At 42.5% G+C, this 287,696-nt stretch overlaps 5 protein-coding genes across 20 annotated transcripts; 3 read left to right on the forward strand and 2 right to left on the reverse strand.

Annotated features, from left to right (window-relative positions):
* Window positions 1–4,928: 4,928 nt before the first annotated feature.
* Window positions 4,929–130,270, forward strand: MTSS1 (MTSS I-BAR domain containing 1). Of its 13 annotated transcripts, none has more exons than XM_050891414.1 (15): window positions 4,929–5,590; window positions 21,310–21,371; window positions 24,095–24,168; window positions 96,715–96,799; window positions 98,061–98,152; window positions 99,921–99,995; window positions 108,198–108,209; window positions 111,083–111,240; window positions 112,493–112,600; window positions 113,547–113,644; window positions 115,669–115,879; window positions 123,566–123,685; window positions 127,017–127,181; window positions 127,540–127,702; window positions 128,998–130,270. In XM_050891414.1, exons 1-15 carry the CDS (start codon window positions 5,519–5,521, stop codon window positions 129,693–129,695), a joined length of 2,193 nt encoding a protein of 730 aa, XP_050747371.1. In that variant the 5' UTR covers window positions 4,929–5,518; the 3' UTR covers window positions 129,696–130,270. The 13 variants fall into 13 exon arrangements, with proteins under 13 accessions (XP_050747371.1, XP_050747367.1, XP_050747373.1 ...); XM_050891410.1 differs by lacking the exon at window positions 123,566–123,685 and adding an exon at window positions 124,699–124,893; XM_050891416.1 differs by having other exon boundaries at window positions 115,672–115,879.
* Window positions 130,271–136,182: 5,912 nt separating this feature from the next.
* On the reverse strand, window positions 136,183–140,483 carry NDUFB9 (NADH:ubiquinone oxidoreductase subunit B9). 2 transcript variants are annotated; one of them, XM_050915704.1, is made up of 4 exons: window positions 140,325–140,410; window positions 139,730–139,922; window positions 137,646–137,759; window positions 136,183–136,664 (listed from the first exon to the last, which is right to left on the reverse strand). In XM_050915704.1, the coding sequence occupies exons 1-4, from the start codon at window positions 140,408–140,410 to the stop codon at window positions 136,533–136,535; spliced, it is 525 nt and encodes a 174-aa protein (XP_050771661.1). In that variant the 3' UTR covers window positions 136,183–136,532. The 2 variants fall into 2 exon arrangements, with proteins under 2 accessions (XP_050771661.1, XP_050771660.1); XM_050915703.1 differs by lacking the exon at window positions 140,325–140,410 and adding an exon at window positions 140,433–140,483 and having other exon boundaries at window positions 136,186–136,664.
* Window positions 140,474–159,124, forward strand: TATDN1 (TatD DNase domain containing 1). Of its 2 annotated transcripts, XM_050915700.1 has the most exons (12): window positions 140,474–140,547; window positions 141,777–141,842; window positions 142,466–142,515; window positions 144,499–144,562; window positions 145,704–145,847; window positions 145,944–145,986; window positions 152,368–152,453; window positions 152,578–152,618; window positions 154,019–154,095; window positions 154,789–154,859; window positions 155,815–155,941; window positions 159,008–159,124. In XM_050915700.1, exons 1-12 carry the CDS (start codon window positions 140,526–140,528, stop codon window positions 159,108–159,110), a joined length of 894 nt encoding a protein of 297 aa, XP_050771657.1. In that variant the 5' UTR covers window positions 140,474–140,525; the 3' UTR covers window positions 159,111–159,124. The 2 variants fall into 2 exon arrangements, with proteins under 2 accessions (XP_050771657.1, XP_050771658.1); XM_050915701.1 differs by lacking the exons at window positions 140,474–140,547; window positions 142,466–142,515; window positions 144,499–144,562 and having other exon boundaries at window positions 141,803–141,842.
* Window positions 159,125–159,335: 211 nt separating this feature from the next.
* RNF139 (ring finger protein 139) lies at window positions 159,336–167,295 on the reverse strand. The gene is made up of 2 exons (XM_050915699.1): window positions 167,106–167,295; window positions 159,336–161,850 (listed from the first exon to the last, which is right to left on the reverse strand). Exons 1-2 carry the CDS (start codon window positions 167,284–167,286, stop codon window positions 160,040–160,042), a joined length of 1,992 nt encoding a protein of 663 aa, XP_050771656.1. The 5' UTR covers window positions 167,287–167,295; the 3' UTR covers window positions 159,336–160,039.
* Window positions 167,296–203,782: 36,487 nt separating this feature from the next.
* TMEM65 (transmembrane protein 65) lies at window positions 203,783–238,061 on the forward strand. 2 transcript variants are annotated; one of them, XM_050892173.1, is made up of 8 exons: window positions 203,783–204,267; window positions 207,354–207,593; window positions 226,959–227,003; window positions 229,127–229,194; window positions 230,500–230,554; window positions 231,797–231,839; window positions 232,857–232,962; window positions 234,508–238,061. In XM_050892173.1, exons 1-8 carry the CDS (start codon window positions 203,913–203,915, stop codon window positions 234,601–234,603), a joined length of 1,008 nt encoding a protein of 335 aa, XP_050748130.1. In that variant the 5' UTR covers window positions 203,783–203,912; the 3' UTR covers window positions 234,604–238,061. The 2 variants fall into 2 exon arrangements, with proteins under 2 accessions (XP_050748130.1, XP_050748131.1); XM_050892174.1 differs by lacking the exon at window positions 207,354–207,593 and having other exon boundaries at window positions 204,075–204,267.
* Window positions 238,062–287,696: the final 49,635 nt, after the last annotated feature.

A 287,696-nucleotide genomic window follows, 5' to 3' on the forward strand; every position in this document is an offset into this window, starting at 1 on the left:
AGTACCCATGTACTCGGCCATGGGAACCCCACTGGCCATTTATTGAGGTTCATCATGCAAGTTTTAAGAGCGATGACGGGAGCGTGGCTTGGAAGGTGGTGATAGACCTGAGCGCCTTTTCTGAATCTGCCAGCCTGAGATGGCAAATGTGAGCAAGAACATTTCACATTCCCACTACTGAAAAATGTGGCTTATCTGTAAAGCCCTTGATATAACATGCAAACCCTGATTCTCAGCTTTTGTGCCTTGTGCACAGAGATAGCTGGGGGAAGGATTTTTTTTTCCTAGTTGTTGGCGAGGGGGGAAGTGGGAGACTAATTTAGTCCCTTAAAAATAAGCATGTCATCCTCTATGTGCTCTGACTGAATGACATCTCATGCTGGACTTTGCTGAAAATGTATTTTTTTTTTTTTCTTCTGAGAAAAGCTTACAGCCGAAAATGAGACCGCATTGATATTTAGCTGCAGAGTTGTTGCCTGTAGGTAGGCTTTAGATGGAGCTGTTCTATGGAAATCAATCCTGGTAAAGCAATAGCAGCTGTTATTTTGCCAGCAAGCAGAAATGATTGCAGAGGTACCCCCACTACAGCAATGCTACTTGGTAATTTAAAAACAATTTGGGACATAAAAATAACCTGAATAAAGCTGGAGAACCACAACATTGTTATTTCTTATGTTCTGAAACCAGAGACTGTAAACACCTGCTCCCAAAAAAAAGGGAATTCTCCCTCACCAGGTCCCCACCTCCACGTACCGGTGAATAATTAAGCCTCTTTAGATATAATGCAGATTTTTCACTAGTGATAAGGAGGGGTCACTATTCAATACTTGCAGTGCTGTTGGGATGGCTGGCTCACATGGATTCTGTTGTTTGCTCCATTTTTCATCAATTCCTTTTGTCATCTTTCTGGCTGTATTGCCTGCCATCTTACCTCTCCATCCAATTCGGCATTGTAAAGCAAGCTCATCTGCTTTTAAGGACAGAGCAGGATCGTACCTGGTGAGCACCTTGAGGACTGAAGGAAATCATGTCAGGGACTCCGTCTCTTGGAAGCTCTTGGGCTCTTTTTCCTCAGTCTGTAAAGAGGAAAACACCATCATCCTTCAAAATATAAATCATTATTAGAAAGCCTCAAACAGGCACAAAATGCTGGTTCCATTAAAAAAAAGTATACATTTGTTTTTCAAGTTTATTAATATATTTTACAATGGTTCCATTTTAAAAAAGTATACATTTGTTTTTCAAGTTTATTAATATATTTTACGAAGGCTTGAGGATGAAAGATTCTGTGGCAATATAATGGAGCATTGTAATATTAATTTGCATCAATTTCTTAAAGAGATAATTCAATTAAATAGTTCAGCCTTTAGCAACCTATTTTTTTCAAATCATATCTCTTTTTGAACTGTCAACCACTTGAAGGAACAGCCCTTGATTCTTTCTTGATTGTATGCTAGATGAGGCAATTTTTCCTTGGGGAATGACATTAGCTAAATTAGGAACACTGTAATTTAAAGGTGATTAAGTACCCTTTGTGATTGTTGTTCTATGACTTCAATCTGATAACACTTAAGTGCATGTGTAATCTAGTCTTCCACGGGGCTACTCACATTCATAAGTGGGCTTAAATATTTGTAAGATCAGGACCTAAATAAGCACCACAGTTAAATGTTTTACGGCACATTGACAGAGTATATATTTGTTCTGATTGCAATGACATTTAACACTCCTGCTTGGTGCAAAAACACTCAGAATGCTTTTAAAAATCGGGATTTTCATTTTACAGCAGGAGAAAGCAAGACACGGGAATGTGGATGGATGCATTCTGGTCATAAGGCAAGTCTGCTGGCAGACCTGGGAACGCGCTGTGGACTCCTGACCCTCACGGATTTGTGCCCTGCTTCACTCCGCCCGTACCTTGTGCGTTGGTGCTCAGCGTGGGAGGAGCAGCAGGAACAACGCAGGCCCGGCAAAGTGACCAGCTCATTGCTCAACCTGCCCACTTATCTCTGGAGAGATTCTTTCTTAACCATCAGCCTTCTTGCGGTTTCAGTGGAATAGGCTTCTTGTCAGCAGAGCACCCAACGTGTTGAAGGATGTCAGAACATGGGCTACTATTGCGCCGTTGACAAATTTTAAGGTTGACATCTGTTGGGGGTTGCCAAGTAAGATGCACTCAGCCGTCCCACCGTCAAGAAGTGGTGCTGGCATTTGCCCATGCACCAGGGTATTTTACGGAATGTCATCACTTGGTAATGAAACGTTCCCCGGTAACAGTGGCTGACGAACACAGAAATAGCCTTTGCCCATAATAAAGTTTTGCAAATAATGCTTGCAGGAAGTGATTTGCTAGGAATCAATCAAGCAGATCCCAGAAATAATGTGACAGATGGTAACCCGACGTTACCGCACCATCACCAAACTACTTTTTACTCGCACTTTAAACAACCATTTGGACTCAGGTCTTTACAGAAAAATGTTAACTCTTACTCTACGGCTGGTTGAAGCTGAATTGTCATCCCGCAGAAAATCCTATCATTAAAAGTCACTAAAAGGCAGAATAAAATTAAAAGTCTGAAATTTCCTTCAATGCAAATGGAAAAAAAATATTTCAGTTATCAAGACCCTATTTTGATGCCTTTAGGTTATATGCCCTTGCTTTATTTTTAGCTGTGTTATGCTACAAACAAACAAAAATTTTAAAATATAAAATTAACGCAATCATTATTCCAAGTGATATATACAATGAAAATTTAACAAAATAGATCTTGAAATAAAAAATACTGGCAAGAACAAATACTTTTCTGTTTGCATTTTGATTTTTTTGTTCTATGAATATAAAGTTTGTTGAAACCATCATGTCTCCATTTTTCACGACCTAGCACCTTCTGGCAAAAAAATATTCCACCTGAACAGTTTCGATAAGGTCTCTCTAGGTTGTGACTGGGTACACTCGAGTACGGTGGTTTAGCAAGTTACTCATCATAACCAGCGATGTGCACAGCTTCTCCTTTCAACTTTGCAAGGTGAAAAACAATTCTTTCTTACATTGTATGCCTAATTTACTTGTTATAATTTATCGAGGCTTGAAATGCTTACTTCATTTTTCTATTGTATACCTGCATGCTGTTTCATCACTGTTTGAAGACCTGTTGCTTGCTACAGAGCAGACAGCCCTGATTTATTAACTAAAGCATTAACGCAGTCCTTAAACAGCCTTTTCTTTACAGAAGGAGATTTTTCTCCCTTCTGTCCCATGTGCATCGTGCACTCTGCAACCTTTTACATTGGAAATTCTCATTCCCAGAAAGGAGGTTAGCCAAAATACTGCTTGTGCTAAAACAAGGATCATCCCAAAAGCGGAGCGGCTGAAGAAAGCAAAGCAGGCCACCAACTTTCCCTGCCGAACCGCTGGATGTGACTCTGTCCCAGGGGAACGCTGTCACGCTGGTTATGTGATGGCACCTGAAGCTCTGCACGTGACAAGCAGGTGTCATTATCACAAGCCGCTGGGGACATTTGCTGGGCTCGTCTTTGGGAGTGAGGGTCACAGAGAGCCACAAAATGAATCTCTTGGTCAGACCGGGGTGGGGTGTTTCCTCCCTGCAGCGAAGCGGGGACAAGCAGAGGGGAAATTGCCGCAGCAGCCTGTGCTGCCACGGCCCCGCTGGAGGCAGGGCACCTGCCCAGCCTTTTCCTTCAGTGCTGAATTAACACGGAGAACATACTCCGTCACGTGCACGTACCTAGATAGCGGCTGAAATGAAGCAAAATACGATGGCGTGCACGCTGGCTCTTCTCAGGCAGAGTTTGTAAGATAAATTTTAATTACTCAAATTTCTGAACTTCCCTTTCAGTCACGGTTGTGCATGTACCTGCGTGTGCACGTATATATGAAGACAGACCACCCCCCCTCACTTCAAGGTCTAAGGCTTATTCTTCCACGCTTACTTACATTTTCCTGGTTCTACATCTGGTTCTTACTAAATCGCGTAGCAATGCAGCCTGTTTCCCCAGGAGCGTGGCTCTCCTGGCGTTAGCAGCAACAGGATCTTTAGACCTCGGCTCCCCAAAACAGATGAGCACTGCTTAGTTTCAGTGCAATGGAGAGTCTCAGGGACCCTCAGTACATTTAGCGTACGCTGCTAATGTCCCTACGTAAGGCACATGCATCAGTGTTGGCAGGATGTGAGCCATAGCCTGTGTGCACATATAAATACCTAATTTTGACCACAACGTTTTACAAAATTTGGCACAGTGAGTGTGAAAACTGAATTACTTTAAAAACCCCATGTTTTATATAACTTACTGTAACACCCTTAAATATCGTCTTGCATTTGTGGGACAGGATGAATAAACAGCCCCACATAGTCTATGACTAAAGCGGCTGTTGGCTGCCCTACACCAGGGTTGTAACTTCGCGGAGTACTTCCAGCTCAATGTTCTAAATCGGTGGGCTGAGGCAGATGTTTTGCACCAGAGCGCGCCGAATTTGGGCAATTTCGGCGAGTGCCACCAGAAAAACAGTTTCTCCGCCGAGTGCTAAAAATTCAGGGCGGCGCTTGCTCCGAGGGACGGGGGACGGGACCCGGCACCCGGGACCCAAGACCCCGGCGGGATCACGGCCTCGCCGGCTGCGCCCCCGGGAGCCTCCGCGCGCCCCGCGGCAGCGCGCGCGCGCGCGCGCCGGCAGCCGGCCGCGAACCCGCCACCCCGTCGCTCATGGGCCGCGCGGGGCCAATCAGCGGCGGCGCTGGTGACGCGGCGGGGCGGGGCGTTGCGCGCGGGCGGGCGCAGCGCGGCGCGGGGCCGGGCAGGGCGGGCAGCGGGCGGGGGCGGGCGCCGCCGCCGGGGGAGCGGCGGGCGGGCAGGGCTGTTCCTGGAGAGAGCAGGCAGCGGATCGGGCGCGTTAGCTGCAGCCCGGTCCGTCGGGGCTGGCAGGGACCCCCCCCTCGGCTGCGCCCCGAGGACCGGCTTAGCGCGCAGGCTCGTCTCTTTTGATACAGATACCTGTTTTTTTTTTTTTCCCCTTATTTTTGGGGGGTGTGCGTGCGCATCTGCCCAGCGCCGCGCAGCTGGCGGGCTGCGGGCTCCCGCTGCCCTGAGCGCGCCGCCGTGCCGGGAGGCGCGGGGGGCCGGGGCGGCCGGTCGGGTCGGGGCCGTTATGCGCAGAGATGGATTTTGCGGCCGCCCGTGCGTGGGAGGATAGTGCCCGCTCGGCTCTGAGTCCCCGGGTGCTCCTGAGCGGGGCGGGGAGGCGTGTGTAGGAGAGAGGCGCCGATAGCGCTGGATTTTATTTTTTTCCCCATTTGTAAATTTTTAGAGGTGTAGGCAGATAGGGGTTCAGGTGTGTTGGGTTTTTTTCCCCCCCCCCTTGTTGCTTACATCGGCTTGTTCGCTCCCCCCTCCCGTTTTTTTTTTTTGCGTGAGGTGGGACACTGGGGTGTCTGATTTTTCTTTAGCTTAGCAGTGAAATTGCAGCAGTTTCTGCCTCCTCCACTGTGCTCGAGCGAGGAAAATGGAGGCTGTGATAGAGAAGGAATGTAGTGCGCTTGGAGGGCTCTTCCAGACCATCATAAGCGACATGAAGGTAAGAGACTGAAGGGTCCAGGAGGGGCCCAGGTGAGAGGAAACCTCTCCCCACCTGGCCCGGCAAAACTTTGCGCCATGAGATGCAGCTGCATCTGGGGGGGTGGTGGCGGCGTGACCTCCCACCCCACCCCGGCCCTGGGCTGCCGCTGCTGCGGCCCTGATCCTGCCCCAAACGCTGGGTGTGTGTCCCCCACTGGTGGAAGAAGCCTGGCGAAAGGGGCCCCTTGTAAATGCTTCACCTCCGTGGTTTGGGGCTTGCGAGTTGCTTGCAGGACACCACCTCTCCCTCCCTCCTTCCCTCTTTTCTCTGTCACTCCTGCTCAAACATGCAAGCTGTTATCTTGCACCAGGGTCAGCGTTTTCCAAACCCGTCTCTTTTTTTAATTTTTTTTTTTTCCTCCTCCACCTTTTTTTTTTTTTTTTTCCTCTGTTTTGGGCTGTCAGATCGCTAGCAGAATAAATGCAGCGATAAAGGCACGGTGCATCTCAGCTGTGGGGTGGGGCTGGAAGGGGCAATGTAGGGATTTCTGTGGCATGCTGATGGGCGCGATGGAAAAAAAAAATCTCAGCCTGGAGATGCTCAAAAGTTGATGCGTGCCTGGATTAAAATTGCTGCTCAGTCGGTTATGTGGTATTAATTTCATGCTGTGTATGCACATGGAGGTGGTATTTGCTTCTTTCTGTGGATGAATGCAAAGGTCTCAAGTTGCCGGGTCTCTCTTCTCTACCAGCCACCAGAAATCTCAGGCTGCGCCGACCCCTTCTGCCAAAGGGTCCCTTTGAGAGAGGCGCTCCCAATCTATCCTTGGCAGCCAAGGGCACTTCTGCAGGGTTTTCTTTGGACGAGTGGATGCCTCCCGCCCTTTGCTCGTGGAAATAAATAGCGTAAAAGCATTGCTGTGTTCTGCCAGTCATGCCTCCCCCAAACCCCAGGGCTCGAGGTGCCCTGCCTCCGGCACACGGCCGTACTGCAGAATACTGCAGTGTTCCCCTGGACAAGGGCAGCTTGTCTTCTTCCCAGGGCCGGTGGGGAAGGATGCAGTTGTCGGGAGATATTGAGGGACACGTCAGATAATGGGGGGACCGCCGTAATTTAAAGGCAGCAACTGTGTGTGCTGCGATTCTCCCAGCCAGGGGCATGGGATTTCTTTGGGTGTTTTAATCATTGCAGGGCTGATGAGCAGGGAGGGCTGTGGGAGAAAGAGCCACCAAGTAGTGGTGGAGGAGGACGAGGTCTGCTCTAGGAGGGAGCCTGATAGAGGTGAATGGCTTCTAGTGTATTTTTTTGGGGGGTGGAGAAGCTGTTTGCACTAGAAGTTATTTTTTGGCAGGGGTTCATATGCACTTTCCTCTCAACAGATCTTAGGAGACATTTAATTAAAAGCATGGCTTGTCAAGAGCAGGCAGATTGCAGAGAGGAGGGGGAGTGTGTGTGTGTATCTGTCAAGACAATGCTGCAGTCCTGGCGGTGGCGTTCCTCGGGCTCTCAGCCCCCCTGTATTTTTAATAATGACTGCACTTTAAAATAAAACAACCACCCCCCAAAAAAGCAGGAAACTATGACAAATCCTGGAATTATTTTAGTGGGCTGTGCAGGGAACACACAGGAGATGCTCTGTTCCAGAGTGCGGTTTTGGGTTTCAACACAGAGGGACACTGAGTATGTTTATTCTCTGCTTCTTTCTATAAGTGATGCATTTGATTTTTCTTGCTCTTAAGCAAATGGGCCTTTGCTGTGTTGGTTGTTGCTGTTTGTTGCTGTGCTGTAACAATTCCCATTGTTACTTGCATGGGAATGCTGCTCGTCAGAAACATGTTGACATGAACTTATGGAGATGGGCACAGGTGTGAATATTTTTTTCTTAATCCTCCGTAGTAGTGGAACCTGTTTTGTGAACTGGCAATTACTGGGGGGGGAGGTTTGGAGGGAATCACAGGAGATCTTTAGCAGCACGGCAGTTGTTACAGTTTAAAAAATCTGCTCGTTATTCAGCATGAGTAGAACAAATAATTTTACCTGTAGTTCAGTTTGATGCAGCTAATGCCGTACTGCTGATGAGATGCACTAGGATTCTTTGTGAATTGTGCACAAAGGATAGTGACAATTTCTAAGAAGGAGTAGCTATTTTTTGACAGCTAACCAGAACCTTTCAACTAATCATACCTTTAGTAGTAAAGTGAAAATTAGCATTTTAAGTACTGTTTCATGTAGTCAGGTCTGTGTGGGCAGGCTTCTGGCAGAATCTTGGAGACATTGCGTAGGGGTCTGCCCACACATACCCAAGTGCACTATCTGTGCCTATTTCTCATCGCAGGCTGTGATCAAGGCCCCACATGCCCTGCAGTGCTGAGGGATTTGCTGCAGCATCCACCTTTTTTTTTAAATAAATAATTCGCAGGTTCTTTTTATCATATGTATTGCTCTGCCTTAAACTTCATTGTAAAGATAGTAGGGTTAATCAACAGCATATTAAAATTACTCTGAAGTCTTGCTAGTGGATGCAGATGGGTGCTGCAGCTGAGGTGATGAAGATACAGTACACGTGGACTGATTTTTCTTTCTTCACAGTAACACAGAACTAGCTCAGGTGTACCTGCTGTTAATTTTGAGCTCTCCTTGATCTCGACAAGGTTACAGAAACTGGAATTATAATCCTGAGTAATGTGATTGTTTCCATTTGTCTCCATTCTGTGTTAACTTTGAAACTTAATGAGGGCAATATATGCCAGTGTGACTAACACATCACATTTTTTTTGATAGCAAGATTATCTCTTGCTGGCTGAGGTCTCTGGAACTGCCTCTAATATTTTCACCAGAAACTCCAAATTTCTCTCCATCCTCTACCAAAAATAATTTTGTGGTTAATACTCAACAAAACAAGCTCCAAAATAATTCAGCGTAAAGCTAAGTGATTTAGAGAAATGATATTATTGAGTTAAATGTAAGAATGGTTAATAAACGTCCCATTTATACAGCGCTTTAATGTACATCTGGAACTTCAGTTCCCTGACAAGGGAAGTCCATGTCTTCCATGCAAAACAACGGTCACATTTGGTGAGTAGTATGTGGTGTGCATGGTGGCAGGGTTGTTTGTGGAAAGTCCACAATGGGAATTGTACTTGGCCGTTGTGCTCTAGGATTGGGCTTCGATGCTTTGAGGTTTCAGGATCAGATTAAAGAATCATAAAGGTGGGAAAAAGTCTGCCCATCCCATCCTTAAGTTTTGGTCCATTGTCACAGCCCTGGTGTTTCCTACGGTACGTCCCTGAGTACGTGGCACTTATAATTTGTTATACTCTTATGCAAGATCTTTTTCAAAGCAATCAAAGTTTATAAAAGCAAAAATAAAATGTGTGTGTCCCTTCGGAGGAGTAGTTTTGTGTGTTGCATGCAAGCGCCATGCGGTTTCTCTTTGAACGCGGCATACTTTCTGTAGCGCCCTGTGGGAAGGGAGTATTTGATCTGAATGGTTTGTAACTCATTTCTGGCAATTGAGAAATGAGATGCTGTAATGTGCTGTTAATTTCAATATTTCTTGTAGTGCAAAACAAATCAGCGCAGATAATTTTTGGGAGGGCCTGTTGCGGATGAGTTTCAAAAGATCTCGTGTTCTCAGGCAGAGCAGATTCTCTTTAATGCTGCTTTTCCTTCTGAGTCTTGATTTTACATTCCTTTTCATCGCGTTGTTCTCTGCTATCTTGAAGGAAAAAGAAAAACAAGAGAACACCTCTGAAAACGTTGAAATTGGCAGTGTTTGTAGTTCATCACTTGCTTGATGCTGGTTCTTTTGGTTTTTGCACGTTCTTTATTTGTCTCGCCTCTTCTGCCAGCATGTGTTTTGGCAGGGCAGAGGCTTGCTGTATGTGTATGGAACCGACACCCTTGGGGTGGGCATGCGGGGAAGATGAGTAATGCGCAGTTGGATGAACACAGGTTGTCTGTGACTTCGTTTATACCAAGTGGGAGGATTTACTAAATTTTTGTGGGTCTGGTGTGGATTACCAATTGGTCTCACTCGTTTCCCTGCATGTGAGGGACGTGCAGGTATGAGGGGGACTGCAAACGTTGTCCTGTCGGTGAACAAAAACAAGGTTCCCAAAGGAGGAGTGAAATTTTAGAAAATTTAAAAAATTCTTTTATTTTAAGTGTATGTGCCTTATTTATAGTCGTTTAGCTGAAAACTCAATAAAATCAACCTTTTGCTTTTGGCAGTAACCTCTACCTTAACACCATAAAGGAGGTCAACCCTTCCTTTCACTCCATTGCTGCCACTGGGACTCTGGGACGAGCCGGTGGTGCACCTTTGCTTTCAGCCGTGCAAAGCGCTTGGTCAAAGCAGAAGAGAAAGACATGAACATACGGGCATGAGAAACATTTATGTTTTTGCAGCCTCTTATCTCCTGTTAGGAAGTGACCAGTGAGAAGCAGCATTTTAACCTTGGTTTTTGTGGAAGATGGAGCTGGGGGGTGGCCACATCAAGGATTAAGAGCCGTTTGTTAAGTAGGCCTGATTTGCTTGTGAGGGACGGCCTTGTGCTATTCACGCAAATAATATAAACTGAGTGGAAACAAATATTTGATGGAACAAATAGAAATGCTGAGGCAGTTACTACGGCAAGTACAGCTGCAGGTCCTCTGCATTCGTGTTAATCCAAGGGACAGCCCACATGTATCAGAGAATCTGGGCAAATTTGTTTTACCCTGACATGTCATAATACGACAGCTCTTCTGCAGCTGTGCTTTATTTGAAGCTTGGGATCTCTGTGGAGATTAGGAATCTTCAGTTCAAGGATTTTAAGGTCTAGTTTCAATCCAGCTGTTACGGATGATAACTATTGTAAGGAAAAACAAATATTTCATGTGCAACAGACAGGTACAGGCTTGGAGAGGAAAGGGCATCTCTCTCCTCCCTTTCCCACACGTGCTGTGTGGCACTGGCATGTCGCTTGCATGACAGTCTTTAGGGCAACTGATCTATTCCAAACCTAGCAAATCAACGTTTCTTCCCCTTCCCCAAAAAGTGTGAAATGAGTTCATTTCCACTCTATGCAACTCTTCTTCCCAATTTTTTTTTTTTTTTCTTTCCCCCTTAAAGGTTTTACCACCAAGGCATTTTGGGCTCAGCTAGCTGCACTGACTTCTTACCCCTGCTGCTTCCCAACAACCTGCTTGCCCAAATGGTTGGTTTGCGTACACTGAAATTCCTTGCCTTTTCTAAGCAGCTGCAGTATCTTTCTGTAAACATCTCGGAGGGGGAGGGATTGACATGCAGCGAAGGCTGAATGATGGTGCAGGAAGAGAGCCACCGCGTGCCTGCTTAAATACTGGGGTTCAAGCAACAGGGCATAGCTGGGAACATACTTTCTCACAAGTAATTTATTTTTTTAGGGACACATTCTTTCTTGATCCAAATACTCTTGTGTGAGCGTTAACAATTTATGCAACTGCCAAGCATTCGCTACATAAGTGTGTACGAGGCTGGCTTATTCTGTGGCATACCCAGGGCAAGGATTTTTAATGTCTTTTAAGAGTACTCCTTTTGGATCTGGCAGGGTACCAAGAGCTGCGTAATAGGGTTTGCGAGGTTGTAAGTGTGGAAGGAGTTGTGCAGCGCTGCATGAAACACAATTGACTGAACAAATGTTGGAGGACAAGAAGTCTGTGTAATTACAGGCTCGGCGCTGGTTAATGCCTAACAGAGAGTGATATTCGGGAGAGTTTGCTGCTTCCTTCCTCAGTTCTCAGTGTGCACGAGCTCTACCAAGATCTTTGATATAAAATACCTAAAAAGCCCAAATGTTTTTTTCTATGTTTTTTTCAAAGTACAGAAGTTGCAACAGTTGATGGAGTATTCCTGTGAATCTGTAAATAGCATCTTCTGCTTAACAGCCTGTGTGTTTTCAGCTTCTGAGAAACATTTTTAAGGTTCGTGGTCTACCCAGAGACAGTGTGGTCTTGAAGATAACCAGAAGGCATTACATGGCAGAGAGCAGAATAGGAACTGTATCCAAAAAGGTTTTTTGGTCTACTTCAGAGCATGGAAAGATGAGTACAGAGAGGTTTGAGTTAGTACCATGAAGAGGCTACTCTTTAGAGTAGAGTAGCCTCTTTAGGCTACATATAGAAATGCATTTCTGTCTTCAAGTGTATGTTTTCAATTTCAAAATTATGTCTACCTTGATTCTGTACAGTGCTGAGCACTGCCCCGTTCACTGGCATCGGTGCTGACCTTTAAGGGGGTGGATTGACTTCTTTCTGCTGGGCTGTGAGATAGCTTGAATGCTGAGATGTTTCGAAGGATTGGAGACAAAATGTCTGGTAGCTTTGTGGTTAAGACCATAGCAGCTTTCATCTTCAAAGTGCTCTGTGTGTGACTTAGCTCCAAAGAATGGCTCCCATTTTACAGAAAGGCAAGCTATGGCTGCAGGTTCAGTGACTTCTTTCCTCTAGGACAAGAAGGAATTGAGTGCATCTAGAGCACAGAATTAATGAGGGGATGGTTTTTAAGCTCCCAGTGTAATACATGTTTCTATCTACACATACACACCACTTTGTTGTTACTGCTTAATAGGTATTGCTCTTCCCCCCCTGTGATAACGCAGTGTTTGCAGGCAGAAGAGGTGGCATCTACAAGTGACTGATCAACTCTCAAAACAAGTGTCTTGAACTCCTATTCTGTAACTGAAATTATGGGACATCTCAGTTTCTTAGTGGAGAAGTCTGACTGGAGCATCTTAACCATAGGCTGGTAGATCATGAAGAATTTGGCCGTCTGTCTTGTGAGGCTGTGTGTGAGCTCTGTATTTTTCACTCTTCTGGTCAACAACAATAAGCGTTGTGTAGTTAATTTTAATTCTAGGATGCTAGCTGGAGTATAAACGTCATTTAACAAATCACCTTGGATATTTTTAAACAGAACACTTGCAGGAATGAACTTGTGTTGGTGTGTGCAATGCTAGCGATGAGTGTGTAACTACAGACATTTGGTTCATGGTACAAAAAGGTTCAGATTTGTTCACATTCTTGTCTTCCACATAAACTGCTACCATGCTTCTCACCCAAGCATGAGATTTTTTTTTTTGCCACGTAAGTCAGTGTCTCTGAAGCCCTTTGTGTAGTGGCTTAATTTGGGATTTTTTGTTAATAAAGCTTTATTTGTGATGAGATGCCTCCTAACAAAATCGTCCATGAGCAAACCTCATGGATGCTCATTGTCCATGAGCAAACCAAGTGTCTAACTTGGAGCTTGAAAGTGATTATTTCTCTTCTCATGAGTGACATGGAGAAAAAGTAGCCTGTGACAAGCATAGTTGCACTTTACTGTCTGGCAAGAGCCAAAGTTCATAAGGCACTAAAAACTTTGCTACCTGGCTGCTGCATTTTCCCCAATGAGGTACTTCTGTGGTCAACTCAGACGCTTGTCAGTACTTTGGCAATAGATACTGCCACTTCTTGGGTCCTGGAGATTGTTTAGACTGCTTGTGTGATGGAGAGTATGTTGAGTGAATGCTCAGAAATTAGGGTTTCCCTTTGCTTGGGAAGAAGTGATGAGACCCTGGTGGTGTTGGTAGCATTACCAACACAGGGCTGTTGGCTTGAGGCTGTCCTGTGTAGGCATTAACTTGAATGACTGCCTCCTGATATTTTAATTATCTTCGTTTTGATCTGGCTGAAATACTGTGGGTTTAGAAAATAGCTGCCGAGTATGCACGGCGACCACTTAATGATTGAGTGGATGAAAGGCAGTATTGATGAGTCTCTGAGGAGAAATCTGCTATTCAGGCTTGCAAACTTGTTTAGACCTGCAGGGAAGAATGTGGAACTAAATGCTTCCTCTGGAAGACTACTTAATGTCCAGCTTTTTTAACGTAGCATGGGATAAAAGGTCTCCAGAAGCTGTGGCTAATTGTTTTTATCCCTCCCCCCCTTCCCTCTTGTGAATAACTTCCTGTGTTTAGAGAGGGAGAGACTGTATGTTTATGCATGATGTATTTTCTCACAGTATAACTTTTGTTTGCTAATTACCCAATCTTGGATTTAAACCACAAAGTGGCTGCTTTGGAGCTGATTTTCTTCATCTTACAAACTATGAAACTGGGCTGCGGACGGTACAGATTTGACGTGGTCCCTATTGACGTAGCAAAGAGGCCCACGAATTGGCTTGTAAGCCAGGATGCTATGCAGCAACCAAGGGGGATGAGTTTTCACAGGTCCTTGCTGTACTACAAATTGAAGTCACAACCATGGGGCAACTGGTATCCTCCACTGGGGATGTTTAAATTTGGGCTAGCGCAGTGCAGGCTTTGTTATAATACAAATTGAAGACTCTAGAACTCTAACAACAGAATGGTACCAGACTTAGGTTCCCTCCCCCTTTAAATGGTTAGTGAGGTCTAATAGATACCTGTGTTCTTGCTAAGAAGTGCTGCATTTCAGTGCTCAGGGAACTGGGCATTCTTTAGAGTTCTTCAGGTGGTTTGGGAATGTAGAAATAACTGATATCTTTGTGGGTTTTTTTCCCCAGTGGGGTGATTACCCTTTTCGGGATTTTCCTGATTGGATTTTAGTCTTGACTTTCTCAAGATATCATGCCACTATCTGTTTTTCTCAATGTTCTAATGCTTTGTTTAAACTGAAAACCAAACAGTTTTGAAAATACTGAAGGAGTGGTTCTGTGATGCATGGAAGAAATATCTAGTTGACAGGTTTTTTAATAGCATATGAGATGTCTTTGGTAGTGTTTTGTTGCATAATTTGCAATGTTGTGATAATTTATCACCTTGTGAAAGCAAAGCTTGGCATGCCTGTTTGTACTGTGCATGCTGAGGGAAACTCGTTTCTAACCCTGTTGTTCCCTAAACAAGTGGCAGAAATAATGGAAATAGATGTATGGATGCAAGACTTTGATTTTAATTACCCCTGCCTTCTTTCCTGAAGGGTAGTTACAGGTTAAATGACATCTTAATCTGATTTTTGACATGCTTTTACTTTCACTTGCATGCGCTATAATCTCTCAAACCCTGAGTCTGTACCTGTCTCCTCCTCTGTTCAGTAATACACGTGTTCAGCTCTTGCTGTGAAATCCTGTGAAGTTCATGGCTTGTCTTTTGCTGTTGATGACTTTTCATTCCTGGCCCAGCAAGCGTTCTGCATGAGCTGAGAGTCCCTTTTGCTGCAGGAGCTAAGCTCGAACTTCCCCTGTGCATGGCAATACCTTTAGCTTAGAAGGACAGAAGGGACTTTGCAGTCAGGTAGTCCCTTTCCTTGCCTTGTGGGAGTATTATGCTTTCCTAGAAGACCTCTATATGAATGTGTTACTCTTCCTTAAAGAGTTCCAGTGAAAGGAAGTGCCCTGACCTTTCAGAGTTGCCTTTTAACTGATCTTATAGTTGGATGGACTGTCTAACCTGAAACTTCTCTGCTGCAAGTAAAACTGATTGTTTCTTGTCCTGCAGCATTAGAAAACAGCTGATGGACACTATCAGTCGGATGCTCTTGAAATCAGTATCAGGACTTTGTTCATTCAGTTCTGGTTTTGAATTTAAGAAACAGGGGGTGGATACAGAGGGTAGATTTAGATTGGACATAAGAAAGAAATTTTTTTTTTTTTTTTTACGATGAGAGTGGTGAGGCAGTGAAACAGGTTGCCCAGAGAAGTTGTGATGCTCCATCATTGGAAGTGTTCATGTTCGTTTGGATGGGGCTTAGAACAACCTGATCTAGTGAAAGATGCTAGAAAGAGGCAAAGCCAACAAGCAGAATGTTTTGGATGGAGAAGAGCAATTATGAACTTTGTGTAAGATGATGTTCATTCTCTGCTCATCTGTGTGTTGCAGGAGCTTTTGTGGCTTATTAAAGGACTAGGCAATCCTATTCATGAGTCATGGACTTGGCTAAATCTGTGGATTGCACAGAGGAACGTATTAGTGTTTGGTAGCGCTTTGTAACTCTTGCGGTTGTGGCTGGCCAAGTGCCCTTTTCCCTAGTTGACTACTGATTCTTTCAGAAAAGAGGAAAAGCTTCCAGTGCCAGGTGTTAGCTGGGAAGGGAAACTGATTGTCAACCATTGCATCTTCCCATGTGTTGAGACATCTGTGGCTGGAACCCTTTTTTTTTTTTTTTCAGGCTGTCATTGTTTTCCAGTCCCCTTCCCCTCCACTTTTTCCTGTTTTTGCCTGTTGAAGGCCCCCTGGAGAAGTGCTAGTCTCTATGTGCAAACCATACTTGCTTATCCAGGCCATTCCTTGTGTGTAACATCTGTGACTTTGTGTGGTGTCTAGCACAACAAAGTCTCTTTGCTACTTGGTGGTAGTCTAGTGAATGCCACAGAAATGAGGCATTTCATAATAATCCTTGTGATTCTGAGATCTGATAAAACTATGTAAAAAAATCTTTTGTTTTCGGCATAATTTACTTTGGAGGGGTGGGAGGACGTGTGCAGGAGCAAAGTTACAATTTTTGTTCCAAAGAGAGATGTATGGTATTTGGATGTGTTACTAGGGTGTGAAGCTCAATAACAGTGATGTATGTTTGGGACTCAGCTTTTTAGCTGGTCATAGTGGAACAACTATGCTGAGAAGGAGAATTCCTAACTCCTGTAGCCTGTGTAGTGTTTTTTTCCATTTTATTGAAGTCTGCAGATAGTCATTGTTCAGTACTCTTCTGGAAGGCATACAGCTCTTGCTTTGATAACCAGTGAGATAAAACCAAGGCACTGCCTGCCTGGTCCCTTTCTCTCCTACCTCTTTAGCTGGAACAGCCAAAATTAGACTCTGAATTTGCTTTACTGTAGAGCAGCTCTCTGTCTCTTTCCCCCTGCCCTGAAAGTTTAGATGGGTTGTTGCTGTGAACAAGATACCAAACTGTTTCTGCTGTCTTTATACTCGGTGTCCCAGCAAAAGCTGATAATAGGGCTGAAAAGCCTTTCTGATAAATGAAAGCACTTAAAAGAATGCTGTCAAGGGTTTTTAGAAGATGTGATGCGTCTCATCTGTGGGAGTTGGGGTGCATGGAAATAAATTATTAAAGGAAGTAAGTGGAATTTTTTCTTAATGGAAAAAGAAGAATCATAACTTCTTAGCAGAAGGAGTGACAGAACAGTTTTAAACTGTCAGGGCCGCTGATACTCAAGTTGTAATCTTAAGTAAATACAACAATCTGGGTTCCTATTCTTGCCATTAGATGTAATCAATAACAATTTCAGTAAATATGATCCTTTGTTGCAAGTCTACCCTTCCTTTATTGAGAAATCTCGGGGTCTCTTCTCACTCCTACTGCAGGATTGCTGGCCTGAAAGGAAGGGAAAAACAAACTTCAATAACTCTCTTGTAGAATTGTGTTTGTGTAGGGTGGCTGTGCCGGTTCACAAAAAAAAAAAAAAAAAAAAAAAAATTCTTCATCCATCCAGGGTTTAAATGCTCCTTCCAAAGCTGCCTGTTAGTGATCATTGCCTGCTCTTCCCTGGTGTGCTGGGCTGACCTTGGCCAGCTGCCAGGCGCCCACCCAGCTGCTCTCTCCTCCTCCTCAACAGGATGGGGGAGAAAAGAAGATGAAAAAGCTCATGGGTCGAGACAAAGACAAGGAAGTTGCTTGCCAGTTACTGTCGTGAGCAAACCAGACTCGACTGGGGAAGATGAAATTTATTGCCAGTTAAAATAGGTTTGCATGGTGACGAAGCCAGACAAATGAAAACATCTGCCCACGTCCACGGGTCTGGATGTCAGATGGGATTTCACTGAATGAAGATGGTCCCCCTCTCCTTCCCGCCCCAGCGGCAGGCAGGGAGGACCCGTCTCCAGGAGCTGCAGCTACGGAGGACGCCGTCTGGCAGGACACTGGGGGTGTGGGTGTCTGGCACTTACAGGTGCTTTGCCAGCTCAGCCTGGTGCCTTTCAAACACTCCTTGTGGTGCCTGTCCCTGAGGGAAAGTAGTTTCATGTCCCTAATTGCGGACTGGCTACATTGGTGACAGGCACGAGGCACCATTTTGTTTTTCAGCCCTGAGGCAGAAAGGTGGTTTCCTGCCTGTGTTCAGCATAGATTAGCTGGAGCTGGGCCCTCAGATCAGGTGACTAATCACCTATAAACTGACTAATTAAGCAATAGGGTAGCATAATGGCATGTTATGGCTTACCGGTGACATGCCTTGATGGGCAGGCAGGTGAGCAGCTGAGGGCCGGGCCCTGCTGAGCAGCTTGAGGGGACTTGGCGCCATGGAGTGCCGTACAGTAATGGTGAAACACCCATTTCACGGAAGACATGTCAAATTTTTTCATCTGATGGTGAAGAAATAATTGGGCACAAAGTTATTTGGGGGGAAATAGTCCCCGGATTAAACCATTAACGATTTTTAAGAAAACCATTTAAACAAACCTGCACCATAACCGCTTTCTATTTTAACCTGTGAGGAGCTAAAAAGAGGATTTGTGACCCAGATTCCTGTAGCAGCTCTTCTCTGAGTGGGGCTGGAGGTGGAGGAGGCGTGCTGCTTTCACAGATAAGGCCAGGGCCTGAGTAACCCTGACACTGAAAGGGGCGAAAATTTATTTCCTTTATCAGCCGGTTGAAATCGGAAATTGCAGAAGGAGCAGAGGAAGCTCTGGGAGAGACAGCATTTAAAAATACTGTGTTATTACTCTTCGAAAGTGGCTTTACGTCGCAAAAGCACTTCTTAGACAAAGACATCGAATTCCACCTGCTGTTTCTTTGTGTTTAAATTGAGAAAGTAATACATGTCGAATCAAGGATGAAGTTTTATGGCTCTTGTGTGGTTTTCACCACCATTAACGTTTCTCTTGACGGCCACTTTGACAAAAGCAAGAACTATTGTAGCAAATGTGGAGGTGAGACACAGAGTGATAGCGGGGCTGCCATGCTCAAGGTGTCACACAAAGAGATCTTGGAGAAGGAGCGGCTCCCCAGGGTACTGGAGCCTTGCAGTGTTTACAGCACTAGTTTGATTCCTGTGTTATCTCCTTGGTTTGTCCCGACAAGCATCACTAAATGGCTTCCTTGCTTCCTAGGTGCTGGAGATGGGATAAAATCCCAGTTATTAGGTCCTGTGAAGTGGTAGGTGTCGTGCAGTTCTGCTGTAGGTAGGAATCAAGGGGGTTTTCGTTTCAGCAGGGATATGGTGGTGGAAGTGTTTTTTGGAAGAGCTCAAAGGGATGACAGAATTTATGTGCAAGACTTGAGTTGTGTGTTACTGAGAGAGATGAGCTTCTGGATGTGGCTTCAGAAGGGAAAAGTGAAAGCAAGTTATACTGGAACACAGATAAACTCTTAATCTTCAGCTGAGTTTATTAGAGAGAATTCAGAGTTGCAGGAAACATCAAGAAACTGCAAGCTGAGCAGATAATGCAGGAATTCATGTCACTGGTGCAAAACTGCTGAAAGGTTTTCTTTAACAATTGGAAAAAAAACAAAACCAACAAACAAAACCTACCACCCAAGTTATTAATTCAGTGACATTTAAAAAAAAAAAAGCTGCATTTTTCTACTGTTCAAAACCAGATCAGGTGCTGTCGGCCAGTGTAGGAGTGCCCAGGTGAAGAGATTGCATTGATTTCAACCAAACAAATAGAGCAAATTATTTGAGCTGTTACAGCTTATTTAAGTAGGCTTGGCTTGAAGAGAACAACATTTTTAAAGACAAAGAATAAATAGTCATGGAAATGTTTGGTGACTATTCCAATTTTGTTTGCTTTGTGGCCAGCCTGGCCACAAAAAAAAAGAAAGGTGTTTTCTTCCTGAGCTGTTTTGATAGGAGTGTCTTAAGCTTCCCTGTGACACCAGCCTTGCGTTCAGCTGCTTCAATCTCCTGGATGCCATCAGGCACGTTTGGCTGGATAATACACCACCGAGACGGAAACATAATCAGGCTGCTTTGGTATCCTCTGCTTGCCGGCTTGCGTTTTGCTCGAGAATCCAGTAAAGCCCTAGGCCCTGCTGTTAATTGTCAGGGCTTTCAGGGCTCCTGGCATACACATGCATAATGCATATACGGCATGCAGACAAACGTTGAGAGACGGGGTTCAGAGTAGGGGATTTCAGGAAAACTAATAGGTTTAAGGAAATAGCTTTCCCCCCCCCCTTTCAAATAATTGGTGGGTTTCTTTCATTTTTTAAATGTCTGACAGTTTTTGCTTAGCACAAAGCACTTTATATTCTAGGTCTCGCCACCCAGATAACTGGTATTTTCTCTTTCCCCTTCTGCATTTCCCACTGGCTCTGATAATGAGGTTTTATGAACACCTGTTTTACATTGGGGGTTTTTTGGGTTTTTTTCTCCCCCCCCCCCCCCCCCCAGCAAAAAATCCGCAAGCCTTGCTGAAAAATATGTAGAGTACCAGTATGCTTTCCAGTGAATGTCTGGGAGCTGCCTTGCTGGGGTGTACCGAGGAGCTGTCAGCTTTTGGGGAAGGGGCTGTCTTTGCCCCAAGCAGGACGCAGCCTCTTATGGCAGTGTGGGCAATGGATTTTGTTTACTTACAAAAAGCAGACCAGTTTATCGGGGTGGATCAAGTTCGCTACAAGCAACTGCACTTGCTTGCAACCTCTTCCAGTCAGAGCTGGGGTAATGTTAGCCTTGAGGATCTGCCTTATCTGGGTTTTATTGTGTCGTTGCTCTGGTAACAGCAAGTCTTATATCTTTATTAAAGGAAGCAGGGATATTTTATTTTACTCTCTAGACTCCAATCAACGGGAAATTTTGAGGTTTCTTTCTACTATGGTTTTTGCTGTTAACAGAAAATTTGCACTTGCTCTGCAGAGAGCAAGTTAACCTTTTTTTGGTCTAAAAATGATGGGGTTTTACTGTAAAAATCAGCACTTTTTTTTTTTTTGAACTTCGGAAAATAAAGATCAGAACGTGCAAGAACACTTGGTGTCCATATTCTAAATGAAAAACTGGGCTTTTAACACAATTTAAAAAAATGAGGAAAAAGTTTACAGGAAACTTGGAAGTCAAGAAGAATTAAATCTGCTTAAAAACTTTGCATACATGCTATGCCATGCTGCTTTATCAGCTTCAATTCAGAAATCAGCTCCAAGGTCATTCGGGACTGTTTTGGAAGCAGGTCTTGCAGTTACAGGGCAGCTGTTGGGAAAGTTTGTTGTCTTATTGCTGGTATGCCTTTTCTGTGGCCAATTGCTGAGTTACCTTGAGACAGTGTTTGAGGTGGTCTCTTGGTCAACTCCAATCTTTATCGTAATGACTTTAAAAAATATTCTTATTTATTTTTTAAAAAAGAGGATGGGAACCTGGTAATGACACAGAGAATCCATTTATAGAGAAGAACAACTGGGATCCTGCCTTTGGTTTTGGGAGCTTCTCTGTACATGTTGTTGCAATATCCTAGCACCCCACTTCTAATAGGTTTGGTTTTGCTGTATCCATCCGAAGTAAGGCGTTTCTTTTCTCAGCTTCAGTTGAAATCCCTCTTCTTGCCCAGTGTTTCTATTTGGAAAATCTGTAAAGCCTCCTCAGAGGACCTACTGTTTCATCTGGATTCAGAACCAGTTGACGTTCCATCTGCTTGGGAGTGGTGTCTAAGGATGTGAGAGAGAACTTGCTGGGAAAATACATTTTGGTGTTAATGGATTAGGATTTAGTAAAGTCTTAGTTATTGCTTTACTTCTAGTTTCATTTGATCTGGAGTATTCATTACAGAATGCTCAAATTAAGTATTCATTATTGTGTTTTGTTTTTCTTGCAGGGAAGTTACCCAGTGTGGGAAGATTTTATAAATAAAGCTGGGAAACTGCAGTCTCAGCTCCGGTAAGTTTTGTGTTAGAGAGTCAAGGTCTCCTACAATTCCTTGTATGTGCAAACATTAAGATTAAATGCAGCTTCTGCCAGGATAATTTGCTAAGTGTGTCCTAGTAAAATTGTGCATATTTCATAGTCAACAGCTATGCATGTAATTTTTCACATACTACTGCTGCTGTTTTAATGTGTTTAGGAAAATACATAATCTACCACCAGCTGTACATAATAAACATAAAATGAGCTAAATTTCATGGCTTCTGATGCAAAATTGGAAAGATAGTTTATTGTTGTTTAGTGAACACACATTTGGAGTTAGCCCTATGTTGTCCTTCTTATTAGTGTAGAATACAGCAGGTTTATATTAGAAGAGGGCTCAAAATATTAAAGAGTCTTTGGTAGTCTTAACAGCACTTTCTTCTGGCTTAAAAACGAAGGGAATTCCTGTGCTGGATCATTTAACAGTGATTATTAAAACTTACATTATTGGGGTATACTTTATGAATGACATTCTGGATTACTTAATAAGTGCCATACGTATCACACTCAGACCAATTCTGCTATCTCTAGAATTCATTCACTGGTAAAGTCTGTTTCTGCTAATATGAATCCAAGCTCCATTTCTTCACAACTCTTCCCGAACCACAATCTCCGCTGTGCTCTCCAGAGCATCAGTGCTTTTTTCGCAGCAGCAGCGGTGGTAACAGGTATGGTTATTGGCAGTCTATTTTGCGGTTCTGCATTGTGTTGTGAACCATTCCTGAAGAAGCTAGGGTTTAGGCTCATTTGCCCTAAACAGCTGGAATGTGCTGTTCTGCCACACTGTGCCTAAAATATCACACTTGCATGTGGTTTTTCCTTTTCCAGCAAACACGTCACATTGAGTGAGTGTGGAAGAAGCAGTGGAAGTAGAGAAAGAAGAGAAATGGAGAACTTTCCTAGCCCTTTGTACTCTTTAAACACAGGCCTTCTGGGAAGGCACGAGGGATAGTTTTGTTTATTTCCCAGTCCTGTGGTGTTGCATTCCATCAATGTAGTGCTTTTCTAGCTACAGGAACGTGCAAGCAGGCAGCTTGAAAGCCTGTGTTCGAGGATTTGCTGTTCATTTCTAGCAAATGTGAGCCTTTTGCCTCTGGTGCATTTCTGTGTGCTCTGATAAAGGAGAGCAGATGTCATCTGAGCTGGAGCCAGATCTTCCTGGATCTTGTTACTGGAGAAATGGAACTTTGTTATTAGCAATGTAATTAATAATTAACAACATGGTACACGAATAACAGCATGACCCACAAGTTTGGAAGATGAAGAACACAAACACTGTTCAGGAAAAGCCCAGAAAAGGTTGTCTGGTTCCAGTGCTCAATATTGCTAGCTAGCTGTCAGAGGTTTTTTTGCCCTCCCTTTAATCTCCTGGGCATGTGGAGAGTACTTATGCATTTGGTTGGTCCTCTCAAGCCTGTTTTTTGTGTTCAAATCTTTTGTGCTGTTAGTAGGCCATTTACTACGCTGCCAGTTATGTCCTCTGTATCTTGAGCATATTTGGAGTGAGACTTGCATAAAATCTGACCTAATTAAGCGGTTCTGTGGTCTTTCTGGCCAAGGATCAGCTTTCCTGCAGGTCTCCGGGGGTTTTTTGAGGGTAGCAAGGAGCTCTTGAAACAAAGTGAAGTTGATGGTCCTCCTTCAGGATTTTGCTTGGAGAGGCTGACTGTTCCTGTCAGGAGAGGAAATCAGAGTTACTGTTAGAAAAGATGTGCAGAAACAGAACCACGAGGTAACTGTGGAGAGGGCACAGCTGCACTTTACCTGTAGAGCCCTGGCCTACTTTCACTTAAATTGGGTCAACCAGACTATAAACCATCAGAAATCTGGTACCGACCTGAGGTGTTTAGGGCTCTCGGGCCTGCTTATGTAGAGCAAACGTGTTTGGAAAAGTGTAACTCACGTTTGCTGTCCACTTGAGCAGACGTGTGGTCTGTATGTGCTTTCCAAACCTGGAGGGAGATGGGGCTAGCGGGTTTGACACTTTGGATTGTGGAGTCTCTGAGATTGCTGGTGTACCTCTCAGGAAGGCACCTGCTTGGAGGAGCACTGGATCAGAAATGGTTTTTGTTTGTTTTGTTTATTTTGGGGGTTGGTTTGGGTTTGGGGTTGGTTTTTTTTTTTTTGAAGTGAAGATTTTTTTCTTTTTTCCTCTTTCCCATTTGCCCAAGAACTCCAGAAGTTGCTATTTTCTGTTTCAAGGGATGCTCTTACTCCTCAAATGAGAAATTCAGGGAAGTGTTTGGCCAGGATCCTAGAAAAAAGGGAGGTCCTGCATGCTTATTCTTAAAACATACATGTTCCCTGGAAATAGCAGTGGCTGTAATTTGTACACTAATGGGTGCAGTATAATGTGTGTTAGATTTGTTTTTCATGTTTGACTGCTTAATATTAGTTCATCAGAGGAAATCAGCTAGAAGGGGGATGGCTGCGCTCTTTTGAAATAGCACCTGTCCTGTGCAATTCACAGCACGGAATTAGCGTGGCTGCCTCCAAGTCCACAGTGCTAACACAAAGCGAGGAAGGGATTAAGAAATGAAGGAGGGAAAAGGCTAAATTCAGATATAAAAGAGGATATTTTTTGTGGCCTCTGCAAGTTCACAGTGGTATTCTTTATAAGCCTAAATGTTTTTGGCAATAATTAAATAGGCAGCAATGAGACACTGCTAATGTTTTGTTATCTGTATGCATTTCAGGACTACAGTAGTAGCAGCTGCTGCCTTTTTGGATGCCTTTCAGAAAGTGGCTGACATGGCTACTAATACACGTGGTAAGCAGATGTGTCAATATTGAGTTTAACAGAGTGCTGTGTGGTTTGTACCATTTGTCGTAATAAAAAGTCTAACTTGTTACATTGATGAGCAGATCTGTGAGACATCTGTTAGATGGACTTGCACTTTGAAAAAGCAGCACGTGAAAAAGGAAGTAATCTTTACTGAAAAAAAACGCTGGAAACCTGTAATTTAAATGTGTCATCAATCATGTGAACACTTCTTAATTACCATTTGAATTATATGTTGATGAATAATATTTTAGAAGGCAAGATTTACTGAAATCTGTATTCACTGACGCTTCTGTACCTTAAGTAAATGTAAAAGGCTTGATATTCAGCTGGTATAAATAAGCGTAGGGTTGCTGAAGATAGAGCTGATACCAGCTGATGCTGTGGCCTTTGGGGTCTGCAGATAATGATGATAGTAGCCTGTACTTGTATCTTTGAGGAAGGTCTTTGCTTGTCCTTCCTCTTCTTTAAGTCTGACATTACTGATTAAAATTAATTTTCCTGGGCTATGGGCTTCTCTGGGAAACAGTGTAAGCTTGTTGGTGAGTATGGGGGCCAAAATAGTGCAGCTGGCAATCTTTCCAGGCTGCTGAGTTGGAAGGAAACAAAAGGCTGCTTCTCTCTGATGTTGGATGCCCAGCGACCAAGGCATCGCGTGCAGATGTCCCTGCAGCGGTAGGGCATTCCCCATGGTCGCTGCATCCCTGGGCTCTGTTGCTGAAGAGCAAATCCAAAGTGCGTATATCACAGCTGAATGAGTGGCTTTTGGTCACCTCTAACCTTAGAGGTTTTGTAACTTTTTTTTTTTAAAGTCCTAATGTGTCCTTGGCATTTGACTTGGAGAGTAAGAAAGTGATATTGCTAACGTGAAGAGTGTGCATTTCCATTAGCAGTGTGCAAGCTCAGCCAGACTTCCGTTTCCCTCCATTTCTGGCGAACAGGAGTACTAGCAGCTGCTGGAGGAAGTATCAAGCCATAGAATGACAAGAGGGAACAATATTTTTTTCCTTTTTAAAGCTAATATTTACATTCTGGTAAGAAGTTCCTCATTATATGCATACCTTCTGTAAATTATGGGTAATTTACTCACATAAAATAATAAACACTCTAGAAAGTGGAATAAACTAAGGATGAGACCCAAGGCAGAACTTGGATTTCTAACATGTCTTTCCTTCGAGCATGGTCTCTTCTATTTCTCCTCCCTCCCCAAAGAGAAAACAAACTAAACCCTACCAAAATCCTTGAGACTTGTCTTCTGGCTGTGTTGGCAGGGTTATAGAACTTGCATTCAGATACCAGAACGACTGAAACTCTCCTACTCTCAAACAAAAATGGCTTGTGCAGGTTTTTGAAGGGTATTTTGCGCTTTCTGCTGTGTTATTTGGACCATGTCCAACAAACGTCGTGTCTTGTCTCTTATCTCTTCGAACACATCCTTTACAAAAGGAGCTCTGTAAATCCAGGCCTGCCAAATTTGTATAGCTCCTCTGTTCTGTCTTTCTGCCTTCCCTGACTGAAAGGATAGAAGGGAATTTTGTTTTTATTTTTAGAAAGTGATGTTCTGGGCAAAGAATCAAAATTCCGAGCTAGTTGGTGGTTCTGATCTGTCTCCCAACCCAACTGCCACTTGTGCCTGTTTGAGTATTTACATATAAGTAGTCTATTGCTGTGGAGCATCTCTGAGGTTGCACACTGGTCCTTTAACAAATACAAATCCTTCTAGCTTGCTGTGGACAGGGATAAAATCCTGGCCCCACTGAAGATAATGGCAAAACTCCCTCTGACTTACTGGGGCACAATTTCATAACAATGTATTTTGGTGTTAGTATAAACAACCATATTCAGAAAACAAAACCAAACAAACTTAGTGTTTTTCTTCTCTGATGTGGGGATTTTAATGGGCTCCCAGTTTTGCCTTTGAGGAACTATCTAACTTGGAACAATTCTTTGTTAAATTTTGCCTGTTACTTATCCAGTTTATAAAATCATATATTTTATTGTCTAATCAAACACCTGGCTATGCTTCACATTGTTTAGAGAGTTCTCAGTTAACAGAGTAACCAAAGTCAGCAAAGGTCATGTTCAGCTTCTGGGGATATAAAGACTTGTGTAGCACTTTCCATGACAAAGGCAGGGAGGGTTGCTGTATTTTAAATCATAAGCCTGGTTTATCATTGCATGAGCCAAATGCTTCTTCTGGGAACTGCAAATGCTGAAGCAGATGCCTGTTCCGGAGGGACAGTGTTAGTTCCTTGTAGGATGACTGAAGTGTTGTGAAGCTGGGTGCTGCATTTTATTTGTAATTGTTTATAGTTTTACAGAAAGTGGCCTGTTATTTTAAGACCCACTGATCTAGCTGATGAAAGCATTTTATCAGTCAGCAGAAGCACACTCTGGCTACTCTTTAATCTGTTTGCATCAGCATTAGCTTTGAAAGAAGAAAAAGTGTTTATGTGAATGTACATGTCCACACACATGCAAGAGATGATTACCTTTGCAGACACCAAGTGTTCAAGTATGAGAGTTTATTTCCATCAACTCCACTCCTTGCTCCAGCTGATATCTTTCTCTACCTCGTGTGCCATTACTGCTGTTCCCAAACATTGGCTTTTCCCTTTTGGTGCATCTTTCTTTCTATGTCGTTTACTTCCTTCTGTTTCTGCAACGGTAACGATGTTTATCTTCGCGTTCCCTTTTGGAGCTCAAATAGAGGGCATAATTGGAGCTCTGCCTATGGTAAAACCTATGGTTGGATGAGTTGGATATCCTGTACTTTGCTGTATTTTCTTCACGTTGTAGCTTTTGAAGTAGAAAAATCCCTGAATGTGAAGTACCTGGTGTTTTGTGGTGACTCAATATACAAATGAATTTCCCGACCAGCTCATTTCAGCTTTTGCTTCCTTCTTTGTTGTCTCTCTGTTTAGATGCATATCAACCCAAAGTTTAGTTTCTCTTTTTCCCTAAGTTCAGGTCAATTCCCTCAGTTTAATGCTTTTTGATTTCAGCCCCACAAGGAAAAACACAGGGAAGGTAGTTCTGATGCATCTATCGCCAAAAGGTTTTATTTCTGTGGGTCTGATCATCTGAAAAACAGCACTTGGATGGGGGACTCTGTCAAGTTACATTGCTAATTCTCTAATAACGCTAGCTATATAGCAGCATGTGCTGGTTTTTGCTGGTACCAGAGATTTTTAAAAACAGAATTCCTTCAGATGTTTTGACTTTTGAGCTCTGACAAGATACACGCATCTATCTAGCAGTTTGTATTACTCAAGCTACATCTGTTTGGCATACAGCCTGGCAGAACTCAATAGTCTGCCGTGGAATCTGGTATTATTTCTCACTATGATTATTAAAGAGAATACTCACAAAATATTAAATTAAATGGATACTTCAGGATACCTTTAAACCCCAGTGACGTTTCCTTTTGGAGAGGTGTGTGCTTGTGAGTTTTAGTTCGGGTTTTCCTCATACGGCTTAAGTCTTTCAATATCTGAAATTTTGAATGTTTTTGTCTGCGTTAATTCTAACTGAAGCATGAAAGAGATTTAAGTCTGATTTCATTTAATAGCCGTTTACCTGATATTTTGTGCATTAAAAATTTATTCTCTTATGAAAGCAAGAACTGTGTAGCCCAAATATAAACATATATCACATATAAAGATATTGTAAGTTGGGTTTGAACAGTATGTAAAAGAACGTGTGGAAATTGCTTTGCTTTTTGTATGCTAGTATTCTTCTGCCTCTGCTGCATTTGAATGTCCTTTGTAGGTAAGTGCTAGAATTCAGGAACTTGAAAAAGTAGGTGAGAAGAGTGACTATCCTCCTTTTGTTATGAGGGAGATTAATGTGTAGACATGCACACTTCTATATCTACTTAATACACCATCAGCGGCTTCCATGGAAAAAAACCTGCCCCAGTCTTGCCTACCTGCATCTTCACAGGTGTAAATTAAAATTTGATTTACCCTGAAGCTTAAAATTGATCTTCAAAGTGAGATTGTTAATGAGGCAGCTGATACCCAGGCTTGTGGGTTTTTTGTTTTTCATTCATATTGTTTTACTTATACATAGGTGTGTTTGATATTAGCAGATTAGTTAAATCACTTCAAGATACATTTCAGTGTATCACACGGTTTTCTCTGGCCAGTTGGATTCCACGGATTGTAATGCTGTTTGAAGTTGCCTCGTTTCAACTTGGCAAGTGCTACTAAAGGTATGTTTTCCCTGCCTTTGGTAATTTTGACATCTGTCATGCTGGTTGGTGCTATTTACGTTTTCCATCTCTTTCATTTTACAGATGTCTGAGAGGACTTTAAGGCAATGCAGAGCTACTGACAAGAGTTGCAGGCAATTCCAGTTGAGGGTGCCTGGTGGGCAGAGAGGGTCTGAGGTCAGGGAGGGAAGAGCTGTGGATAGGCAACCAGCTACAAAGGGACACTGGGCAGACCTGGAAGCAAAACCCAGCCCAAGCCTGCATGGCACACAGCAGTGACAGGGTACCAAAACCAGCGTAGCCATTTTAATGTTACCCTTTTGAGGAGCAGAATATATCAGCCTGGAAGAAGTGCTGCATTAAAGTGTCTGTATTTTTTTCAGGCCCCATTTAACTTTATCAGCACGCAGAAATGTAAATATGGTTTAACGCTTTTACTTACAAAATTAAATCTGGTTAGTATCTGTGATTGTCTGCCTTGGGTAGCTCTTGTACTGCAGTATTCAGTGACTGCTCTTCATGTTTAATAGTACCTCTTAAAATACATGCTTAAAATAGTACCTCTGCTGCAGATCTGTGTTCCTGGGCAGACTCTGCATCCATGTTGCTCCAGGTATTGTGTGAGTACACCTTCAGATAGTCCTTACTCTGGGTGTTTCGTTGTCGTCTTAGCCAGCATATAAATGGTATGTATTGAAGTAGTTTTCCAAGGTGACAAGCTGCACAAAGTGTTGCAGTGCTGGAATTAGCATCTGTTATCTCCCAAGTAAGTGCGCTTAGGCCTTCTGAACCAGTATCTTGCTCACTGCAAATAAGGCACAATGTGACCTCAGGGATAAATCCTCGGTGCCGCAGCAAAATGTTATGGACAGTACTGAAAGGTGGCTTTTTATTTATTTTTTTTCATGGGAAAAAAAAAGACAAAGGGAGCCTGGGGAGGGGAAAGACACCACAATCTATAGCAGTAGACCTAAAATCTGTATAAAATTTTGGAAATAAATTCCTGTTCTCCTGGCTATGGACTGGGGAGCTGTGATGATGATCTGTGCGTAATTTCAGAGTGAAAACAAAGCTGGGCACAAGAGGAAAGGGGTTCTCATTGTCCAATTTTTTTGTCTTTCTAACTCCTCTTTAACTTCAGATGCTTGTACTCAGATAACAAAACCTTTTTTTGAGCTTCCTGTCAGTTAAGATAAGACTTTGTAATAAGCACTTATTCCTCCCATGGAGTCTTTGAAGTAAAATAATACAGTCCAGGCTTTTTCTTTGTGGATTTTCAAATATAAAATAATCAGGAAGAAAATTATTTAAATGAACCATTCAGTCTTCCATTATACTTTCATGAAGATGATGCAAAACACAGGACCAATTCAAAATCATTGGCAGATAATTTTGAAGCTGGATGCATATTACACATCTGTTGCATTTTGAGAAGTGGGACTTAGAAATGCTGCTTACAAGTGCCAAAACTACAAAACACATATATAACGGGCAATGCTATGTTGTTCTCTGTTTCTATATTCCTGTGTTTCTCTAGACAAGTAGCAAATGTCAGTCCGTGTCTTTCAACAAGTGTGCCACCCTGAGAACTCTGCTGCTGATGTGAGCCTGTTTGGCTGGGGCAGTCAAAATGCGATGAACATCTTATATGCCCAAACACAAGAAAAGTGGTTATTAATGACTAGATTTTATATTTAGGGGGTTAAAAGGGCTGCTCTGCAGGTAAAATATTACCATTGCCTTTTCTTTGGGTGAGTACATGCACTGCAGCATAAAGAAATTTTATTTATTTATTTAGACCTTTTTTTTTCTTTGAGGTCAACACAAAATCTAGTTCAGGGTCATTGGCAACATTTGTGCTGCTTTGGTGCTCCTACCTAAGGAGAAATTTCCAGGGCAATAGATGAAAATAATCCATATAATAACGTACATAGTCAGCTACCCCTTGGTACAATGCACGGTGTGATGCATAAGTAGAGTTTGTATTTGCCCTACAACCCAGTATTTTTTTGAGCTTAAGGTGCTTTGCTAAGAGACTGAAGTCTTGTTAGGAAAGGAGTAAAGCTGCCAGGTGATTGTGTATGCTAACAGAAACAGAAAATTTGAATGCAAGACTAACTTCTGTGAAGGAGAAAAATAAAAGGATGAGGGGGGAAGAAGCAAATAAGCTTCTTTAATACTTCATCCAAGGAGTGGGCAGGTGTGTCAAGATAGGAGTGGCTGACCTTTTTTTCATAACTGAATGTAAATCTACTCACTATCATCTGAATCGGAAATCTTTGGGAGTGTGAACAGTACAGAATTAATTTTTCATGTACTCTATCTTAGTTGTAGTTCTTCTGCTCCCCTTCCTTACGCAGCTGTGTTGCTTTTAGTAGGATAGAATATCAGGTCCTGGTTTTTCTGCAGACTTGGGATGGATGGATTGACTTGTCTCTGCAGGCATCTTCACGCAGAGCACCTACACTTCAGTAACTAAATGCTGGTTTTGTATCTCCAAAGAGTTTTGTCAGTCTCAGCAATAGAATCAAACTTTCGATGTCTTAAACATCCAGTTTGGGAAATAATGAAGATAAATCATAAATGGCTCTGAGAATTTCCTTCAGATAACTTATTAGGTTAGAAGCAAAGATGCAAAAGCATCCTTTTGATAATGGGATGTGGATTTGAAAGTGGAGGCTGAGGTTTTGGTTGGTGGTTGGTTTTCTCAGTGTAGCACATGTTCCCGTGGTGGGAGATCCCCTTTCAGGCTAATTCAGTCAGCCTTTTGATGTGATAAATTGTTAGTTGGCACATAGCAACAATTCTGTAGTAACCACAACAAGAGAGCTGTTGCAGCTTTTTTTTTTTTTAATCTGTCACCAGTTAGATAGCAAAGGTAGCTGAAGATCTGTTCCCATTGCATTTTATTTAGTATCTTATTTGTTTGCCATGAGACAGAAAGGGAGGTAGTGTGTAGTGTGGGAGGAGAATTAAAAAAAAAAACAGTTCAGACTAAGCTAGGTTTCTGTAAAGTAGGGTAGCGCTTCTTGCCTTGTGGACCTTGCCCATAACATACTGTGGAGGCAGCAGAGCAGCTGCATCCCTTGTGCCTTACAGATGTCTTGACATGCAGGTTCAGCGGTTGTCCTCTGGTTGGTCAACTCAGAGGTGGCTTCCAAGAAGAGATAATGTGTTGGTGAAGCATCAGGTTGGTGCTGCTCACCAGACCTCTAGGGAGGCAAGCATGAACCTGACCAGAGTCCAGGCAGTTACCTCAACCTCATTGCACCCCAATCCATAGGTCCCTTGAACCACTTGCGGCACTTCTTTATATCAGCAAGGCAATTTGTGCAAAGGCTGTGGCATAAAAATGCATACTTTGAGTTCAGATGTCTTCTCCAACTCCCTAAGTCTATTTCTACCCTGGCTGGACAGAAATTACATTTGTTTCTTATGACGCAAGAGGTATACAAAAAGTGAAATTACAAGCTCCAGCAGCCTAATGTTGAGTGGAGTGTCCAGAACAATGGAGCTCTGTCTAATCATTAACAAAAGTCATTAACAGAAGCACCAGTGACATTTGCATTGTCTAACAGGTTTTTTTGCTCTCCATAGTGCAGTCTGCCTCCCAGAAGGATGCTCCTCCACACGCTTTCGGAGGTGTCAGGACAGTAGATCGTATATGTTCGCTCCGCGTGTGTCCATGCAAACTAGCGTTCCTACTGCCAGGTGATTTACTCAGTGATATGATTCATCTCATGTTTGCATACCTGCTGCTTCCAGGGAAGCAGTGCATGTTCATGGTAATAATGAGGTCTTGCTTAAAAATAGACCAGCTTCCTTCATTTTCTTGTCCTTCTGTTTGCTCGATGATTTGTTGGGTGTTGCCAGCACAAATGTTTGTCCCTGTTGCTGTGCAAGCTGTTCACCCCTTCCCTCCTCCCCTACATGTTAGTTTTCTTCAGTGAAGCAGTTCCCTGCTCTCTTCTTCCCTGGTTGAGGTGGCAAAACCTGCACTGTTCAGGCTTATGGGCTCATTTAGAGAGGTGGGGAAGAGTCCCCGCTGGTTCTTGAACTTCACTAGAAAATTAGCATCTGCCTAGGACAAGAAGTGCATTGTGCTATGTGTCTTCCACTCCCACACCTGAAGAAGTCCAACCTGTAGAACTACTTCTGAAAAGTTAAAATAATATAATTACCTCGCTGTTTCACTTCAGGGCTCAGAGCCCTCCTGTTGTCTTTGTGCTTTCTACAGTGGTTTTTCCTACAAATTAATCTGTCACCTGCCCCCCATTCGGGTTGCTTTTTTGGACAGGGTGGAGAAGGAAAGGAAGACGGGCTCCAAAGGAGCTCTGGGTTGTGACCTGACAGTACTTCCTATAAAATGTTTGGACTCTGTGTACTTATATTTATATATGCTTAAATCTTTCTACTGCTTTGCAGTTTTTGCTTTTATTGTTGTTTTCACCTGGGCTTCCTGCATGTAAAAATGAGTATGTTTTCTAATCTAATGAAGCCATTGAAAAATGCTGCAACCTTTGCAGCAGTCATCCCAACACAGGCTTTGTGGAAACCACTTCAAAACTAATAGCAGTGGCAATTGTGTGTGTGGGAGGGGAGGAGAGCGCATTCATCTGCAGTGTGGCGGTGTCACGGGGTAGAAGAGGTCTGGGTTTGTACAGTCAATTGTTGTGAAATTCTCCTCTCCTGCAGCATTTATTACTATGTAAAATTGAAATCTGCATGATTTCCTGCTGTGAGCGCCTGTGCTGAGGGACTGGTTTCTATAGTAACTAATATCAAGGAGCTGGCTGGGACTTTGCTTTGGAGCTGTATTTGAGCGTAATTTTGCAGTTCGATGCAATCCTGTACGAGTATTTGATTGATGGCAAACAAGAAGTCAGAGGTTGTGGCTGCCATTGCTACAGAAGTAGCACTGTGCAACTCGGCATGTATGTTGAGGTCTAAAAATAGGCATTTTGCAAAATGGAGTTGGAGGTGAGGTGGAGGGGTGTCTTTTTTCTCTCCCCCCCCCGACTGAGGGAGAGCTGCTGAATGGAGACACTGAAGAATACACCGATGAGTGTTCTGGAGTCACCTCAGCTCACCCTGGAGTGAAACATAAGCCTAGGAACTGGGTCCATTTTCTACCAAGAGTAACAGCCATTGCTGTGCACTATGCTGTTTTGAAGCAGAGCTAATGTTTGTTCTGCTGAGCATGATAAATAGCACTGTTAATGTGGTTTCATCTGTAGGACTAGCTTCTGCCCTCACTTAGGCCCAGGCACACCTACTAAATGTATTTGTTTTGCAGGGTTAAGCAGGGAAGGGATGAAGAGGGTTGAAGCTTGGCTTGTAGATTGTAGGCTTTCAGGGTGTCAGGCAATATGGAAAGCCTGGTTTGCACAGTTTGCAAGTAGTCCAGAGAGGCATAGTGGGGTCAGGTGCACGAAAATGAAACTTAATCTTCCATTTAGGGTCACTTTCAAAGTAGAACTTCCATCATATGATGGAAGTGGGGAACGAATGCAGAACAGTGGTCTCTGTCCAGACTCCTCTAAGTACGGAAATTGGACCTAGGCAGGTGGCAATAGTTTTGGTCTCTCCTTTTTATTCCCCTCAGTAGTTCCCTAGAATTGTGTTGAGGCCAAGCTTGAACTGTAAAGTAAGCTTATGGCATTGATGGAATAGTCTGAAGTGTGAAGATGTCATTGTGTATGACTGAAGGTCAGTTTTCATGGCTGTGCTAGAAAAGGAGGTGTGCATGAGCATGTGCTCCCCCCACTTCTCTGCCAAGCCCTCTCCCCCAAAAAGCAAAACATCTTTGAGGAGAGGGTGAAGTTGTATGTCTTACGCACCTGTGGGCAAGCACACATGTGCATGCACGCAAACCTGATTAAGCAAGGAGTGCCATTTGCTCAGCCAGCTCAAGGGGAGCCTTGACTTGGCCACCCCAAGAGCAGCCTCTTATTCATTTGGTATTTGGGGATGCTGGAGGGGGCTGAGGAAGGAGAGTGTAGAGAGGAAGAAATGGATGGAGGACAAAGAGGAGCTGCATGTGTTGTGCTGGGAATATTTAGGGGACATCAGGTACATATTTGTGAAGAAATGAGGCTTTTTATTTAAAAAAAAAAAAATCTGTTCAGACAGGTCATCTTTTATAGTCACTGTTTACGTATGCAAGTCCATAGTAAAAAGTATTACAGTGATTAAAAAAAAAAATTATTACTGGATTAAGCCAGTTGCATCAAGAGAGTAATGATGCATCTGAATAATCTGAGATAATTTGACACTGAGATATGACCAGATTAACAGTTTGAGAAGCAGGATTGGAAACTATCATTCAAGAATATAATGACTGATGTTGCTGAGAAATCATCTTCATCTGCGTACTTGTGTAGAAGTAAAAAAATCTCCCTTTCTTGCAAGCAGGTACTAAGCAGAGTGCTGAAATGAGGTCTTAGGATAAGAATTTATTATATTTACACAATATAGTGATGCAAGTCTGGAACATTTAGTTGTTATAAATAAATTAAATCCAAAGTACATTTACTAAATATTTAAAGTGCATATTGTGATGGATTATCCCTGTTTTTAATGCTTTTTCATTTTCTGCTAGTTTTGCAAAATCACTGGAGTCCAATAGAGCACGTTTCCTTTTGATGCCGTTGTGAATGTGTGTTCATTTTAAATCTAGGTTATCTTGCAGGGAGAGTAGCAGCTCAGTGTGAGCATTAGTCACTTTGGTTCAAAGGTAAAGAGTTCATGTGTAGCTCTTGTGTAGCTACTGTAGAGGCAGGAGCCTTGGTTATGAATATAGTCAAGGGAATTTTTGCGCTATTAAGCTGAAATTTAGCTTGCTGCTCGGGAAATGAGTGCTGTCACTGAGAATGTACCGTGATGCAAAGCCCTCTCCAGACTGTGTGGTTCAAATGCACCATGCGCATTCAGGATGATTAATTGATTTAGACTAACAGATTTTAATCTTTCATTGTAAGCTTGCGGCTGACCTTAGTAGGAGTTATAAACTCCATGTTTCTCAAACTGCATTTTAACAAGGGTTTTAGCTATTCTCTCTGAAGTGGCTGCCTGTTTTCAGAGACTCTTTGTTCTTCACGATACGCGTTCTTTGTTGGCAACCTTACTAATTTAACATGGCTTCCAAAATTGGGAGTGGGAGAGAAAGCTTGGTGTATGTTCCCAACTAGGATTGAAGTGCTGAACTTCTGGTGTGCATCTATAGAGATAGTGAAGAAGGTGGTTGAGATGTTACTGTAAGGTGACTTTATGCACAGCGTAATTGAGCTTAAAGTTCAGACGTGAGTATTTTAAAACAAATGTACTTGTTAGAATAAAGCTTTCTTGTTAAGGCTTTGTGTTAGAGTTAATGGGTTCTCTCACAGGAAAAAAAGCTAATGCCTTCAGAAGTGCATACAACCACCCTTCTGCCCATCATGAATATTGCCAAAGGATTTTTGAACCAGAGTGACAAGAAGTGTGTCCTGTGCTCTGTGAAGAGGTTGGTTAATGAAGGCTAAAGCGTGGTCAGGTTAAAAAGTACAGCTATTCAGTATCTTTTCCAAAGCTCTCTGTCTCTAACGTACTATTTTGACTGTTGCCTAATCTGTTGAAAATGGTCAGAATTTCAGCCTCTCTAGATCTCAGTTTTTGAGGTCATGATCGTCGTGGATAAAGCAACGTATGTTTTCGCATTAATGCTTAATTTCTGTTTAGTTCAAGTTAGTCCCAGTTTGGTTCTGAGTTATTTTCATGTGTGATTTTTGTCGAAAAAAGAAAAAGCTGGACTCAAAATTTGTGCTCTCTAGGTCTACCCAGAAGCTGAAGGATGTATGAATAGCTTTCTGCTCTCTTTAAGAGAAAAGGTGTCTTAGATGAAACACATTCAGCATGTAAAAAGCTTCTCGTGACCAATGGGAGTAAACATTAAACATTAATGATGCAGCTTTAAGTTGCATGGAAACAAACTGGGTCAAGTCAGTTCATTTTACCTTTGATTCACTGCTTCCAACAGTTAAAAAGAGAGAAGGTTGAAGGGACACAAGGCACATATGAGCCTCGTCCTTTAGCTCTTTCTTGTAATGACATATTTTGCCCCAAACAATAGTTTCAGTATGTAGATGCACAGAATTTATAATTTCCAATTATAACTTGGATTTTTGTTTTTTTTAAGCAAGCAATGTGATAACAGCAATTTACATAATTGCAATGATTTCTAGTTAAAGGGAGATTTAGTTCTAGTTAAAGGGAGAATAAAATAAAGACTTCCAAGAACAGTCCTGTATTGTAGAGGTTTGAACATCCCCTGGGATGGAGGTGTGAAGCGGTAGTTTGACCACAAGACTTGGATGTCAAACATTGCCAGGTGAATCTGTTTTGTATGACCTGTTTATAGCAATGAGAATTTCTTCTGGTCTTAATATCTACAAAGTTTGTGCAAGTTACTTAATTGCTTGTTGTTTTGGAGATCCAGTGTGAGGTGCCATGTAACTTCTGGAAAGTGACTACATTAAAAATGTAGGGTCTGGAATTCCTGCCACCTAATTTCTTCAGTATGTTACTTAGGATCCTAGATATACTGCTTTGCATGCCCAGAACTACCCCAAAACATTACTGGGGCTGAACAGGTGGATACCTGGTCACAGGATCTTGGGGGCAACTACATTTTTACGCTCCCCCCTCTTTTTTTTTTTTTTTTTTTTGAGTAAGAAGTCTGGAGTAACTGTTGTTTTCCAGTGTTTCATGGGTCTGTCTAGATTTCCCTGTCTGGTTCAGTTAGTTCTGCTTTGCAGAGGGCAGTGCTTGTTTTTATTGGAAAGAGGCTTACCTGCGGTTTTTTGTTTTCAACTTCAGTGGGTTTCCGTGCTTTTTCCTTTCTTTCTGCGGCACTACATGTTTCTTGCAGCATTTTCAGCATATTTGCCTTAAGTTGGATGACTCAGAAATACGTAACTTGAAGAATAGCCTGGTTTTGCAAGAGGAACAGTAATAACAAGAGATGAACAAGATGCAGTGTTCTTGATTGTTTGAATGGGGTTAGGCCTAGCTACAGTTTTGTTACTCTTTCTTGATCCCTAAAAACCTCAGGTGCCCTTCTGATAACACATACAGACCTTTCTCGGTGGTTGTATAGGAAGGATTAAGGCAAACTCGTTTCTGCCATGTAAGGAACCTGTCAAACTAGACAATCCTGAAAGCCTTGTATTTAAAGCACCACTTCCCTGGCCATATTAGTTCAGATTTTAATTACACGATATTAAGATTTCTTAAATGCAGTATATTTGGACAAAGACCTTTCCATGCAGCAATGAACGCTTTGCTTGTAATAATTTACCTCCACTTTTTGTTTTCTGTGAACTCGTTTTAGATTTCAATTCTGTAGGTAGAGCTGCAACTCTTTTTAGGATATTTTAAAAAAGGTCTACAGGGAGTTTGCTTTGTGGGAAGAGTTGTCAAAGCCATCTCACTAGTTTAAGCTATGATGAAAACCATTTTAATATTTTTATAAGGCTATTTTTAGACTTGGTTATGCTGGAGAAAGAGTAGGAGTAGAGTTGCTTTGGCAGGAACGTGAGGAACAGCATCCGTAGGTTGGATGGATACGTTCTCAATATAACTTATCAGTTAATTAAATCTGTTTGAGACGGTTTCTGTGGGAGTGCTGAACACCAATGGCCTCTTATGATTTAAATATTGGTGAGCCCCTTAGTATGGACAACTGGACAGGTAGATCTTGGAGAAAAAGTAGTTTCTAAGCTTGAAAAAAGCCTCTTGGATTAGGTTATCCTTATTAATAGCCATCTGGTGCATAATTCAGATTTTCTTTTTTAAAGTATTAGGGCGAAACATGATTAGAGGATAAGTTATTCACTCCAGTTACCTGTCCAAGAGGCAAAGATGGCAAGTTCTGCCCAGTTGATGAGAGAACTGTGCTTTGATAAGTAGGGGTGAGTGAATGAATGGTGGCAGACCGGTGACTGCCATTTTAGGGTTTACATATGGAAAGCATCAGGCCAGGAAGCCCCTCAGGCTCCTTGTCTCCCTACCTTTTTGTTTCTTAGCCAATTGAATGCCTCTCTGTCCTACAGACAGAGAGCAGCCAGTCTGGCTTCACCCCTCTTCCCTGGTCATCTGCTTCACCTTGGTTTTGAAATATGTATGGCTGCAGCCATGTGCTGCTGACCACAAAAGTAAAACTTGGCTTTGGTTTGAGTTTCATCTTGCAGTGGCTGGTCTCAGTCTGTGGGAGAAACTGGACCAGGGTTTCAAAGCATTGAAGTCATTCACAGCTAATTTGTTTTTTAAGGACCATTAGATCATCTAACCTGATTATCTCTGGAGGACTGGTCAGGGCTTAGTCTACTGCAAGCCTTGTGCTGGACGCAGCCATGGCTGCAGCACTCCAGCAGAGAGAGGCGTGGGAACGGGCAGCTTCTGTGGAGTCGCAGATGCGCTGGAAAATGCTCTGGCTGCATCTTTTTTGTATAAAAATACATGTAAAAATTTTTTAATCAAACTAGTACCCACAAGAAGTCTTGCTTGGATTGCCTTCCTTGACTTGAGTCCTGAAGGAAATATAGACATTGGGTTTGGAGGTGTCTATCATCTGTGGATTTTGCATAAAACTTACAGATGGGAGAGATCGTCTTGCCACATCTCGGAGCGGGCGGGAAAACATACCGCCTTCTATAACATGTGAATCTCATAGTGCTCATGGAAACAGCCGTGCCAAGCCATGGCCTGGAATGAAATGTCATGGCCAGGAATAAGTAACGTGTTGTGGAGAGAGCTGATAACTCCCATTTTGCTGTGGTTAGCTGCAGGAGTCTAAATAAAACTGCAGTGAAGAGATCTGCTTTTGTCCTTGCAGGGCTCATGATGCCCTGTTTAGCACAGAGCTCCTGTGGTTCATGCTGGTATAGGTGACTGTCAAGTTCGCTTCAGAATTGTCAGTTTTGTATGCTTTCTCTTTTTCCTCCCTCTGTCAGATTGAGATTTAAAAATAACGCACCCCTTCCCACCCCCACGGCAAATGATCTTGACCAAACTCTTCCTATGGTACAAGCAGAGCTGCATCGGTGGGAGCGGAGCCAAGAGTGAAGGCTTGCATCTTGATTTCCTACAGACTTATTTCATTAATGAAATAGATGGTGGTAGTGAGTCACTTAACACTTGTGTATTTTGCAGCTTTTGTCTGTGCTGGGACAAGAGGAGACAAAAAGCACAGCTGCAGCAGGGGTCGTGGAAGTTGCAGGTGTGAGGTTGGCGGGAGGATGCCAAACTGCCATCTGTGGTGATGCTTTGTGATTTTTTTTTTTTTTTTGCAGTCCACTTGCTTAGAAGTGAGAGCAAGAATATAAAACAACAGTGAGTAACTGAAGATAGCTTTCCTCCAGTTTCTGCCACCTCGCTGTTTAGCCAGAAGTCTGTGAAAGTGTAAGAGTTGAAATTGCATCAGGCTTAAGGGATGAATGTAGGTGGTGCCCTGCCAGTGTGTTCAGTCTTTCAGGTATTTTCCTGTGTTGCTTTAAGCATGTTCGTCTTCTGCTGTCTAGAAGATGTGGAGAAACAGAAGAAAAGTTGCAGGTGTTATTTGCATAAAATCGTACAAAGAGAAGAAAAGCAGCAGCATATTGCTTTGCTTATTTATGTGGTTAGTACCCATTTTTGTGCCTGTGTTCTGACATTTTAAAGCTAAATGAGTAGGGGAAGTAACCTTAAGCATTTAAAAAAGAAAAAAAAAAGTGTTATGGTTGCCATAATTAAGTCAGTGATGTCCTGTATGCATTTTAAATTCCTAGTTCTCGTATGCTGTTAAATTTTTCTGTCTGGTATGCAGCATGTCTGCTTGTTTACAAAATGCCTTGGAGCTGCATGGATTCCCTCGTACTGTGTGCAGAGTGGTTTATAACACTGTTAGGCATGTGTTGTTCTGACTAGAGATGTGTACTTGGAGCCGTGCTTTGGACTGCACAAATAATAGTTTCCAGGAATGGTCATGAGGATCAGCAGAAGGAGCTTTGAAGAGTGCATGGATGCAGCATGATCTTTGGCTGAAGGGAAGCCCTTTGCTGGTGGCTGGGGTAATTCAGGCTACTCCAAAATGCAGAGCCTAGGCAGCTATTTTCCCAAACAGCTTCCTGAAATAACAGTGAGGGGGAATCTGAGCATGCTGTCTTTCCTCTCTTTCCTCCTTATTTGCACTACAAGAAGGAGCTAGGCACTGAGGGAACTAGTTTTCTTTTAAATTTGAAGACATTTGCATAGGGCAAGTTACGTTCACTGCTGTCTACTTTTGAGACGCTTCCTTTTGGAAGTAGAGGCTTCAAGCAGCTGTAAGACCAGAAATACAGCACAATGCATTACCAACTGTATTTGTCATTCTCATCTAGAGATAAAATGTGCTGATTATGTTCAGCAATTTCTTTTTTTAATTGGAGAGAAATGAGATGCTGGTCTCTATTCAGCTTGCAAAAGAAAAAAAGAGAAGATACTGCTTTGTGTATGTGCAAATTGAAATTTCAACTATCTGGACAAAAGCGGTGGGCACTTAAGAATATAAACAAGTTAATATCTTGATATCTGTTCATGGAGTTGATCGTCTAGTCTTTTCATAATGGTGAAATTTACATATTTATGGGGTGGTCTTACAGTTTGGGCAATTTTTTTATTGAATTAAATTTAATTATATCAACTACTGCTAGATGATTTTTCTTTCTGGAGGGAGTGAGAGATTTTCTGTTTAAGAAGACTCGGAAGAATTAACAGATCATTTGGCCACAGATGTCCAGCAGCTTGTAACATGCAATTTTGATTTGCGCTCCAGACCACTTCAATTGGATGTGTCCACTGTATCTGGAGAAAACAGCCTTAGACCTTGCAGATTTGCTAGTGCTTCTACGCAGCTGCCAGACTGGCAGGGAATATTTTTTATTAGATGACATTTGAAATAATATCTTAAGGCTACTTTCCTGTGCTGCACATTTAGTAGTCTCAGATAGTTACTCACTTCAGAGCCTGTCTTTCAGTGGTAAGCATCATGGTTTTGGTGTTAAAGCAGCAACAACTTCAACTGCTAGATCTCTGGTTTTTATCCAATTCCTGTGACCTGCACAGTTAGTCTGTAAAACAGGCTGTGACCTTCATGTGTCTTGTTGTACGTTCACAACGGGTCATAAAACTACAGGTTGTATGACCTGTCATCATCTGCTGTAAAGGGACTGGAAACAAGCTGTTCTAAGGCTTCATTGAAAGGATGTATAGCTCCTGGAAGTTAGCCGATGGAAATGACTGGTGTAGTGCCTTAATAGATCTGCTGGATTAATTACTGTGATAGGCAGGAAAAAACTGTGGACCAAGACGTGTATGTAAAACGTGGAGGATCCCAGTGTACCCATTACCCAGCTGGACCATTGTCTTTCTCCGTGAGCAAGGTTTGCGGAGACAAGTAGAAAGTATGGTCCTCCTGCAGAATTTGCTTCTTTTGGCACGCAGGACCTCTTTGGCAGTAAATGGTGGTCATCCTAGTGGTTAGAGCAGCTTTTCTTACCTGCTGGTTGGTTGAAGATGGAATTGCACAGATCTACAGAGGTTTATGTCTCAGGAGTGAGGTTCAGTGCTTTATTTTAAATGGGATGCTCTGCAGGAACAGTTAGTGCTAGATCAAAGCTGCCATGCTTTGAGCTTTGTCAAGGCACTGATCTTGCCAGTTGCTAAATGTTCCGAAAACAAAATGAAGCTAAACTGCGTCCAGAGCTGGATGAGGAGCATGGAAGCTGAGTGATAATGCAATTGCAGGTCAGTAAACTGGAGGTTAATAGTTAACAGTGTTTTTAATGAACTTTATGATTGCAAGACCTTTGAAACAGTGCCTGCATGCTCAGCACTGTGTGGCTGGTCTTGCCTTGGAACAAGAATATCAGCAGGAGAGATTTTGTTCATAGCACTAGCAGAATAACAGCTTAAGAACCCCTAGCTCTTCTAATTCCCAAGACATTTACACCACAGAAGTAGCTGAAAATGTAGGATTTAGTCCAGGAGCATGATTTCTTTTAATCTGTGAATCTTAATTTCTTTTTTAAAAGCAACAGTGTTTTATTTTGGTTAAGGTAATGCAAAACACAGGTCTTGCAGTTTTCGAGTAGGTCTTACTGGTACGGGCATCTCTAATAGCTCAGACATGTTTCATTCAAACTAAAAAAAGTGCAGAAGCCTGTTTGTAAGCCTCCAGAGCGGTTTATGGCATGGACACTGACTGAGGCTACTTCTTCATTGCAAGAGTAGATTGGATATTTAGCTCTTAATTCCTATGAATAGGGTTTTTCTTAGCTACGCTCATTTGAATGGAAGTGGGAGAGTCGGGGAGGAAAAAGAAATGGGAGGGAGTGTTCACATTCATGGAGGCAAATTTTTTTTTTTTAGAAAAACTAAATGTTATGTGCTGTAAGTCGTACACTGTAATACACACAGCATTAAAGCATAAGGTGGATTTTTGTAGCTGCTGGAATAAACATGGCTGTGACCCTTTGAATAATAAGTTGCAATCCTAAATTTAGTGCTTTGTAATTAAGGAACCTCCCTTGCTAATTTATACCACTGAGTGGAATATGGGCAGTGCATTGAGAATGTATCCCTTAAATTTTGGCATTTCTGTTTGTGACTACGTGATGCTGTGTGATACTCTGTAGAAGGCTTGAGTGAATCAGGATGGCTTCTGGGGCAGCATGCTAGTGTTCAGGGACATCCCAATGCAAATTCTTGAGTTCATCACACATTTTGATCTTTATGCTTGCATGTCTTATGTTTTCCAGTTGGTGGCAAATGTAACTTTCATGTGTGCAAGAGAGGTGGAAATGTGGTAGGTAAAGAAAAAATCATAGGAAGGGGAAATTTATTGGTTGCTTTATAAAGTATTTTCCCATAAACATTATTGGCAGAAAGTATTGCAAACTTACAGCAACATAAAAAGGAATTTTACTACACCCTCTTTGGCACACTTGGAAGTTGTGTTATGGCACAGCAAGTCAATTTTCTGGACCTACTAGTATCTTCACTCTTATAGAAGATGCTTGGGTTTTCTTTAAATTTTTATCTCTGACTCCCAAAGACAGGATGGATTGTTTAAAAGTGACAGTACTTGATTTAAAAATAAAACAAAAACCCTCAACAAAATGGATATCTTGCAGCTAGCACACATGTCGAAAGAAAGGCTTGCTGCTAATTCAGACAGGATTTGTTCCTGCAGTTTAAACGAGCTGAGAATATGGACAAAATCACTGTTTTTCCAGCTATAGATTTTTGTTGTTGTTGGCTTCAGAATCTCTTCAGGCATGATGGTCAGACAAAATATAATGTAAGTATTTATGTAAATAAATATTGTGCCCCAATGACAATGCAGCAAATCCTATCAGTTCCATATTTGTACTGCTGCAACTTTGGGTGCAAAAGTTATTTTTTTCTTTATGCTCATTCTACACATCTTTTTCCAACTCTATGAATTGATAGAGCACATCTGTGCTACTTGAGAACAAACGACTATGAAGTCATAGCCCCCTAAATAGCTTGTAGGATGGAAATGCTGAAGACAGCCTTCTTTTCATCTCCTGTGGGTCCTCTTGTACGGGAGTCTGGAATCTTGGCTTTGATTCTTCATGCAGAGTCTTCACAATATCCACATCTGGGCTATGAATGTAGCTGAGAACAGATCTGCTTTAGATCTTCACGGCTAATAACAACTTTAAAACACAAATGCTTCTAGCAGAAGAATGTTTGTGTGGTCTCTAACACAGACCGAGTTAAGACAAAAAGGAGAATCCTGTAGTATCCAAATAGCCTGGAACTGGTATCGGATGCCAGAGTTGTTCAAGCAATTTTCTCTCAACTGACAAAGAATTTATTTTTTAACTTCTTGCTAAATCATCTCTGTCGCAGTTAAAATTCCTATCTCATCTTTCTTTTCTGGTATCTGCATATTCTCCCAGATAATCTGCATTATATTCACTACAGTCTACATTTTAAAAAGGGCATTTTGCAGAGCTTATTGTTTCCATTGTTTCCTTTTGTAATAACATATTAGATCCTTTTCACTAGCATACATTTTTAATCATATTTTCTTGGTAGCAGGATGTTATCTATTTAAATAGCGCTGCTCAGTGTTTCTTAACTGGTAAAAGATGAATCTGTGTTTAACTGCTAATTACTTTGAGTACACCTGCATCTTGTAAAAATACCAGTAATACCCCAAATATCACTACTTCAGGCACAGGAAAACCTCATAATTTAAATATTTGAGTAAACATATCAAACACATAGTGGGTGGGAGGAAGAGAAAATTGATGGTCCGACATTTTTATTTTTAAATGTCATGAGGGTTGTGCTTAATTGTGAAATAGTGACTAAAAATGAGAGGAGGAAGAGAGATTGGCAACGTTTCCTCATTCTTCTTAAGAGGAAGTAGCATCGCACAGCTGACCTGGGAACGTGTGCCAAGAGATGACATGAGCGTCTCGGATTCAAGTGAATGTTGCTGTGGTCTTTACAGTGTCTGAGGGGGTAGGGTGAGGCAAGGAGGAGGACTTCAGGACTTCCAGTGTTTGAACAGAATAGGAAACAAGGTTCAAATGAACCTTCTGATGAAAGGTGGAAGAATTCAAGGTGGCAGCAAACGCATTGCTGGTGTCAGCATTGACTTGCTTCACGCATGAAATTGCTCCTGGGTGCCCAAAAGAAGAAAAAAAGGTCTAGTTGGGTTGAAATGTTTTACACTATTACTTTTTTTTTAATTGACAGAAGAGAAACATGGGAATAGGCAATGACTTAAACTGTCTGGGATGTTTTACATCACACAGTCTGATCTGCACTGAAAACAGGCGAGTTCAACAGCAAATTCATAACTTCAAATTCATTGACGTTCATGTGGCTTTAAAAGCAAGTCTGGCTCAATTGGTTCGCATGTGTTTTTAAAAAAATTAGTAGGAGTAAACGTTTAAAATTCAAGAATAAACTGTCTTTTCCTGGATTAAGCACCAGCTGTTGCCAGTGGATGTGGTGTGCTGCATGTGAGATGTGGCCTTAATAAGTCACTCTTTGAGAGCACGCCTTGGTGCCACACCCTTGTTTGCTGGTGCCATTTTTAGAGATAAATGACAGTCCATAAAGAAGCATGGACACCAAATCTGACATCCTGTATCTTTAGTCTTGGGGGAAGTGCTGTAATTTAGTCTTTGTGGAAGCAAAATGTAAATCTGTTACTGTATAATTAAGACCACACAAATTGTTTTGACTTCTCATTCCCTATGTCCACCCAACACTAAAAGTTCAAAACTATCAACATCTTAAACAGGGAGACAGAAAGGAGATTGAGAAGTTTCATGTAACCTCGTGGGGGTGGAAGAAGTAAGGGTTAAACAGATGTGTGAATTTAGTGGTAACAGGTTTTTTAAAGAATTAATTGGTCTGTATATTCTGCCATACTCATTTAATTACAGTAGTGTATTAAACTTCATATTTGCAATGAAGTAACCAGTAACACACATGTTTAGGTTACATTTTTTTCCAGACACAAGTCCCTGCAAAAAAAGTGTATTTGCTGTTTGCACACCCATGTAGGTATAATAGGTGTCTACTTTTAGCTTCAGGTACTTGTTGAACAACCAAAAATGGGTTTCTGGAGTCTCTGACACATTTGAAAACCAGAGCTCGAATGGGAGGCTGAGGTTCACATCAGTCGTGAAGGACAGAGTATATTTGTTATCAAACTGTATGATAAAGAAACAGAATTTGAGGTATTACTTTGGAAGCTTCCCAGGTGTGTAAAAGGAATGTTCAATCTGTCTAGTTTGATGTAAACTCAAGTTAATTTTCAAATTCTTGTAGAACTTGGGCTCTTCCCCACCTCCCCTTAATATTCTGTTGGATCTGAAATCCTTGATATTTCAGTAGATTAAAGGGAGCCTTTGGGTTTTCAGGTAGCTGATTTTCAGTTACTGCTATTCATAGACATTTTCTCAGAACTAAAATAACACTGAAGTAGCACAATGGCACTGTTAGTATTAAGCAGGGCAGGTGGGATTAGGGCATACTTCAGCTTTTGCTATCATTTTCACGTTGCTAGCAAAAACGTTCTGGCCTCTTCTGCCAAGAAGCAGATGAGTTTATGTTGCTGCAAATGTGAAACTTAATTTTCCTTTTAAAATACTGCATCATAAAGTTCTGGTTCACTGTCAGGAAAACTTTCTTCCAAAGTCTTTTGAGTCTCTTTCCCACAGAAACAGAATGGGAATTGAGTAGATATTAAATCAAGCAGCATCTGAATACATAATTAGTCACCCAAGCCTCAAATAGAAAGCCACTTGGAAGCTTACATTTTCTTACTCCATTCTCAAGCCAAACAAGTGTCTAATAACAGCATTAATTCTGGAATTTGGAACTGGATTTTCACTACCATAAAAAGGTACACTTGATAACCATTAATACAGTTTGTAACTATTCCAGTAGTAGTTTACAAAGAAAAAAGACATTTTTTTACTGCCCAGTTAGTTAATTTGTGAAAGGAGAAGAACTATTTTCAGAAACTGAAAAGGGGGGTTTCAAATAGGTCTCCTGTTTTATGGATTAATTACTGAATATCCCTTTAGTTCTGAGGGGGCATTTATTTTCTTGTGACTATTTTCAAGAGGAAAGTGAACTCCTGGGAAGGAAGCTATGGAGAAATAGTTTAACAATGGGACACGCAGAATACATTAATCTAAATGTGAGTGCTTAAGTGGCATGAAATGTGTTCTGGAAGATATCCCTCGGATGGAGGTAACCTGCACTTGCTAGCAGAAAGCTGCATCCTGTTGATTTCGACCAACTGTAAGGAAATACTGCTGGCTTCTACTTAAGATAGGATTAAAATAGGCTGTATGGCTTCCATGAAAGCATATTGTCCTTGACTTGCTGTGACTGATAACTTCATGAAGCAGCCAGAGAAAATCCTTGCCTATCTCCAAGAAGCTCAACTTTGGTTCCCCCAAAATGCATGTGTGTGCAATTGCCAAATGGCTGATACCAGCTGTCTGCAGTCTGACTTGTAACCTCCTGGGAGGTTGTTAGCTGGTTAAACGGTTCCCAATGCCTTTAAATATAGCAACACAATGAACAGTGAAACTGTAAAGAGTATAAACTTATAATATTTTAGCAAGAGTAAAGCTTTGGTATCTAACCATCTTGTTTGCTTCCTACAGACTAGCAGGACTTGATTTATACAGTTTAATCTATCTCAGCATCCTTTCTTGCATTACCTAACTTTCTGAGGATAGCGCTCTGCTCCATAAGAGGTGGTGAGCCTGCCTGGTCCATGCACTTAGAGCAATGAATTCCATTACCTTTAATTAACTTTCAAAAAGATATTAAAAAGGAGTTGCACTTGATTAAGGACATGGCTTTGGGAAAAATAAATCCCTGTGGAGTGCCTGATTAGAGATAAACAGATTTGGTGCCATGGCTTTACTGAAAATCCGGTTTTGGCAAAATAATTTGCGCTAGGCACCTGTAACTTAAGTGGGACAGGGAAAAAGGTGTACAAAGCTGGATAGTTCTCACGTGATCGGGTTCCTATGGGTGTGTTTACACCCAAAATAGAGAAAGCACCAGAATAAAAGCACCAGTGTTTTGTTGCAGAACTGTGTGTTCTGTTTGGTGTGCTGACACAGCAAGTAGTGTGAAATAGTAGTGACAAAGGAGTGAATATTTATGTAATTTGGTGATTTCTACAATATTGTCCTTATGCTTCTTCAGCTACTGTGATTGCTGCATGGGAACCCCACCTTATGCTTATAGCATGTTATTTTATTTGTTTATTTATTGCATCCAGCCATTAATTTTGGGACTGACAGTTCTGTGTAGCCACACTTATGAATGATGGAGATTGTCTTGACCAGATTTAGCAAATGGAAATGTTTCTCTGCACCAATGACTACAAAATCTCCCTTACAGTACCTGAAAAATATGAGCTTGCTTACCTTCTTCCTGGGGAATCAATTTTGGCTTCTGTGGTCTCTTCTACATTATGATTATGGCTTGTCATAAGATACGATGTTCCAAATATAACCCAATGAGATAAATGGGATCTCTTCACGGAGGTGACATCATTGGAGTAAATGGAAAAATCATAGCCAAATCCTATCCATTGCACTTGCCATTTTCTCTTTTGTGGCCTCTTTTACAGGAACATCAAAGTACTATTCACCCTCACTTTTTTTTTTTTAACTGAAGCTTTGGCCCATGTGCCACAGTTCACATGAAGGTGGGGTGATACAGGGAAAACTGACTTTCCTCCTGGTAATTCAGGGTGGTTCTTTGCACAGTGTTTTGTCCTTAAGATTTTCATTGCCACTGAACTTAGCATGTAAGGCAACAGCAGGATGGAGTTGCTTTACTTGGGTGTAAACCTATAGCGTGATGTGCATTTCCTCTGCAAGCCCCTAACTGCTTCCCTGGGTCTCTTCTGTGGTCTGTGTTTCTCAGTGGTGGGGATGCTACTGGCTTGGTGAAATCAGTATCTGCAGAGGTTCCAAAATGTGCTGTAAATTCTCTGTATAAACATTTTGGTCTTGTTTTTGTTCTAGCCCTGATTCTGTTGCCAAATACTATTATCATCATTGGCCAAAGGAAACGAGGGGCCCAGGCTTCTACCAGAAACAGCATCTCTTGTTAACGTATGGTGGTTGGTTGTGTCTGTACTTCTTGCTCCTTGCCACTCTGGGAGGTGGCTAGTTGTGTTGCTTGCTTTGTGATGGCTGGGAGCCTGCATTTTTTTTTTTAATGTTTGTATCAGAACTGGTTTGGGGAAAAGTAGAGTTCATTCCTGGTCTCTGCTCCAGACAGCTGGTACTTGGTTATCTGATAAGGGTTTGTATCAGAGGAGGGCATTCATGTGATTGCTCTCGATAGGGAAAAGAGATATGCTGGTAGTTTAAATAATTAATCCCAGTCACTTTTTTTCAGGTGTGGTGTGTGTCTTCATTAAATCTTGCATGACTGCCACGCGATGAGAGGAATGCATTCCTGGCATTAGATGCAGAATGCAAACTATTTGGGACATAAGTGACCATGGCTAGATGTGGGGTGCTGTGGCAGCAGCTCTGTCTGCCCCATCCCAGCCCCATGGGAGGGGCGAAGCTGGGGGAGGGCTGTGTCGGTTACTTCAACAAACAACAGCAAATAAGCCATCCTTGCAACAGGGTCGGAAGGATTTGAGAAGGATTAAAGTTCACGATTTAAAAACCACTTTAGGCTCTATTCTGCCCCTGTAACACTCTGTACACTGCTGTATTTGTGTACTTGGCGGGTCAGTCTGTCTCACCCCAGTCTGAGAGGATTCCCCCAAAATGCTCCTTTCCTCATGCTCATGGCTGACAGGAAGGCCAGGCTGAGGCTGTGTTTTATATTTTGTTGTGAAGCTGCTGTTTGTGGTTGCTCTCAACTCCTCTCGAGGAGTTTGTTTCTAAAAAGAGCCGCTGCCTTTGTGTGCCCCAGTCAGGAGATTGTTTCCACAGAAACTGGAGTGTTGTGGATGGTGGTGGCAGGCGGAGGAAGGTCACAACCAGCCCCACAAAAAGAGGAGGGTGCCAAGGAAAACTCCAGACTTTAGCTTCGGTGGGGAACTGGCAGCTGTGCCTGTACGGCTCGGTTGTGCTCTGTGAGCATGTGCTGGAGCAGCAAGGTGCTCCAGGGTTTGGAGCTGCTTCCAGCTGTGGAGTGATAGCAGGAGAAAGTGTATCATGTTATTTGAAGACGACTGTCACCATGCACTGAAACATGCTTGAATTTGGTGGTCTGAAATAGTACTGACATGCAGTGTTGCATTAGTGCCTTCACATGACAAATGGGATGGAGCGATGGCTTTCAGCATACCCTGAGTACTTCAGTACACTTTCTAATGGGTTTTCACTTCCCTCAGAGGTTTTCCTTGCCTTTGTCTTCAAAACAAAATCTTGAGAAATTTTTCTGATCCTTGAGAACAACACAGCCTTTTTCCTTCTCATCCCCCTCCCCACATCGCAAAGGGTGGAAACAGTGATGCTGCAGGCAGAGGCAAGGGTATTGCCTTGGGGCCAGGCAGCTCCATGTGCAGGAGTTTCAAGTGGTGACAGAGTTTAACCCTTTGGAGGCTGTCGAGCATATGGCTGAACAGCTGTTGCCTATTTATGTCCTACAGCAGCTGCCCTCAGCCCTTGCAGCCGCAGCCTTCGACAGCACCAGCTGCTGGGGAAGCCGGGGAGAAAAGGGGGGGTTTCATCCTCTATGCACCCCACACTCCTGTTTCTCCAAACTGCCTGCCTGCAGGCCACTGGCTGGCTGGGAGGCTTTGTTGCAGGTTATTAAAAGAGCACCGAAGCTTGGTGCGCTTGGGAAATGCACAGGTGTTTCTGTGAGTGGCTGCTTTAAAATAGAGGGGAAAATACAGATGCTTTTTCTATTACAACCAGCTTTTCTGTGAGTGGTGAAAAGGTTTCATTTGCAGGTGAGCATTCACATTAGCGGAAAAGTTGGTTTTCATGCTGTGTTTCGTATCCATTTGTCATCCTCTGCCCATCTTAAGATGTTTTGCTCGCCCTTTAATCCCTGAAACCCTCTCTGGCCCGGGAACTTACCATTTATTTTCTTTTACTTCCTGTTAGCCCCCATCCATCGTTAATGTTGCATTTTATTTTAACCAGATGGGAATTAAGTAGCTGAATCCACCTGTGGATGGTTCCCAGTAGCTCCTGGTATTCCCTAGCTCAGTATCAAGGTTGTATGGCTTGGTTTCTGCATCTGCAGGGAGTACCTTTCCAAGGTAAGGACTGAGCAAGTACTTTCCTTAGCTGAGTCTTCTGACAAACTGGTGAGAGGAAGCCTGGTTTCAGTAAATCACAGGAGGATGACCCACTGTGGCAGAGCTTTGATGTGGTGGTGCACTGGCACAAGGAAGCTATTGAACGCTGAAATTATGCCACTGCTGATTGGGATCAGTGAGACGCCTCTTAATACTCTGATTTGGTCATGGGACAAAACCCAGCAGTAGAGATCTGTATTTCTTCACTGTCATTTTAAAATAACCCAAATGAAAGAGTTTGAGCTTAGTTGATGCACAAATCCCTTTGGGCTGGAAAAGCAGGGGTGTGACACAACGTGAGCAGTGACTTGTGCTCTCAGCAGGGCTGTAGTCCTGTGACTAATGCAAGTTCGTGATATTTTTAGTGTTCTTCCTTGAGTTGTTTGCCTGGTCCTCTCTGCGCTTGGTTAGCGCCATGAAGGTCACACAAAGATATTAGACAGTTGTAAAGAGTGCTGAGAGGGCCAGCTGGTCGGGATGGCACTCAACCAGCAGCGGTCCTGCTTTTGAGATAGAGGGGTCAGGGAAGGACTGAGAAGTACTGGCATGCTGCTTTCAAGATATCAAACCCAGCTTTCTTCACACCTCTAAGCTAGGGAATAGGTATGTGCCAGGAAACAAATCCAGGCATCAGAAAAGCAACAACGTCGACAAATTTGTCTGAAGGGATTAGGAAATAATGTACAGTCTGCAACCCAATAGTTGGGATCTCTTATCTCGCATACTTCCCATTCAGCAGGGAGTAGCAGTACCCTCTCTGTGGATGAGGAGAAGATACGCCATCACTGCATATGTCAACAAAATGAAATGGCAGGAGGCTCTGCTTACTGCATTAGTAGCTGGACTCCCCTGTAATCAGGTTCCCCCGCGCATTTGTTTTTCTGCTTCTCAGCTTTCATCTTGCATTGTGGGTGTTAAAATTGCTGTTGGTGGAGGGTGAAATGAATCCATCGCAAGGACTGCTGCTGTCCTTACACAATGCTACTCTTCAGATGACTCTGGGAACTACATTGTGTGACAACATCTCATGAAAGGACCCTAAAACTTACTGAAGGGACCAGGACTGAAGGGAAAGTATGCCATTTAAGACTGAGTGCCTTTCAGAAAAAGCCTCTGGGAAAAGTGGGGAGAAAAGTTGGGAAAAAATAAATAAAATAAGTCAGCCAAAATGACAGTTTATTTTCTTTATTTTTGCATAACTGGAAGGAAAGGATACTCTTGGGAGCAAATAAGAATACAAATAATAAACTTATTTTTCTCTGTGTATATTAGATATTGAATGAAGTATGCTGGACTACCTTCAAAGTAGATATTTGCAAGAACCATGAGTGAGTTTTCCTAATTTACCTTGCAAAGCAGAGTTGTTCTCATTATGTCCTCCTGCCTTGAATTGCCTCATGCAAGAGACGTTCAGCAGAAGCTGGCCTTGACTCCCAACTATTCCCTCTGCTTCCCCTCCTTGTTTGTTCTTCTCTCTGTTTACCCACGTTCTCTTGAGGGATGAGAGATGCTTTTCATTTTTTGGAAACTTCTGGCCATGCTGTTGAGTCTGTGGTTTCCTGAGGAATGATTGCGCGGGGTTTCTGAACAGCTGCTCAGGGCAGACCCGGGCTGACGGCACACGAGCCTTAAATCTCTTTCCATTACAGTAACGGTGTTTCCCCCGGAGGCAGGACAGCTATCTGTCTAATGGAATGACACATTTTTCAGCGCTGTCAGTCCTTAAATATCAAATAAGTAAATTAATAGAGAGCAGGTGAATGTTTCTTTAGAAGAAAGTTTAATGTCACATAGCTGTTTGATGCATTGCCTTTGGCGCAACTGCCTTGTCATAAAACCCGACATAATTTGTTCAGTTGTCTCTCAGAATTATTTGCTGCTTCTCAGGTTTGTTAATTATAAGTGACATTACACGTAGCCTGATATCAGCTAGAATTACGATGTTCAGATTGACTGCACGGAAAGAAAGCACATTTCACTAGTAGACAGTACAGCCTCCATCAATGTACCCATCTGTTGATTGACGAATAGCTGAAGGAATGACTTACTCGGATTGCTGTAGCTCCAGCTTGCAGTACAAATAGGTCTTTTTGAGTAGCGTGGCACTGCCATAGGAGCCTTTCATCAAAAGACTTGAATGGGCTTTCTACTCTGCAGTCACTGCCTTAATCCAGTGATGCAGGTGTGAAACCACACTGCAGACTGAGAAGATGTAGTGTTGGGTGGAGACTGGTTTAGCTAAGCTGCAGTTGCTTGCTGTGTTGTGGAACGTGAATCCGTAACCTTTGTCTGAAGCACTGGTTCTCCCAACAAAGCTTTTTATTCCAAAAAGGCAACAACGAAAGCCCCACGCCTTTCCCCCAATGTAACAAACAGTTTGGAATAACAGTGTGAATCAGCTGTTAAGACAGTATGTCCCTAAAATGCTGTCAGTCGAATAGGAAAAAGTGGGTTAGAAAATCAGATGTCCAATAAATTGATCCCTAGACAGAAGTAGGGGCTCTTAGCAGTGTGTGCAATAAGGTAACTGCTGACTGCAGTTGAGGGTGAATGCAGATAAACCTCTTGTACCGTAGCTTGCTGCATGATAGATGGCTTATAAGGGCATAGATGCAACAGTGTGAAATGCGGGTTCACAGGAGTTCACACGGTTGTCTTTTTGAGAGTGGTTTTCAAAGCAAGCTTGGCCATGGAACAGGGAATTGTAGCGTTTGCTTCCTCTCCCCTCTACTTGTTAAACCCCAAACCACAAACTCTGAAGAGCTCTGAGAAAATCCAGAGCGGGACATTTTGATCATTTGAGTTGCCCCTGCTGGGAAAAACTCAGTGTGTTGAGCAGGTAGCTTTCCATATTTCACAGAGAGCCTTTGTCCCGCTGCTTTCTCCCCCAAGACTGCGAACTTCATGTACATGCATCAGTGTAAAATGGAGTCCTTTGCGTCCCATTGAGCCCAGTGTTCTTCCACTACTGTGCGTGCCTGTAGCCTACAGCCTGCTTTGTCTGGACTGCCTGACTGTTTATATGGTGATGCTGTATTGCATGTTATTTTCTAGAAAATAAGTATCAGATACTTTTCCCTATCTTTAAGTAGGTCAACCGTTAATCTAATTGATTAACTTTGTAGCTAGTCAATTAAATTGATTTACTTATATAAGGGGGACATATTTACCCACTGTATTGGTGTAACTCTCTGTAATTTTATATAGAGGAATAGCAAAAAGCTTTGTTGGGCAGAACCTCAAGGGGGAAACCCAAAGTGGCCAAAACCTAATACGAAAGGCATTGCAAAAAGCAGTTGAACACTGAGCTATTTTTAAAAAACAAGTTTAAAGACATTTTTGCCTGAAATTTCAGGCTATTAGCTCATAGGTATCTTCATTGGACGGTGATAATTTGAGGGTTTTACAAGGCAGTACTTTGCTGGAAACTAAACCATGAAATGCCTCTCCATTTTGACAAAGGAGTCACTGCAAGATAATATTTGAGAGATTAGTTCCTTTGGGGAGTTAAGCAGCCGCTGCGCTTGCATACTGGAAGCCTGAAGTAGCTGTAACAGCTTGTTCATGTTGTTGAGGAATGCACAGTGTATTATGGACCATCATTCAAAAGCTGCCATGAATTATCCATGGAAAAGTGCCCTCAGATAGGAGCCCCTTGATGGTTGGTTAGTATAATTAATATAAACATCTCGCCGCAGCTTTACATTTTGGTTTAGCAACTCCTCAATTTGAGAAGGGTCTTGGGACTGCCTGGATTTCAATTATCTCCCTGATGCTGGAGGTAGGGTTTTAACTTGATGTTAATTATGTTCCTCAAGGGAAATCCAGATGGCAAGCAATGGTTAGGATTGTGCAGGCAGCAAAGCTCGCCCCAAACATCGGAACACAAAGCAGATCTGCCTTTAAGGAGTTAAAAGTGCTATGCCACTTGCTTGCTATTTTAGAGAGGACTTTTTTTTTTTTTTTAGGTCGTCTTTGTGGGATGTTACAAATGCAGAGTGTTACTGCGCTTGTATTCAAATCATGTATTCCACATTTTTCCAATTTTTTTGTGAATCTTATGAAATATTTGATTAAAAAGAATTCCAGCATTCTTGAATACAGGAGAACCTGAAAACATGAAGTGAATGTGCTGTAAACGCTAGAAAACTAGAAGATGGCTCAATTTCTTAAATTGTAGTACCTTTTTACCACTGACGCTGGCTGTGCTGCAGTCATGGTAGGCAGATAAGCCTTTGCTGTAAAAATGATGGAATTAAGCAAGGTTGAGCCTTTAGCTCAGTGCTCTCTCTTTGGGCCTGTTCAGATGCAGCACTGGGGAGCTACCATGTAATGAAGCCCTTGGAAACATCTTAGGCATTGCTGTCCAGAATCGTGTTGGCTTTGGAGAAAGACTAGGTAGACAATGGAAGGGAATTTGAGTGCAGAGCAGGCAGAGCCCTTTCATCTAATAAGCAGAGGCAGCAGCTTCAGTCAGACCCGTGGTCGCAGATCAAATTGCAGGGGTCATCTTGGACTCTGTAGCATTCCCAATCTAACAGTGCTCATTTGTCCAACATATCCCAGTATGCTATTTAGTGATGCTGTGAATTACTGCTGTTTTCTGTTCATGGGAAAGAAGTGATGCTGGAGTGGTGACCTGGAGGATACAAACACCCTTGGTACTGATGTGTGGGGAGGCCCAGAGGGACAGCTGCACTGAAGCTGCTCTTTCATAGCCGGGAGCTTGTGAGGGTGGAAAAAGGGAGGCAGGCAGTGCCTGGCAGTTTGGAGTTAATTTGAAGAATGCTTGGTTGGTTTTTTTTTCTGTCAACATAGCCTCCTCCCGGTTTTCTTGCACAGTTTCACAATTACAAATATTTCAGCTCTGGCTTCTACAACCACTTCTGCAGTTTCTGGAGGCAGATGTGCTGAATTTTGTTGTTGTTTTTTGCTTTAGCAGGTAGCATGGCACGTGGTCCTTCCTGCTGCGTAGTTCCTCAGTATTCAAAACATGGGGAATATGGGTAAGGCTCAGCTCTCTATGTGAACAGCAAAGCATACACCCTTCTGAGAAACATCCTTATGCTGTAAATGCCTTTGTTCCCACAGCCTGCTAGAATATGGGTGGGTATTGGTATCTTTTAATAGATGGAGCAAATCAGCTTCGTGTGCTGGCTTCATGGCCTTTTTTTAAGAGGGGAAATTGAGTTGGTGTTACCATGACCAGGTTTTCATGCAAAGCTTCCATTTGCAAAGCTCTTTCTCACTGTACTTTATCAGCTGGGGCCAGATCTTACTAAAACCCAAACAGTAGCCAGCTCTGACTATTAGCTTAATGGTTTAATACCAGCTTCTCCATAAAGTAGAAGCAGCAGGTTATTTAAAACATGTAGGTCAGATTGGCCCGGTGTTTTCCAGTGAGATTATGTAAAGACATTATTATTAAAACTCTCAAATACAGTGAGATGCACCTGGTGCAGGACTTTTTTTTGTTGTTGTTGTTCCTCTTTGCTTTCTGAGGTCCTATTGCAAAGTGTACTCTAAACAGATTTTTAGTCTTTACTTCCAAATGTGATATTAACACCACAGTGTTTCTGCTGACTCTTTTGCAATGGTATTCTTAATGTAAATGTTCCACTACAAATCATTTAGCCTCAAGTTTAAAATGAAAATGTTTTCCTGTGAGAAATCCCATACTCCTTCTGCAAGAGGGCTGCAGTATAAAACAAAATGGAAAATGAATGCTAAATAGCCAGCCCATCCCTAGTTTTGGTTATCGAAGCTAGTAGCTGCACAAAGTAAATTATTTAAATGACCTGTGTTTTTAATTCACTGTTTCTTCAAGGGTATTACTTATAATTTAAGGTGCTGGGTTATTTTTTGTTGTTCTAAGGACAGTTTACTATGTAATATACCTCCTGCATTATGGAAAAAGTAGACTTTGTTATAACTACAAGTAGGTGTTTATGTACGTTCAGGGCTATTTGCTGTAAAATTCCAAAAGGATCCTTAAATTTTAGGGCAGCCTGTTTCCTGAGATGATAAAATCCTTAGGTGCCTTCTGTAGGAAGTGAGGAAAAGGGCAATATTTACATACAGAGAGGAGACAGGTGCTCATCTGCAGGAACCTCAGCGCTGCAGAAAAGGTACCATTAACAATCTGTTGTAAACTTTGGTGGTCAAAGGGCAACAATAAAAGTACCACTCACCACTGAAACTCAAGCAAGTCTTTCTACAAATCTATCTCCTTGCTCAGTTGCTGTTAATTGGTTTGGTAATTGGTGTGACAGCTTTTTGTGAGAGCAAGCAAGCCACTGCATTCTGGAAACAGCTTAGTGTGTTCTTGCCATTTTAACTGGCTGGGTTGAATGTTACCAGTTCACAAAGCAAGGGTGGGGAAGATAGATTTTGGTGTGACTCTGTGAGGATGGGGATAGGTAATGGGGTGAATTTTATCAATCCAAACAAATGACAGTTGTTACAGTCTGCACAGGCAGGTTCAAAATACATAGCCCGTTTAAAAAATAATTCTTAAGATTCACAGAAATAAAAGACTTTTTTTGTGAGAGAGCAGTGATGGAAAACTGCAGCACCCTTGGAGGAAGGAAACAGATGGCAGGAAGAGCTTCCAGATACTTGACAGGCTGCAACAGACTTAAATGCAGGCAGTGATAAATGGGCACGAGACTGGGTTCTGCTGTAGCTATTGTGGTTTAGTTTTGATAAAATGCCTGATGTGCTGCATGTTAGCAGTACCAAAGTTTTACATCCTCTCTGCTTTGGTGGTCCTTATGTAGCTGCTGTGGCCTCTGGGGTGCTATGAACGGGAATGAAGATCCAAGGACTTCTATGAAAAATGAAGTTTCTACGTCTGACTAATAGCAGGACTTAATGTTGAGTAACAGCAAGTGAGAAGTGAAAATGAATTTAATTCCTGCATCTAGGTTATTCAAGGCTGTGTGGCAAAAATGGCCATATGAGTCTGATAATTAAAAAAAAAATTTAAAATCAATTTTTGCATGCATATGAATGAATCATTCCTCCACTTTCGAGGTATGGATGCTGGGATTTCCTATCTTGAGAGTTTTATGAGGGACAGAAGTGAGTAGCAGTTGGTATTTTATACCTCACTCAGACTGCTGGGAACACTAGAGAGCAGCCTGCTGCGCAGTCAGCGCCCTTCCTGTAAACACAGTGCCGAATTTCATGTTATTGACTGTAATAAATAATAGACTAATGTAGACTGAGGAAATCCTATAGCTTTTGATAGGAGCTACCTAGCTAGACTTCTGTGAGGCTGTTTGAACCTGAGCAGTTAAACAAAGCACCTCTTCCTTTTAGATATGAGTAGGGCACAGCTGATTTTTCTTCTGGGGATCAGCCTGCTGTTGTGCAAGAAGACAGCTATGCTGCAATGTAAGGCTAAAACCTTCAAGCCTTGGCATGAGGGTACAACTCCACAGGGTTATTTAGGCGTGTGATTTCCCATTGCTTAAAGCCTCTAATACTTAACAAAGGTTTCCTCCTAGGAGCCTGAAAGTGGTTTTATATGGCAGTTTGGCCTTTTTACCCTGGGTGGTGTCTTCCCCTGCACTAAACGGTCTTGTGGCCTGTCAGACCTTCTGTATGTGTTTGCTTTCAACCATGAGGTAGAGTGTAATGTTACTTAAAATCAGCTCGAGAAGGAGCTGCTTTATTTCCAGGCGAGGCAGAGCGTGGGCAGGGAGCTGTGCAAGCTGCGTACGTGCCCAAGGACAGCTAAGTAAGCAGGTACTTACCATGAGCAAGCAGTTGAAGGAATGCAGACTGGGACAAATGTCTTTGGGGTAATCTGTAGAACAGGAAGAGCAATTAAGTCGAAAAGTATCTGCCTGGGCTCAGGAGCCTGTGTGTTCTTACGGTCCTGGTTTTTGCTGCTATCTGGATAGCTTCTGAATAATGGTGCAGTGCTGCCTGAAGTGATTGGTTTCACATCTACTACTTAACTGTGTGCAAGCAAAACTTCTCAGCTTGTAGCATTCGGGCTGAGGCAAAGCCAGGTATGTATAGATGGGACTCTCTGCCTCAAGTTCTGGAAGTTAATCCTAGAAAATATGGCCAGAAAGGGCTTAAAGAAGCCAGCGTCTGTTGCGTGCTGTTAAAATGAAACCGTCTGGATGAGATGCTGTTAGTCCTATGCAGAGTACCCAGACCCTACTCAGCACAGGCAATGGCGTAAAACAGCCCATAGGGCATGTCTTTGAGAACCGGGTCCTGGACCACTTAGGGCTGTAAACACTACAGATAGTTAAGTGTGAATATGATGGCCTCCTCTGAGCAGAGAAAAAAGCCCTAAGAAATTGCCCTCTTTTGCAAAGTTTCAATTAAAGGAGAACGTTAAATGGCTGTGTCCTCACTTGACTTGCTGATGTAATATTAGACTGGACTGTAGGAAGAATCTGATGGAGCAACCTTGATGATACCAATGATCTGCCACAGAGATAAGTGGCTATTTAGCATCTGATTGAAAAGGTCATGCTATAAGATTTGGTTATTTGTAATCTGCCTTATTGCTTGCTGCTTCTTTTGCAGCAGCCAAGTTTAATGTTAGTCTGAAGTGATTGTGTCCTGTAGCAAAATAACTTCACAAAATATGGTGCTATATTCAGCACGCTCTTAAAGCAGCATTTTCGGGTGATGGGTTACTTCAGCCAGAGCTCGCTGTTTAAATGCATAGCTTTTGAGTTTTGGTTTGGAAATGTAATGACAGTGCTTCAAGATTGAGTTGCTTTGTTATGCATGTTTTAATTTGAATGGCTCATGTTAGGTAACTCAAAGGGCTCTGTGCAGAAGAGGGCTCAGTTCTGTCTGTGCAGTGTCTGCGTAGGCAAATGGAGCCGCTTTTTAAGAGTGTGGCAGCAGTTCACATGGAGCTGAGGACTACAGAATGCCTTTTGTTTGGAGGAAATACTAACAAGGATGCCTGGATTGCTTTTTTATTAATTTCTTGATAGTTGGATTGCTCTTTTATTAATGTCTTGATAGTTTAAGTTTTGCTTCAGCATCCATCCAAACAAGGGGAAAAAGTAACCGGCCAGTGTGAAATAGGGTCTATGTGTGAAATAGGGTCTAAGTGTATTGCATATTATCTTTTGCCCAGTCTTTTGCTAGCCTGGAAGAGTGAAAGAAGTAGGGGTGTCATTAAATTTTCCTTCATGGGCAATAAAGATCGCAAATAACATATTTAGTCACACCAGGATTACGGCTAATCCTATAGGTCACATCAAAGCGAGTTTCTATCATTGAAGTTGCATACCCAGGTTTTTGCCTCCAAGGTTTGTCCACTTGTGGAGTCTGTAATCTGCTGGTGTAGTATTTACTAGGAAGAGCTACCCCCAGGAACTGCCAGTCTGCCCTGTGTGAAACAATTAAAACATCACCAGAAAAGATCTGGCGAGTGTCTACCTGGTGAGTCACTGGGCAGAGGGAGCGCAGCGCTCTGCATCATCCTCCCCAGTCTTGCCGGGTGCTTCATAACCTACCTGGGGGTACAGACACTTCATTTTTCAGAAGTGAAACTGCTCCTTTGTGATCCAGGCACAAAACGGTTGTCACTTATGCCAAAATGGAATTCCTGCCTGGTTTTGTTTTGTCTCCTTCGGTGTTTGTATTGGCTTGGCATTTTCATATTTTGTATCCAGTGTCAGTATTTGTTTCTGGGAAGAAAGTTTTGCTTAAACTTTAATTTCTGCAATTTGTTTAAACTTGTTGGCAACTTTAAAATGCTGCAGTCTGCTCCATATGCTAGTATCAGTGCTGCTATTAGTGTGACTGACTTCCAAAGTAAAAAGCAGCAATCAGGCAGGGAATGTTTTTTATGAAATAGTTGGGAGTATTTTCAGTTATAATAATATTTGGGAATATTTTGAGCTATATTATGGCCAGTTTTTAATAAATGTAGGGTTACTTTGGCTTGTATTGAGTCAAGATTGTACAGCACTGAACCCAGTCAAAGCTTTTTTTTTCCCCACCACAGACTTCCAGTGTATAACCATGACAGCAGTATCAATATGATAGCCAACAACCAAAAATTACTGATTGAGCACAGCAAAATCTGCGAGGACAGACAGACATGTGTTGTAGGTGACAGGATGAACGATTAGTTCATTAGAGAAAAGTCATGATGTATGTTGAGAGCTTATCAGATGAGGAATGACATCTAGACGGGTTGGCCAACCTGAGACCGGAGCTGACACTTCAGTAGCACAGTGTAGTCTGTGAAGGTCAAAATAGCATAAGCCTGATGGAGGCACTGAAGAAGTCCAAAACCAGAATGAAAGCAGTGATTTTCAGTGCCTTGGTAAAGCTAGACCAGGGGAAGGAAAGCTAAGTCTGAACAAAGCAACAGGACACATGTATCAAAAAAGGAGACATTAGCATTACCAAACCCCAAACTTACTTACGAGCTTCAATACTACAATGGATGGGAAAAGCACATCGTTGCTGCTTTTCAGAAGGAATCCACAAGCACAGCCTGGATGTAACAATCTGGAGAAAGGGTTAAGCAGAAAGCAGCCCCCCATAGCTGGATCTGTCAGTCGGGTGGCCATGTCTCCAGTGATGAGGAAATGGGGCTAGGGCGTGCTTTGAGTCTGCCTTTTTTTGGCAGTGTTTCACTTAAAGTAATGCCTGAACTTCATCAAAAAATGGAAGCGATCCAAGACGTTTAAGACAGGGAACAAGACTGAAAAGGAGAGCTAATCTGAGTCATCCACGACAAGTTGTTTATTTTATGTTTATATTTGAGAATACTGAAAACACAGATTTTTTTTTTTTTTCCCCAAGGGTTGAGGATGCTGCACTCCTGCTGATCACAGTAAAATTATTTCAGTGGGAGTTTGGTCCCCCAGGAGGAAGCTGGGCAGAGCGCAGAGAGCAAAAAGCCTGAGGATGGAGCCCTGTATAACCCCTGTAAAAAGCTGGAGCGGGAAGGATGAGGAGAAAAGTGGGAAAAGACTAAACCACAAGAAACAAAGGAGCAGACAGTTAAAAGGAGGAACATGGCTGCTTGGGCTGAAGGCAGCTGGCAGGCCAGGGAAGAAGGGAATGGGTTGCTGAATGTTATCCAGAGAAGGTAATTATTTCTGGCTTTGAGTTGTGGCTCTGATTCATATAATATTTAAGGAATATATCTGTATTTTTCATGATGAGCAGCCTGAAAGCAAATGCTGGAAATTTGCCATCTGTGTAGGAACTTCTTTGCTGTAGATGTATGCCATGAAAGTGAGTGGGACTGAAGCAAAGTCCATTAACAAATTCCTTTATTGATGGAGTGAGAGGTGAATGCTCTGGACCAGATGAAATACCTACTTAAAAAAAGTGCTTAACTGTTGAATTCTTTTTCAAAAAAAATTAATAAGAAGCATACGCAGGTTTCTCAATGCAGAAGTCAGCTTTCAAATTATAAAAAGGTGTTGCAGGAAGGCAGTACAGGGTATATTTCAAAAGTTAGGGTTAAGATGCAAGAAAAAGATCGTACTTCATGTTGGATTGGCCAACTATTATAATAAATTGGGATACTCCAGACAGTTGGCCTTGCTGTGAGTACTTCATTGTGTAGTTTCCCATTTATCTGGGCTTATTTCATGGTCACGGGAGCAATTGCTGGTGCTGCTGATGTATCCATCTGTAAGTTGTAGGTAGATATATTAATGGTAGATATATTAACTTTGCATCTATTCAGAGAGCATGTGTATTTTGAGGAGGTTTTTGAAAATAGTCTGTGTCCTTGTTATCTTATCTGATCTTTTACTCAATTCAGACTGAGAATTTCACATAGGAATTCCTGTAATGAGATCTCCCTGGTGTGAATGGAAAGCTTTTGTGCCCAAAACTTTTGGGTAGGCTGTTCAAATCTCAGCGGACTCGGAAGCCTGAGTGGTGATGAATTTATTGCTTCCCTTGGTACACTGGTTAATATAGCCCAGCGTGCTTCCACAAAATAGAAGCGAGAAAGCAAGGATTTGTAAAACAAACTCAAATGTTCGCTTACACTGTTGTTTGGGAAGAATACCCTTCTAAATAGCCATTTGAACAAATCCAGATGAGAAAGGGAGAGTTGGGATGGTTGTATTCAGGCTGCATTATACAGCGATGAAGACGCGTATAGTCACGTACCATGGCATCTTCATTCAAGAGAACAAGGAGCAAAATGGGCTTCCTGCTGAACGAGGCTGCTGGCTCCTTTTGCAGGCAGAGGCAGGCACAGCATCTGAGTTAGGCCATTGTACCAGCGGGTCCGAAAACAGGCTCTGCTGTACAGGGAGCCAGGGTCTACCAGCCTCACAGTGCAGGCAATCTGAAATACCGCTCTGGAGGTCTGCAGTGGTATAGTCGCTGCTCTGATCATGACCCTTAATGTCTAGGGATAATTTTGGCCCAGCTGTTATAAATTAGGAACCACATTAGACTTTATTTCATCTGACATGTAGGCAATGATTTAATTCTACTTTTCAGTATTAATAACTATATGCAGGAGGCAGTTTTTAGCCCTACTTCACTGCTTCAAAATAAAAACCTACATGCTTTCAGTTGCATGGTGTGTACAACCTGGGTAACAGGTTACAGGATTGTGCTGCTTCCTACATGGTGACACTTACACATCTTGAATATTACCACAGAAAATGGTCCCTGGGGACTATTCAGGATGGTTGAATATGCAGTAAGTTTGCAGTTTGAAGATGTCTGGCAGCAATGTCTCATATTTAAGTGTATATGTGTTTGTAATGGGTTTCTGTGGCTGGCTCTTTAGGATATGGTTTTCTTCTGCTAACCTGAAATGCAATCTCTGAAACATAAAAACACCAAAACAAGCTTTATTTTCTGTAGAGTATGATTGTCATTTAGTTGGATTTTGTATATTAAACTGGGTTTTTTTCCATTTTTAAGTTTGGGGTTTGTGTAGATGTCTATCACCTTGTCTAGGGAAAAGTCCATAGCTATATGTATGCATGCCGTTTCTTACAACAGCAGGGATGAAGCTGTGGTGGTACTTGCAGGGCAGATTCTGATTGTGCTGAAAATCCCCCTAAATCATTTATCTTTGACGATGCCATATATGAAATTGGAAGGTATTGCAAGCTACTCAGAAAGGCATAGCATAGAAGATACAAAGCTTTTCACTGGAGGCTGCTGGCTTTTAATCTCTTTGTGCATGGGAGAGAACTCATTTGAAGACTCCACCCAAAGGATGAGTGTCAACAGGAAAGGGGGGACATTCAAGGGGCCGCTGAAGATAGGCTGCCGCCCCCCATCTGAGGTTACCATTCCAGGATGGAAGAAACCTTGGCGGGAGAGCACTTCGCTGTTGCTGCGTGGCATCTGAAGAGAGGGCTTTCCTTTGCAAAGTTGCTTGTCTGGGTCCCATCTCATGTTTTTTAAATTCTGTGTTTAAAATCATCTTCATATTAAGCTACAAGAAAGATTTCTTCATAGCTTCAGGCTGGCTTTTGAATGTTGACTTTCCATTTACACACCTGATTTAAATGTGTTGCATCAGATTTAAGAAACAGTTAGCATGTTATTGGCGGGACAGCTTCTTTGCACATCAAATGGTTGTAGAGCATGGCAGATACTGTAGCTGCCAACTGTGTAATAAGAACGAAGTCTTGCCACACTGGTGGTGCTCTCTGGCACCTGGGGAGGTTTGGATCCAAACTGTGTGGCTTGGATTTGTCTCCAGTAGGGAAGATATGCTTGCTCCCAGTCTTGGCGCTGACTTCCAGCGCTGCTGCAGCAAAGCTGTGGGTCCCACGCAGAACTGGGGGTTGGTTTTTGTACGTACTTGTTAACTTCATTGCACAGCCAGCTACCTGAAAGGAAGAGGTAATTAAAGAAAACAAATAGGGTGAGTAGGGAGCGGGGGAAACCTTTAGTTTCTCTGTGGCACTAGAATTGACATTTTTCAGATTGTTTAGGCCTTGTCAGAAAATGTTTTGTTCAGCCTTTGTTTTCCATTGAATCCCATGTGCTTGGTTAGCTTCTTTTCAAATTAAAAAAAAAAACCCTCCATACATGGATTGAAAGCTTTATCTGTTTATCTCCTCATTAAAAAGACTGTCTATGAAATGTGCTGACAGGGCTTTTACTTTCTTGCTTTCTATTCTCATCACATTTTCCACTGAAAGCCTCCCCTCTGCTATTTCTGTTCCATAGTAAATGGGGCTTTCTGGTGGTAGAGGCTCTGGATGCTGTTCCTGGCTCCTCATGGGCTGTGTCCATCGCCATGGGTGGGAAACCTTGAACGTGCAATTCTGACTGCAAGGAGGCTGGTTTGGGCGTATGGGTTCAGTCCCCTGAAAGGCAGTTTTCACAACCTGAAGGTCCCAGTATCAAACATAGTGGGAAGCACATCACAGGTCGTCTTCCAGTTAGATATTTAAGCAAGAGGCCACATTTTGAGAACTGCGTGCGGACTGAGCTGCCTATGCTGGTGAGAGCGTGCCTCACTGGAAGCTGAGCTTCTCAGGAAACTCAGTCTCAGGACTTGGAGCCGCTTTGATAGAATCATTAACCAATTGCTGGGCAATTTGCTTGGAAAAAAAAAAAGTAGTTACATCAAGCATTATACAATTTGAACCACTTGGAGATTGCTAGTGGCTGAGTCTCCTTGCAGCCATATCATTAATATTATAATGAAATGATGGAGAGTGAGTTTTGGTTACAGAAGAAATTGTGAAGAGTAACTTTTGGTATAAGCTGTGTTTTTACTAATGTAATTGAAATTCTACCAATACAAGCAATAAAAATGGTGACTATTACCCCAGCAGTGATAATGTGAGGTCTGGACTTGAGATGCTGGACCAGCGGTCTCCAGCCTTTGGTGCTCTCCATCATCGACATGGATCATCCATCACTGTTGGCTCTGCTTTAGCTTTAACTTCCATTGCACCTGATTAGTTTGGGAGAGCTTGGTGGTTTGTGAACTGCCATGCTGTGCCATTAAAAAAAGATACAAATTTTTTATACATGTCTCTAATCAAAGTGTGAGTGTCTATTTTTGTTTCCATTTGCAGATAGTGGCTAGATTAAACCAAATGAAATACTATGTGTTTCACTCTCATACAGTGGTGTGCCTTGTTCTCCACTGTGACAAAAGAGCTTAAAAAGCAAAAAAAAAAAAAAAAAGGAAAAAACTTCTCACTGTAATAAACAGAAATGCCAAATCAGCGCAGGAGATGCATCAGAGTGCTCACATGCCAAGTCCCACAGAAGACAGTCGCCTGTGGGGTAAAGCGTGGTCATGGATGGGCAGAGTAAACATTTTGTTCTGGTTTTTGCACTGCTTTCGCTTGCTCATCTCTTGTACAAAAAAAAATCCCATGCAGCAACATGAACTTTGTGACGTTTGATATGCAGAGCAGACAGCTGCAGGCTCAATTAATTCCCCCCTCCGATTTTTTTCATGGTATTTTTTTTTCCAGAAGGCTGTAGTGACTTCCAAACCCTCACGGGTGAGTGGTATTTACGGCTTGTTGACTTTGATCGAAATGAAGCGCAGAGTCCTATTCACAATGAGCGTGGGTTTGCATGTCGAAGTCTTCACTGGATGTCTCTTCGCTGGGTGGACTGAGCTGCTGGGTGCTCCCCCGGGTGTTTCCCCATAGCTTCACTGGTATTCGCCTTGCCCAAAGCAAATTAAATTTTGGGTGCTGGTTGCAGAAGGCTGAGCCTGCCTGGCACATAAGCGAGCCCTAGGAGGTGAGAGCAAGCAGCACCCTATGGAAGTGGAGGGGAAAGCAAAGTGTGGCAGCCTGACGTGCAGGTGCTCATGCACCCTCTTTGGAGCCCTGCGTACTGTAAACACACCTGAGGAAAAGTTGTCTGCTGCCTCTCTTCCCTCCACCCACCCGTGCAACTTCCCTGTGCCTTCTCTGCGGCAAGCAGGAGGAGAAGCTCATTAGTGCTCTCTGCCAGCGCACCCACCTGTAATTTAAACACGTTCATCTACGACAGCCCAACGTGCCTGGTGGTGTCTGACACTTGGATGGTGCCGATACCTGTGTGTGGGAGGGAGGTGTGGATGAGGAGTGGAGCCAAGTGCAGAGCTGGGTGGGGGGCTTGCTGCGGAGCCTTTACTGGGTTGCTCATAAACGTGGGGAAGGGGGCAAAGCGTGGGACAGCGCGTGGGCATCTCTGCTGGGAGAAAGAGTGGGAACCCACCAGTTTCTGTCCAGCTGTCTGCTTTAGAAACTGCCCTTGAACATGCTTCATCCACATCCATGCCTGTGGATCTGTATATTGTTTTTGTAGTCGAGGGTTGTGTTGTCGTTTTTTTTTTTTTTTTAATAATAAAAAGTGATTAAAGAACAGGCTGTGCTAGGCCAATTGACTAATAGCTTCATTTTTTAGCTAAAAGATTACATTTTGTTAAAAGCACTGTCTCCCCTTCCCCAGTAGTAAAGCAGCATGATGCTGGATACATGCCTGCTTTATGGTACCCTTTTTTTTAAGCTTCTGGCATCTCACAGAGGTGACTGTGGGATATTCTAATGAAGCTGGAGTTATTAAAAAAAAAAAAAATCTATTACATTTCAGGGTTGTTTGGGCTTCACGCTTCAATAGTGCTAATTAGATATGTGACCCATTTTCATTCTGCTTTAGCTCCTGGGGATGATGGAGCCTCATTATAAATACAAGGATAGAGAATGCCCATGTTCCTTACTCTAAATAGCTTCTTCAAAACATGCCCAAAGGGCTTTAGGGTGTTTTTTGTGTGGACCCTGATTATGTTTTCTTTTTCTTTAAGTGGGGAAATGGGACAGGGGGAGATTTCTCTCCCCAGAAATAAATAATTCAACATTTTTTTTCTTTAATTTGGAAAACCTAGTGGCAAATCAAGGTCCTCTTGAATTTTAAGTTTGCCTTGTTTTCATTGACGAGGGAATAAACTTGAATGCTTTTTAAGCATAAAAATGCTTTTAATATTACAGTAGCTTCCCATTGACTGATATTTTTATCTAATAGAGTCTGTGCACCCCATCTCTTCATGAAATGCGCTGAGTATCTGGCAGATGCTGACGAAAGATAGCAGCCATGAGAGGTACTTGTTGAGAAACAGCCTGCCAAAATCCACATTGTGATGCAAAACTGAGGCTGGAAGGAGCAGACGGCCTGGTCCAAAAACTGCTCTCAGAAAGCTCTTGAGTTTTGTGGTCTTTTCGGCAGAACTCATTTGTTTCCAGAAGACTTCTAGAAAGCAAACAAACACACCCCCTAATGACAGAAAATGCCAAACTCACTTTGGGGAGAACCCTGGGTGAGACTTGGGGATAAGTGTAAGTGTATTAAAAATAATATAAATGAATATAAGATAGCACGGCGTTGCCAGGCAACTGTCAAAGGAGCTCTGGCTCCTGCATCTCTGGGCTTTGCTGAAACGACCTCTTACATTTCGAGCATCTTGCCTGCCCATGTATGAAATGGTTGTTCTGAACTTTGCTGATAGACCTTGTAGGCAGCAATTTAGCTTGTGAGTGCTGCTGTATTTAGTGTTACAGTACTGATGTCCCTCTGGGTGTCCTGCGCTATCTTAAAAAAAAAAAAAAAGTTCAAGGAATAAGGGTAAAGACTAGCTGGAGTCAGCTCTCAGCAGTGCAGTGGTCACTTATGAGTGAATAAGTAAATTTTTGTGATTTAGCTGTGTCGGTGGGGTTAATCAAAGTAGGCAGAAGGAGGAACTCTCCTGTCACTTTGCTTTTAATGACTACACTAAATGAAAAGGTAAGCTGAGTTCTACCTCTGAATTTACTGGGCTGAGGACTTGTTCATAAACCCATGCCTCAGAGGCTTGCTTTAAAATTAAGTCTACTAAACAAGCAGACTGTGGCAGAGGAGTTTGAGGCAGGTTAGTATAACTTCAGGATGGTTTTCTGGGCGTTTTGCCGGGATGCTCTGACAGGTCCTTTGGTACAGAGGAACGCAGGGCTGTGCTCTTTGCAGCTCCTTCCTTTGCATGATAGTTTGACGTGTGCGCAGCAGATGATGAAGTTAACCTTTTCTGTTTGCAGAGGGGGAGGGAAATAACCTTTTCAAAAGCTGTGTTTATCAGGATAAACATAACTTTTTACATTGCAAACATGGGCAACATGACTAGATTTTGGGCGGCTGCTTTATTGCTTGTATCACATTCCCATTTGGAGTATGTTAGGTGCTGTCGTCCGTCTCCACCATGAGAAAGCTGCTGTCTAAAAATGCCCAGTGTACAACAGGATGAGAAGGACTCCATGTAGGAATGATTTAAGCTGGAATCCTACAGTTATTTAAGCCCATGTTTAGCTTAATTCACTGTAAATATGCAGGGCTACACAGAGCGAGTAAAGGTTAACGCATTTATAAGCCTTTGAAGATCAGAAACAAACTTGATTTAATTTTGAAATTTGCATTCAGTTGTGTGATGCCTCGCTGCTAAGTATTCCTCAGAAGATGTTGGTGGCACATTGCATGGCTGTTTGCTTTGGTCACGGGTTATTTTGCAGTATTTTACCAAAAATCCATTTCCATGTTTTTCCTCATCTTCACCACTTGTTTTTCTTAATCCTGCTATTTTCATTTTTTTCTCCTGCATATCTTATTCTCAGAAATTTGGGCTATTTTGGCTCACTGCAGAGTTTGAAAAGGAAAAAAAACCCAAACCCTATTGAAAATAACTTTTGAAGATTTTTCCCTGCATAGAAACATCGAATAGAAGTTAGCTACTGCCAGGGCAGAGTCTTCAGCCTCAGCTGATGGTGTCCTGAGAGTTAATGTTGCACTGCACAAATGTACTATGCTCTGCAGCTGTTGATAAACTAGGTTTTCCTTGCAAAAAAAAAGTGGGGAAAACTGCCTTTTGAGTGATGATTTGGCTGAATTTTTTGAGTGTGTATACCCAAATGCAGCTTACTCCCCAGGAAAGCATCTGAGTTAGTGGGGCTGCGGCGGAGGGCGTCTTGCCTGCTGGCTCGAAGAGGAATGCGGCTCCGTGTTGGGCCCTACGTGCCGCGCTGTTTTTTTGCATTCCACTGGAGATAGCGCCTGGGACTTTCTCTTGAGAAGAAAACCAGAAAACACCTGTTACTGCCGGCAGCTGGTGCCTCAGCAGCAAACGGACAGATGGACGCGTGGACGAGGGCTCCTGCATTCCTGCTTACAGAACGCATAGGCTTGTAAAGGCCTGCTTGGGAATAAATAAAGTTTGTCTTGAAGAAAAATGAGTGATGTTCTGTGGTGTGACTAAATGGATTAGACACGCTGTGGATGTGTTATCTAGGAATTTTCAAGGAAGCTGACGGCCACATCCTGGAGGGTTTTCTTTCCCCTTTAAATTAGCTCGCCAACTAAATATGTTGAAATGGTGCATGTATAATTGACTGAAGCTTTCTTCTTTGGTGGGGCTGAAGTATAAGGGGATAAAGAAAGAGTTCTTATGAAATTGTAGATATGTGTGCAGGGTTTTGCTCTAAAGATCACAAAGTCCAGATATGTTCTCAGGCATAAAGCCAAGTTACAAAAAAAGAGTTAATTTATATGTTTAGTCTTTCAAAATAGTATTTCAGGCTGGATGAAACAATTTTCAAATCTCCTGGATTAGACCAGACAGAGTAAACATCTCTAAATAGCATGTTCTCCTGTGAGCACTGCATTTGGCAACCAGGCGTGCAGGGAAGGGGTGCAGAGTTTAAAGCATCTTAACAACATTTTGTTGTTCCACTGGTTGAAAAAGAGCTGAGGGGCCATGATAAACACCTGAAGAAGCTATTGGCGTGTATTAACAAATGGTTGTTTTTGAAGACTTGGTGTTGTTACAGAAGAACCATTTAAACAGGTTGATCTGTACAAGACACTTTCTTTTGCTGTCTGGCTGGATGGCTGGATGGCTGGGTGTGTTCTCTGGCGTGGGGATCATGATGTGCCAGTAATTGCACTTAAATGAACATGGCTGGCTCTCAGGCAAATGAAACCTAATTTGTCACAGCTGTCAGAATGATCATGTCATGTTTGTTGCCTTCAGGAGCAGTTTTAGGCTGCAAATCCTGTTAAGGTCCCAGCTTTTTCTTGTTAAATATTGCACAGCATGTTTGCTGACCCTAGTATTTATCTTGGTGGGTTTTTTTTAAAGGCAAACACACCAATTCTGTCTCTTACATAAGCTGGGGTTGAACTTCTGTGAACCTTAGTCATGTGGGCTAGAGCTTGTTAATTTGGTGGACTTCAAGGACTTGAGCATAGCAGTAATTTGAGGGCTTGCATAAAACAGTAGAGGATTTGCTCGTGGATTCGTATGGTCAGGATTTTGGAAATCGTGCTTCAAATTAGCTTTTAAAGAGCAGCCCTCCCAGGGTGGATTGAACATGTAGTTACACTTTACATCAGCAGCAGCAGACAAAAGCAATACAGCAGCTTCCAATTTTGCATTCCTGCCAGCAGGAAATATGGTAGAATAAATGCAATACGCTATTTGTAATACCTCGAAAAAACACAGTAAGGTGTAGGCCTCTTGAAATCCCCCTTAGTCATAATTTCAGTATTTATTTGCTTTTGTTTTTAGATTAACAGATTGGGTCTAAATTGGATAGAGCAAGTCCTGTTCTGTAAAACAAACAAATGCTAATTTTTGGATGTCAAGCCTGAGGGAGCAGAGAGCTTTCTTGCTCTGTTCTTCTTCTAAAAAAAGAAAACAAGGTTTCAAAAAAAATATTTGGATCCCTGAAATACCTGTAATTCTTCTGATTTCGTCCTGATTTCTTCTGCCTCTGTGCTGGTGGCTATAGTAGAGCTTCAGAGAAAGAGGTGAAGGGTCTGTGTCTGTAGTGTGTTACAGTGCAAGGCTGGAAAATGTCAGCAGTGTTTATGGAGCTACCCGGAGCGGGAAGAGCTCTGAGCTTTCAACAGAGAGGTCGTGCAAACACATTGCTCATGATGCAACGCTGGCTGCCACCTTTCTTGGTCACCGCTGAGTCTCGGGGAAATGGCAACACGTCTCCTCGGGCTGCAGCTGCCCCTCTCTGCGCCACCTGCCCCAGCCTCCCGGGGATGATGTCAGGGGCACAGCTATCTGCATCTGCCATCAGCTTACCCCTGCAGTGGCTGCCCTGGTAGGATGTCTCCAGGGCTGTCCTTTCCCTTCTCCACCCTTGCTCCTGCAGAGCAGTGCTCCAGCCCTGGTGCTTCCCGTCTCCCCGGCAATTCCAGGGCTCGGGAGGAAGAGCAAGGCTGGGTCGGGGGGAGCAGTGCCGCTTGCACGGGAGGGTGTAGGAGAGCGACTGCTGACCCTGAAACCTCCTGCTGCTGTTGAAATGGGTCTGCCTTCTTCCACCCTTTCTGCCTGACCTTCCCTCCCATACTGCTTACCCTGGGCAGAAGTGCCATGGCCGCACAGGACTTTGCCTGCATTGCTGGGGGGCCTCGGACCAGCTCTGGTGCTGTCTGTGCCTCGTTGTATGTATAATACACTTGGAAATGTAGGGATGGGGTGTACCGGAAGAAGAAGAAATGGGGGAAGATGGAGCAGAACGAGTAAAAATGATCCCACGGAGCTGCCTTGTTAATGAAGTTTTGGGCATGTCTAGCTGCCAGAACATCAGCAGAAGGTGAACAGCCTCTCCTTCAAAGCTTTATTTGCATATATTTTATCTCCAGTTCCTCTTGCACAATATGGATTGGCATGCAAGTATCCCTTCCATGACAAGAAACTGCAATCCCTGATGCTCAATGCTTTTAAAAAGAAGTTTCAATCTTCTGTAATAGCTACGTGACAGTTTAATAGTTGATAAAAGAAAAACAAAAAGTTACACATCTGCTTTTTGTAGATTGTGGGGACATGACATTGCAGATAAACATTATGAGCTTTAGCTTAATGATTTATTGAAGCTCATTTCTTCATTTTGTTGTAGCTTTCAGTCTCTTACTATGCAGCTGTCTGGTTTCCCCAGAGAACAGAAAACTAGCTCAGAGATATAAATCTCTGTTAATGATTTTAAATAGCTATCTATCTGTATATAATATGAAACTTTTTTTTCTTTTGCCCTGGGCACTCAATCATGGGATTAGGAGAGGATAATCAATAATCCTGAATGCACAGCAGAGCCACTCTCAGTGGTGAGCGCTAGTGCTCTCACGCCACACAGGGCTGTTGCAAAACCCCCTCGCCTTCTTCCAGCCTCTCGCTCTAAGGCCTATCTCCCTGTTCAGCATCTGGAGGTTTCCAGCTGAAATGGTCCCTCCATGACCTACAGCCTGCACTGCATTACAGAGGACATGACTGTTTTCCCTGACTGCTCGTGTGAGCTGGTTGCCTTATGTCTCTTCTACAACAAGAGAAATAAAGGCAAAGCTGTGCCGTAGCTGGTTGGGAGCACTGTGGTGTTCTGTTCAGTTTTGTTTGTCCTTGGCAAACGAAGGTTGAATGAGGTTTGTACGAATAGGAGGACCTGTTTTGAAATAAGAGATACTGTAGGCAAATGTACTAAGGAGCGTGCAGTGAAGAGCGGATCCCTGGGCATTAGCCAGGACGTTCCTCACCTCCTGTAGTTTGTGTCTGAACCAGCCCTGGAGGGACCCTTTTCATCATGGAAAAAATATGTAGACCTCGGAACTAACATTTCCATCTATTTGTTTCCCCAGTGATCCCAGATCAATTCCCACAACTGGGATGCAGGACCAGCAAATACAAGGTGTGTTTGGATGGGAAGGACAATTGCGGCTTCATTATCTTTTCTTTTACACACATTAACAATTTATCAGGAAATTAGTGATTTAGGAGGTGAAGTGTGGCTGCAGGGTCCTTAGCCATACTTCATAGTTTAACTGGGAGCACACTGGTAGTGACTGAATATTACTCCACCTTCAAAGCTCTCCTTGTGCAAATAAATTTGGTTACCATCCTTTTTGCACCAGAGACATGCTCCAGCAGAGAAGCCAGCACCAAAGTTAGCATTAAATGGAAGTGTCTGTTTGTGAGCTGAAGGTATGGATATCCCTTTAGATCAAATGATGCAGTCGTGTTGCTTCCAACAAGAGCAAGACAGGCTTGTGGAGCACAGCAAACAAGGTTGTGCTACTGCCTGTATTTAGTCTTGAAAGCCAGGTTGTACAAAAGGATGTGGGGCGGTGGTATGGGACTTCATAGAAGGTCACTGTCACCAATACTGGATATGCCTAGCACCAAAGGGCTTGTATGTGCTCTGTGGTGTAAGTTACAAAAATCTATTGCTAAATCTTCTATAGCCTCAAGAGGAGAGATGGTGAACCTGCCACACAGAGGAGTCTGGTCGTGATGGCGGATGCATAGTCATTTTGTGTGGAAAATGGGAGGAAAAACCAGACCTACCATCAGTGGCTCTGTGCTCTGAAGGCACTCTTCCTTCCCCTCTCACTTCCTCCTGTTGCTCCTTGTAGTTTCCTTTGGCCATTTACTGCTAGTAGTAACAGTCCTGCCTTTTATGGCATCACCTCTGTGGTGTCCTTTGCTGGCCCTTTTGGTATACCTGCAAACAGGACTCGCTGGAACAGCCCATCTTCCCCTCCAGTGCACCTTGTCCAGCAGTGTTTGCAGGCCGGCTTTAACAGCAACACCAGCATCAATTCCTGTAACTCTTGCCTTGATTTTCGAGGGTTCAGATCACAGATTCCCAGTAAAAAGGTGCTCTTGGAGATAAGATTACCTGCTGTTAGCGTTCCTGTGATCCATGACTCACTCACGTGTCTAATGTGTATCCTGAACTTACTGGACATAGTGGGGCAGTCCTAGCCAGGCGAATTGCTTGTCAACCCTATGTGCTCACCACCTTGGAGACACTGCAGGACTTCTCCATCCTTTTCCACCAAAGTAGCCAATTTTTGGATTAACACAAGTGAATTGGGAAGGGCTAGAAGTAAAACACTGCAGGTGAAACCCTGCATGATATGTTTCTGTGCCAATGTTCTGTGAACTTTTATCATTGACTTAAAGGTGTATGTGGATAGCAAATAGGGCATCTTTATGATTCACAGTGCTGTTACAGCGTGAGACCTAATAAATCTTCTTATGTGTGCCTTGTACTTAGTTCATGTACTTATTCTGGCCACTGGGATTTATTCTTAGCCCTGCTTTTTTTTCAGGAATTGCTGTGCCTGCATTAAATGGGAGCAGTACGCAGACTGTCTCCTGGGTCAGATTTGCAGTAGCTTGTCTCAAGCAGGCACAGATAGGGGTGGGAAATGCCTTGGGAAATGGGAAAGAGGGCAGGGGCACGTTGGAAGTTGGAAAGGGCTGGATTTGGCCTCCTCCTTTTACTCATGTTGTTATTTCTCTTCTTGAACCACTTTTTACTTCCTGAATTAATGCACGTTTGCCATTTTCAGAAAGTCAGTAAATACTCATGGCAAGAAGACCTGTCCACCTCTTAGTTGATCTGTGCGTGACTCTGTATTTAGCTCCTCTGGGAGTCTGCATGTGTTGTTTTACATATTAGGGTCTAAGGAGTATGAGTACTTGAACTGTCTATTTACATAAAGTAAATGAATCTTTTTGCTAGTTTCTGTGCTCTTGAGTGTGCAGTTATTGTGTGTACTGTGGGACTTGTGTTCACAAATTTAATTCCAGGAGTAGGAACATACTAGGAGTAATTGGAGGAGTATGTGTATTGACACTGCGGGAATGCCAGTAATAGGTTCTTATTGACTTAAAAAAAAGAAGATGCTTAGTTCCTGGGAACAGAGAGAAGCACAAACAAACCAGCCCTACAGAAACTCGTTTGACAAATTCTCTAGTCTCTTTGCACATGAGAGGGAATGTATGAGTTTTGGTGCCATGGCTCTGTTTTGGATCAGGAGAACCCAGAAGGAGCTGTACTGCCTGATGGTTCCTGGCCTTCCTCTGACCTGAGTTTTGTTTTTAAGCAAGTCTGCGTATATCTATATCTCATATTTATATCTTTTTGTTTTTGCCTAATGATTTCTCTATTTTGTTTCAATGCTGACGCAGTCCATCCGAAATGGAAATGGTGATGCTGAGATCTGTGCAAATGGTGGCTGGAGTTACCCACGTTGGCTTTTTCTGGAAGTGGCTTTAGAGGGTAGTAGGGTTGAATCCAGCTCGTACAACACGAGCTCTCCCATCTGCTCTGCTCTGGGGTGCAACTGCACAGTAACAAGCCTGATCGAGCTGGCGGCGTGTTATTTAAGTTAAGGCACTTACTGACTCATTTGCAGAAAGGCAGTAGTGGGGAAATACTCTGCCTGCCAACAGACTGTGTACTGTTACAGTCACTGTGGCAAACATGGGAGTGCTGCCTGTCAGGGGTGCCCGCTACCTGGCTTTTTTTTAACACAAAATAAAAAAAAGCCCTGAAATGGGAAGGAAGAAGAGTTGCAAAGCTGATTAAGGCTGCTCAAGCTGGTCTGTGGGAGTAGTTGGGTTTTCGGAGTGCAGATCCACCTTGTTTCATCCTTCCCTGCCTTTCTCCCCATGAGCTGCCCAGAAAGTTCGGACAAGAACCCCGGACCTTGACCTTATGTTGACACAGACTAAATTATTTTTCTCCATTGCTTCTCCATCATCTCCTGTGCTAATTACTGCTCTGCAACTCTACCCTCTGGTCTGATTTCTAAATTCATCGAGGAGGCTGAGCAGCTCTGAGGATCTGCTGTAAACATGACTTATCCGGCAGGCAGTAAAGCTGCTCTCAAGCTCTCTGAGGAGAATTAAGCCTTTGTGAAAGAGACTGTCTGTTGAGCAGCTGGTTTTATCAGTCTGTGTTGCAGATTAAGACATGTTTCAATGTCTCTTCTATCAGATCAGGAAGGGAAAAAAAAAAAAGTTCTTGTTACCACCTCCCTGGCTGCATGTTAATTGACTAAACTAACTGATGGACCAAATGTCAGTCACTTGCGCTCCTTGAAGGAAAGGACCATCTCCCATGTGCTGAGCATACAAGAGCACAACCCGTGTCTTTTCTCAGGCTGGCAGTGTTTTTTACGTCTTACCCACCAGAGGCAGGAGCTGCTTGAGTTACAGCGTACCAAGCCCAGACTGCCATGCCAGGGACATATCTGCTCCCACGCTCCTAGGACGTGGGATGGGGTGTGGAGATTGAATTGCTTTTAAAAAGGAAAGGTTTATGGCCTCTCCTAGCCCAGCTGTTAAACATATGCTTTATTCTGGCTTTTCCTCCCGTAAACCTCCACTTGTGATGCCTGTGGCGTACCTCGTTTTGGCAGAAAGCTCCTGAAGTCACCATTTCAAGTTTTGAAGGCATTAATGCCATCTCAAAATAGGCTGGTGTGTGTTGAGGAGATGAAATCTTGTAGGTAGAAGAGCTTCTCAGCTCTGCACAGGTCACAGGTATTTGGGTGTTTCAGTTGCTTGTGGTGACTCACCAGGTTTTTCTTGTAGGAGTGCTGAGAGGTTGAAGCATTGAAAGTGATTTTAGAAGAGTTGGAAACAGAAAGAGATCGTGGTGCCTACATTGCTGCGCCTTTACTGTTACTGTGCAAACCAAAATACAAGATGATAATGGCAGATGAGAGTCTTGGTTTAAGGCCTTCTTAGAAAGAAATACGAGATTTTGGACTTAAGCGGAAACCAAATACATTGCATCTTTCTTGCTTTCTAGTCATGAGGTTGATACATGACTTTACTCTTTACCGGCTTTTATTTTTTGCCAGCTTATCTTCTTGCTGTGTAAGATGAATTTCTTTTGTCTTGATTCACTTTCTATTAGGAGGCCACAGTTTTAGTTTTTTACCCTTGTAAAACCAAACATCTCCCATTCATATAGGTACAGATGTCTTTGACATAAATCTTCCTGCTGTAACTGGTCCTGGAGCACTTTTGCAATACAGTGTTGCAAAACTCTCATTAGGGCTTCCCTGGGTCACAGTAATATTAGACCCATTAAGCAGTAACTCTGCTTTAACGCTTCTGTGAATAGCAGTGCAACACCTAATGAAAATGCAGTTTTTGCTGGGATGTGTTTATGTTAATGAAGCTATGTGCATACATGCTGAAGCTTACGGTATAAATATTTTCCTTGCAAACCCCTGACTGATGTGTTGATAAGACTCTTGGTGAGTCTAATCCTGGATTAAAAACATGTATCGTACTAAACGTGACCTTATAAATACAACCAGGGTAGGTATGAGGTAAAAATAACCCTTTCCATAGTGCAGAACACCTGGTTTAAGAAGTGGAAGAATATTTAATAAAAGGCTTTGATCGAACTACCTGCTGTAGAAAAAAAATGTCTCATTGCTCTCTGTGAAAGCTTGTCATTTGTTTTTTCTTAATTGTTACGACTGTACAACCCTAACGGATGGACCACGGCAGTGGAGTTTGAACCCAGGATCTCTGGATCAAAACCCATGAGCAGATGTTGTCTGAGGTAAAGCATTTATCTACTAGCTTGCAGCCAGTAACAGATTCCTAAGCTTTATGAAATGGTCAATAAAGGGTGACCAAAGGTAATTTTTAAGCTAAAACTTAGAAAAGTAAATTTTTAAACTTAACCTGTGTGCCCCATGGTGCAGGCTTAGAACAGGAGATATTGTGTGTAGTTTGATTCTCGGTAAGCGTATTTGGCCATGGATTGATGGAAAGAACATTTACCCTTCCCGCTACTTTATCTTTGTGTTTTGGTAACCCTCTGGACTGTGAGCAGAAATCAGGAGCTGGTCCTGCAAGCACGAGTGCAACTCGAGTACATCGTGCCTGTGCCTGGGCTTGGAGAACTCAAGCACTGAGGGAAAGTGAAACAATTTTAGAGCTCCAGAGGTCACCAGGGTCCATGCACGCTCTGGGAGTTTGCTGTTGCTGTTGCTGACTTAGCTATGGGGAGGAGGGAAATATGTTTTTCCTTTTCAGAATTGCTTATCAAGCTGTTGGGGAAAAAGAAATTACTCTGGGGGAGGGGGAAGAGCCTTGGCTGTCAACAACGCAGTTCAAGCTTGCAGATACTTTCCTGTATAACTTCTAAAATCCAGGTGTGGTCGAATGATGATGAAGTTGTGTGTTACGTATTACACGGGAAACTTTATTCAGCTGCTCCAGCAATTGCCTGATACCATAACACCAGCTAAAGAATGGATCAGGCAGAAGGTGAAGGTGGGTAGGTGTTCACACAGTACCACATTGAAGCCATTTCTGGAGATGTGAGACAGCCCCTTAAGAGTATATTCGCAGCAGCTACAACAGAAAATGAAGAATAGTGTGTCCAATTTAGCTGGAGGATAGCGGATAGCCTGAGCAAGCAAAATACGTGTATCCTGAGATCCGCGACTACGAGAGGTCAGGGTCTCAATTGTAGCTCACTGAAAGTTTGCAGCTTGTATCCAGGCACGAGCTCCAGACCTTCTCCCAGAGCTCTTGTTCGCAGTGCCTCCTCCAGAAACATCAGCTGCATTTCTTGGAGCATCTGGGATTTTCTGCGGGACCTCTCCTTCAATCCAGCACTGAGCTGGACTGACCCTGCTTAGCTTGCGAGGCAAAAGAAAATTGTAGCTAGGGGACTATGGATCTACTAAGCAGATCCTGAACAAAATTGAAGGCTGTTAACATGTCTAATTGAATTATTGCACTACAGGGGCATAGTGACTCATAGTGAAGCTAATCACCTGCTGCTTTATCTTGACTGCAAAGAATAGATTGCTAGTTAAACATTTAAAGGTCATAGTCATAGAAATTGTAATAGTGTTGCCTTATTTCCCCCCCCCGAGTGTTATGTCTGAAGTTACTGGGGGAGATCGAGAAGATGCTCTTTGGAGATCTGTATTCTGAAGATGAGGCTCAGCACACTTACCTTTCAGGCTCACACTGTGGCCCTTGATGCATTCATTTATGATAGAGGCCATGCTGAAAAATGTTGCATTGGCTTTGCACAAATTTCCCCAAAACACCACCAGTATGACATTGGTGTTCTGTGGAGAATCAAATTATCCTAAAATTTGATTCACACATATTTGGGGGGTTCATTCTTGTTCATCACAGGGAATTCCAGGAGTAAAACTGGAGCTCAGGTCCCTATTCCCACAGCCAGGCAGGTTCAGTATTTTCGATTTAACAGTGCTTTATTGTTCAGTGGGCCAAGAGCATCTTACAGGAAACAGGGTCTTCCTGGTTCTGCCTAGAGAGACTGTAGACCTCTCTAGTTTTACTGCGTTGGCTGAGAAAAGAACAGACTGTTGCTTTCTGGAGTTAACTTGCCCATGCATGTGAGCAGGGGAACTGTCACTTGGACAGGACTATCATTCCTGTCCCTACGGTTGTCCCTGTGGTTACCGAAGCAATCGTCGGGAAGGTTTTGTAGAGAGAGGACTTGGCTCTTTGCCTGCTGGATCGTCTCGTGCTCTCTGCTGTAAAAGAGCCTTCCAGGTTGATGAAGGTGATAACACTTTTCTTATCAAAATGTTGGACTTGGTTTAAATAGCTCTTCTCGATGATTCATGCTCCTTAGCTTGCATCCAGTTCACTGCCGTGAGTCACCAGGACAGGTGATGTCTGTCTTGCCGGCTCTCCTGGAGGAGCGTTTGGATGATGATGGAGGAAACTTGCAGATAAAATAACAGAAGGCCGTGCTAAAGCATCTAAACCTCTAGCTCACTTAAAAAGTCAGTGATGAGCAGTGAATATCAGCAGTGATATCAGCAGTGCGTTATCACTCCAATTTAAATATAGATTTTGAAGGAAGTTTGTAATATTTTCTGCATATGGATGTTTTATGGCAGGAAGCATATCCTGCTATAAATGAATTAGCCTGTTTGAAAGGCTGGGTTAAAGACTGTGTGTGACTTAAGCCTGGAAGTTTTTCCTTTCGGAAATGTTGGCTGTACTGAATCGAGAGACCACTGGCATGTTTTGAGCTTGACCGTTTCCTTACTTTTGGAATGGGTCGGAGAGAGCACAATGCCGGAACAACGTGTTTCCTATTGGCTGCCAAGTTCTCGTACCTTGGTGGCCAAGAAGCACATGAAGCTGAGCAACACTTTATCTAGAGGAGAGGTCTGGGCTACAGTCAGCTGTTTTGTGATCTGGAGGAGGATGGACCTTGGTCTGACATCCAGTGAGGTGTTGGGAGATGCTCTGTGTTGATTTCTGTCTTTATGCCCGTCTTTCTGGTGGGTGTTCTCATCTCTAGTGGTTCTTCGTATTTTTAGGAGGGATCCTTGGATGCGCTAGTGGCCTTTTCCAGGGCTACAGAACTGCTGTTGGGAGATGTTGATGCCAGTCACATAGAGACAGAAGGGGCCAAAACCTCTAAAGGAATAGGGTGGATAACAACATCCAGCTGCAGATCCAGAGACCCACATTTGTGCCTGGGTTTGTGCTGTGCCTAAGGCTGTCCCTGGTCAGCCTTGCTCCAAATGCACCACATCACTTTGGCCAGAGAGCCTGGAAAGGAAGCTGGCTGAGATCCTGAGCTCATCAAACACTTGTGCGCTGCTGGCTGCAGAAAGTAGGGCGCCTCACCCATGAGGGCTGGTGGCTTGTCTAGATTTCGGATTGACTTTTGACCTCGCTAACAGATGGCAGAATAAATTGACAGGGGATATATTTTTAAATGAGCAAATTGCACAGGACTTTTACTTTTGGTCTCTGCCTGCTTGTCAGAACGTTTTTGCTTGGAGTGCACCTTGGCAGAGAGATGACTAAGGTAAGTGCTCATCCTGCCCCAAGCGGTCATAGGTGTGTCCCCCCCCAGTTTGACTTCTCCAGGTTAGAGATAGGTCGATGTTTCACACTATTGCCTGGCAAAGCCCGATAGCATCAAAGTTGTTTGAAATGTGTCCAGTGCAACTCTGTTAACAAAACCTTAAAGCAAAGGTGCATTTTTAGTAGCCAGCAGCTACATTCGGATGAGGAGCACCCTGTCCATGGGACTCCCTGGAGGCTGCTCCACGCAGGGGTCAGGCTGAAGGAAGGTGGTGCCCTCTTGGAAAATAGCTTCTGCTAAAAAGATCTCTTCACCTTTTTTTGCAAGCTCACTTCTTTTGATACTATTTTTTCTTCCTTTTGCAAAAGGCAGTCAAACTTCAAAGGAAGCCATATTGTACCACCTTCTGTATGCACTTTAGGTTTAAAGCGGAGTCTTCTCACGTTCGGTTCTTGCTAGAAAAAATGTCCCTGGGGATCCTCTCCCTCCCCCTGCCCATCGCAACTGCTGACTTGACTTGCAAGAGGTGCCTCTAGTAAGGAGGGGGAGTCGTTGGATGGGTAATTGCTGATGCTGATTTGTACCTATTTTGTCTTCAATCACCTTAAGTGTTTTAAAATAGTGTTAGGTTTAATTTTGTTTTCATAGCAGATAACTCGCTGTGTCTCTCTTTAGAGCTCAATACATTTTTTAATTATTTCCTGCCTACATTTACCCCTAGCTCACCTACATTTTAGCAAACCTGGTGTAAAGCTTTGTTAGTAGATAAACCGGAGCTCCTTGAATGTGATTCTGTTTTTATTAATGTTTACAGTTCATCAGTCTCCACAGGATTTTTTAATGCTTCCCACCTCTGCTGCCATAGGGTTTTGCCACATCTCCTGGATAGGAAAATAATGCACGACATAGAATATGTCCCACGTGTATTGCTGGTTTATCCTGGGTTGCCAACTGAGGTACCTTGTTCTTGTTTTATTATAGTCTGACCTGCATGCTGTGGCTTTCATGGCCTTTTGATCCTGTTGAGAATGGCAGATTAACGAGACTAACTACTTTCTTTGGACAGATTTTTTTTCTTAACCAGAGAAATACTGCTTACAACAAGACCCAATTATACTGTCCTGACTCCTGTACCAAAACCCAGTTCTTTAGGGGCTATCTTTTTAATGGAATAATTTATTTTACCTACTTTAAACAAACTGTTACAAAAATCTAGGCTACAGCCTATTGCAAGCGGTTGTATCTGAAATGGATTGCAGCTGGACAGATTAAACGTGGCAATTATTTCTGTTGAAGGCATGCCCTTGAGTTCGCTGAGGATGAGTGACAGTGCTGCTGCCTCGGAAGACAAATTCAGAGATAATCGGTGCCCGTGCGAGTGCTGCATTGCAGTTACTGTCAGCTTACGTCATGGACAGATACTCCGGCAGCCGAAGGGCTCCTCGGGAGCCGGAGGAGAGCGTGGCTTTAGTACCACGTAACGACAGATCTCATGGTCTGTGTTTTCTGTGCTTCTTACTGCATATCTTGTGCTTTCTGCACAGGGTAGCCTTTATCAGCGGCTCTCTGTTCTCCTTAATGCAGTGTAAAAAGCTGAGAGTGCTTATCCCTTTACAGGGTTTTGGTTGGAGGGTTTTTTAGCTTCATTTTTTAATACGTATATTTAGAGACTTACACATGTCATATTGTGATTACAGCTTTTACACCATTTGAACCTGTCTGCTTTAATTAGCAGTTGGTGTTGCTGTATTTATAGATAGATGGAAAAAGCACAAGCTAGCCATAGTTTTCAGCGCAGGGTGTATTTTCTTCTGTTGGCAAGTAGTTCGTATCCATTTTTCCATAGATAAACCTGCTTGGCAACCTGCAGATGTTGCAAGCATTGGGTACTGATGCTTGAAATAGAAGTGGACTCTGAAGAGGATGTGGGATGGGGGCAAATAAATCAGAAACTGCTGTTGCACTGGAAGTCTATTAAGACTGATGATATGTCACGCTTACCGGAGCGTAGCTGCAGAAGTTGACCACATTAAAAATGAGCACATTAAAAAAAAAAAAAAAATATATATTTAAATCTTGTTTGTATCACATTATTAAGGTTCATTTTCACTTTGGCATGCTGCGGTAACAAAACTAGTTACCAGTACAAGTATTTGGCTGTTTAGCATGGTTAAGTTGGTTGGTGGGTATTGGTACAAGCAGGAGAAACAGCCTGATTCTTTCTGGAACAAGTTGTGTCTGGTCTATAAATGATGTGAAAAGTGTGTGTGTGTTTTTCTTTTTAACTGCAACTTTAAATTTGCAAAAGTTTTGGCCTGCGTTGACCCTGCAATGCCCAGGAGAATGTCAAGGAACAAGAACGGTATCGTGTTATTAAACTCCCGTGTGTTAGCTGCTCCTCAGGAACTGTCTGCAGATGCACTTTACTCTGGGGAAAACAGTTTGAGGCACCTTTGCCCTCTTTTGAGAAGCTCCCCTTAAATAAAACCATAAATTACTTCTCAGTGCAGACGTTAAATAATAGGCACGCGAGTGTCGTTGAGCAGCTCATGCGGGGGTCGCTTGTTGATGGGTACAGGGTGAGAAGATGCTTTGCTCTGTACGGCGTTTGATTGCTGTGATCTTGACACAGTTGTATTGCAGCCTGGGCTTGGCGCTGCCTGGGGACTTGCGGTAGGGTACACACCATCATCTCAAACAACACAGCTCATGAATCAGTGCCTTGAAGCATTACTACCCATCAGGGGAAGGTGGGCAATTAGTAACTGCCTCTTTCCTGCACACCTTTTCAGGGCAGCTGCATCCTTATTCTGCAAACTGTCTTTTTCACGGTCTTGCAAGATTTCTGCCTTTCAGTCTAGGACAGAGCTGAACACGCTGGTGAGCAGCAGATGGATTTGAGTCAAGCTTACGCTTGGGGATTTGGGACTAGAGCCCAAGTCTTAAAGCTTCCAAAACCTGGGGGCTCTCACTTTGGTTAGCAAAATAAAATCTCATCATCTCTGTTGGCCCCGTGTGTTACAAACTGGTTTTGAGACCACATGGCAAGATGACTTTCTGTTGAGTGATCCAAGGCTTTTCTTCCCCAGCATGTCCAGCACAGTGTTACAAATGTGGTGTCCTCAAACGCTCTGTAACTGTGTGCATGTTTGTGTGTGTGTAATTTCTGAGCGACCTGTCCCTCAAGTTGACCGTCTCCGGGAGAAGAGCTGGGTGAATTGATTGTTCCTGCTTCAAATAGCTGACGAGGATGGAAGGAAGAGAAACATTTTGTGTAACAATATCACTGTGAAATGTGGGAATATGGGTTACATGGTACTAAATCAAGGTGGTCTCTGGGGGTAGTAGTTAATAAATTCTAAATAGGAGGTGACCCTTTCTAAGTGCTTTCTTCTAAACTTGTAATTTATATGCTAGTCCTGTGCATTACAGTGCTTAAAGCCTAGGTCAGAAATCCTCCATCCAACTTTGACACTTCCTTTTGTCTTTAATAGACAAATTAATAGCAATAGGTCACAGCCAAGTGTGTATTGTAGGTGCAGGCTGATGAGGTCTGTTAGAAGAACAAGGGAGCATCAGAGCATGTGAGGAGCTGTGAGGTTTAGATGGATTTCCTGCATTACCAGAGATGTCAAATGACCAGATGAATGTTTCAGTACTAAAATCAGCTTAACCGTAAAGTACTGTGAATTAATTTTTTGAGAAACCCTAAGAAATGCAGCAAAAGTAAATGTACATGGATCTATTTGAACAAGTTAGCGCTTGGGCTGGCCGCTTTTTGTAGGTGAACTTTAATTGGTTTTGTGTCATTCTGCAAATACCACAGATGTCATTTTTTCCCAGATTGGGTTGTGACAATGCTGTTTCGTGTGCGTAAGGTGGATGTTTGAATTCCTTTGACATCAAAGCTTTTACTTGGATAAAACCAATAAACACTTTTCACATGTGTTTACTGTGTTATGTTGGCAAAGCAGTGTCAGGGGAGCACAACCTCCCAAGAGGTACTTGGAAAACTGTGGGTTTGAGCTGCTAGGACAATGGAGTCTGGATTTTAGGTAAGGAGAACAATTTTCACAGTGGCACTAGTCAGCAACTGGAAGGGGAGCCCAGGAATCTCCACCCCTAGAAACACTCAAAGCTGGACTGGACAGACCCCCAGGAACCTCATCAAAGTTGGCCCTGCTTTTAGTGGGGGAGCAGACCACACGGCCTCCTGAGGTTCCTTCCAGTTTTGTCTCCCTGGCTTTTGCATGAGATGCTGAAAGGAAGGACCAGTAACCAAATGCATTACACCAGTATGTGGAGGGGAGCAGTACAGGCACATGGACTTCCCTACAGTGGAAGGAGGGGCATCCCCTAAGAAGGGTATTAACATCGTTTTGCATGCTGTTGCTACGAAAGCCTTAGCAGCGCTCTGTATATGGATTGCAGCCTTATTTAAAACTGCCCAGCCCCAGTTGGTTTGATGATTAAGGACTGTAAGATGAGCAGGACTTGGCTGGAATGGTAATAGTACTCTGAAGGTTTGTCCTGTGTGGAGTGTAAGGGGCGAATCCCCTCCTGCTCCTCTCCTAGGGGCTGTTCAGTGGGAGGAGATACAGCAGGTGTTCTGTACTGCAGTGAGGGAATGGCTAAAATGATAGAGAAGCAGTGCTGTAAAGCAACTTCTGTGGGCACAGGATAGCTTCTGCTCCCCTTTCAAGGCTTAAATTTCAGGATTTGCAAAGCCCTGTTCTTAAGTCATCTTTGTTTTCATTCTGTCTTTTCGTTTCTAGTCTTTTTCATTGATTCAAAACCTGGTTTCCTAAAGTTTCTTGTGGTTCTTACTGAGGGTGATTGAGTGATATTTTAAAACTTAGCCTTCTTGCACAGATCTTACAAACCTGGTGTGCATTGCATGTGTGTGTGTCACAGTGGGCAAGTACAGCAGGATTACATGCATCTGCTGTTCCAGTGGTCGAGATGTGTTCGCTACAGTCCAACAGAGCTTGTTTGGAAGAAGAAACCCAGTTGCTCTGTCCTCGCAGAAAGAGATAAGCACGTCCTTGGTGTTTGCATGCCAATCAGTGCTGCTAAGTGTCTTGCTGTATACCATGTTTGTAATGCTGTACACCTCTGCAGCTTCATTTGATCTTTTCTACAAGATGTGCTTTTTTCTTTTTGTGAATCAAAGAACTCTTGAAGCTTTTCTCCTGCTGCACTCTTCATGGTTTAAGCAGGCACACTTTAAATGCAGCCTGACAGCGTAGATTGTTTGGAAGGATTTGTGGGATAAACAGGAGTTTGCCTGCGGAGCATGTGAATCTGTGCATTCAAAGCAGCCAAAGATCTAGGGAGCACGGTCCTGTGCTTGTAAGCTCTCTCACCTGATCTGCATGCAGCCTTGTTCTTGTGTGAAGCTTGCTTCACTCGCTGCTTACAAGTAAAGGAGAAAATGCCCGTACCTTTTCTAAATTCAAAAGTATGAATTCAGAGTTTGGTGTGTTTTTCGGAGCGTGTGTTTATTGAGGTTGTGACCAAAAGCACGAAGACCTCTGGTTTCTCTGCTTGGAGATGACTGTCCTCATTTCACTTTCTGTAACAGGTGGAGTATTACTTTTTGGTTTTTTAAGGCGAGTTCAGTGTTGTGTATCAAATTCTTTCCTACTGCAGGCTTAAGCAGCCAGCTGGTGTGAAACCCATGCGGTGACATTCTCCTTTGCTTTTGTGAAAATTCATTATATTGTAGTAAGGCTGAGGAAGCTGAAGTTGAAAACAAGTGGGATGTTCCAAAAAGAAAAAACAACCCCTATCAGTGAGGACAAAACTAGTTAACTGTTTGAGAGCTCACCCAATGAACAGCACAACTGTCTTTATATATAGCACCAGGCAAAATGAGCTTTGGGACAATCTGGATAACTGTAAACACTGGTGCCCTGGATTCTTGTTACCCTTTCGTTATCTGCCACTTGATTAAAGAGCTGTGCAGGTTCTCTGTGTGTCTGCTGACGAGTCTCCTGAGTTTTAGAGGAGAAGTCTGCAAAGTCAGTGTGTTTTTAATCTCTAGGCTTCTACCAAGCCAAGTTGAAATGAGTTTGGAGGCACACTAAATAAATCAGGGGGGATGAAGTTGAGCCATGGGTATTTCAATAAGTATTTGAGACGATTTTTAGATGGCCTTCGGAGCGCACAGAGCAGCTGCCTTGAGAAGGTACCAGAAAGAGGATGTATTGCCTTTTGAAGCATCACCACCGGCATCCCCCCCATATATGCCAGCTGCAGTTAGAGATCATTAATGCTGAGCAAAGGCATGAGGTTGTCCCAGCGAGGGGGAACCGCATCCCTGAATACCTGGGGCAGGGGCAGAGCTTCCCCTTGCGCCCAGGGACTAAGATGCTGCACTCAATGCTTAGGTGTGCATTGAGTCTTTTGATGGGTTGATGCTGCTCTCTGTATAACTAACTGAAACATAACGGACTTTGTCTAAAATTTCTTGAACTGATAATTTCTTAAGGTGGTTTGAGTGATTTTTACCTCCCTTTGTCCTCCATGATCTTTCCCTCCATTCACTAAGGAAGCGTGCTGTGTTGAAAGAAGTGATAGCATATAAAAATAGCACTGCCTTATTCTGCAGATCTGTTTGCTGTGGGGTTTCAGTTAGATCTGCTGACTTGGATTTTAAAAAAATAATCTTCTGCTTTTTGCACCTGCTTGTCCTGGTCGTGCTTGATTTTGTGCTTTGGAGGCAGCAGCCATTTGGTTGTAGCTGAAATCCTTGCTGGATTGGGATCAGCAGCAGAGGTGGTTGGGACACCTGAGTTAAGGAGCTTTTGACTTTTGGGGCCAGAGGTGTTGCAAGGCCGATAGCTAAACACAGAGAGATACCTGTAGGCTTTTCACAGCCTCTGTGGAAATTGTCAGTTCAAAATAAGCAGTGCATGTTCTGCCAAGCGTGTGGTGGAATTGCACTTGGTGTTCCAAGCCATTTGCTGTAAGTGTATTATCCCTTCCCCTCATTGAATATTGCTGACATCTAATCAGATTACATCGCAGTTCATAGCTGTGCCCAGATGAAATAAAGAGCTGTACTTCAGAAGAACATAAGGATCTTGAGTTACTGCCTTCTTCACACATCGGGCTGACATTAAGTGTTCATTTAGAGCCAGATTCATGAAGGTACGGAGATCAATGAGTCTGGCTATCTAAATAGGTCTGAACCAGATCTCTGTCTTTTCACCATCTGGAGCACACAGTGGAGCGTGGTCCTCAGTGCAGCGAGTATCCCTGGCTGATGGAGCTGGCCTTTAGATACCCGTCAGCTGACGGCTCGGCTCTGGGATGCTGCACAGGTAAGGGGTTACTCCGAAATAGCATGCAGCCTTGGCCTCATGTTCTTCAGCAGCTTCAGGAATTCCCTTTTCACTACCAAGAGTCCTTTTTATTAGTGCGCTCCTTTTTTTTTGGAGAGCGAGCTTGATGACTCACGTCGCCTGCCTTTCTTAAGCCATTAGTGGGTGTAGCATTTGGAGCAAAGCAGTTGGATCTGCTCAGATTAAGACAGTTAGGTTTACGTAGCTATTCGTAGAATGATTTCGGAAATACGTTCAACTATAAATTTGAGAAGAAATGGGGAAAAGGTATAGACAATATTAGTGGGCACAGCTTCATTGTGAGTACAGATGTTTAGCAGACCCTGTATGTTTTCAGTAATGAAATTATTTGTATTCCAAAGAATAAAATTAAATAACAGCCCTTGGAAAACACGTGTGGTATTTGCTCTTCTAAGCAAATCTGTTTCTAATGATGCTTTATTTTTGTGGCATTAAAACCTTGATGCGGAACTCCGGGTTCATAAAAATGAGCAACAAGCACCTGCGGGGAGGGATGGATATTAATTCTTGAAAGAAATCTCCAGAAGCAAAATGCTGCTGTCTGTGCTGGCAACACCGTTTATGAAAGGGAGAGGAGGAGGGACCACGCCAGCTTGCACTCCTGACACAAACATGCTCGAACTTGAGGATTTTGTTACTGGGAAACACTTCTGCCTGGACTTTTACTGCTCTCTAACAGGATGTCATGGTTCAGTGATGCATTTTGTGTCTCTTCCAAGTTTGTGAATCAATGACAGACTTCTTAGTTTCTCCAAAATTGAATTGATGCATCCTACGATAACTTAACTTAAACCTTCCCAAAGCATTTTCAGCCACCTGTGTGTGCGACATCCTCTTTAAAAGCAGAGGGCCACAGGTGAGCTTTTCAGCATGCCGTCAAGGCTGACTAAACCCAAACTGTCCAAAGATCGTAGCAGGGCTGGTTCATGACCGTATTTACTATGTCAGGTGAACTGTGTTGTGACCTCCCTGTGCAGGGGCGAAATTCTGACCCTGCTTGTTTAATGGCAGCGCTCGTGTTGACTCCTGTAGGGCGAGGATTTTGCCCAGTACTCTGCTAGGAGAACAGCTAGGGTAAACAAAAATGCTGCTGAGCAAAGAAATAAGCTAGATCAAAAGAAGTCATAAGAGCTTTCTTGCATGTTCTTTAACATACTGACTGGAACATGGTCATAGTCTGTTTTAAGGACTTCCTAAAGCTGGATGTTGCCAGGGCAGGCTGTGGGCTAGGGATGGCTCAGGTTTCCTGTTCTTTTTGCTTCTTTACTGCTTTAACTAGCTGCCACTGCCACCCTTCTTAACTCTTCTTCCTCCTTTAAAATCAACGTAAATGCAATTTGAGATCCTGCTAGTCCCATCCATGAACAAATGCTAGTTTCTTCTGCAAAAGAGAAAATTAACCACCTACTGCATTTTCTTCTCAGGATCGTCTGGACTGCATGGGGCTTTAGCAAATGTGGCAACTTCATATCAGGCCTCTATAAATATGTTTTCCAAGTAATTTGCCCCAAAGGGCGCTTGACTGAACATTGCAAGCAAGCTGTTCCTTTGCGATGACAACTGCAGAGATGCGGTACATGACAATGGCCTGCCAGAGTTGTTTTATTAAATTTGGTTAATCTAAAATCCTTAGGTGAGTTTGACCTTGAATCTGCATTTGTTGATCCAGTCTTCTCTGAGAGGTGTCTAAATTAAATTTTTTTTTTTTTAAATACTTCAGGAAATGGGTTTTTTTGCTGGTTTTGAGCAGCAACTTACAGAGACTTTGCCAAGCGCTGCTCAGAAAGGTTCATAGTAGCTGTAGGAATAAGGGTGTCCTGTTTTCTTTTCCTGGCTGGTAGATGCTGAACATCATCCCTCTGTTGTCTGCAGTTCTTGATATGTTTTTCCAACTTACAAGCCTTACCTGGAGGCCGTTGACACCCTGAAACATAAAGTGCTACGATAGCTCCACTTTCAGGTTTCTGTCCCAGTGGTAAAGCTTACCACCCCTGTGCTGGTCACTTTTAGGCAAAAGCCCTCCTTTTTTATCTGTCTGCTGTAACACCCTGGCACTGGTCCCATCATCCCTGAGTTTCACGGAGGCATCCACATAAACAGTTCTGCAAGATCAAGGTCCATGCCCCATGTAATCAGTGATGGAAACTGCTTGCTCTTCTAACAGCGTGAGTTTGGATAAGGGTTGAGTAATGACCATTAACTTAAAATGTCCTACTGTTAGTCATCCTGTCATAGCCTCTGTGTTCAGAGTTGTGTTTAATAATCTAGCCTGTGTTCCACTCCTGCTTTAATCTTTGCTCGAAAATGGAAGCCTCTTCTGATAACTTTGAAATTACAGAAATTACAAAAGTATTACACCCATTTTTCATCATTCTCTCCCTTTTGGGAAAGAGGGAAGTAGCTGGCACATTTGGACTCTGCCCTTGAAGATAAAGATGAGCTCGTTAATAAGTTGGAGCCTTAAAGGCACTTCCTGAAAGGCAGTCATCTTCTGAGCCTTCTGGGGTTGCTCAATAGTGAAGCGAGAGGAGGAAGATAAGAGGTTGATTGTAGTGGGTTGTTTGTAGTATACAGAGGCCATGCAGTTGTACAGCTGCACATTTCATCAAATAATCATTTCCTTGATATATAATCATTATTAAATACAAACATAATGACTCCAGTAAAACAATTGAGTATCTTTCCTACAATCTCTCCCTGTTGTCTCTCTGCAATGTTGAATGACAAGCAAGCATCGAAAGAAAATAATTTATGCTTTTATAGTGGACTCACTATAGTGTCGTGGTCCACAGGCTTTCGTTTAATTATCTTACATGAAAAAGGTTTCTGGTCTTTTACAGGCTTAGGCAGGAATAGAGAGAAGCAGGGAAGGTGAGAGTGAAACCACGTTTTGCCTTGCAGAGTTAGTTGCCTTTTACTTATGAGAAATAAGGCTGATGTTACCACCCACTTTCTAATCAAATTTGACAGGAGCATTTTGTTAAGCCACTTTCTCTGAGTGGGAATTCTGATGAATACAGCTCTCGTCTCTGGTTTCAAAGTATTACTTTACACTGTTCCCAAGCAGTTTGCCTTAATGGATGAATTATTGTAGTACGTCAGAGAAGCAGATAATTCACAGTCTCATTTTATAAACTGAGAGCCCAAGGCACAGTAGTTTAACTTGCATAGCTGCAGAGCAGTGAATGGAGCCCAGGTCACCCACCCAACGTACTCTTGGTTTGATGAAAAGTTTGCTAATGTGGCCTCAGTATTTCTCTTCAGGAAATTATAGCTACTGGAGAATGTCATGACTTTTTGCCAGGGACCTGCTTGTAAGTGAAGTGGAGACGGGCAGTGCTTTCGGCGTACTCCTGACGCACTTCTGTTTCAGATACTCTTTTTGCCACTAAGTTTGTGTGTTGATAGCACTGAAAAAGGAGTTATCTCCACTTGGTCTTCTGCCCGCCTTACTCATGGCTCTCTCCTTGAGTAAGTGGGCAGTTGGTCACTTATGGAGCTGGTCTTTTTGAAAAGATAAACCATAAATTAATTTAGAGGCTGAAGCCGGTTTTGTATGACAGTGGCATAGCCCAGTGCAATAAACTTCTTACCAGATTTTGAATACTCAGCTGCATAGCCAATACCAGGACTTGCAGACACGTTAATGTTGCTTGTAAAGTCCATCTCTGTTTGCAGAGTGTGCACGTTGGCCACCCACTCCTTCTGTGAGTAAAATACGACTGTAACATTGAACGATAATTTATATAAAGCATATGGTACTCTTGCTCATTAAGGCTGTCTGGCTGAGATTGGGTAAAAGAAGCAAATCCAAACTACCGTCCCTTGTTATGTTTGGACATTTTCAAACCACTACAGTGGTACAAAATGGTTCCCTTCTGCCAGTTTGTGTAGCCAGCTGATCCCAGCCCTTTGGAAACAGGAGCATCAGTGCAGTTCTGCTGGTGGGAACCAGCCTTCGCAGAAGCCTGCTGACAGTTGAGATAAACCCTTGCACCACACATGTTCCTGGAAGGACTGCTGAATGCATCAGTAATGGCCATGGTGCTCCAACTCAATAAATCAAGGGGTGGTGAGAGTCCTGTATTTAATTTTTTTTTGCCTTCTCAGGAGGTATTTTGATTCTTCACAGATAATATAGTTGGGAACAAGGAGGTAAAGCTCTGTTTAACTCTGGTGCTGTTGGAGTACTTAACACATTGAGGAGGAGCAGTGGGATTCAGGCGTGGGAGGAAATGGGCTGGTACTGTCCTTTCTTCAGTCTGGTGGCTGATTTTTAACAAGGGATTGCTGTGCGCCCCCAAAACGCAAATTGTTTAGGCATGTCTGAGGAGGTGATCCTTTCCGAAATGCTGCTGCTGCTGTTTCAGCATCCGGAAACTCTGCAGGAGGTGTATCCGTACCTCCATGGGCTGTCTCACCTGAGTAGGTATGTAGGGACGCTTGGACGCGGTTCCTGCCTCTGCTAATCGAGCGAGTGCCAAAATTAAAAAGCCCCTTGTTTCATGCAAAGATTCTCTCTCCTACACTTAATTAGACACCAGTAACATTAGCTTTTAAATGAGAATTGGAAATGCATAGTGACTTTATTGTAGCAGCGTGCGTTGAACAGAGGCCGGTTCCCCTTTGCTGGGGCAGAAGCTGCTGGCACACAACAGCTTTTCAGTGGGCGCCTGCCACCTGCCCCCCTCCGTGCTTGATGCACCACGTGTCCATTAGCTGCCGGGCGCGTGGTGAGATGGCAGCGGGCTGTGAATGAGAAGGCTTTGAGGAATAAAAACAAAGCTCGCTCCTGTCTGCGTCCAACAGCATTGTAAGCCTTGCGGCAAGAGGCTGTAGGGAACTCTTTAAATGGTCCTACAGCAAGAGGAGCAGAGAGGGCAGCTGGAAAGACTGTATAGGAGCGATCGTGTTCCCCAGCATTTTGGTTTTAGGCAGGTTGAGTTTCTAATTTAAGTGCTGTTTGGGAGGGATTTACACTCTTTAGGGAGGGCTGAGCAGCACCTTTCTCAACGAATGGTTGGCAAGAGCTGTTGCTTCAGGAGTTCAAATCACCTCACTGACCCTCGCCAGCACTGTCTGGCTCCCTGCACGCCTTGGCACAGGACATCAAAATGGAGCCTTGCCAGCCCCGACCCACTCCCCGCAGCCCTCCCTGGGTCCACTCTGACCGAGCTGAGGTGCTGGCTCAGCCCTCCCAAACTTTCTAGCAGTACCCCTCATTCCCCTTCCCGAGCAGGCTCCTAAACCCATCTTCTGCAACACCTTGTTTCCAGAAGGGGCATTAAAAACTTCTCAAAACCATTTTTTCCCTTTTCCTTCGCTTTGTTAGAGTAGCCTTTATTCACAGAATAAAATTAACACCTCATACTTCCATGCTCTTGTAAACACTTAGGGATAACATGGAGTTTCAAAAGGTGGGGCGAACCAGTGACCCCCTCATCCCCAACCAGTTGGGTTTGTTTTTTTGTCCGTAGAATAATGTTTTTATTCCAGGCTTTATTTATTTTGTTGTGTTTTTTTTAAATAAGCACAACTACCAATGTATAGACCTAACTTTGTATAGCTGTTTTGCTGACCTTGCCCACTGTACTATGTGTTGAGGGGATGTATTTATACTTTGGTTATTGGGGTTTCAGTTAAAATTTTGTTACCTTGCAATTTAATATTAATAGTAACTGACCCTTGTTTCCGAGTCTCCAAAACACATGGTGCCTTATGTCCTATTTATTGTTCTGAAACGACTCTTCCTTTTTTCATATAATGGGCTTAGGAAAGCAGTTTCACTTAACCATTGACAGTCCTTAATATTCCAGTATTTCAGTGAATTTTCAACCTGAAAAACCTGCCTTTTGCTTAAACTCCATTGGGAATTGCTCTGCCAATGGCCATGGAAGTTTTTGGTTCATTTCTCTATCTCTGCTGTTGGAGTTGTGCTGCATTAGGCTCTGAGTTACTTTTATTTGGCAGTGGCTCCAGGGAAAAATGCCCATGTTTTGGGACAGAGATCCACTTTTTGTTGTGGACATTGTCCTCTTCCTCCAGTTGCTTTCTCTCCATTAGGCCTTTCCCCATCCTCTGTATTGCTTTTCGAGTTACCAGAGTCTATCACAGCTTGTACAAGTGCAGCATCGCCGGAGGAGATGGGTCTTGATCCAGGCTGGAGTCCGTATGCTTTTCCCAGCCACCCGTATGGAGCAAGGCTACAGCTCTTCAGTGTTACCAAGTAATATTATTTCAAAAGCTCCTTATGAAAACATGAGTAATTGGGCAAGTGACAAAGGACTTTCTGTTTATCTTTTTGAACAATGGAAAATACCAAATAGCCACAATTTGTTCCAGTTATTCAGTGTCTTTGTTCCAGAGCCATTTCGTGGGCACAGGATTTGATTCTACAAGAATGCAGGAAGATGGTGACCTGTTTTCATGCTTAAAAAATAAATAAAATGATTGAGATTTTCAGCTTGCACAATACCATTTTTAAAGCCTAAGGAAGATATTTTACTGTATATTAAGGTTATTTTAATAATCAAATATTTTAATAATCAAATGAGACTTTTAAATAGATGCTGATGTCTTCACTGTTCCAGAGAATACTACACTTTGGAAAAGCTTTGTACAAAGGTTGATATTTGTACCCTGAGAATAGTAGATTTGGCTTGCAAATAGGAACTAAGCAATTATCAAAACTAACACTAACCAAAACAAAATTATATTGAAATTTAATAGGCTGATCAAAGTTGGTAATGCTGATTAAAGTGGGAAATGGAGGAATGTGTGCTTTTAAAAGGGGAAACTTCGGAGGAGGAACACTTGCAAAAAATTATTCTTGCTGTCCTGCAGTTGTCAGAAACGAGATGAGTGAGGGTCTAGCGCAAATAGTGCCACCTTCTGGCAACGTAATGAAAAATATATGCGTGATCTGAGCTGGCAGGTACGTGCCAGGGATGCTATGTGTCAGTGATGTATGAGGCAATATGTAGGATTAGTTACATATTCTGGAGGAGCAAAATCCTTTTCAGGCATTGGGTCTAAAGAAGCTAGAGATGAGAAAATTGGATCGAATCCCCTAGGTTTATTTCCAAAATGTGGAAATAAACTGTAGATGCCCACTCGCTTGCCAGCTTTGCTTCTTGTCTTGACATCTCAAGCCCTTTTCTTTTAACTCTTCTGCCACAGAGTTGGGCCTCATGGCACGTAAAGCTGCTGGGAAGAACTGTGTTTTAATCTTGTTTAATTGTTCAGCTCTGGTCTCTGGATGAACAAGAATTAATCTCTTCCCAAGGTGGTAGAGATCCCTGAGGTCTGCCCGGTTAATAGCCTGGTCGATTCTACAGTTATTATGAATCTGTTTCACAGTTGCTCTGGAAGACTTGGCACCTGCCTTCTGGTTGGCATGCCTCTACACCACAGGCAGGAATCTCATCGGGGGTCTCACCTGCCTCGTCTTTTGTTTTTCAGGTGGTACCAGAGAGATTGGGTCTGCTCTCACCAGGATGTGTATGAGGCACAGAAGTATAGAGTCCAAACTCCGGCAGTTCTCAAGGTGAGTGGCTTTGTACCTGGCCCGGAGCTCAAGGTTCGTCTTTTGTTTGCTACTGAGCAATTCCTAAAGCTGTACACGAGCATTGGCTTTTCAGCTGATCTCTGACCATGTCACTGACAACAGCAGTTGTTTTCTCCCCCGCAACACACTAGGTGTTGTGAACAGGCAGGATTTCACTGCATGTTCTGGGGACTGGGTTTGTTACCTCAAATCACTCTAGATGCTGCGAATTCCCACTGTTGGTTCCTGTTGCTTGGTGCTGAGCAGGCAGCTGTTGATGTGACCAACCTGTCTTTGTTTCAGGACTTTCAGCTTTGTCACTAAGTTTTAAAGCAGCAGCAAGTGTTGTGCTGCTTCCTCAGCTTATTGGAGAACCCAAATAGTTTGCGGCCAAGAGAGAAACTTTCAGCAAACAAATATGGAAAAGGCAAATTCTCTCATCCCCTTTTTGCAGTTAAAGTTAGACTGTAGAGGTAATGGGAGAGGATTAACTCATGTGTAAGCTGGGCTATACATAAACAACCTACTTCTGTAGTAAGTAGTAGTTTGCATGTGTGCATTTTTTAACCAGACTTAAAAGTTACACTTGACCTGAGGTGAACCAAAATGATGCTTCCCCATTTGCCTGATTACCTGGTATGTTTTTTCCCTTTTAAAATAAAGATATTTGTGAAATTGGCTGTGAGGAGACAACTTCAGTCTCTAGTTACCCAGAGTCAGCTGTTTAAATGATTCGATCCCAATCTCATTAATTAGTGGAGCATTACTAGTGCTGTATCATGGACTTCACTGGTGAGAGGTGAGGCACATCGGTGGGCAGGATGTTGTTCGCTTGTACAACTGCTCTGTCTTCTTGTGCATATACATGTGTTATTTAAGTTTATAATCTTCATGGCTGCGTGAACCTTTCCGGTCTCCGGAGTATCCATTTAAACTGCACTTTGTGTGACAGATGAGTAGGATCTAACTGTTTACGTTGGCCCTGTTTTGGGTCACTCCTCTGGTTTACACTCTGTTCCTCACTGTCCTGAACTTCTGCACAGTAATTCTGGTTATCTTGTGATGTGGACTTTTTTTTGATCCAGTCCTTTCTTTTGCTTTCTCCAGTGTAAACATTTTTATGTTCTGATATTTACATTGTGACACTGGTAGCTGTCACAGCAAAAAGTAAAAATACTCCAATATTGACCTTGGCTCTCTATATAAGAATAGGGGCATCTGCAGGATTTGATTGCTCTTTGTGTTTTTTCAACAAAATTAGTGCTTTAATTGACTGTCTGATAAACCCACTTCAAGAACAGATGGAAGAGTGGAAGAAAGTGGCCAATCAACTGGATAAAGACCATGCAAAAGGTAGTTACAGAGGAAGAATTGTTTAATAGGAGTAAGATTGTAATATCAGCTTTTCTTCCTCTTTTCATGTTTGTACTGGGGAACTGAATGACACGCTTAAATATGTATAGCAACTTTTCTCTTCTAAAGCACTCCTTTCCCAAAGTGCCTAACAAATTTTTAACCCTTGCGTATACATTTTGAAGGTTTAGTTTGCAGGACCCCAAGGGATGGGTTGTTTTTCTAGACTGGTAAGCAGTGACTAGTTTCCACTCTGTTAGCCCACTCTCACTGTATGATCTCCAATAGCGCTGAGGATTGGGGATGCTGCATCTATCCCTGCAAAGCCCTGGGGTGTAGTTAAAAGCTAGCTGTAAGATCACGTTATGTCTCAGACACAGCGTCCTCCAGAGAATGCGCAGCCCTGTAAAACATTCAGCATCATTATTTTATATCTGATGCGATACAGAAATGTGCACCTGGGGAATGGGAAAGCTGTGTCGTTGGACATGGGATGCTCAGAGCTGCAGTGTTGATGATGGCTCCAGAGGCTTTCCTGGGGGAATGAGCAGGAGGCAGCAAAGTCTTGCACAGCAAGAGCATGTTGGTAGATGCCTTTGGCTTTGCAAAACTTATATTGGGGATGATGGCCCTCTAGCATGGGTGCTGAAAGCAGGTTTCAGTTCACCACTGACCCTTGAAAATTGAAGACTTTTGCTATGTCTGAAAGAAGCAGCATCACCATAATTTATTTTGAGGAGAGTGAGAACTGATGGGAAGGACTGTGCTTGGCCTCCAAAAGTGGATTTGCTTCTTGCTGCACTATTACTGTGGTCAAACAGAAGCACCTGAATCAGCAGCTCTTGAAAAAATTTCCACCTTGTGCTGTGGAGAGTGTTAAGCAGGTAGTGAGCAGGAGGGAGGAATCACCTGGGTTCCTGCAGGTAGGCGTGTCCCTGGCCAAAGTGGCAGTGAGATTTAGGGTTTAGTGGGTAGACTTGGGTGTTGGGGGTGCAGTTGGCCCCAGTACAGTTCCTGTGCCCGCCACCAGCTTGCTTCTGTTTTTCCATCTATAGAAGAGTAACAACATTGACCTCCTTTGTTAAAGTGTATGTGTATATGTATATACATGCATACATGCCTTTTATCTTTTTTTTTTTTTTTTTAAAGTATCAGTTTTCATATCTGGTACCTTTAGTGTGCCTGGACTAGAGGTGGAATATTTTGTTCTGGGATTTTAATTCTCCCGGGATTTGCAGCTCCTCTGAAAATGAGGACAACTGCCGTGTGCTCCACTTCATCAGAAAGAGCTGGCAATGTGACCCTTCCTTGGGCAAAGTTTTAGCACCCTGTCCCTCTGCCTGACTCTCATGCTGGAGAGGGATCACAGGATATTCTCTGCCTTGCCATTTCTGGATACTTGTTTTTGAACACAGATGTTTTGAGAAACCTGTCATCTCTATTTTCCATTCCTGAGAGTGGATGAGTCTCTGAAATGAAAAGCACTCTAATTTTGTACTGTGTTCTCAGTTGTTATTTCTGTAAAGGCTTTGTTTATTTGGGAAAGATTTTGGTATGTGAATGTGCTCACACCCTGAAATGTTATATTAAGCCAAACATATAGGCCAAACATATAGGCACTACAAAACGCGAGTTCTAAGTCACTTTGATTAATAGTAGCTCTCCTCTTAAAATTTGTAGCCTAATGTCTTTAAACATAGCCTTTTCTGTGAAAAACATTCATTTTGACATCGAGTATGTTGATAATAGAGACTGCGTGTTTTTTTAGAATACAAAAAAGCCCGCCAAGAGATAAAAAAGAAATCGTCTGACACACTGAAGCTACAGAAGAAAGCAAAGAAAGGTAACTTGCTTCATACTTGTACTGTTAAAAACCTTTTGTGCTGTGCTCATTGACAAAGATTGAACAGCGATAGGACTTGCTATTGTACTAATTTGGTCCCCTGTAATGTATTCCTGGTACGTACTTGAACACCAGGGTACAATTACTATGTGTCATTTAAATCATATTCTGAAGCTGCTATCTAATGTTCTTATACAAAAGCCTTAAAACTGTTTGTACAAAGTCAATCATGTTTTAAAATAGAGCGCTTGCTGCCAACTTACTCCTGTTAGGAACATTGACACTGTAACATGATTTGTGCAGATACCTGTAAAATTTTCTAGAATCTTTTGGAATAATATAAAAAAAGCCATTATGTAAATGTTCTGTAACTATTAACATTTCTCACTGTTCTCTCTTTCTTCTACCTTTCTTCTTTTTTTTTTTTTAACAGCTTGTAATCTCCTAAACCTTACATTATTCCTCAGAGTGTGAGAAGGTGGCATGGGTTGTTGTCAGGGGGAGGGCACTTGGCAACCGTAGAAAACTAAAGATGAGTAAGAAAAGAAAGGGAGTTCTCCACAAAGGCAATCTGTCTTTTTTAGCAGCTGAATCTCTTGCTCTTGTTGCTTTCCCACCACCATCTTGTCACAGGAGTTTCATCATCATGTTAATGGCAACATGCATCACTGATAGCTGCAGCATTACCATCACTAAGGGTTTTACTTGGCCAAGTGCAAAGCCCACCAAGCTTTGAAAAAATGATATGGAGCTTGTACAGAAGCAGACTTTCTGGTTCCCTTTCCCGGCACTGGGCTCTTCCCAGCCCCGTGTTCTTTGAGCAGCTCTCAGCCTGCAGGTTGCAACTTGTGCTTCCCCTCCTGCCTAAAAGCTGTGAGCCCAGGGACAAGCAAAATAAATGCTGGGGCGGGGAGTTTCTCGAACTTTTTAAAATGTGTGCTACCCAGAATAGGTGAGCTGTCTCTAACTGTCCTTCCTAATAGGTGAGTCAATAATTATGCTGGTAGAAAGCCACATGACTGGAAAACTGCGCTTGAATTTTAGCTGACTTCAGACGAGGGATGAGGGAGGGAGAGATGGAAGCCAGCGAGAGGGAGCTTAGCTCAGTAGGCTCTGTGTGTCTGTCTGTCCATGGAAAAGTTAGTGTTTTAAATCAGAATGGTCGTCTTTAGGAGGACACGACTTTTTGTGATAAGATTTTATTTTGGGGTGATGTGTAAACATGTTTCTCATTTCGTGTGATGAATTGTCTAACTTCAGACCAACGGCTTTAGAGAGTCTGTGATATTCCTTCTGTTTCTTTTCCTTTCTTCCCCCCTTTTCTGATCTCATCGCTTCTTGTCCCTGTGTGATACAAACAACCCCTCAGTGCATGGTAGGTGAAAGCTGAGAAAAGCATGTCCATGATCTGGGAAGAAGGAACCATTTTTTGAACCTGTTTCTATGAATTGACAGCTATCTGGCTCCATCTTCCTTTTATCCTGCTTCTGCGTGTTGAATAAATCAATCTGCAATCTTGGAGGAGGAGACAGCATTTTCTGTAAGGTGGGAAGAGGAGAGAGAAGCACTTAAAGCCTTCTGGGAAAAAAGCCCACTGTTCTCATACTGCAGATGCCACCGTAGGTGTCTATGAGCAGTGGTTAAAGCAAGTGGACTTTCTCCTTGGATTTTCTGGGTTCCAGTCTCGCTCCCCAAATGTGTGCCATGTCTAGCGACGAGGGTCAGCACACTAGTGTCTTGTCCTCCTTCAGGATTAAACATCTTTGAGCGGGTAGTGGAACAGGCCTCATTTTGCGATCATATTTATAGCAGGCATGCTATGATTGAAGGCTTTTTTTTTTTAATGTCATTCCCTTGATTAATTTTGCTGTTATGACATGCTTTTGGAGTTGTCAGTGAACCTGCTGTATTTCTGTGCTGTATCCCTCAGAACTGCTATCACACACATGGTGTTTGGGTCCAGAGCACAAATCCAATGGGACTGAGATGGGGTTAAAGCTGGTCACAGAGGGGCGCATATCGGGAAGGTGGAAGCGATGAAGGCTCACAGGTAGCCGGTACAGGGGAACCGAGGAGCTGCAATATTTTTGAGGAGCTGAGAGTTGTTCTTATGGCCCCTGGGGAGGAGAGATGCAGTGAGGTGCTGGGGCTCATATGGATGTGAGAATGAATGCCCGAAGCTGCTGGCCCTGTGGATTCCCAGCACGAGTGGGTGGGAGGTGGGAGGAAGTTCACCCTGTCTTCTTGCAAGTTATCTACAGCGCTTAAATATAGAAGAAAAAAAGTAGCAGATGCTTTTTCCCCTCTATGCCTTTTTGATCCCTACCCTGAAGGAATAAAGCATTGGTCTGAGTGCAATGTCAAATGTTATGAAAACTTTTTTGTATGTACCCACCTTGACAGATCTGTTTAATGTGCTACGTGGTGAAGTGTGTTGCTCGTGCTGTCACTGAGGGATAAAAAAAATCAAGAAGGGCTTTATTTATAAAATGATAAAGCTGCAGAAGTGATTCTGCTTTAGGTCACAAATGAGGTTTGAACTACGGGCAGGGAAACTCTTGCGTGAAACTGTCCTGGCAGGCATATGGCTGAGTGTGTGAATGTCTTACTGTGTCTTCAACTGTCCTGTTTCCCTGTTGCTCAGACTTACTTTTTTTGTTCCGTTCTTCCTCAAGCAGGACCTGTCCCTTTGATTTTTTCTGTAAAGTTACTGACTCACCTATGGGAACTCTAAAACAACCAATTCGTTCCCTTCCTAGTGCTTGTAAGAATATTTTTGAATTAACCTTATGATCATCTGTGGGCAAGTGAGATGTTTGCTGAATTCTGGATTTGCTTAAATACTGTGCATGCTACTGAAAACGTCCTTCAAGCTTTTTCTACTGTGACTGGATGGGAAAGTGGTTTTCTTCTGCTTTGGGCAGCTTCAGGTCTAGGAACTCAAATATAACTGTCTACTTTCCTCATTCACGTCATGGCAGTGGTGTCGTCTCTCACTGCTGCATCAGGCTGCAGAGGCTCCTTCTCATAGCCGACGGCTGCTGCATGCATAGCAGCTCCTTGCTCCTTGCCTGCATCCCAACGACGTTTGGGAGAAAGGGCCATGGCCTGCGTGGCTTGTCCTGGCAGGAGTGCTACAGGTTGGGCACCCCACCTTAGCGCTAAGGGGCTGAAGACGTTGGGGTTTGCCTGTTCTCTGGCTTGTGCATGGTCTGTTTGTTCTGGTTCCATGTGGCCAAGTTGAAAGTTCAGGCCGGCCATTTAAGATCGTTTATTAGAAATTATGTTTGCAGAGTAGGTGTGTTAATTGCAATAAAGGTGTTTCCAAAGCTTGAAGTGACGGGGAAAACACCAAGCTTTCCAAACAAAACAAAAAGGTGTTAGGGGTCCTTTTTAGAAGTTTGCTAGAGTGTATCTGGTAAAATGACAAGTCTGTGTATAAATGAAGGTCTTGCATTTCAAAAGACCTTACAGGGATAATTTTCATTCTTTTTGTTGTCTTTGACTATAAAAAAAAATGAAAATCCATATGAAGTCTAAATATATGTAGTCTAAATAGGATCCTGGTGCACCTCCCAGATCCATGCAGTCCTTGGGGGTGTCATGGTGATCTTCAAGGTGCATCCTTTTCCTTACGCCCTTGTTCCCAAGGGGAACAGGCCCATAGGGCATGTTGCCCACCCCAGCGTTGAAACGGCTCTTGTCTGAACAGATGAAGCTCCGTAGTGCGTGGAACGGCATACATCTTCTAAATTGCTCTTTGTTTTCAGACAAGCATTGGACATCAGAAGTCAGCCCAGCTAACCTGAGTCAGCAGAATAATTATGTGTATATTTAAAATAAATTCCATGTTTAGCTTTCTGCTGAGTCAAGGCCTCATAAGTGGATTCATAGCTGCTAGAAGCTATTGATGCTATATTGAATTCAGAGGAGAGAGAGCAGCTGTGGCTGCTCTGGATGTAACCATTTTGGAAGGTTAACAAAATGCATGATTCTTAGTTTAAAAAACAAAGCATCAAGTGACTAACTTAAAATGTAACAATGTATGTGTAAAATCTGGAGTGCATGTTGGCTTTATTTTCTGTATTTCAGCTTGGCTATTAATGATTAACTAGACAGGTTTCCCTTCTGCCTATAACTTGGCTAGTAGGTTTCATTTTCAGGTTCTTCATGTGACACTGTGTGTGAGCTTTGAGGAAAATGTTTAAATCCAAGTGGATTCGTGAAAAGGAGTTTTATGTAATGCTCCCAATAATGTAACTCGTGTTAATGTGAAAGCTGAGTTTTATCTCTAAGTCATTTGTAGAAGTTCTGCAGAGTGCCCTTAACATTCAGTACAACATTTCATCTTGTGTCCCATCAGCGTTGAGTGTCCAAATTCACAACCTCTACTTTTGCGTATGCAGCAGTTTTGGAAAGTATTCTTACTTTTAATGAAGTTGAGAGAGTAGAACATGATTATTAATTAATACTGCCAAAAGTGCTTTTTCTTGCCCTCCTCCCAGTTAGCAAAGAGGACCTGTTTGTGTTTTATAGCCTTTGCAGCTGTTTTCATGTTACACTCATCTTTGAAACTGTAATATTGTTACACTGCTCTCACGGATGATTGCACAAACCCCGTGACTCTTAACGGAAAAACATAAAGCTCTTCAAAGTGATTATAACTGAAGAACATCTCCGTTCCTAAAGCAAATGCTGACCTTCTCATTCAAGTACTTTGCACTCTTTCTATACTTGGCACTTTCCCCATCTGGAGTGGCAGGCTGGGGAGGGAGGACCCCTGGCCAGACCCTTTCTCCGCCAGGAGATAGTCTTATTCCTGTAAATTGATCAAGTGTGGCATGATGACTGAAGTGAGCCAGGACTCACTGTGGAGTCAGTATGATACAGCTCAGAAGGAGGGAAGCTAATGAGCAAATTGTCCTTATCTGTTGCAGGGAAAAAATCCTGCGTGGATGAGGCCGTGGTGCCTGCGGGGTTTTTTGGTGTTGTTTTCTCCCCCCCCCCCCCCCCCCGCAAGCTTATAATGCAAGCTCCACTTTATAAAAATTCAGTTAAAACATGTTGCAAAATCAGTGACCGGAGATATTTCTTTGATTTATTGTCATTCCTTGAGTTTTGAATGCCTCTTGATAGTTCCCCTCTTTTTGACAGCAAGCCAGGTTTATTGCAAAACTTTATATATAAAAAGTTTTTTAATTAAAATACTCATATCATGGTTAATCTTTTTGATGTTCTTCCACATTGCATCAGCAATTAGTTTTTCATTTAATTAACAATCTATTAATGTAATTGCAGTAGAGAACATCAAAAAGCGCTGTGGTTAGTAACACAGCACCCGCCTAGAGTTTTGCAAGTTCAAGTTTCCTCTTTCCTGTGAGAGGATGAGCTCTGTGCCACTTCATCGGCTTGACCAGAGTTTGACAGATATCTGTGTTGTGCACTTTCTCTGAAGCATGGGTTAACATGTTCTCACCTAGGAATCTGCAAGCTAAACAAAGTTCCTAAACTGGTTTAAGTCTCTTAAAATCAAACTGTATGGTAAATAATTGCGAGTTTAATTTGCAACAGCTCATCAGGAAGCAAAGCTAATGCATTTGTCTTTATCAGCAACGGAAGAAGTCAAAATAGTCTAGTCCAAACTGCTCGCTCTCTTGTCTTGGCGCTGATGATAATGTCTAAACTCTAGGAATGCTGGAATACCAGTTTGACTTTTTTTATTTTCCTTTCTGTGTCAATTTTGTGTCCTGCAATTTCTCACCATGCGCACCTGCCTGACAGCTGAGGCTCTGGGTAAGTCTGTGCCATGCTGTAACCCTGGTGGCTGGTTTATTGTAGCCCTTGCTGTGGCCTCTTTATGGTGTCTGGTCTCCACTAACTGCCTAGACTTTAATTTCTAATGAAACTAAAATATCGCCTGATCTTAATGAACAAACCATCTTTTGATTTGTTTTCTTTCGGCATGTAATTGGAACACTGTAAAAGAAGAAAATCAGTATTGTAGATAAACCTCTGGTTTATTTTAGAAAGGGATTAACATGGACTGATAAATATGTCACAGTTGGGAGAGAAGTTAAATGGAATAGACACGTCATCCAGGTGATGTTCAAAAAATTGAATATCTTATCGTTAATATGACTTTTAAAGTCTAGAGCTTAAAGTCCTTAGTGTTGTTCTTTGTAAACCTGTGATCCAAGTCCCCCTTTTTTCTGAAAATCGCATGCACCTTTCTTAACCGATAGATAAGAAATCACTGTATTTAACTTCGTGCTGGGGAAGGGGTGGAAATCAGCATCACAGTTGTCTCCTCTTCTGCTGCCTGATCACATCTCAAATCTGTTTAAATTGGAGTGTTGTTTCAGTTGTATTGCAAATTTAAAGTAGCTGCCTTGAGATCTTCTTGTGAATGAAGCGCAGTGTTTCTGAATTTGAGAGAAATAATCGTAGCTCCACTTGTAGGTGTAATGACACAGGTGTTGCCCTTTGGAGAAACCTGGACTGATTAGATCGGAAGACTCTCAACCGAGGCGCCTCAGCTGGGCTCCTGGAGCTGGGCGCTGTGGTGCCTGCTGCTTGTCCCCTTTTTTGAAGCCACACTTTGTGTTTTTCCTGGTTTGTAATTCAATCTGGAAGTTCCCTTTGGTAACTTGGAACTTTTCTTTGAAGGGATAGCTTAGCATTTTTGAACATTAGCAGCTGATTCAGGTCTCCAGTAGCCACCAGAAAGACTCAGATTTGGTTGCTGAAGGGGTCTGAAGTTAACCGCAGCAATGAAGTTTTCCACCTTTCCGTAAATGGTGGCAGAATTCTTCCATTCTCAGCCTAGGTCCATATTAGTTTATTTGTTGGCTTTACTGTGCAGGACTTAGAGGGGTTATTCATCCCGGCAGCTGAAGCAGGTATGCTATTGTAGAGAAGGTGATTTGGGAATGAATGACTTGGAGCCTGCTTTGGTTTGTACGCGTAGAGGTGTACTCAGCATTGTGTCCTACAGTGTAAATTCTGCCACTCTGTAAAGTGTCCAATATTGAATATTCAAGTTCTGTGCAGACACCTAAAAAAGCGCAAGGGAGCACTCTTTAAGTGAGAATGTGGAAAATAATAATTTCACCAATATTTGCTGCATTACTTTGTCAATAACAGCATTAATTTCAATAGTCAGACTTGCACTGAGAGCATTTAAAAATCATTGTTCTCCTTTGCTGTCGCTGACAGCTTTGCTAGTTTAAGTTGTCTTATCGGCATGAAATTGGGTTGAAAATTAGATTTACCTTTTTCCTTCTCCCCAATACATTTCCTTTACTAAAGTTCTTTTTGAACAATGGTTATTTGAGAAGCTGCATGAGACTTTGAGCCAGGATTCACACAGAACACTGTAAAACTGAGGTTTTAATGCATGTTGGTCCTTTAAAGGTCTTGCACGTGATGGTAATGATGTGAAGTAGCCGCTCTGAAGGTAACATATTAAGACTGTCCTTGGAGTAGCAGTGAATTCACGTTAATATTGATGAGAAGCAGTTCAGCTCTCTGCAGCTCATTAACTGTTACTTGCCTGTGTCAAGCCGCAAGTCCCTGGGCTGTTGGAGCGTGGTGCTGTTGGAGAAGTCAGTCCACAACTTCTGGTCTTGCATTTCTGCTCCTCTCTGCAACACGAAAGCTCCACTTTCAGAAAGGCTGGATTTGAATTTCTCCTCGGTTTTCAGATTGTTGACTTGTTCTTTCGAGTGCAACCGGACATGCTCTGCAGAACCATCCCTACATCACATTCATGTCTGGCTGGTTGCAGACCAGAGACCTGTGACTACATTTGATGCTTTTGACCATTGCTAATGCTGGTTGCTTTTGTGGGTCATTCAAACCTGTCTGCAGCTGGGGTAGGAGTGTCCTTCCAGCTGTGCTTTTAGAGCTGCTCCATGATGAGACTGTTCTGGAACTATTTTCTGTCATTACAATAGTTGTGTTGGTTTGGAAATGTTTCCAAACAGGTAACCTAAAGGCCAGAGAATGTAGGCTGGAGAGAATAATCAATTGCTGATATTCCTTATGAAAGTATGCCTCATGTCCACAGCAAAAATAGTGCAATCAGTTATCAGGGATGCCATAGACAAGTGACCTTCCCCTCGTAATTCGAAGGGGAAAAGAACTGCATTGCTTTCCAGTGGTCGATGTTCCCTTCTGAGAGAAGCAGTGGATTCAAACTAGTGGAGACCCAAGGTGGGTGAGGAGCAGAGGTGATCAGCAGTTGGCCCTCACATCCTCAGTGTCCTCTGGGTGTAGGAGTGCTGTTGAGGGGCTGTGCTCTGCTCTGCTTAGTGAAGGAAACTGGTTAAATTGGGCAGAGAGCTCATCCCTCAAATTCCTGAGCTGTCTGAGTGGCATGGGAGGCAGCTGGCTGTTCAGGGAGTGGGAAGAGTTATGCCTGGTTTCAAAAGATTTGCTAGATTGATGTCTGCATTATGGAGTTTTCAAAGGATGTTAATAAAGCTTTCCTGCTCCTAAAAGATGCGTTGCAAGGAGACATCAGGGGAGAGCTGTGTTCATGCCGTGTAAACATCTGACTTCAGAGCCTCATCTAAATGATTCACCTAAGCTTGCTTCCGGCTCTGAATTACACCCAGGACAGCTTGCGTGTTTTCACTGACTACGTAGGTGCCCAAGAGCCATAGCATAAAAATGGGTCTGTGAAAGTAGCAGTGAGGAGATGATACGTCTCTTAGTGTCCTGACTCACTTAAAGGAATAAAATGGCAACTTTGTAGACGTACAGAGGATGTTGGAGAGCGATGCAGTTTTACACACGCTTTTGCCAAAGGGTTAAAATACACAGCTTGAACAGTATCCTGATAACTTTGTTGAATTGAGTGAGTTACACAGGTATAAATGAGGTTTATTTTTGCTGCATGTTTTGGGTGCTCTTGTTGCTCTGGTCCAAGACGTGCTGCTCTGTGAGGTCCACATAAATTACCAAAATTCACTATAATTGAACCCACTTTATCAATGGAGTCCAGTTGCTTTCTAAGTGTGTGTCTTCTCACTGCGTAGGCGAACGCATTTAACAAGGATTTACTGCATTAAGTGCATGATCATATGGTGGAGCAGCTGAATGTTTACAGCAGTTCTCCAGAGCTGAACCTAGTGAGTGTGTGATATAGTTTGCAACTAATATATTTTGCATTTCATACATCCACGGTAGTGACTCAGTATCTAGGTTTGCACAACAGGAGATTATTTCACCTGTTGTAATTTCCAGGCAGCTCTCAAAATAAGGAGTCTCAGCAATAATGCAAGTCTCAGTTTCATAAGGAATTTGAAAGAACAACTCCAGAGAAGTATAAAATGTTTAATTGCTGCATCTGATAGCAAAGAATAGTATGGGGAAGGGCTTGAAATGTACAGAACAGTCTTCAAGCAGAAGGGCCCAGTTTGTCTCCTAAGGATGACAGACGAGAAGGCACAGGACCTTCAGGGAGTTATTCAAAACTCTTCTATAACTTGTTTCTGGCAGATGCTAATTTTGAGAGAGGAAGCAGGTGACTGCAACTTCAGAGTCTGTTGTTAAAGTTATTTACTTCCAAAACAGTTTTATGACCACATTACACCAGTCAGCCTGATCTACAGGATCAGACACTGGGTGTTCCTGCTGGCAGTTTGGTACTCAGGTGGCCTTGGCAGTGGCCATGCTGGTGTTGCACTGCATGTGATTTTTCAAGGATCCATTGGAGAGCTCTGCTTGTGGGTATCTGTGCAGTTTTATCTGGACTATGTCTAACTCTGTACAGAGATTTGGATATATCCAGTCTGTCATGCCGCTAAGCCAGTGTGATTCTCTTTGCTTCTATCGCTGTTCTCTTTCCTGCAGCTCTAGCTGTGTTATCGGTGCAGGGGAGCTGATGGGTTCACCTCGCTCTGGCGTATTGAAGAAAGGCATACGATAATAAGGCAAAGGTTTTCCTTTGTAACCCTGACCTTGAGTCATTTGCTTTGTGTACTAGCCACATCAAGGGACTTTTTTGTTCCTCTTGCTCGTAGCTTTAAATCCTCCATGCAAAAAGGTTATTGTCCATGAAAACTGATTTTGGGTAGCTGTTTGTACTTCACCCACCATTTTTCAATGTTATCTTCCTGGTATTTAGCAACAGTGGCATGGATATGTACCTGGATACTTAATTTGCATGTGATGGTGTTTCTGGGAGATGTGAGACAAATTTACATAACTGAGGTTCTTTAAAATATTTAGGGTTGTAAGCTGCATGAAAACATCTTGCAACTGCAACATTGTTGGCTCAGTAATACTATGGCTAAGCAGCAGCTCTTTATTGCTAGAGGATTAAATTTTTGGCGTGATGCAGAGTAAGCAGTTGGTGCAGAATAAGGTACTTAACTGTCACAGAAAGTTTTGGTATTATGAGTTGATTATAATTAATACAGTGAAGCTTTTTGATTGCAAAACATTGGAATTTTTTTTTTTATTTCCATAGGCAAATACTGGACATTAATATGTATTTGAGATGTTGATAGGCTTTTTTTGTTTTGGACTTTGGAACGAAGAAAACTGTTTTAGCAATTGGTTGTGTAGAGTAATTGAATCCAGTGGTCCAATGATTAGTAACATGTTCTTAACCATCTCATATAGGAGATTCATTCACTCATTTAGTGACTCCACAAAGTTGTCATTAGGACCTGGCTAAGCACAAAAGTAGGAAGGAAGAGGAATGTACCTGGGGTTAGTGATTAATACTCTCCCAGTTAGTAAAATGTTGATTTTCAGCAAGGATGATGTGAAGGGTTTCTACAGCTAACACCTTGAGAAAGTCCTTATGTGAAATGCGGTCTTTGGCTTGTTGAAACCTTTTGAATTGAGCTGGATATCTATTCTATTCTATGCAAAAGGGGAAAAAAATAAATGCTATGAAATGCTTGATTTAATTGGGAAAAAAACCCTTACTGATTTGAATTAAGGGAAAATGCTGGTTGAGACTTGAATTGCAAAAGCACAAGCCAGCAGCAGTGCTGGCAGAAAATAACGTCTTCCTCTATGGAGATCCACAGTTTTGACAAAATGTACTCTTGATTGTTTCCTGCATACAGGACGGGGTGACATTCAGCCCCAGTTGGATAGTGCTTTACAAGATGTCAATGATAAGTACCTGCTGCTTGAAGAAACCGAGAAGCAAGCTGTCAGAAAAGCTCTGATCGAGGAGCGCGGTCGATTCTGTACTTTCATCTCAATGCTGCGGCCCGTGATAGTAAGAGCTCTGCGTTTTAAGTCGGTACAATTCACAAATTAGACAAGTGGCCAAAAGCCTCTAAAAAGAGTAGCTCGTTATGTCTTAGGAATGAATTTCTAGAGCCAAAATTCAACCTGCATCTCTGCCTAGGAAGTGGCGAGAGTTGTGACCTTTCTTGTAGACATTTGGAGTAATTCAGCGACCAAAGACACTGAATACTTTCAAGATGACTAATGGGGAAACAATGGGCACAAAGACTTAAGTGGGCTTGAGTTCCATATGCATACCGACCTGAGACATTGCTAATGCAGTTTTTTCCACTGCTTTTTTTCTTAACATCACGTTTTAATATAAATCTTCCTTATTCCTACTCCAGTGCTAGGACTGATAAATGTTTTAAGACCTCCCCTGTGTATATAACGACATTATCTGACAGATTGCAGGCTGCTTCCATGCAGTTTTCTGGCAGCTCTTTTCCTCCTACATGACAGCTTTTTCAGTTCATTGAAAAGGTTTGAGTATATTTTCATCATCTCAGGTTGTCTGAAGCCCGGCGATGAATTGTTTGTGGCTTTGTGCAAGAATGATGCATTTCTGAAGGGTCTCCAGCGTACTGGGAAAATGTTCCCAATGCTTGTTTACAAAGATCACCAGTCTCAACAGAAAACCATGGTTAGAGAAGTAGGGAGGTGATGGCTGAGCAGGAGGAGGTGAATACCAGACTCTGAGGACCTGGATGAAATTACCATGGTAGCTAAGGGATTACTATGGTAACTGACACTGCAGAAATCATCTGATGTAGCTTGAGCCAGAATGAATCATAGACGTATTAATGCCCTGTACCTGTATAGTGCCTTTATCTCAAAGTTTCCAAAAACTAGCAAAAAGTACGAGTTTAACCCCTCTTTACATTCAAGGTTAAAATCCTTAGGGCACATTAATGAGTATACATAGAAGAGTTAAATCTTTTCCAAATGCAGCAAAAACAACACTCTTTTTCTGAAGATGTCACAATAAGAAGGCTGAGATTTATTTATCTCACTGATGAGAGAAAAGAATTCTGGGCCTCAGAACTTACAGTAGTTATAAAATTCTAAATTAATATTTTCAACCCTCTTTCATAAGAATTGATTGCTTAATGGGCAAAGAAAAAGCAGCTCCGCTGGGCATGCCCACAGTCATCAGCAAAAAGAAAAAGGTCGTGTATTGTGTTTTGGGTCTGATTTTTAAAACCAAGGTTGTGATTAGCCTTGCTCTTTTGTCTTCTCAGGAAGAAGAAATATCAATGCTAGGAGAAATAACCCATTTACAAACCATATCAGACGACCTGAAAAGTCTCACCATGGATCCACACAAATTGCCATCTTCAAGTGAACAGGTTAGCTCTTGTTACCTGGAAAACATTTTTATTTGTAGCTTGTACCAGTTTTCCTTTTGTGTTATGAGGAATATTGATTACTAGCGTTTAGTGGCTTAATGTTATGTTTTATAGATGTTTTACTGCAGCAAGGTCATTTTTAACATAAGCAATTTAAAAAAAGTTGATTTTGAAGTACCAGCTGAGTGGTCCTGAAGTATTTGGTGAGACCAGTGTGAAGTGGTAGCAGTAACACTTCGAAGTATATGAAGATGCCCAATTTCTGCTGAGAATACATGAGGAATGAGTATCATGTCCTCGCCCTAGATTTGAGCATCCCTGTCTTTATGTGGTCGCAAGATTGCTGGGATTAGATAGCTTGATGGAGTCTAACATTTGAGCATTTTTCCATGCTGTCCTTAAAATGCATAGGAAAATGTGTATCATTAAATGACTCCAAATAGGACCTTTTTCTCCAACCTTGCTGTGTGAACTCAGTTTTCTTGTCATACCTTAATCACCTTATCGTTGACCTAGAAGTGTAAAGGAGGGAAGCTCTGCTGTGGTTGAATATTGGATTTTTGATTAATTTTTTTAAATGTGACTGTTTTTAAACTCTAAGGCTGTAACAGTTTTTTTAAGGGGGAAAAAACCAAAACAAAACAGCTTACAGCATGGATAAAATAGATCTCCAGTTTACTTTTTAAAGATTTTTCCATTCAGATCTGAACTTTCCTTCTGTGATAGCAGCCCTAGTGTTGAAGTATGGTAGTTCCTGGAAAGCCAAGGATGAAGCTGACTCTCCTGTGTAATATACACAGTGTAATTCTGGAAGAGAACTGAGACTGGGTCACTTGGCACTGAAATTTTGTAGTGGTGACGAACGCTGTATGACAAGCAGATGCTTTCTGTTAATAGGGGAAAAAAATTTTCCACGTCCTTGATGCTATTGATTATCTTTCATCAGGTAATTTTAGATTTGAAAGGTTCTGATTACAGCTGGTCTTACCAGACTCCTCCATCCTCTCCCAGTACTACCATGTCCAGAAAATCTAGTGTTTGCAGGTAAGTAGACTGGTAATATTTAATTTTAACCTGTTTGGGGGCAAAGGGAGGCAAGTTCAGACTGTGGTATGGATTTGTATGCATACTTAAATCTTAAATAACAACTTTTAATGAAATCAGTCCCTCATGGTCTTTATCCATTTAAGTGTGTGACTGGGAATATTAAAAAGGATGGGCATGACTGAACAACTTTTGAACTCAAGACAACTTGAAGATGCTTTTGATTCAGTTTTCTTGAATCCATTTCAGATCAAAGAGCAGACTGTACTGATCGAAGCTCTGAGATTGTTCATTCATAATTTCCTTTTCTGTTTTTTATGTGATGACTTTTTAGATTATTCTAAGTAGCTGTTACTAATCAGTAAGTTAAACTGTTTGAAAAGGAAAAACATCCTTGGCAATTGCCCTGTCAGTCTGGTAGATGGAAATGCTTTTTTGATACAAGTTTTTTTGACTGTTTAATGCTGTCTAATGCTGTCCTGAAATATGTTGAAACACTGGATTCTGTCTATGCTTTCTCCGTAAAAACTGTTTTCTCTCATAAAACAGTTTATTAGCATGTTGCCCCCATACCCTGGTGTCTACATTTACTCTTTCCTTTTACTGAAAAGGAAGTTATCCTATTGTGTATTCTGCTCGACACCTTTCTAGCCGCTCTCGAATGATTACCTTTTAGTTTGCTTTATGAATAATGTACTACAGGTTCCCTGTGTATGAGCAAAGTTACCTATAGCATGTCAGAGCAAGTGAACATGACTTCTTCTATGTACCTACTTGTCTCTGCATGCAGATATATATAAAAAAAAACTTCAGTGCTTTTATATATATATGTGAAAACATGCATATTTAGAGCAATGAGCACAGGCTTAAAGATGCAATATCCTGAAGCTGTAAAAGAAAATGGCAAAAACCCAAAAAATCCATCATCTGTTCTTAATCAACCTCATCTTTTTGTGTGGTAAAACCTGTATGGCAACAGACTGTTGTGTATGGGTAAAATAAGGCAGAGCTCCTCCTCCCCTGCTCCAAGCCAACTTGTACGTCTTGTGTGTTACATGGAATTTGTGAGCAGGAGGTGCAGTTCTCACCCATGTATCCTTTAGAGCCATCCCTTCAGCTAGTCAGTGGGCTCCTGCCAACGAAGGTAGGAAGCTGCCTTCAGATTGATGCATCCTGCTAGTCCTGCTCAGCCACCCCAGCAGGAAACTTCAAAGGCTCCCACATTGCGGCTGGCATGTCATTGCTGTCATTCATGGATACTGGAGATTAAAAATCAATCTCTTTGTTTGAAAAATCAATATTTTTTTTTTTCATGGATATTAATCTGGGATATTTAATTCTCTGATCATCTTTCTTGCTAACTAAAGCTACATACCCAGAGGCTTGACTTCACTCAATATGCTGTCACATGCTTATTTTCTGGTAGAAAGCCTTCATGTGAGTGAAACTTATCCCAGGTACTCTGAAGCATGGGGTTTTGGTGCTGCTCTCAAAAGTCTCACGCACTGGGCTGCTGACTGACTGCAACGGCATGCCTAGAGGCAGACTTTCAGATGAACTGTGATGCCTTTGAACCCCCTGCCAGAGATCCCGTTGAAAATTTGGGCCATGGTGCAAGAGCAACAAGGTGTAAGTCAGGAATAGGAGAGAGCTGTCAGCAGGTATTTTTTGTGCAAGTGCTGTGCAAATGCTAGAGAGGGCATGTAGTGATCCCGTCGTCCCTAACCTGACTTTGAACTCTCAGTGGTTACAGAATTTGATCATTTGAGTGAAATTCAAGGTAAAATGCCATTTTCTCTCTGGTCGCAAGGGATACTGCAGCTGCTTACAGTTCTTTACTGATATATATGTGCATATATATATATTTAAATTTAATTTGTCAACATTTTTTCTTTTCCGGTCTATGCTGCCTGTTGCTAGAGACATGTGGAATGTTAATTGTACTGTATATGGGTCTCTCCCCACCCCGCCCTTGTGTCTTTTCCTCTCCCCTTTCCTTTCTTTGTTCCTTTTGTCTCTCACAGCAGTCTGAACAGCGTTAACAGTAGTGATTCCCGGTCCAGTGGCTCGCACTCGCACTCACCTAGTTCACACTATCGCTATCGCAGCTCCAATCTGCCTCAGCAGGCACCCATGAGGCTGTCCAGTGTGTCCTCCCATGATTCTGGATTCATGTCCCAGGATGCTTTCCAGTCCAAATCGCCATCCCCCATGCCACCAGAAGCACCTAACCAGGTACGTGCAAGCATGAGAACAAAAACCTGAGCGTGAGCTGGACTCTGTAACTTGGCTCACCTTTCACAAAAAGGATCTGGTGTGGTTTTGGGGTACCTTGGAGTCAGGTCAAACAGTGAGGGTAAGGTTTGTCTCACTGCACTTCATCCATCTACAAGTTGGGCCTCTAGCTGGAGTGATTTATGCTGCTTTTTTTTGAAGAAAGGGATGAGTTGCCCTTGGGGGATTTGGTTTTCACTCTGGCCGTGGAGGGAGCCTAGATGCCTAACTTTCAGATACATACAGACAAGAAAGAGCAAGAAGTCCCACCTTACAGGAGGGAATAATATTTACTTTACCCACAGAGGTTACCAGTTAATATCCTGCACAGATTGCAAGTTGTTGATATCTGGTGGCTGTTTATGGTTTAATGGACAAATATCAGTGCCAGAACAGCCTTCTGATAGACTTAGTATTGATACTGGTGGCTTCGGCATCAGAGAGACAATTTTTATTCCTCCCCTGCAAAGGGCCTGGAATACTCAAAATGCCATTAGCAGTATCCTATGAAATTGGTTTTGCTGGTTTTTATGACATCCCTTTCTGTGGATAGGCTTGCTCTTTTTGACTCTCAATTGAGCACCTTGCAGAAATAAGGTTTCTGCATGAAAACGAGAGGTATTTTTAATTCTTTATGGTACTCATAAGAAATGAGTGTTTGTGTAGTCATATATGATAATGTCCTGAACCCAGTCAAACTAAGAGGATTTCACTATAAATATAAGCAAAACTTTTCCAGAGCATTTTTTGGTCTGCAGAAGGAGGTTGCTGCTCTATTTGTTCATGGCATCATTCCTATAAATATTAGCTGGCCACCTGCAGGCAGAGGTTTGCATGCCTCCATGGCATGTATCTTCTAGCATCTGAATTCTCTTTTCTGTTTTGGATTTTTTTTTAACAAATCACATGGCAACTGCAATATTTTTTAAACAAGGCTGAACTGCCATCTCACATTATAAATCCCATCGTAAATCTTAGTTACAAACTGAAGTGAACCTAATATCCTGTTGTTGAGTATCACTTATTTTTAATACACCCTGAGGTCACTGGAGAAGATTATCCTTTAGTTTAATAAATGTAGTTGCACTCCTTTTCATGTGTTGGGGAGTAGATGGTTTTGTAGGCATGGTTGGGGAGGAGATGGTTTTAATCCTCACAGTCAGCAAGCAGCCAACAGTTTCAGTGTTAGCGGTCACCAAGTGTCACCTGCACACTTAAGCTACTCCTAGACCACCTTTGACAGCACACAGACCCTTACTTTTTGCAGAACATTTAGTAAGTAGCACCCTTAGTGAAATTTTTAGGGTATCATCCAAAACAACACTGGTTCATTTAGGCTTGGAACATGTTCTCAAGGGAAGCTCAACAGTTTTTTAATATATTTACCTCTTTCATTTTAGTAGAAATGTTTTCCTTTCAAATGAATACATCTTCTGCACTGTCCCCAGTCTGAACACATCAGCATTTTTTTATAGATGACATCCTGAAGAACTTTGCACACACTAATAAAATGAATGTTTTGTTTAGACTGGCTATGGCTAACCTAAGTGAAATGCAAAAAAGTAAATGAGCAGTAATAAAGTAAACTGGAATAGTAACAAGGTAAGGAAGTTGACTTTTAAGATACATACATCAGTTATATATACTAGCATCATCTTTGGTTTTCATAGTATCCACTGCACCTGCATAAAAGGGTGGTAATGTACATGATGATGCTACGTTTGCAGATGAGGAGGTAACTTTGCAATTGCCCTTAGCATGGAAAAAACCCAACACCTCTCTTTGCAAGTTCTCCTGTTAAGCAGGGGAGAGAACTTAGGCCGGTATCAGCTGGCAGAACATCCTGAAAGTTGATGGGAGTCATGCTGATTTACATCAGCTAAGTTCATATGCTTTCACTTCATTTTAGAAACTGTCCCTAAAGTTGCAAACTGATCCAAGCATCGCTTGAGCTATTCATGAGCTGTAGAAGGCTGCAGCAGTGTGGTGTTGACTTGATAAGTGTAGTGTGTTGGTATAACAAATAGGTATGTGCTCTGTATGTCTCTAGTTCTGTATACCTTTACGCAGAGGAAAAGGTAACAGATCATTGCCTGGCCGCTTCATCTTTGCTTAAGTGTCTTGCTTTGTATGTTCAGCACTAAGTAAATTGTGTGTGTTGTGCTGACAGATAATTGTGATCGTGAGCTTACCGAGAAGCTGTTCAATTTACAGCGTTATTTCATGTTGTGCGTCTCTAACCAACTGACAGATCTTCCTTGTGGTATTGTGCTTTTGAGGCTCGGTGGTGGGTGGGGAGGAGCAGCAATATCGGCTGCTGTTTCTAAAACACTGATGTCATTGTTTCTAGTAGTGACACTGAGAAAGCAGAAAAGCAAGCTCTGGAATCAACAAAGAAATTAAAAGCTACATATCTTGCGCAGGTGGACACTTTGCTGATGTTTGCTAGCTACATGCTGTGGCATCTACTGGGGCAACAAAGCCCATTTTCTTTTAATAATGAATTTAAAAAAAAAAGTAGAAGGGGGCTACATAAAATTCCCATATTATGGGAATGGGAATACATGAGCTATGTGAAGCTTTTATGCTCTCACCTACATTTTAGACAAGCAAGTGTCACTGAAAATTAAACTGAATTTATTCAAAATCACAGATGGGGGGAAAGAAAATCTCAAACAAGGAATAAGTAGAGATTTAAACAAGATACAGACTATACCAGAGGACAGATGACTGGCAAAATGAAGACTGCTTTTCAGCCTGTAGTTGCTGAGTTAGTAAGTCTTTACAGTTACCACACTCTGCATAGAAGATAGGAAAAAGACCAATTATAAAACCGGACTCTAGTGTTAGCCTGTAACAGATAGCTGTACATGTGGAAAGGTCAATGTAAAATGCTTTATTCTTAATTAAGCCAGTACATTTGGGTATAGCTGAACAGCTGGAAAAGCATCACAGGTCTCTTTCTGGAGCAGAACAGTTTCTCTAAATGCCAGATTTGAAGTCAGCCCTGGCCAATGTGGGGGCCATGTTGCCCATGGCATGTACTGACACCATGTAAAGTCCTTCTGACAGACCTGCTGCTGGGAGCACAGAGTAGCTCCTGGATGAACATTGAACATGGCTGGTGCTGCTAAACCCATACGTTGCCCTATGTAGTAGACAAACTGAGGTCTGGGAGTATCTGCGATGAAGTAATATGGTAATAGTACAGTTATGTTTGGTTTAGGGGGATAGTAATAGAAGGATCCACTGGACTTGGAGTGAACACGCATGGGGGAAACAATTATACAGTTGGATTTTAGAGGCTGCTTATGACTTTGTGGGGCTGAAAGCAAGGTGAGAGAAAGAAGCAGATGAAGAAGAGAAAAAAACTGTTGATGTGCTGTTAACAGCAGAGGACTAAGTCTTTGTTGTTAGAATATTCTCGAAATGGCTTTCCCTAAACAGTGAAGTACAGGGAAACTGAATGTGAACTTGCTTCTGCATGTACAGGTTAGCAAGCTGGAAAGATTCTGCTTTTGAGGAGACTCCATTGCTTGAAATAGCTTGAAGTTAGAATAGGGGAAATATATTGTTACAACTATTCAGTTTTCCATGTAAATTAAGAAATGTTCCCAAATCAGACCTTAAAAAAAACCAGAACCAAAAATAACTGAAATGCCTCTGTAAATTATCACCAGGTATTTGTTCCTCCTAAATTTCCTTTTTTAAGTTAAGTTTCCCAACAGTTTGTCCCTGACTAGAAAAGAGGGGTCAGTAGAGACATGTTCCTGGAAGTGAGACAAATTGAGGAGGTGACCTTGAGTCACTATCCAGAGCTTTTTGAAAGGTAACTGAGACGTCTTCCACTGACTGTAGAGGGACATCGGACCAAGCTCTTCATTAGGATTTGGTCTCCTGGGAAACTGTTGGCCAGGAAGCTCTGTCTAGTAGTTGAGGAAGGGAAGAAGTTAAGAAAGCAGTACTATATTTGAATGGAAAACGTAGCAAACAAAGGATGCAAGTAATCCAAGATAACTGCGGTCCTTTTATAGGTTAGTAGGACAACAGATGGAAAATATAATCATACAGTCCACTAGCCCAAAATACAGCTTTTTTTTTTTTAATATCCTTGCTGGAATTCATACATACCACACCAAGCAGCGGGACACTGTCCAAGAACAAGCTGTGGCCCAATGTCTGAGAGACCAGATACCAAGCTACATGTGTATAACATACATTTGAGGAACTGGTTGTTACTGTGCAGAGCACAGTTTTAGCTTTCTGCTGATACTGTTAACTTTAAGCTTTTTCTCAGAAGAGATGGTTTGAGAGCAGAACAGAACCACCATTATCGCAGCTGGGGGGGGGGAACCTCCCAGGGTTGAAATAGCTAAAATGAAAGAACTAATTTTAAAAATGATTCAAACTAAACAATCATTTTAAAAAGGAATCGACTAAGATAAGTTGAAAAAATCCAATAGTCAAATTTCTCACTCCATGGGATGTGGAGTAGAAATTGCTGTGCCCGGTGTTTGCTTGTGCGTGTGCTCCCAGGAGTGCGTGTGCCAGTGGATGTGCATCTAGAACAAGCACTCAGAAGTTTGGAGACTTTTTGCCCAAGCAGTTAACTGTGCAGTTTGTTTTCAGCCCCCCGGTACTTTCTGCTAAGAAACGAAGGGTGGTCTGTGCTTCCCATGCCCGGGTCCAACCATTCAAGACTGTTTCTGCAGTGTGATCCAGGCAGCCTTTGACCTGCTGCCACTCACGTTTTCTTTACACTTTTCCTTCAGGAGTTCAGTGTTCTTCTGCCTCCCATTCCATCATTTTCTCACTGTTGTAATTCTTTTTTAGCAAGACCAGAGGCTCCCCTTCCCTCTGCTGTGCAAGTTTCTCAAGACAAGGAGACCCTGTTTCCCTACTACCACCTCTTGCATTTCCTTCAACTACCGAGGTGTTTTCCCTATGGCATCTTGGTTCATCCTTTGTCTAGCTTTGCCTGCTGAAAATGGCCACGCTGAGTTAGTGGGAGAGTCCTTTCTTTCATCTTTTTTTCACCTTGGAGTCACTTTATTGCAAAAATAAGTTCACCACTTCCAGTCTTTTTTCCCCATACGCCAAGTAAATTGAACAGTTCTTTGCGTCTTCAGAATTTGCATTTTTGGCCTTTTTCCACCTATTTGCTACATGCAGCTTTGTTGCTAATAAACCTCGTTTATGACCCATTTCTACCATTACTTGACATAATCTCATGAAGTTTCTGGCTTGTAAACAGGAATAGTCTATCAGATGTAAACTCCAAATTCTCACTTGTCATCATTGGGGCATCTGCAGAAAACAAGGTGGCATGATACCATATTAGGAACTCAGACCCTTCACTGTCTGTCCTGCCATGTGCAGAGTATGCAGACCCAGGAGAGCCTTTCAGGCCATAAGCATGAGGTTTCAGAAAGCATTTTCTGAAATTACATTTTTCTCTCTTTTTTTTTTTCCTGGCCAAAGTGTAACACTAACATGAGTGTTCTCATGGGGCTTTTCAAACAGTTTCTTTTGCTGAGCTACCTGGCATGTCAGGCAGAACTCTGGAGTTTTAGTGTAAAAGCTAATTTTCTGTAATGTATTTTTCTCTAAGGATAGAAGAAATAGACTCATCTCCATTTAGTGTACTGTAGTTATGTCTGATGGCAGAGTCAACTGCATCTCATCTTTGTCAGTATTTTTACAGGTTTTTCTCCTGTAAAAGAAGTTGCGTTAAATCAAGAATGTGACAAGTTCCACAAAACATCAAGCCACTGCATCATTGGGTACCCCACTGCATACTTTACACTTCTCTCCTTAACAGCTACATGTCATTTGTTGTAGTTTCTTCTGATCTTATGTTCACCTCAACTCTTACTGCACTTTGAATACAAGCCTTGTGAGCTGAGCTTACTTGTACCCTAAACGCATTTGACAGGTTACCCACAGATCTGATCTCATGTCAGCATAAGATGGGATATGCATTATTTCTATAAAATAGTCCACCACATTACATGCTTTTTAAAATTTTTTAACAGCCTTTGCAAAGTTTCACTTAAATCCACAGTTTGTTATAAGCTCAAGATGCTGATACTGTATTGGCTTCTCAACAGCCCCAGTAGTCTTCACCAAAATCCTTATGGTGATGGTGTTCCGTCTCGGGAGACCAACATCTCCTTTTACCTACGCAATTAGTTGTACATTCCTTATATGTAGCTTCTGGTCTGCAGTGAGACAACTTCCGGGTGTTAGCAGTAATTACTCTTCTACAGGGCCTCTTATCCAACTATCTTTTTATTCCAAACTTACCCCAAGATCTCATCTAAGGTTAACTGATGAAATTTTATTTCAGATGAGATTTCCCTTCCTCTTCAGAATGTCATTCCTTGAAATCTGAGGCTTTGCTACACAAACTTGATACAAGAGCGCATTCTCTCTGCTGTCATAAAATAAAATGCCGGGGATATCCTTAGATAGACTTGCTTTACAGGTCTTTGACTACCAAAGGATGAATTAGTCTTGCTAGTGTCGAATTTCCTGACAGTGAATAGAGCTCAGTATGGCCCTGACAACTTTGCCAGTATTCTTGACCATTTCCAAGCACTCGGTTGGACCTGCACGCACACCCCTACTGAGGGGGATGCTACTTTCAAGGGGGAGATGTATAAGAGCATTGTAGTTGGTAGAATGGTCCACGTGGTTATTCACCTTGGCCTGCCTGTAGGTGAATTAGATGCTGTTGCAGAGGTCTTACAGCAGCAAATGTACATGAAAGCGTGCACTGAAAATTGTAAGAGAAGTTCCTAGCTAGGAGCAAAATGTTTGAGGTGTTTGATGGGCACTCTATGTCCTGCATTTTCCTCCGCTCTCCATCCAAGCCCCTGATATTTTCTCTCTCTGCTGTTAAGAGAAAGTGGGTGGCAAGCACATGCCACCACTTACGCACTCAGCAGAGCACACATACCTTCATATCGGCTGCTGGGCAGAAAAGTTTCAGTCAGAGTGCTTTTGATGTATGCATACTACCCGCAGAGGCACATGCATACAGATAATGCACTTTGGAAACCTCCAGTTTTGGTAAGTATCACTTCTTTCTCTGTTCCGTAATATTTGAACTCACATGAGCTTTTCACAAGCACTTTTGCAGATCAGAATATCCGAGAACTTGTGAATGTCAGTGATGTTTGCTGCTCCACGTTTTAAATCTAAACTTTGTGTCTTTGAAGTACTGACGATCTGCTTTTCTGTATAAATCAGTTGTCTCAGTATATTGCATGTTTGGACCGTAGGTGCCCTCAGCTCCCTCAGCTTCTTGCTCTGAGACAGCCAACAGAATTGAGACACTGAAATTGCAATGAGGAGTTGAGATCGCTGCCTCGATCCCTCATTCTCAAGCAGCGTGGCAAGTTCTCGCATTAAGCAAATGGCTTATTTTGTTTCTCATAGATTTCCTGAACATTAGCAATGGTTTTGAGCAGTTTCTAATTGATTTTTAAAACCCTAACCCTTTGCTTCTCTCATCCTTCCCTCTCTCCTGTGTGTGTCTCTGTGTATGTGCTTTTTGTCTTTTTTTTTGTGTGTGTTTTATTTTTTCTGTTTTGGTGGCTTGTGTATCCTTTCCCTGCGTTGCGGTGCTGTTTTACGCTGCAGAATTCGTCCAGCTCTGCCTCTTCAGAAGCCTCTGAAACCTGCCAGTCAGTGAGCGAGTGCAGTTCCCCCACCTCAGTCAGCTCAGGCTCCACCATGGGGGCTTGGGCCTCCACAGATAAGGTGAAAAACTTCATCTCAAAGACATACAAACCTACTAGCTCGTTATCCAAACCCAGCAACGTTTGGACAGAAAAACCCCTGTGCATGGGACGCAGCCAGGATTCCTGTCTGTGAAGATGAGAATAGGAACTGTTGCACGCTCCCTTAGAAATGAATCTGTTTGTTTGAATAAACCACAGCGACACTTGCCTTTAAACTAGCTGCTAGGGGGAAGCTACAAATTGGGCATTTTACAGAGGTAATTGTCTAAGAAAAGCTCGTTGTCCACCTTTTCTACTCAAAGAGATTATGGAACGCTGCCCAACCCAGCTGGTTGCCTAACAAAGAGCATCTTGCCCAGGTTGTACTGGTTTGTAGTTTCTCCCCTCTCTGCCATTAGGTAGCATGCATTACACTGAGCAATTGGGGTTTGTTTTTGACCAAAACAAAAAGGAAAACAAAACACACATGGTTGGAATAAATTACGGGGGATACACTCTGAATTGGGGGAGGAAGTGATAGCGGTCTCCATTCTCATCTGGTAAATCCTTGCTGCTGTTTTTTTCTTTTTTTTTCTTCCATATCATCACACAGCCAGAACACGTCATGTTTGAAGGCTGTATGCTTTTCCTCTCTGTCCAGCTACATAGAATAAACGCCGCCAATGCAAATGCCTCCAGTATTGGAAATGTTTTGTTTCTATGTCCGCAGTCTGCAGGCTACCTAAATTGCAAAGGCTTTTTCACAGTCTGCTGCTTTCATGGACAGAAGGCAAAGCTGCTCAGCCTGGAGACAATGACTGCTAGATTGATGTCTGAAATTTGTTATACCAAATAACAATTTTCAAGCAATCTCACTTCTGAACCAAGCATTGTATCAATTTTCTGTTGTTTATTTGCAGCAAAGCTAAGATTTTCCTTTCGTTTTAAGATACAGAAGTTTTCTCCCTAGAACATCAGTCACAGTATATTTTCATATTCATTCTGTTTATATTAATTTCTCTGTTTTTGTTTGTTTATTTGTTTCGTTTCCAGTTGTCTAATGGGTTTTATCACTGTAGTTTATCAAGTGACCCATCCGTAGCTTCAGTTGGTGCAGGTCCTTTCCCTCATTTCCCGCCTGTCTCCCGCGCGTGGACTCGGGCTCCCTCAGCCCTCCTTCCAGACTACGTTCATTATTACACCATTGGGCCAGGCATGTTACCATCATCTAAGATCCCTAGCTGGAAGGTTTGTGTTCCTTTTGTTGTGGCAGTCCTCACCTCCTCTTACCAACAGTGTGCACACGGCAGTTGTTGCTACCTTTCGATCCATGTAATTACTCGTTGATTTGCTCTGTTTAATATCACTCTGAATGGGCACTGCATGGTGATAATCAGAGAGCTACAATCCGGTAGTGGACATTTCTGAATGACCTTGTCTATTCTGGCACTGCCTAAAACATATTAAAGCTGACAACACGTAGGTAGGAAGGAATAGTTTAACTCTGGAACATTGGTGAAAGCACTCTGGGCTCTATTCAGCGAGCTTGTTTAGCACCGTCAGAGCACTCACTTGAGCAGGGAAGTGCAGGCTTGGCATCCAGTTGGCTTAGTGAAACCATACATTGAACAACATGATGTTCTCACTGCGGCGGCTGTGCTTGGTCCCCACCTTGGCTGTAGGCAGGCATGCTCTTGTAGATCTAGCTGGAGTGGTTTAAGAAGGTGCTTGTCACCAGGTGAACCTAAGTGATGACTGAAGCTATCCTAGCTTTACTGCCACAGACTGAAAGTGCTCACCCAGCTTGTTTTGCTCTCTTGGGTGAGACCACTGAAGAAGTCAGAGTGCAGTAACTTCTTTCAGTTGCTCCAGCTGGATCTGCAGGGATCTTCCTTGGCATCAAAATGTCTCTCTCTGCTCTGCCAGAGCCTTGACTCTTATCCCTGCCAGGCGATTCCCTTGGGAGACTGCCCCAGAGCAAGGGGAGAAGGTCTCTTGTGTGTTGCCCTGAATCTTCACAAGGCTGATGTGCAGTTGATAGTAGCTGCACAGGTTTTAGATGCCTATGGATGGCTATACGATACTGCATATGCACCATGGGACCTTCTTAGACATGTAAATTGAGATACCTTGTTACAGATCCCCCTAATCTCTCTCTCCAGCAGCTGGAGACTGTTGAGACATATACGCAGGGTGGCCACAGTGGTCCTGGGGCTTCAGGGTCATTAGTTGTGTCTATGCTAGAAGCACTTTGCCAGTACATGTCACAGCAAAACACTTACAGCAAAGACACAGCTGTTAAGGCAAAGCAGAGTTTCATATGTGTTAATAAAACCAAAATACCTGTCTGCACAAGGGGCTTCTGTCAGTACAGCTGCCTTGCACTTCTTATACCTTGGACTGAGACACATGTCAGTAAAAATCTATAGTGTGGTCTTAGCCCATCATTAATTCTTTATCAGAAGGCCGTGTGGAGGCTGCCCAGCAGCCAGCTGCTGCCAGTGGTGGGGTGTGTGGCCCGTTCTCACGCACAAGTTGTTTCTTCTATTTTTATTTTTAAAGCACCCCTTGTGTTGGTGAGGGAAAACTCTTAGGATTGGGTTGCCCCTGCAGCAGCTCGCATTTGGGGAGCTGCTGCTCAGCAGTGGTTCTGCGTCCAAGCACAGGTCACTGATCAGTCCTGCTCTTTGTGTTGCAACGTGTGGTTTCTGGACACCCTCAGGACTTTGCTTAATAGAGCCCTGAGTGAATACAGCCCTTGTGGCCTGAGGAATTTCTGTTTCAAATTTGGCACCAGTAATTCAGAGTGAAGTTAGTCTTTCTTCAGTACAGATCATTATTATAAACTAGATTTCAGCTAGTAAGTCAACTGAGAGATTGCTCAGAGTAACTTGCTCCTCTAATGTGTGTCAAAAATCTGTTCAAGCCTAATTTTTCAGAACTGAAGACATGCGTAAGAGCACGTAATACTAGAACTTGTGTACATCTAGAACAGTTACATTGCTGATTGGACATTTATGTATATTTTCTGCTGTGTGCCAGTGATTTTTGCATTTGAATTTCTGAAAATATAGGCTTTAACACAATGGAATTTCATTTAGAGAAAACTATAGTATTAAAATGTTAAATACCTTCATATGAGAACGCTTAGGTAGAATAGGAAATTTAGATACCCTTTAATAACAGAGATTGGTTTTATAAGTGAAGATTTTTAATATCCTCAAAATTAATTTATTTCTGGCCTTATTCAGAAAGGCATATCTAGTTTTATACATAATCTGTTGCATTAAAATTGCCCTTTTGCATAGTTTTACGTGTAATTAAAGAACAATTACTGATGAAAGTTGTCACTAACAAGCACATTTCCTTAGGACTGGGCCAAACCAGGCCCATACGATCAACCAATGGTGAACACATTGCAACGTCGCAAAGAAAAGCGTGAACCAGATCTCAACGGAGGAGCTCAGAGCGGGCCACCCGTGCCCCCTGAGGATGCCCAGAGACCTCGGAGCATGACGGTGTCGGCTGCCACAAGGGTGAAGCTCTAATTTCGAATACGCTATTTGATGCAAAGGAAATGGATGTGCTAGCTCCTGCCAATACTTTTTGATGTGCTTTATGTTGGCACGTGTTTATCTGACAAGCGGTACTGGTGTGGTGTTGGTGTGGTCAGTGGAAATCACGTGGGCATGAGAGAATATGCCCTTGGGTATTGGCATTTGTAGAGCAACGGCATCCAAAGAAGCTTCTGTTTCTCTAGTAAATGGTTGGCCACAGTCCTGTTGGGTTGTGATGGTGACAAGCTCTGCTTGGGAGGAGAGACAGCTAATAGTCGGTGAAGATTGACTAACCCATCTAGACAGGGTACTGAGTCTCTTTCCTGTGTGTAACCAGCAGGGTGAGGAGATGGAGGCCTGCGAGGAGCTGGCGCTCGCTCTGACAAGAGGGCTGCAGCTGGACACCCAGAGGAGCAGTCGGGATTCTCTGCAGTGCTCCAGCGGCTACAGCACCCAGACAACAACTCCGTGCTGTTCAGAGGACACAATCCCATCTCAAGGTACCCATCCAAGAGATGTTCTTTTTGAGAGCATTCCCAGCCTGGCCGTCATACACTCACCCCGCGGAGCCAAGGAGCTGTATTTCAGCAGCTGTTGCTCACTGGCTCTGTAGTCAGCTGGGGAGAAAGGGGTGAACATTGCTGTTGCGAAGTTTTTTCCAGCTTGGAATGCAGCCTGGATTTATTAACTAAATAGAAACCTGGATTGCCGCATAGTGGACTGAACAATCGTATTTTCTTGTGCATTACTAGAATGAGTTTTAGCTTAAGGATGCTACCATGTTAAAGAAGATAGATACTGGATTTATATTTCGTGGATTAAGTGGAATGACACTGGTATTGCATCATACACTTCTTGTGGTAGTAGTGTCCTTTCAGAGCTATTGTGTTAGCAAATACGCGCTCATGAGCTTTGCTTTCTTGCTCCGTCAGTACTCTGAATCTGCTCTTGGTTTCCCTTTGTGACCTTTTATTTCCTACTGAAGCAGAAATTTTGTAACTGGAAAAAGAATCCATTGGAGACCTTAACTTGGGCATACCTGGGAAGCTGCAATAAGGTGTTGGGTTTTGTACCCTGTTTCAGAACCATCAGCAAGCTGAGAGGGACTGAGTTTGGTGTTTGCAGTTCAGCAACCACCTTGTTTGCTCAGCTGAGATCGGTCATGCTGTGCAATCACAAGAGGCAGTAGGGCTTGTGGAGGGCCCAGCTTGGCTCAGCAATTACGTGGAAAGGAAGGAACCCAATGCAATTATTAAAGCTGAGGCTGAGTTTTCAGAGCTGACAGCTGGGATTTCCTTTGTTTGCAAAATAAGCAAATTTGCTGCTGAAATCACTGGTACACAGTCCCCTGAGCCCCACGTTGCCAAGTCTAAAGTACGCTTTTTAGTCACTGACTGTTTTAAGTATTTGTATCTACAAGTGGTAGCATATGGCTTGTAGGATGCTGGTTTTGGTATCTTAATGTTGGCAACAAACATTGAGTCTTCGTTACTTAATTAGTTCTTTTCAGAGAAGGTACTGAGTGTGCGCAGTTCTCGGTCTCTTTCACAAGAGATGTGGGAACCTGCAGCTTTAGGGTCGGTCTGCCGTAGTGCCTGCCTTCAGCCACGCAGTCTGAGAATCTTGGTCACGATGTCTCAGGCTTCCTTCCTCCTAGAGGTGAAACTTCTCAATTGCTGTTGATCTCCAGGCTTTTTTGGTTATATATACTTTTTTGGTTATACATACTTTCGACTTACTGACGTGACTCAGCTGTCTTCTCCAGCTTGTTCCTAACTCTGTCTTTTGGCATCAGTTTCAGATTATGATTATTTCTCTGTGAGTGGTGACCAGGAGGCAGAACAACAAGAGTTTGACAAATCTTCCACTATCCCAAGAAACAGCGACATTAGCCAGTCCTATCGCAGAATGTTTCAAACCAAGCGTCCTGCTTCCACCGCAGGTCTGCCAACCACGCTTGGACCGGTCATAGTCACCCCCGGCGTCGCCACCATCAGACGGACCCCTTCCACCAAGCCTTCAGTCAGACGCGGCACCATAGGGGGAGGTCCAATTCCGATCAAGACACCAGTGATTCCTGTCAAAACACCAACTGTCCCCGATATCCCAGGGGGGCTGCCCGGCACCCTCGCCGGGACAGAAGAATGTCCCGAGCAAAGTCCCGAGCCTCTGGCAGCAGGAGATGGTGGGCAAGGTGTCACCAGCATGCCCTCATCCTCATGGAGCGGACAAGCGTCTGTCAACCCTCCGCCGTCAAGCCAGAAACTGAGTGCTGCCGACGAGCAGAGGCAAGCGGTTCCTGAGAGTGAGGGGGAAGAAAGCGACCGGGATGGTGTCAGCACCCTCGCGCCCGCGGGCCAGCCGGAGCTCGATCCCGGAGAGCTGAGTCCTGGGGATGTCCCGCAAGGTGAAGACATGCTGAACGCCATTCGGCGTGGTGTCAAACTGAAGAAGACGACCACGAATGATCGCTCAGCACCTCGTATTTCCTAGGAGTGGAAAAGCTGCCAGAGTACTAGCCACCGAGAAGGAACTGTGAGGAAACTAATTTGTCTCTATCCATTCCAATCTGTAATCAATGAATTTTTTAAGATACTCGGTAACAGACAGTCTGAAAGTACTCTAAAAGAGAAAACAAGGTGAAAGAGCGTAGTAAGACATAATCTTCACTGGTGTTTTAATTTGTAAATACCAATGATTTTGTTTCTGCATTTTTTTGATCTAAGTTACACTTTTAATTTTTTCTGAAGGTGCCAAATCCCATTTACCTTTTTTATAACTATCTTTGTAAAGTTTTAAATCATAGGAGAAAACAAATGTCGAGTAGTTAACTTCAGCAAAGGGATTTAATGAAAATTTGGCTTTTTTGCAAGCTTTTGTAGAGCGCCTTGTAATAGTGAGGTTAAAAAACAAAACAAAACAATGGGACTTATTTTAAAGTTTAAGTCAAGCTGTAAGGAACAGATCCTCATTTAAGTATTAAAAAAAAAGTTTGAAAAGCAGGAGTAAAAATTGACAATAAAAGCAATATATAATGCAAGGAAGAAACCTGCAGTTGGTAGAGTCTTTGGGGGGTAGTGGGGGGAGGGAGATGCCATCAAAATAGCAGATGCTGTTGCACAAAAGTAGCCTAGTAGGATTAATTACTAGTAGCTTCATGGTAAATGCATCAGAATAAGCCATATTGGATTGCAGTGTTTTGTTTCTGTAGGGTGTTTTAAAGATTGGGTTTTTTCCACATTTCTTTTTTTGACTGCACAGCAACAACTCTCAGTCACATGCATGCAGCCTTAACTGTGTAGGCTTGGTTCTTCCACCTTCACTTTTTGTTCCACTCATCTTTTCACTGAATACAAACAAGGACGACAGGCTTAAGGCAGTTACAAATGTGAAAACATTTTTAAAATGCAAGCAGGGAGTTCTTAGATATTATCAAAATGCCTTTTTCTGACTGTGCCCAGCAGGCTGGGCACCTTGGAAAGCCCAACTATTTTGAGAAAACACTTAACAATTTGACAGGTGTAACCAGCTTGTGATCTAATAAACTGCGAATGTTTCTTTCCAATACAGGGGCTTGTTTTTCTTAACTTCTTTTAAATGGCAGTTGATTGGCTTTTCTTAAATACCGAAAAGAAAGGGGTGAAGGGTGGGGGGTGGGGAGAGATACTGGTTTTTTGATAATACCGGGAGTCTGACCACTATATTCTCTTTTTTTGTACTTTAAGTCATGTTTTTTGGAACGCTATTGATAGAATTATTAAGAGTTGGATTTTTTCCTTAAAGTAAACGCTATTGCTGCAATACCCGTCTCCTAAAGCTGATAGAAATGTGCAGACCCTGGGGCACGACACGTGTTCCGATCAGACAGTCCAGAAGGATGCCATCTGCCCACCCACAGCAGACCCACGCGTGGATGGACGCCAGACTTGCGCATCCGGGATTGTTTAAAAATGCACCAAATAATACATATAAGGGGCTAGCTTCCACCACACACTCTGCAGATTTCTGTTGGCTCTAGACTTGCCTACATAACCTCTTATGCTTTAATACATAACTGCATTGGATGTGAAACTTCTAGTAACTGTGTAGTCGCTGTGTTCTATATAACATTTTACACTGCTGTGGTTGCTAACCTTTTTTTTTTGTTATGGCTTAAAAGCAAAAAGAAAAAAAAAAAGGCATGATTCTTAGAAAATACTAAATCTTCCTTTCCTTGAAAAACAAGCTCCTTATTACAGAATATAATAAACAGTAGTGCCTGTGGTGTAGCCCACCAATCTTGATACAGTAGCTGATGCATTGTGCAAATGAGGCTTTGAGATGGTTTTTGCATAAACAAAAACTGCTAGGAGATAATCTCAATAGTTAAAAGTGTTATTTAAACCTTTGAAATAAATGGATGTAACTGTACCCGAGTACAGCTTTTCACTTGTTTAGTTCTTAAACGTTAGTATAATCAGTAAAATTTAATATAAAATGTTGCCAAATTCAATGTAGAAAGAATGTGACAAAACACTTTGGATAGTTCTGTTGTTTGTGTTTTTGCATATTGTAAAAGCAGTGTCACAGCTAAAAAATAAAATGTTTCTAATGGTAAATTATTGTGGTTTAGTTGCTAGTTTGTACTGAGAGTTGACCTCTCCCTGTGCAGTTTTTTGTTCTAAACTGGTATAAATAATTGCTGTAAGTGTGTCTCCCTTCTACATTGTAATGATTGCTTAAGCCTACATTATAAATAAAGAACTGCTGGAAAACTTCTGTATTTCGGTTCTTAAAGACTTTCTGCTTCCAGAGCTTTGGATATCAATGGTGTCCTTCATCAGACTTCTGAAGGTCACGCAGGTTCCATCTACATGTAACAGAAGCAAGAGAGAATTAAAAAATAAGTAAATAAAATCCCATATAGCTATGTTTTACTGATGTGCACTGGAAGGGTAGTAGCAGAACAAAGGTGCAGTGCTAACGATGGAAATTCCCATTAAATCATAACTGATGACATTTCTCTGTCCCTCACTGTTGTTATCTGGCCACGAATCACAGATAACTCGACATGTTTGTGCATCTGCTTCAGTGCTGGACCGCAGTTCCTTTTGCCAGAGGAGGAAAATTGCTGCTGTCAACACTGCCCGTGCTTACAGCCAGAATTTATCAAGCGTAACACCAGTGCCGTCTCCCACACGCCCCCGAGTGACTGAAGACTTTCTTTTGTTCAGCTTTCTCAGGAAGAAAGGTGGAGAGGGAGGACGTTGCTCCCAGTTGCAGCTACCGTGCAGTGGCCTAATTTATTTCCTTGCCACTGCGACAGATTCATTTTTGTCCAGAGGTTTCCATTTGTCATTGTATTGGGTTTGCGTGGTAAGGTTTTGGTAGTGGGGGGGCTACAGGGGTGGCTTCTGTGAGAAGCTGCCAGAAGCTTCCCCTATGTCCGATAGAGGCAATGCCAGCTGGCTCCAAGTCAGACCCACCGCTGGCCAAGGCCGAGCCCATCAGCAACAGTGGTAGCGCCTCTGGGATAACATATTTAAGAAAGGGAAAAGAAGTTACGGGGAGTAGCAATTGCAGCCAGAGAGAGGAGTGAGAAGATGTGAGAGGAACAACTCTGCAGACACCAAGGTCAGGGAAGAAGGAGGGGGAGGAGGTGCTCCAGGCGCCGGAGCAGAGATTCCCCTGCAGCCCGTGGTGAAGACCATGGTGAGGCAGGCTGTCCCCCTGCAGCCTGTGGAGGTCCATGGTGGAGCAGATATCCACCTGCAGCCCGCGGAGGACCCCACACTGGAGCAGGTGGATGCCTGAAGGAGGCTGTGATCCTGTGGGAAGCCCATGCTGGAGCAGGCTCCTGTGGAGAGAGGAGCCCATGCCCTTTGGTCAGTTTGGGTCAGCTGTCCTGGCTCTGTCCCCTCCCAAGATCTTGCCTACCCCCAGCCTACTGGTGAGGGGGGAATGTTGGAGAGACAGCCTTGGTGCTGTGCGAGCCCTGCTCAGCAGTAGCCAAAACACTGATGTGTTACCAACACCTTCCTGGCTACCAATACAGAGCACAGCACTGTGAGGGCTGCTATGGGGAAAATCAACTCCATCTCAGCCAGACCCAATGCAGTCATGAGGACATTAAAGGAAAACTCAGGGTGGTTTGGCTGGAAATAGGTCCTGTCTCCAAAAGGATTCTAGTTTCATTCCCCCCATCTCTCTATGGCTGTATCTGACGTACTGCTTGGCCAGGCACTCGCATTTTGAAGTTTATCCCTGCTGCTGCTACAGTGAATCCGATTCACGTACAGCTGCATGTGCAAAATGTTTCTTTTCTTGTGGGGTGGGTTTTTTTGTTGTTGTTTTTAATGCTGGGATGTGGGGTATCCATCATGTTAGGGAACATCAGTCAGACCTGCTCAGCTGTTTGTAAGTGGCAGGAGGGACTTTTTGCTCTGTTTTCTAGCAAAAAAAAAAAGTGGTTGGTTGGCTGACCGGGAGAGAGTATTTTGGTGTTTGCATAATTTCTGAATACAGTTACCAGACAAGCAAAGCATAGGAATAGGGTTTTGGGGGAAGGTGAGGCGCAGGAAGAGGGGATGGTTTTTGTAAGCTTGTTTTTGTCTGAGTAGAAGTTAAGACCCCCTTGGTGTATACCCGCTGACTGCTCCGACTGGCTCTACCCCATGGCGGTGTGGAGCGCTCTGGCACCAGCCTGCCCGTTGTTACGACCCGGACCGGACAGACCAGAGGGTCGTAGAGGTTCTGGGATCCCCCCGGGCTAAATTAAGGGGAAACGACACCAAACGATCACTTTGAACGCTTTATTCAAACAATCCAAACTTGCGGAAGGCATAACGGTGGGCAGCGTGGGTTGCAGCAAAACGTTCACAAGAAGAGAGAGAGGAGAGGAATAAGGAAAAAAAAGAAAGGGGGGGACAAAGAAAAGAGATAGTCACCGCCCTTGGGTCCCGCGATGTCGGCGACGAGCGCGGCAATCCTCCGGTGATGGGCGCGCGCCGTGGCTCTTTGCAGTTGTGTCTTTTATAGTCTAAATCTCTGTCCACAGTCACACCTCTTGAAGACTTATATGGGTTCATTCTAGACAGTTCTCAACATATATGGTAGTGTTCCACAGGGTTCTTCACCTGCTGAGCATGTGCGGCTTCTTGGGGTGGTGGTCTTAGGGACTTTTTAAGGAGCTACAAGCCCCCTCCTCAGATAAGCTTTGTGTGGCCTCTGGCCATATGTGGTGGGTTACCAGGCTGGTTCTGCCAGAACACTGGGCTGCACACCCTCCGGCACACCCCCTGTGTCCATGCCAGCCAACTTCTTGCTGATGGCCCTCTTTGTTATGCAGACCGTACCTTGGTTGCTACAATGTTTGAGACATTGACAGACATTAACTCTTCCAGTCCCTCACACCCGTGCAGCCAGCACACACCCAGTTACGGCTCCGGCTCTGGGCCGAGGGCTGCTTGTGCCAGGCTCGGGGAGACGGCAAAGCGGGCTCAGGGGCAGGGCAGGGGAGCTGGCTTTGTCCTGTGGTGGTGTATTTCCCTGTGAATTTTGCCCACGTCTGGTTTTGGCCTTTCATATTCAGGCTAGTGCAAGTAGCTGCTAAAGCAAATCGGCATTTTTAATTGAGGGAAGTGCAATGCTGGTAGTGCAGACCCTGTATTAGAAACCTGTGACAAGTTAGGAAAAGGGGTGCAGGTTGGAACCCTTACTACGAACAAGCACCTTCAGCATCGAAAATCAGCAAAGCACCGATACGTGAGTGGAGAGAAGACACAGCTCCTTGCTGAGTAGGTAAACAGCCTAGAGGTGAGGGGCGTGCTGAAGAGCTGTGCTGGCAAAGGGCACGCCTCGATTCCACTGCTGCCTTTGGACCGACGGAGCGCAGGGAACAGATCCTGCTTCCTGGTAAGAATGAAAATTTCGGCAGTAGAATACGTGAAGCTGCTTTTCTGGAGTTTTTTGTTGTTTGTTTTCAAAATTCAGGCCTATTTTAGCCTGTAGGCTTACTGAAGAGGGCCACGTAAAATTTCTAAAACCCAGCCAGATTAAAGCCTTTTCCTACACTCGAGCTAAATATGTTGAGTCCTTTAAACAGCTGAAGTTAGTGCCTTTGCCATCTCGTTATCTTCAAGCCGTAAGTTGGAGTTCATGGAAAAATCAGGCCTTAGGGTTAAATATGGTACAATCAAATAACTTCTGTAGAATGAAAGTCAGATTAGGTAACCCAAATCTCCTCTCTTCTAGCCCTAAAAATGGGAGAAGAGCAGAAGAGCCAGGAAGGTTTTCCTGTGAGCTTTCACTAGGTGGCTATATCCCATCTATTCTCTTACAGGCAGGTTAGTGGAAGCATTAGCAAAATTTCCTTGTGTTGTATCAACGCTTTGGGAATGTGGCCGGAAGCAAACAGCTTTTTGTACCTAATTCCTTGTATCACACTGCCGGCTAGAACTGTCTGTGAGCCATAAACAAGCATACAAGAGCCATATTCCTCAGCAGGCCGCTTGTGTTAACTGATAGCGAGCGCTCTGTAGTTGTCATCTAGGATTCAGTTTATATGGGGATGAACCTTCTGCGGCTCTACAGCAACGTTATCCCTGCCAGCAAGAAAGCACGACATTGTAAGGAAGGTTTATGTCTTGTGAGATTTGATACCAAAGTGAAAAACTCAGCAAAGAAAGAGCCTAACGAGGTGGGGAGGGAGGGCAAGAAGTCTTTATCCCTAGGCAAGGTCAGAAATACCCGCATTCCAGGAGCATTCCAAAGCCTGTGTCTGTTGCTGTCAGTATCTTGAAACTCCAGCTTTAACACCTTGCCGGTATTTAGTGCCAGATTCCAAGTTATGGGGCTGATGATAGGAATTGTTTATTCATTTTCATCCACTCCCTCCCACCTTCTCCACAGTGGGAGACAGGCTCTTGCCACAGTCATTCTCAGTTCAGTTGCTTATCATTTGATCCGGTCCCCCAGCAAATCTGCTTCTCCCACCCCCTTAACTCACACTCCTCTGGCAACACGAGTTTTATGTGGGCAGTTCTGTCAGTCTCATAGTTGAGCTAACTGTGAAAGCCACCATAGAGCACTCCATTAAGGCTTCTTCACAGGCTGGTCAGTCTTCTCTGACATTTTAGGTACATGGTGTAGATGTTAACAGTCACCTATTCTACACTGCACAAACTGGAAGTGAAGTGAGTGCATGCTATAGAAGAACAGTATGTCAGAAAAATGCCTTCTCTTTTACTTTATTTGGCTTTATTTTGTATTACTTAGAGTAGCATGTGGTCACTGCCACATTGACTGCCTACAGAAGACAGACTGCTTCAATTCTCACGTGAAATAATGCTTTTACATGGGAATTTCACGAGGTCTTGTAACATAGTGCCACCACAGTGGTGGCAGATGTCCTTCCTTACGAGCTGGCGGCAAAGCTTCAGTTCTTGGACCATCAGCTGGAGTTTCTTCTTCTAACTGCTTAATCTAGAAGACAAGACATGAAATTGCTTTAGTACATAAATGCACATTTCCATAATATGGTTTTCAGTGCCCAGGCAGTTAAGCAAAACTGGTCCCCATTTCAGAAGGGAAGAAGCAGCAGTAACACCTTCGGTTGACAGACAGGTTTCATGCTTCCCAGTATTCACTTAAACTCAGTAATCATTGCAGGCTCATATTACCTAATTAAGAAGGAATTTTTAGCAGTGAGAAGTGATTTACAAGAGAAATTTTACTTAAAAGGTCATTATTTCCACGTAATTCATGTCTACCATCGCTACACTAAACAGACTGGATTTTCTTGCTGCTTTGAAAGCTGCCAGATAATTACAAGTCCTGAACAACTTCCATTCCAGCCCGCAGGAGACCTCTATTTCTGCGTGCCACCAACAGCCCTTTAAATGTTTTCAATACATGTTTCTTGAAGCAGCATAAGTGCTGGCTGCCACTATGTTAATTCTGATAAGAGTGCCATACTTCATAACATCCGACTATTTCTCTACAACTGAATTAAAGAACTACTCCAAGAACATCAACTGGATCTCAGTTTCGGATGGCCAAAAATTAGTCTCGATTCCCAACTGATGAACACTGTGGTAAGTCACTTTCAAAGGTGCAATCAGAAAGTGTCAGAGCTTCACAGCAGCAGAAGAGGAATTCTCTGGTCATTAATCTCCTCTCATCCCACTGTGGAATTTCTTTTAGCAAAACTGCTACAACAGCCCTGCACTAATTGAAACACAGTTGCAGGTTCAGCTTTAACTTCAAATTCCCTTCGGAACTCTGAGATCTCTGTGTAGGCATTGTAGGTCAAGTCAGTGTTTCACACTGACAAGAGTTGTAATAAAGCAGAGTCTAAATGAGACTGCAGTAGGCATTCAGTAATTTTTCCAAGAACACATCTAAATGTCACACAAAATACTTGAGTGCTAAAGAGGCTTTACTTTGCATTGAACAAGCACTGACCTCTTTATCCCAGCTTTCCCGCTGCAGCTTCTTCCATTGCTCTCGTTTGGCAAAGTAATCAGGATACATTGCCTTCTCAGAAGGATGCCAGTAATCCAAGCACCATTCAGGAATCTGTTACAGAAAAATGTAATTCATATATATTATTTTTATATATGAAATCATATATAGTACACACATACAAAAGAACTAAATGCAATCTCTGAAGCCAGTATTAAAATGGATAAATGACCCAGGAAATAAAATACTACATAAAAACACCATTTAAGAGCTACCTGACTATTGTTAGTCTCAAGCACTATATGGCAGAGATCAGTACTTTTAATCTTGGTTTCACACATTATCCTAAGTCATAGGAAGACATCATAGTGACTTGCTCAAATCATAGCATCCCAAAGCCAAGTCCCAGGTCATCCCAGTTTACTCTAAAGTTCTCAAAATAATTCCATCTGGTGGATGAGAAGATCTCATTTCTTCCCTTCCTTCTCCTAAAGGCAGCAGGTTAGAGAGATCCTTTTCTCCAACTACTAATTTTATTTGACAGAGACAGAACCTTACAGCTCATTTCTGCTTGTCTGCAACTACTGAAAAATTAGTGGCCTCTAAGTTCTTGATAACGGTCTGACCTTTAAGATGCCCAGTCAAGGAAAAAAGCGAAATTTAAAATTCTGCAGCAGCATATCACTAAATGTTAATATTTTAAAGACAGGAACATTGATTAAAAAACAAAACAAAACCCAACCAAAAGCCCCAATTCTGAAAAAAAGAAAATTAAGAAGTTGCTCCAATACCATCATTCATCCAGTGACATTTACACTTCCAGTTTCCTGCTGTGATTCTCATCACTGAGTAAACCCTTGACTGAACAGAAATAGCAGAGCTGCTAATATAAAAAAAAAATCCAAACACACCAAACAACAATTAAAACCATCAAACAGCCCAAGATCTAAAAATTACATTTTGTAGCAGCATCCACAATGGACAGTCACTGATATATCAACAAGCCAAATCCTTGTGACAGTCATTTTGTTAAAGGAGAGTTTTAGCATATGAAACAAGGCAAAGAAAAGAGAACATAAACCAGTTTATATTTCTATATGAAGACCAATCTTGACCATTTATTGCTCAACTGGCCTTTTTTCTGTCCGGATTCTCTCTCACTATTATCTCTACTACTGCTAAGGCCCGTGACCTTGGCATAAGCTTAAGTCCTCCTCTTCCTTTTTCACTCATATGTTCTTTTTTCTTCCTCTGATAAATCTATGTCAGACTCTTCCCTTCACATGGCTTCTTATGCACAAAGATCTGATCAGATCTAGTCTTGTGTCAGCACTTTCTTCAAATTCAGCAGAAAACGGGTGCATGCACTCTCTAGGTTAGTATTAACTTCTTGTAATGCATTAAAAGAGCTGATGCTAAAAAAGCAAAAACCCTACGTTTTTCTATGCAACTCGTTCCTTTACTCCTAAATAGAACAGTCTAGGGGGAAAAAAGCCTCTAGAAGTACCTTAGATTCTAAAAATATGGCTTGTATTTTTAGGCATACCACCTATCACACAGTGACGCACAAATACGTATCTGGCACTACAGCATATGAAGGGAAATGTTAATTTGCACCATTACTCAAAATGCTAGAAGAATGACAGGACTGAGTGAAGAGACGTCCCCCTTGACATCTGACAAGACCAGAGAGAAACCAAGGCTGTGACCAGATGGCACCACAACGGGCAGCACAGCTTCCTCCACATTGTTTACTCTCACAGCTCAGCTCCAACCCCTTCACTGTGCCTGCTCAGCCCACTGCAGAACAGCTTCCATTTGGCAAAAGAGCAGATGATTATCCCAACAAAAAGAAGCTAGCTGTGTTCAGACAGACCAACAAACTCCGTTTTCAAGGATCAGACAAGCAGGACAGCTTCTCCTATGCAAGCAGCACAATGTTCAGCAGCAGTAAACTATTAGAGAAATTATACTGCTGAGTCAAGCTGCAGGCCTATGAAAGTCCACTTAAAGCACTCACTTTACATTCACCAAAAGAAGGGCAAGGTAAGCACAGTAACGCACAACCTTACAGGCCACCTTACCTTGTAGCACTCATATCTCTCATAGGAAGTGCCCCCAGGGGAGTCAGGGAAGATGTATGGCTGAGGATGCTGGCTTGCCCAGAACTCCTCCTCACCCGCCCTCAGCAGCTCTGTAGCTTTCACCATATCCTTCACATCCTTGTTCTTATCAAATCGTTCTCTCAGGAGGCAGGCAAAGTAGCGGTACTTGTCTCTACAGACAGAGATTAAGCACAGTGACGTACACCAGAGGAAAAAACTAATCACATACAGCAACAATGCTTGGCAACATCACCAGTCACCCCTGTGCAAAGACACAGCTTGGCCAGGGGCCTCTGAGAGATTCCTGTTCCCACACTGCCCTTTTCTGTGGCAGGGACAGGCAAGTGACCCCACAGGCTTTTTCCTCACCCCTTCAGCCACGCCTGGGGGAAGGGAAGGAAAGAGGACAAAGCCCCAGTCAAGCCCAACGCCCGTCTCGGTGGGGAAGGCCGGCCGCCACCCACCCTGCCCCTGCCCCCCCCCCCCCCCCCAAGCTAAGTGCGGATCTGAGAGGCCCCACTCCTAGGAAGGACAGGCCTCCCCCTCCCCAGGCCCACTTCCCCTCGCCTCTCACCGATAGATGCACCAGGACTCAAGGTGCCGCAGGGATTTCTTATAGAGCCGCAGCACCTTCTGCTGGTGCGTCAAGTAGGCCGCCATTCCGGGCTGCCCTACGCCTCACCTTCGCGCGCGGGGGCTGGCGGGAAGGTGGAGGACGTCGCCGCGCGCAGGCGTGTCGCTCGCGCTCCAGCCGCCGCTGCCGCCAGCCGCCGCCATGAGTCGCACCAAGTTCATCGGTGAGGGGAGAGCGAAGGCGGGTAGGGGGTCTGTGTCCCCGGCCCCGGTGGGGCCGGTCGCCTCGCCCCAGGTCCCTCCGTACCTCGCCCGATGCCGGGCTGAGGCAGCCGCCGCCTCCTGTGCCCGCCGCGCGGGGGGAGCCCCGCCGTCCCGCTCCGTGAGGGGCCGAGCGCGGCGGGCGGGGGCCGCTCTGGTGACTGGGCCTGCCCCTCACCCAGGGCTTGTCGCCTTCTGTAGTCCCTCTCGGTGTCGCTGGGGCCGAGATGCAGGCTGCCTTTGAGCCTACGGGAAGCGTTTGGGAACGTTTCTGCTATCGCTAGGGGCTTCACGCAGGGCACTGAGGGGCTGCTGCGTGGCTCCTCAAAGTTATCCCTAAACTCTGGCTTTTCTGGCCGCTTCTCATCCCCTTTTTCACGTTGGCGCGTTGTTTCTAATTGTATGGAATTGGCTTGGATGAAAATGTTAATATTCTTAGGAAATTCGGCAGGAAGTATGTAAATAACTTCAGAAGGTCGGTTGAGATCGAAGTTTTATGTGTGGCTGAGCAGCCTAATGTTACCTTGCAAAATTTCCCTTCCCACTAGAAACCCCGCTAGAAATGTGGGCTCTGGCAGCAGCAGAGGTGGCTGTTCCTGAAGCCTGTGCTTCAGCCCTTGTCTGCGAGGCTGTGGCTCAGGGAAAGCCTTGGGAGCCAAGTAAAGAAGGTTGCGCTGGGGCTGGAGCGGCTTCGGTCGCATTGCAGGTTTTCTTGTTCGTGCTGCTGGCCAGGCTGGATGGTCGCAGGCAGTAGGAGGGAAGACGGGCAGCTTTTATGAGGCAGTCTGCTGCTGCTCCCACCCGTGTGAAGGTTGCATGTGAGATGCTGCATTTTTCCTTCCCTGTTACTGCTTGTCAGCAGAGATAAATTTGTATTTTCATGTGAAAAGCAGAATTAATTGCAATAAACGGTATATATGTATTAGCTTTGGTGATTATGAGGGTGTGTCTTACTCATAGAATAAGTCTGGAGTTGCATAGAAGGCCAAAATTTTATTTTTCTGTCACTTCTAGTAAGGAGTAACCTCTCAAGTTATGAATGTAAACTTAGGCTTAAGCTTTATATGGCCTGTCAATGTGGTAGTTGGGGACTGCTAAGATATGCTTTCCATTGTCTTCCCTAGTTGGCTAATGCTCAGAATGAAATGTAGACTGACTATAACATCTAATTTCAATATTTGTTTTTTCATAGATATTGGTATTAACCTGACAGATCCTATGTTCAGAGGAATCTACAGGGGAACACAAAAACATCAAGGTAAATGTTTCTTTGTATCTGCTGAAAGACCGAATCCCTCTTGTTAAAATGGAAGCCTCTTACTTGTCAGAAAGTGAGGTTAGAACTTTTTTTTTCTCCTCAGAAACTGGATGCTTATTATTTACTATGGCTTGAAGAAGAAAGTGTGACAAAATAAGTTAGATGTTCTAAGCAAAATATACTCTCTTCTACTGAATTGCTATTAAGTTGTCATAGAGGTAACCGCTTCTAGAGCGAAACGGAAAATTGCTGATGTATTTATGTTAGGATTGCATGGAAGAAACTGATCTGAGAATTATGAACAATAAACTATCAAAGTATTGCATTGCTGAATCGTAGTTACTAATTATAACTGATGCTTTTTTGTTCTCACGGCCTTTAGATATAGATGTAAAAACAGAGAGGCTGCTAAAGTATGTGAAAAACTTCCATTGACTTCTGGGATTTAAATTGGATCTTCAGTTATTGCATTTTGTTACTGTCTTCTAAAGATTACTCGTGTGGTTTAAAGATTGTTCATGATAGGCATTTTGACTGCATGAAAGTAATTTTTAGTTGAAAAGTAGTTAAATTATGCTGAAACCCTTAAGTTCAATTTATGACATTTTAATGAACTTTCACAGATGACTTTTTGGATGTCGTAGAGAGAGCAGTCAAAATTGGCATTAAAAAGGTAATTTCTTATAATAAAATTTCTTTAATATTTTAAACTGCTTTCTAATACTTCGGGTTTTTTAGTGCTCCACTATTAAAACAAATGTTTCTGGAGCTTGCAATGGAAAATGCAGTAACTTTCTTCAACAGCATAAAGCAAAAGTGTTCTGTGCAGAACATTGTCTTTCATTTGCCCAGATTGTTAGATGCTGATTATTTAAGTTCAGTGGTATCATATGTGATATGTATGTAGAATTTCTTTTGTACAGTTTCAACAAAAAGATATTCTCCTCTGACCTACTGCAATTGACTAGTACGTTATTTTCCATGTTAGCTGTATTATAGGCAGCCACTCCTGTTGTCTTGTATCCTGAGTGACTCACTCAACAGTTACCGCTACAGATCAAAACTCAGTAACTCTTCTGATAGTAATCCTTCAGATATTTCTATATGTAAAGGAAATTGGTAATTGCAGAAGAGCTGGGAGTGCCTGTAAATTCTTACGGTTGAGACATCTGAATGTCTGCTAGTAAATACTGGCTTACATGTATTTAAACTGCATCATTATGAGCAGGTTTGTAACCCTTAGCTTGAAATCGGTGTTTTCAGCAGCGGACCACACTCCTTTAGTTATAATAGTCTAGCCTGCCTGTATCTCTCTAAACTGAATAAATTGTCAAGATAAAAATACGAATTAAAATAGAATACAATGCACACTGTCACAAACCGTTCTACTGCGCTAATAAGGCTGGTGGATTAGAAATAAAGAAATAAACCCTCCTCTAGAAGAGGAACAGACACCCCAGAAGTTTGCCGAAAGGCGCTCAGCTGAAAAGAGTGGGAAATAAAGTGGGAGACAAAAAAAGAAAACTAGTGATGGAGAAGTTACCACACTGCAGCAAATACAGAGTCATAGTCACTTTTACTGCGTTTATATGCGCTGTATAAGTACTATTTAATCTTTATACCTCCCTCTGAAAGTAAGTGGCTATTTTATCATCAAAAATAGATTGGCTGCATAACTTTTTCAAGATGCACAGGGGATTCAGAAATGGAAATCAGGAGTGCTGTGTCCTTAGCTATGTTTTCAGTCTTGCTACTGGCCTGTACGGTGTCAGAAGTATATTGCATCCCAGATTGTTTCTACTTGCCTAGAAGCTTAATCTGTTTATTTGAAAATACTTCTATTTTTCCATACAGCTGCTGATTTTTTGCTGGTGCTGCTGATGGTAATTTTTTGTGAAGTTTTGCCCTGTGCTATATGTACACTGAGCCAATTTCAGCTTAACTTATTTTTCTGGTGATACTGTTGGGATGTGTCCATCTCTAATGGAGCATACTGCAGAAATGTCTGACTTGGTGCTGACTGAGTCTGGTATATGTCATGTGCAGGGACAAGAGTTGTCCAGAAGCAGTGTGGTCATGATTTATTAGGACCTAGAGTGCAAGATCCTGCAAGTGGTGGTTCAAAAAACACTGTAAGCAACAATTCGGGTGTGATAACCTTTGATCTTAAGGTAAAAATAAAAGATCAGAGCCAGAAATTCTTAAATTTGTAATCCTGACTCTGATACAGACTCCTTTGTTGGTTTATCTACTTACTCATGTCTTGTTTTTGGTGTTCGGGAGTTTTTAGTTTCTCCACCTGTAAGACAGGGAGCATGTTTCTGAATATAACTTCTTGAATGCAAATAGTTTCTTGAGTCATTGTCTAATGAAGTTAATATTGCTGCAAATAGAAGTATTTTACTCATTTAATGGTTTAAATACTTAGCATAGAAGATACTTAAAGAAAAAAATCAGGGTTTGATACCTGATATTTACTAGCTCCTGAGGACCATTGAGATTTGTTACTGATTTATGAAATTTTGTCATATATACATTAGTAATTGTCTTCTGATGTTCTCTGTCTAGATTCTTACTTATATCTGAGTGTTTTCTTAAACATTGTTTGATGTTCAGAGAAGAACATACTCGCTGACAGTACTTTTCTTCTTCCAAGTTTTTGATTACAGGTGGGAGTCTACAAGATAGTAAAGATGCATTGCAGCTGGCACAGACAAACGGTATTTTCACTTTAAACTTATGTTGCCAGTCAAAAATATAACCTTCTCCACTCTCAGAATTCAGAGTTCAAAAGGACCTGCCCCTGGAGGTGTTTACAGAATCTCAGATTAAAATGAGAAATTGTATTTCAGAGTGGGATGAATGCATTGTGTATGAGTTTCTGTATGTTGCTCTTTAGATCCCTGGGTGTTGGAATGAATCTGGAATAAAAATTTTGTTACAAGGCTCTCTTCTAGAAATAAGCTGGAATGCTTATGTAGTGTGGAATATATGGGTTTTTTGGTGGGTTGTTTTTTACTTACCAATCTGTCATGACCAGCTTGAACGAGAGGTATCTTCCTCTTTATGGTTCTCCTAGCTTTCCCTTTCTTTCTTTCAAAAGGCAAATATCATTCCACTAATCACTTAAATATGTATTTGAACTAACACAGATGTTAAAGTACTATTTACGAACAGAACCATAGAATAATTTAGGTTGGAATGAACCTGAGGAGGTAATTTGGTCCAACCCAATCTACCTCCCCATTTCCATCAAAGCAGGACTAGCTTTAATATTAGGTTAAGTTGCTCAGAGCCTTATATAGTCTTTCCCTCCCCACATTCTCCATAAAGGCACTTAGCAGAAATGTTAGTTTTGGCACTAAGGTAATCTAGATTAGGTATGTAGGTAAATCAGGCTAGATGTTGCTTGCGAAATTCTGTAACAGCTGATGCAGAGGCACACAATGGAAATCGCATGCTGTCTGCAAATCTTACAGCTGAGGATAACCTGATGCATTTTGAAAAAGATGTATTTCTAGATGATCTCAAGAGGTTTCTTCCAACCTCAACAACTGTATGATTTGCTGAGGGCTGCTCCACTAGAGTAATTTAGCTTTGAGTTGCAGTTCTGGAGTATACTAAATAATGTGTACTCAAAAGAAACACTTGCACACACCCCCACTGGAGATACTGTCTAACATTTTTAAAGCAGAAAATACCAGTGTAATAAAATCATCACCAAGATAAAGGTGTTCAAAGGGAGTTTTCTTTTAAAATTATGAGCAATAAAAGAAGTCCAGATACAGATACTGTCTATACCTTATATAAATTTTCTTTTTTTTTTCTTTTTTCTTAAAACCTAATACTATCTTGGTTTAGACATGTTTTACAGTACAGTTGGCTGTCATCCTACCCGCTGCGGAGAATTTGAGCAGAGTAGCCCTGAACAGTATTTATCTGAATTAAAAGATCTGATTGAAAAAAATAAGACAAAGGTAATAGCAGTTGGAGAATGTGGCTTAGGTAAGTGTTATCTTAGTACTTCGATATTTTTTTTTCTAGACATATATTAAAAAATCCTAAAACACTAAGTGCATTTTTTGTTCTTTCTATTTGTAGATTTTGATAGATTAGAATTTTGCCCAAAGGACATCCAACTCAAGTAAGAAACTTCTGATGACTATAAATTGACTTGTAGCAATTTAAAGGAGCGTTTTCTATCTTGTGTTCTATCACGTAACATTTTCTCAGGTGTAGACCTGCGATTTGCAGGGTTGGCTCTGGGTTTTTTTGGCAGAAATGGGACTTTAAAGAAAGGTGCCTACGTTCAAGTAGTGCTATGTGCTAAATTTTGCTACCTGCCTGGTGTTGACTTAGATGTCTTTTTCTGTAAAATTGATCAGAATTTGTGGGGTTTGGAGTGTAACAGATGTTCATTCTTGCTAATACTCAAGAACTCTAAGAGACTCCTGGGGAGAATAACATAACTGTAGTGTGTGAAAGAAGAATTGGGTTATTGGTTGAAAGGCATGGGGAAGGGAACAGAACTGTCAAAAAGGATAAGTCAGCAGTGGAAAAAATAAGCTTTTAGTAAGGGAGGTGTTAGCTGGGAGCAGATAATTGGGAAGGGAACAGAACTGTCAAAAAGGATAAGTCAGCAGTGGAAAAAATAAGCTTTTAGTAAGGGAGGTGTTAGCTGGGAGCAGATAATTGAGAGCTGATGAAAAAGGTAATCTCGGGAGCTGGAGAGATCTGTGTTTTGAATATATGCAGCATAGATACTGAATGGAAAGAAGCTAGCACAGCCCCTAAAATCAGCTTGCATTCTTGTATTGAGAACTTCTGTCTACAGAGGGAACTGACTGAAAGATAGAAGTGATAAATTCAAATAAGATGAGTGATTAATGAATTGTGCTTGCATATTACTGTTCTGAGTAAATTAGTCACTGGGGGGCAGTGGTTAGTTGTGTTTTTTTCTAATCGCCACATTAGCAGTAAGTAGAGTTAATTTCTTCATAATGCTACAGTCATACAGTAAAATATTCAGCAAAGTGGACAGAACTTTTTTCCTGGTAGAATTCAATGTACAGTTCAGCAAAGCACATCTTGGAGCATAACCTGTTTCTTTTCTGTGGCAAACTAAACACTGGTGGAGCATTACATTTTAAGATCCTTACTGCCTTGATGTTATTGGGAGAAAAAAAAAAGTGTCTGATTTTCCTTATCTGATGGACTGCAGCTGAAGACCGGTAGTGAAAAACTTCTAATCAAGTGCACTGAAATTGGATTGTGAGGAAAGAGGTGACAGGGTGGAACAGAAATACCTTTTAAAATGGTAGGTGAGTCGTTTCTAATTAAGGTTAATAATGACAGAAAGTCTTTATCTGAGCTATTTCAGTGAATTGTATGAAATACATAAATCTAGTTTCTCAGAGCTCTTTGGGAGCCCTTCCTGGAAATTGCAGTTGAAAGGAGGTGATTGATGAAAAAGACAGGAAGCAAAAAATGTGAGGGAGTGAAGAAATATTGAAAGCTTCAAAGACAGATGCTTGCAAACATTGTGTTTGTAAAGTCTGTATTTTCTAAATGGACAGCTTTCCCTGCTCTTCATCCTCCATGTGTTCGTGAGATACGGTCAGGGTTTGGGGTTGTTTTCATTTCTGCTAATTGAATGCTATGGAGTTGGATACAGTCTGACTTGCACGACCTTTAGCAGACTGGATGGTGAGTTCTTCGAATTAATATTCAATGTATGCTTGATAAATGAACTAAAAAAAAGGAAGGCAAAGTGTGAAATGCATGGAGGCAGGTCACTGGTTTTCAGCTGGTCTGTAGTTCAGATGTTGTAGCAGTCACTGGAATAGCTAGCAAGCAGCTGCAGAGTTACCCCGTAGAAGAAAAGTACGGTAGTTTCCCAGTGGGTAGTATCTAAGCATGCCCTCTGTTTTTGTTTAATGTTTAATCATTATTTTCTAGTTAGTTATGCTATGTTTTCTTCTGGATAATTTTCACCTGTAAAAAATGAACAATATTATTTTATCCTTTTTCTTGGATTGAAAAGCTAATAAAGATGAGAAGCTAATAAAGATGAAATTCCTTTGTTGAAGCAGCCCTAAGAACTTTTTTTGTCAGAATTTTTCTCCATTCTCATAACTTTTCCAACAGAAAATGGTGATTTGAATGGTAGTTAGGTGAAGGTATTGCCTTCATATTATGGTGAAGGTCACATTATAAATGGACTGATAAGTACATAGAAGTTTCACTTCTGCTGTGCTACTGGGAGGGGTGTGTGGGGCTTAGCGACACGGAAAGAGGAGTTTTCTTAACCAAATTGGAGGGGATGAGCAAAATCACATGCACTATGATTCATACATGAATCCAGAATTGTTTGTCTGGGGATATTCTACCTCAGCAAGGCCAATTTGCTTCAGCTCCTTTAGTGTCTTGATCCCAAACCTGAAAATACTGCACTATTTGAACTTTATGGTCAAAACTAAACCTTTGAACAACCATGCAGAAATATTTTCAACCTTCCTTATTGAGAAGCAACATAGAACCAGCGTATATTGAATGACAGTCTGCTCACCCAAAGAAAAGGGTTGTTCTTTCAGCACTGGAACTAGTAAGGTTTAGTTTCCTACTGACTTATTTTGTTACCATTCTGATCACCGTATGTCTGGTTTCTTCATGCTTTTCCAGGGTTTCTTTCCTCCCTTTTTTGTTTTTTCTCTCCAAGAACTTCCCCATTCACCTCCCCTTTCTCTTTGACAGGGCAAGTAGCATGCGTTAGGCTTCATTGTTGCTAGGAATGAAAGAAGCTTGAGTTGCCTTTCCATTTGTAGGGGCACTAAACTTTGTACTTTCAAGAACACTGCCATTCTCAAAATTAAATTCAAATTGGCAGTAGGTTACTTAGGGGACTTATTTGCAGCTCAGTCTCTAAAACCTCATTTCCTTATGAAACAGGTCTTCTGTTTGAAAAAAACCCACCAATAATCAAGCAACTGTAGCTATTTAACCGCAAGGGCAATCATGAGTTGCAATTAAATTTATATTTAGTCAAACAAGCTAAACTAAGCACAGTGTCTAGACTACAAAGAAGATTCAAAGTAGGTGTAATTAATTCTCCTGAATTTTCACGTCAGTTTTTAACATTACAGCCGATTTCTGTTCCACCTGGTTTATCTCAAAGATCTGCACTGATAAACAGGGAAGGTAACTTTTATCAGAGAAATCATAGAATGGTTTGGGTTGGAAGGGACCTTAAAGATCATCTAGTTCCAACCCTTCTGCCATGGGCAGGGACACCTTCCACTAGACCAGGTTGCTCAAAGCCCCCTCCAGCCTGGCCTTGAACACTTCCAGGGATGGGGCATCCACAGCCTCTCTGGGCAGCCTGTTCCAGTGCCTTACCACCGTCACAGTGAAGAACTACTTCCTTACATCTAATCTAAATCTACCCTCTTTCAGTTTAAAGCCATTACCCCTTGTCCTATCACTACATGCCCTTGTAAAAAGTCCCTCTCCAGCTTTCTTGTAGGCCCCCTTTAGGTACTGGAAGGCTGCTATAAGGTCTCCCCGGAGCCTTCTCTTCTCCAGGCTGAAGAACCCCAACTCTCTCAGCCTGTCTTCACAGGAGAGGTGCTCCAGCCCTCTGATCATCTTTGTGGCCCTCCTCTGGACTCGCTCCAACAGGTCCATGTCCTTCTTATGTTGGGGGCCCCAGAGCTGGAAGCAGTACTCCAGGTGGGGTCTCACCAAAGCGGAGTAGAGGGGCAGAATCACCGCCCTCAACCTGCTGGCCACGCTTCTTTTGATGCAGCCCAGGATATGGTTGGCTTTCTGGGCTGCGAACGCGCATTGCCGTGTTAAGTTGAGCTTCTCGTCAACCAACACCCCCAAGTCCTTGTCTGCAGGGCTGCTCTCAATCCACTCATTGCCCAGCCTGTATTTGTGCTTGGGATTGCCCCGCCCCTGGTGCAGGACCTTGCACTCGGCCTTGCTGAACTTCGTGAGGTTTGCACAGGCCCACCTCTCAAGCCTGTCAAGGTCTCTCTGGATGGCATCCCTTCCCTCCAGCATGTCGTCCGCACCACACAGCTTAATGTCATCGGCAACCTTGTTGAGGGTGCACTCAATCCCACTGTCCATATCACCAACAAAGACGTTAAACAGTGCCGGTCCCAATACCAACCCCTGAGGAACACCACTCGTCACTGGTCTCCACTTGGACATCGAGCTGTTGACCGTAACTCTTTGAGTGCAACCATCCAGCCAACTCCTTATCCACCAAATGGTCCATCCGTCAAATCCATATCTCTCCAATTTAGAGGCAAGGATGTCGTGCGGGACAGTGTCAAATGCTTTGCACAAGTCCAGGTAGATGACATCAGTTGCTCTTCCCTTATCCACCAATGCTGTAAACCCATCATAGAAGGCCTCCAAATTTGTCAGGCACGATTCGACCTTAGTGAAGCCATGTTGGCTGTCACCAGTCACCTCCTTATTTGCCATGTGCCTTAGCATGGTTTCCAGGAGGATCCACTCCATGATCTTGCCGGGCACAGAGGTGAGACTGACTGGCCTGTAGTTCCCCAGGTCTTCCTTTTTTCCCTTTTTAAAAATGGAGGTTACATTTCCCCTTTTCCAGTCAGTGGGAACTTCCCCAGACTGCCACGACTTCTCAACTGTGATGGATAGTGGCTTAGCCACTTCATCCGCCAGTTCCCTCAGGACCCATGGATGCGGGACCTCATCAGGTCCCATGGGCTTGTGCACCTTCAGGTTCCTTAGGTGGTCTCGAATCTGATCTTCTCCTACAGTGGGCGGTTCTTCATTCTCCCAGTCCCTGCCTTTGCCTTCTGCGACTTGGGCGGTGTGGCTGGAGCACTTGCTGGTGAAGACTGAGGCAAAAAAGTTGTTGAGTACCTCAGCATTCTCCATGTCCTAGGTAACCAGGTCTCCTGTTGCCTTCCGGAGAGGGCCCACATTTTCCCTAGTCTTTCTTTTATCACCAACGTACCTATAGAAGCTTTTCTTGTTGCCCTTGACATCCCTGGCCAGATTTAATTCTATCAAGGCTTTAGCTTTCCTAACCTGATCCCTGGCTGCTCGGAAAATTTCTCTGTATTCTTCCCATGCTACCTGTCCTTGCTTCCACCCTCTGTATCAACCTGTAATATACAGAAGATAGTGAAAATTGCACAAAATGAAATGACCAGTTGCATTGTCTTTTTTTAAAATTGTGTTTATTATTTATATGTTAGGAAAATGTAAATCAAACTAATGGTTTGCTGCCACATTCTCCTGATTGATATGTGGATCATACACGGCAGTGTGTGGACACTTGAGTTTGCCTTTGAAATGTTTCTGATATCTGATGATGGGAATGCCCCAGTGCCCTGGACTGCTTTTAACAGCAACACCTAAAGAAATCCAATATGTGCATGCAGTCCCAGCCTGGTGGGACATGCAGTGTCATTCTCCTGCCTCATCTGGATAATGTCATCTTTCAAATTACGTATGGATACCAAGTCACCTATGCACTGTTGGCCTTCTGCCATGCATCAGTTCCTCTACTGTGTTTCCTGAGCATTGGTAATTTGCGTGCCTGGGTGTAGCGTGGCAGACAGAAATGGTAAATGATAGTGCTCTGGAATCAGAACTAGCTGTAAATGACAAGTGACGGGTTAGTTCAGTGCTAATTAGTTTCCTTTGGAAACTGCACTGGGGAAACTGGCTACCTAGTTACCTTCCCTCTGCCCACATTTTTATGTCTCTTCATAGGATGGCTGCCTCGTCGTTAACGCTCCTTCAAAGGGAATACTAGGAGTAGAAGGTAGGGATGAAATGAGTGAAAAGGAAGGGGTGCAGGCATACAAAGGAGAGGAGGGAAAACAGTGGAAGACTTTGAAAGAGTGAAGACAATAGGCAGAATGGGGCAGAAGTAAGATGCCTAATACTGATATTTGTTCCACCCCAACAGAGGAAAGACTGACCTTCATGGAAGGGCAAACAAAAAGTCTGGATTGTTACTTTACAGGCCAGCCAACTCTGATGCAGTTTTGGCCATTTGGGGCTATAGAAGTCTGCATAGTGCTCCCTCACTTGCCCTTACCTCATTTACAAGTGCTTCTTGAAATAGTGGTCTCTGTGTGATCCATACTCTCCCATTTCTGACATTTCAGAACTTTGTGGAAAGAACAGTCAGTTCCTCTTTCATTAAAAATAAATAAAAATGAACTCCAACACCCACACTACACAAGAGTACATGCTTAGCATATATGTGCATGCATTCTTCCAGTATTGATGCTCTTAGCCACTTCTTATCTTTCTTCCAGCATAGATCACTACTATGTGAATATACCATGGGAAAGAGTTCCTTTTAAATCCTTGCACAAGTAAGAGCTTTTGCATGGCAAATGCATTAATTCTGTCTTTAGTTCTGGAGGACAAAAGCATACAAGCGCTGGAAAAAACTCTTCTACTGTCTTTATTTGCTCTTACACTGAGTTTCTGTTTAAAGGTGATTTTTATTTTACAGGTATTTTGAAAAACAATTTGACCTGTCAGAACAGACGCAACTGCCCATGTTTCTCCACTGTAGAAACTCACACGCTGAATTTGTAGGTGGGTTTTCTTTGAGAATTTCATATTCAGAGCAAATTCTGAATATGAAAAATCTGGAAACCTGAATCTTTCACCTTTGTCTGTTATAAAGCTGTCTTACATTTTTATTTATGTTGTTTCATAGACATAATGAGAAGAAACCGAGATAGATTTGTAGGAGGGGTGGTAAGTATGGACTTCAGTGTGGCATTCATTTTTACATGCATTTGTGTGAATATTTTTGCTTAATATGCAACTTCTTGTTTGTCATGGAATCTGGGTAGGCTTCCTGTTACATGATTTAAGTTACTATTAATTAATAAGTGTTTTCCAGTCCCTTCTAGTATTTTTATTTTCGTTGCTTATTCAACAGGTTTTTTGCAAGGTAAGAAGATAGGCTGAGAAAAAGCTCCGCAGCTGACATGAGCAGTTTTTCTTGGCCTGTCAGAAGGACAGTTTAAGCACCTTATAATTGACATTGGCCTTTTCCCAATTCTTCAGTGTCTGTAACTGCAGTGCATTCAGACCACAGATAATTTAGATGCGTGATCCCAGTGGAAGCCGTAACCTCAAACATTTGCTTCTGACGTTAGACATCATTTTCAAATTAGATCCAGATGTAACTTTTGATTGTTTTATGTCTTTAGATATTCAGATCATGTGTTTTAATTCAAAAGCATAACAGGAAAAACTTTGGATGAAATGATTAAGAAAGTCCAGCAGTACTTTCAGGTTTCCATTATGGCAGGGTTTTCCAAAAGTAGTAAATGCTTGGGTTATTCTATCCTGCTAACATCAGCCCACACCTCCTACAATAATATCTCAGTCCCCAGGTTTCCCCTTTGTTACTGCAAAAACCTTCCCCTAGCTCAGTACTTTGTATGTTGTGCTCTTACGTAATATTGTACAGTCTCTCCTTCCTTCCTTTCTCTTTTCTGCAAAACCAGTAACTAGCGGAGAAATGACGAGCAGGCACCCTCTGCAACTGCCTGTCCCCCTCGCAGCATGGGGAAGCAGTCAGCCTCTTTACTCCGCTTGGGCTGAGAAGCTGCGGTTCCCAGATGCATTACACTGTTTGTACCTTGTGACCTGCCGCTTGCCTCTTTAGTCCCTGGGATGACCAAATAGACTATCTCTCTAGCTCCAGTGGAATAAAATCTGTGGAGAATGTAACACTGCTCTTACTATGTCCCTGACAGTGCCCTGTAGGGAATAGAGGAAAGAATGTAAAAATTCAGCGTGCACACGATTAGTTCCTGTGTATGGTCTCCTAGCTGTCAGCTACAGGAAGTTCCTGGGCCAAAAGCAGTATCAGTGGATAGGCCTTTTCTACACATATTTATCACTAATAAAATGTGGTAACCGCTTCTATTGGAGTATTCAAGTGACTTCAGCCTGAACTTTGCCCAAATTCAGAATCAACTGAGCCATGTCCCATCTTTATGTTTGTATTGATGTGTAATGCATACCACCAAAGGTATTTATGATGCAAATAAAAACTAGTACGTACTTTTAAATGATTGGAGTTTTAAATGAAGTACATATATTTGTATATACGTGTGCATCTATATTTATATATGTTCTAGGTACATTCTTTTGATGGCACAAAGGAAGAAGCAGCAGCTATAATAGATTTGGATCTTTATATTGGAATAAATGGCTGGTAAGTTCTTTACAAGAAATAAAACTATTTTAAAATGTCAGCTGTAGTGAACTCATTGCTTTCTTTTAAACAATGAGGTCAAGTTTTCAAAGCTCACTAGACTCTTAATCATCTGACAGATTTAGAATTGCACTCATTAGTCTGTTAGCCGTAAAAAGTTCTTAACTCACAGCTCAGCGAGTTAATCTAGTCTTAGGTCCGTTCTACTACCCTCAGGTCAATCCTTGTTTGTAAATAAATGAGGTTGTTGAACGTGGAAGCAGTCCTTCTGAGAAGTGTTTAAAAAATAGCGTAATTTTAAGCTGCCATGTCAAATCCAGGAGTAATGCAAATGTAACCTGAGCAGCCTCATCTACTAGTTACGCAGTCTGAATTCTCAGCAGTCATCTGGCCAAAAGCCAGCCAGCACCACTTTGTAAGCTGCATGGGTTGCCGAGGCCAGGCAAGTATGGGCAGTGCAGGCAGGGGTTCTGCATGCTTACTGGGGTGAGGCGGCTTCACTGAGTAACTCTCCAAATTGGCCGTTTTCTGCAAAGTTTGAATTTACAGGCAGCACTTTTAAAAAATAAAGCAAATTTTATTCACTACCAGAATTACTTAGGAAGCTGCCTTTGCTGCAAAACATTTCAACAGGCAAAGTAATTACTTTTGTACACTTTTTATGTTTTTTTACCAAAAATCTTGATTTTCTAGTTCATTGAAAACAGAAGCCAACTTGGAAACACTGAAATCAATTCCTAGTGAACGATTAATGATAGAGACTGGTAAGATTTTATATCTTGGTCAGTTTGTGACTTAAGCACTATTGGGCAATGAGATACACTTGTATAGCAATGATAAGGCAGAATCAAGACCTAAGGAGTTCGGAGTAGAAAAAGGACTGGCTGTTTCTCCACTTTGGAAAGCAGTTTACAGGCTCCGGAAATACTCCTTTTCAGCCTTCTGCTGGAAGGAATAAGCTGCTGTGTCAGTTCCTGGCATTGCAGGGGAAGATGAAAAGGACAAATTGACAAGCCCAGATTTTTAAATGTACCTAGGTACCAGAATCCTGCTTGAATATCTTTTAAAATCTAGCTTGCTGGAGATGTGCCAAACACAGGGCAATGGCTATGAGCTTGCCACTGACAGCAGTAACGGCATTTGGAAACAACTGCTCTTTAAATGGAGTAAGGTGGAAGAACGCTTGAATTCCCCTCTTGGCCTAATGAGCAGTGATTTTAATTGACTGACTAGGGATGCCTTTTTTTTTTTTTTTTTTTTAGCATGTTCATTTCAATTATCAGTAACTGGCAGTTGTAAAAACAGTATTTATTTCAATTTCTGAATCTGAGAAGGGAAAAACACAAAGTGCCTAAATCCTTAAATTTATTTGCACATAAATTGCATATATGAAGTACAGACCTGTTAAAGTATACATGAAGTTTCTGTGGAACACATGCAGTGTACCTAGCTATCTTTATCATGTCAGAGGAAATTAGTGTTATGTACTATTATTGCTGATTTTTTAAAATGTAAAATCCTGAAGGTAACGGTATAAAAATCCAAAGATTGTGAAGATGTTAAATTGCCCAAATCTCTTAAATTCCATTTTGAATTGGAAGTCACTGCTAGAAAGAGATTGCAAGAACTTTTGTCTGTGGAAGTAGTTGATTAAACTATCATCTCATGCTATTCTCAAACAATTGCATACTGTTAATTCTTTTTTTCAAATGAAACTAGATGCACCTTGGTGTGGAGTGAAAAATACTCACGCTGGATCAAAATACATTAAAACTACATTTCCTACAAAAAAGAAATGGGAAATAGGGCACTGCCTGAAGGACAGAAATGAACCCTGCCACATAATGTAAGTGTACTGCTGTATTATTATTTAATATACTTCAAATCTCACAGGGGAAAAAAAGGAAAAAATCAGTTCACTGGAAATGTAGTAAATAGAAATGAATTCTAAATGTATTGAAGCTTGTGCAAGGTATTGCTTTATAGGCTGTGGAAAAACTTAAAAAGTCTTAATTTTCCCACTTCAGCAATTCTGGATGTAAAAAGCTCCCTGAAAGTGAAACCAGTACTGTTTTTATCTTTTCACTTGATACATTGGAGAAGGGGTTAAACGCTGTAAAGTAGCCTGACTTGAATAAATTTCACTCAGTTGTTCCAGTTATTTTTAAAACTGGTACAGCACTGGAGCTGTGCGGGACTCCGCAGAGGGGGCAGTACTGAGACACCAAGTAGTGCCTGTGCCTGTGTTCATATCACAGTGCCCGTGACATGAACTGCCGTAACATGAATTTGGTTAGGGTCATTTCTTCATTCTGCTACTGTGCTTAAAAAAATTGATCTTGTGAATTTTAGATATGAACAACAGCAGTCAACATACAGAATAGCGAAAGAAAACTCCAGGGGCTTATGGACAGAGTTAGAAAGTACAGAAACTGTTTTCTGCCACTTGTCACATGGTGCCTTGCAGAGGTGTGAAAAGCAGGAAAATGTATTATTTTAGTGAAGATGTTTAGTTATCTCCATTAAATAGCACTGATTGATAGATGAAATGCCTGAATTTTCACAACTGTTACTAACGTCTGGTCAGTGAGTTATGCCAATCTTCACAGTCATCTCCTCATTATCAACTCTCTGAAAAGAAAAAGGAATTCGGGAAGGTTTCTTCTTGCGGTGTAGTACATGAATGAATTTTCAGCAATAAAGCTCACAGCTGTACCTAGCCAGGTGCAAAGCCGTTTACTCAATCAGAAGTGGGATTTTTTTTGCTGTGAAGTCTATATGTATTTCTGTGAAAAGCACTGTAAATTACCTGTTTGGAACTAGCTTTTGAAATACTGCTTAGGACAGTACTAAAGAATCTAGGTATTCAGCAAGGTGTCTAAACAAGAGTTTATTTGAGAACTGAAGAGAATTCTGCTGCTTTTTTGGGAGACGTGAAGAAACTCAGAGACAGACCACTGATCGTGCTAAAAGCATAGTTTAAGCTTACATGGTGACATCTCCTAGTGCTCAGATATATTTTATGCAGGTATGTCGATTTGTAATACTCTTTGAAATTGATTGTTTTAAACATGAAGCGCACGGATGAGCACGGAAGGGCTCTTTCAGTATTTTAAGACTTTCTAGGGTCAGTCCATGATTTTGGAGTAGGTGAAGAGATCAAGTGAAAACAGTGCTGATCACGAGTGGAGGACCTCTGCTGTTACTGAATAAGGCTATTTCGGCAAGCCTGTATCTGTTAACAACACCCCCAGGTCTTCCTCTGCTGCCTTAGTTGTAGCTTACAGAAGTGTTTCAGAAACCCCAGAACTGGAAATGCAGAGTCTGTCCTAGAGTGGTACACGAATGCTATACTTCGGCTTTTGCTTTCTTTTATAAAACAAAATCCTGTTTAGTTCAACCTTATTTCAAAATTACTGTCCCTTTAAAACATTAATTATAACCCATACTAATTGTAGATTAGTAACCCGAGAACCTCTTAAACCTTAGGAAAAATGAAGTATGGTAACTGAGAATTGGCATTTTGTGACTTCTCAAGTAGCAAGATCTGGTGTGAGGGGAAAGATAGCCTCAGGCCACAAAGTGTATTTAATGTTCAGGGTATATATACTGTTTAATATAGCTCAGTTGGCAGGAGGAATTTTCCACTTGTCTTTTTTTGGTGGTGCTGGACCCCTTTCAATTTTGATGGTGATATTTCCACTTTAGATATGTATTTTTAGAACTGCACTACTCCCCTTGGAAGCTATTTTTTTGACATTTTAGCCACAGCAGCTTTTTTTTCCCCCTCCTTCAGCAATTTCATATACACAGTGTTACACTAACATGTAGCATCCTCCTGCATCCAAGTGGGGATAGCTATGTAAGCCCTACCAATTCTCTTCAAGGGTGAAATTCTTTGGTATTTGTTACTTACTTCTGTGTAGGCCTGATCTCACCCCATCTCATCTTGAACATTGCCTTAAATCAAGAAGCTGTTTGGCTGCAAAGCACAGGAGTGGTCATAAAATGGGCTAATTCTGCATCTAGGAAAATATTTGCATTCCAGTAATTGTTAAGAGCAATTTTTTCTACTCTGTCTTCCTCAAAAAGAAGTTCAGCTATTGCAGAAGAGGCAAGATCCAAAACCGAAAACAACCAAAGCCTACCACCAAGCTTGAGGTTCTTACTCCTCACCATGAAGTTTTTTTCCTACTACTAGAAAAAATGAAAGTATGACACATCCTAAGAACTGTACAGAGTATTCGGTTTTTTCAGAATGATTTGATACAAAATCAAGAAAATAAGTACAGAGAGAAGATTGTGGCTTGGTTTTCTGTTACTTAGTATTATTATTCATCCCATTTCTTTTGCCTCCGTTTCCTGGCTTGTACCAAGGCTGTGGGCCTTTTAAAATCGCTCATTTAATGTTTACTGCAAATACCTGAATGCATTAATGACAGTTAATCTAGAGAACAGGGAAGTAGGAATAAGTTACTTTGGCAGCTACGCTCTCAGATAAGGCTGTATCTGGAATTTAAGCTTTGCCATAGACTAGTTTATTCATAGTGCAGCTTTAGCCTTGAAAAGCTAATGAATTTTAGTATGAAAAACGAAGATCACTGATAAAGACACCCACAAAATGACACTTTCTTTGAAACAGTAAAGCTGTTTAATTACCTCCAAACAAGAGTCAAAAGACCAAAGATGAATCTGTACCAGTGAGCAACCAGTGTTCAGTGTGAAGGGAATGGCAGTTAGTGACTTAAAAGTGAAGCTATTTGCATATCTATCTGAGCAACTTGCCCTGCTGCTCTCAGCATAGGTTTTTATTCCAGGTTAATCTTAGTGACTTGTCCATACACATGCAGCAGTCTGAAGTATATTTAGTACTGAGTTTCAGAGTCTTCTAATACCAATCTTTCTTTTTTAGTCAAATACTGGAAATAATGGCAGCAGTAAGAGAAGATGACCCGCTTGAGTTGGCCAATACTCTATATAACAACACTATTAAAGTCTTCTTTCCAAATATATAAAGTTGTTTTTCTTACATTTATTCAGCATAACTTTAGTAAATATATTGCAAAAACTTAAGAATTACCATATCTGCAAGATCTTATCAATGGAAGCCAATATGTAGTGCTTTTTTTTTTTTTCAATGGTACAAGATTAAAACTACTTTTGAAAAGGTGGTCTGCATTTGTGCAGTTTCTCAGCCCTATTTCCCTTTCATCAAGATTCAGGATCAAGTTCAAGGACAGCCCAAGCTAGCAACTCTTGTTAATACCTGTATGCATTACAAGATGAATACGAGGCTGCTGAGTTCACATGTAGAGCACTTCAAGCTACTACTGGTAATTCAGAAGTGTTTAACACATCAATGGCATGCTTTGCTACTTCACCAGAAAGCTTAGCGGTTTTGTCTTTTGTTCCACATACGCAAATGCTATAACATTAAGTCTACCAACCTAAATTTTTATTTATTTTATTTTTCAAAACACAACTCACTAGTTTTTAGCAATAAAGCTGCTAATACTGAATTTGTAAGTAAAGCTGCTTTGGTTCAGGCTTTTCATTTCTGATTTGACCTGCTGAACAGTCTCTTGTTTCACCAGTATTTTTCATTTGCATCCAGAACTCATTGATCAGGGATTACTGGTATACAGTCTTTGGCACAGCATTATCACTACATCAATTAAAGAGTGTTTTTCCAACCATCGTAAAAACATGTGAAAACATTTTATTCCATGTACAATAATGTACATAATTTTAAGGTGGTCATGAAAGAGACCAGCAAAAATCAGAGGTATATTTACAGTAGCACACCCCACAGTAAACAACCACCATTCACAGATTCAACATTGAGATACTGCTGTTGTGCTTAAGTACAATAATTACAAAGTGATACTTTTATTCTGTTGAAGTCAATCTTAAGCAAATACCTCACGGCTTAGTAAAGGACATTTTAATCACCAACAGAGTTAGAGTCAACATTAAGAGTCTCATTCAAGTGCTGTGCCACACAGTCATCATCTTCCTCATCACTATCAGAACTGTCATTATCTTCATTTAATTCATTTTCAGCATCAGCAGCTTCTTCTGCAACTTGTACAGGATTTTCATTTGGTGCCACAAACCCGTTGTTGTTAGAGATACTGGCATTTTCCTTGTCCTCAATATACACTTTCTGATGGCACATTGGGCAAGTGTCCTGAATGTACAGCCACTTCCGAAGACAAAGTGCATGAAAGTAATGGTTGCATGGAGTAATGCGAGCAGAGGTGGTGAACTCATGGTAGCAGATTGCACAGACATCATCTATTTCATGTAACCGACTTCCTTTTACCTCTGGAAGCGAGTTTATTTTCTTAACAGCAGTCCGACGATTTATAAAAGTCTTCCAGCCGTTCTTTGCTTGCAAGTAGATGTTGAAGTACGCGTGTAGACACATCATGCAAGCGCGAATCTTGCTTCCCGATTCAAAAACCATGGTGTAAGCTCCATTTCCAAACATGATTACTCCAAATATAAACTCAATAATATTGCCAGTTGAACGAACATAATAGACATAATCATCAAGTTTTTCCCATAGCACATTATAGTAGCCATCAATCATAAACAATATATAAACAGTGATAGAAACTATTACTTTTAGGCAAAGCTCTACACAGAATGCTGTAACTGCAAAAAGCCACGTATTTAGTGCATAGTGGTGCCAGAGGATGTAACTGAGCAGAACTGGAAGGATGAAAAGGCAAGCGGAAACAAACAGTACAGGGAAGTGTCTGCGAAACGATGACACGTGGGAGGCACTGAGAGACATCAGCACGGGGTCTGTCATTCCATGGATAAAATGCAGGACTGCAGTCAACAAAAGGCACATGTTTCGACTCAGGCGAACTAATCGTTCTTCTGGTTTCAGTCCACTTAAACCAGTCTGCAGAGCCAAAATGAAAAACAAGACGGGCGCTACAAAACCAAGCCTTTTGTCATCCTCATCAGTTGATCCGATGAAGGCCAAGATACCGAGTCCCAAATAATGCGCTACTGAGGAAATGACGGCACTCATGCCTAACACAGTTAAAGTAGAGTCACACCCACTTATGATCAAACTGCAAATCAGTTCCCAACAGTTATCCCACGATATCAAGAAGAATTTTTCTTCTGTCTTAGTTTCAGCCATCTTTACAACATATGTTAATACCACAGCTTGTGCTGTAAGTCTTGTTAGCCAGAAGACACGCAGTACAGCTGGAAAACGAATCCTTTTCCATGTATCTTCCATCAATAGCTGTAATCCATAAATGCGATACATGTGCCTCACCAGCAAATAAACATACCGCACCGAATAATAGAACCATTTAATTTTCGTAACTAAAATGGCTGTGGTATTTAGTGTGAGAACTAGGCCTGAAATAAAAACTAGTATCTGCCGGACATTTAATGGTAATTCAACAACCAAGCCAATTACAGGAATAAGTATATCCAGGATGATGAGTTGAGAGTATATAGACTGCACGTTTAGCAATGTAACATATCCAATTCCAAAGGTAAGCTGAAGGATGGAAAGTGCCATCCATAGCGAAGGTCCTTTATGAGGGAAGATCTGAATTCCAAACGCAGCTGTGTAGTAGGCACTGTAGAAGTTTATGTGCAAAGAAGCATAGTAATTCACCAACACTGAAGTCGCAGCCAGCAGAAATGCCGAGGCGATCATATAAAACTTGAAAAGTGCTCGCTGTTGTAAGACCAGAACAACACTGGATACAAAGACACCTAAAAACAGATTGAAATCATTTAGTTCTCAGCAGAAATTCAACAACAGATTTTAACCTATTAGCTTTGGAGCTACATTTATTTAATGTATCAATGCCCAATTAGTCATTCGGAACTTTGTTTTACCAATGGTACCCTTTTCAGAGAACAGACAAGAGGACAACTTAATCTCTGCATTTAATACATCTGTGCACTGCAGCCACAATGCAAAGCCAATGCAAGCATTAAGTCGCAATTACTATTAAGTTCATCTGCAGTTTCAGACTAGAGCAGTGACAAGTCCCAGCCTTTCAGCCTTACTCTTGCAATCTAAGGGCAGACAAGTTCTAAAAGCAGAAAAGAATTACCAGATATAGCATCACCTTTATAGGCAAAGTTAATAAGGAATAAATGAGTAAAATTTACAAAGTCCCCTAATTCACTTGAGCAAAGCACTCAACTCCAGATGTCCAAGCTGGAAACAGTCACCAAAACAGTTTAGCTAAACCCTTCAATGGGAAAATACTGAAAAATTGCTGTAGTTTACTGGGGGGAGGGCACTCTTCCTCCCATTCCCTTCAGTTTGCTTTCATTTCTGATAAGGCATCCTGAAACAAAAGTCTCATGGAGAAGACCTTCTGCAGTATAAAGCTTTTGTACGCAGAATCCAAAACTGCACCAATCGCCTCTTTGCCAATGCCAGTGCGAACCTGCGTCTTGTTAGAAGTCAGATTTAGATCTTGAAATTCCTGTTTGCTAACCTTTCCCTCACACCGACCATGAACACATCTTGACCACGACTGGAAAGTCTGCACCTTCCTATGAGAAATCCTATCATAGCATCTATAGTACCTTGGTATTACATTTATGTCCTTGCAGTAAACGCCTTCTGTAGTGTAGCTTATGAATTTCATCACTATGTACTACATAGGCAAGGGCTTTGCCCCAACAGGTGTTAAATTAAATGGCACTTATCACTAGATTCACTTCCTTGAACATTTTTTTCTTCAGGAAACACACTGCCCTTGTTTTGGGCTTCTCAATCAGCTTCCAGTCTATGCAACTGCCTTCTCATCCAAACCAGTTTGGAGAGATTTCGATCTCTACAACTTATATTTCATTGTAAGTTGCTTTCAATCTCTGTACTAAAACTAATGAAATCACAAGTAATCCTCTTTCAACTGGACAACAGCATCAGTCTTTTCTGACAATTGTGTTTTAGATTGTTCCAAATCCCCCATAATCAAATGTTTTTTAAAAAAAATATTTTAAGCCATGGTATCTTGATCATGGGAATAAAAAACTTTGCTAAGAACTAGCATTTGATTCCACCAGCAGTGTTGCCAGCTGCTTGTATCAAAAAAAAAACCCACAAAAAACCCCCGCCCTGGAGGACTGAATAAGAAGGGAGAGAGTCAACATGAATCAATAGCAAAAGACAGACTACAAAAAAAAAAGTTATTAATGCACCTTAACAGTGTTCCTTGCCAGCAGCATTGGCCGATATAAAAACATTCTCCTTAACTAATCATTAATCGAGTAACCTTGTGAAGGGAACTGAGGAAAAGCCTCAATCAGTTTTCAGAGAGTGCCTTGTATCATAGCTCAGTTCTTCCATGAAAAGCTGAATATTCGTTACATACAGCACTTTTTTTGGAATAAGCTCGACAGTTTCATTGCCTTATCATGCATACCACCATAAACACCTTTGGGAAAGCTAATACTGCTGGACAAGCTTGTACCCTTTGTCTTTTCTCAGAAGTCACAGAAAAGGCTCACATGCCTGTAACAAGCTCATTATTTACATAATGCTGATCATTTGAGCCAAGTGAGATGCATTTTGCACGAAGCAGGCTGCTCTGAAACACGCCTGTTAACAACACCTACTTTTCTTCCTTGCAGTTGCGGTAACAGGCCTGTATTTAGATACTACAGGTCATCCTAAACACTGATGTTTCACATGCAAGACACATCCCTAAAAACAGTACTACAATGAATCAACAGAAAAGCTAGATCTACCGGTTCCTCTAAAGAGGGACTAACAAAAGGTGAAGCATTTCTCTGTCAATACTTGTGTGAAAAAGTCAAGCCCCCTCCAAAGGAATCTCAAAAGAAACTCAAATCTCAGAAGGGGAGGTGAGCACTCCTCTCCCCCATCTCCATTTATGTCATTCAGTCCATCTTGCCACGATGAGATCTCCCTCTGCCCTGCAAAGTGTTTACCAAACAGTAAATCTTTTCCCATTTTCCCTCTGATAGGGAATGCTGCAGTTCCTCCTTCCATAAGCTTTGTCTCATGTTTCTGTATATACTGCTGCTCATCTTTACTGTTCCTGTCTATGCCACCCCATCACCAACTGTCTCCAGTATGGTCTCCAAACACAGCATTTAATCAAACCATGCACATTTACTGTTAAAATAATTTCTTGTGTTACAATGAATCCCTCCCTCTCATTTTTTTCCTTTAACTCCTGCAATTTGTCAGTATCTTTACAGTAGCACACACTACCTAGGATTCGACTTTCAGTCAGTCGCAGGGTTCAACCTTTACGCATAAGTATTTTAATCACATGAAACTGCCAAATTATTTTTTCCTTAGCCCCAGCCATTCTACTTGCTTCCACGCCTTTCTACAGACTACAGTATTTATAGTAACCCTCTCAAAAATCGGTGTCCTCACTGAGGAGGGACTGCTGTCTGAAGTAGCAGTTTCACACTCCTGGGGGTGGTGGTTCTGCTGGAACTGAGACACTTAAAAAGAACGTGCAAAGATATGGAAGGTAAACATTGTGTCGGAGACAAAGCAAGGTTAATGAAAAAGATTAAAGAAAAATTGTGCTCCAGTTGTAGAACTTGGTTCTGTGCTGTGTGTAACTCTATGTACTTGTATAGAAAATAAGTGATGGAAGAATCAGACCGAGGAATCCTGCAGTAAAACCTTTTAAAAACCACACAGATCTCTATTAGCATTCTTGAAGAAATGTACTCGCAGAGTATTTCAGAACTGTTCAACATCACCCCTGAAAGCTATCAAATCTCTCCAGAACTACAGTCTTTGTATCTAGAAGACAAGTTGTGCATTTATCCTATGCTAAATAGTATTGTGCTGCACGAAAACTTCAGATCAGTCTTTCAAAGCCTGCAAATGCTAACTAAAAGGGCAACTTCCCCACTATTTAAATACAGAATGATCAAAAAAAAATATTTCAGTTTGTCCTAACAACAGCAAAAACCCAACCCTATAATCCATAAATTCAGATGAGGAAAAAACAGATGCAAAAGCACTCTGTTGTCTTAACCACATGGAAGGTCTTTAAGATCATCTTTAAGTGGTTACATTTTAATTTTTCTTTAATTTTGGAACGCCAAGAACCACGGACCACTTGTCTCAAAGTACAAGATAACTCTCTTGGCACAAACCGTTCCCAAAGCTGTTTTGCAGGAGGCAGGGGAGGGATTACCCACTTCTTCCCCCAAACCCTTCCAGAGAAGTGATCATATAAATGCAATCCTGAAAAGTGCCTTAATCTGTTAATCCCACACTTAAGAGATCATTGAGTAACACATCCACCATTCTCATTGACGTGGAATTAATTTCAAGGCACTGCCTGTAGCGTCTGTATCATACAATGAAGGACTCCTAAAATTAAGTTGGTGAGGCACTGCAATGTCATTTTTTTAAAAGGAATTATCAGTGGGAAGCGCTCTTAGCAATTCCAGAAGTGTGGAACAAAGGGTCAAGAAAATGGGAGGTAGGGAGGGAGGACCCCTCCTCCCCCTCCCAGAGCTGCGGGTACCAGCTGCAAGGCCAGGCAAAGGAGGCAAGCGAGGAGCTCCTCGGCCTTGCTTCTCACATGAGCAGCGACTTCCCAGGCACCCTTTACCAAAGGGGAAGCAGCCCAAGTAAAATATCTGCTTTGTTTTGTTACCTTCTCCCTTCCCTCTCCTCTTACCTGCTGTCTTGCTATAGGTTATCCTTCACTTTTTCCCCTCCACTCCTCAACTTTTACAGTGCCGTCACTACTACACTGCTCACTGTGTACCTTTCCTTTTAACCTCTCTTCTCAGCTTCCTACCCCAACAGCCATACCACCTATTTCCTTCCTATTTTTTTCTACTATAAACATCAAACAAAACACAAAATCAACATGTCACCGGCCTGCAAAAACCTCTTGCTGTATTCTGGATTCTCCTGTCCTTCCTGCCTCAGGATTCCCAGCTCCAAGATGTGATACATGATGCAGCATCCCCTGTACAGCAGCTAGCAGAATGGGGCTCCAACCTAGCTGAAGCTACGTAAGAAACCAAGATAACAAGTAATACTGAAAATAGTATCACCTAGTTATACCAGTGATTTTCAGCCCTCACCCCAGGGAAGAAAAAAAAGCTTAAAAATAACCAACGGCAAGTTTCAAGAGACTTCTCTTTCATTTGGGAACCAAACTCCCGGCATTTCTGAACTGCTCTTCCTAAAATAAGGATTTAACAGCGTATTTCAGGAAGAAGTCACGCTATCCAAAGTGCTTTATAAAAAAAAAAATAAATCTATAACCACGAAGTCACGCGTTTTCCGCCGAGGAGGGGGCTCACAGCCCCGCGCACATGGCGAGCGGCGCCCGCCCGTCCACCGCCACGCCCGGCGCGGGCCGGGGCTCGGCTCCGCCGGGTCCCTGCGCCTCCCCAGCGTTACATCGCCACGGGGAAGCGGGAGGATGCCGCCCCAGCAAGGAGGCGGAGGGAGCCGGCCCGTCCCCTCCGGCTCGGGGACGCCGCCGGGAGTCGGGGGACAGGGACGGAGGCGGGGTGGGGAAGCGGACACCGGGCGGGGGGCCGGCGCTGCGGCTCGCAGGAGAAGGGGAAGGAGGTGATCCGCCCCGAGCGGCCGAGCAGGGACTCGGGGAGGCGGGGGAGCCCAGGGCGGCAGAAAGGAGACGGCAGGAAGGGGTCCGAGACAGGGGAAGGGGGGGGGGGGGGGGGAGGAGAAAGACAGGCCGCGACCGCAGCCGCCAACAAGGCGCTGGGCTGAGGGGACGGGCGAGAGAAGCGGCGACCGTGCCCTGTCCGCGGCTGTGAACAAGGCCAGCGGGGGCAGACAGCAGCGAGGAGGGGCCCGAGCCCCAGCCCCGGCCCCGGCTCGGCGGGGGTGCCGACGCCCCCACCACCACCACCAGCGCCCGGCCGGTGGCGAAGGCCGGAGAGCTGCGCGGCGGGCGGGCGGGGAAGGGCGGCGGGGCGGGAGTCGGCCCGTCCCGCGGCGGGAGGGGAAGGTCTCTCACCCAGCAGCCGCAGCAGCACGCCCAGGAGCGCGGCGCACAGGGAGCCCCCCGGCAGCGGGGCCGAGTTGAAGATGGCGTCGATGAGGAACAGGCTGGGCACCCGCAGCGCGACCTCCAGCCCGGCCCGCAGCCGCGGGCCCAGCCGCAGCCACGGGAGCTGCGGAGGGCCCGGGGCCGCCATCCCCTGCGAGGGGGCAGGCAGCCCCCCTCTACCGCCTCTTAAAGAGCGGAGGGGGCGGGTGTGCGGGGAGGGAGGGAAGGGGGGGGGCGGGCGGCCGGCGGGCTCGCTACCGCCCCGCGCCCGCCGGCCGGGCCCCCCGCCGCGCCGCCGCCGCCTCCATGTTCCTCTGCGCTCCCTCGGCAGCGCCGGCCCCAGCCGGGCCGCGGGGGCGGGGCGGGGCCGCGGGGCGGGGCCGCGCGGGCGTCGCAGTGCGCGGCCCCGCCCCCGGCTCCCCCGCGGGAGGGGGCGGGCGGCGCGCGCCACCGCCCTCCCTCCCCTCCCCCCTCCCGCCCCACCGGGGAGCGCGGCCCGCGCTGCCTGAGGCGGCGGAGGCCTCGCCGCGGGCGGGGCGCTGGGTGAAGCGCCTCGCCCCCTCCCTCAGGCGCGGCGGCGGGGGCTGGCCGCCAGCCGGTGCGGGTCCGCCTGCAGGCCTGCGGGCGAGCCGGGCTGCGGAGGCGGGGGCCGCGTCAGGGACATCCCGCCCCGCTGGGCGCTGAGGCGAGCGCGGCGGCGGGGCCGGTTTCCGCGAGGGCCGGCGGCGGAGCCCTGCTCCGGAGGAAGGTGCGCGGCGCGTAGGAGCGGGCTGTGGGAGCAGAAATCGGTCTGAGTGGCGTTCCTGAGCCAGCGCGGGGGCTCACCCTGCCGTGCCTTGCTCCCGGGAAGCTTCGCCTTTCCCCCGCGGCATGCCTGCAGTAGCAAAGCAAAAAAAAAAAAAGCGCCACCCGCTATTACATAACCATGGACTCATTCCTCGTGTTCCTAAAAACGCCACTTCATCACAAATGATCCTTTTCAAATCGCAAAAAAAGCGTGCTTGTTGTGCAGCCCAACCGCGGGTCCGGCCCGGCTCAGGGCGGCCCGGAGGAGGAGGCGCGGCCCGGCAGCCGGCGGCGGCTCCCCCAGCGGCCCTGCCCCTGGCGCCCCGCGCCCGTCGCTGATGGCAGCGCGGCCCCACGCCTGCGCTGCCGCCGCCGCGCTGCGTGCGGGTTGGCGGGAACAGGGAGGTCATCGTTTCCTGGCTGGTACGTGAGTCGTTCACCTTGAAGAGCTAGTGAGCTTTTAATGAGGGGAGGGTTATGCAGACTTTCCTGTTCTTTCGTGCGTGATGCAAAAGCCCTGTCTTACTCGGTGCATAACCATAGGTCAGGATCATATGGAAAAAAAGGTATTTTCCTTTGAAATCCTCTTTCCTTCCTCATGCACCTTCACAGAAGCTGAAGATATAGGGATTATTGGAAACTTCAAGCTGACTTGATTTAAAAAAAAAAAAGATTAAAAAATAAATTAAATGCAAACGTGTAATCAGCGTTAGTCCCTCTGAAACAGGGGCATTTCCCACCCCATCGCTTGTGCGAATTAAAAGCAGGTTTCAGGCCGCAACTGAAATCAGCTTGTGTGCCTGTTGGCATCTGCCACGCTGCCATTTCCTGCCAGCGTCTGCCTCCAGCTTTACCTGCCATAGCTCAGCCTTTTCATGTGCCTGACTAGTTCATGGCTTAAGCCCTTGGAAGTCTTTCTGTTATTTTCCAAGATTCCAAGATTTTGGATCAGGCGACAACAGTATTGCATAGGAACTTTCCTAAGCAATGCCCCACACTAACAAAGCCAGAAACATTGCCAGATTGCTAAAGGACTGCGTTACAAAATCCATGGACGTGGGCAAACTGCATGTTTTAATCACATGCTGAAAGGCATAACTCTGACCTAGTAAGTATCCCCACGCCAAATAACAGAGGTTAGGGTTTAAAATGTGAAAAGTGTTTATTTTACTTAGATTTGAAGATGGCTGAATGACAGTGATTCAGACTTGCCTGAATGATTTTACTCCTCAACTAAGTATAAAGCTGCTGAATGTAAATAAAAGTATTTGATTTGAAATGAAAAGCAATGTAAATCAAGCAGATCTGGGTACTTGATAATTCTCAATAATCCACATGAAAATATTTATTTATATGAGGTATAAATTCAAGAAATCAACAACTTAAAACACCATTTATGGAAATGGAATTCCCTGCCCTTCCAAGACCCTTCCGACTTCATTTAATATCCTCATCAGTAAAGAGGATCTTAAATCTGTTTTTGCAATACAGGCTTCAGGATCAGAGGCAATGCTGTAGTACATATTTATATTGCTTTAAGGACGTGGATTAAATGGAATCCATTAAATGGATTTTCAGGTTTAAATATGTGCATTTACAGGCATATTTTACAGATGTTATTTAGGCATGTAAGTACAGTCATGGATATCTGCAAATTATTTTGTGCATAAACAATTCCAGGTTGCAAATATTCCAGAAATCCTAGTGTTAGTAAAGCGTATCAGATCAAATTCATAAATTTTTAATGCATGTTCTTCAGAAAACTTGTTGCAGTGTGTAAGACTCCTACTTTTCATTTAAGTTCAGTTAAAAAAAAAAATCTAAACTTGATTATCAGACCTACAATATGTAGGAAGAGGACACCTACTGGATACTTTTAATTTTGCAATTTGCACTGCATAGTTTCAAATGTGGAATAATAAACCAAATTCAACTTTGTTACACAAGCATAACTCTACTGATTCACTTCAGTTATTTATACAAATTCAGGAAAACTTGTCATATTATTTCTGGGGTTAAATAAAGTCTCAACTTCTTTGTAAATTTGGGGGTTAAATCCTATTCTAAGTAAATTCATATTAATACTCCTATTAAAAAAAGTTTTCTTAGTTGGGGACTTCTGCAATTTCTTGTTCGTAAACTAACATACAAATTAAGCAGAAAGCTCCTTTATTTGTCTGTATAGATTAATTGTTAAGGGCAAATAGCCCTGAACTCCACAGTGAAGGTTGTTCCATGTATCATTGTGGCTGTGTGTACCTGACTTGGTAAACGTGTCAAATGTCAAGCCTACACTCCATGACAAGGCAGTGCAAAAGAACATGCCCTAGCGAGCTGTTTTATAATAAATAAGAACACCCGAAAATGCTTTCTGAATAACTTAATACACCTGCTGTATCAGGCTATGAGTCAGAAAGTCGCAGACCAGTTTATTTCAATAACAAATATAAGTCACTGGAATTCTTTGATGTTCTATACGGCATGTGGCAGAAGGTTGGGGTTTTACTCTCAGTCATGTAAAAATGATTTTTGGAGTTTTTTTGACAGCTCAGAGTGGTCAAAATTCATATAATTTTTTCAAAAGCTATTAACATTTTTCAATTTGAGATTTTTAGAACAAGAACAACTGCATAAATACAAATTATCAAGTGCAGTGTCTGATGGTTTCCTTGAACTACAGCTGTGTAAGTAGCATGCGCTGAAATAACTGGACATAAAGCAATCTTTATTATTTTATGGAGTGGTAGAACTGCATGTTTTCTATACCAGTCTGCCGAGGCCATGTTTAGGGTGTGTGCCCATATAGGAGGGCCACATCTAAAACCACTTTTTGGCAAAACAACTTTTGAGTTTTTAAAACGCCTCCTTTTGCTTAAATGCTCTCATGAGCCCTTCAAGCCAAAGGCTTTATTGGGTTAATGCCAATGCTTACATCAGATACTACAAAATCACATGCTCTTGCAAAAATCACATTTTTATAAGTGAAAAGAATAAAAATGCAGGGAAGGTTTTAGAGTATTGGGTTTTTTCTAACTACAAGATCCTGAAAAGCTTTAAATACACACGATATCTTTGTCTTGAAAGACCACATGTAAATTTAGCCTGATACAGTAACAATAAATTTTGTAAGAATGAAAACAGTTGGCTGCTAAGAAAAACAGTGCAAAATGTGCATGTCAAAAACTCATTTTAGTTTACAATGGATGTAGCAATCCATTAACTATTTCCAAATTTCATTTCTGCTTCCCAGATACCTTTTGTGGTGAATTACCCAATATCGTTTTGCATTCCTTATATAAGAATAAAGCTCTGTACAGTATATCTTTCATTTTGTCATAACAGCTTTTTCATTACAGTCAGTAAGGACGACTACATTTTGGACTGAAACAAAAACCAAGAGTCATGAAAGGAACCTAAAGTGGATTTTCTTCTAGGATGATATTCTAGCATAAAAGAGACAAATCTGCTTTTTTTTAACAGCCAAATAATCAATGTTTTATTAATGTCGGCTTTGGTGGATTCAGCATGTGGGTGACACCCAGCTGTGCCTTGGTGAAGCTGCTCATTACCTCCTGCGGAGGACAGCTTGTGTCATCAGTTCTGCCTGCCTGAACGCAGTGTTCGTGGCTTTGTCAGTGTGTGCGCTACTAATGAGAACGAATTGCCAGCTAATGCAGATAGATGCATTGACTTCCCTACATCTAACTTGTTGTTCTGCAGTTCGGTATAGATAGACTTTCGTATGTGGCACTTCCAGTGTGGTACTTGCAAAATATTTAAAGACTAACATATTAATACTTCAGGTTCAATGGAAACGATTTACACTCACATGACTATTTTTAATATAATTAAAGACACTGGTAGTCTTTACCCAAGAATAGTTTATATCTGTGTCTTCTTCTGAAGAGAAAAAGAACAAATCAAGATAACATTTGAAAAGCTGAGGTAAAACCTGTAAATATTGTTATTGACATAGGGACCTTTTCAGTATATTAAGAATTTCCCTGTAAAAATTAATGTGTTTAAGATTAGTTATTGTATTAAGTTCGGTTTTTATTCCTTCTCTACTGCTAAATGCCATGGGCTTAGATAGCATTTCTTAAAAGAAGCTAAGAAAGCAGAAAGCAATTTACTCATAGTAAACATTTGACAAAACAAATTGTAATAACTTGTGTGAAAGACCGACTTTGATTTCACATCTGGGTGAAGTGACAATGTCTGTAACATATGAGCACTCATTCTGTTTCCCTCAATGGAGGATGGTGTTTTGATGCTTGTTATTTGAAGAGAATGCTCACTTTGAAAGTTCAACATGCCTAGAAGAGTTTTCTGTCTTGACAAAGCAAGGCATGCGCTGGAGAGTCAAAACACAGGGATGAGTCTTGGGTCATCTCTGACAGGAGACAAGACTTACATACAATTGCATCATCTGCATGAGGAACATCTCTTAGTTCTATAATTTTCCCCGTATTCCTTTAATGACAAACTTTCTCAATCTCTTTAAAGTGAAGAGATGATTGTGAAGAAATGTGCTGGGCCTTGCAGTTTATGGCTTTACAGTTTTCTATAAAAATGTGCAGAGAAAGAGCCTTTGGGTTTTGTCTCCTGTGAAAAAAGGGTGATAAGAGAACGAATTATATTAACTGTTGCTCACTGGCATATTTATCTCATGTCCTAACTATGACCAGCATACTTAGCGAGGAGGCAAGAAAAGAAAGAGACATGGAATATGTCTGAGGACTGCAACTCCCTTCCTGGTGTCTCTCTGGCTACAGGAGAGATGTATCGCCTGCCACAGGCCTCTTTTCTCTGCGAGGACGGCAGACGTGGACACCACCGTCTGTTTGCCAGGCAGAGCTCTGCTGCCCAGCTCCTGCCAGAGGCACCGTGCTTAGGGCAGCACTCACTTCTGGTTTTCTTGGCTCCAGTTCTCCTCTGTGCTGGGGCCTTTGGGAAATGCACACTTAAGGTCGCTCCTCCCTGATCCTTCACCTACACTGGTTTTGTTGTTGTTGTTTTGTTTTCCAAGCACTACGTGGAGAAATGTCTGTCTTTCATAACTCGCCACACACACACATTGTGGCTTCTGCTGCAGAGGTTTGCATTCTTTTCCAGAGCTGCAAACTATGTATTCCAGACCTGATTTAAAGACCTAACTAAGCAAGCAAGAAGAAAGAATGATTAAAGATCCTTTTTTTTTTTTTTTTTTGATTACTGCCAAGTATGCCTTTTTCTCCTGCCATGATGTTTGATTTTTCAAGTGCATCTTGCTAGAGACAGGCAATATTATGTGCTTGCCTGTTGGGTATCATCATACCCTTTCTTAATGGTTTCCCCAGCCCCCCCAGTCCTGTTATTCATCCATGGCAGAAAAGGCAGCATGCTTTACTACAAATTAGATACTCAGTAAAAATAACTGTAGAATGTTAAAGTAGTAAAATATATTTACAGTATCTCAGAGCAGATGCTTGAAATTTGTCCTAGGAATTGATATTCCATATTTTTCTGGATTTTAATATTAGTTTCTGTTCTGTAGCTGTTCTTGGCTATTACTTCTTGTGAGCTCAGTATCTTATTTGTTCAAAGAAAAATGTGTCTTTGCTAAAACGGGTGGGAAGCTGGAAAATCCTGACAGCCAGTGCAGCTCATTTTTTCAAATGCCAGACAACAGTTCCAAAATGGTGTGCCTGATTGAGAGAGAGAAATAGAAATGATTGTGGTATTTTGTGTGGAGCACATGGAAGAGCAAATGCTGCCATCATAGCAATTTCTCTGACCTCAGCCATGCTTTGTGTTATACAGCTGTAAATGTAATAAATAAAATGCAGATCCAGTGCTAATTTTTAACCTCATTAATGATAATTATCTCTTTGAAACCACAAATTAAATAGCAGCTGTACATACAGAACCTTGCTCTATATAGCTAGAACCTTGCTCTATATAGCTTTTTTTATAGCTAACGAAAATAATGATACGTTACACTCAACTTCTTTTCCCCTTATGAGGTGATGCATGGCTGCATGCAGTGAGTTGTACAGCTGAAAGGCAAGATCTGGCTATTCTAATTCAATATACGCAAAGCAAAGGCCTTGTAGAACTGTTTGTCTCAGATATTTAGCAACATCTGGAATATAGTTGTAGAACTCCCAAGTTACAAAGTGAAGTAACAAAGAGCAAGGCAGGTTCCTTCAACCTGGGGCTCGACATTCATTTTACCATTTGTACTACTTGTTTTGTGAAAGACAAAAATGGAGAGAATCAGAATTATACTGGAAACTAGACATACCACAGCAGAAAATGTGGTCTTCCTGAAAAATCCTGCCTTGTAGAGGAAATCCCAGCTGTGGAAACATTAATCTCCCTGTCATGAGTGGGCTGAGCCTTGTCTGCCAGAGTTTTCCTCCGCTTCTCAGTAGGACTGTGTTCAACGTTACCAAACAGTCTTGAGGTTCACACTGTAATTGCCAGTCTCGCTGAACTCCACTACCAGTACAAAGCCTTAGCAGAAAAAATGGTAGTGGAAAAGCTCAGTTTTCTGAAGTCACATGCAGAACAACCCTGCCCCTAGTTCCCCTGCCCTTTGCATACGCAGTCCCAAACAGGAGCTATTTGCTAATCTGTGGGCTACTAAATTTAGCTAGTTCCTGATAACTGAAAATGGCTCACAGGCCCGAATTGTACTGCTGGTCACCAGTGAGACCACTTCAAGCTAGTTAACACCAGTTAGCTAATATAAAACTAGTCAAAAACAATTGAAAGTGCCAGCTGCTCTGTATTGTAGCTTTTTTTTTTTTTTTTTGATTAATGAAGCATACTGGAAAGAATAGTTTTCTGTTTTTAGCTAAAACAACACATCTCTCAGGATGATTTCAGTCTTCAGAAGAGCTGATCTGGGAGATATTTGTTCACAGACAACATGTGAGAGACAAAAGTAGAGAGAATGCAAAATTATACTGGAAACTAGACCTGCCATGGCAGAAAATGTCTTCTTGGAAGATCCTCCTTGGTAGAGGATGATTCTAACATTGCTCCCATGAAAAACCTTCAACAACGTGTTTGTAAATCGTTGAATCTGGTCGGCAGAAAGACAGGTCTGAGTATTAACCATGCACGAGGCTGGATTAGAGGGAATAGTGTAATTAGGACTGCTTATAGCTACCGTCTTGATGAGGGGGTGGGAAGAAGAGGATGGCACAGTTTTGTCTCACATGAAGTCGAGTGTATGTGATTTGTAATATAGTGCAAAGGAAGGTTCGGAGCGATGACCAGTCTAGCCTTTCTTCTCCCAGGGAAACCCAGACTTGAGTATAAACGGTGCTACGTTTCATGGGGTTGATGCAGAAATCTGGACTAACGTCCAGCAGGCTTTTGCCTGATGTTGAAGAGCTGAAGCTGGACATCCAGTCAGCCTCACTTCCTCTGTTAATGGAGATAAAGAAGCTCATGCAAAGGCATTTCTGCTCTTTGGTTTTATCACTATCTCGAGATGCCTGGGGTGGGACTCCTCTCAGCCGACTGCTGTCTAAAAGCCTACTCTACATTAACTATCCAGGCTTCCTGAGAAATCGAAGAGAGACAGACACGCACTGTCTTAGACACTTGTCTTCTTTGAAAAGGTGGAATTCTCCAGAGATGTCAGAGAAGACATCTTCTCATGGCCTATCCAGGAAAGCTGGATGGTTCCCAACCCTTCATTTGACTTAAGCTGGGTGAGAGAAGTGTACTACTAAGGGCTGAACAGCACAGTCTCCATCAATGATGTAAGAAGTGGCCTCGTAAATTTTGGGAGGGTGCCGAAACTAACCTGACTGATTTTTTACATGCTCGTATAGCTGGTTGCAGTTCCCACCCTATCCCTCTTAACTGCAAGTGATGTGGAGCACAGAATTTCTGTTTTATGAACCAGTTTTATATTTTCATATTGAGGCACTGAAAATATAAAAATTCTGAGCAATTCAAGTATTTATTTTTAAGATTCAGTATTATTTGTATTGATAGGTATGTATATGTATAATATGCATGTAAGATGTAGATTATATGCATCTATTATAAAGATACACTGTGTACTACATTTGATATTGGAAAGAAAATACAGATCAGTGTCCTGTTTTGAAAACATCGTCATAGCCTTTTCCCACTTTTCTTTCAAGTTCATTAATGCAATGCAGTTTGTGAAGTGTTTTGATTTTGATATGATTCCGTTTTCCTACAGGATGGTGCTAACCTGGAAAAAAAAATCTCATAATTCTGCTCTTGCGGGTTAGTCATAGACTTTAAAGGGAGTATTTATGAGCATGCAGTCTAAAGTTCTGCATAACAGGCTGTGAAATATCAAACAGTAGTTCTTATACCTAAAATAACTCGTGTTCTTCAGAGAGAAATTCAGCTTTGTTTTGAAGATCGTGAGGAGCAAAGAATTGTTTTCAGAATTTAACGCTTGACTTGTAAACAAGGTTTTACTCCTAGTTAGCAAATTCCTTGAAGCTTCCTAAGGTGGTATCAAACTCTAGCATTGGCTTTGATTAGAGCCACATCAAATATTTGCGTTGGAACCTGACACCACATGAACTTCGCTCAGCCTCACATTCCACGGCAATGTTGGTGTTTAATAAATATTCATGAAAACCATAATTCCAGTTTGGAACCAACATTGGTTTCCTATAAAAGCCACTGAAACTTGTGATTTAAATGTAAAAGCAGCATAATAATGACTCTTTTGGCTGAATGTCTCCTTTAGACTTGGAATAAATGAAACTTTCAGGATATTTGCAAGTATGAAGATAAAAGGAAAAACTCATGCAAATCCTTATGAATCAAGAGAGAGGAGTTTTGCACAGCTTGAAAGCTAAATGCTTCTGTGATAGGGGAACTTCCATCCCAAAGCCAAATTTAATTTCAACCTGCTTGCTTGGTTGGTTGCGTTAACAACTGGAAAAGCCCATTCAGTTCAGTACAGACACTTCAAAGTGTGTTTCCAGCCAGCCCCTGGATGCTCGGTGGCCTGGCCAGAAGATGGCAGGCGTGTTTTGTGGGAGGAAGGAAAGTGTGCCAAACAGACAGGTGTTCTGGCTGTAAGAATAAAATAATTCACAGTCAAGACTAGAAACGTTAACATTATTTTCATTATCCTTGTAATGGTTAAACTGTAAGATAAAAGATAACAAAACCGGCAGTAATTTACAGCTGCATGTGTACAGGGGGAGGGAAGAAGCGCTCAGGGAGGCAAGCCCCTCTGACCCCACTGGCATCGCTGATGTGGGACGTGCTCCGAGTGACGCAACACGGTGCCAGTCTTGCACCTGTGCTGCCCGGCATTTAGCTGTCATAGCACAGTTCTGAAAAAGCCACAGAAGAATCCCACACAATTAGGTTACAAATATTAACCCAACACATCCTCCCGATTCTGGGCTTTCTGATCCAGCATCCACTCCCACAAGTGGCGGGAGATGTCTTTTCTTGCCTTGTGAAATTACAGTGAATTATAATGTGCTGTTAATTCTTTGCTTTGCTCTGTTACTATTTCCTTCTTTCCTTCCATAACTTTGGCACGGGGAGGGGCAAGGATTAGCATGCAATGAATTTAGATACTGTTTTACAGTCTGACACTTTCCCCTCTCAGCTATCAAAGACTGGCAATTTCTGAATCCTTTCCAGAACTGCAAGCAGTCCTTTTACTTCCTTAGAAGTAGAATAATTCTGCCTAGTGTTCCAGCCATTGGTAACTGGATAAAGCTCTTAGTTTATCAACTTATTTTTGAGTTGGCTAGAAGTGCAAATTTAGGAAAGCAAAGTCCTTGCTTCCCAGTGGGGCTGAACCGTCAGTTTCTACAAAACTCCTATTCACTGACCTGGCATTCCCCAGTGTGGAAATACTCTGTGTTCATAGAGAAGACTAAGTTGAAGAAATACATGTACCACTTAGAGCAAAATGTCACGATGCTCATAATGTCTCTGAACTTACGGGAGATCATTTCATAGTTTTGGACCAGGACTGCAAGAAGTGTGACTTTCTAGACCAAGGAGCTTTACTGTAATTGTAAGATACTCCACTCTACTAGGGAGCTGAATTGCTGGCAGCGATTTTCATTTGCAGGCTTTGGCTGATCTTTCAGATATCCTGGGCACAGGTCACTGGTTCCCCCAAAGGTCAGGACAGAGGTCTTGAACGCAATTACATTTTGTAATGGAAACTGGCATAGGGAGCAAAGGACAGGGTTGTGAAGAGATGGGGTAATATTACATAGAAATTTGTCAAAGGTTTCGGGGCCAGACATGTTATATCGCGTAATCCGGCTGAGATGTCATAGATGTGTGAATAACTGAGGCCAAGTCATTGTCCTCCAGGACAGAATGAGCCTCCTGTGTCAGTGGAGGCGGTAACAGTAATGCTGAGGTAGCTATGTGAGAAGTTGCTACTAGTGAGGAATCTAAGAGTCTTAAATTAAGAATTTGATTAATTGTGGATGTGCATTTTCAACAGGAGATTCAAAGGCTCAAAATGTTTCCCATTGCCGCAGACTTTTTTGGGGGGTGGTATTGTGGGCTTCAATCTACATTTCAGTTGTGACCGGCGCACACTAAGCCACAGTAATGACTGTACGCGATGGCGCAGAAGTGTGCCGTTTGAGTACTGCTAACGCTTGCATTGGAATCATCGGACAAGGTCACCCACGGGCTACATTCACTTACGGACCAGACAGAGAATGGATCCCCTGTAGAAACTTCAGTTTTCCGTCATTGCTCAGGGTGGGCTGAAACACTAATGCTGTCCAAAAACTCTAGTCTATACAATCACTTCGCTTGCAGTGGAGCTAAAGAGCGGGGAAGGATTTTTGGGAAAGGCGGCTGATACAAACAAAATAGAACATACCACAAAGAGGGTAAAGGGTTTTTTCCATGCATTTTCATTATGGCTGAGACTTGTGTTAACCCGATTTCCATAGGCATATTCTGAGCAGCTAGGATTGTCATGAACAAGGAATGAAACGGATGTTTCAGTACTCAAAAGTGTATGTGGAAAGGGTACAGGAATGATAGATTTCTTCTGCTTATTTGAAAATACTGCAGCCTTACAAGAAGTTTCAAATATTCCTGCAAAGGATGGTGTTATACATGAGGCTGAGGAAGAAGGCATAACCCCCTCATCCCCATTACTTCATGTAAGATAAGATTAATTTCTTTTAGTTAAAAGCACTGCAGCCTTCAAACCAAAACATAGCCATATACCAGTTGATTTTTTGAGGGAAAATGTCCAGTGGTGATCACTTTTTCTGCATTACCTTTGAGGGCAGGAAAAAAAGAGGATGACATAATATGCAGTAAAGGATTATTCAATTAGGTATTACAGAAAGCTTTCCATCTGCAAAGGCAGCTCAGCACAGAGATGAGCTTCCCAGTGAGTTGTGGGAATTCTGCCATTGATGCTTTTTATAACAGCAGGGTAGAGAAATAGCTACAAGGAATATTCTTGATGCTTTTTACCTTAGTATAGCAAGAGTATGGATAATCGTTAGTCGTTTCAAATAACTTAGCATATTAATATTTCTGATAATAGCAGATGGTGAGGAACTGAATCAAAATTACTATGAATACTTATTTTAATAACTTGCATCAGTGTATTGACTGAACATTCATAATTAATATCTACATAGAAAATATTGGAGTGTTTCTAACATTTGTATTATGCCACTATGATGTGTTCTGTTCTGTTCTGTTCTATTCTATTCTGTTCTATTCTATTCTATTCTATTCAGCTACACAGCATTGTTTCATGGTGCATTGAACTGGAAAAGGCATCCTGCTGGAAAAAAATCTGGAAGAAAAAAATGTTTCCCTTCTACTGGCTGGGCAGTTCCTCAGTCCAGCTCAGTGTTTCCACATAAGCCATGTGCCAGTACTGCTTTTGAAGAAATGTTCCTGGAATTGCACCCTTAGTTTTCCCCAGATAAAAAAAGTCTTCAGATACCAACTATGGAAAATACATTTGTCTGGTATGAAGATTCTTACAAAAGGATCTTTATTTGCACTGTCAGCAAAAAATATGCCGTATTCTCCTTTCTGAGAGCCAAATTCTTGGTCCCTACCCAGAGTCTTATTAAATAGGATTCACTCCCTACTGCTCAGTGCTGTGAGAAACCTTTTCAAAGTTGCAGTGGATGATTCCAGGAGCAGCTCTGGCTCCTGAATGCCCCCTCCTACTATTCCAAGGTGTTTTGGCCAGGGTGTCTGTAGAGCTGCTCTATGTGTCATGCTCTCTCTGGTCAACTATCTCTGAAATCCTTCCAAACAGGAGATGACGTGGAGTGTTTGCACTGGCTGTAGCAGGATTTGGATCAGGCCATCTGGGTAAACTTTCTTGATCTGTTTGAACTGATGGACATCTGTGCTGCTGGTGAAATGGGTGGTCCCTGTTTTATCTCCTGGAAACATGGTTCAGCCTCCCTTTATCCCAGCATGGAGCTCACGTGGCTATACAATGAACCAGACTACGGACTGAGCATCCTTTCTCCCCCCCCCAGATTAGTTCCCTGATTTGGATTATCACTTGAACACACAATTGCAACTGCTGGCCTGAGGAGAGGATGGGATCGTTGTACAAGAAGCAGGGATAATGACAGAGCCACATTGAGTATTCCATTTATTTTTGAGTATCCCATTATTATTCTCTCTCTTTGCTGCAGATTTTTGTAGCACTTTGTTTGTTTGCTTTTTTTTCAGAAGCCAGTTTAAAAATAGAAACTGTCATGACTGGAATGTTTTTCTTCTTGTGTTGGAAGATAACATCTGTGAGAATTATAAATGTGCCACTGAAAACTGATTCATAGGTATGTGTGTGTGTGAACTTTGCATATTCCAAAGCCAAATTAATCTCTAGAAAATACAAAATAATTGTAGCCATTGCCCAAAGTCTGTTATACAGGGACCACCTATAGGGTTGGTATTGTTTCATCTTTGTTCAGTGTTCTTAGAGCCATTTTGAACCACCCATTCCTGTTCCCGCCAAGTTATGTTGCCAAATTTAATCAATATTCCATTTCTGTAAAGATTTTTGTCTCAGCAGCCAGCATAATACACTGTTTTTACCTTTTCCTCTTTCAGATTTTGTGTATTGGAATAAGACCCAGATTTTATATAGTGGAATAACATTTGGCCATAAGGCCGAATTATCAGCTGTTGTCATATTGTTGAGCTCAGTGGAATTAAGGAAACCAGCTGAGTCCATGACAAATGGAGAAAGTTTCTACAGAATTGGCATTATTTCCGTTTAATGACACAAAATCAAGCAGGGGTGTCTAAATCTAAATGTTTTTCTTCAACTCTCAAGAGAAAATGATAAGAACAACTGCCATTTAACTTGCTTTCTTCTACTGTAACAGCAAGCATTTCATTAATAACAGTAATTTGTATCAAATTTCTGTTCTAGTAATACTGTGGCATGCACTGCATGCTCTGCAAACAGCGCATATTCAGTTCATTTCAGATGGAAGCTACCTGTGGGTGATTTCACCTCCGTCAGTGGAAATTGACTGAACTGAGGGATAGGATTTGCAGCTCTCTTATTTGAAATGAAGTCCGCGAGGACTTTATGTCTCTGATATAAACATTATAGTGACAGGTGCCAAGCATTACTGAAGTGAGACATAAATACTTGCTTAAGAGAAGCTGAGTTTCTTACCTGTGGTAGTTCTGAGCCTTCAGTGCTCATGCTGTCTGATGGAAACATCAGTTTTCAACAGATCTTTAGTCTTCTGATAAATCTCCTACTACAAGCCCTCCTTCTCCTGTTGTGTTCTTCAGTCTGTCATCCATCACTGACTTCCATCCTAGTGACTCCAGTCACTATCAAATCTTAGCAGCTTTTTTAAAGGAAGGAATCAAAAATATATGTGTATTATACATGTATAAAATAATCAGATTTGAAAGCATTTTCTTTTGTAGCTCCTATATTTCTCTGTGCTCTCCTTTCTCCATTACACTTGATATAACTATACTTTTAAAATATATATTGTGTGCAGTGCATCTTTCTATCAAATCCAAGAAGCACATTGTGAGCTATCTGACAGTTACAACAGTCAGCGGAGTAGGGAAATTACAGGTCATATAAACCCGGCCAGGATAAAAGCGTTAACCAATAACACATAGAGAATGTTCCTGGGTTGGACTAGGGGGATTAAACAACATGAGCTGATTATGCTAATTTTCTTCATCTCTTAATGTCTTTGGATTGCTTCATTGAAGTTGAAAGAAAAATTCCCAGTGATTTATGTGGAGAGGTATTTCACCCTTCATTTCCCAGAAAGATGTCTGCTTTATATGGTAAGTACAGTTAATATCTGCACATGATAAGTATGATTTTGTTCTCTTTTCAGCCAAAGCCTTTGTGTGCAAGAATTCAGAATACAACAGTAAATGTGATACACAGAGCTGGTTTTGTCTCTAACCAACCACTAGTACAAAGTTTAATACACTGTTACTTTCTAGCACCAAATACCTGGCAGCTTCTCACTGTTATGTTAGAGGAGCAAAGTGGGTCATTTACTCTCCTTGCCTCTGCACAATTTCTCATTCAGGCTGTTCTCAAACTCGTCTAGTTTTCACATTATTTAAGCAATTAGCCATATGAAACCTCTTGTTCTCGCTTCTCTGTCCCTGCAAAGTAATATTCCACCAGGTAAGTCCATTAAGTTCCCATTCTGGGACACATTATCATCTCCGCTGCCGTGTACACAGAGAGGTGGTTGGAGCAAGGACAAATTTGCTGTTTCCTAAATGTCCCCCACTTCCATGTGTGCTTAGACATCATTAGCGATGATAAATAAGGTAATGAAATAAGCTGAACTGTAACCAGGAAGAGAAAGAAAACCTCCTTCCTTAGCTATTAGCTGGTTTTTACCATCCTCTTTAATCTTCACTTATGTGAAGCAGGAAGATTAGCTTAAGCAAGCAGTTACAGCAAGAGCTGAGAGCCAGCAGATTTTTAGGATTCATTTATCTCATAATGGGCTATTGAAAGTGATTGCTGAGCCTCTCCTAGTTGTTTTAAGAAGACACACTCCCATAGCTGAGTGCAAGGTATAACATCTTGGTCCCTTGAAGTAATGAGAATTTTGCAACTGAATTCACTGGGGCAGGATTTTTTGTTAATGTCTCCTTCCATTCCTACCGCTTGTTTTGTCTGCTGGAGCCAGTTCCAGGCTGGCATGTATTTCCTGGCAAGGTGGTTCTCCTGGGGGAGGATGAGAGGGTTGCAGCTGCAGCTTTGATACTTCCTGGTGTGGTGTGGTTCCATCCCACTTGACGGATGTGAGCCTTCAGAGCCCTCCTCCCCTTCTCCAGGCCAGTGTAATGGCTGCACACAGATCTGAATAATGCCTCTCACCCATCGTCTTTGTTAAGGCATCAGGTGTTGCAAAAACTGTGATGGCTGTGGATAGTTGATGTGAGAGAAAACCAGACTCCTACTGAGGCTTTACTTGCTTTGAAAATAAAACAAAGGCAGAGGAACGTGCACAGTGGCTCCCAAGTGGCTGGGCTCTGAGGCTGCAAGCTGATGTCTCCAGCTGCTGATGGATGCAGGTATAGGCACGGTGCTCTGCAGCTGCACGGACTGTTTGGGCTCTGCAGGCTGGGGATAGAAACACATCCGAGAGGTGTGTCATTAGCCATGTCGACACTGGCCTGTTGTTCTAAAGACTGGAGTGACCCATCTGCGCTGGTCACCTTTAGATAGACCCCACACAAGCTTCTGCATCTTTTTAGTCCTTGCCCAGCCTCTTTTTTGTCTCAGCTACTGCAGGCTTGGATTGGGGTCTGAAAGACCTCAGGCTGTAATCCTCCTTGCTCCTGTTTCTCCGCTACTCACCCAGGATCAGACCAGAAGTAATTGTATGCAACAGCCTCAGCCTCCTGAGATGACTGAATGGAGTAGATATTGGTCTTTCTCCATTGTAACGTGGCTAACCTTAACTTACCATGGATAAAATTGTTGCAGAGTATCACCTGGCAGCGTCACCTGTGCCACAGATATTATCCTCTCTAATGTAACATATTCAAGTTCCTCTCTTGCTTTCCCAGAAATAAGTAGAAAACTGCTTTAAGTAGAAAGAATAAATTTGTATAAAATCCCACATTTTCAGAGTGCTTTTAAACCATTTGAGCTGCTAATACGGTATCACTGACTTGGACACTGGAGCTTCATGGCAGATAATAGAAGAAGAGATTTGGAGTGAACTAATTTAGTATGGGATATTTCTGTCAGTAAACAAGCAGGAGCACATTCCACCAATTTAGAATCTAAAACTGAATGTCCACAGCAAAGGCTGAGAAAACGGCTTCCTTCTTTCCCCACAGGGGTGTCCTAAAAACAAATAGGAACTAAGGTAAAACTTAGTCTCATTTTCACATATAACCAAAATTCCTCTTCTGGGTTAGAATTCAGCTGAGGTGCTAATGAATCCTTCCATAACATCAAAAACTAAGTGTCGTGGTTTAACCCCGGCCAGCAACTCAGCACCACGCAGCCGCTTCCCCCTCCCCCCTCCCAGTGGGGTGGGGAGGACGAAAGGAAAAAAAAAGTAAAACTCGTGGGTTGAGATAAGAACAGTTTAATAACTAAAGTAAAAATAAAAATACACTACTAACTAAGAATAATAATAATTGTAATGAAAAAGAATACAACAACAACAACAAAAAAAGAAATAAGAAAAGATAAGTGATGCACGATGCAATTGCTCACCACCCGCTGACTGATGCCAGAGCTGCGATCCGCCCCTCCCGGCCAACTCCCCCCTGTTTCTATACTGGGCATGACATTCCATGGTATGGAATACCCCTTTGGCTAGTTCAGGTCAGCTGCCCCGGCTCTGCTCCCTCCCAGCTTCTTGCACACCTGCTTGCTGGCAGAGCATGGGAAACTGAAAAGTCCTTGGCTTAAGATAAGCGCTACTTAGCAACAACTAAAACATCAGAGTGTTATCAACATCATTCTCACACTAAATCCAAAACACAGCACTGTACCAGCTACTAAGAACAAAGTTAACTCTGTCCCAGCCGAAACCAGGACACTAATTCTGAACAACTGCATTTTAATGGGATCTTTGTGATTATGATGAGAGTCCACAAAAAAATTTGGCAGTGACAGTCCAACATTAGATTATATTCCAGGGCAACGAAATTTAGAGAACAGCAAGTTTGAATCCACCACACAGTACAAAAAATAAGCTTCTGAGTTTCATAATGATTAATCAAATCTGCAAAAAGGTATACTATTCCTTTCAGCCCACTATGCACAGTAAAGTGATTGTCTCATAATTATGAGTGTTTGAAGACAGTTAATGGTAAAGATGCCATGAACCTTCACAGGAAAAATATTGACAGTAGGTTTCACTCCCCCTCACCATCTTCCCTCCTCCAGAACTAGCAAAAATAACATGCAATGTCAAGCACAACATCAAAATAATTCAAGGGTGATTTGCTGTTCCTAAAATATTTGTAGCCACCTAAAACATCAATTTATACATTATTGCCCACACGTGTCTGGCTGACGATGCATGCAAGCCCGAAGATATTTCTAAATCCATCTGTTTCTCTTGATGCTGCAGGCCAGAAGTGTGAGTGGAGTGGGTCGTCAGAGAAAGGCCCGGGTGTGCTGGTGGAGTTTCTTCTTTCAGATTCAATACTGAGACTTGAATTGTGAGAATGAAGAGACACAAAAGAATTGGGATAGTTAGTGAATGTAGGAGAAGGGAAAAAGGAAGCTAATGGGGCATCCTGCAGGGCTGTGAAGCTGAGAATGAGAAATTTTATATTAATGACGATGATGGTGAAAAGGAAGTGCTCCAAAAAAGGAATAAACAAATGACACCCAGTTTAGAAAGTGTGGGTGGCAGGAAGAACAGTGACACCATTAGTCACAGATAAAAGAAGTAAGGGGACAGGTATGTTAAGAAAGATGCTGAGTTCAGTCACTACTGCACTGCGTCTATGCAGTTGCATAAAGCCAGACAGTGAAAGAATCTTATTATATGTCGAGAAAATTGTCTACATTCATGGACTTCAGAGGCTTTGAAAAAAAGAGTTTCCCTATTGTTTACACACGTACAATAGAGTTATATAGCAGGAACAGATGAAATTGGGATAAGGTCCAAGAAAAGCAAATATCAGTAAATATTACATTATATTATAGAATAGAATAGACTATTTCAGTTGGAAGGGACCTACAACAATCATCTAGTCCAGCTGCCTGACCAATTCAGGGCTGACCAAGTTAAAGCATGTTCTTAAGGGCATTGTCCAAATGCCTCTTGAACACTGACAGGCTTGGACCACCTCTCCAGGAAGCCTGTTCCAGGGTTTGACCACCCTCTCGGTAAAGAAATGCTTCCTAATGTCCAGTCTAAACCTCCCCTGGCGCAGCTTTGAACCATTCCCACGCATCCTGTCACTGGGTACCGGGGAGAAGGGATCAGCACCTCCCTCTCCACTTCCCCTCCTCAGGAAGCTGCAGAGAGCGATGAGGTGGCCCCTCAGGCTCCTTTTCTCCAAATTAGACAAGCCCAAAGTCCTTAGCTGCTCCTTATAGGACATGCCTTCCAGCCCTTTCACCAGCTTTGTTGCCTTCCTCTGGAGGCATTCAAGGACCTTCACATCCTTCTTAAATGGTGGGGCCCAGAACTACACACAGTACTTGAGGTGAGGCCGCACCAACGCTGAATACAGCGGGATAATCACCTCTTTTGACCGGCTGGTTATGCTGTGTTTGATGCACCCCAGGACGCGGTTTGCCCTCCTGGCTGCCAGGGCACGCTGCTGACTCCTATTGAGCCTGCTGTCGACCCGCACCCCCAGATCCCTTTCTGCAGGGCTGCTCTCCAGCCACTCCTCTCCCCATTTATACTTGTGCCCGGCGTTACTCCATCCCAGGTGCAGAATCTGGCATTTGGTCTTGTTAAATTTCAAGCCATTGTAATGATATGATAGGATATTATATTAATATATTTTTGCTGCTGGATGACACTGAATGAAACAGCTCAGCTGAAAAGAGCTAAATATTTATGCGGATGAGGATTTGGACATGGATATGAATATGGAAAATGGATATGAACATTCATGTTTCAGGAGATGAGGAATCTATTAATGGCCCATGGTTAAGAAGACACTTATCTTTTTCATGTTGTTGCCTAATATCTTTCTCACTGGACAATCAGACACTAGCCAAGATCATCAAGTATCTAACTGGTATAGCCTAATTTGGTATGATAATTCTCTTGGGATCTAGAAACAAGTTTTTAAATTCATGTAACTGATTTTTCATTTAAATGACTTTTATTTTTGCAAGTTTATCAAGTAATGCAAACTTTCAAGTTTGCTATTGCGAATGATTGCCTGAAGAGCTAGGTGTTTTAGTGGTCAAATGTAGCTTTAATTTGAAATTAAAGAGGAACACAGAGACCAGCCAGTTTGGAAATGAAATTTTACAGACAGTTCATTGTATCTGAGCTTGTGATTCTTTGGCTGTAGTGAAATGCCAATATCAGTATGCAGAAGCATTTGCTCCCTGTAAAATAATGTAGATTTCTCCAACATCTGTGGAGGAAATGATCTTCAGAGCTTTGTGGTCTACAAATCACCATCACGTGACTATACAAAAATAACCCAGTGGAAAATCTCTATTAAGAGTTAAGAGCATATGTTCTTTCTCCCCAAAATCTCCCTCATTTTTATCATAGGCATAACAAACGTCAGATAAAGAAGAGATTTTTAAAGTAAATGGGGAAAAGAGGAAGAGGGGAATTCCAAACTTTCTGCAAAAGGCCTGGCTGTGAGTGTTACCGTATGGCATGCTGTACCCTTTTTATTTGTAAATAAGTATTTTCTTTGGAGGGGGCTGACAGTTTTTAAGATCATGATTTTCCTGTATTGAAGAACACTTACAGAAGCTGCTCCTCCTTTGCCTGTATCTGTCCCAAGCTCGTATGGGACTGATTTTGTATACTCCACAATGGAAACCATAACAAGCCTAAAAATGAATGAAATGGTTAAAACTCATTCCTCTCTGTCACCCTTTCTCCCAAAGCTCTGCTTTTTCTTGCTAGGCTCTGCTTGCAAGAGCTACCTACCCTTAATCGCCTCCGGAAGAAGCTGTGCTTTAACCTTGCCACAGTTTTGAGGAAAGCCCTACTGAGTTTAGTTGGATGGCTGCCCAGAGATAGGCTTTAGATCTAAATTTGCTACAGGATTCTGAGTAACCAGCTGAGAGGGGCTATTTCAGCAAAGAGGTAGAGTTCACATTGCTAATGAGACCAGATTTAGCATGCACAGAGAACTTCTGCATGGCTGGAACAGATCTGGCCCTCTCTAAGGATGGTAGAGAAGACTTTATGTTACTTGATCATTGTCTTAGGAACTATTTTAATTGGTAAATATATAAATAGATAAAGGAAGATGTGCATAGTGTATCAATATTCATTACTAACCTAAATAGTTTATATTGATACATAGTTTCAAGCACACTTAAATAAATGGGAATATTTTGAAATCTACCCAAAACATGATACAGTATGTTTGTTCTTAACATCTCTATTTGTTACTACGGAGAGGTGGTGGCCTCTAGCGGACTCTGTATAGGACTATGGCAAAGCTGAGACTTCAGGGTAGATCTAATTGCTACCACCAGTTTTTAAAAACCTACTGCACACTGGGGAGATGCTTTCTCAATTTTAAACTCTGTTGGAGCTGTTGTGTAGACAAAGCTTTAGGTGCCTTGGACTTTTTTTACTGAATTTTTTAAAAGCCATTTTTAGAAAGCTTTAAAGCCAATTCAGGCTGCTTGGAACATGACCTACAGTGGGACTTCAGTGGCTTTAAAAGCAGGATTAGCTGAAATACTTTCAAACCTGGCTTGAATTTTTCATATTATGGTAGATTTTCCAAGTCAGGTCTAACATTTCTTCCAATCCTGTATGGGAGTCCCCTATGTCTGATCATGTGACTTTGCATGCCCATGGCAGGGCTGTCCATCTGTCCAGTGGGTCCGAGCCTGGGCTGTACGCCCGTGTGTCAGATCACGCAACAAGGTAAGCCTGCATCATTGGTCACGATGCAAATCTACAGCTGAGGGCTTTGGCTCCTGGAAGGGCTCCCTGGCATCGGGCACTGCTGGGTAATGACCCACAGCTGCAGAGCAGAGCGGCTCGCCTGTCCCCACACAGAAGCTGCAGCCGGTAAAGAGATCTAAGATGCAGCTGGCAAACAGATCACAGCCCCTAGCGCATGGGATCAGAAAGCAGGAGAGAGTCGACGTGGCTGTACAGCAAGCACCTGACCTAGAAGTGCCACAGCAGAGGATGATGAAGAGGCAATCAAATGAGTAAGTCTCACATGCAGTGCATGAGACTGGGCAGGTCTTAAATCAACGACGCACTATTAAGTGTTTTCACTGCCTGTAAAATGAAGTGGAACCACCTCCTTCTGGTGAGAATTAATTCACTGATGCTATCTACCTCTTTGGAAGTACAAAGTGCTATATAAATGTGTTATCAGAACAGCAAGAGGAAAAGTTACCTGTGAATCCTTGGTTGCTGTGTATTCTTATCACTATCATTTCATAATGGTTTCGGTACCAAGGTTATTGATAGGATAGGCAATGCCAGACTTCCCTGGTGCAAAAGTCTCTCAGTCAGGGCCTTATTCCCTCACAACGTTTGCAGCAGCTGCAGCAATCATACTTCTGCGCACATTTTGAACCAGTAAGACACATAAAAAAATAGTGCTTGTAATTGAATCCTTACAGATGAATTACAGTATTAATCCTTACAATCCTTACAATCCTTACAATATTACATTCTCATGAATATGTATGTTCTCCCATACTTCTACCCACAGAATTTTACCTATTTGGTATTAATTCTATACTTCTGTGTAATTGGATCCTTATAGAATATCTTTCTATATACTGAGCCAAGTATTTTTCTTTCATTTTATGATTATAAAGGAATCCTACACAGGCTGTAATTTTTGATTGTTAAATCTGCTATTGAGCAATTCCCTTCCTGATGATCTGCTGAGAATGCGATGGAAAAAAGAGAAGTTTCAGTCAGATCTTCCAAAACAAGAGAGAACACGCCCAGAGGTAAAGTGCATACACAAGTAGAATTCAAAACAAGTTCTGTAACATATTTTATACATAATTTCATATTCTGTATGAGAAATGCAGATTTCTAGATGATCCTGGCTGATTGTGTTACAGTTGCATAGAGCTCTCAAGCTCATGAAGATTTGATTTTTTTTCTCAATTACATTCTTGGCCCTTAAATTTTCTTTTACAATAAGATGCTTTTATTGCACAATAGCAGAGTAATAGGGCTTTTGAAGGGTGTAGACTTCATTTCCCTGAATTGTACAGATGTTTTCCATTGTCAAAGTGGTTTAAAGGGGCCTTATCGTAATAAAAAAAGTAAGCCTTTGATCTTGTTTTTGCCAAACACTAGCAGTATGTGTGGTAGAAGGTTAATTTCAGTGTTTAAGTCTTAGATCTGTATTTAAGATCAAATGCACTCAGAAATCCATTAAGATGGAAAGTTTAATTATCTAGACAGTTTGGAAATTTGGCATAATTTGTTCAAAACACTTCTAGAGACCTTAATTTACTCATTTGATTATAAACAGTATATACAAATAGAGTTGTAAAGTCAAAACTGGCACATGTACTACCAGGTTACTCTGTAAGTACCTCAGAGCTTCAAATTAAGAGTACACATACACCTAAATTTCTGGTGTCTCAGTTGCTATCTGATCTTCAGATGTGCTGAGGATCCCCCTAATGTCATTTGAAGTCGATGAGGACCGTAACGCTAAGCAAACCTAATAGTTGCGTGCAAGCAGTTTCAAGGTCCCACTACCATATAGTAAAACTCCAGTCTGGGCAATCCCCAATAGTTTTAATGATTCTCAGGATACAGTAGAGTGGGGGTTTTGAGAGCTCAAGTCTAAAGTTTACACGGCAGTTCTTTTTTTTGTCTTTTTATGTAAGTTTCTAGTCATTGTGATTATGATAAAACCTTGAAAACATTAGCAGAACGTACTTTACAAGCCCCAAACTCCCAAAGAATAATAAAAAAAGGAACATAACCTAAAAGGTGTTTTGTAAAGAGGAAGCAGTACAACTTTCTAAGTAAATCTCTGATTTAGGTGCAGGCTGTAGGCTCACTTTAAAGTGTCCAGTGTCTTCCATATATTGAACCTAAGCAAGAGCTGCAGGTAAGTGGGAAATGGCTGACAGACTGGATCAGAATAAAAAACTATGGAAGTATTTTGATGCTAATTCTCTGAAGCTATTCCCAGTTTATAGATATGCTAACAAATTGCTGCTCTTGTATTCTTCCCCCAAAATCCTGTATGTGTGTTTATAGATCTTTTTGGCCAGCCACACTTTGGTAATGAAATTACCCAGCCATGGAAGCAACAGCTGCAACTTTCTGTGCTGTGGAAAACCAAAGGCAACATCTACTGTTGGGAATCCAATATTCTCCTGTTCTGAAACTGTTCACGTACATTTTGTGGTGTCTGATATACACCATCAATTTACTAAAAAAGGTCCTTGTTCATTACTAGACTTCGGATTGCATATTCTAAAAAAATCATCTCATATCCTGGTGTTATGGGTTATGTGCCATGTTAAACAACGAAGTCTCAAATCTCAAGTTCATTTGTATCTGTGCCTTGTGAAGTATTTTTTTAAAAGAGAGCATAGTAAGCTTACAGAATTGCAAAAAGGAAGAGGTGATATACACAATGAACGCAAGTGAACACACAGTGCATTTTTTTGTCATACATATTGAAGAGTTGGTTCTTCCTCCTTATATAATCACATAATTAGCTTGCATATGGGAGAGACAGAAATCTGGGAAAATTGCGTTGCAATGACTGGTATTACCACTGCTATGTTACTGATCATTTATTTTGCTTGTAGCAACACCAAGAGCAAAACTTCTGCTCGTGATTCCACTTGTATTTCTAAGTGGCATTGCAATCTCCAGTTTGGAAGCTGCTTCTCTGGAGAACACCATATCCCTGATATGTCTAGAGATGCCTTTGGGTCCTTAACATCGTGTCTGCATTACCACCTATTTTTGTCAAGTACAATGTGCTTTCAAACCCTCCACAGGAATAATTTTGTAAACCACTTAAAAATCACATTTGTTAGTGGCAATACAGCAGAAAATAACAATGCTTGGTATCAACAAATAGCTCCTATGGTGCATCATGACTAGCAACTTCTAGAAAAGTAGTTGTTTCTCCCTCAGTTGCAGTTCATGCACAAAGGCCTATTAATATTTTTTTTCTGGCCAAAATACATCGTTTTGAGAAAAATATCAGTTGTTCTTCAGATAATCATTTGTACTGACAAGACAAGTTTATATTCTGGATTAATTTGAGAGTGAAGAGCGTAAAAGAATGGGATAAACGTGGATGAAGTTAGTCTGGATTGTGGGATTTACCTTCTGCCACGTGCCCGGTACAAGATGCAGGATCCCTTGTTCTGCACAAATCGGTAGACCAGCTGAAATCCCATGCACTGAGCCCGTGTCCTGTTGCCCTGTGGGCTTCCTTCCTGCTGGAGGGCAAGCACTCTGCTGACCAGGTTTAAAATGCTCCCCAGGGATTGCAGTAGGAAAAGCAGAGTAAGTAAAAGTAAAGTCGCATCTGAGGACAAGGTAGTGTATCTGTGCTTTAAAGGTGGTTTTGAGTAAGACTCATCTGCTAAAGCTTATGCATCTGGAAGTTAAGCATTTAAGTCATAGTCACTCCCAGTTCCCTTTACAGTCCATGCTGGTAACCAGGCACGAGTAGAGGGTGGTTAAGCTCATCATCAGACAGGCCTCTAAAAGTCACGTGAATTGCTCTCCGGAGGTGTCGGCATCCCTTCCTGTCTATATTGGGAGCCCAGACACCTACACACAGACACCTACACTGTAGATGCCACCATAGATACCTAAAAAGTTAGATGTCTAAATCTGAACTGATTACTCTAGTCTCTCTTTATAGTCCATGGAAATCTCAAATTCAGGCAGTAAAGCCCAGGAGGGAAACTACAGCTCAGCCAGGCTGAGGAGACTGATAGAAAATATACAAGGGTAACACAGAGTCAAAACTGTAAAAGTTTATGTTGCTGATGCAGATCATGTAGGCGTCAGGGAGTAAGAGGCGAACTTCCAAGAGGCAGCATAAAGCTGAAATGCAAGAAACAGATGACCTAGCATGCCTGGCAGAGATCACTGAGGTCTGGGCAATACTGAAGCTCAGTAATAAAACAAAATCAATAGCTTCTTGGATTACATAGTTGTAAAGAAATCAGGCAGGACAGCCTCTGGCTGTCCTTGCTATGGGCAAGCAGTCTTAAATGCTGAGGAGCATTGTTGGGGGCAAAGTTTTTTTAACATAAGATCTTTATCTCTTGTAGTTGTGCAAGCATATAAAAAGACAGTGGAATAAAACAAACAAACAAACAAAAATAGAAATATAGACTTGCAGTTCATTTTCCTGTTAAAGTGACACTATAAACTGAATGGTTACGGAGTATTACATTGGGTGATAGAAGTGTCATAGCTCCACTGAGCCTGTTTACCTTCAGGCACCTAAAAGTTTGGCTCAAACCCTCTGTTTGTTTACCAAATACCAATATCTATGTAACACACAAAGCCCCATAAAGGCAATTTATTCCCTCCCCATCTGTTATTTCTTTTAACAGAAAAATCTTCTTGAAAAGAATTCCTGTATGGCATTAAAGTACCTGAGGAAAACAGATCAATAAATCACTAAACAAGTTTTTAGATGTTGTAGCACCTTTTATGCCCACATGCATATTCTGTACCTTTATTCAACCCATATTTGAAAAGAAATTAATTCAAAGAGTCTTTGCTGTAGACTGAGAGCAAAAGAGAAAAACAAGAGTACAATAATGGCCTATTGCATTGGTAATAAATAGACTCAAGGCTGATCTATCATTTTTTTCTGTAAAAAAATCAAAGCAATGAACAATTCAGCCACCCTCAACAGTGGCAGTTCTATGTCTGAGAGAACATGGGTCACTTCTATTCAGTGCTGAAAAATTCAAAAGAAATATAAGCAGTTTAAAAGCAAGGTAAATCCTTGGATTTCACAAGTGAGATACAGACAACTGGCAGCAAGCATTCTCCTTTATTACACAGGACTATTTGCTTGTGTATCCACTCTAACATCTTCCAAACAAATAGCTTAGGATGCGAGAGACCAGAAGCATTGGTTTCGACATTGTTCATGCAGCCTGTTGTCCCTCTCGTTCACAAATCTCATCTTTGACAGTGGTCGATATCTGACCTTTGCATGAATATAAGAAAGCCCACGACAGCTAGGTATGGAATAACCTGCTCTCCATATAAAGTGGCTGGTGACTAAAGTTTGGCTTCAGGCCTGACTCATAATGTTCATTCTCCTTTCCAACTTTTTCACATTTAATTTTGATGACCATTCTGCTAAGTGTCTTTCTTACCTTGTGCTGACTCTTCTTTAGCTCAAAGCATTTTCTTAAAGAGCTTGCAGAGGACAGATTTCATACCCTGCATAGTTTTATAGCAGCGCTCTCAGCAACAGCACAGGGAAAAAAAGGGTGAGGGTGGATCTCGAGAGAACACAGGGAATGGAGCCAAGATGTACTGCCCAAAACCTCATACTTTGCTACAATGAATATTGCCAGTTTTTTGCTCCTGCCTGTGAGATTAGGAGGAGAATTCCATCTGTCGGCTGCTTGTCCAGGTCTCCTGGATAAGGCTGGCATATCCAAATTTTGGGAAGGAAACTTTCTTTTGTTTATTTAGAAAATATCTTAATAATTATTACAATTATCACCTAAAATACTAAACCATAACAGATACTAACTTTTGTGGAATACATGCTAATATTATAAAATAAGCGCAAATAGTCATACCTTTCCTGTAACAGCTGGATATCAGCTTCATTGGGTCATTTTGAATTTAGTGCCAAGACAAGACTTCATACCTTGCTCCTGGTAATACTGCTTTATTTACACAACTGATAGAGCAAGAGCACTCTCAGGGATTGCCAACAGTGAACCCTAAGTAACAGTGAAGTAGTGCATCAGTCTCTGCCTCTGTATCCATACAGCTACATCTGACAATTAAGATTGTTTCTATTTCGATACAAAATGATGTTCTTCAGGAATGAGCTCAGGCTGTGACACTGGTCCAGCCATTGCAAAGCAGTGACTTCTGGTCATTACGGATTTATTTTGCATTTGCATCTGGTTTTCTGGAGATGAAGGAGTTTCTCTTTACAAACAATCTCTTGTTGCCTCCTCTCATAGTCCAATTTGATAGTAGGTTGAATACAATATTAAAAACAGTCAGCTAGAGTTATTCATCATTATTTTATCTGCACAGGAGACAGTCATGCAGGCATAACATGCATCTTCAAATTCTTTTCTGTGAGTGGCCAGTTTACTAAATAAGCTCTCTACCTTGTAACTCTTATTCTTAGGAAGTTAATTTATTTTCTTATTGCTAAGGGAAAGAGGAATCAAGATGTTCAATTTTTTTATCTTTATTAATCCATATAGAAATTCAGTGGTTAATTAAAAACAAAACCGCTGTAACATAAAAACGTGTTAAAAACACTATTTGGTATGATGGTGGATTTAGCATTTGACAGTCACTTGCACACTTGGGAGACGACTATATCTCTGTAGTTGTTATGAACTGCCTGTAGCCTTTTCTTTCCATTGATGAATGAAATACTAGTGTAAACTATCATCAGGGCCTTACACACCATCTGTTTCTGCTCCTCTGTCCTTTTCACCTTTCTGTTATCTTACATCTCTTTATTTTGAATAGATTTATATATCCTCTATAAACAATTAAATAAATGGAGCATCTTGTATGCAATAGAACTTTTGAAGATCTTGCTGGAACAGTGCAAGTATTCTGAAATGTAAATAGATAGTAATTAAAAATTCATTGCCACTCTCCTAATGAATTAATCCAGCAGTTAAATCTGCACAACAGCTATTCATCAGGAAAGTTCTAGATGTGGATTCTAATCTATTCTCATTATTGGTTTGTTTTTTTAATTTGAGGGGACATATGCATGTGACCCTGCTGAGAAAAGAATTCGTTTGCTGGTTTAGAAGACTCTCAAGCTTCCAGACAATGAGGATACAAATAATTTTACAATAAGACGTTGGGGTTTTTTGGCAGTTCACACCTGCTTATTTCCTTCTTGAAAACTATCTATGTGATAGAATCAGTTAATTGATTGGCATCCTAATCTGTATTCACAGGACTTAATATGTGACTTTTAAAATGGAATTTTTAAAATGAGCCAAGGTTATGAAATTTTACAGTTACAGAGAGGGCCTGTCACATTATCATGGTATATAACCATATTTGCTTTTGTATAATAAGGCAGCTTCAAATAGCAACTTATTCATCAATAAATGAGTAAATGGAGATTGAAAATCTTGTACTGGAGTCCTCAATACAAGGTATTTAACCTGGCATGGTTACTGAAGGAAACTATGGGAAGATGAAGTCACAGCATGCTTTCCCGAAAAACCACAAGGAATGGGGGAGAAGGATTTTCAAGTACATGCCCATCCCCATGAGAAGAAAATTAATTATCACATCCACTATGGTTTCAACGGTGAAAAGTGGTAAACAGGAATTACAGGAAAGGCAAGGAATTAAAGGAAAGTAGAAAGGAAAATGCAGCAGCAATTTTTTCTAAAGATTTACTAGAGAGAAAGATGTTGTATTATACTGTTGCACTTCTTCAAGGAGCTAAGGAGGTGTACCAGTTTCTACAAGAATCTATTTGTGCTAGGCATTGGGTAGAATAACTTTTACTTTAGACCTGAACATTATTTCATTTTAGTCTTTCTTTTGCTCCGCATTTTCTGCAATTGCTGCTACGACACTCAAACAGCAATTTCACAAAGCGAAGCAAGGAAAAGCCACTATGCCTCTAAGGAAAACACACCACGATATGGGAGTTTGTGGCATGGCTTAAAGGAACCTGTCTGTCTTCATTCGAGTTAGTACTATTAGCCTGCAAGGGAGTGTTATCTAAAGAGGGACTGACGTCCGCTGAAATCCTGAGGAAGGCATTTGGATACTGCATGGTTGTGGATTTGCATGTAAGGTACGAACTTCAGACCTAAGTGTGGACTCTCCAGAGGCCTACATCTAAAACAGACATATGTTGAAGACAAGGAAGGTAGGACTGAGCAAACAATTTGCATGTTAGAGTGGAAGACACGTTGCTTAAGGATGAGCTTAGTTCTTGTTGGAGAGAGGAGAAGGGGTTGAATTTTGGAGCTGGAGGACTTCAGCAGGGTTGGCAAGAATGACTGACTTAAACTGGAAAAGGAGGGGACCAGCAAGGAGCAACAGTGGACTGGTGAAAGCCTCCAAAAAGCAGCCGTAGGCCCATTTAAAGTAATAGATTGGGAACAACCAGGCTGTTAATAGGATAACGTGGGTGGAAGACTCATAGAGTAGAAAGTGAGAAAGTAAGAGAAAGCAAGCAACCAATGAAGAGGAAAAACAAGGAAGACAGAGAAATCTGTGATGTAAAACTGCCTGAAAACCTCTGGTGAGAGGTAACAAAGCTCTTGTTCATCACCTCTTTCACTGAATGTGTAAATAGGCTGAAGAACTGCTTGGGCTGCCCTTTCAGTGGTATTTAACTGTTATCTTCTGTCACTAACTAGCTTTGTTCAATAGAGGTAAACAGGATCAAGGGGCAACACGGTTAATGCTGACGGAAATGTTTTATATAGCATAAGGGAACGGCTGCTTCAGTCACAGAAAAAATTATCAAGATGGGGTCACTATAGGTCATTTCATCCATTTTACACTGGAAGCGGTGAATGTCTCCAAGGTCCTAATCCAGCTGCTTTGTAATGCTTTGAGAGCTTTATCTTTTTTCCATGCTTCAAAGGAAAGGTAATGGTACAATACCCTTTGCGTGATACATGACTCCAGCGCTTAAGGGTCAGATGGAGGTGCTGGGCAAAGGTGCTTTACAGCATCTGTATGTTTACCTGACTTCAGAGTTGTGCAGGAGCTGCTCAGTCCTCACAGCAGGTCTGCCACTCTAGTTCATGCTCGGCATTTTTATATACCCAAAAATGAATGTTACAAACCTGAAAGTATGTTCAGGTGCCCCCTGATGATAATTTCAGCTTTACACTGATGCGGGAGACCCTCTGTACAGTGGAAATTCCCAAAGACAATTTTAGACCACTGTGCTGGTTTTGGCTGGGATACAGTTAATTTTCTTCATAGTAGCTAGTACTATGTGCTGGATTTGTGCTGGAAACAGTGTTGATAATACAGGGATGTTTTCATTACTGCTGAGCAGTGCTTACACAGAGTCAAGGCCTTTTCTGCTTCTCACCCCACCCCACCAGCGAGTAGGCTGGGGGTGCACAAGAAGTTGGGAGGGGACACAGCTGGGACAGCTGACCCCAGCTGACCAAAGGGATATTCCATACGTCATGCTCAGCATATAAAGCTGGGGGAAGAAGAAGGAAGGGGGGGACACTCGGAGTGATGGCGTTTGTCTTCCCAAGTAACCGTCACGTGTGATGGAGCCCTGCTTTCCTGGAGATGGCTGAACACCTGCCTGCCGATGGGAAGTGGTGAATGAATTCCTTGTTTTGCTTTGCTTCCGCGCAGGGCTTTTGCTTTACCTATTAAACTGTCTTTATCTCAACCCACGAGTTTTCTCACTTTTACTCTTCCGATTCTCTCCCCCATCCCACCGGGGGGAAGTGAGCGAGCGGCTGTGTGGTGCTTAGTTGCCGGCTGAGGTTAAACCACGACAACCACCTAGTCCTTTTCCTGAGAAACATATAATAGAAAACAGCTAATTGGGCCCAATAACTGTAAGCTCTATATACTGCTTTTCTTTGACATTCCCTACTCTCTTTCGGAATATTTCTCTTCTTTCATACCTTTCCCCTGATACATTTTAATGCAGTTCGCTAACTGGAACAGTTCAGCCCTCTCACTGTACCCGATTTATTAACAAAATCATTTTTTTGAACTCAAAGGATGTACTGATCTTTTCTCTTTTTCAAGGGGAACACAAATATTGGAGGACAAAGGACAAAGTTTTCCATCGTGTTTAGTGTGAAAAACTCCAGGACTCATTTGAAGAAATGCTGTGCATCCATATATTATAAATGTGGAAGGAATTATAGTAAACACCTACTTTCAGCTCTTCTAAGTTAAAAGAAGAGCTAAGAGGTTCTCTAAGCTAAGGCTTCACTGTATTATACAAAGCAGATCCCATCTTTTAGAAAACTAACCTTTAGAAAGTCGTGCCAGTTGTTAATTATTTTCACTGCTAAAATTTTGTACAGTACTCTGATTCTGCCTAGTTTCAGCTTCAAGACTTGCCATACATTGATATACATTGATTGGTGTGACTGTTATGTACAATTTTATTGTGTGCTGAAAATGTTGTTTTATAAAGCAAGTTACTTAGAGACTATGTTTACATTAGACCCACAAACTGCCAGTTAATAAAGTGAATAAATTGATCTTTGGAGTCTCTTACTAAGAAGCATTTTTCCAAACCTTTAATAATTCTCCCAACAGTTTTCTGAGCTATGTAAAATTTATCTTAGATTGAGGACACTGTAGCTGAATACAATATTCTAAAAGCATTTACCCTGAAAGACAGAAAAAGTGTAACTTCTCATCTTGTATTTGGTAACCCCATGGTTATATATCCAAAAAACATACTATCCCTTTCAGGCATAGTGTTCCAGAGGGAGCTTACTTCAGTGATTGTCTGCCATGATCCTCAGCTTTGTCTAAACCACACAATGTGCCTGTCTGCTTCCTGAATGTAAAAAACATGGAATAATTTACACGAACAAGATGAGGAGCAGAAAAGGCCTTGACACAGCGTAAGCACTGCTCAGCAATAACTAAAACACCAGTGTGTTATCAACACTGTTTTCAGCACAAATCCAACATAGCCCCATACAAGATACTATGAAGAACTTTAACTCTATCCCAGCCAAAGCCAGTACAGAGTCCTAAGCCAACAAAATTGAAATTGTTTATAAGTTTTTAACAATATAATGATGCATATCATTGTACAAAGCTATACAAGGAAGGAAACAGTGATGGTCAGAAAGATCCTCTGCACTTGATCTCCTACAACTTCCCCAAATCATTGTAACTTCTTCTTTTATTGCTAAGTGACAAGATCTTACTCATTGTTGCACTATTTCAGTAAGTAATGATATTTCAAGCTCCCAATCTTGTCTTACATTCATATTTTAGACGGTAGCTAGGATTTCAAATTTTAGCAAGTGGTCAATATATTTCAGGGCTCCTTTTTTAAGTGAGCATCGTGTTGCGTTCTCTGTGGATTCCTCCATCTGCCAGCACACAAACAATTGTAGGATCAGACCCTAGCTGGGCTAGCAGGACCAGAAGAGCCACGTCTTTTTCAGAAATGTGAGGCAGAAGAGTAGCTTGTCCATGCCTCTCTGGAGCTATTTATCTGCAAGCTTCCTAGAAATTTTGACCTGCCTAAATGTAGTACTTAACCAGTAAAACACAAACTGTGTGTAGTTGCAACTTACGGTATCAAACACTTACCGACCTTTAATCTTGGTCTCACCTTAGCTAACAATACTTACCTTTACACTGGGCAGAGAAATCATGTTACTCCCTTAATAGAAAGTTCCTTCATGAATAATATTCTCTTACTTCACCACATAAAAATGTAATTATTAAATGTGCGTCCAATATTTATATAGGATGAGGGCTGCCTAATATTTCCTGCGAATCTCCACAAAAAGACTTGTCTCCCAGCTCTGCAGTCCTTAGAAGGCCTTGCAGAAATTCTGTTAAAGATGGCTGGCATTTTTCTGCTGATTTCTACATAACCGTTTTTCTAGCTTTTAGGGCTGAACATCGCCAATTTTTCCATGTAGTAGTTTAAACAATTTCCTCCTACTTCTGTCAGTTGATGTATAAACCAGCTTTATTAGTTTGGTCACTCATAAAATAAATCAGGTTAGGAGAAAATTAACCTATCAGCAAGAAAACAAGAAAATAAAGGGAAACTTCTGCATTTTTCAGAACATTGTGAGAAATATGCATTTCAGCAGGTTCACAAGCTCTGCTGGAGTATCAGGGACTAATGGAAGTTACTCTACACCACCTGCTGAATCGAGTTAAATAGACGGTCTGATTAAAATGTCAGTTTAGCCAATGGCTTCAATTTCACTTTTTCACAAAATAAAAGTTCCAACAAAGAATTACAGGAAAAAACCTATTAGGTTATCTAGTTCACTTCCTGTCATTGCAGAATAGTCCCTCTGAAGACATTTTTATTCCAATTTGTTCAATGCCGTTTTAAAGGCTTGGAAAGGCATAAGCCACAGCTGCTGCCCACAGAAGAATTTACCGTCTGCTAAACCCTGATCTCGATCTTGACACACAAGTAATTATTTTTGTAATAGTATTATATCATGTCTACTTAAATAAGGACCTTGCACGTCTCTCTACGGTTGATATTCCTATACAGCAAATACCTAAAGGCTATGTTAGAAACTCCCCATTCGTTGTCACTGATTTCATATTCATTTCATCAGAGATCCACGCTGGCACAGGGTCCCGTCTATAAGGAAATCCTTGAGACACTGGCACGATAGACTGCCAGCCCCTCCGGACAAAGAAACCCTCTCATTCAGTGTCTGAAAACACCTGCAATGTTTCGAGTACTGTCAAAACACCCCAAGAATAATCCAAATGCAATCACCTTTTGCAATAGATGTACAGCATGGTTGGCTTGAGCTACATTGGTGGGAAAGATCGGAAGTCTCCTTTCTTTCCAGGTACCAGTCCTTCTTTGCTCTGTCTTTGTAGTCTGGTGCAATCAAGCTGTGTGAATATAAAATCAAATATAATATATAACACAAACAATCAGAAATATGTCAAATTGAAGTATTAAAGGTTTGGCATCTGGAAAGCTTGTTTTTTCCTTATTTTTCTGATGGCATTTTTTCAGGTGTTTGGCAATCCCATTGCATGGCCTGCATTTCTGCATGGAAGCATCCATTTTTATTGAAAAAGTTATTTGATTACGAAAATTTTAACAGCATCTTTGAACGCTTTTATGAACTCTGTTGTTACAGTTCTCTGGAAGTGAAAACTAATACCGACTGCCATGTTGCCCCTGAAGAGTAGCAGAAGATACCATTTTTTCAATAAAACGCCTGGGAAGATAAGTACAGTTCTGAGCACCATCAAAGGCTTAGTGGCTCTGGATCAGGAGTAAGCACTGGAAGAGAGAGTTACAGAACTGTAAAAAAATCTCATGTCTCAGACACAGGATCTATTAGCTGCATGGCAAAAACGCATTTAACTAACTGGAAATAGTAGCCAACACCCATCTATCTCCACTATTTCTCTAACAGGGTGAAAATTATAACATCATATATCCAGGCCTTTATGACTTATTTTCTGTATTTCTGCGCTCACTTTCTTCTCCCTCTCTACAGTACACATACTATATGTAAATATCCGTAATATTGAATGCATACTCTAGGTAAGACACCTCTGTTTATCATGGGATTTTTGTCTTTATACCATGCATTAACTCTGCAGCAGTGGAACTGGAGAGAAAACGCTGCTTTTTCATGTCAAGTTTTAACTTCTCCCTGCAGAGAAGGCAGCAAGGAGAAGTTAAAACTTTCTGCTTGCCTCCCTCCAAGAAGGCAGCAGACCCCCCTGCTGAAGAAACCACCTGGATGGACATCCCCACTCCAGAAGTCTGCTACCTTTGGTATGAAAAGAGCTAGACATATAGCCACAAATTTTGAGTGCCTCCAGAAGTCGCTTACCTTAGTATTAAGTGAGCTAGGCATATAATAAATGAGCGAGTCCCTTGCGGTTGTTGTTATTTAGGTTCTTTGCAGGCTAATTACAAAATCTAATACTTTTTGAATACAGTGTTTTGAAAAAACAGAACCTGGATTAACCCCTGGGATGGCATATGTACCAGGGAAGCGTTCAGACCATGCAGTGGAACACTTAAAGTCAGGTTTTAAAAAACCCTCCGTTCCTTCCAGATGTAAACTGCATCCTAAATCTCTGTTTTTTTTAAAAAAAAAAACATTCTGGGTCGCTCAAACACAATGCTTGCCAATTAATTAAAAAGAATACAAACGCTATGTGCAGCTAAAGCGTGCTAAACCAAAAACTGAATGTTGCAACGCTGCAATACTCCAAGGCAAGGGCCTGGAAAATGGGGGAGACAAGCAAAACCTTGCTTCTGTTATTCTGGTACGATGCCGGAGGCCGGCATGGGCCGGGGACACCTTTTGTTACCGAGAAGAAGTCCTGTGGGCTTACACGTACCTTAATAACGGGTATAATACTCAAGAGTTTGGGAAGGAGCTTCGCCAAGCGCCGGGGTTTGGAGGACAGCAGGTGCTTAACCCTCACTGACCCCCTCATCTACGCCCCCCTCAGACCGGCAGCGCCCCGAGCCTTCCCTCCCCCGCAACCCAGACGAGTTCCCCCTCAGGGGCGAGGGCCGTTCGCCCCGGACCTGAGGCGGTGGCAGGCGGGCGGGCGGGCGGCTCGGCCTCCGTCGCCCGCCCGCCACCGCCCTGCGCCGCGCCGCGCCTGCGCGGAGCCGCCCCCTAGTTCGGCCGCCCTCCGCCCCGCCCTGCCGCCGCCGGCGCGGGGCCATGGGCGGCAGCGGCTGAGGCGGCCGGAGCGGAGCGGCGGGGAGCGGAGTGCGGGGCGGGGCGCCGCCGCCGCCGCTGGCGGGAGCGGCTGCGGGGCGGTGACTGGGTGCGGTATTCCCCGGCCCGGTGAAACAGCCGCGGGAGCGCGGCCCAGGAACTCCGCGGCGGGCGTTTCTGGCGGCCCGAGCGCCGCGCCCTTCCCCTGCCCCATGTCGGCGTGGCTCGGCCGGGCGGTGCTGCTGCTGGGGCGGCCGGGGGGCCCCGCCGTTGCTGCTGCTGCTGCCGCCGCCGCCCCGTCCTCCTGCCTGGGCTCGTTGCGTGGCCCGCCGCCCTGCTGCTGCCGCCGCCACCTGGGCAGCCAGCGAGGCGGCGCCGAGGGGCTGCTCCTCCCGCGGGGGTCGCCGCCGGCGGGGCGGGCGCTGGGCACCCACCCCAAGAAGGAGCCGATGGAGGCGTTGAACACGGCGCAGGGGGCCCGCGACTTCATCTACAGCCTGCACTCCACCGAGCGGAGCTGCCTGCTGCGGGAGCTGCACCGCTTCGAGTCCATCGCCATCGCCCAAGGTGAGCGGCGGCTCCCTCAGACCCCGGCCCGGCGGCCCTGAGGGCCGGCACCCGCCGCCTCCCTCGGCGCCCGGGGCCGCGCTGAGGGCGGGCGGGGGGCGGCCCTGCAGCGGCAGGCGGGGGTGGGGAGGGCCGGGCCGGTGCGGCGACTGAGCCCCCGAAGTTTGGCGTTGGCTGCGGCGGGTCCTCCTGCCTTCGCCCGAGCGGCTCCTTCGGGCGGCCGAGCGAGTAGGAAACTCCAGCAGGACAAGGCATCGAGAGGCCAGTGTGTTCTAGCGTAATGAGGTATAAATGAGGCACACAACCTGAAATTTAATTTCCAGAAGCATCTTCGGTACCGTCAGAACTTAAAATGACCCACCGTGCCAAATCCTCCGCGTGTTCGTCCTCTCACGAGGAGTTTCGGAGAGGCGCGGGTGGCCATTTTTTGGAATGGGAGTAGAAGAGTGTGTCTCATAAAATTCTCTTGACACTAGTGCAGCAGTAAATTGATTTCAGACCTTTTACGAGACGCTGGTCTGCTGCTACTCTGGGGGCTCATTCATGAATTACACTTTCCTGCACAGAGAGCTGCCTGCTTGCCGGCATTGCTTCTTGGAAGTGTTGGTTCTTCTGCGGGAAGCTGTGTATGTGCTGGGGAGGTTTATAGATGTAGCTCTGAATATAGTGCTATGCAACACCAATTAAAATAATTCACGGTGATTTTTTTTGTCTGTTCTAACTGTTCTTGCCAACTTGACGCTTTTCCTTAAACAAATCGAAACCTGGCAAAACCAAATCCTCTTAATCACAACCTCAGTGCTTCTGGTTCTGACGCTTAGCTGTAATTTATGGTCCCTATTGCAATGAAGATGATAGCAGGTACTTAAGAGATCAGTGTGCATTTGATCTAGGCCTCTTTGTGACTTTGATAGTAGCGTGCCCTTGGAAAGGGCATTTCTGTGCCTTGTGGCTCTTCTGTACATGTCTGGAAGAAATCTTGTGGTGGGCAGAGAACAGGTCCAGGGGTCAGCCATAGGAATGCTGCTTTCATGAAGAGTCAGAACCTTTTCAGGTACCTCTTTGGTTTTGTTTATAGCACGCTTGCATACAAACACTAGTGTTTCTAGTCAGAGTGAGAGTAGTTCACTTAAATGGTTCATTTCAGGAGCAGCGCTGCTGTTTTGCAGAGCATGAATCGGTTGTATTTGTTTTCCAACATAGTGGGAAGTATGCTTTGAGCTGTAAGTTGACACTAATTTGTGAATACTAACAACTAATACTCTTCCTAAAGAAATCCTTCTCAGCTTCTGAAGTGTTCTTGCCATGAGGTTTTTGTGTGAGTTTCTATCTCGGCAGTTATTGCTCAGGTGAAACTGGGCTGCTTGCAGTGCTTCTGTGTGCCTGGAGGATCATGTGGTGGATATCAAAATGAGACTTTAAAATGCATTTCAGTATAATGTCTCAAGGTTTATACAGAGATAATTCAACAGATGGTCCTATTTAATATCTTGTTGCTCAGTTGCTGTTAGCTATAATATGAAAGTCTGTTTTTATAAAATACTGTGACTTTCTGATGATTCAGGATTTAGAAGACAGAGTAACAAAAGCATTAGTTTGAGTTTAGAGACTTTACTGCATGGGACCTTGTTAGTAAACAGCAAGTTTATTCTACTGATGGTTATAGCAATTCACTTGTGCCTGACACTGTGAGCAATGATCTCACCAGAGAGATCGTTTCAACAAAACCTCAGTTGTGGGCTTTGTAGTCTCACAGATAAGGGCTGCACAAAGTGTTGTAATGCCATCAGACCTGGCTCCTTGGAGTCAGATTCTTGATCTGCCCAACTAGTAGCTTAATAAGACTTTTTAAAAAATAACCTTTTCCTTTGGCCAGCTCCATTCATGGTTGTGGCTTGTTTTTTTTTTTTACCAGACTGCAGCATGATAACAGCTGTCAGCTTTTAACTCTAAGAAATTACATTTCTTCATGTGTTGTGGATAAAGAAAAATCATAACCAAGAAGGGCTTCTAGTAAGTCTGTTGAATAAAAATTAGAGGAAAAAAAAAAAACTATAAAGCGTACCTCGTGTAGATTCCCTGATATTCTAGAGAACTAAGATCAAGTGAACAAGAGAGGAAACGTGGCACAGAAACCATTCAATGCTGGTAAAATAGGTGTTCTGCTTTCTTTAGATGCACCCACCATAGCACTGGATCCTCTTTGGTGTGCACGTGTGTGAGCTGCTCTGGGCTGAGGAAGGGAACGGTAATGCCAGAAGTCCCTGGGTGGGATGGATTGCCCATGGCTGTTTTCTGTAGAGGGTTGATATTGGCAGAATTCAGATTTTACGTGAAGAAAGGCAGTGAATGTAGAGCCAGGCTCTTGAGGAGTGTCAGATGTGTATCATCACTCTCAACACCAAGGAGTGCCAGAAGACGACAAAGTGGATAGCAGGGCTGCACTGGAGAGAAAATTATATGATTTCTGGGCTAGAATATGATATTCTGTACTTCACATGCTTTATTATGGTTAGATAATATTTTGTATGTTTGCTCTTTCCTGCTGCTGAAGTGGTGACTGTGTAGGAATGATCTAACTAGGTACACAGGTTGTGATTCTGAGTAGCAGATGGGGGGTGAGAGGTATTTGTGCACTGATTTCCAAGTATTTTCTCCTATCTACTAGTGTCACTTTTGATTTTTACAACTGATGAGTTCGATCAAGATAAAATGGTTTTAGAGATGTTGGGTTTCTTCTCAGTCTTCTCATTGGGTGGCAGCATGCTGTAGCTCCCAGTAGCTGCTTCTTTAGTTTTACTTTTGTGTTGATTTCCAATGAAAGTATTCCAAATGCAGCCTTCAAATTCACTTGTCTACATGCTGAGTAAATTCCCGTGTCCTGTTTGAGTCCGGAAAAATCAGTCTCTCCTCGATCATGAAATGCCTATGCAGTTTTGCCACTGTGCTTAAGCTTGTTTTGTGCCTGTGATCTTTTCATACGTCTATATGGAAAGGGAGGTCTTAGTCCGTACCCTTCTTAACACAGTCCTTACTAGGTTAAGTTTTGACCTTCTTCCTTCACTACCTCTTCTGTGCCCTAACAGACCCCATATCAGCTAGGGGAAGCTGTCAGCAATATGGGGAGACCTGGGCACATCAAGAACCAAATGGGGCCTGTTCCTCAGCCCATTCCCAGGCCTACCACCAGAAGGATGCAGTTCCATCAACTAATTGCCCTAGCGCGAAATATGACAGGACACACTATCTGTGGCCTCCGCTAATGGCAGAGGCTACAGGGAAACCCATCCTTTGCTGCGGCTGCTACGCTGAAGGACGGTCCTCAGGTAGGTGAGTCGTAGCCATTGATCTGTGAGTTAGGTGAGTCTCTGAAGTGTTTTTGAAACTTAATACATCTGTTTGCGCTGTAGTCACAAAAGTTGTAGGTTGGGAGAGGTTTGTGAATGTGTTCCTGCCATCACCCTGTCACCTGTCTTAGCTGGATGTTTATGTCTGGACTCTTAGAGCTTCCAGATGGCAAGCACTAGCAGTCGGTTTAAACAGTTTAGCTTTTTAATAAACACTGAGATTTTTCTTTTTGTTTTAGTGCATCAGTCAGAAGACAGAGCTCTATCTGTGAGCTTGTGATAAAGGATGGCTGTGAAGCTGGGAGCCTTGAGTTGAAATTAATAGATGGATTTGGCATAGGAGAAGCTGGGGGGAAGGCGATGAAACTGAATCTTGATGGAATTGTTCTCAGAAGATATTTTGAGAACAGTCCTGATTTAGACTATAATCTGTGTCTTACTATCTTAAAAGTTCATCAAAACATCACTAAGGTGCACTTTTTGAAGACAGCTGCAAGACCTTCTCACCTGGATTTAGTTTTCCTTCTTCATTAAAGTCTTTTTCTCCCTCCCCCCCCCCCCCCCCCCCCCCCCCCCCCCCCCCCCCCCCCCCCCCCCCCCCCCCCCCCCCCCCAGTCTTGGAAAGGTAAATAAGGTCTCGCATTTTCCCAGGAAGAGGTTTGAAACAAAGTTTTTGAATTTCAGCTTGTGTTTCTTGTAAGCACGTCAGCCACACCAGATGGAGATGATGCATGTGGACTTGAATACAAATATTTTGTATTTTTCTTTCTCATAGTTACAGGAACACTGAAGTAGCAAGTAGGCCAATTCATTTTTAAATGTAATAGTTCTGCTTTCCTGTTTGTGGAAGTGGTGCCCCATAGTCAAGGCTTAGTTTTGTTTGCAACAGACAGTCAAATCCTCCTCCTGTTGCTCCTTGCTTGCATGGGGGAGATGAAAGTGTGAAAATCTTACTGGCAATGTGGAGAATGATTTAATACCTCTGACCTTCTATAGCAATTTTCTATTATAATAGAGTTGTATTAGAAAGAAAATTTAACTTCTTTCTTAAGGGGCTTATATTCAGGTTTTCTACCTTTAGTTTCCAGCATATGATATGAAATGATTCATGAAAACGCTTCTAAGCAGTGCAGCAAGCCAGGTAACAAGGAGGAAAAATACTAAAGTGTTTGACTTGCTTAGGTAAGAAATACTAAACTTAGCATGTCTGCTGTGTCTTTATTTCTTCTAACGGTACTGTTGTTCTTATCTGTGCTGGGTTAAAATATTCTAGAGCCCAGATGTAACCATTTTCCATTAATAATACTAACATGATGGCTATCTAGGGTGTCTAAGAAATCTCAGGTCTTGATAGAGAATCCATTATTTTCCCATCTTTTGTTGCAAAGATGGGAAAACAATTTCTGTTTTCCCATCTTTTGTTGCAAAGATGGGAAAACAATTTCTGTTTTCCCATCTTTTGTTGCAAAGATGGGAAAACAATTTCTGTTTTCCCATCTTTTGTTGCAAAGATGGGAAAACAATTTCTGTTTTCCCATCTTTTGTTGCAAAGATGGGAAAACAATTTCTGTTTTCCCATCTTTTGTTGCAAAGATGGGAAAACAATTTCTGTTTTCCCATCTTTTGTTGCAAAGATGGGAAAACAATTTCTGTTTTCCCATCTTTTGTTGCAAAGATGGGAAAACAATTTCTGTTTTCCCATCTTTGTGTACATATACATAAAACATGTATACACAAAGATATATCTTTGTGTATACATAATATATAAAATATATATTTTTTAATACATATGGTAAGTACACTGAACACAATTCCTTGAAAGCACCAAGTTGCATTTTATATTTTAAATGGAAGGCTTTTGTGATGTGATCACTAAATAAAAAGGCCTTCTGAAGTGTAATTGCTTGTTTTTCTGCCTGTTGAGGTTGTGTATTAACTGGAAAACATGCAAAAACCCAGTAGCAATACAATCTTGACAGCTGGTTTTGTTGGTTTAATTTGTAGGTCTTGGAGAATGCAGTCTCTAGCTAGATTTTCTTTGAAGGCACTGGTATGTCATACCATACATGGTTTAATAAATAACCTGACCAAACTGGTGCATTCTGATAGAAAAATGTTCATAATTTCAAGTTACTGCATCTTGTCTTTGTTTAACAAAAAAAGCTAGTGTGTGGGTAAAGGGCACCACCTCCATGTGTTCGATAGGGCTGACAGCAGGGGCAAGATCTCTTTGCAGGAATTTGCAAGCTTTTAGCCATTGTTGGGTGAAATCTTACTTTAGTGTCAGAAGAAACATCTCCGGTTTATGATCTGGTGTTAAATTTATGAATTTTCCCATTTACTGGAATAGCTTAGGGAGTGTTCGAGCCTAGGTGCCTCTACTTCCACAACTTTTCTTTTTAAAGTTAATTCAGAAGACTGCAAATGTCATCAAAGACAAATGGATTTCACTGAGGTTTTTAGACACTCCGAACATGATCTCCTATGAGAAAGATTCCCTTTGTTGCATGAGTCAGACGCTTCTTGCTAATACAAACAAACCAGTTCATCTGTCATGGTGGTTTAGAACCACTCAGATTTTAGTACCTCTTTTTGTTAGAACTTAATCTCTGTTAACACAACAAAGCATAATTTGATCCTTCTGGAAGTACTTGTCTTGTTTGAGGAGTGATTTCACAGTGCAAGTGTGAGTTCTCTTGCAAGGACCGCCCAGCCTGCTGAGCTGGGAGAAGAGGGAAAGATCGTGCTGGTGTGCTTTGGCAGGTATGATGGCACCTGGGGGGGATGGTTCTCTCCCTCTCTCCTTTACAGGCCCAACGTATGCAGGTGAACTCAGCTGTGTGTGGAGAAAGATCATCTACCTCTCCCTTGCTGTGACCTAGGTCAAGAAATTGTTTTTTAACTCTAGTGTTTGATTGCTATTTTAGGAAGAGGCCTTCTGGCAGACTGCTGGGAAGCATCTAATCCGCAAATTTGAAGTGCCCCGTCAAGCTGGTAGAATGACAAACTCTTACCAGCCTGCTTGCCTGCAGTCCCTTTGTGTTCTTAGACCATCACAGCATACACTAGGACTATTGCTAATCTCGCTGCTGAGTCAAAAATACTCAGTGATGAAAGGAATATTACGTTTCAGATGGAAACATGTACTACTTCTCTCTTTGCTTCTGAAACTTTTTTCTTTCCAAAATCATCGAGCCCTCTTATGAAGGCAGAGTGCAGAAGGAGGAGTGCTACACAGACTCTACTGATCATTTTCTTTAAAATCTACAGATGGAACTGTTTTGTTTTCAAATGGTGGTCATCCATGTAATGCCAAGTATTTTATTACCTGTGATGAAAGTAAGCTATTGTAAAAAACTTTGAACCCTAAGTGTTAGTTAACGCTAATATTAAATCTTGGCCATTTACTTGAAATTGATACTGTTTTGCCGGGGGCGGGGAAAGGAGCAAGGAATGGGAGTTACACATTTTTCTAGTTGCTCTGACACTATTTTTCTTAAGGCTTGGTGAAGAGAGGGAGAAATCATAAGCTGCGTTCAGCCCCTTAGCTGTCATGTGCTTCTATATCTGGAATACTTGATGCATAAACCTGCTGTGGCTTTCCCAGGCCTCGCTGTTGAAGAGCAGGGCTCTGCCTTCTGCCCTCCTCAGGGAGCTGGGATGGAGACTGGCCGGGGGAAGCTGGGTTCTCACTCTGCTGACAGCTCACAGTGGTTACGTAGATGTTGTGACCAGGAATAAGGCTGGTTGACCAAGCGAACCCTGCAGCTACTCTGTCGAGTAACAGATACAGGTGGGAGTTCCACCTCCTTTTTATCCCTAGATTGTATTCTCACTTATGAAATTTAGTTAATTTTTTTTTAGATTCTCTTTTCTTACATCCTGTCTCGATAATATGGATGCCCATTATCAGAAAAGATGAAGTGCATAGGGAGGTCTGAACACTGCATGGGGTGCCTCAGTTAAGAGATTTAATACTTCTGAAGTCCTGTTGAGAGGTATGCCCCATTCCCCAAGAAACCTTTCAAAAGTGAAAGTGTAGTTAAAACAAAACAAACAAAAAACCCAACCAAATCCCAAAACTCCAAAGCAAAAAATGCATGAACAAAACCTCACCTCCAAAATGTACTCTTGGGCAGTAGAAAATCTCTATTTCCATTGTTCATTCTAGCACTTACTGTGTTGCATTAGTCAATCAGACATTGCATGTCTTTATTGCAGTGCTCCTTCATGTTTAAGCTTTATTTCAACTGGATGCGTATGATTTATTTGGACTTCCTTTTTTAAGTAACAATAAAATGGCAAATTTAGGTAGCTTGGGGAAGTTGAATTTTTCATCGTGTTGTCATCTCAATACACATAGTATCTTATGGAAATGTTAACTATATAGAAAAATTTTCATAAAATTTGAACTTTGAATAAATTTGGTAATTCTCTTTTTCTGCTTTAAACTCAGTTTGTGAGGCTTATTCTATTCGTGCTAATATAGATAGTACTTTGGGACAAGGCCATGTGTATATTACTTAAGTATTAGAAGGGGCTGAGGTTTAATGTCATAAACAAGAAAATTGGTGCTTGGTCACTCATGGTAAAACTATCCTGAAACCGTTCTCTGAAAATGTCAAATGTCACTATAACTGTCTGCCTTTGAACCACGTTCAGCAAAGTACTGTTTTCTGAAATTCATGTTGGTTTTGCTATTGTGGTTTGGTTTTCTTCCATATTCTGAAATTCTGCTTGCTCATGTAACTTAAAGTGGGTTCTAGTCTGAGTTCTCTGCTTAAATGCAGAAACTTTGCTGTATGTTTTTGCAGAGGAGAGCCTGCAAACGTTCAAGTGGGATCAGAGTAAGACCTAGAGAAAATCCAGTCGTCTTCGTGTTTATAAAGGCTCTTTCCTTGCTGGCGGATACTCTAGTATTGATTGGAAGATTTTAAATAATGACTTATTGCTGTCTTGCTTTTGAAAACTCATTGTAGCATCCAGATATCCTAAACCACTGGTACCACTTGAGAAGCCAGCAAAGGAGGTAGTATCACCAGAGACGACCAGTACTTTTGGTACAGTAAAAAAAAAACCCAAACAAAAAAGTGTGTTTGCTAAGATGTGGCATTGCATAAGGCCAGCAGGCTGCTTTTTTGACAGACTTTCTGCTTGCTTGTTTTGATGCAGTTGGCATGTATTGCTACAAGAAATAAAAGTACACAGTTTTTGTTTATTTATGTTAATATAAAGACTTCAGTCTCAAGAATTTCAGTGATCCCCATAGTACTTTGGGGACTTACTCTTAATGTGACCGAAGAAGTGTTTCAAGTCTGGGTCTTGTGGAAACTCCTGAGCTATGCCATAGTTTCTAGATAATACTCGCCCGGAGATTTCAAACTGTGAAACAGCTTCATTTACTTGAAGAAGCTCAGTGTCATCTACCTTATGCCTTTTCCTAGGAAAGTGCTGTGCATTAAATTACATGGTCCAAACATAATGCAGAAATAATATTACCATTAAGAAATATCATTATTTAGTTAGCTGCCTTTGGCCTTCCCTGCAATTAATGTTTTAGAAAAGGTAAAATAGAAGATTGCTCCAATTAAAATTTGTTTTCCATCTCTTGCATGTGTTTAAGCATGATGTGTACAAAATAGTTGTCATGCACGAACATCTTTTAAATCACAAATTGAAAAAATATCTAAACCTTGAGCTGTTGTTGTTCAACTATATGTGTCTTGTGTAAAATAATACATTTTATAGTTATCAGGAGACAGATTTTCCTTTTAGCTATCTTGTCTGGTACGAGAGGTGCTTTTGATTTAGGTCTTTTTAGGAAGGATCACTTGAAATGCAACTCTTACTTACAATGCAACTTAAACCTTTCAGAGTGATAGATTAGAAACACTTAGACCTCCCTGTAATAGGCATGAATGAAATGAATCATGTTTATTCTGTGAACACAGAGGTACTGTTTCAGTGTGTAATTGAAATTAAAAGAAAATGAAGTCTACCAGTTTCTCTAAGAAAGAAATTATTTAAATCTTACTCATTCAGCTGAAAACTCTTAGCTTTAGTCAGCCTTATTTATTATTTAATCAATCAAAATATGGAACTACAGAGGCAGCTGGTGTCTCCGGGAGAAAATCTTTTCTAAAAAGAAGTAGTAAATGGAAAAATGAGATAAGCATATCATGCAAACAGAGTACTTAAGGAAGCTGTCTTGGATCTCTCTGGTGGTGTTTGGGTTTTTTTTTTTTTTTACAAGAAGTGGCTCATATTGGGGGAAGCTAGACTTGTGTGTGTGAGCTGTCTTGTGCCCCCCTCCTTCTTTCTTTCCCCTTAAATTAGTATGGTGTTATTTCAAAAACCTGAACGCACACATTCTTGTTTCTGTTTTGTTGCTGTGTGTGTGAGAACTTCCTTTAACATCGAACAAGCCCCTTGGAATTTTTGGGATGTGACTAACCCATGCCTGAAACAGAACCTTTGCTTCCTCTGAAACACAGGGAGCATTTTAAGGCAAAGCCCACAAAATACCATTTTTAACTGTTGCGTATTTCATTAAAAATTACAGGATATAAAATCATAGCTGGTTTTTTTCCAATGTTCATTTACTTTGGATTCTTAGATATTTGTATGTTAATAAATGAATATCCACCCTAGCAGCCATAATACATACTGATACTTGCTATACTTTTTTTGCTGCATCGTTTGCCAATTTCCATTTGTATGTGATGGGCTCATCATGTTCATTGCTTTTTGGGTATTCTTTGAGGTTTTTTTAATTTAATTTTGACAAACTGAGGTGCTTTAGCTTTTGGCAAATTCCAATAGGTGGTTTTTTTTTTAACTTAGACGTTTCTCTCTAGATAAATATGTTCCTATTAGCTCTTTTTGTTAAGACTGTAATATGTGTTTGGAGATGAGGCATATTCTGTATCAACTGTCCTATTGCCTTAAAGCAGACATAAGGAGTAGGTGGCTTGTTTTATTCTCTCCTACTGCTTGTATCCAGGGATAAAACCTTTCCTCAACACACTTACTAAATACTTTGTAGCTTTTAGGATGTCAGATAGGAGCATAGGCATTTCCAGAATTAAAACTTGCCTTACCATTTGGCAGTGATCCTGGTGAAAGGCTCCTGCATGACCTGGGGGAAGGACGAAGCCTTGAAAAGTCTTTTTCACTTCAAAAAGAATGGGAAAGTTTGAGAGAAAAAAGCTTCTACAGTGAGGCCAGCTTGAACTGAGAGGAGCCAGAGACATGAGTCTCAGCCGTGGCCCAGGCTCTGGTTCCCAAAGCTGACTTTTCGGAGATAGTCTGGGACCTGTCAACTGGACACCAGCAGTTCCTCCAGAACTTTCTGGGAAGCCTTCAAGTAGGGTTGGAATGAGACATGGGACACTGTATATGATTCTTGTCCGTGCAACGGACAGAGGTCTGTCTGCTTCGGGGTGTGTTGATGTACGTAAAGTTGTATTGCCACAAAGCTCTGGTATTTTCTTCAGGTCCAAATGCTTACTGTGAACCAACAGGTAATTGTTGCATTTTGGCCTGCTGCATTTTTCTTTTAGACATCATCAGTTTCTGGTTATTGTACTGTTAAAATAACTTTTTTGTTCATGGCTTTTGATTATTTGTTCTTGATAGCTTTTGACGCTATGCAGTCATCTTTCTCTTACTGCTGGCCAGTTCACTATAACTCATCTTACACTGAGTGTGAATCATCAGTCTCCATTAGGCTATTATCCCACCTTTCATAGCACTCTGAATGGGTAGAAATAGTGTTTTATTGGCTTTATTGGTTTTCATGGAAGACTGGAGAGAAATGTGCATGGAACAAACGGATTTCTTGAGCCAGCTGCTCTTTTAAATACCATCAGCTTGTATTTTCAGATTGCAAATAGCCTTTCAATCCAGCTGTTTCTCTGCTTCATTAAGTACCGGCAACAGGCTGATTTTTACAAAGCACAAGTAAAAATGTGATGTTACAAATGTGAAATTAACTGTTTTGTTCAAGACGAGATGTAAGAATTGCTAGCTGGATCCACAGCCATCTTGCCTAACAAAGATTTTTGCCAGAGAGAAGAGATGGGAAAGCAGCTTGAAACCCCCCCCACCCCAATTTTCCTATTACCTATTTATATTATTTCATAGAGTAAAATAAATAAAGCAGAGTAAATAGGTAGCTGCAAAAGTGGCAGTGCCGTTATAAATAATCAGCCTGGTGACCTTTTCCTCTTGAAAATGTCAAACAGACTTCTTGCGATTCTGTGTCCCTCTCCCTGAACAGAAGGAACATAACAAAGGTGTGTTTGTGGTTCTGATACAGCACAAATGGCCTGTATCAAAGATGACTGGTTCCAGTGGGAAATATATGTGACTTGTTGTTTACTCATTTATTGGATCCAGTTTATCAGAAAGAACAAAGTCTTTGTATTTGTAATGTTTTCACTGTTGGTTTACTTCTCTGGGTTGGATGCTAGGAACCTATCGTATCAGTCTTGTTTCCATCCTTAGATCAGTTTTTGCAGTTGGACACTAATATGGCTGAGTCTTACTGTGATTTATGTCTGACCTTGTGTTAAAACCTCAGTTAAAAAAAAAAAAACAAAAGCAACTCACTTTAGTTATTCTTTCCCAGCCATGGAGGAACAACATTCAGATGGCTTCCCCACTGTGGGATAAGGGCATGCACAGATGAGCTGTGGACGAGCTGATATGTGGTAGAAGTGACTTGTCTGTATGGGTGTGGATTTACTGTTGGCTTCACCCACGTTGTTGCAAAGGGAGTGTCCTGTTCTTCTCCCCTGCCCCAAAAACCTCTGGGTGTGAAAGTCCTGTTTCTGCTTTCCATGCTAGCACTGCTGTGCTTCTATGGGCCTGACTGTACATCTGGCTGAGCACAAGTGCCAGAATAAAGGAGAAGTCCCAAATATACATGGTCAAGAGGGACTTTAGGAACGGGAGGTAAAAGTATCGAATCACCCCTTGCAGCAGCAACATGACTTTAGATCACTTCAAGGTGCATTTTTGTACCTGACCTAAGGTTCTGTCTTTCCTGTTTTCTCATAGGAAGTGCCATGAGGGTTTTTGTGCCTCAGGCAGGAGTCTGTTCTGGGATCCCTCTGTGTCATTAACAGCACATACAGTGACTTGCACTAGTGAGCAATACTGTTTTGATCTCCCAGGTTACTTTTTTAGTATTGTCAAGTAGTTGCAATTATATTTGGGAGCATTTTTGACCTCAGAATTCATCTTGTGACAAGGTAGGGAGCTGTCTCTCTTCTCCCTTCTTCTGGCTCTCTATCCAGGATTATTCCTCCTGGGATCAGTGGCTGCCCCCCTGTATCACACAGCACTTTGCTTCAGCACTGCAGAAGGCATCCTCAGCCTGCATCCATCCCCTTCCTTGCTGCTGGAGAAGAGGCTGTGTAAACATTGCCCAAATTTTGGAGAAGCAGGTGAGAATGAGGGAAGGATGGACGCTGGAGGCACGCTGAGATCAGCCCCCATTGCACAGCATGAAAAAAATTGTAGGATTGCAAATTTCATCAAGGTTTCCAGTAAATACTGGCGTTACAGGTATGTCACTGATGCAGGCAGTACCCTAGTGCCACGGCATACTTTCCGCTGCCAAGGGGAAAAGTGTTAAATAGATTAGATTCCGTATTTCCTCCCATGTAGAAAACCAAACAAGCTTATGTGTGCAGAAAACCTTGGATTCAGCTGTGGGTTTGTGTTCATAATTTACTAATTCTCAAGCTGATTAGCAGAACTGGAGGTGGAAGGTGTAATTTCAGCACTCTGCTGCACACTCACAGTGAAATTGTGACAAAAGACCAGGTTAAAAAAACTAGCAGTGGAAAAGGGAAAACATGCAAAGTTGAAAAACAAAGACTGTGCTAAGTGGCGGAACCCTGTCTTTCATAAACTGGTATTGGGTAGTTTCCTGGGAAGATTAAGCAACATGGGGATTAAATAAATGGACCAGATGTGTAATACTTCATAGAGCAGAGGTCCTGAAGTAAGTGCCTTTAGAAGGAGTGTGTACACAGCTGTGAGTTGCAGTGGTGTGACGTGGGCTGAAGCTTGTGGTAGCTCTGCAGTTGGAATCTGCAGAGATGCACTTGCAACTGAGCTAATTAATCCTCCCAAGAGATGGCTCATGCTTACCAAAGGCTGCAGAAATGCTGACCAGGAGGAGAATTTTCCTTTTTTTGTTTTGCAGAATAAAGGCAATTGGTTGAAAGAGTTAAAAGTGAACTTAGTCAGAACTGTTCACTTACAGGAGGAGTAGGGCACAGTAGTCTCTGTTGTCCTCTGCTTCTCCTTATTTATATGACTTTATTTACAAAGCCAACAGTCTTAGTAATTTCAGATAATTTTCATGAACAGAGTGAATTTTTTTAGTAGAACTTAAAATTCACATGCAGAATAAATGAATAAGTAATGCAGCTGCATAACAACCCAGCAGATACTCCATATTCTTATAACATAAAAGCCAAAAGAAAACATTTTGAGGTAAAGTTCCATCTAAAGTGTATTTTATCTGTTTTTACATTGTATCATATAACATTTATTCCTTCAGCCATTTGCCAAAGATAGCTGACCTTGCGGCTTGGCTTTGACTATGCAGAGTCAGATGTTGAAGTCTGACTGGTTTCACAAGTGCAGCCAGAGGCTTTGCTAAGTTACATGGGGAAGGGAAGAAGAAAGGTACCCAAGTGATGAATCCACTGTGCTACCTCTAGCAGTAGGTTAAGAGTTAAGAATAGCTTCACTGCTACTGCGTTCTGTATTCATTAGGCATTTATATAGAGAGGTACAGATTACCTGAGTGTAATTTATGTCTGGAACTTAAATTGTCAGTAGTTTCTTACGATGTTCCTTTTGCTGACAGGTATGAATAGTTTCGTAAGGACTTCAGGGGAGTGCATGCTTTTTTCTTTATTGCCCCGGTGCAGTGAAAAATTAGGAGTGTAATTACACTTAATGTGAGTCTGTAACAAAATGTTTGAACATCATTCAGTTTATCTGTCCTCTCTGTCTCTCTCATTCTGGGCAGCTGTCTTAATTCTGAGACAGATGAAAAGCAATAAACTCTACACGTATTTAAAATTATTTCAAAGAGAAGCTTATTTCTGCAGCCTTACTCGCTTCCAACATCGTCCTCAGGCAGGGAATGAGTACAGGTGCTGGTGCTGGTGGTACCAGGGACTGTGGGAAGCACTGCTGTTGCCAGCCTTGGATTTGCTCTTACAGTAAGCATCTCTCTTGATATTAACCAAGTCACTTTTTCTCATTTCAAGACCCTTGGGTACTGCAAAAGGCAAAAATCTCACATTCTGTGCCTAGGAATGACAATATAAACAGCAAGTGTGTTGAAAAAAGCCAGTGAGTATAGCGTGGACCTGGTCTACTACATCTGCTACGAAGCATAAGCCCCCCATGTTATTAATACACTCAGTTTTGTGCTAGGGCAGTGGAGGAGGGAGTGTCCTGGTTCCCCTGGGTGCCGCATGGGCTGTCATCAGTCAGCTTCGTCCTCCAAGGGGATGTGCTGCTGGTTGCGAGCACAGGATCGTGTGCCTGGGCTTGAAAGCCAACATTGCTGCCTGTTCTTCATAAATTACCTTTTCCCCCCCTCCTTCTGCCTTCTTTCCTGGGGAAACAAGTGTGGTTTTGGGCAGGTGGGGAAAGGGCATAAGGGAGAGGAGGGTGGGAATAAATAAACTCATCTCTCGCCACCTTCTCAGATCTCTTTTTAAGAACGGAGCCTGGGGGGAACATCATTAAATAAAGGATATTATAATATATGTAACCCCTAGATATTTCATGAGCGGTCATATGTAAGCATCAGTGATGCCTAACACTGCCCTATTTAAAGGCGATGAAAGCCCTCTACTAGATCAGATCTCTTTGGTTGTGCACAGAGCTCTGATAATTCTTGTTAACAAATCTTTTGTGGTGTCCCACAGAATTGCTTTGCTTATCCTCTTACATGAACCTGCTATGAAGGACAGCTGAAAACCTAATCTCACACCCCTGATAATACATAGATACTGTGGTCTTGTTTCCAGTTCAGCACTGTTGCTGAGCTGCTGCTCTGCTCAACTGCAAACCGGTGATATGATTGATAGATACTTACCTTGAACCAGAGAGGCCCAAGAAAAATCAATGCTGACAGAAAAGCGCCAACACCTTATCTTACTGAAACACAGTTAAACAAGTATGTTTGGATGAGATTAATTCCACTCTGATGTTAGTCTGAAGTACTTACCTGGTCTTTTTCCGTAGCTAGTGGAGAGGGTTAATAATCGCAGGGGAAGATTCGTTCATCCGAAGATAGAAGAGTTTGCTATGCCATTGGGAGGTGTCCCTCCTCTAGCTCCCGGGAACTCATTGCAGTCCCCGAGCATTGAAATGGAGAGGGTGAGGAGGGAAAGAAGAGCCAACCCCCACTTGGGATGATGGGTGTTACTTTGGTTTTTTGAGGCAGAGAATTTTGACTCTGTGGATGGCTCACTCCAGTCAGGGAATTGCTACAGCCAGTTTATTTCTTGGTAACACTCAAGTACCTTCTTTTTTTTTTTTTTTTTTTGTTAAATAATATATAACCATTCACATCTGGAATGCACAGATCAGACTACCACATTATTGTTCCTGTTCATTCTCCTATCAATGTTACCATGTTTCTGGCATTTTTATACAAACACTTCAGCTGTTTTTCTGACACTTCCCATTTCTCTCTGAAGAAGACAGCTCAAACTCCATATTTCTATCTTTACGCTGCATCTCTATTACAAACTGCAAGTCCTTTCTTCATTGTCATCATTTTAGCTGATTAGCCAACCCCCTTGAATCTTGAGGCAAGCATCTTATTTCTAATTTTTTTTCAGCTGCAGTTTGAGACCTTGTTAAGCAAACCACTGCAAATCCTATTTTGGCATGAACCTGCTTGAGTGGAAATGAAAGGCTGACCTTTAAGTTTATAAGGCACTGATAGAGAATTGGATTAGATCAGGAAAAAAACCCTCTTAATGATGAAGACAGTGATTCGAGTCTCTGGATACCAGTTTGCATTTTATGCTTTCTCCTAGATTTCTCGTCAGGGTTTCCACCTTAGGTCTCTGTTTTGTTAAACATATTTAAAAGGATATGAATGGTGTATCATGTTTTCAGAAGGTATAATAGGGTAAGTGTATTGTATACTCACAATATTTGCTGATGAACATCCAGTAAGCACTGCAGATAAAGTTGAAATTAAGTTCTATGATATTTAAACCTAGACTGTCCTGCATCTGGTGAGAAATAATGTACATTTCTGTTGCTAAATGCATCCATTTTAGGGAGTAACTACTGACCACTAGATGAGGTGGTGCAGAGTAGTTGTATTCCCAGTCATAGGGTTTTTTTTTCCTTTGAAGCAGGCTGGCTGCATCCATTGTACATGGCACTTAGCCCTGGATTTGTCCTGGGGCCCATATGTCCAGGCTGCCCACCTGCTTGGAGGGTATCCCAGGAAAGAACTATGCCTGAAATCACTCCTGGGTTTTGTTCTGAAGGGAGTTGGTTGGCTGATGCCAGGGAGCAAATGTCACTCCTGGAAAACTTGTTCAACACTTGGTCCAGTAGATATAACAATGGTTTCAAATAAGGATGATGATCTCTTCTGCTACTTCAAGGTTTTTCAGGGAGGGAGATGGAACATGATCCCTGTGTAATTTTCTACAGTGTTACAGAGAGTATTAAAAAAAAAAACAACTTTAATGTCCTGTTTGTATTTATGCAGAATATTTGTTTGGACATAGTTACCTTTTCAGGGGTAGTCGAGAAATTATTCTATCATGTCCTCTGTCTATTCATCTCTTACTAGTGCTTCGCTCAGCTTTCTCTTCTTATGTGCATGTGACTGAATGGGCTAACGGCCAAGTTTATATTTAGCACTGCATGAGTGAGCATCCTTTCATGCCTTAATTGCTGTAATAACAGGAAACCATTTGTGAGTTATAACAAACGATACAGAATTTTTTCTTTGCTGTCAACTCGTGGATTGTTTTTTCCCATCTGAAATATTAAGGGAACCCAATTGGAGATCAATGGACAGGATTTTTCAACTTTGTGTTTTGCTGTATGTACTGAGATTTTTGCAGTTTTTGTTAAAACATCAAGAAAAACAGAGGAGGAACAAAGGGTGATGGGGATGTGCCTTATGAGCTTATTCCATGAATGAACTCATACATCATAGAATTTACAGGATCCACCTCTAGATACTGAACAAAGCAATAACACACATCTCATTTCTAGGCTTCAATCCAGAATTTTGGAGATAAAGATCCTCTTATGAACTCATGTGTAAAGGAGTACCTCTCTTTAATAGACACAACAATTGCTTTGATTTCTTGTTCTGTGCAAGTGAAGCCCTTGCTGTCTCCATGATGTGTATCTGAATGATTTGCTGAAATGACCTGGACAGGCTTTTTGGAGGAAACCAATTGATGATTTTGAGACAAAACCCTCCCTAACTTCCAGATAAGACGCTAACCTTCAGAGCCTACAATGAGGTTATAATGGATCTAGATTATGAATATTTTTCATATTCTTTTTCGTTACCTTCTTGATATTCATTGTTAAATCATTAATCTTAACAATTCCACCACTATTTAAAAATCTATAAAACACTGCTCATATTTTTTGTCTTGGATTTAACAATACTCAGCTGTAGCATGTATCTTTCTAGGGTAGCTGTGGCTGTAGTACCTGTTATCACTGTTACATGTTTCCTGCCCCTGGGTGACAGTAACAGATTTAGCTATAAAATTTTATGGCAGTGTTAGCTGCAATTTGAGTAAAACATAATAATACATGCCTCTAGGCTTGCAAGTTCTCTTGTATGCCAGTTCTTAAAAAAATTGATAACTGAAAAACTGGTGATGACAACTTTCTGGTTTTTTTTACCAACTCTGAATAAATGCACCCCCATTACCTGTTAGTCAGTTGGGGGTTTTTGTCAGCTAAGAATAATAATCTTAAAACTAAATTGCAAGTACTGTCTTGGTTTAAATTGGCTACAATTGGCAGAGTTAATTTAACTTGCTGGATTTGGGCCAAGTTGTGGATAATGGTATTATTTATGTTGACAGTTTTATATTCCCCTCTGGGTTCTATCTATTAAAAAAAAAAAAGTAAATGTTTAGTTAGCAAAAAGTGATACTGTAAATTCAAAAAAGATCAAGAACAGATTTAAGAGGCAGTTAAATTTTTTTTTTTTCTGCTCCCCAGACTGCTGATTTCAGGGCTTGTGACCTGTATTGCACTTGAACCTTGGTTTATAACTTCGTTAGTGATAATGAATGTCAGTTAGAAAATAGCAGTATTCCTTACTCTGCCATTTCATTTTATTCCTTCTGCGATAAGATGAATTCTGGTGTCTTATTCAGCACTATGGCACAGGATGAGCTGGTGAATGGCTGTTGTGAAATGCAATACTGGACATTTAAACTCTGAACTGTTGGATTCTGACTGAATTCAGTTCTTGAAGGGGGGTTTTGCAATTTGGATTTTTGTTTTCCCTCCAGTAAAACAAGCGAAGGGCTTGTTTCCTTTGCTGTACTCTCTGAAGATTTTTTTCTTGTTTTTTGCTGAGCCTTGAAAATTCGAACAGTCAGAACAGTTTCCTATGAATAAATACCCTATTCTGAAATACTTGTTGCTATCTAGAGTTTTAAAAAATTGCTTTAAAGATTTTTTTTTTTGGCTCTCTGTGGGATGTGTTCCCCAGGTGCCTTCATATCTTGCAGAGTTTTAAAGTATGTTATCCTTTAAAGAGGTGGTATTGGAAGTGATTCTGTAAAAAGGTTATTGGCTTTCATGCCACAGTGGTTATTTAATTCTTTCTGCTTTAATTCTTTTTTTCCCTCCCAATGTCCCAGCTTTAAACTAAGCCTTGGCCTCTGCAAGTAGAGCTGAGCTGGTCCAGCCCCGTTCCCCGTAGTGGGCAGTGCTCTGTACCTCACGATGGTGGAGCATGCTTCAGCCAGTGAAGTCGTCTTTGTGCTTAAAAGCTTGTTTTGGTGCTCCACGGGGGACAGCTTTTTCCTTGAGCCTGATCCTGCAGGTACTGTGTGACAAGGTCCTGAGCAACCTGGTCTGATTTGGCCCTCCTTTGAGCAAGGGTGGGACTAGATACCCTCTCCGGGATAAAGATGTGTGCCTTGGCTCAGGCAGAGAGAAACTCCAATCCTGACACCCTCTCTGGAGCGAGAGCAGGGTTGCCCTGCACTAGTTATCTGAACTTCTGTCAGATTTGTACCCCCGTCTCATTAATACATGTGATCCCAGATCTTTTTTTTCCCAGATTAATTTTTATCTCAATGATTAGGGAAGCTGTATGTCAGGCATGCTTCCAGATGAGTTTAGCACGACTCTTTTTTTATAAAAGAAAGTTCTTATGGATGCAGCAGGAAGATGCTGTTACCTACACAAGAGTTCCCTATGGCTGGACAAGAGCAGTCTGGTCTCCAGAGCATGGTGCCATCATGCTGTCCTTAGTGACCTCTCTTTTAATGTTTGACTGCCCTAGTGATGTTGAAGCACCTTAGGTGCCCTGCCTCATAAAATGGCTATTTAGCAGGAATCCCATGCTACTGAAACAGGTTATGTCAATGAGGAAGTAATTTTCACTTGTATTTGATCTCTTGCTGTTTCCTTCTACCTTGCACTAACTCATCTTTCCTCTAACCCCAAAGCAGTGTCCCCCAGCCTCCCTCCTTTTAAAACCATCCCAAGATAGTCCTTGACTTATGTTCTGAAGGAGGAGGTTTAGGTCCCTTTTAGTTAATGTGACTTGAAACTCCCATTATTCATAGATGTAAAAGATTTTTTTTTCCCCCCTCCTACCAAATGCTTGCCCTCAATTCCTCCTTTTGGTGATAAGTTTCTAAAATCAATTATGCACTGGTTTTTAGCTTTTTTTAATAGCTTTCTAGCTACACTGAATAGAGCGTAATTATCTGGACTGCCATGTGCTATCAAACACAAAAATCAGTTGTAGTTAAATCCACAAGACTGATGTTCTAGAGCTTTGTAATATTTTGTGACAAACCAAATAGTCTTTTATCTTCTGTGTTGGTACCCAAAATACTTCACTTGGGAATTGTCTAAATGGTTATCATAATCAGGGCAAACTATGAAAAGATGTCTTCCTCAGAGGTAAATAGAGTGTTTCCTGGAAGTTTGTTTATCCTGTTGCAGCTTTTTATCATTAAATCCTTGTATATGGAGAACTAGAGTCGAAGAATAGATGGTACATCAGTGGGGATGGTTTCAGTGGCAGTGTCACGTGAAGCCAGCAAGCCGTGCTGGTCGGTGTGATAGCTTCCTGGAGCAGAAATCCATGGAAAGCAGCACTCTTTCAGTGACCTCCTGTGCTTGAGTTCATGATTTTGGGTTTTCATTCTGTCCCTGGCATCCAGCAGGATGGAGCAGGAGGAGGTTAGGAAAGCTTCATCAGGAATGTGACGGTGCTGGCTTAAGTTGCCTGGCCACACCTAGGGCATCGAGAGCTTTTGGAAACAGTGGCCTCAGTTAATCTCTTTGGTTCAAAGTGGCACTGATTTTCCCCAGTGTTGTATGAATTTGCTGTCTCTGAGAAAAGCTGCTGAAAGGGCAGTACTGGTGTATATAGACAGCTCTTTTTCCATGCTTCTGTAAAAGCTTTGCTTAACCTGCGAGGATGGTGGGAGACCATATGCAGAAGACTGCAGAACAAGTTTGTGTTGGGGAAAATGGGTCCCATCCACAGTTCCATCCTTCCTGAGCACAAGCTGAAAATTTTGGTCTGATGTTTTCTGGCTGTCAGGCACCAGTGATGCCTGCGGCTTTGGAAGATTGGCTCTTGCAGGGCTCCCCTCTGTTTACCATGGGATGTTCTTTTGTTCCTCCTCCAGCCTGAGGTTTGAATCTGTGAATTCCTTGGCATTTTCGGGGCGGGGGGGGGGGAGCGGAATCTTTATTTCTGTAGTATTTGGGCTGTACTTCTCCCACTTGCGTGATGAGTACAACTGGTGTTTGTAGAGCTTAGGTAGTTTGTCTATTGGGCAGAGGGAAGAAGCAGCTCTTCAATAACTGCTAAAGCTTGAAAGTTTTTATAGTTTAAGACCTTAAATTAATGAAATTATTGTGGAAGTCAGTGTCCTGGTTGGCTGAATACTGGTGTGTTATGGTCTAACTTTTTTTTTCCCAAAGTTAATTTAAGAGAATATTTTAGTTCCTCCTTTACAATAGCTTTGAATATAAGAGTCACTTGGATGCAGGGATATGCACTCTAGTCTGCACTATTCAGACATAAGCTCAAATGATTCACAGCCTGTGTTTCCAGCAATGTCTCTTCATGTACTTGGCTGCCCCACGTAAAATTTGAATATCTGAGGTACTGTTGTAGGCTCCTCTCATGTTTTACTATTTTTTACCTTTGCCTATAGAAGTTACCTAATCAAAAGTATGGAAGCAACTTGTCAAAAGCTCAGGGTTCATAATACTGGAAGATACTGGGCAACTTTTTTTCTGCTTTAAAAAGGGGTCTTATGCTCAATATCCACACTTAAAAAACCAAACATCAAAGGCCTAAAAGGTAGCTTGTTTTCTTTCCCTTGCTCCTGTGAAATGGGTAGCTGTTGCTGCTGCATTCTGTGCATCACCTCTAATAGAGTGTGTTACTTCCTATAGAGTACTCCGTCAGGTTCAGGAGTGATGTCCTGGTCCTTCCAAGCTCTTAATGGTTTGAGGCCAGGATACCTGAAACATGCACCAAATGACCAAACTTGATCTGCTGTTACTGAAATCAGTGGTCTCTAATGTCATCGTAGTATTTTGCTTTTATTCTCACACTAGTTATTAAAAGACGCCTTCTGTCAGAACAGAAATGGTAGGGGTTTTTTTGCACGCTGTCTCTGGAGGAAAGAAGGTCATCTGATGCATGCTTAGAGGACCTCTAAAAACAAATAATAAAGTACAATTCTCTTTAGATGTCCTGGTCTTTCTAATTTTAGTGTGTTTTTCTAATTTTCAGTAATAAAGATGGCTATCGGGCTGCTTCTAACGTATGCTGTTACTCTGCATAATCACTATACTAGTTTAATCTTGTAATATCATTCTAAAACTTTGTGGCTTTTAGTATGTTGTCTTTTGTAAAAATAATAAAAATGTAGTTGTGAAGCATTTTTCTTCAAATTTTAAAGCTCTTAAATAACATAACTGCTCTTTTGCCTGCTAGTAATTTGGTAAACACTTTATAATAAACTGAATTTGTGATGAATTAGCTAACTTTTTCTTATTTCATTTTGACTTCTCTAGAGAAGTTGGAGGTTGCACCACCATCTCCAGGACAACTGAAACATGGTAAAAGAAGAATGTTTGTTGAATGTAGTTCAGTACTTGTGCAGTCTGTCTTTGAATTGCTTCATCTTTCTCCTACAAGTGCTGGTCTGTCCTCATCCCTGTTATATGGAGTAACAGAAAACCAAAGCAAGCACCAACAGTCACCCTGCCTCTATTTCATAACACCTCAGCTGGAGAACGTGCACCATTTAGTGAAAGTAGGACAGAAAGCCCAAATGAGATCACGCTGTTCAAAGCCAGCAGCAAACATTGTTTTTGTAAGCCAAGCAGTGTTGATGCTGCAGTACCTTGTGGGGGTTTTTGTGTTTAAGCTTAAAACTATTGACTTCTTGTTGCATATATTGTAAATGGACTGAGAAGTGGGATAAAATTGCAGAGAAATTGGAAATAGATTTGGTATTCTTTATAATACCATGGTCATCCAAATTCTGATTTAGTTTCCAAATCAGTGTATTTTTGTGTTTTTAAACTCTGTCAGTGAGCAAATGTATTTAGTTGAACACTTTCCTATTCTAGGTATCTACATTTACTTTTCTCTGCGTTTTTTGGTTGGTCCCTGGGGTTCTGTTTACTCCATGGATTCCAAAATTCTGTCAACTTTGGTAAGAATTTGAGCTCCCTTTGTAGCTCCAGAGTTTGGTGCACACATTTTGAAAATACTAGGCATCTCTGTGTGCTTTTTTGTTATTTATGTTTTTGGGGTTTTTGTCCTGTGGTGGTTTAAAAAAAAAAATAATAATTTTGAAAATTTCATACATTCTGTGCTTTAGTCTTTTACCTGTGCATTTAAGAAGGTATGTGTGTTCTTACAAAGTAGTTACAGAAGTCCAAACATGTTTTAGTACCTGAGCATGAAAGGTCTCTTGAGTGTGGCTTTGTTTTTTACATGATCATGGATTCGTGCTGTCTGCGAGAGGTAAACCCAAAAGGGACTCATAACAGTTTCTTTTCACATGACTGTAAGGTTCATGCACTCTTCTTTCTTCCCTCTTCATATGTTTGAACCTCTAAGTTTATAAAATACAGGAGTTATTGGTCCCATCTTAAGTGGGAAAAAACGCTAAATAGCTGATGCGTTTTAAATGTTAAAAAAAATGAAAAGGTCTAACTTTCTAAGCTGTATCTTTAGTCATGTAGTCTGTCCTCGATGCTGTATTTAGTCTTATGATGGTAGCACCTTGAAACTCAGCTGGTGGCAATGCTGTGCAGATTCAATCCCATCTCCATCAGAAGCTTACAAGCTAAAACTTGAGAGAGAAAATGGAGCAGGACAGAAAGGAATGATACAGTAGCACTGTGCTTGTTGTTAGAAATTATTCAGACCAGCATGTTCCAAGTTCCTGCAATAGAAAATATTTTCAAATAGGATTTACTTGGAGTTTCAAGAGTGAAAAGAAAAAATGTGTGAAACAAAAGGTGGAACTTGATTTCTTAAATAATGTACTGAGGAACAGCTTCAAGTCTCGCTTGCTCTCAGTATAGTGCCCAAACAAAATCAAGATACAGAAGTTTGGGTTGAATAGTGAGATAATTAATGCTGTATGACACACTAGTGAAAACCACCGTACTATTTGCAGATTTAGCTGAAGGAGTTTTGATAAGAATTGCCTAGCTTCAGGCAATACTCTTAAAATACCAATTTTTAGGAGCGCGTGAAGAAGATGGAGCTCTTGCACAGGAATAGAGAGGGACTTGCAGAGGAAGGGGCTTTATTTCAAGCAAGAGAAGAATGCATGGAGTCTGAGACAGTTTGGCAGTCTTCGGTGATACTGCAACATTGGTTGGAAGGACTGTAAATAGCATCAAAGTTTGTGTAGTTTTAAGTATTTCTCTTATGCAGTAGTCATAAGTGGCTTCCATCCAAAATTGTACAGGTGTTTGCAAAGAGTAAGTTGGTTTAGCTGGTTCTTCGCAAGCCATTAGTAACACTTACGTGTAGCAAAGGGTTTTACCAAACCTGCCAGAAATAAAAAGGTCACTAATAGAATAGTAGGAAAGGGATTTTGTGTATGTTGTCATCGTTTTTCTTAAAGGCAGTATTAGACTGATATTTCAGTAGTTCATGTGAACTAGTGAACTCTCTTATAAATATTTATTTTCTCTTTGTTACTTATTTCTTTTAGTGTTCTTCCACAATGCATTACCTTTTGTAGGGTTTGGATTTTTGGATAACGCAATTATGATTGCTGCGGTAAGTTCATTATTTAATTCCTTGATCAAGTCAGTAAGATTTGTATTGTTCAAGTACTAAATGAGTAAATGAGAGCTTCAGGAAGACTCTGTTCCCTCTGTATCAACTCACTAATTTCTATTTTAATTTTTCTTTTTTAAAGAAAATGTTCATGTTCTATTCAGCCTTTGCAGAATGCAAAGGAGTGTTGTTCCTTCTGAAGGCCAGTATTGTAACAAATTTTACTGAATTGAGAAGAGGTTTGCTTTTTTTTTCCTCTCCTAATTTGTGCTGCAAGACACATTTATGATCATGTAGTCAATACATTTTTTTTTGTACCAACTGATGATAATATGATTCTAATGTGTTGATAAATAGATCTTCAGGGTTTTTTACTGATGTGTTCCTTTGTTCTGAGTGATGCTGGCGATGTTAGTGCTGATGCTGATTTGTACTGATGTAGCCTGGCATTTCTGAGTAACACTGAGATATTTTCCTGTTCATGTGGAAGATGAAACGGGCTAGTGGAACAGGAAGATGGATAAAGGCCAAAAGTACTGTTCCTTGTGTAGAATTATAATTGATAAGGTGATCTTAGTCATGGGATAATTCAGGTGGGAAAGGACCGCAGGACCCACTAGGTCTCTAGTCTTGCTCCGCCTTGGGACCTTCTCAGGGTCTCTAGTCTAACCTTCTGCTCAATGCAGGGTCAGCTGTAAGGTCAGACAAAGTTGTTCATGGTTTTATCCTGTGGATCTTGAGAAGATCCAAGGGCAGAGACTGCACAGCCTGTCTGGGCAACCTGTTCCAATGGTCGACTGTCCTCACACTGGAAAAGATTTTCCTATATCCAACTGGAACATGTCTTTTTTTTTAATTCATGCACATTGTCTCTCATCTTTGGACCATGTACTGCTGTTTCATCATGCAGTTCACTGGGATCTTGTTTCTTCAACTGAAAAAGGAGCTACAATACTGTGTTTCATTTGTTTGCTCAGTATTTGTAGAAGTTTGCATTCAGAGCTGTGCATTCAGCTAAGAATTAGTGGGGAAAATGGTACGCAGAGATAGGGATTACAGTTTTGTCCATTAGGTGGCCATTATGAAACAATATAAAATATTAAAAGAATATCAGAAGTAGGCTCTTGTCCTAGGGGGAAATACATATGCTAGGAGGGTAGGAGCTGTGCAGATCTAATAGAAGCAATGTCCATTTATCCTTTCAGTCTTAACATAAACAAGCAGTAAGCAATACTTTCGCCAGTTGAATCAATATAATCTATTTTAATTCCAAATCCCTCAAATGAGAAAACTCTTATTTTTCAGGGAACCCAAATAGAGTTGTCAATTGGAGTTGTCCTAGGAATTTCAACAATGGCAGGCAAGTAATAAAAATGCAGTATGTTTAGACTAATATGGCACATGCCTATATTTTAGACTGAAAGTGGGCCGCAGGGCTGGAAATGGCTCTTGGTCTTGCAGCTGCCTTTCCTAATAAAGAAACAACCTATGGTTGAAGCAAGGACATGTTCCATTTGCAGAAATGGAATTTCAGTTCAAATAGCTTTTGAAATGATTGTTGGTTTTAATCTAAAAGTTCAAATCCTGGGTCACTTAGGAAAGTGTATTTGCATTTCTGTAATGGAACTGCTCTAAATTCCCTAGGGTCTGATATTTATGTATGTGTATATATGTATTTGTAAGTTGCTGTTTGCTTGCAGTGCTAAGTGAAGATCAGTGTTGGTGTCCTTTTACTGTGTTGGCCAGTGTTCTTGGTGGCTTCTCTGCCTCCATGTGATACCACAGGAAGGCCAAGCAGCCACCCTGCTCCTGCACTGGGCCAAAACTGATAAGCTCTGCTCGACAGCTTCGGTGCCTCTGCAATGTCAGAGGAAAAAAAACTGCTCATGGATCCACCAACTGCAGGTGCAGCATTGCTCAAAAGCACGCAGATGGCTTAAATGAAAATGTATATAGCAGAACAAGTTAATCATTTGGAAATTTGCAGTCCTCTGTTGCAATGCAAGACAGTCACAAGCAAGCTTATCTCAGTAAGATCTGCTGTGAAATCATGTATTTTAAGTGTATAACTTCATTCAGTCATACATACAGTATTTATTCCTAAACTGACACCATTCATGGATATGTTGAAATGTTGATCAAAGCTACGTATGTGACAGCTTTGAGTCAGAAGGAGTAACAGCTCCTTCTATTTCCAGTGCTCCTGTGCCTCTTCAGGCACTGGAAGGCCTTGCTTGGTGTCCAGCATTAGCTGTATGAAACTGGCAACCATGCATGGCCGTTTTTAACTCTGATCTGAAAAGTTGTTACATTGATTTCCAGGTTTCAGTGTTGTCTTTTTGTATTTGTGAAGTTTTCTTCATACAAGTTGAGAAAAATAGTTGCACTTCCTATTATTGTTAGTCCACTGCTGTTATTACAAACTGTGATAAAGTCAGAAGAAAAACTCTAAAATAAAAGAAACTTCTAGTCTTTTATGCTATATATTCTGAGAAGTGAGGGTCACTGGGGGCGGGGACGGAGGGGAGCTGGTTGGTGTTGTTTGTAATCAAAATAATACTTTGCTTTATTTTCCCCTTCTCTTCCCTCTTCTTCCCTCCAGCTGCAGCTTTGGGAAACCTTGTTTCAGATTTAGCTGGACTGGGGTATGTCTGAACTTGTATTAAGAATATTTTTTTTTCTCCTCTCTTGCAAACACTATTGGTGCTACTGAACTAAAACGTATAAGCTGCTGAAATTGCTGTATTTTTTTCCTAGCTCTTGAATTTTGCTTCAGTAAACTACATTACTGTAGAAATGTATTCCATCCTTGCTAAGAAAAAGTTGGAATATTAGGTGGTTCTCGTTGAGGTTAAAACTGCAATGCCATAGTTCTGAAACAGCATAACTCTCCTGCTGTTACAGTATTATGTATTTTAAGTGATAAAATTGGGACTGGCATTTAACCTGATTCAGTGTAGTCTGTAGGTAATGCTTGCTTTTAAGGAAGTATTAGAACTTCTTCTACAAAAAATGTGTTCATTAAAATACAAAATGGAAAAATACATTTTTTTGTGATATAATATATTGCTGTGATAGAATATACCTAATATACCTTTTCAGATTGTTATGCCTAGATCTGAAGACATTTCCTTCTCCTCAGAAAAAAAATTACATATCTGAAATGCCTTCAGATCTAGGTATACATATTTCTGATATGAACAGATGCAGCTGGCTTTTTATTTTTTTAAAGGAAATTTCTGAGTAATTGCTGAAAGTAAAGCTGTCTGTTATGCCTCTCTTTCCCACTTTCCCTCTAATTTTTTTTTCCTGCAAATAACAAAGCTTATTACTAGTGTGTGTGTGTGTAACCTTTCCTCCTGTAAAGGTTACTTACAAGCTCTGCAAAAATACAATAACATTCGCACCAGTTGTGTCTTACTGCATAAAGTTTTTCTGGAAATATTGCACATCAAATCAGTGAGAAAATTAGTTAACTTACATTGCAAAATGTGACCATCAGAAGTCTGAACACTTTCCCATATTTACCTCTCAATGGCTTTATCAGTATGCTGAAGTAAAAGCTATTAATTTTAAGTTCAGTGCTACAAATATTTCAAAATCCTCACTAGAAGATACTGTCAGATCCAAAATCGTTTGTTCTTGTTTTCTTGTTCTTCCAGTCTTGCAGGTTATGTAGAAGCTTTAGCTTCACGACTGGGTCTGTCAATCCCTGACCTGACACCCAAACAAGCTGATATGTGGCAAACGCGTCTCAGTGCACACTTGGTGAGTATCCTGTAGGTAGGCACTGTTTGCGTGGAGGTGGTTTGGTTTTTTTTAAACTAATATGTGATAAATCCTTTTTGTCACTTTTGCCATTAAATACTTAATGACCGCCAACATTTTGCGCATTTACTGAAAGGTTTAGTTGTGAGCCTATGTTGGGGAGCATCATGAGACTGTATTGTTTTGGGCTTGGGTGGTTTTTTATATGCAACAAGGCACGAGTGACTGCTAACACGGATAGACTCTGCAATGACTTCATGTATGCTATGCAGATACCTGGGTTGAGCTCTGGCTACTGTGATAAGATAGTTTATTTGAAAGTCAAGACCTCTTAGTAATTTACTCCTATACATTCTTTGTCAAGTGCTTGCTATTCATATACCTGTGCTAATATGTATTCATTTCTAATATTCTATAATTAGCTTGGATGTGAAATTAGCTTTCCCCTGGGTAAACTTTTAGCATTTGAGTAATATTCACTGCCTGGGTTTACAGTTACGGGACACTCATCTTGCAGATTTATTTTCAGGGTGATTACTTAATTAACATTTAAACATTTGAAGCAGTCCCACTTCAGCAATGAGAGCATTAGTTTATTTTGATTAAAGAAACTGATTATAAAAAACTGAGTAAAGAAACGGATATTTCTTTTGCTTTGCCAGAATGAACCGTCATGGGGAAAAATATCTTTGCAGGTTTAAGGGAAGAGAAATAACACTTGCTGAGGAAAAGTTGGGGGGGGAAAGTCTGCTTTTAGCAGTGATAGATGAAAGCACTGAGCAGGGAAGAACTGGCGTGTTGTCAGTGGGCTGCCCCTAGTCTGTCCAACGTAAGTCTTCTCGGTGGAAGCTGAGTCTGTGGCAAAAGCCTGTCACTGCACTGCAGTTCATTCACAGCACTTCTCTGTGAAGAGACTTCTGAGCGTCTTTGCCTCTATGCTAGCATTTTTTCTTTTTTACCTGCTCTCTAAAGTTTCTCAACACTATCCACCTACTGCTGGTGATGTGGTTTGGAGCCTGTCGTACTTCTTTCCTCTCCTCTTGACTTTTACATCTAGGTCAATTGTGAAATGTTTTCCAATCTTTTTTTTTGTCTTTACCTCGTGCCTTTGCAAGCTGTCATGTTTGCAAGGAATGCCTTGTTCCTGACTTTGATAACTTACATTACCAGATACAAGCAGATAAATTTATAATTGCACCTAAAATGTGTGGGGGGTTTTTTCTTTTGTTTTTTCTTCCCTGTCTTCCTGGCCATCCTACAAATCCTTTAAATCTGTCTCCTCCCTTACCACCTGTGCAGCTCTTCATGGGTCATTCCCCTCCTCTTCATTCAGAATTTTCTTTTATCACAGCACACGCTGTTTCTAACTTTGTCATATCTGTCTGTCTCTCATAGATTGTGTTTCTAGTCTGCATGCTAAGAAAAATGTGGCTCCCAGCCAAAAACTATAACAAAGGGTCTGCTTTCCTGGTTGTGTTGGTACTACACAGCAAATAAGTAACAACTGATCAGTGAGAGACTTAATTTTTTCCCCCCTTTCTCTAGGGTAAAGCTATTGGAGTGACCATTGGCTGCATTTTAGGAATGTTTCCTTTGTTGTTCTTTGGTGATGAGGAAGAAAAACTGGAAGAAAAAAATTAACCTTTTTACAAGACATATACAAATGTAAACTACTGTACCTCAATTATTCAATTATGCTGTCAATATTTAGGAATTAACAGACAGTAAAAAATGTATAGACTTGGGAACAAAACCTTCAGCATGTCGTTTTATGGAAACACTAATTTATTGTGGCTTTGTTGTGTTCAGTACTTCTTTTTATAAGATATCATCTAACTTTTTATTTAATTGTAAATTTTTGAAGTGTTTTCACTTATGACAACTGATGTTTACCACTTTCCCCTTTGACCTTATTCTTTAATGGATTATTGCTTTAATAATCCATCATGGATGACAGTATAACTCTTGAGTTGCATATTGGTTGCTTAACAGTTGTAATTGCATGACAAAAATTTCACTGCTATTCATCAGGTCCTTCAATGCAGATTATTAAGGAGGTCAGTGATGAATAATTTGAAGTCCCTCACTTTGCAAGATGACTGGTTACCCCCTCACCAGCCATTGTTTTGCACTGCCTTTAGAATAGGTATTTCAGTGATCTATGACAGTCTAGTTTGCGTTTTTTCACAATTCTGACTAAGTGTCTCTGAATTGTCTTCTGAGATGATCATTTTAATGCTTTGACAAGGTAAGTGTTTCCAGTATAGGCTCTTTACCAAGTCCATTTTTTAGTGGTGTTTTAACACCTTCTGTATTTCCATATTCACACCTCTTTTCCTTTGTAAACAATATTTTGAGAATTGAGTTGAGAGATCCTTAAATTTGCCTTCCTGAGTTTTGAGTGTGGTATTAAAGAATTCAGACTGTTTCAAAACCACAAACAACTTTTTTTTTATTGTTCTGCTTAAAATAAGGTGTGAATAGTTCATTGGGTGGATGAGGCCGGGGAACACTTCAGGGTATGAATGAGTGCTGGCATTGCAAGTTTGTAATGGGTGGTTCAGTTGAAACAAAGTGTACCATCAGTCTGGATTAGAGGACCTGATTTGCAGATTGTAACTTTGTATTTAAGATTAAGCCTTTGCTACTTTTTTTTTTGCTGTGAGACAATTAGTAAAAAAACCCAAACAACAAAAAAAGGAGACTTGAAGCCTTTTTCCTTTTTTGCCTTTTATTTTTGCAGCCTTACTTGGTGTATTATAGATCTGACAGTGCAGTCACATGTAACTGTGCTTTTTTTATATGGTCAGGAATAAATTGATTACAACTGTCGAATATTCATAATATTTCAGGATCTGACTTGCCAATAGCATAATGCTAACCTGATAACTGTTGATTAGAGGAGAGGGTTTCTTACCTGTTTGAATACCATTTGGAAAAGACACTAAAAGAGAGGCACAGCCAGGGCACTTTGAAAGTTTTATTGCTGGAATTGTTAGCACTTCTGAAACCTAGAAAGAAAAGTTTAAAAAAGAATTTAAAAATTAAGTCCCCTGATGACTTTTATTTGCTATAGGAAAAGTCTTATTGTAACATGTGTACATTTTACAAAGCTCACTGCGTATCTCTTGGTCACAAATCTGATTTTTCTGTTCTTAATTCTGGAAGCCCTTTAACAGCAGTACTGAAATTTTGACATCAGCCTTTAATGAAGGTGATAGTGTTGTATCTGGTTTTTGAAAAGCAGACTTTGAAAACTTGCAGTGAGTAGTCCTAGTAGCATGTACTGTACTTTGTACATTAAACCATGAGAATCTGGACCAAACTGTAAAAATGAAAGAAATATCAGCCAGGCATAGAACACAACTGCAGAGGAGTTTTGGCTTGCGTTTTCAAAGTTGGAAGCTTTATTAAAAACAAACAAACAACAACAAAAAACTCCCAACCACAAAAAAAACCCCCCAAAACAGAAAAAACAATCCTGCTAGAAAATTATGCACTCTTTCCCCAACAGATTGCTGCTGGTTTACAGTACTTCAGTGATCAGGTTTTTTAGTCATCCACACATTCGTCTTGCCTTAAACTCTTAAGTTTTGTTCCTCTGCATGTACTTTTGTTTCTGGTATGTTTCTGTACAAAGCTGAAAGTATTTCCCATGTGTTCTTTTTTTAAACTGAAGTACACATCAAAACAACTTTGCATAGCTCTTTTGTAGCTGTTTTTACAGTAATTCCAACATGGTTTCCCGTTATGATACTGGCATCTTCATTGGAATCTTTCAGCAGTGGCCAAACCTCTGTTCTTTGCCATCGTACCAACTGGAACACTGTTTTCATCACTTCTTTTAGAGCTCATGAGAACAATCGGAAGGCTGTGTCAGCTGTCATAGTAGTGTTCATTTTATAATGGCAATAGGAAAGACTGTACTATTGTTAAATAGCTTGTGCATGTAAATTGAGTACATTTTGTTGCTGTATGTCAAACTATTGTACTGCAACCAATGCTTTTATCGAGAATTAATGAACTAAAATATCTTCAAAGAAAATAATCATGTGTCGTCTTGTTAAACTATTTAGCTGACCACAAAAATGTGGAGGGCAAGTGACACATGGTACGAGATCTCGGGTGTTTCAGGCTGTTGTCTGATACCGTAATCAAGAAGATGACTTCTGGGGTTTCAATATTTGACAAAAGTGAAGAAATAACTCATGATTTGAGAGAAATAGCGGCTCTGCTGGAGGCGAGAGAAAGTGCTTGTTGGGGCCAAGCTGCCACCCTGAGTACAGTAGGGGTAGCTTGCTTTGCCTGCAGGATCCACTCTTGTGTGGATGTGGTACTGCTTCGTGTGGAAGGGGAGATCTGTACCCTGTCTCCTCACAAGGAGCGTGGGTTTTTCTGGGGTATATGGATGAAAGTAATCCCTGATGCTCTGATCACACTTTTTAAAACACTTAACTGAGAAGACAGAGCACTAACAAAACACTCCTCTCTGTTTTCTGTTGTCTTCTCCCTCCTCGATAAAAGGAAAAACAAACACTACAGGCTTATTCAGAGACTTCAGTATTGCTCCATTTTTTAATTCTATCAGTTTGTCCTGTGTTAACAGGAATTTTTCGCATTAAAGGGCTGGTAGACCTGAAATTGTGTTTCTTTTAAAATGCTGTCTTTTATTGTACCTTAAAATATAAATGTATTTTTGACTGTATGTTATCTCTAGGGACAAAGAACATGCATCAGATAATATGGTTACCCAAATCTTCTCGCCAATATTTTCTCATTCATGTACTTTTACATAAATTATTTGAATTTAGACAACATATTTTGTATTGTCTTTAATTAAATTGTTGAACTTTCTGTAAACTTTTGTACTACAGCAAAGCTGTTCTGTGTTTCTTTATTAGACCAGATGCTGGAGGGGAAATGTTAATAATATCCTGTGGGTATTCAGCCTCAGTTATACAAAACAGGAATTTATTATTTAAGTTATAAGCAGGTGGTCCTTTGTCACTGTCATAGGAGATGCCACCATGGAGTGGTACTTCCGTCTCTTCATGCTTGGAAGGGAGCGATTTAAACAATTAAAATGTTTGCATGGTAAATTGGTGGCATTTGTGATTAATATTCGAAGCCCACTTGCACTTGAACTTCTGGAATTAACTGAGTTTTTGTATGCAAACTAAGCCTTTTTGAACTTTCCTGGACTTTGGAGCTCTTCGCTTTTTTTCACTCCTTGGTCAGTCCCTTTTGTGGATGTCTGTGCATAAAGTGCTGTGAGTAAAACATCTGTACTGGAAGGATGGTCTCATCTCATTTTGACAACCTGTGTAGGCCGGCTGTTATTTTACTCTATTCTGATTGCATTGTGTAGTAGAACTCTTCATTAATGTTGTTCAGAGAGTCTGTCGCACTTCTAGCCACCATGTTTCCCTCTTCTCTGTCTGATGGTTTACATGGTCTAGTGACAAGCTGACAGAGTGGCGGTATATAAACTGAAGACCTTAATAAAGTATTGAGGAATTATCATCCTGCTCTGAGAGTATTATGCCTCTGGAATTTTTTAACCTAAAATATTAAGAAAATAGCTAGAGCTACTCTAGGTTGCAGTTAATGCTCTCATAACACAAATTCAAGCTCCTGTTTTAAAGTGTTTGATGTTTGTTTTGATGACTTTTACCCTTGTCTCAGTGTTCAGGACCCTTGGCATCCAGAGTGTTGCTTCAAAATAGTATTGGGGCGGGGGGCGACGGAGGGTTTTGGGCAAACTTGGAATTTAAAAGCCAGCCAAGATAAATGCAGAAGGATTTTTTCTTTTGTTTTGGAAGACTACCTCCCCCAGTCAAAACAAACCCCACCTTCTAGAGAGACCTGTGAGCTTTCCCCCCTACTGCTCCCCCAAGAGATTGTGGTCACTAGGATTTGAGCAGGGCAGTCTTTGAGCCTCAGGTATGTAATTTAGAATAGTGACCTTGCGTAGCAACAGGGAGTGTGGAGTGCTGATGTAGTATCTCTCCAGTAAGCAGGTGATGCCAAGGTAAGGCCTCTTGCAGCAGCATGAAGGGAACTGGCAGAAAACAGTTTTGGTTTAACAGTCTTCACCTTAATAGTCCATAGGTGTCTAAGCAACTGGCTTAAATAATGATGCAGCTGTGAATGCTGTTCCACAGTCTCATGAGCTGCTCCTTCTGTGTATGTGTGCAAAGACTTAAGTTGCTGTGAAATACCAAAATCATTTGAGACTTTAAACCTGATGACACCATGTTGTGTCTGTTTTGTGTTCTGTTCTTGATACTGTGCTTATCAGAGTGTCTTATTTATATATCTTTGGTGAAAAGGGCCTTATGCTTTTGCCTAGAGGGTTTAAGCCCTTCCAGACCTGAAAGTCTTGATATAATCTATCAGTAAGTAGATTATTTTGCAGTGGATTATCAAGTGTACTGAATGGGACCATTCACTGATTAGAAAACATGCATCCAAAGAGTAGGATTTGCCACATTGGACCTACAGCTGCCATTCCTGTTTAGAAGAGGTTGCCACTGAGCAGGATGGTAGTGCAATAACACAGAGTACTTTGTCTTTGCACAGCGCTGCTGCCTGGATGTGGCAGGGTGATCAGTTTGCACTGTGGCGATGCTATCTATTTCTGCTGAAAATGGCTTATGTGTTACTTCCAGATAGGAACGAGGAGGAAAGGGAGGAGAATGGGACTCTGCCGGGTCGTTTTCCCTACATGAGGATGCATAGAGGATCTGTTAAAAGAGGAAAAAACTATGATTTGCATTCATGCTACTTCCCTGCTGTTCTCTGTGCCTGAGAGTGCTTTTAACATGCTGAGAGATCGGAAGAAAAAACTGATGAGGCTTCCCTCCCCCAGCATGGCTTTTCTGCACATCTCAGCTATTGAGCTGCCAATAACCCCTGCATAGAAGTAACTGTCAAAGGAAAAATGATAGTAAAATACCCCCTTTTGAACAGATGAGTCCTTGAATAGGAAGAGGAGAATGATTACAGGTGGTTTACCTTTGCAATACAACTGCCTAGTTACCAAAGACCACACCAAAAGCCAGTTAGATCTTAAAAGGAAAACAGCCCCTTTTGGTGAAGTTTCAGATAGGCTTTGATGCAGCTCTGCAAGTGACTTTTTCTCTGCATGACTTCTCCTGATTAGTTATTTGCCCCATTTTGTGTAGGAACACTGAAGGGTGTTGTTTTCCTTCTACCCACTTTCCTGTATGAGAGCACCAAAGCCTCTGAGGGATGGCAGGACTGGGAGAGAGACTGCAACCGGAGCTATTGTGTGTGGGAAAACATCCCAAGAAGAGGTCATGCTGTGAGAGGCAGTCTTATCTTCATTTATAGTCCTCCTCAGTTGCCTTGTAAAGGCAGGCAGACAGTGGGATGGTTCCTCTGGGAAAAGAAATTATTTTGTTGGATTGTGTTAGTTTCTGCCAAGGGTTATTATACTGGCAAGCTGAGGAACAGGACAGTCCGTCATCCAGATATTAAAAAAAGAGGCGGCTACCTATGTTGGAAACTTTAACATCTCTTAGGATAACCATCTTCTTATCTCTACAGTAGATTAATGGCTTTGCTGTATGTTTTAGCAGATTACAAAGTCCTGGGAAAGCCAAAACGCAGTTACACATGGTGTTTCTATGGGTCACCCAGATGACAGGTGAATGGTTTGGGTACTCATGAACTCAGTCACTTGCAGATATCCTGCAGGCTTCAAGGCTCAGTTTTCATATATGTTAGGGGGATTCCTGAAATAGGATTTCTCTGCCTAAATGTAGCCTTGCCATGTTGCAGCTGGGCAGCTTCATGTGGGTTACTACATACCCCGTGACCCCTTTGCAGATGGTAGAAACCAGCACCGGAGAATGTATTTTGTCTATATTGTAGGTGTCCAGTTCAGGATGGGATTGGTCATGCTCTGCAGGCAGGAGGTTACCACCATAGAGCCTCTGCACCAAAAATACAATGTTTATGTTAATCCTTATTGTCTTCTGTTATTCTCCAAGCCATGGTGAGTATTTGGAGCGTATTGAAGTTTCAGCCCTATCCTTTGCCCAGAGTTTGCACAGGTTTTGATCATCCTGGCCTGGACCGTGTTGCTTTTGATCAGTGAAATTATTAATTGTGCAAATTAGCTCGTACATGAAATGGAAGAGCTTATTTCAATGTGAAATAACTAGTTCACTGGATGGAAATTATTTACTGTTGTAAAGTAAACCCCCTTTAATTGCAAGTGGAGCGGCTTGGTAGCGAAGAGGGGTGACAGGGAAACAAATGACTTCTTTTGAAACTTTTCTCAGAGCTCTTCCTTTCTGGATGGCTGTTCTCTGTGACACTCCATGTGGGTAGCAAATTACAACTTTTTTGTTTTCATTTCAGCTGCTGTGACAAACGATGCAAATGTCACATGCTGCACAGCAGTGGGCCTCCCCATTGTAAATTACTTTGCTTGAAAAATGCATTCTGTTAAACGGATTGGCCAACAAAAAGGAACTTAATAGCATACTTAAAACTAACATGCTGCTAAATGCTGTCAGCTTGATGTTGCTGAAAGTCGGTATAATACAAGGTAGGCCAGTGGTGTGATGTAGCAAACAGTGTTACTGATGAATCATTAAGAGAATTGTGGCCTACAAAAAAAATATTTTTGTGAATATTCTGCAGTTTCTCCCTGTCAATGCTGGGTTTGCTTGTGTCTCCTTGAGTCACTTGGGGTTCTCATGCCAGCGTGGGGGGCACATAATGAAAGATTGAAGAATGTTATTGCAAAAGAAGATAACACAGAAAGGAAATAAACCCTCCTTTCAAAGAAATACAAATTATTAATTTCATTAAAATATCTGAAAAAATGACAACAGCAATGTTTCAGTCTAAACCAGTATCTTTCATTCTGGCGGTCCCACTGATGGTTACAAAGCTAGAAGGTTTCTGAGTTCCATTTGATGAGAACCACTTTGGCGCAGGACCTGTATTGACTTGGCTGATTTTAAACTAAGTCATAGTAAACAGAAATGATGGGTTTTGCATGTTTTATTTCTTAATAATTTTATTTTCCAGTTCAGTAAATTAGGATGCTCCCCATATGTGCAATCAGCCTGTGAAAGTTGCTGTTTCTATTTTGTGCTTATCATTGTAAATGATTATTGAGAACAATAGTGTGGGGTTTTTTTTCCTATATGATAATATAATGCTCAGCATATTTTAAAACTATTATCATATGGTTCCTAGCTGGATAAATGCTGTTAAGACGGCATCGCACGTTAACAAATAGTCTCTTTTCTCACTCTGAATCTAAAATGGAAAAAGTTGTTAGGATGCACTTTCTTTTTCCCCTTAATCATAGAATCATAGAATGGTTTGGGTTGGGAGGGACCTTTAAAGGTCATCTAGTCCAACCCCCCTGCAATGAGCAGGGACATCTTCAACTCGATCCGGCTGCTCAGAGCCCCATCCAACCTGACCTTGAATGTTTCCAGGGATGGGGCATCTACCACCTCTCTGGGCAACCTGTTCCAGTGTTTCACCACCCTCTTTGTAAAAAATTTATTCCTTACATCTAGTCTGAATCTACCCTTTTTTAGTTTAAAACCATTACCCCTTGTCCTATTGCTACAGGCCCTATTAAAAAGCCCCCTTTAAGTACTGAAAAGCTGCAATAAGGTCCCTCTGGAGCCTTCTCTTCCCCAGGCTGAACAACCCCAAGTTCCTCGGCCTTTCTTCATAGGAGAGGTGTTCCACCCCTCTGATCATTTTTGTGGCCCTCCTCTGGACCTGCTCCAACAGGTCCATGTCTTTCCTGTGCTGAGGGCTCCAGAGCTGGAAGCAGTACTCCAGGGATCTCGCCAGAGCAGAGTAGAGGGGCAGAATCACCTCCCTTGACCTTGCTGGCCATGCTTCTTTTGATGCAACCCAGGATACAGTTGGCCTTCTGGGCTGCGAGTGCCCATTGTTGGTTCATGTCGAGCTTTTCATCCACCAGTACCCCCAAGTCCTTCTCCTCAGGGCTGCTTGCAATCCTTTCATCCCCCAGCCTGTATTGATACTGGGGGTTGCTCTGACCCAGGTGCAGGACCTTGCACTTGGCCTTGTTGAACCTCATGAGGTTCACATGGGCCCACTTCTTGAGCTTGTCCAGGTCCCTGTGGATGGCATCCCTTCCCTCAGGAATGTCAACCGCACCACTCAGCTTGGTGTCATCTGCAAACTTGCTGAGGGTGCACTCGATCCCCCTGTCTGTGTCACTGATGAAGATATTAAACAGTACTGGTCCCAATATGGACCCCTGAGGATCGCCACGCGTCACTGGTGTCCATCTGGACATTGAGCCATTGACCACTACCCTCTGGATGCGACCATCCAACCAATTCCTCATCCACCGAACAGTCCATCCATCAAATCCAAATCTCTCCAATTTAGAGAGAAGGATGTTGTGGGGGACCGTGTCAAAGGCCTTACAGAAGTCCAGATAGATGACATCTGTAGCTCTTCCCTTGTCCACTGATGTAGTCACTTCGTCATAGAAGGCCACTAGGTTGGTCAGGCAAGACTTGCCCTGGCCGTCTCGAATCACCTCCCTGTCCTCCATGTGCCTTAGCATAGCTTCTGGAAGGATCTGTTCTGTGATCTTCCCAGGCACAGAGGTGAGGCTGACAGGTCGGTAGTTCCCAGGGTCCTCCTTTCTACCCTTTTTAAAAATGACAGCATCCCCATACTCTTCCCAGGATACCTGGCCCGGCTTCCACTGCCTATGCATCTCCTTCTTGCCCTTTAGTTTGACCAGCAGGTCTTGACTCATCCATGCCAGTCTCTTGCCTTCCTTTCCCGATTTCTAACACCTGGGGATCGAGAACTCTTGCATTCTATGGAAAGCATCCATAAAGATCTGCCAGCTCTGTTCTGCTCCCTTGTCCCTGAGGGCAGTTTCCCAGGGGTTCCTATTGACTAACTCCTTGAACAGCTGGAAGTTTGCTTTCCTAAAATTCAGGGTCCTGACTTTACTCTTTGCCTGTCCCATACCCCTCAGGACTGCAAACTCCACCAGTGCATGGTCACTGCAGCCCAGGCTGCCTCCAATCTTGATGTCACCGATTAGCTCACTTGCATTGGTGACCGTCGGGTCCAGTATCGCATCCTGTCTGGTAGGGCTGTCTGTTACTTGGCTTAAGAAGTTATCCTCAATGCATTCCAGTAGTCTCCTGGATTGCCTGTAGCTCGCCGTGCTACTTTTCCAGCAGATGCCAGGGTGGTTGAAGTGCCCCAGCAGGACGAGAGCCTGCAAGCACGATGCCTCCTGTAGCTGGAGTAAGAAAGCTTCATCAATAGGTTCCCCTTGATCAGGCGTCCTGTAGTAGGCACCAACCACAAGGTTCCCTTTGCTGCCTCGGTCTCTAATTCTTACCCATAAGCTTTCAACCTGCTTGTGGCTATTCTTCAGAGACAGCTCTTCCCACTTTATCAATTTCTTGATGTAGAGGGCAACCCCTCTGCCCCTCCTTCCTTGCCTGTCCCTTCTGAACAGCCTGTAGCCAAATAGCCGCACTCCAGTCATGGGATTCATCCTATCAAGTTTCACTAATGGCAAATAGGTCGTAGCTTTCCAGCAGTACGGTGGCTTCCAACTCCTGTTTGTTGCCCATGCTGCGTGTATTAGTGTAGCAGCACTTCAGCTGGGCTGTCAGCTGTGTCACCTTCTTAGAGGAACACACCTTAATTCCTTTGAGGTGTTTCACTGGTGTTCCCCTGTTGGCTCCTATTACCTCAGGAGCCCCTGGCTCATCTCCATAAGACTTCAAGTGTGCTCCAGTGTACCCAGCATGTGTCAGAGCAACAGGCTGAGGGCCCTTGCTAGCACCCCGTCCCTCTAACCTTGGCGTGGCGTCCCGCAGCTTGTCATGGGCAAGCCTGATATTATCTCCCTCCCCCTTCAAGTCTAATTTAAAGCTCTGTCAATGAGCCCTGCTAGGTTGTGACCAAAGACCCTCTTCCCCGTTGGAGAAAGGTGAATTCCATCTGATACCAGCAGGCCTGGTGCCGTGTAGACCATCCCATTATTGAAAAACCCAAAATTGTGGCAGTGAAACCAGCCATGGAGCCATGTATTAATAGACTGGGTCCATCTGTTTCTTCCAACATCACTGCCCACAACTGGAAGGATAGAGGAAAAATTACCTGTGCTCCAGATTCCCTTACCAACCATTCCAAGGCCCTGGAGTCTCTTTTGATTGCCTTTGGACTACGCATTGCGGCTTCATTGCCACCCACATGGGAGAGCAATAATGGGTAATTATTGGTAGTCTGCGTTTGACTTTGATTAGGTGATGGCAATTATTAGTGCGCTTTATTTATTTATCATTTGGCTGTTTCCTTTAAAAGACCTTTCCAGCCACAGTGGAAGATACACTGGTAGCTACTTGTTCACTGTGTGGTTACCATACTGGTTTCATAGGTTTTGTTCTCTTCTTGCTCTTTGAACTAAGTATGCAGCCTTCTGTTGCTTTCTGTTATGGCATTGATCTTGTCTGTGTCATGGTGAGGTGGCCCTGAATGTTGTGGAGGAGACTTTCATGTAATCCACCACCAAAATAATCTGGCTTGTGTCATCAATTCATGCAAATCAGGTTAAAAATGTTCTCATGAAAGCCCTTTAAATGTAAGTCTCCAAGATACACTATGACTCACACACACTTGTGATCTGGTCTAGTCGAGTCATGAATCTCTGTTTTGGTTCCTGTAGTTTTTTTAGGAAGGATTTAGGAAATCGTCTGATCCAGCTCTGTGAGTGGAGTGATTGGGACTCTGACACCCACGTGCAGCCCGTAAGCCTGGGCATGGCTATGCATGAGATGTGGTGTCCGTGTTGCACCAGTGCCACCGCATGCCCCGTGTTTTGCCAAACCGACAGCTCCGATGAGCTCAGGTGAAGTCGACAGTAATTCCCGTGGTGAGCAGAGTCCCTCGTGGGGCTGCGCCCGCGCTTTGTGCCTGTGAAAGCAGAGACCAGAGGGCAAGCGCAGAGACTCGGAGCCTGGAAGGCTCCTGCTGCCAGGAAGCACCTTTTTAAGAAAGAAACAATCTGCTGCAGGACAAGTGACAGGTCCATGTCTTCTGATGTATCAGGGTTTGTGTCCTCTGATCTTGTCTACACCTGGAACCGTCTTTGACTTGGTATGCACTGCGGTTTTTGCATATTTTATCTCACATCCTCATCTAATCTTATTCTGGGTAAAGTTTGCTGGTAACTTCCTTTTGATATGTTGGTGATGGGGTGATTGCTCTTATTTCCTCCAGGTTGTAAGAAAACGCAGAGGCAACGGTGATGGTACAGAGGGTTAGAACGAAAGGCGGGAGAGTTTCTGCATTTTCTCAACATGCTTTTTTCTTTGCATGGATGCTGTGGAGATGTGTAAATGTTAGAAAAAATAAAAAACCACCCTTAGCTGTTGATGCCGCTGCCCCCGAATGACTGTTCTGGCTACATTTGGCAGTATTGTGTCTGGGATGTTGCAGGCATGGTGATGCTGTAGTTCCTTTGCAAACTGTGGTCTACGGTTTTGATATATTTTGCTTTCAATAGTGGTGGGTTTTTTTTTCCTAACCTTCATTTTTGACTGTTCTCCAGTTTGCTGCTTTCAATTAGTACTCCGCAGTGTGTCATACTAAGTAATTCCTCCCTATGGTTGGTGTATATGCACACTGAAAAATATTCATATATTGAAAAGATATCCCTTCTTTTAACCACTCTTAGTCACTGTTGAAACATACTGCTCTTTTCTGTATATCTCATTAATCCCATGTAGTGCTATCCTCTCTGCAAGTAAATAAGCTCTATTTTCCTGTGCTTATAAACACAGGCTGGAGTATTTCAGGGATTGCCACAAGATAGCTGTAACAAATAGGAAAATTTTACTGCCGTTACTTTTCCTTCCTCCTGATATTACTGTCTGTGCAGTCAAAACTGTCTCAGCCTTCATTACTGCACAAAGCAAATGTTCTTCATTTTCTCCCACCTCCGAATTTCCAACCCTACTGACTCCTAACACTAAATAGTTGTTCCCAGCTTTTTTCTACATGTGCAATTAGATTTTATTTTGTATTAAAAATGTTTGAATATCCTCCTAACCTCTTTGAATCCTTCTTACAGTATCCTGTCACTAGCAGAAGTGTGAGCAGTAGTTGAGGGAAAAGTGTATTTATTTATTAACATTAATATTTTGCTTTCAGTCTTCTAAATGCCAGTTATGTCAAACTGTCCTTATTCTTGGCATTACTGACCACCCATGCAAAGAACACCATCAATTTTTTTTTGCTGTTTTTCTCCACAATCTTTGTGTCTGTCTTTTTCTTTTCTAACATTTTTTTTTTTGCATCATTTTCAAGAACTATTAAATGTTCAGCCCACAAGAGGAAACACTCTGGTTTTGCTGATCTTAGAAGCAGTGAATCAATTTATAGAAACTGGTGGTTTTGTCACTTAACATAACGTTGCTGGAGGAACCTATGGCACATCAGCTTGTCGTTCTGTTTGGAGGGTAGGATTTGTCTCACTTAACTGTGGCTATCTAGAAGTTATACATGTCTCTCAGCCACTCAGAGAGTCAGACAGACATCTCCAGAGGATGCTTGTGTCTCTCTGCTTCCCAAGAGGAAGCTTAGCTGACTAACTGTGAATTATGCCCCAAACTTTAGCCTTGTGGATGGAGGTGAGGTAAATCCAATGTTGGCACCTTATGGCTTTTGAACTGCACACAGCTTTCTGGCTCCTCAGGACTGGATGCTGTGTGCATGGTACATCACGCAGTGGGCTGTGGGGCTGGGTTTGAAGCTTTGCTGCCCAGTCATCTGAATTCTAGGAGAAGATGAGCCAGGAAAGACCATTGTACATCTGAGTCACTGCGGTGACCCAGCTGTCGTGGTTTAACCCCAGTCAGCAACTCAGCACCACGCAGCCGCTTCCCCCTCCCCCTCCCAGTGGGGTGAGGAGGAGGAAAGGAAAGAAAAAAAAAGTAAAACTCGTGGGTTGAGATAAGAACAGTTTAATAACTAAAGTAAAATATAATACTAACAATAGTAATAACGAAATATAATAATAATAGTAATGAAAAGGAATATAACAAAAAAAAGGAAGGGGGGGGAGAAAAAAACCCCAGTGATGCACAATGCAATTGCTCACCACCCGCTGACCAATAGCCAGTTAGTTCCCGAGCCGCAATCCGCGCCTCCCGGCCAACTCCCCCCTGTTTATATACTGGGCATGACGTCCCATGGTATGGAATATCCCTTTGGCTAGTTCAGGTCAGCTGCCCCGGCTCTGCTCCCTCCCAGCTCCTTGCACACCTGCTTGCTGGCAGAGCACGGGAGACTGAAAAGTCCTTAACTTTTAGGATAAGCGCTACTTAGCAACAACTAAAACCTCAGAGTGTTATCAACATCATTCTCACACTAAATCCAAAACACAGCACTGTACCAGCTACTAAAAAGAAAGTTAACTCTGTCCCAGCCAAAACCAGGACACCATCCCAGTGAAATGGTGATTTGCAGATCTGTCAAATAACTCCTAGGGCTGTGCCACCTTCATTTTCCTGACTCCTGTGACTCTTGGCTGTATGATGGTTTTGATACATGGCTTGTAGGGTCTGGAAGATAAGTGACTTTTGCAATTGGTATAAGTGAAGAGAAGAATAAAAGTGGTGGATGAGACAATTTATTTTAACACGACCGTGCTCCAAACTTGGAGCAAACTCAAAGCTGTAATGAAGTCTTTCACCTTCAGGGCTAGATGCTACTAAATTGAAAATAAAGGCATTATTTCTGGTTGTGGTGTGAGATTGGCACACTGATATTTCTGTTGGCAAGCAACAAAAAAGCTGCTGTCCTTCACTGGAAAAAGAGGGAGGCTGTTACATTCTTGGCCTGAAAGAAATATAGTGCCTCATCTGTCTTGGAGGCTTGCCTCAATGTCTTAAATCAAGTGACTTTTGGAAAAGCAGCTCAGATTCTTTGCTAAGCTGCTTTTACAGTCTCTAGTTCTCCGTACAGCTTGGGAAACTGGGCCAGAACAGGTACTGGTAATGGTGTATCAGGTCTTCTAGGCAGTTTGAAGCAGATTTGGCAGGGCTGAATCCAGAACATATTAGTAAATGGAAAATGCGCTAAGACTTCTGCAAAATTCATTGAACAGACAACGGGGCCTCAGTCCAGTGGCTGCTGGTCTGGTGGTTCACCATATGAGATGCATAGGTTTTATTAGCAATGGGTAGTATTTGTATAGGGTGCATCATGCATGTAAAGGGTGTCTGGAGAAGTGGGGATGCCCTTTTTCCCGGAGCATAAGCCCTAGTTAAACTTGAGATTAAGATGCAGCAGCCACAGGATGAGCACTCGTTGTGTGCACAGGACATGTCTACCTGGGGCAAACTTGTGCTGTGCTGAGGCCACACCAGTTTATTTCTTGAGACTTTAGCTAAACCCTTTAGCTAAAGGTTGATAGGGCCTATAAGATCTGTACATAGATAAAGAGCATCTAACCATAGATACAGTGCATTCCTGCCCTCTACAATGCTGTAGGCTTATCGTTTGTCAATTCACTTGGGCTTTTAACATCAAAGTACATATGTAAGTACTGAGGGTCCAGTCTGTTGAAGCTGGAATCACTCAGGTGTGGGAAGATACTGTTCAATGTCTCCTTGCAGAAGTGTTCTGGTAGAGGGTTCATGGTATGTGAGGTACAGCACCAACACCGAGTAAGGTGTGAATTTTCCTTTAACCTAGAAGATGAGGACTTTTTGTGGGCACGGGATCGTTTTGACCAAATGATAATAAATGTTTCTCCTTATGATGTGGAAAAGCTGGCTTTTCTGTCACAAACGTGACAGATTCTGGCATGACATTGAGACCATGGAAAGTTTCCATCCCTGTTGTCTCAGTGTGTCCTCTACCTGTCTGATACACTCACTCATCCTCTCATGGCTGCAGACCCCCTTGCTGACCTGATGTTTAGCCTCTAGTCATGTGGGTGAAGAAGTCTGCTGGAGAAACTCATTCATTGAGGGAGCTGCTGGCAGACAGCATCAGTGACAGCAAAGGGTTGATACCAGCCAAGTCTGGCACCAGGAGAGATTTGGGTTCATACCAGCAACAGGGAGCTGTGATGCTTTTAAAAATCAATTTGGCACCGGACACAAAAATAACTGTCATAGCAGCACAGTGCTAAGTCCAGCTACTCATACTGAACACTCAGTGCTGTGGGAGGGAGGCCTAAAAAATTGTCAGAAGCCCACATCTGGCAAAAAGAGAAAGGGAAGCGGAGCCAGTGGGGAAGGGGAGGCAGGGTGAAAAGTAGCACCGAAAGTCATGGTGGTTGAAATGGGATATAAGCTTTTTTGAACGAGGATGTTACGTGTATGTGAGGGGTGCCTGCTGCTGTGGAGCTTTACTTAGAGTGCAAAGGATGGATGGGTCAAACAGGGAAGTGTGAGAGAAACCAGTATTTGGGTGTTAAAATCTGGGCTGATGGGGGGGCGAAAGTGATGAGTCAGCAGGGTAGAGGGTAGGGAAATGAAGGTGGACTGAGAATTAACTTCTAAGAAATTGAAAGAAAGAAATAAAGAAGAAAAGATGCTTCAAAATCTTATCCAATGAACTAACTATATTAAAACCCTGTGGGCATGTGTGGTCCTTCATGGATATTAAGGCAGGCAGCAGGAGTGCAGGGATGTGCCTTGCCAGTACTCTTTGAGCTCTGATGGTGGGTGTTGCTGTGAAAATCAGAGATGCTTTGGTTGATGGGCTTCAGAGACTGTATTTTGTTGCTTTGACTAACGTACTTGAAAGGTTTGGATCCTGCATGGTTTTCCTTACGATCTCAGGCTTTTTTTGCAAATGTTGTATGACTTATTTGGCAGAGGGGTGCAGGTTTTTTGCATTTCAAAATGGAAATTGAATGAACTGGGAAAAAAAAAAATCTGTATAGCTCAATAGCAGATAGAGGTCAAGAAATTTCTCTTTCAACTGTCTTCAAACGAAGCAATCTTCATTAACATGCATATTTCAGAACACATACTTCATCATTAATCTTAACATAGATGATGGATTTAAGGCAAGAGCAACAAGGTTAAGTCAGCATATGAACCGCTGTGGTATATTCCTTTCACCGAAGAGAACATTTATCTTGATGACGTCTCTGTTGGAGCTCCAGCAAATGTACTTTTGCAGGGAAAATATGGGGAGGAATAGCTACTCACCTGACTGTTCATAAGACAAACCTCACTCTGATGTTATATTAGTTCTTCTTAAGCAAAGCATGAATGTGTGTTGTTTTAGATGAGTGTATAAACTGAATCACAATTCAAGGATCATCTTTATTTGAACTTTAAAATAATATAATTTATCCTGTGGTACATGTGTGTCATTTCTCAATAGTTCTAACTGAATTTGGATAGCCTTCTACAGAGATGATGGGCTCAGTGGACAAGCGGAGGGCGATGGATGTTGTTTATCCTGCCTTTAGCAAGTGGACAGTGAGGTGGACTGAAAACTGCCTGAATGGCTGGGTCCAGAGCCATGTCCAGCTGGAGGCCAGTCACTAGTGGTGACCCAGGGGTCGATACTGGGGCCAGTACTGTTTAACCTCATCATTAATGAACCTGGATGATTGGGCAGAGTGCTCTGTCAGCACATTTGCAGATGATACGAAACTGGGAGGAGTGGCTGATACACTCAAGGTTGTGCTGCCATCCAGAGGGACCTGGACGGGCTGGAGAAATGTGCTGACAGGAGCCTCATGGAGTCCAACAAAGGGGTATGCCAAGTGTTGCCCCGGGCAGGAGTAGCCCTATGCACCGCTACAGGCTGGAGCTGACCCCAGAAAAGGCCCTTGGGGTCCTGGTGGACACCAAGATGACCATGAGCCAGCAGCGTGCCCTTGCGGCAAAGGTGACCACCAGCCTCCTGGGCTATATTAGGCAGGGCATTGCCGGCAGGTCAAGGGAGGTGATCCGTCCCCTTTGGTCAGCCCTGGTGAGACAGATCTGGGTGCTGTGTCCAGAGCTGGGCTCCTCAGTACAGGAGAAACATGGACATACTGGAGCAAGTCCAGTAAAAGACCACACAGATGGTTAAGGAACCGGAGCATCTGTCATATGAGAAAAGGCTTGAGAGAGCTGGGATTATTTAGTCTGGAGAAGGGAAGATTCAGGGGGACCTTACCCGTGTGTGAATACTTGACTGGGGGGAGTAAAGAAGACAGAGCCAGATGGTTCTCAGTGGTTCCCAGTGTCGGGACAGGAAATTTCATTTAAACATAAAAAACCCCCAACATTTTATTGTGAGGGTGCTCAAACACTGGAGCAGGTTGCCCAGAGAGGTTGTGGAATCTCCATCCTTGGAGATACTGAAAACCTGACTGGACGCAGCCCTGAGCAGCATGCTGTAGGTGACCCTGCTTTGAGCAAGGGGTTGGACTAGTCCATCTCTAGAGGTCCCTTCCCACCTCAGCCATGATGTGATTCTGTGGGTAGGATCTATTTCTGATATCCTGTGAAAAAAAATTCTTCACTGGAATGAAACTGCAATTGTTCAGAGGGTTTCGGTGAAAAATAAGAGAAAACAAGCACTATGTATCTAAAAGTCCATTAGTAGTTAGAACTTGGAAACATCGCTACAGTCAAGTCCATGTTTTACCTCTTACAGGTTTCTCAGTTCTTGTCAGAGAAGGAAGGATACATGTTTTGAATTACACTGGAAGGGTTTTGGTGGTTGAAGCCTGGTTTGGAAAAAGTGCCTTTGAATTTCCTAGGGGGAAGAAGCTCCTGCAAATAGCATACCACATACGTGCTGTTACCTTTGTGGGCGACATCCCACAGCTGGGGGGGTGGCGGTCCTAGAAGAGCTTGTCCGCTTCTGTGCCTCCCTGCCAGCAGTAAGCAGGACCAGGATCTCTACTGCTTTTTAAATGCATCTCTGATTTGTTGCTTATTTCTGTGTCTCTTCCCTTTTTATGTGTGTATTCCCAAAGGTGTTGGCTTTGCAGATCGGTTGGCTCTGAGCAGGCTGGGGATACAACAGCTGCAGGGTCTGATCTCTCTGGAATGAGTTACTTGGAACGCACGTGAGAAATGCAGCCTAATCCTTCTGTAGCTTGCAGGGCTTGGCATGAAATAGCTCTTCTCCTGCAGGCCAAGTTTATCTCATTGCAACCACTTAACATTATCCTTACCCTCTGGGCCATTCTCCTTCTGAAAGGTGTTATTTGCTAATCAACACTGGAGAACATTGATCACTGGAAGAGAATAACTTGGCAGATTTTGAGGGCTCGCTCTGAACTGAAGGTGACAGCAGTGGGAGTGGGCCTTTCTTTTTGTCTGGAGGGGGAGAGAAGAAAACTGAAGAATTTTATTCTAAACTATCTTCAGTATTAATTTATAGTTTAAAGAGTTGCTGGGGAGTGGATGTAATCTGCAGTTGACTGGTGGTGGGCATAAGGAAAAGACTGGTTGTAATGTAGGTGAAAAAGATGTTGGCAACAGGAACGTCTGAAATACCATCTGCTAAATAGTAATATTGGGTTCCAGGCACTCCCAGTGTAATTAATGTGTGACTGGGGCTGTGGGTCTGCAGCTGGAGAAGAGAATTTTCTTCTAAATATATTTATCATTGTAAATCAAAAAAACAGGAGGGGAGGTGTTTTTTTTTAATAAAACCTGTTTCATATCATCAGCTTTATGCAAATATTAGATAAGAGACATGTCTTGCACACAATGAGATTTTAAAGCTGCTGGAATAGAACTATTGGAAAACATAAAGGCTGTTATTTAGTTGCAAACCAACCCTGATTTTCCTGAATAATTCTGCTTTTCATTCCTTTGCTGCTTTACGATGTCTGTGCAATGTGGGGGAGGCCATCAGACAGCTGCGCTGACAAGTTCTGGTTAAACTGTCATACTCAGAGCTGCAGAGTGACCTTGGGAAACTCAGGAGCCTGATACGATGAAAACACTTTTTTTTTTTTCAGCTGTCTGCGTTAGGCTCCTGGATCTCAGGTTTCTTTCACAGTCAAGACTTTTGGGCCCCTCTGGAAGTAGTGTGAATTCTCTGTACCAGAGCCTGAGTCAGAGCAGAAACCCTGTACCTTGGGAGTATTTAAAATGATACTTGTTCTGCGGGATTTTCCGGGTAAGTGGTAGAAACTTTATGCTGATCCCTACCCATGGGGATGCAGGGTTGGATTACTCCATCAAGAAAGAAATCCTGCTGCCTCGTGCATAGACAAGAAGGAGGTAGACCTTTTTTTCTTTACCCTTTCCTCCCTGACTTTCACAGCACTCATGGCAAAGGCAGGCCCTTGGCATTTCCCTGCCTAGCGGCTCTAGAGATGGGTGATGAAGAGTCATTTCCAATGGGGCAGAAAATGGTTCAGGACGGGTTTATTTCCCCGTGTTTCCTCAGATTGCACTGATGCTCCACCCTATGGCACCATCTCAGTACCCAGATAACATTCAGGCTGACACAGAGCTGGTGAGACTCCTTCAGCAGCCATGGCAAGAGCTGAAATTTGCTCTTTGTGAGTTCAGTCCTGTCTTATGGGAGCTGAACTGTTGAAGAGAGCTCCTTCTCATTAGTGTCTGAGGACGCCTTGGACTCTGAACACTTAAAATTCAGCATGAAATGAGGCTGGTCTTGTTAAATGCTGGAAAATTGTTGCTGGCAAGTGTTTGTGACAATTTGTAAACAAACGAGATCATAGGGAGTAAGGTACGTGTCTGTGTTTTTAAAAGTAAATGTAAATATTAGGCTTAGAGAGAATCAAAATTGTGTTGCAATCTGTTCTTCAGGCTGTTGGTGCCTACCTCTTCACGAAGGCTTTCCCAGTGGGGGTAATCATCTGCTGTGCCTTTGTGCAGAGGCTTTTCAGGTCGTCATTGAACCTGTCCCCAGTGCTGGTCAAGACTGAGAAAACACAAAGACTAGAGAAGAGCAGAGGTCGGTGACCAATATAGAAGGAAATCATGGTGAGGATGAGGGTGCTTAAACCCATCACCAGAAGTGAAAGCCCATGAGACCAGGAGCATTAAGTACAGAGAAACCATGAGCAGGAGTCACCCATTCAGACCCTCTCACTCTAATAAGGATGCTGATAGAAAGAAAAAGTATTTAGATGCCTGTGATAATCAGAAAAGAGAATGGTGAGACTTAGTTGCCATTTGAGGGAGAAGACAGGCATCCAGCGAGCCATGCAGACATAGCAGAGAAGTGTGCTGTCGCCCGTCAGCCAGTGGCTTGGTTACAGCCTGGTCTTGAAAGCTGGGAGAAGGAAAAGGAGCCAGGTGAAGGGAGACTTTCAGAGATCATTTCAGGGCATCAGGTCTTTGGCAGAGAGAATGTCTTTGGTGCACTGTAAGACCAAACACAGACATGTTGCTCAGTTGAACCTGGCGGAGACGCCCATGATGTTTGTTGCCTTTTAGACAAGGTGGGTTTGAGAACAAATATGATTTGGAGGCAGAATGAGGAATTTGCAGCTTGGTGAGCAATTAAATGTTATTTGTATTTTTTGTAGCCTCTGGAAGGGCTGCTGTAAAATCTTGGGCATCGCTTTGAGGTTTTGGTATAAACCTGAATAAACGAATAGCAAAGAGGAGGGCAAAATGAAAATACACGAACCATTAGTTATATATTTGGAAGAGAGAGCAGTCTCCTGGGTCTCGCTAGCAAGTTGTCCTGGAATACAATCCTATTTGCACCAGGGCTGCTTAGGAGCCAAGCCCTTGGGACAGACCCAACAGACACCGCAGTGCTCCTGCAAATCAGATGTGGAGAGTCTCTTCCATGTTTTTGAGAATGATGGCCTGGTTTCATTGGTATGATCCAGGTGTTTCCTACATTTGTGCTGCAAGCCAGCCATCCCACACAGGTGAATGACCAGAACCAAATGGTAGTCATCACTTGCACGTGGGCATTTTTAATGGTTTTGTATTTTGCAGCAATTCGCAGCTATCTCTATTAACTAGAATAAATCCAATCTGCAGGTGGAATAGTCTCCCAGTGAAGAGTGTAGTTTCATCAACATGGAAATGTTTCCCTGATACCTGCTGATTTTTATGGGGCTCTAACTGGAAGACCTCTTTTCTTCCATTTAAGTGCCAAAGTGTTTCATTTAGACTTAGGTCTGCAAAGAGATTATTGTAATCCCATCAGTGCAATACAGTATTCTAACTTGAGTGAGTGGAAAAGATGCAAATGAAAAGTGCCAGAAGGAGCAGAGACAGAGTTTGTTCCGTCAGAAACGTACATTTGAAAGAAAAGTTAAAATGTTGAGGTTTCCTGTCAGATGCACTACTGGCAATATTTGTGCTGATTAATAATACATTTTTTAGGAGAATTTGTTATAAATACAATGTACCTTGGCTGTGATGATGTTTGATCTTAAGATGTGGTGTATTTAGGGGCTTTATTATTAAGGATTTGGAGCAGCTGTGAGATTACATAGTCTGATCTCATGGACTCCTGGAATTTCATTTTATTATTCTAAATCCTGTGTCTTATTCCCTTAAACTGACACTTGATGCATTGCTTGGGTGTTGGAGCTTGAATAGATTGAGGTGGACTATAATGGCAGATAAACCCTGGGCGCAGAGGAGGAGACGTATGAATGATTGCAAGAGGTGGGAAAGGTGATGCGTTTGGAGGCTGGTGCTTTTCTAAGGCACGGAGGAGGAAGCTGGCACACGTTGCAGAGCTTCATCTACCTCCACCTTCCTTTCCATAGTTCGGAGGGGATGACTGGAGGGCCCCAGGCCTCCTGCCATGGAGATGTGGTGCAGAAGTGCCATTGCTGATGGCTGCCCTCCTGCAGGCAGCTGCTCTCAGAGGCCACGCAGCGTTTCTCTGGTCCGCCGGGAAGCAGTCATGGCCCGGGTGCTTGGGACCTGACGTGCCAAAGGGGCAACGTTCAGCCATCAGGCTCAAGCAATTAGTTTCGAAGAATGCTGTCATTTTGTAAAGACGCCAGGCTCTGGATGGGTTTAGGACGTGGATTTATTTATTCAAAATAATTCACTTGCTGGCAAGCAAGATAGTCCCTTTTCTGGGCGCTGCTGCAGGCACCGACCATGGTGCCACTGCTCAGCACTAAGGCAAACCGAGCCCCTTCTTCAGGTGGACACTGAAATGCTGCCGTCCCCTTTGCAGACACACATGAACATGTGCGTAGAGCTGGGTCACAGAGAGGTGGCCCTGTGCTGTCCCAGCACGGCGCAGGAAGGGGTGCACGTGGGACGGATCCAGCCCCATTTGTGTCCCAGGTAGACAATGTAAGGCTGGGAGGAAAGCTGTCTCCTTTCCTAGCTGTGTGTATTTTCATGTAATCTTCTTTCTGCTTGTATTTTTTCTACACCTTGTCTTTGCAATTTCTGTCTTTCATCCTTCTCCAAAATTCAGTTCTTTCAACTTGCATGGAGGGGAGGAATGAATAACCTGTGGAAGGAGGGAATGATTTCATGGCTAAGGCAGCTGAATGCTTTGTTCGATATATTCATAACAGACTGAAAAGGAGAATGAATAATAATGGCACTAAACTTTTGGGGGCAGTAAAAAAATCAGACCAAATGTGAAGAATTCCAGAAGGATCTTTCGAGGCATAGTGACTGGGCAGAAAAACATGAGATTCAATATGCATAAATGTGCAGGGATATACATAGTGAAAACCAATCCTAACTTCATGTACAAAATGTTTGGCTCTGAGCTGACCATTACCATGCAGGAGTAATGTACCTGGGCTATGATAGCTTGTGTTATGAAGACATTGGCTCGGTTGCTCACCAGTGGTCAAAAAACCAAATTGGGGTGCCCAGGAATTGGTAGGAAGAGGATGGAGCAGCAAATTCTGGGACTCCTGAGCCATCTCAGGCAATCAGGCTAACAACCAACTCGGGGTATGGAAAACTATAGTCAAATGTGTCATGGAGCATTTAAGTAACGGTAAGCAGGTGTTATTCATAAGGGTATGTCTGTATTGGAGCACATGCAGAGCAAATTCATACCCAAACCCCATTAGACATTTATCTGTAAGCATCACTGCTAGTGTTGTGTACAGCAGAAAATTCACAATGTTGTAATGTAAGTTTTTACTGGCACAAGTTCAAGACTGAGCACATTATTCACAGGAAGCAAAGCTACCTCTGAATTATTCAGGGTTTGCTGAACAAGTGTTGAAAACCCAGTTCCACCAAATCACATTAACTTAATTTTTTATTTTTCTCATTGTACCACAGCCTGCAAAGTCAGGGCCCTCTAGCTGCTGCAGCTCTTTCTCTACAGGCTTGGTAGGGGAAAACAAATATTTGATGCATGAAAATATGTATATAATGAGACATCAGTGGCTTTTCTTGATAAATGACTGCATGATAGTGTATTGCAGTTTGTTTCCCCATTCCCAGCGGCTCAGGGGAGGGTGTCTGGAAGTCGTGTGGCAGGTGCTGGCGGCTGAGACGGCAGCAGTACCACCCTGCTCTGGCTGTTCTGTGTGTTTATGGAGGGGAAAATGTCTCAATCCTCTCCTCCTGAGAAGACTAGGACACCAAGACCATCTCCCTGCTCGCACACTCCGTGCTCCCTCCTCGTTCTTTACATCCTGGGCGAAGAGTGAGCCTGGTGAGTGCTGCAAGCAGATGCGGGCGTTGCTGCAGAGCATCGCCGGCAGCGGGTGACTTGAAGAGCAGTGACTGCTTGTAGGGACCGTGGTTCAGCTCCACGTGAACAGACGGGCAGCGAGGAGGGGATAGTGCGTGTGGTTTGTGCATCACTACTAACCATCCTCCGGAGACTGGGAATTCCTGACAGTGGCACGAGTCGTGCTGGAGGTTTAATTTATCTAGCAGTGAGAAGCTCTCATTTCCAGAGATTATAAGATGCATCTGGTGTTTGTTAAAGACTGAATCTTACTTACCCTGCAAATGAGATTTATGGAATTTTAGAGAGAAACTCCACGCCTTGGGGAAAAAGAAAGATTTTACATGTTATTTTCACGGTTACTGAATTTTTGAAGCTTTCCTTAGAAAGTGGGCCACATCTTCATTTGGCATAAATATTGTCCAATTAATGTGAAGCATATACTGGCTTTTTGCCAGGTGAACATCTGACTTCATATGTAATTTCCTAAAATCCATTGTGAAAGTGTTTTCTTGTTCCTCCCTATGTAGTTGTAAGGATTATCTTGTAAAGGAGAAGATAATTTGCTGATTATGCACACAGCATTGACTAAAAGAGAACATAAATAATGAAAACAGGTTAAAATGTCTATCTGCTTTCTCAGAAGCCTTGGCATGTGCTCTAACTGCATAAATACGCAACTTTGGGTCAGGCTTGTGGCTATTTGGACTGGTGGTTGATGAAAAAGGTAACCCCTTCCCCAATATTTAGTGGCATCAGTGTGCAAGCCATTGAACTTGGAAACAGCTAGTGGGAAGAGTGCTGGTGAGGTGGTCAGAGATAAATGATACCTTTAGGAAAATATAATTTGTAGAACAAGACAAAACATTGCGTAATTCATTTAATAATTCATTTGAACAGAAAAAAAATGCCCTGTTGTTCCTTATCTGTTTTTCCTTTCCTTGTGATACAGTGATACCGCTACAGACCTCTAGATCTACTAGTTGTGTTTCCCAGGTGGAACCCTCACGGATGTTGATGGGTGCCATCTGGGGCTCACTGAAAAAAGCCACAGCAAAAATCTGATTAAATTCAGTTGTCTGGGGATTTCGTTCAAGACCTTTCGGACCTGCACTGTCATATTCCTAATTGGTGATGGGCATCACACAGGAAAACTCCTGCGCTTGCAGAAGCCCCTGGAGATTTCTGTAGCGCATACAGCGTGGCTGAGGCCAGCACTGGTAATTGGCCTTTCTCACGTTGATAAGGTGCTGCAGTTACCTCTGGCATGATCTAAATAAACAATGCTAAATCTATACTTTTTAGCTGAATTTCAAATGACACTGCCAACAGCCGTCATTCAAGACTCCTCAGCATATTGCTCAGGTCCACTTGACAGCTCTTAGACATCCATGTCAAAGCAAAAATCTCATTGCTCAGCTTTTCAATAGCCTCTTGCCCAGCAGGACCTCGGCCATTTTGGGAAGACCTTTTCAAAAAGACCAGTTATTTTATTTTCTCCTTAGTGAAGGTGACCTTAAATGTCTTTACATGCGTTGATTCAAGTCTTCTACTCTGAGCTTCGGTAAGTTCATTACACCCTAAACCCATTCCAAATAGCCAAAATCCTTTTCTGTGTTTCATTTTAAGTTTCCCTGGCTAGCTCTGTCATGTGGGCCCTAAACTGGTTGTTAAATAACAAAGCAAAAAATGTTTTTATGCCTGTAGGTTAAACGCAGGTTAAACACATCTCACAAATGACATTTTCAAGTTAAACATGCATATAGCTAATCTGTTCTGATCTGGCTTTCCTATGGTTACCCACACAGATAAGAATTCTTATTAAATAGTCTGATTTATCTCTTTCCAACCCCTTTCAGATTAAATAATAATTATTTTTTTCTATTATGGCTTATTATTATGCCATTAAAAATTATGAGCAAACATTAGATTTAATCACTTCAATGTTTCAAAGGCAAAGTTTGATTGATGGATTCCCGGGACAGCTTCTCAAAATACTAAGTTCTTCATCTATCTTAACACAACATATTTCATGACACATTATTAGGCAGGAAGCAGTGATTTGGAGGAAAAAAAACCCTCTTGAACTTAGCTTCAGCTTGAATCTGTATGTCTGAGTCTGAATCTCCAGCATTTTACTTGTCAAAGTTATTAAGTCTATCTTTTTTTGTCTGGATAAACAGTTTAAACACATGAGGTGTTTATTTATGCAGTTCATTTCCGTGTGTTGAAACCTCCCCAGTGCACATCCTTTTTTATTTGGCTTTCTTTTATGGGACAATCCACGCAGGCTAATCCTAACCCACCCCCTAGCCCCACTGCAGTGCTCTCCTCCATGAACCCTGCAAGGGCTGCAGGACCCTCTGGCTGCTCTCATCCACGGCAGTGGGCTGAGAGGAGAGACACTGTGAAATCAAGTGATGGTGAGAGCGTTCCTTGCCATTTAAAGGCAGTTACGGGGTTAACACCCTTTGAGAACTTTGTTATTTTCTTCTGCTGTCTTTCAGAGTTTGAATGTTCTGGCCTTTTGCACCTGGGTTTTGAAGTAGGATGTCCTGTGTAGAAACTCAGTAGACTTTGGTGTCATCTTATGGAAGTGAAGCTCTTGACATAATGTGCTTGAAAATCTGTAGCCTTGGCTTTTACTATCTGACATGGTTTCTTCTGCTACTGACAGCTTCTGAACAGCCCCAGTGACAGTGTCATGAAAAGTCTCTTTTGCTATTAATTCCACAAGAGTGGCAGGTATTTTTATGGAAAGGATCATCCTGAAAGGTCACATTTGGTTTGGTTTAGCCTTGTGCTTTTCGTAGTTCAGTCTGCATAACTTCTATAAGTAGAAATCATCCTTCTGTGGGTGATCTAATCAACTGATTTTATGCTTGATCTACATCTGTTATAAATGATTTCCTTAAAACTCACTTTTTAATTCTATAGACTGTTAAATAAAAGTCATCTAGTTGGTTTAGGCTAACTATAGTGAGTCAGAATCTCTCCTGAGTATGAATCATCATTAAATCAGTAGTAATGACAGCAAAGTAATACTCCCTATAATTTAAAACCTGAGAATACCCTTCAATTACAATTTTCACTATTTTACGCTGGAAACCACACTGACTTTTTAAATTTGTCAAACAGAAAGCTACAGGACAGAGGCAGACAAAGCAATAAATGTCTGAGCCAATACACCTTTGATCAATGGTTTGTGCTTTTTCAAGGAAGATGCTCTGTTAAGCTTTATCAAGGTCATTTTGTTGTTACTAAAAAAATTTTTTTTTCCTAGCTTTCTGTCATTACTTTTTTTTTTAAATTAAGGGTAGAATTAGACTCGTGGTGTCTAGCCACATCAATTCTCCCCATATTTAGTGGAGGAAGGTAGACCTCTCCAGGGGTGAGCTATTGCACCCACCTGAGTCCCTGTGTTAGGATGGGCAGCATCTGCTTTTGGAGGAGCCTGTTTTCCTCTTCTGAGGAGAGGAGCCCAGACAACTGCTGGACTTGTGCTTGTCTTTTGGAACAGCCAAAGTTCGGTGAGATAAATCCTGCTGGTAGGGAAATGTAGCTACCAAAGCGAAACAAAATTTCATTTAGAATCACATATAAAAGCGTTTTACTGATACCCACTTCAAATGAATTCAGTTATCGTTTGAATTCTATTAAATTTAAGAAAACTGCAGAAGTTTAGTTTCTCTCATTCAGATATGTAGCTGGTATAAATATTTTATTGACACGAATTATACGGGTCTCCTAAAGGAATGTCTCCATTTCATTTCCATCAAACTTTCACAGGAAAATGGATTGACTTTGAAACTCCTTACCAATAGTTTCTCTTGTATCTTTTTGCTGTGAAGTTAGTTTGCTTAGTAACATAAGTCCAGCTGCTCAGACTGGGAAATATATAGAAGTGAATCCTTCTAGGACCTCTAAAAATATTAAAACTAATACTTAACTTTCTAGTGATCTGCTTTAGGATCTGGTATCTTGTGATTTACTAGGCACAGATGTAAAACCTATATCCCTCTGTGTAAATCAGAAATGCTTACCCTGGGTGTAGGATACGGCCTTTGCTTTTCAGTGAACATGGGTTGCCAGAGCACAGTGAGTTACTTGTCAGTTCAGCATCAGGAACCAACCACGAGCACAACTGGGACAGGTGGAGGAGACTAATTAATGTAATTAATGTATGGCTCACATGATTGCTCACTTGATGAAAGATCATCATTTAGCCATATTAACTTGATGGCTACAGCTCACGCCTGTAACCTAAATGTCTCTGTGGTCCTTGTCAGCCTCTAGTCAGTGCTGGGGCAGTGGAGGGATATCTGAAAAGCCACAGCAGCCCTGTTTGAAATAGGAGTAGCAGAAGGCAGGAGTCATCATCTGTACAGAGGGGACGTGACACAATGAGGTGGCCCAAGGCACAAGACAGATGTGAACAAGTACCTGGTGCCTCTGCTGTTGTCCTTGCCAGAAGAGCTCTTGCCCTCTCTCCTTGTGCAGAGCGTTAACACTGTAATGCAGGCGGTGAAGCATCACAGGAGGAAGAGGTTTAGGAAGCAGCTGAGGTGAGGTGTGTGTAAGTACAGGTGCGTTTTTGTCCCTGGGCAGATGGACTGCAGTTAGTGACAGTCCAGGTCCTTTCGTAAACAAAAGCATTTTTATCTGAAAATCAAATGACTAAAAACATGCTAAAGTGATTGTAGAAATCTCGCGCTGGTGTGTGGCACTGGAAAGTTGTTTTCACCACACGTCCTGGAACCGGCTGCTGTAGAAGCAGTGGGAGAGGGAAGCCAGTGGTTTGAGTAGCAGGTATCAGCATCTTTCAGCATCCCAAATGCCCGTCGAGTATTCTGACATGCTGGGGTGGAAGTCAGTAGGAAGGAACAGCACCCTGGAAAAATGAATAGAGAAAGGGTTTTCTGATGGGGCAGTTAACAAGAGTCATGGGGCAACCTTTCATCTTGATATAAGAAAGAAATTTTTTACAGAGAGAACAATCAACCACTGGAACAACCTCCCCAGGGATGTGATGGAGTCCCCATCACTGACAGTTTTCAAGATGTGATTGGACAGGTTGCTAGATAATCTCATCTAGGCTCCCTTTGCCACGAAAGGTTGCACCAGATGACCTTTTGAGGTCCCTTCTGACCTGGGCTGGTCTATGATTCTGTGAACTAACAGCCTTAGGTGATATGGGCCTGGATGTGGGTTTGTGAGAGCCCTGAATTTGTTCTTGGGATCCATCTACGTATTATGCTGATAAAACTTTTCTGCAGAATTGGCACTACGGTTTCTTAGGGCACAGTTGCTGCTGAAAGATGCCAGCAAGAGAAATTCTGCCTGCAACCTTCGATTGCCCCTACTGGGATGTGCCAGAACAACTCCACTTGGGCAGTATAAGGGAAGTCAAGGACTAAATACATTGCTGTTGCTCCTGTGCAGAAGTAATTTCAGTATTATTTGATAGAAGGCCAAGCAGCACAAATCTTATCTGCTTCCATCATTTTGCACACTAAGGGCCAGACAATTCAATTTTCCTTTGGTTGCTTCACAACACCAGGTTAACACATAATTAATGAAATCAGAAGCATTTTTTCCCTCTGAAGCCTCATACATCAGTTAGTTGGGAGGTGGCAGAAGAAGAAACAAATGTTTGTTTACCCCATTCTGGGAATACAAACAGCTAAAGCACTGTGTGGGTTGCTGATACTCATTCTGAACACGTCCTAGTGATGCATCCCACGCGGGGAATAGCACAGCATGAAGGAGAGGTGTGCAGGATAAAGATCATCTCGGTGCTATTCAACAGCCTTGTATTTGCAAGCTAGTGAGACTACAAAGTCATCACCACAAAACTCCAGTCCCACTTAGTGCACCGGTGTCATTGAACACGTGTCGCTTCAATCTATACAGGAAACTGGAAAATAGCAGGAAAGGCTTTAATTGGTCCCAGGGTGTTGCGATCAGAGGGTGCTTCTCGTTGCTAAGCCCTCCTGTGCCGGGGCTCACAGCAGCCCCTGTAAGCATGAATTGTCTGCAGCACCAAGGCACTGCAAGGAAAGGGCCAGGAGAAGTCCTGGAGCTCAGTCTGGAGACCTGAAGAGTAGAGTGACTTCCTGAGGTTATCCAGACCAAGGGATGTTTCTGAGCACACCCAGGCCTGGGATTATCCTCCTTCCTATAAACACTAATACAGGATTTAACCAAAATTTCACCTGATGTCAAAGTTGCACCCTACAAGTGTCTTGTGATTTTCCACCATTACGGCTCCTTTCTACCCTTGCTCTATATTTTCCATTCCTTGTAATGCATTCAGCTCCTCTTGGTGGCCCAGTATCTTTCTTCTACTTTATTAGTATTTTGCTAAAACATGCCATATGGACCTGGAACACAAGCTAGGATGTGGATATTTTTCCTGTTAGTAAGGAGGATCCAGACAATCCCAAACCACTTTGGAGCTGACCCATTTGTTACTCTTGCAGCATTTGGTGGACTGCCAGGTGTCCGTAGCATCCAACTTCTAATTGATGAGTTTGTAAGCGTGAGTGTTTAATATGTAAAATCTGCCAGCTACAGACTGCTAATCAGACCTCAAGGGTACATGGGCCATAGTTTGAAAACTACTGCAATGCAAAATAAGACTAGTAACTGTGTGACACTGTTTGGCAGATGGTGACAATATGTCGTTCAGTGGTGGCAGAAGTGGAGCCTACCATATTCATCAATACTGTCCTGTTGCAGGTTGGCTGTGAGAGGACCTATACGATAGGGAAAGAAGAGGACTTGCCTATGCAACTGATGTAGAAGTGCTGCTTCTCTGTGTGTACTGGAGATGTGTGGTTACCTCCTTTGAACCCGAAACAGGATGTCCTAGTGACCCTAGCACTGTGGTCCACCAAGAAAACTGGAGATACCTGCTTTGGAAGCAGGGGAGGTTTTCCCAAGACAGACCCATTTCTGTTTATCCTGCTGAAACCTCCTGTGACTCCAGGAGCAGGCTAGGCTGGGACGCTCACTTCCCCCCAGAATGGAAGGATTTGATCTAATCTAGGGGAAGGGAAAACACAAGCTCCATTTCTTGATCAGGCTTCATGCGTGACCTTGAACGGTTATTTCAGCTCTGTGCCTCAAGTGCCCACTTATAAAATGAGATAATGGCACCGACTCACTTGCCTCACGTGGGTGCTCAGAAATATCCAGAGAGGCTGGATAAGCACTGACAGTACTCGTGGATGGGAAAGTTGCCAGGCACTGGTTTCTGGTGGCCTCCCCGCCAAATTCAGGAGCAGAGGGACAGCTCTTGTGTGCGCCTTGTGCATAATGGAGAATAATGGCAACTTTTAACAGCTTCGTTCAAAATCACACTGAGAGCAAATGCTCTGGTTTATGACTCATCTTAGCTGCTTGGTTAAGAGAGGAGGAGAGCTGCGGCTTCCTCTCCTCCTATACAGAGCAATGGCAAAGCACCAAATGATGATGAGAAATGCCTGTGCAGGCTAGAAGTAATGACCTGCATCAGCAGGATGCAACGGACAGGGGAAGGGGCAGAGGCCAAGAAACCTTTGCAAGGTGAGCAGATGAGCAGCAGTTGTCTCCAAACAGATGCTGCTGTTTTCCTCACAAAAATGCCTAAGATGCTTGAGAGGTTAATCAGAGATTTATGAAGGCAGGAGGGAAAGGTGAAGGGATGCATGGCAGCTGGCCAATGCTTTATGAATGACAGCAGCTTCCTTAAAATAAATGAGGCTGTTAACAAATCATTGGGTTCTTGGCATATAGTTACCAACATGCATACGCAAATGAACGAATGAATCATTTCATTAGCTTATTCACAGTGTTTTATGCCCAATGAATACTAATTTAAGCAGTGTCAGGAAAAAGGTGAGGTTATTTCTGGCATATCTAATTACAACATAAGTAGTTTTTCCTTCTCGCTACTATTTTGAGATGCTCAGTTAAAATCTGAAGTGAATTAAATGCCTGTGAAAACCTCCAGTCCCCTGCAGAGTCTTTGCAGGAGGAGAAACCTCACACTTGCTCAGGGATGTGTACTCGAGACCGAGAGCGTTTTATTACGGGCTACCTGCGTTGCAGAGGCAGGGAGATGCAGGTGCGGGGCGGGAAGGTGAGCTGGCAGCTCTCAGGAATAATGTTTCCTCCCTGGTTTGCATCAGGGATTTGGTACTGATGCAGGTCTGTGCATGCGACCGAGCTGGTGTCGGCACTGTATAAATACATACCAAAATAGAAGTGCGGCTCCAAAGAGTTCGTAGTGCGAATAAGTGGGATAGGAGGAGGGGGAGGGATGGGAAGCTGCTGATATCACCAGGCTATAGATGAGAGGTGAAAAGGGATAAAATTGGTTTGCTTAGTCACGCAAGAAGGCAGTACCACTGAAGCACTCAGCTTCTGCCCCTCTGCACCCCAGGCCAGCATCTCACATGGGTCTTGCTTCTCGACTTGCTGCCTCTGGCTTGCTCCAATGGCAGAGGAAGTCCTCTTTTTGTCCTTTTTTAATATGGACATTTCCCCACTTTATCGCATCTAAAAGTACTGGTGGTTTTTTTTTTTTTTCCTGTGGTTACTCATGAATAAAGAGCTGCAGAAAACTAATTATGGTAAACAAATCTTGATTACAGTAGCAGAGTGAAACAGTGAATTATGAGTATAGCAGCTGACACCCCTGATTCACCTTTTTTATTTTTGCTCTGTGAATTTTTTATTTTAAAAAATCCACTCCCCATCACTAGAAATTTGCCAGTCAGGACTGAAAGCTTTTCCACGGGACATGCTGCAGCTAAGAAGTTACAGGCAGAGGTTAACGGGTGAAACTCTTCAGCTTGTGTAGTCCCGTGGGGATCCTGGGAGGCTGTTGCTGGATGGGGGTCTGTGCAACACATGTGCAATGCTGGGAAACCTACAACCTGTTATTAGAAATAAACCTGCAGTTGCAGTTTCAGGGCATTTTAACAATATGCAGCTTCTCCTTTGGGTTTGTGTGGGAGACAACGTAAGCTTAGGCACATAGGTGCCGTCCTTAAGAAACAGCCTGCCTGAGAAACTTAGTTTGTAGATGCTTTCACTGAAATCCCCCTCTGCCTTCCCCATACAAATCAGGATTTCAGCCTTCCTGTATTGACTTCAGCTCCTAAACAAGTGTTAGTATTGCAACAGCACCATGAAGAGTTTAGACCTCAACAGCAAATCCCACAAATTAAATGCTCAGTTCTACGCCAAAAATCGTTACCTCTGTAAACGGAGCGATGTTCCAGGATCGATTGGAAACGTGAATAAAAGAGAAGCCTTTGCAGCAAATAGTAGGACAGAAAAATTCTCTTATCAGCTTACCTAGAAGTAATAAAAGTGGTTCTTGTTTGTGCAGCAGCCAAGATATTGCTGAAAAAAAATGAGTTGAAAAGAATAGATTATTATACTGTGTAATCTTTTACTGTAACAGGCTGGTGCACGTGAGAAAGGGGTACAAAAGGAAAGAAAATACTCTTTACAAAGCCACTATCTCCAGCGTCAAATTGATCAACACACTATTAAGAGAAAAAATGGACTTGAATGTTTGAAAAGCAGCAAATGTCTGAGTGCGAGAAGGACAGAGTCAGTTCTCCTTTAAAAGCTGGCCCATTTATCACAATCTCTGAGGCAACAGTGATTTTATGATTGGATATTTATTTTGATTTGCACTGATTCTGTCTCTGATGAGTCATGTAATGGTTACCCATCCTCCTTGCTGTGTTTTATGGTGGTAGCATGTGCCCTGACTCCAGGGCTCTCGTTTACTGAATGCTGTACAAATACCAGTTCCTAAATCTGGAAAAGGATGAACAAAATTTGTCAGGTAGTGACTGGAAAAGTAATTGAATTGTACCAAGTTGAAATGAGCCTCTTGGAAGCAGAACTTCAGCCTGCATTGAGCTAACTCTGATTTGGTTGGACTCAATAGGAGTAAAAAAAACCCGTGCTGGGCACTGACTTTATTTTCGTAATTATCCTAAGAATACTGCTGTAGTCAGACACCTCTGGCCTGAATTTGTGTTTTCTCAGTGCATTTATGTGGATCGAGGCAACGTGTCTCACATACTGCCTTTTGGGAGGTGAGGCGTGAGGTGTGAGGTGGCCATTTCTTTGCAGACTGTTGTGCCACAGGCATTGAGGTGGGGAACGGCTCGCCCATAACCTAGCAGAAGGGCAAGGGGAAAGTTGCCATTAGCAGAAAACATTAAGCAAAACCAGAAGTATTTCAGAGTTCTTAGACGTCCTATGGCATTCACCTAGCCATTAATCAGCGCCGCAGAAATGCACGCGCTTGTTCACATGCTTGCTGGCAAAGCTGATTTTGCTTAATATGGCTCAGTCTCTTCTTATGGCGTAGAAACCACTTGCAAGCTAAATGAAAAGATCTTGTTTGCGCCTTGGTTCTATAAACATTATACTCATAAAAACTGTCCCCATGTTTTGCTGCCTACATTTCACTCGCAAGTATAGCTCCATCCTCTATTTTCTCCTCCCTAAAAACAGCTCCATAGGATCCCAAAAGGTATAATTTTTTTCTATATATTTGCTCAACACATCACTGGAAACACTCTCACTGAGTGCAGTGTGTTTTGATTTGGCTTGTAGGCAAGCAATAGAGAAGATACAAAGTCAGGTTGTTAGAAAAAACAGGATTTCTTGTCGTGTCTTTGCTACTGCGCAGTTGTATGGGATTTGCTTCAAGTCAGCAATGAATGTCACCGGTTTTCAGAACAGTTTCAGGAAAGAATGATCTTTCATATCTGACCTATTACTTCTTGTCTTTGAACAGTAAAGTAGCCAAATTCCTCAAAGGACACCTGCATATAAATGCTGATTTACAACAGGTCTGCTAGGGACCTCTTAAATATGAAATATATACTTTGTCTGCTTCTACTGAGAGGGGAAAAATGTGTCCAATATTTGCAGTAAACCAGCAATCTTCTTTCTGTCTCTCTATACTTCTGTTTATTCAACTATAAAACAGAATTTAAAAATTCTTGCCCAGTGGGCCTGTTTTAAACATTAATATCTGCAGAAATGTATTCTGAACTCTGAGCAGAATGTATTTCTTATGCTACATGAAGATGAACCCTAAATTTCAACTTCAGGTTTCATTTTTTCAGCAATTCACCACAGCAGCAGAATTTGTATTCATATCCACTTCGTTCATTTTCTTGAACTAAGACATAAAATTGAGCTATTCTTTTTTTATTCCCCCAGGGCAGGGGGAGAGAACGGAAGCACAGGGTTTCTGCAAGTTTGTAAATAAGTTGGGATTGGCATGCAGGCAAAAGGATTTGGACTGAAAAATACAGATAAGGAAGATGTTTTTAGAATGTAAGAGATTTCAGCAAACTGATTGAGGGGACAGTATTACATAAACAAATTTTCTTCTCGGATATAGATAATTCTGATTACTCCATGAAAATAAATGCTAAAGAAGCAATAAACAATTACTACACCATTTCCTTGCACTATATAGAAAATTTTGAGTAAAACCGATTATGATGGCAGAAATTACTTTGCTAATGGCAAGGTATTAATAAGGAATACACATTCTTACAGGGGAACTTCATTCTGTGTTTTGGGAACATCTCTCGTAAGCAGAGATGGAGACTTTCTTGTTCAGCTCATGCTTGGTTCAAATGCGGAGTAATAAAGGTCAAAAGCCTGTGTTCTTTGTTAAAAAATTAATAGGTGAGATGGATTGTAGGTTTTATTTTAGGGGGGCATTCCTTATTAAGAGGACAAATGTCTCTTCTGTCCTAAGCTTGTACAGCCCCCAGCACAAGGGACGCTCAGTGGTGTTTGTGTTTCTGAGTGCTAACGATAGATAAACATTTATAACTAACAGTGACACGGTGAGAGTGGTTTGTTGTCTCTGAGATCAGTCAGAGTAGTGATGGTCGTGGCGTGGGTAGGAGGTAGGTAGTCTGTTTTGGTGCTGCTGTTCAGGCATGGGCTGGAGCCAGGCTGAAGCCAAAATTCATCAGCTGCCCACAGGTTTACCTGGTAGACAGTTTGCAGGGCCACCACTAGGCTCCAGGGGAAATGGTGTCAGAGTGCAAGGGTAAGAAGGACCACAGAGTTACCCTGAAGGACAGGCTCAGCTCAACCTGCATTGTCCTCACCTTACTGCACTTCACCCATGGCGGACAATGTGGCCCTGAAGAGCTTGGGTGTCCCAGCCAGATCAGGGCCACCGACTCACTGCGGATGCAGCTGGGAGTCTGGCATGCAAAAAGCAATGCCTGTCCGCAGAATGACACAAAAATCTGTCAAGAGAAATGATTTCTGAGTCCCAAACTGACATACTTAGGTGCCATCCATTACCTCTCAGTAATGGATGGGGAAATGAGCTCTCTGGGGACAAGCCTGGGGATCACTAAGTAGAGTGAGCGAAAGCCAAAACTGTCAAATGCTCTACCTTGCCGTATGGGTATGCAGTGGAGCGCAGTGTTTGCGACATAATGAAGTGTTACCATGCAAGAGCAGGTTTCTGCACGCAGTGAGCTGGGCTCAGCGTTTGTAAAGCTGATGTCTGCTTGTGGCTCCTGGGGTTTGGGTTCAGCCGTGAGCCTCACTCTGGATTGCTAATGGGGAGAAGGTGCAGCAGACACTGGGCTGGGCAGAGTGCCAGAAGCAGCCACCAGCAGCATGGCACAAGTGTTGTCCAAAACCCGAAGTGGAGCCCGTCTCATCTGTCTACAGATAGCTGCACGTGAGATGGCGGCTCCCGGCTCCTCCGTAGGCTGTGGAGAGGCTCAGGCAGTTCTTACACTGCGATCGGCTGCCCTCTGTTAGATCTCCTTTAGCATCATCTGAAGTGCCTGTTTCTCTCTGTGGACTATAAAGAAAGCCTGAGGAAACTAACTTGTATGTATACTGTAATTAAAGGAATCTCATGTCCAGGGACTGTGCAATAAATTCTGTTTAGCTAGAAAAAAAACACAAGGAAAAGCACCAAGGCTTACAAGTTGCTTTTATCGCTTTCTTGATGGGGTAATTTTCTTGAGTCTTGAAGAGCTGGGAGGAGATGTTGCATGGCTATGAATGTCTCACAACATGTTAAAAAAGAGGCAGTGTAAAAGTCACCTTTTATTGTGTACAAAGTCAGAAGAGGATATCGTTATTTATAATGTATTATCACAGGAACCATTTTATTATCCTTTTGGATGCATCACTGAAAAAGTTTAGGAAGTTCTGCTGTCCCCAAATAGCCTGGCATCAATTCTGGTCTCCTTACTGTGTAGGAGGGTGAGTGTAACACCAAACTGAGGCAAAAAAGGAGGAAACTAGGAGGAAGGAAACACTGAGGATGATTTGCTTAGGGATAACATCACGTTCAATGTCACTGAGAAAGTGTTAAAGGAAGGTTTGCTGAGGGAGCCTGATTTGGGAACTCAGATAGCAGTAGATGTTTGCAGACCCTTAGAAAAATGTGTGGTGTGAAGACTGTCCAGGCTGTGTCCCCTCTTGTGAGAACACCCTGTGATGGTGTGCAGGAACATTAACTACTTGCTGAAGTGGACACACCACACGGTCCTGCCAAAGGACTGCCCAGGCTGCAATGGGACCCTCCTGCACCCTCTTCCCATCTGCTGGAGGTGATGGGGGATGCTGTTTCTCTGTGCAGAGCAGCACGGCTGCTGTGACTGATGTTGGCTTGCTTCAGAGCTGGCTGGTGCATGTCGTGCTGATGTGCTACCTGTAATTTTGTGTCCGTTGTGTTTAGACCCCATTGCTGGGATTCATCTCACCAACTGTACATCTGTATCTGAGCAAGTTGTCTAGACCCCCTTTACAGTCCATGGAGGAAAACTGGCACTTTCAGAATTTCATTCATATCGTTCTATAGTTTTAGAATGAAACTACATTTAGAAATACTTAAAATGAAACATATTTAGAATAAATTGTTTGGATAAAGGTGCCTGCTTCCCCCCATTGACCATAAAGACAGCCTACGCTAACCAGCTAAGAATGAGAGATATAAAGCTAAGTGAAGTGAATCTCATGTTGTGCTGATTTTGGCTAGGGTAGAGTTAATTTTCTTCATAGTAGCTAGTATGGGGCTATGGATTGGATTTATGCTGAAAACAGTGTTGATCATACAGGGATATTTTTGTTATTGCTGAGCAGTGCTTACACAGAGTCAAGGCCTTCACTGCTTCTCAAGCCACCGCACCAGCGAGTAGGCTGGGGGTGCACAAGAAGTTGGGAGGGGACACAGCTGGGACAGCTGACCCCAGCTGACCAAAGGGATATTCCATACCATATGATGTCATGCTCAGCATATAAAGCTGGGGGAAGAAGAAGGAAGGGGAGACATTCAGAGTGATGGCATTTGTCTTCCCAAGTAACCGTTCCGCATGATGGAGCCCTGCTTTCCTGGAGATGGCTGAACACCTGCCTGCCGATGGGAAGTGGTGAATGAATTCCTTGTTTTGCTTTGCTTCCGTGTAGGGCTTTTGCTTTACCTATTAAACTGGCTTTATCTCAATCCATGAGTTTTCTCACTTTTACCCTTCCAATTCTCTCCCCCATCCCACCAGGGAGGGGAGCGAGCCGCTGTGTGGTGCTTAGTTGCTGGCCGAGGTTAAACCACGACACATGTGCTGGATGCATGAAGCTCAGTGAAGTGAGTCTGAAGTGGTGCTCTAGGATATACTGTCACTTAGGTGGGTTTGATTTTTGTGGAGTTTGTGTTGTTGGATGAGTAAGATGTTGTTAAAAAAAAAGCGTGAAAAATAAACCACCACAAAGGGTCATGGTTCAGTGCCTACCTGGAAGAGCAGAGTGGGGGGAAGAGCTCTGCATTTCTGAGACATTTCTGTGCTGGCTGACACCCTCTGAGCACAGCGTGTCCCTATGTGTGTGGACGTGAAGAACCCATCTTCCATTACTGATAACCAGCAGCCATGGAGACACCAGGGGGGCTGGCAGTGAGCCTGAGCCATAACTGCAGGCCCAAAGCCATCTTCTTATCGCACTGAGATGTCCACAGGCATCAAGTACCAGAGGTACATAAGACCTGGCTCAGAGGGGATGGGCGCAGGTACAAAGCTCTGTTGGAAGACCTGCAGGAGCAGGAAGAAGTGCCCTCAGCAATCAGCACAGACATCAGCGTTTCCTGGGACGTGGGGACATCAGATAATAAACACTTGAGAAGTGTGTTGGTGTGGATGCTGGCAAGCGACTGAGGCAGCCCCAGCCCTCCACCCAGCCCAGCTGGTGAGCTGGGTGCTGTGGGGGGAGCTGGAGCCCTGTGGTGGCCCCTTTCTGCCACGTGGCCCCAGGCAGGGCATGGGCCCCTGGGCTTGATGCCGCAGGGAGGCCAATATGTATTTGATAAACTGAGATGAAAGAAAGTTGTATCTTAAAGACTTGCCCTCCAGTCTCACTCTGGATTCCTGGATGGGGGATATAGTAGTTAGCAAAGACAGAAAGTTGTGAAGTCCACTGCCAATAACTTACTCAGAAAGGGCATTGGCTTCCTTGAAACATGTATTTTAAAATACTGCCTGGAATAGTTTGTTTTTTCCTGAATATTTACCTACAAGATAAATATGCATGATGATTTCATTGAGTAATAGATCATTTGCTGATGCGGGCTACATTATCGATCTTGGGAAACTTCTTATTTCCCATTAGGAAAAGACAGAGTAAATAGATCAAGTCGCTGCTAAGTTAAAAATGTTGCTATTTTAAGACCTTTTTTGTCAGTTTAATGTCATTCCTTTGAGGCTTTTGCAAATTGAAATATTGATATTATGGTCTGAACTGCTTTTTTGTATTAATCAGAGTATCTTTTCTGACTGGCATGTACATTTTTGCTCTTCTGGCATCTCTCATTCTCTTAATTCTCTACATTAGTAATTGTATCAGTCAAAAACTCATCACAAATCTTCTGGTGTGGTGTATGTCCAAAGCTCTGTATTTCTTCGGTAATGTTGGGGCAATTACAATGATGAGAACTAAGGCAGGTGGCTGCACTCTGCTCCTTCCTGCTGTGTCTGAAATGTCAAGGAGCACTCTCTGACAGAGCATGTCGCCTCTGCAAATCTCACCCTTCAGACTAAAGTTTACGACACGCTGAGGAATATTTCTAATAGCCTTAACTTTTGTTCTCTGACACCCAACAGATGTCAGCCCATTTTAATGCTTTACTATCAAAGAAATATTGATCTCACCATGCCATGCTTAGAAACGTGCTTTCTTTATCCAGTGTAAAGAAACTGGTCCTTTATTACAATTCCCCATACTCAAACGTATCCTTCTGTATTGTGGCCATTTTACTAAGTAGTCTAGATCACTTTGCAAAGGTAAGCCATTCTCCTGCTTGCTTGGTGCTTTCCTGATCTTGTTATCTTCTGCATATTTTACCAGCAAAAAGCCTGTGTCACAGTCAAAGCATTTATTTAATGGTGGCTCAAAGCCTCATCTCTGCAGGAGCTCGCACCAAACAGGTCCCCTCTGGCGTTGTCTGCACCCGGGCACACTTGGAGGCCCGTCTGTGAGCCAGCCTTTAATGCATCTAATGCTTCTTCTGATGCCTACAGCTCTCTCATGCATGTTGATTGATCAACATACCATGTAACAGTCAAGTGTCTCAGGAGGGTCCAAGAATATATAGTGTATAGATCTGTAATCTTGTTGGGAAAATGCCCAAACCTTCCTTTCACAAGCCTATGCTGCGTTACAGCATAGCCCTCAGATTTGCTGATCTAGACCCCAAATTAAATGGTTGCTTTAGTGATCCAGGGTAGCCTTCCTACAATGTACAATGCCTGGGGTCACCAAGTTCTTCTTCTTCTTTGGGAGCTTTGGCAGCTTTTCAGTCCCATGGTGATTTCCCTAGTTTCCCCAGAGATGTTGAAACATCTCTGGTTCCTCCATCTAAGGCTCTTGGCTGCAAATTTAGCAGATGGCACCTCACCTCCTCCTCTTTTCCTCCTGTGAGTTGAACACCACATTCACCAACATCATCTGGGTTAAATATATCCTTTTGCTTCTTTCCCAGTTTGGTATGGGCAAGATGAAGCTCGGAGTGGGCCCCATACCCCTCTGGGCACAGGGTGACTTGCTCAAGCATCGACAGTGCCCAGACCACAGCTCCTATCCCAAACATGTGGGCAGCCTTCCTCTGCCACGGCCTCCGGTGGGACAGCGTGCAGGACCGGTACAGCACAGTCTGTACCTACGTGGTATAAAATAGTACTAACATATCCTATATATTCCACAGTCATCTGGGAATTGAAAAGCTAAACAGTTATACAACAAGCCTGGCAACTGTCTGTCTAAACCTACACATCTAAACCTGGTGAGAGCTGATGTGAAGATTTTCATGTCAAAATGTCATCAAAATCAACATGGTTTATTGCAAAATGCTGCAGATCTGTTGTACCTAGGATTTCTTCTCTGACTACACGTCTCCTGAGGAGTGGTTGACTCTGACTGTAGGCACAGCCCAAAGCAGCTTGTGGCGAGGTGAAGAAGCCATAAAACTACTTTGACTTTCCAGACAGTCACCGCGCTCCCCCGAGCATGTGCTCCATGAAGACCTGTAATTGAAATAGCTCAGCATTTCTCCAGTAAAAGCAGTGATCTATCCACACCACAGCTGAACCATATTAAAATACCACCAGAATGATGTTCCAGGCAGGCAGCGGTGTTCGTACGCAGCCCCCAGTGCTTCCTTCAAGGCTCCTAAACTGCTGTTGAGGGGGAAGTTTCAATAAGCAGGGAACATTAAACAAATAAAGGTATTAAACAGTCCTTGTGTCTTATTACCGCTGAACAGCCGGTCAAAAATAAATGCATTTATTATGGGCTTGTTTGCAAAACTGATTTTGCTTAATATGGCTCAGTCTCTGCTTATGGCACCACTGAAACCACTTGTAAATTAAAGGAAAGATTGTTTTTTCTTGGCTTAGTAAATAATATCTTTGCCTGTAAGTTCCTATGCCTTTCTTACGGTTTTCCTCCTGCAATTCTGTTCCATCTGTAGTTACATCATCCATTTCCCTCTCGCCATGGAGAGGAAAACATCACCATCTTCTAGGTCAAGTTGACTAAAGGTGTTTGTTCCCTGTGATCCAGCACTGTAGCAGGATAATTCCAGACTTTTGGTGGGAGATGAGTCAGTCTCAGTATTATATTTGATAGGTACTTGCTGCTTACAGGCAAATGAAATAACCCCAGCCCACAGACCGTGATGCCGGAGGTGGACTCCGTGTCAGGGGAACCTGTGCAAGTGGTGGGACCTTCTTGTAGGCATAAAGCTGGAGAGGGCATAGGGCAAATCATGCACAGGGCCGCTGCCTCCTCCTCTCAGGCACCACGTAGATACTTGCTGACGTTAGTCACCAGTATCTGACAGTTCAGGCTTTCATCTAGCGCCAGCTGGACCTCATGCAGATAATCTTTTTTTTAATATATTTCCTAAAGGTACTTTTGTATGTGCTTGTAAATGTAAATGTACAGTAAATGAGCAGTGTCTGTCTGGTGTGTGGCTCACAGATGTTGGTGGTAGTTGGGGGGTGGCAGAAGATGGAAGATTTTGGATCTCTTGCATGTCTAAGTGGACACTTCAGTGAGAAAAGCTCTCTGGGATTCGGCTGGTGTTTCTAGGCTCAGTGTCAATATTGGATGAGCACGAGGAAAGTGGTGGCTCCTCTGCAGCACGGCGCCACGTGTTAGCAATCAGCGGAGCAATCTCATCCTCCCTGGCAGTGATGGAAGCCGGTGCCAGGCAGGCAGGGCAGCAGATGCTGCCTGATGCAGGCTGGTGGTTAGGCTGGCCCTGACATTTGTTCAGCACGTGGACTGAGAACTGGGACCTTCACAGTTCAAGGCTGTTTCATCCAGATCTCACTGAAAAGATGCTGTATGAAGAGCTCAGTCAGCTGGACTGCTATGGACTGGACTTCTGTTATGCTCAGAAATCAAAGGCAACGAAGTGACAGAGGATGGCATTCAAGATTTTCCTTTAATGCTCTGTCTCTTGCCTCTATCAGGGAAACACCTGGGAAAAGGCAGTAAGAAAGCATGAATTTTGCAAGATGCCTCTTTGGAAATGTTTTGTGAAGATTTTGATAGACTTGCAAATAAAAGTTATAGTGAGTTTTTGTCCATTTGTTCTTCTTATAGTAGGCAAATATCTCAGAAAACTAAGGCACCTTGCACATTCAGCAGAACCAAGGGAGACAGTGAAGATGGTGGGTCAGATTTGGGTCTGCTTAGCAGTACAGCAAGCTCTTTAGTGCAGATCTACTTGTTTGCTTTATATAGAAGAGGAACTTCAGGCAACAGCCATGACTTCAGAGAAATTAAGGCAAATATTTCAGGGGAGGTTTCAAGATGCTGCCTTCTTGGTACCTCACCTAGGAAACTTCCTTTTAAGCAAAAGATTCATCTCAGAAAGTCATCTGTATGATCTGAGCTACACCACAAGCTGCTGCCTGTACCTGAGCACAGTCTAGCTCCCTGCACATAAACCTTCCTCTGTGCTTTCAGTCACTTTACTGGAAAATGTCCCTGAAAAAGGAGCTGATGGGTGTCCTGTGCTGCCGTAAAGTCCCTGTATACTGGAATGAGTTTCCTTTAATAAGCTGACTTATTTCAGGTGTGAAGGACACCAATAACTCTCACTAATTTGATGGGAGCTGTAAGCGCTCAGCCCATAAAATATGGAAAATGGTGTGCAGAGGTGGGTAAACACACATCGTCTCAGACAAATGATAGAAAGCTGCAGTGCACTTTTCCCCTAATCTGACACACACATCAAATCCTATGCACATATTTTTCAGCATAATTTCCCTTTTTATAAGACAATCACCTTACCAAGAGATTAAAATTAGCCATAGAGAGACAGATCCTGCAAGTTCTTTGCAGTGGAGGGAGAGAAAATGGGCAGAGCTTTGTCAGGAAGTGAGAATCAGGCTGGCTTTATTGCCACACCAGGTGTTTATTGCAAAGGACTTGTTTTTACTCCATCGCTCAGTTAAAGAAAAGCCCCAAACCAACCATCTGCCCCAATGAATAAACTGAGTTTCCAGTACAAAGCCATTCACAGAGAGAGCTTTGCAGCAAAGCTTGCTCGGTAGCTCAGTTTGTGCAGCAGAATGAATGGGAAGATTTTGCAAAGCACCTTGCCAGTCTTCTGCCATTATTACAAGCAGAGGTACTGATGGGAATGCAGCTGCATCCATGAATCTCCATCCTGTCTTCTTTCCTGAGGTGGCTGTGGAGACAGTGTCCCCAGGATCTTGCTCTGTGTGTGTGTGTACCTGCAAGATAACCAAGACCACAGCAGCTTGTGCCTGTCTACTGCTCTTATGGGCCCAGTTTCTTCACTTTTCAGCTGAACACTGAGCCTTGTTGATTCTCCCCACTTCTCCTTTGTTAAAACACGTGGGATCACCTTGAATACAAAACCTGAACAGATTTTTTACCAAGCTTGAAAGCTAGTCCACTTTAAAATGATTGCTTCTACAGTCAGCTTTGATTATTATTAATCATCTGCTAATCAAAAAATAACATGTTATATAAAAGAATTCCTCTCTTCCCAGCCTCAGAAATTATTTTTGAAAGGTATTTTTGCATTCAGTTAAAATACTCCTGTTGATTGATTTTCACTCTGCCTCCTCTAGACTTCACAGATAACAGTGGAGTTATATATAGTGACGGAGTCTGGCGGCAGGGACGGAGTATGTCCCAGGGAGGCTGTTACTGGTGTGTGTTAGGTAAGAGCTGCAGACACAATCCTGCCCCACCAGCATGGGTGGGAGACTTAATGGCCTGAGACTATCGTGTCAGTGTGCATCTTTATTCTGCCTGCACCGCTGAAGTCAAAGGGTGCCTGGACATCACTTGAATGGGAGAGGAGTCATCATTTTCCATGCCGTGTGGCAGCACTGTCCTTTGGGTGGGAGCACTGCAGTCAAGTCAAGAGACCCTGATTGTTGCTAATTCTGCCATTTTCTACAGGACTGTGGGTGTATAAATATTGAGCAGCCAGTTAATTTCTACGAGCTTTTGGGAGCAGGGGAGCTCTTAAATGGATTTACAAAATATCTAGCATAGTGGGAATATCAATTTGGCAGGGAGCTATATTAGATGAGGTCTTTATATTGTAACACCTCTACAACGGACTAGGGAGAAAAGATGGGCAGGAGCAGGGGCTCAGGGTGATGTTCCTCTGGCTTCAGCAATGCTGGTCTGCTTGCTCTGCACGTTTGAGTCTTGAGTCCTGGGTGACACAAGGCATAAAAGAAATAGACGAAGATTTCAAACCCACTTGCTCACTTCTCTGAGCTCTGGCCTAGAGCAGTTCTTGCAGTAACAGCTGTGACTTGGCCCTACTTCACCTTCTCAGTGTTAATTCAGGGCTTGTTCCTCCAGGCCAGCGTGTGGTGGCAGGAGAATGGGGGAGTGAAATCTCACTAAGGGCAAATAGGAAAACAGAAGATGAAAGTTGGAGAGAAGTGGTGATACAAAGGTCAGGCAGGTCATTTACATGGGAGCCATACAGGGTTGTGAAGAGACAGCTAATCTCGTCAAACTAATACAGTCGATTCAAGCAGTACGTTGTATTTCAGCTGCCCAAAGACATCCTGAATCCAATCTGCGTGAACAGAACAACTCAACCTGGTTGTCTAGGTAAACCACGAGGAGAAATACTGTTCAGTGGTTCAAGCATCAGATCTGGAGTCAAGACCTGGGCACTTCACCTCTACTTGCAACACCCCCCCCACCCCTGCCCCTGCCCATGCTGTGCTCCAAGGCCGCCAGCCCCAGCAGCAGCATGGTTGGCCTGGTGTCAAACCCAAGCCGACAAACCCTGTACACCTGGGGCACCTCTGCAAGATGGCACATGGTCAGCAACCTCCGCAGCCTCCTGAAGAGATCCCGTGCATTGCTGCGCCTCGCTCAGGCATGAGGGTGCCCGCACGTGCCTTGTATTGTTGTCTGGGGGGGACAGGGTGCATTTACAAAGCATTTTGACTCCTCCTAATAAAGGGGTTATAAATAAGGCAGAAGGGTATCAGGCTTTTCATTTGTGCTTGATTAGGGCTGCCTCAGCTTCTCATGTATTTTGGAACAGCAGCAAAGCTTTACTATAGAGGGAGGAAAGATGTTTGTCCTTGAAAATGACAGTCCAAGTCTCTCACTGAAGCTCCAGGTGCACTGAGGACTAGAGATGCTGGGCCACCCCACAGGTCACTCTGGCTTCATGACGGGAAGGAGGGCCCGTAGCAAGGGCCCTGGACACCACCGTTTCCTCTCCTGCCGCAGATTTTTGCTGCGACCCTGGCCAGTTTGCTTAATGACTGTGTCTGGATGAGGCTAAAGGCACGTGTCTGTAGCCCTTCCCTGCTGCTGAGCCCAGCTGGCGTGGGGTGGCCTGTGTCATCCGGGCAAATTTTCAGATCATGTAGTGTGGCTACATCCAGACTGCCTGCTGGCAATGGTGTCTGCTCCATGCGCAGCCCTGAGCCATGCCTGGGGTTTATCTGGGCCAGTGCTGGCTGGCCTGGGGGCCAAAAATGTGCCAGGACTATGGCAACAATTTAACAGTATGGAAAATTGAGTTCCCCTGCCCCGGAATGTCTCCAGACAGAGCCACGTCTTTATGTTACGAGGTAAAATTGCAGACATGCACACACATGTATATGCATAACTTACTTATATACAAAGGCATACTTATGAGATTAAATATAGGAAACTTTTTTAGGTGCTTGGATTTATAGCAGAGGTATTTAGGCCCCTAATGCTCAAAGAAATGCCAGTGGGAATTTGGTATCTCTGTGTATTTGCAGATCTAGGCCACAGTCCCTGTCCCAGAGGGTTTGTGGTCCCACTAGATACCTCTCTGCTAGCAGGAATGAAGGACCAGCGTAAATGATGATATGCATTTTCCTTTGATCCATCCCCTGGTTGGCATTATCTTCACTTGATAAACTAGCTCCCTGCTGCCAATCACTCCCCACCATGCTGCTTTTATGCCAGACCACACAGAGGAAGCTCAGAGGTACTTACAGTGATTTTGAGCGTGCCGACTAGCCTTCACAGCCCTCAGAGCCCCAGGAACAGAGCAGAAGGCCATAAATCTTATTTAAATTGCCATCTTAATGTGATCTCTTGAGGCCCTTTAAGCTGGTGTTTGGGTAGAACTGCACATCGAGTTCATTCATTTTCTTTACCCTGTTGCAGATTTCACCAGCTTGCTGATCTGTAACTAGGTCAGCTTCATAAAGCGTCATTTCTGTTCTAGGGCTTTGTCTTCGGCTGGGAAGACATAATCGGGGAGGCTGGATAACAAATGAGTGAGACCGCACAGGTCTGTGAGTAAGTGTTAGTTTGTTGCTCTTACCTACTGCCTTACAACTATTTGCAGAAGACTTGTGAATTGACGTAAGCCATGTGAGACCAATCCATTGGCACTTGTTATTCCACACTGGAATTAAGATGTCCCATACTGGGACATTGCCCAGCGACCCATGTGTCCCTAGTGTAAATGGCAGGTACCCAGAGAAACCTTCACGTTGAAGCTGTCATTATTTGTGAGTTGAACATCGTGATGGACTGACAGGATGGGCTCAAAGGGCAAAGTGTTTAAAATGGGGCGAGTAGTCCAAGGCTGGCTATAAGGGATGAAATCTCCATTAAAGGCGGCACGGTGGCCTCCGTGCAGCAGGCAGCCACTGTGGGGCATGGCTGCAGAAAGGGAAGAAAAGCAGTGAGAGCCTAATGGCAAATGCACTGTGTGAGCAAATCTCCATTAATGATGAAATATGGAGTTAAAATGGAAGTCTTGATAGCTGAGGGGCCAGACGGGGCTGCAATATAGACCTCTGCCATAAAGGTGACAGGGAGGGAGATGGAGTTGGATGAAGAAGGATTAGGAGAAGGGAAGGCAAAGCAGGCAAAGAAGAGAGGTGTAAAGGCTGAGTAGGAGTGGGAGAAAGGGAGAACAATTAAATGATCATCAATCCCGATTCACACTTGTACAAGCTGTATATTTTTTACAGACTCTCAGGAGAGAGGAAGGGCTGCTCAGAAACAGCTTTCTCTGTCACTTTGAAAAGCAAAGCAAAGTCCTTTCTCACACTAGAAGGAAAAAGCTCTAAAACAGTGCTTTGCAGAAGTGAACTGAGTTCCCATGTACAGCCAGACTCTTAATCCTGTCCTTACCTGGATCTTGTTATGTACCAGAGACCCCAGTTTTTGAATGAAGCAGTCAAAATGCAGCCCTTCAGTGGATTGGAAGGGATGAAAAGTTAGAGATGAGAACAATCTTATACATGAGGAAAGGTGGCTTTCCTTACCTTTTCTCTGGACCCATAATCTGATTTTTCTGTTGTAGCTTTTCTCCTTACATGAAATCTACTAGCACAAGAATTTACTTTAATGACCATGTAATCACTTTCCAGACATCTATTAAATTTGGAAGTGACAAACTCTCCTATTATCTCAGTTAAATTTTTAAAAAACGCTGTTCCTAATAAATTTCAGCAGACATCTGCAAATGAGGCAAGCCTTATATAAGGCAAGCATTTGAGTTGCAGGAGTATTGAAAAATACAGGCAAAGTCTACATATGCACCCCTGTGCATGCACACAAATAGAAACAGATGTGAACATGTAAGCAACCCTCTATTTGGGGCAATCAAACCAGCTCTTTGTTAAATAAGGCTTAGAATATCATAAATTACTGTAAATTTACCGGAAGGTTCTGAGGTCAGATGGAAACAGTTCTCTGCCAACAACAATCATCTTGAGACCTTGGCCTCATATCTTGGCCATTAGTCCTATCAGTCAGGTCCCCCGGTCCTTGTGCAACTGAGCCTGCAGAGATCAGTTCTCTGATGATGTAGTATGTGGGAACAATGTACTATTATTTCAAAGTAAATTGAGCAGGAGCAAGGTGATCTAGGCTTCAATTCATCAGATGGGTTGTTTACCAGGAAAAAAGATATTCTGACTTGCTCAGGACATAGTTCTGGCAGTATTAACACTTTTTCAGACAGAATTGTCTCCAGTGATGTCCCAGAGATCGTGTCATATCCAAAGACTTTCTGTGAAGCAACACTCTAGTGTGTCACTCACACTTTGGCAAAAAGACCTCGGGTTCATGTATGCTGCCTCTGTTCATGACCTCCACATAATCACCAGATTAAAGACAGTCACAGATTGTGCTTTTGGCGACATAGGGGTCTTCTGCTCTTCTTGGTCCTCACGTATCCTCAGCCTGTAGTACGAAGGCTGGTTCCTTCCACCAGCGCAGTAGCATGTGCAAGGATCACCTCACATGTCTGCAAGTTGTTTTCATGTCCCAGTGGGATGTTCACCATTTTCCCAGCTCAAGGCATTCCTCAGCTATCTTCACCAGCGGTTCCCTGTCGAGGATCTGTGCAGTCAGTTGTTTCTGCCTGTGTGTAGGACCAGGAACCTCCAGGCTCACCAGAAGCTGTTAACTCCAACAAGGCAGATTTCATACCACAGCACTGCACCTGTGACAACCTTAACATTAGTAGTGAGGTCTCTCAGCTTAAGACCAGAAAAGCATTTGCAAGGTGTCTTCTGCCATACCTACGTGTGTTTGGGGTATTGGTGAACTTTGGCCCTTGGGGAAGAGGTCATTCTTGTTCTCTCTCTTTTGGCTTTAGTGACAGATGTCTGCAGAGCAAACCCCCGTGGGAAAGGTGTGGTGTTTAGGCCACATCTATATTGCATTCAGTTTTGGGACCCCCAGTACAAGAAAGATGTTGAAAAACTTAAGTGAGCTTAGCAGAGGTCACTAAGATGGTTGGGGCTGGAGCACATGACATCTGGGGAGAGGCTGAGGGAGTTAGGCTTGTTCAGCCTGAAGAAGGGACGGCTTCGGTGGGACCTAACAGCATTTTCCAATACCTGTGAGGGGGTTATCAAGGAGATGGAGCCAGGCTTGTTGATGCGGTGCATGGCAGGGGGTCGAGAGACAACGGTCAGAAATGGAAACGGGGGAGGTTCTAATTAAATGTAAGGAAAAAATGTTCATGCTGAGAATAACTAAGCTTGGAGCAGGTTGCCCAGAGAGGCTGCGCCGTCTCTGTCCTCTTTTCAAGAGGCTGGAGACCCCCCCAAGTCCTTCCAGCCTGAACAGTTTGGTGCTTCTGTGACTCCTGCTTTAGGCTATGTTTTGAACAACACCTTTTCCTTTCCTTTCTGAAAGGGATGGTTTGTCTGTGGTGGCGACAACAGAACAAATTTGTGTATATTCCCAGCATGCTGAGAAGGGATTCAGTTTGTAGCAAAGATTTGAAAGGGTCACTTAATCCTGCCATCCTGTCCTGTAGTCAGGGCCAGTCGGTCTTCACAAAGCCCCGCGATATGGGAAAGGTAAGTTATTAACCAGAACGGGTGACAAGGAGACATGGGCTTTTCCCCACACAACAAATTGTTGTTCCCATACAACAAATCATAGTGGGTCTGCTGCAGCTGTGTATTTGGAAGGAAGCCTCATTTTTATCATCATTCACAAATCCTAGTACAAACCCCAAGCAAGGATTAAATTTCCTTTCAACAGCACTAATTTACCATTCAACGAGTCCCAGCAGCTGTTTTGCCATTGCATTTTTTGTGTGTTTTGGAGTTTGTCTTTTTCTTACTCCCATTTTAGTTTTTTCTAGAGCTTCCCCTCTGCAAGGCCATTTTCTTGTACTTGGCTGTGCTGGGATGAGAAACGGGTCAGGCGCAGGGGCCAGCCTTCCCATGCTGCGTCTGGTTCTTCCATCTGCACAGCCCGGTTGCAGAGGGACCAACCCCCTGCCAGCAGCCCGGAGCTCGTGCAGGATCCCCGGGGAGAGCCTCTGCTTTCCTTCCACACACTGCTACCTGCTTGTTTAATTCTCCGAGCTGTAACGCTAGCCAGGAAAACAAGCACGGTATTTGGAGCTAGAGCCCTGCTCTGTCTTTAGGAGCTGCTGAAATATTTTAGGAACTCAGGTTGTCTGAGATGGTTTACCTCTCTGAAATGTGAATGTCCAGGGCCTTGTTGCCTGTCGTGGTTTAACCCCAGCCAGCAACTAAGCACCACCCAGCCGCTCGCTCACTCCTCCTGTGTTGGGATGGGGGAGAGAATGGAAGGTAAAAGTGAGAAAACTCGTGGGTTGAGATAAAGACAGTTTAATAGGTAAAGCAAAAGCCCTGCACGGAAGCAAAGCAAAACAAGGAATTCATTCACCCTTCCCATCAGCAGGCAGGTGTTCAGCCATCTCCAGGAAAGCAGGGCTCCATCACACGTAACGGTTACTTGGGAAGACAAACGCCATCACTGCAAACGTCCCCCCGTTCCTTCTTCTTCCCCCAGCTTTTATTGCTGAGCATGACATCATATGGTATGGAATATCCCTTTGGTCAGCTGGGGTCAGCTGTCCCAGCTGTGTCCCCTCCCAACTTCTTGTGCACCCCCAGCCTACTCGCTGGTGGGGTGGGGTGAGAAGCAGCAAAGGCCTTGACTCTGTGTAAGCACTGCTCAGCAATAATGAAAACATCCCTGTATGATCAACACTGTTTTCAGCACAAATCCAAACCATAGCCCCATACTAGCTACTATGAAGAAAATTAACTCTATCCTAGCCAAAACCAGCACGTTGCCTCATTAAAAAATAAAGTTACTGACTGTCAAGTGCATTGAAGACCTGGGATGAAAACTGTCTCCTCTTAAGCATCCTCTGATTTTAGTGTGATGATGGTATACTGCCTGCTAATTACATGGCTGTCTTGAAACTAGTCACCCAGCTCCCTGCAGGGGAACTGCTGTGACTCCAAACGCATGGTTTCTTAATTTTCTGAGAGCAGCAAGCAGATCAGTCAACAGCTTGTAGATCAGAGGATAATGCTGCAGCAAGAGCGAACTGGGACTTCAGGATGTTGTTCAATACAAAGCATCCTTTTAAAAAGTACCAAAGAAATCCAGCTAACTTGTTTTCTGTACAGGATACAGCCCGGCTCTTAATGCTCTACTTATTCTGCAGGGATGTAGCAGTGTGGGGTTAGATTTTGCATCTGAAGAAGAGCTGAATGCTACGAGGTCAGTTCATGGGGCACAAAAACACCCACTGTGCCAGGGAAAGGCTACAGGGGTATAAAAGCATTTGGGCGAAAGACAGAGGCTTTGGTAGAATCTAATTTCCTTTCAGGGACTGACCAAAACCATTTCCAGAAAGCTTATTAATATTGCCATAGTGAGAGGAGAGCCTGGCAGCAATGGAAAGCTGTAGATCACTGCGCCAAAAGCTTCCTGCAGGAGGAGGGATTTATCTAAACAAACAAGACCATCAAAGAGAACTGGGAGGACCGAAATGGGATACTGGTTTCTCTGAGCTCACAAAGCAAAGCTGAAAAACTCCATCTTCTGACTGCAGTCCGTACCCGTCCCCAGGTTCCCCCTCCTTCAGGTTTCTGCACGCTCATGCTTCATCCTCATCCCTGGGCAGATGAAAGAAAAATGTTGCCAGTAAGATTTTCTCTCCACTATTGCTGACAAGCAATCTGTCCGTTGCTTATCTTTAACACACACTGCTCTAGAGAGAGCCCTGCTAGTGCATGTCTGTTTCTAAAGGTCTTGCAGCTGATATGGAAATGTCTGATGTGTCTGCATTCGCTGGACCTCACATTACAGTGAATTGTATGTGTGGATTGACGTTTCCTTTAGACTTTGAGGTCAAAAGCCATATAAAAATAAAAACCCTTCATAAAATGTTATAAATTAACTTCTCTGTAGCTGGTCTGACCTCCTTAGTATCCCCAGCAAACAAGTCAGTAATATTTTCTAAGTTAACAGTGTTTGAGAACAAAGCTCCTCTGAGCTCTGAAGGGCACCTCTGTTCCCAGAGCACTATTGGAAAATAAAAGCATCCCCTTGGTCCAGTGCTTTGTTCCTGCCCTGTGAGCAGTACTAGTGTCTTCCCCACAGGTCAGTCCAGCTTTGAGATCCTGATGGCTTTTATACTACAGATTTGTTGGCACTAAGCATCGTTGGTGTTCCAG

The sequence above is a fragment of the Gymnogyps californianus genome, chromosome 2 (genome assembly GCF_018139145.2).
Source record: "Gymnogyps californianus isolate 813 chromosome 2, ASM1813914v2, whole genome shotgun sequence".
Classification (NCBI taxonomy): Eukaryota; Metazoa; Chordata; class Aves; order Accipitriformes; family Cathartidae; genus Gymnogyps; species Gymnogyps californianus.

Coding starts and splice junctions, on each gene's coding strand:
- MTSS1 (XM_050891410.1), top strand. CDS start 5,519: ATGGAGGCTGTGATAGAGAAGGAATGTAGTGCGCTTGGAGGGCTCTTC. Junction 24,169..96,714: donor CATGGCTACTAATACACGTG/GTAAGCAGATGT, acceptor TTTGTTTTTCAG/GTGGTACCAGAGAGATTGGG. Junction 115,880..124,698: donor CACCAGAAGCACCTAACCAG/GTACGTGCAAGC, acceptor TTTCGTTTCCAG/TTGTCTAATGGGTTTTATCA.
- NDUFB9 (XM_050915704.1), bottom strand. CDS start 140,410: ATGGCGGCCTACTTGACGCACCAGCAGAAGGTGCTGCGGCTCTATAAG. Junction 139,923..140,324: donor GAGTCCTGGTGCATCTATCG/GTGAGAGGCGAG, acceptor CTCTGTCTGTAG/AGACAAGTACCGCTACTTTG. Junction 137,760..139,729: donor AGAGATATGAGTGCTACAAG/GTAAGGTGGCCT, acceptor TTTCTGTAACAG/ATTCCTGAATGGTGCTTGGA.
- TATDN1 (XM_050915700.1), top strand. CDS start 140,526: ATGAGTCGCACCAAGTTCATCG. Junction 142,516..144,498: donor TCAAAATTGGCATTAAAAAG/GTAATTTCTTAT, acceptor TCTTCTTCCAAG/TTTTTGATTACAGGTGGGAG. Junction 152,454..152,577: donor CTCACACGCTGAATTTGTAG/GTGGGTTTTCTT, acceptor GTTGTTTCATAG/ACATAATGAGAAGAAACCGA.
- RNF139 (XM_050915699.1), bottom strand. CDS start 167,286: ATGGCGGCCCCGGGCCCTCCGCAGCTCCCGTGGCTGCGGCTGGGCCCG. Junction 161,851..167,105: donor CGTGCTGCTGCGGCTGCTGG/GTGAGAGACCTT, acceptor ATCTGTTTTTAG/GTGTCTTTGTATCCAGTGTT.
- TMEM65 (XM_050892173.1), top strand. CDS start 203,913: ATGTCGGCGTGGCTCGGCCGGGCGGTGCTGCTGCTGGGGCGGCCGGGG. Junction 204,268..207,353: donor GTCCATCGCCATCGCCCAAG/GTGAGCGGCGGC, acceptor GTGCCCTAACAG/ACCCCATATCAGCTAGGGGA. Junction 230,555..231,796: donor AGGAATTTCAACAATGGCAG/GCAAGTAATAAA, acceptor TCTTCCCTCCAG/CTGCAGCTTTGGGAAACCTT.